This window comes from Loxodonta africana, chromosome 5, assembly GCF_030014295.1.
Source record: "Loxodonta africana isolate mLoxAfr1 chromosome 5, mLoxAfr1.hap2, whole genome shotgun sequence".
Classification (NCBI taxonomy): domain Eukaryota; kingdom Metazoa; phylum Chordata; class Mammalia; order Proboscidea; family Elephantidae; genus Loxodonta; species Loxodonta africana.
Genome location: NC_087346.1, coordinates 44,069,578 through 44,357,935, shown reverse-complemented (window position 1 = coordinate 44,357,935; position 288,358 = coordinate 44,069,578). Strand labels below are relative to the sequence as shown.

The 288,358-nt window shown below is 38.2% G+C and overlaps 1 protein-coding gene, 2 long non-coding RNA genes and 1 pseudogene across 6 annotated transcripts; 2 read left to right on the top strand and 2 right to left on the bottom strand.

The window, feature by feature from the left end:
- Nucleotides 1-11,910: 11,910 nt before the first annotated feature.
- LOC111750775 (uncharacterized) lies at nucleotides 11,911-20,205 on the bottom strand. Of its 2 annotated transcripts, XR_010322042.1 has the most exons (6): nucleotides 19,935-20,205; nucleotides 17,338-17,448; nucleotides 16,247-17,170; nucleotides 15,697-16,099; nucleotides 15,479-15,599; nucleotides 11,911-15,346 (listed from the first exon to the last, which is right to left on the bottom strand). It is a non-coding gene; the product is annotated as an uncharacterized LOC111750775 (long non-coding RNA). The 2 variants fall into 2 exon arrangements; XR_010322041.1 differs by having other exon boundaries at nucleotides 15,697-17,170.
- A 286-nt stretch (nucleotides 20,206-20,491) lies between these two features.
- On the bottom strand, nucleotides 20,492-31,262 carry LOC135231427 (uncharacterized). The gene is made up of 3 exons (XR_010322040.1): nucleotides 30,659-31,262; nucleotides 20,953-21,797; nucleotides 20,492-20,560 (listed from the first exon to the last, which is right to left on the bottom strand). It is a non-coding gene; the product is annotated as an uncharacterized LOC135231427 (long non-coding RNA).
- Nucleotides 31,263-159,230: 127,968 nt separating this feature from the next.
- Nucleotides 159,231-288,125, top strand: TET2 (tet methylcytosine dioxygenase 2). 3 transcript variants are annotated; one of them, XM_023548545.2, is made up of 12 exons: nucleotides 159,231-159,389; nucleotides 205,138-205,283; nucleotides 254,870-258,327; nucleotides 259,993-260,083; nucleotides 260,611-260,715; nucleotides 261,445-261,538; nucleotides 262,186-262,394; nucleotides 269,692-269,842; nucleotides 270,807-270,896; nucleotides 278,592-278,729; nucleotides 282,150-282,504; nucleotides 284,620-288,125. In XM_023548545.2, the coding sequence occupies exons 3-12, from the start codon at nucleotides 254,916-254,918 to the stop codon at nucleotides 286,155-286,157; spliced, it is 6,183 nt and encodes a 2,060-aa protein (XP_023404313.1). In that variant the 5' UTR covers nucleotides 159,231-159,389; nucleotides 205,138-205,283; nucleotides 254,870-254,915; the 3' UTR covers nucleotides 286,158-288,125. The 3 variants fall into 3 exon arrangements, with proteins under 3 accessions (XP_023404313.1, XP_010588785.1, XP_064141558.1); XM_010590483.3 differs by lacking the exon at nucleotides 260,611-260,715 and having other exon boundaries at nucleotides 159,233-159,389; XM_064285488.1 differs by lacking the exons at nucleotides 259,993-260,083; nucleotides 260,611-260,715; nucleotides 269,692-269,842; ... (2 more) ...; nucleotides 282,150-282,504; nucleotides 284,620-288,125 and having other exon boundaries at nucleotides 159,233-159,389; nucleotides 262,186-262,381.
- Nucleotides 205,290-218,505, top strand: LOC111750787 (thioredoxin-like; annotated as a pseudogene).
- Nucleotides 288,126-288,358: the final 233 nt, after the last annotated feature.

Genomic DNA, 288,358 nt, shown 5'->3' with positions numbered 1-288,358 from the left:
AAAAAACTTGTTTCACAGTTGACTGATTTAATTCCAGGGGGAGCGGGGAGGATGCCTCAGAGGCACTGCGATTACCAGACTAACACACAGTTGGGCTCATTCATGGGGGAACATAGGAGTGCAGGGGATCCCTGAGGGAAAAAGCACAGGAGCAAAAATAAATAAATAAATACTCTATGATTTAATCATGGGAAACCCTTGTATATACGGAGTGAGAGGAGGATGAATAACATTAATTATCACCTTGGGCTTCATCCCCAAACTACTCTAGGACCGGTTTTTCAAGCATAAAGACAGGGCCCAGACAAGCAACAACTGCCCACAGCACATTTTCTTGCCTCCCATGTCTACGATTGCACCCCTGGTCATCAGAGACTAACCTTCCGCTTGTGGAAGGTTCTGGATCATCTAGATTATCCCTGGGAATGAGGATGGCATTTCTAGCTGAAAATTAGTGAGGTTTGTCTGTACAGTCTTTGTCTTTTTTAATTCATGTATTTCACAGTAACATCTCTCTGCTTCCAGGTTCCAAGAGTACAGACAAGGGCAGGGTATTAGTAGAAGAGAAGGAAGCGGTAGAGGCATCAGAAGACACAAAGAGTGGTAGGGCTACCATTCTAGTGTTTTCATCTCAGTCTGCAATTTCCCAGCTTTGAGGTGGGAGCTGTTTGGGTGGATAGCAGATATGAGCCACTTGAGTGCTCACCCACTTCCTCCCCTTTAGTATTTATCCTAGTGTTCTTTTTCCCTTTACCATTCAAAAGGGTAGCGCATATCTGGAGCTGCCACATCTTCAGCTTCCACTTTCATCATTCAATAAAGCCTTGCCTTCACACATAAAATTACCAGTGTTCTTGTCAAACCAATGGCTTTCGTTTTCTTTTTTCTTCCTTTAACACCTCTTTAGCAGATTTGGCATTGTTGACTTTACAGAGAATTTTGAAGTTTAATTAAGCTTGAAAGGATGTGTAAAATTGTCCCCACCACATTCCAGGAGGTAAAAAAAAATACATGAATCACTGTTTTTACAGGCTTCAGCTATTCATGTACTGGTAGTCCTCAACTTACAACATATTAGAGTTACAACGAACCACACTTATGATTGTTAATGTATCAGAACATTGCATCTACCTGGGAGGAAATTACAGGAAATATACCCTGGGGATATGGAAAAACTGCTGAGTTATACGAACACGCTACAAGCATTTGATCAGGAAAACATGACGGAAGAGATTGGTGGAAATATCGTCCTTATGGCAAGAACACTGAATTTAGAACTTATCACCAACGTGGAACAGCTCAGAGATCACAAGGAAGGGGAATTGACAGACCAGGACTTACTGGGTTTTGAAAAGGAAAGATAATGCTGAGGAAGAAAGAATAATGAGGAAAAGGAAGGAAAGAATTTGTGAAAAAATTTTACAGTGAAAGGATTAGCTGGAGTTTTTTCTAAACTAAATCAAGGGCTTCAGTTGCTTGAAAACATGGACCCAAATACTGATTGCTTTGCTAAAGTCAATAGGCAGATTCGGGAAGCCTAGAGATGTTGCTGCAAAACATATGACTTAAAAAAGACAAGGACTGTACAGACAGTTCATTAATTTTCTGACTAGAAACACCATCCCTGTTCTCAGGAATAATCCAGATGATCCAGAACCTTCCACACAGTGAGTTATTAGTACAACTGACAAAATGACAACGTTGCCCAAAGCTTCTTCATCATCAGAGTAAATTTTTATGATTTCTGTATTTCTACGTATTAAAATATATCTGTAAGTTTATAGGTAATGTTTCTAACTCCCCAAAGACAAAGACTGGATTTATAAAGAGGTTGATAATAAAAGGCAATAATAATGAAAACTAAAAAAAAAAAAAAGGTATTCATCTTATGTCAGAATGAACTTACAACAGAGTTGTTGGAATGGAAACCCATCATGAGTCAGGGACTGTCTGTACTATATCACAGGGTATCCATATTGCTTATTTACTTAATATTGTCATTAAATTAAAATTTATAAACTGTTATACTTAGCTCTAGCCTAGGCAATAAAAATCTGTCAAATCATGAATTTGATGTGCTTTTTTTGTGTGTTTTCCTAGTTCCCATTAAATTTAAAAGTATAATATGAACATTATTGATATTCACTCATATGCCACCAAAAATAATTTCCAGTATCATCAGTAAGAAACAGTGAATTAATCAAATTAAAGTATGCTTTGCAACATGAGTGATCAACTTGCCAAACAAAAAGAGTAAGGGCTATTGAACAATGTTAGATGGAAACACTTGGGCCAGTCCATGCAGACTTTTGATAGGGCAAAAACCAGGAAGGTTTTTGAAAGATAGGTGATGAAATGAAAGCAATATTTAGAAGAAACTCATCTTTCAGGTTAAAACAGGATAAAGTTGAGGTTAGAGCACCAGATTTGAGAAGACCAGAAATCAGTTACAAGTAACGGTTATGCCAGAAGAGTGAGAGCCTGGACTAAACAGACTCAAGATAGGGAGGAAGGATGAAGAGTTCTGTTACAGTAGGGAAAGTAGACAAGAGCCTGTAGACACAGAAAAAGAAAGCCAGAGGAGGAGACAAGATCAAAGATGACTGCAGCATTTCAAACGTGAGTGACTGCTAATGTCACTGGCATATTCCATATGGAGTTTGAAATGATCACAAGATATTCAAATAAAAATGTTCAATAGGCATTTAGTGATAACAGTTCAAGAGCTGAGATGAGAGGACAGAACTGGCTATATTGATTTGAGAATCATCAGCCAAAAGGTGACAAATAAAACCATGAAATGGATACGCATTCCAAGATAAAAAGTGAAAAGAACAAAGAGCAGTTCAGTTCTCTTCAGGAATCAGGCCAAGTGAGCCGAAAAGGTGGTCATGTATAAAGAAAAAAAAAAAAATGTACTCTAGAGCAGATGGCTCAGCCTTGGCAGGACATTAAAATCACTGGAGAACTTCAAAAATTACTAACGTCTGGGCCACATCCTAGGAAACCCTGGTGGTGTAGTGGTTAAGAGCTATGGCTGCTAACCATAAAGGTCTGCAGTTCGAATCCACCAGGCACTCCTTGGAAACCCTGTGGAGCAGTTCTACTCTGTCCTATAGGGTCGCTATGAGTCGGAATTGACTAGACAGTAATGGGTTTGATTTGGTTTGGCCACATCCTAGGGCAATTAAATATGAATCTCTGGAACCATGGCATTAATATTTTTACCAGATTAAGACATTAAATATGAAAAATTCTTGACATATAAAAAACTTCAAGCCAAACCTCTTCATCCTACATAAAAGGAAATGATAAAGAGCAACCCAATTTTCTAGAGCATTTTCTCATAGAAATTATACATGAAATAAAGGGCATATATTAGTTTTATCTGATTAGAAATTCCTATATTTTTCTTTATTCTTTTCAGAACTTTCCACACATTTATTCTTTAAAACATTTTATTGAGCATTTTAATTGCTTCAGTTGGGAAGGTCATACAGGGTATCTAGACTGAAACATCACTTTTAATAATAAGAAAAAAAATCTATGTGCACATTGCCGATTTTGTTTTTCTCAATTTTTAATGCTTTTAAAATTGCAGGGCCTAGTAAGAGATTTCTTCTTTTTACTATTACACATTTAAATGTTTTTTTTATACCAGTTTGGGTGTTGTTCACACCTACTATTTCCAGTTTCCCTAATGACAAAATGTTTTTAATATTTACTCTATATTTGTGGTGTTTAAAATTGATTACGAAAGAAACCAATAGTTCAAATAATTTTTGAGATCCCATTTTTAAGTTTTTCCCAAATAGTTCACTTTGGATAGGAAACGAATAAACTCACAAGAGTAGATGGCAATCTTAAATTCACTTTTGTTCTTCAATGGGAATGACTGTGCCTCTGTTCCTAATTACCCTGAATAATGATACATGATATCCACCTATCTTCTCTGACGTGAATTTAGATGGATAGAAGTAATCCATTGAAGTTAGTGTATAGACAAGACTGTGATATTAGAAAATTAATCTAGTCATTCATCCACCTTCCCAGAATAACAGCTTATTCCAAGACAGGTAAAATCATTCTTTTTTCCTAAAATAGGTAAATCACCTTAAGGATTTAACACATTATTTTGAAATGTTTGCTAGATTTATGTAAGGCTTACTATGTGGTAAGATGAAAAAAACTGAGTCCCAGAAAAGTTAAATAGCCTAAGATTACATAACTTCTAGAGAAAAAAATAGAAGACAGTGATGGTTCAGTGGTAGAATTCACACCTTCAGCACAGGAGACCTGGATTCGATTCTCTCCCAATGTTCCTCAAGCGCAGCCACCATCACCTGGCAGTGGAGGCTTACATGTTGCTGTGACATAGAACAGGTTTCAGTGGAGCTTCCAGGCTAAACAGGCTAGCAAGAAGGGCCTAGTGAACTGTTTCTGTAAATTAGCCAATGAAATCCCTATGGATCACGACACAGGGTATGGCCCTGGTCTTAGTCATCTAGTGCTGCTGTAACAGAAGTACCACAAGTGGATGGCTTTAACAAAGAGAAGTTTATTCTCTCACAGTCCAATAGGCTACAAGTCTGAATTCAGGGTGCCGGCTTCAGGAGGCTTTCTCTGTCAGCTCTGGAAGAAGATCCTTGTGATGCATCAGTCTTCTCTTAGTCTCAAAGCATCTCAGGGCAGGAATCTCAGGTCCAAGGGACACAATCTGCTCCCAGCATTGCTTTCTTGGTGGTATGAGGTCCCCCTTGTCTCTCTGCTCACTTCTCTCTTTTATATCTCAAAAAAGACTGGCTTAAGACATTATCTAACATCATAGATTTCATTAATATAACTGCCACTAATATCATTACATCATAATGATAGAATTTACAACACATAGGAAAATCATATCAAATGACAAAATGGTAGACAATCATACAATACTGGGAATCATGACCTAGCCAAGTTGACAGATATTTTGGGGGGACACAATTCAATCCATGACAGCCCCATTGTACATCGGGTTGCCATGAGCTGGACAGCAGCTAACAATAGAGAAGAAATAAACCAACAATCTGTTTACATTCTAAATTAGGTGCAAGATACCATCCCCTAGGAAAGGAACACACAGAAATGCATTCTAAATCCTAGAATATGAAAAATAAATGTTCTATTGGACATAAACATTTTTATATGATAAATTTTCTTTCATTTTTTTTCCTATGTTCTTTTACTACTTCCTGTATACTGAGCCTCTCCCCAGTCAGTATCTAAAGACCGGGTTGTATGCATCTTCCACAGACCAAAACCAAAACCAAACCTGTTGCCATCAAGTCGATTCCGACTAATAGTGACCCTACAGGACAGAGGAGAAGTGTCCCATAGGGTTTCCAAGGAGTGGCTGGTGGATTCAAACTGTTGCCTTTTGGTTAGCAATCAAGCTCTTAATCACTGTGCCACTGGAAAACAGTCCCCTGGTAAGCTCACTCTTTTTCAGGCCAAAAAGCCCAGTTCACTTATCTGTCCCTCACACAGACCTCCTCCACCTCTTGGTCCCAAAAGCCAAAACTGTTGCTGTCGAGTTCAATTCCAGCTCATAGCGACCCTATAGGACAGAGTAGAACTGCCTCCATAGGGTTTTCAAGGCTATAATCTTTACAGATGCAGTCTGACACACCTTTCTCCCACAGAATAGCTGGCGGGTTCAAATCGCCAACATTTTGGTTAGCAGCCAAGTGCCTAACCATTGTACCAGCAGGGCTTCTTCCCTCCTGGTTAGTGTCCCCTCATCTCCTGAGGATGTCTGTCGTTTTTCCTGAATCTGCACTGTAGAAGTAAACATGATACTTCAAATGCAGTTCATACAAAACTAAAAAAGAAAGAAATATCACCTGCTTCATTTTTGATATATCCCTGTTAATGCTAACTTCCTGTCCTGCTTTGTCGTATCTAAACCACATTCTGGATTCATTGCTGATGTTCTTTATTAATAACTTCACCTCTTTCCCACAGGTGGTATAGCTAAGCCGCAAAATCCACTCCTGTGCTTATAAACTGTTTTTGTTCTTTTTACAAGGAGTTAGGTAACTTTAAAGTTTGTTTTAACTGACTCAGTGTGGCCTAGACATGGCAAGATAAAAACACATCAAACTGGTTTGGTTACACAAAACTCAGGGGAAAAAACGTAATACAGTTTTCAAACAGTTAAGCCATCATATTCATCCTACATGAAGAAAGATTCCAGAAATGTTTTATAATTTTTTAAATACCAACAGGACATTTTCGAAACAATTATTTTCTCTCCATCGAGGATTTCTAATGTCATCACAGTGTACCTTTGCTAAATTTACAAAATAGAGGTGCCTTCTCTAGCAATCTTGAAAGAAAGCCTGGCTTTGATTTGACTGGGAGAGGGTAACTGGTATTTTTATCATACCAGAGATTTGGGGTCCACAGGTACCTTCTCCACTTTTCATCAGGAGGTAAAATTCACACAGGGTCTTCCATCTAGACAGGGATTTGATAGTATGGATAGAATAACAGAAGTCTCTCCAAGCTGCAGTCAAGCCTTAGTGATCTCATTAACAGCATCTCAAACTGTCGAAGGAGTGGGGCAGGACCAGCCTGTGAGGTTGTGATAGGGTAGGGTTGAGTAAAGGATAGAGTAAGGATGATCAAAGTTGAAAGGAAGTAAAGGCCAAAAGCAAAAAGGAGAGGAAGTCTCAATTTGAGGAGAGAAAAATAATAGTTGTCAAAATGAAAAAGCTGCAGATTCAAGAGAGTTAGAAAGGGATTGAAGTAGGAAGACTAGAGGACGATTTACAAAAGGGGTAGAGTAATTCACCAAAAAAACTGCTAGAGCAGAATAGGACAATCAGGGATAGAGTAGCTAAGAACACCTGTTTATACAAGAATTTTTAATACACAGATATTTCCCATGTTTAATGTTGGCTTTCTATGAAATTAAGAAATGTTTTTCCATGCACAAAAATGAGCTCAAAATGGATCAAAGACCTAAATATAAAATCTAAAACAATAAAGATCATGGAAGAAAAAATAGGGACAATGTTAGGAGCCCTAATACATGGCACAAACAGTATAAAAAACATTACTAACAATACAGAAGAAAAACTAGGTAACTGGGAGCTCCTAAAAATCAAACACCTATGCTCATCCAAAGACTTCACCAAAAGTGTAAAAAGAGTACCTACAGACTGGGGAAAACTTTTTGGCTATGACATTTCCGATCAGCGTCTGATCTCTAAAATCTATATGATACTGCAAAAACTCAACTACAGAAAGACAAATAACCCTATTAAAAAATGGGCAAAAGATATGAATAGACACTTCACTAAAGAAGACATTCAGGTAGCTAACAGATACATGAGGAAATGTTCACGATCATTAGGCATTAGAGAAATGCAGATCAAAACTACAATGAGATTTCATCTCACTCCAACGAGGCTGGCATTAATCCAAAAAACACAAAATAATAATTGCTGGAGAGGCTGTGGAGAGATTGGAACACTTCTACACTGCTGGTGGGAATGTCAAATGGTATAACCACTTTGGAAATCGATTTGGCACTTCTTTTTTTAAAAAAAAAAAAAAGCTAGAAATAGAACTACCATATGATCCAGCAATCCCACTCCTTGGAATATATCCTAGAGAAATAAGAGCCTTTACACGAACAGATACATGCACACCCATGTTCATTGCAGCACTGTTTACAATAGCAAAAAGATGGAAGCAACCAAGGTGCCCATCAATGGATGAATGGATAAATAAATCATGCCATATTCACACAATGAAATACTACACATCAATAAAGAACAGTGAGGAATCTGTGAAACATTTCATAACATGGAGGAACCTGGAAGGCATTATGCTGAGTGAAATTAGTCAGTTGCCAAAGAATGAATATTGTATAAGACCACTATTATAAGAACTTGAGAAATAGTTTAAACTGAGAAGAAAACATTCTTTTGAGGGAGGGAGGGAGGGTGGGAGAGGGGTATTCACTAAGTAGATGGTAGATAAGAACTACTTTAGGTGAAGGGAAACACAGCACACAATACAGGGGAGGTCAGCATAATTGGACTGAACCAATAGCAAAGAATTTTCCTCAATAAACTGAATTCTCTGAAGGCCAGTGTAGCAGGGGCAAGGGTTTGGGGTCCATGATTTCAGGGGACATCTAAGTTAATCGGCATAATAAAATCTATTAAGAAAACATTCTGCGTCTCACTTTGAAGAGTGGCATCTGGGGTCTTAAACGTTAGCAAGCAGCCATCTAAGATGTATCAACTGGTCTCAACTCACCCAGATCAAAGAAAAATGAAGAACACCAAGGACACAAGGTAATTATGAGCCCAAGAGACAGAAAGGGCCACAGAATCAGAGGCTACATCATCCTGAGACCACAAGAACCAGATGGTGCCCGGCTACAACCAATGACTGCCCTGACAGGGAACACAACAGAGAACCCCTGAGGGAGCAGGAGAGCAGTGGAATGCAGACCCCATATTCTCATAAAAAGACCAGACTTAATGGTCTGACTGAGACTAGAAGGACCCCAGTGGTCATGGCCCCCAGACCTTCTGTTGGCCCAGGACAGGAACCATTCCCGAAGCCAACTCTTCAGACATGGATTGGACTGGACAACGGGTTGGAGAGGGATGCTGGTGAGGAGTGAGCTTCTTGGATCAGGTGGACACTTGAGACTATGTTGGCATCTCCTGCCTGGAGGGTAGATGAGAGGGTAGAGGGGGTTAGAAGCTGGCGAAATGGACACGAAAACAGAGAGTGGAGGGAGAGAGCGAGCTGTCTCATTAGGGGGAGAGTAACTGGGAGTATGTAGCAAGGTGTATATAAGTTTTTATGTGAGAGACTGACTTGATTTGTAAACTCTCACTTAAAGCACAATAAAAATTATTAAAAAAAAAAAAAAGAAATGTTTTACTTTCAGGAAGCCAGGGCTAAATGATCCAAAAAGAAGGTCATCTATCAAGAAGAAAGTCTACACTAGAGCAGGATTTCTCAACCTGAGCAGGAAATTAGAATCATCTGGGGAACTAAAAAAAAAAAAAAAACTCTTAAAGTATTTTTTGTTTTATATTTGATTAAAAAAAATAATAAGAAGAAACTTTTCAAATGAAATTAAAGAAGAAAAAAACAGTAACACGTTCTCTTCGGTTTAAAGCTTAACACAACAGGGAGTCATCATTAATCCATAATCTCCTCTCTACTTAGAATTTTTCTGGGGTAATGAAACTTTAAGGCGTTTTCCTTCCCTTGCAACTTCCTTATAATTTTCATTTTGAATTTTTCATGATGTCACATAATGAAATATTGGTTTAGATTAGAATTCAACACTTTGATTCCCAGTTCGGATGATGTCCTCATTGAGAAAGTCACTAATTTCAGGATCTTTATGGCTAAAAATAGTTTCAAGTTTCCCACCACTATCAACAGACTGTGGAAAAAAGAAAAATACTGATTTAAAATACCAAAAGGAAATTACTGGTTGCTGGGAAAAGCATGACATTCAAAGAAAAATAAGATGCTTTGCATGCAAATATTCCTGCCATAAGCGTGATTTTTCAGGAAAATTATACTTTTGCTGTCAAATGGCTGATGACCTAGAATTCATGTTGAGTGCTTTTTTTTCCCTAAACTACTCAGATTTAAATATCAATAATTTCCATTTGCAATTCTAAGGTACAAGTAAAATTGTTTTTAGAATATTCCTTTTTTCAAAAGAAACGGCCCCACCAACTGTATATTTTATTTTCTTATTTAAAAAAAAATATTTTTTTAATGTCTTCTTTACACTTGTGAACATTTCCTCCACGTATAAAACTGAAAAATTCTGATGAGTTGATACTGAATGTTAACCTAGACATTGAAAATGAACATTTTTAACATTATAGTATAGAGAAGAGGTAAAACGGTATAAAAACTAGACTTGGTATATGAAAATAGCAAAAAGAAAAAAAAAATCAGTCCTAATGAGTAAGTATGAAACATGTCATTGTTTTCTGAGTCATTCCAAATTTTGCCATCATTCATAAGCTAAATTTTCTACTTACCCCTTTACACTACATAGATCAGTAGCATGTAGCCTTTAAAAAGAAAATAGGTTGCATTCATTTAGATCAGATGAGAATCTTCTTTTGGCCACCATGGGTGAGCTCCCTCTGCATGTGGGAGTTCTCTCATGACATGTTCCTCAGCTTCTGCTTTTCTTTCTCTACTTGAATATTTCTTTCCTTCTCTAACCTAATTATCCTTCCCTTGAGCGTCACACATGGTCCGTGAGGCCTTTCCAAATGACAAACTCTCTTTTCCTCTCCCTCGATCTTAGTAGAATCACAAAACCACAGCCAATGGGAAAGAAAAGTAGAAAAGAGGTTGCACTATTGTGTTAAATGTCTATTTCTTTAGGTTCATCCTAACAATCAGATTTAATTACAACATGAACATTGTATGATGCCTGGGAGGTAGTCTCACATTGAGAAGGAAATGGAAATGAATATGTATTGTGTGCTATGTGCCAGGTAGAGGAGCCCTGGCAGCACAGTAGTTATGTGCTCAACTGCTAACCAAAACGGTGGTTTGAACTCACCAGCTGCTCCACAGGAGGAAGATGTGGCAGTCTGCTTCCATAAAGATTTACAGCCTTGGAAACCATATGGGGCAGTTCTACTCTGTCCTAAAGGATCACCAGGAGTTGGAATCAACTAGATGGTGGTGGGTTTAGTGGGGATGTGCCAGGTGCTTCCTCCATGTCTTCTTTATTCCACACATAGACAAATCTGCTCGGTTGCCATTACTTAGAGGATGTCTTCGTTATGCCTTACTAATCACCCCACTATAAAACAGGAGGAGCATCAAGATGCTTTGATCTGCTGTAGGAAAGAAAGGGTCAATATAAACTAAATCGTTGTCTTTGGAAAACTTTCTCAAAACTCAATCGGTCATTATAAAATCATGCCATATAACAAACCAGTGCCTAGAAATGCATGTTATGCTGTAAGCACACCCAGACTCCACAATGCTTAGAATTAGACTCCCCAACAGCCCTACCGAGAAGTATTTTTATATGTCAAAAGTGAATGAAAGCTAACATCTGTTTTAAAATTCTTACAGACCAAAATAATATTTATCACGCACCACAGTGGCTCTGATCAACAACCTAGGAGAAATAAGAAAGGGTGGCTAATGAATGCTCGAAATAATCATATGCCAGGGAATCTAATTCATATCCCTGCATCTTAGACCCTAGGACAAAGTATACTCACTCAAGTCCTTCTAACATTCAGTTTACATTTTATTGTTTGCTCTTCAACATCTCTTAAACACCTCTAAGAAATCACCTTTGAAATTCACTACCATAATTGCTGTAATATGTTGAGGAGGATATCTGCTATATTCGGTGCGTCAGTAATAAAAAGTTTCCATGCAATTTAAGGCTAGGAGATACTCCTCCTGAGCAACTAGTTCCTTCTTCCCTTATAATCCTTTTTCTACTTTGGAAGCTTAGCAGCTCAAAGTAAGCTTGAAGCTGAATCAAAGAAAGCACAACACCATATTTTTGCAGAGAGCTTTAGCCTTGGTCCTGAGCTTCTACTTATTACCTAAGTTGTTCAAAGTTACTGGCACAGAGGTTAAAGTGCTCAACTGCTAACTGAAAAGTCAGCGGTTAGAAACACCAGCCACTCTGTGGGAGGAAGATGTTAGCAGTCTGCTTCGTAAAGATCTACAGCCTTGGAAACCCTACAGGGCAATTCTACTCTATCCTAGAGGGCTACTATGAGTCAGAATTAACTTGACAGCAGTGGGATTGGTGTTTTTGTTGTTTGTTTTATATTCTATATTAACATAGAATCAGAATACATATAAATCTAATAAGTCAATGAAGAGCACCTACTATGTTTATGTTTGTCAAAGTGGAGGGGCAGCAAAGACAAGGAGAACTCTCAACGAGATGGCTTGACATAATGCCCACAACAGTGGACCCAGACACGCAACAGTCATGAAGATAGTGCAGGACTGGGCATGGTTTCATTTTGTTATATATAAGGCCACCGTGACTCAGAGACAACTCAGTGGCAACTAACAGCAACAACGTATTTACATAACTAATTGTTTGCTCTGAGTCTACAAAAGGTAAATATTTTAAAATGCAAGTCCGATCATGTCACTTTCAAGTTTAAAGTCCTTCCATGGCTACCACAAAACAAAACCCAAGTTTTCTTAAGTGTAATTGGCCACTGGATTTTTCAAAATGAACATATTTCCTGCCTCTCCCTTTTCCCTGCCCCCTTAAAATGTTCTGCCTATGGCAAGCCTGTTCTGGGTCTTTTGTGACGTAGAATTAGGAGGACAGTTAGACGAAGTAAGGACCAGAGAAGAAGAAAGGCTTGCAGACATTAAATAAACTCAATAATAAAGAGAATTGAGGGATGGAGGGTTGAGAGAGTAAGCCACAGAATACTTAAGAAAAACGGGGAAAGTTTTTGTAGCATGACCTAACAAGTAAAGGGATATGCATTACTCAATTTGGTCCAGTGGACTGGTGCAATAATTTCCTCAAAGACCAGGACATGTTTCTTTCTTCCATTCCTTGTCCTAAGCAGTTGGCTTTCATCCTCAGAATTGCTACCTTGTAAGCTTTACCAGGAGAGATATCACGTCTCACGTAACCATGAGGGATGAGTAAAGAACAGAACTTTCTATCTATATCTCCCTTTTTAATCAAAGAAGAAATTCTTTCCTAGGAGTTTCCCCAACCAATATCTCCCTATATCTAATTAATCAGAACTAAGCCACATGGCCATCTCTAATTGCAGGTGAGGCCAGGAAACTATTTGTCATTCTTAGGCTCTATCATGGACAGATGGTCTGAAGAGTAGGGAAGAGAGAGAAAGGACTAGTCAACCAAGTGTGTAGTGTTCATCACCATGTAAACATATTAATTAACTCTAAATACTTATTGTAAAGTTTAACTCAATTTCTAAAAGATAAATTATCTTAAAAAAATGTATTATACTCAGACAAAACTCAGGATATACTGCCTTAGTCATCTAGTCCTGCTATAACAGAAATGCCACAAGTGGATGGCTTTAACAAAAAGAAATTTATTCTCTCACAATCTGGGAGGCTAGAAGTCTGAATTCAGGGTACCAGGTCCACAGTAGGGCTTTCTCTCCCTGTTAGCTCTGGGGGAAGTTCCTTGTTATCAATTCTCCCTGGTCAAAGAGCTTCTCAGCGCAGGGATCCCCAGGCCCAAAGGACATTCTATTCTCCTGGGTCTTATTTCTTGATAGTATGAGGTTCCCGTGTCTCTCTGCTCACTTCTCTCTTTTATATCTCAAAAGAGATTGGCTTAAGAGTCAACATAATCTTGTAGATTGAGTCCTGATTTATTAACATAACTGCCTTTAATCCTGCCTCATGACCATCGTAGAGGTAGGATTTACAACACATAGGATAATCACGTCAGATGACAGAATGGTGGACAATCACACAATACCAGAAATCATGGCCTAGCCAACTAGACACATATTTTGGGGGGCTACAATTCAGTCCATGACACTAACTAAAAAAAAAAAATCAAAAAAGAGCACAAGGCAGGAATGTGAAGGAAAGTGACTGCTAAAGCTATCATGAATAAAATAGTCCCTCACTCCTCCTGAGTCCTTTTTCCTTTGCTGGTAGGGAGACCTGTCTCTATGCCAAAATATGTATTCTTTGCCCTTGGGAATAGTCAACTAACAAGAATAATTACCTAGATGATATTACAAGGCCATTTCATAAATTCAGCTTTTCCCAACCTCCTCACCTCTTCCTCAGGCAGCACCAAAACTCAATTACTACTTCTTTATGTAATTCAGACATTGAGCATACACCGTTAGTGTTATTTACGAATATTACACATAAGTGAGGAAGTTAAGTCTGGGGCTTACCCCTTTTCCAACTCTAAGGAAGGATAAATATCAGAAACAATATTAGGCCCAAAACACAGTCAACACAGCAAAACTCCCCAATGTGAAGAGAGAGAGGTGATTCGTTAATAAAGGACAACAAGCCTGCTCCTATTACAAAAGGGCCTGATTTAGACATTGACTTTGAACCAGAAAAAGAAAGAAACTACCTGAAAGGAACAAATTGAAAAGAAGTAAGGAAACCCTGGTGGCATAGTGGTTAAGTGCTATGACTGCTAACCAAAGGGTCAGCAGTTCGAATCCGCCAGGTGCTCCTTGGAAACTCTACGGGGCGGTTCTACTCTGTCCTATTGTGTCGCTATGAGTCAGAATCAACTCTATCGCACTGGGTTTGGGTTTTGGTTTAAGGAGACATCTACTTGGACTGTCACAGAACTACCCCGGAAGGGTAAAGGAGGGGACCATTCAAACCAAGTTGTCTCTGGACTATTATCTGGACTACTGAAAATCCTCTTCTGGTGCTCACTCCTGTCTGCAACCCCCTGCCCCTTAAGTGTGGCAATTTATAGCTGGTATTGGAAACTCTTCAATGCATGTTCCTAATCCAACTCTCTAGGTTCTTCATTCTGTCCCATTCCCCATTCCCACAAGGAGACCTACCTTTCCGCTGTGGAACATCAATTCTCTCCTCAAGATAAGGAAGTTAACAAAGTAAGGGAGAAGGAGTAAAGAGTAAAATCATAAGGAGAGTACATGAATTCTATCCATTATTTCAGTCTTTGCCTGGCATAAAATACTTATTTTTTAAGGGAAGAAGAGAAGTTCTCCATACCCTTTCTCTCAATTCTCTCTCTCCTCGCTCAACCACTCTACTCTTTTCTTCCATGACTCATTCTCCCTTGAAAACCAATACACCCAACCCTTAATGTCCACAGCTATGCCAATAAGGGATTTGTTTTCTTTATTGAGACCCAGAACAATTTTAAAAATAGGGCTTTCCACAACACTAAAAACAAAAGCTAACTCTTTTACATGCCCATCTCTATCATCTCTGAAGTATCAGAGGTGAATAAAGAAAGGACTTGTCAGAGGAAACTGTTCAGGAAGCCATCTAGCAAATCAGGTGGAAAGTTGGGATCATTTCCTTCCCGTTTGCAGCAATCCCAGTGTACTCTGGAGGAAGAAGGGGGAAGAAATTTTACTGATGGTGCCTTCCTCTGGCACACTAAGCCTGTACCCAAACCCCTCACATCACTGTCCCCACCCTTACCTTCCACGTGGATGATGAGGAAGTGAGTAGACCCCTCCAGTGTGGTAATATTCTGGGACACAAGGGCACCTGCCTGGACTTTTGCTGAGGCCAGAGTTGGAACAGGAAACAGGGCACCAAGATAGAGGGTCCCTATCTAGAGTTTGTTAGAGATAGATGGACAGATCAAGAAAAACATCAAAAGAGGGTTTTAATGCAAAGGACTAAGCCAAAGCATTAAATATCTAATGTCTGGAGATATTTTTCAAGATGGGAAGGGGGAACTTACTTTGGAGTCCTGGTAAATCCAGACAGGAACTTAGGGTATTTGCCTGGGAAGAACTGTAGAGAGAAAATTCCAGCAGCTGCTCCTTCAAAAAGAGGGCCCGCTCCCCCTCTAAGCGCTGGCGCTGAGGAGAAATCAAAAGAGCCGTAGAGGAGCGTCTGTGCCCCAGAGACACTCGCCCCTCCACCACCACCACCTCCCGTGAGCTTTGCTGTGCTTACCTCGTGGCCCAGACGAATGGCGGCTTCGGTGAAGCGGTGTCTCTCCACCTTAAAGTGCGCCTGCTCCTGGGCAAAGAGGGCCTGAGCTTCCTTCAGCCTCTGCTCTTCCTCCAGAAAGTATGAGCCTCAGAGGTGGGCTGGCAACTCCTCACCAGAGCTAATCTGGCAACTCCTCACCAGAGCTAATCTGCTCCTGCATGAAGGGTGCCGGCTGAGCACTGTTCCTGCCTCGTAGCGGTGACCCGTAGAAGCCCCTCGGGGCCCCTCACCTGGAAGCAGCGCTGTTGCCAGGCGATAAAGTCCCAACTCCTCTAAATCTCCTGTCGCAGCTGGACCAGCTCCTTGTCATGGTCAGTGAAGCTGATTGTGGGTTCTCTACCTAGAGGCTCCTCTGCAGGCTGGCCTGATAACAGGCCAGCATGATGATGCAGAGTCGGTATGAACAGGGTTTCAAGCCTCAAGCCCAGAGCTATATGAAATACATGTACTAACTCCAGCCCTCGCCCACACAGAGACTATCTGGGTCTCCAAGTGGAAGGGGAGGTTCTACCTTGTTTCTTCAGTACGTCTGTTTCCTTCTTGAGGCAACTCCAGTGTTCCCACAAGGCACTACAATCCAAAGCTATAGTTTCCTGGAGAGGGGAAGATAGATGGTATCCACTGGGAAAGAGGAGGAAAAATTGGGTCAGCCTTCAATGAAGACAATTCATCAAGCCTGCAGTTTTGGACCAAAGCAGAAGCCTTCTAGACTGGAATGTTACCCATCTGGCTCCTGCTGAGAGAACACCACCTCCCACTTCATAGTACAGTTGAAAAAGATATTTATAGCATCAGGAGCCTGATTCAACATCTATGTCTGCCTTTTTCTGTGCATGAAAACTCACAGTAGGACTGTCCCAAGGGCAACCCAGAAGTCCCACCACATCCCTGTCTAGTCTGGTCAGCAACTGCCTGAGTTCTTCATTTTCCTTGGAAACTGCTGCCACTTGGTTCTCGAGGTTTCTCACCACTGTTTGGAACAACTCTCCCTCTTTCCTAAAAAATGGAACAGGACAGGTGGGAGTAAGAGAATAGCTCAAAACTAATCAAAGCATTCCAGCTCACTTCTCCTCTCCCTTACATTCTGGTCTCCCTGCTCCCTATCACAAAAGCTAGTCCCTTCCTACTTGCTGTTAGCTTTGCCAATTTTCCACGTGGTCTGCTTCCCATTGGACTGCTTCAGGTTGTTGAGAATATCAATCTCTAGGTAGGAAAGGAGGAAAGAGAGGGTGTGTGGGTGGCATGGATGGTGAGGAACTTTCTCCTGTGAAAGCTTCTCTTCACCACTCAGAGACTGACTTCCCTGGCAGTTCCGCCATTCCCCCTGCATCTCCTGCACCCGCTCCTTGAGCTTCCCCAGCTCCTTCTCCTTTCTCTTCAACTCAGAGTCATACTGTGCCTTCTGGCTGATTAGCAGCTGTTGCAATCGCTTCACCTGGTTGGGGGTGGGAAGGTAGAGGAAACCATGGAAGAGGAAAGGCATAATAAGCAGCACTCCCAGAGCCACAGGGAGGGGACTCACACACTGGGCAAGTGGAGGAAACTGTTATGGAAAGCATGCCACCCTCCCCTGCCACCCGAAGCCATGGCCTGGAACTCTACCTCTTGCCAAGCCTTGTCCAGGTCAGAGCACAACCCCTTGTTCCTTTCCTCCAGCTCTTGTTCCTGGGCCTGCACGGCAGCAATCTTCTGCTGACATATCTGTACCTGAACCTGGAGCCAGGCAGGAAGAGCAGGCTTTTCTGAGACAGAGATTCTCAGACATTAGTGGGCGTCAAGATCATCTGGAGGACTTATTACAACAGATTACAGAGCCCACCCACTATTATTTCTGATTCAGTCGGTCTGGGGTTGGCTCCCAGAATTTGTATCTCGAACAAGTTCCCTGAGTCTCTGGGTAGTGCAAACATTTAACACACTCAGCGGCTAACTGAATAGTTTTAGGTTCAAGTCCACCCCAAGGTGCCTCAGAAGAAATACCTGGCAATCTACTTCCAAAATATCAGACACTGAAAACCCTATGGAGCACAGTTTTACTCTGACACACATGGGGTCACCATGAGTCAGAATTGACTCATGGCAACTAGGTACCAAGTTCCCAGGCCATGCCGACGTGCTGGTCCAGAAACCACACTTGGAGAACCACTGCTCTAAGCCCTACCTTGCCACTTTACCATCCATTTCCTTTCAGATCCTGAGCAGCCTTCATTGGCAGGAAGTGATTCTGGGCATTTTAACTCCTCTCTATGCCTGTTCTATTGATTCTTAACCTTCAGGGAGTGATAAGGTAGTTGCTCACCACCCTTGGAGGCCATTTCATAGAGTGGTTGAGAATGCACAAGGTCTGATGCTAGAGCTGGATTCAAGTCCTGCCTCTGCTGCTTGCAAATTATGACCTTAGCAAGTTGCTGACTTCTGAGCTGCTGCCTCTCCTCATCTATGGGATGGGGATAAAATCTTGCCTCCTAGAGAACACATGCCAAATGCTTAGCTCAGGGCCCAGCATCCAGTGCGTAAACTATCATTGTCAGTTATTAGCATTACTGTTGGGATAATCTTTTCATACAAGAGCTGCTCTTTTCAGTTGTCTCCATGCCATGCACTGTCATCTAATCTATCCAACAGTCCTGCCAAGTAGTGTGAAGGCCCCAAAGTCCTATCTTCAATAGTTCCTGACTCCTCTGCTTCCATTTTTCTAATTCTAGTCCCCATAATCTCTCTCCTGAACTACTATGAGCCCCCTAAATAACTTCTTTGACAAAATCCTCTCTGCCAAATTCACTTCCCACTTGAGCATCCAAGCCCTCTTCCTAAAGCCCAGTTAGAATCAGAAACCCTCCACGGATTGCCCAATATGGTCAGAATTTTTTTATTGTGAACAGATAAGTGGGGTGGCCCTGGAGGAAGAGAAGGGTTCTCTCGATCCCCCTCTGCTTAGATCAGTTGCCCCCTCCAGCTGGACTTGTTGAAGTCCTGCCTGTCCTCCAGAGGTCAAAGCCAAGTTCCTTCCTCTTCCTGGTTCTCTCATTTCATTCACCCTTCTTCCCTAAATTCTCATAGTACTTTGTGTTCTATCAATATCATTATAGTGTTCCTTGAATTAGAGATAAAAGTACATGTCATTCTCAAGATCGGGAGGTCTCTAAAGCCAGGAACCAGACACCTTCTTCTTTATATCCCCTAAAATTCCCAGCACTGTGCTAGTATTAAAGAAATAATTATTCTACACCTGTTTTGAAAAGTATTTTTAAATGTCTTGGAAGTCATGAATGTTTCTCCTCACAGAACAATTCTTCAGCTTGTTTTTTATGTTTCTGTGTTTTTATTTTGTGCTCACCATACTTTGTAGTCTCCTTTGGGAAGTCTGGACAAGGGCACAGAGAGTGGGCCTTCTGCTCCCTGGGCCAGCCTCAAGATAGCAGAAGTCCATTTGAAGTCTCGCCTCCAGTGCTCACTCATTGAACCTCAAAGCTCCCGAGACTTCCATTTACTTATTCCACAAATACTTCTCTAAATCCCTTTTGCTTTTCTAAACCCATTGCTGTTGAGTCGGTTCCTACTCATAGCAACCCTATACGACAGAGTAGAACTGCCCCACAGGGCTTCCAAAGTGCAGCTGGTAGATTCGGACTACTGACCTTTTGGTTAGCAGCTGTAACTTTAAACCACTGTGCCACCGGGGCTCCTTTGCTTTTCTAGTAGCAATAATTTAACCTTCATGGGAGAAATCCCAGGCCACAAGCTCTGCCACTCAGGGCCAGGCACACTAATGCCTCTGACAGCACATGTATTTGGCCATCTGCCTATGTATTTTGTGTCCCTTCCCTAGATTAACAATTTACATTTTTATAAGAAAGCACACTTTCCAAAGTCCTTGCATAGAGGCCACTTGCTCCTAATCTTTGCAGCACACTGGAATCCCCTGTAGTTTTTAACCCCTCCCTATGTCCAGGTTGTACCCCATACCAATTAAACCAGGATGGGGATGGGGAGCCAGACATCCTTGTATTTTTTTTTTAAAGAGGCCCCAGTAATTTCATGTAAAGCAAGCTCTGAGAACCACCGGGCAGACTGTAATCGTTCCCCACTTTTTTGAGGTAAAGAAAATCCCTGCCTCTCTCTCTCTTTAGTGCCCACCACAATACTGAGGATAAGAGACACAAAGCCCAGAAGATCCATTAAGGCTCTCAATCTCTTACCTGGAGTGCACCCTGCCGACCACGAAGGGAGTCCAAATCTTTGAAACACTTCTGCTGTCCATCCACACTGCAATCCTGAATGGTTCAAACCAAAAAACAACAACAAAAAGACTAATTGCCATTGAGTCAATTCTGGAGGGTTCAAAGTAGGTTCCCAGAGCAACCTCCTCCCAATCGAGTGCAGACTTCCCCACCCTGCATCCCCCATCAGAGATCAGGATATGGAGGAAATTAAGGTCACCAAGTCTCACTAAGATGCCAGCAATGTCCTCTTAAGCCAAAGCACCCTCCTCACCTTATACAAATAGCTCTCCATTTTGTAGATTCAGAGCAAAGCATCCCATTGGGGTAAACTGGACCTAGCTGAGCACCAGGAATAGTTAAGTAGGAAAGTATTAGTGTTCAGAAGTGGAAAAGGAAATAGAGAAAAGCCAGGTAGACACAGCAAAGGGAGGAGGAGTACCCTTGAGGTGGTAGGCTATCACTGAGGTAAAGGAAGCATACCTGCAGAGCAGAAAATCCATGCCGGCCAGGACACAGCTAGGGAAAAGTGAAAGTAAGCAATGAAAGGGCCCCGGCTGTTACCTGCCATCAGGGCCATTCCTCCTGAGGGTCCATGATGTCTCCTGAAACAAGAAAAGTGTTGACAGGAGCAGGAATTCCTCTAGCTTTCTGCAGATCAGCCATAAAGTTAAGGAAGGGGCTGGAGCCTGCCCAAGCATTACTTAATTTAACTGGAATTACAATCCCCGACCTTCGTCCATAATGACAGAAATCTTTAAACTGAAAAATATTTCGGGGATCAAATAGTCAATTTTTCTTATTTTACTAATAAGGGAAATAACTCAGAGTCACATACTTCTTAAGAGGCAAAGCCAGAAATAATGCAAGTATCTTAATTCCACATTAATTTTTTTCCACTGTACCATATGTCCCTACTCACTAATCTTCTTCTTCCATCTCTCATCTATTTCTTTCCTACTCAGATAGCCAGCAAAGCTAGAGATTGGGTTCTTACCTAGACAGTCTCAGAAAGCTGTATTTCCCAGAAGTACTCTTTTTTAAGGCCTACTAGCTTTCTCATTGGATCGTTTTGAGGCCTTTAACCAAAAAAAAAGGAAGAAAATGTGTGAAAGGAAAGTAACAGGAGTGGCTGATCGATCTCTTTCCACCTTATTAATTCTGAAGGTTTCCAACGTGCGGACAGCAGACTCCCAGAGCCAGCTTAGTTACTCATTGGTTCTCAACCTCGTCTGCATATTAGAAAGGCCAAAGGAGCTTTTAAAAAGTCCCCACGGCCAAGCTGTGCATCAGACCAATAAAATCAGAATCTCTGAATGGAAAACCCAACAGCAGGATTGTTAAACCTTCCCAGGTGATTTCAATGCACAGACCCACTGCTCTAACAAGCCACATGTTAGCTCCTCTCTCTGATCAGCTGGTCTGTAAAAGCTCTAGGTGGGAAACAGCCGAAAATGAGAGAAGGCAGTTCTTTGGCAGCAATGTAAAAAGTTAAGCTGCCAGCGATTAGAGAATAAAGTCACACTTTAATTTTAAAAGAAAGCCTCTATTTTATAGGGTCAGTCACTGCTCCCTGTTTCAGCTTTATTCTTCCTTTCGTGTTTTATAAAATTATAGAGATGAAGAAAGCAATAATCCTAACTGGATCAACACTGCTCACCATTAGGGGGAATACCATGTCCTTTTTTCCCAGTCCTTGGTGAACTCCTGGAGTTGAAATAAACCTATACTTGCCCCTCTATCTGTCTGCTAAGCTGACTGCCTTGGCCATCAGTTCTTTCTTCTTACCTCCACTCCCCCAGACCAGCACGTTCTCCTGTTGAGGCTCATCTAAGAGGTCACCTGCACGGAATAAATATGAGAAGGCTTCATGAGAGAAGCATTTGTCCGGTTAGCATTTATGACCACCTCAAAGACATATAGGTTGGGTGTTATCAGCTGGCTAGAATCTGGATAGTAGAAAAGGATCGGGAAGGTAGTTCACAAGGGAAGAGAAAACAGGTAAGAAAGCATATGTCTGTTAGAAGCCCACGATATTACACTGGAACTGCTCAAATATATGACCGAGCATTTATCTTTGACTGCTGCTACGCAAATTAGACTGTATTTCAGCTGTGTCACTAACTAGCCCTGTATCCTCAGAAGTTTTTAAACTCCATTAGCCTCAGCATGCTCACCTGTAAAACAGGGAGATCAATGTCTACCTTGAAGGGTTTACTGAAAGATTACTGATCTTGTGTGCAAGTGCCTAGTATGGTAAATAGAAATAATAAAACCAAAACAAACCCGTTGCCATCGAGTCGATTCCGACTCACAGCAAACCTACATATAGGCACTCAATAAGTAATAATAATAGCAATTGTATCAGCGGTAGCAGTAGTAGTGGCTGTTGGTATTGGGGTGTATTGACAAAGAAATAGCTGAAAGCTCTCTATTTTATTCAGTTTTTAGTTTTTTGGTAAAAGCTTTATGTAATATTCACAGATATGCAACTAAAGGTTACAATAATTATAAAAGAAATTTCTTTAAGAAATCCCTTTAATTCCTGTTCAGTGTGCCAAATTGCTTTTTTTTTTTTTTTAATCAACTTGATATCATCCTCATCCCTGTCTACATTGTGGAACTACACTTCCCAGAACCTCTTTCCAGTATGGTTCAGGGTTAGCTTCTGCCAATGAGGCATTCCCAAAAGATCTGAGGAGAAGCAGCCATTATTCTCAGCAGCAGCTGTTTTCAGGCAGATGAGATCACTTTTGGCAGCACTTCTTGGCTTTCTGGGCTTCTCCTAAGAATCACCTGTTATAGGCAGGCAGCTGAGATCACCAGCAGAAGCTTCCAGTGGCTGCAGACATCCTCCTGAGAATAACTCACTTCAGGGCTCCATGAAGCTAGGGTCATTGGTAGTAGCTCTCCTGCAATCCTTCACTTTCAGACTTGCAGAAAAAATTATCTTCTAAACTTTCTTTCCCACAGCCCTTCCAATGCTCTGAATTAGCTTTTTTCCTCCTCAAAATACTAGAGTGGCCTCTGTTTCCTAACCATCCCTGGCACACTCAGGATAAAAACATCCAGTGCATTTATTCAGCAATTCCAAAGAATATTTTTTAGTGTCTGATACCTGCCAGGCCCTGTGCTAGATGCTAGAGATTGCAGTGATAAGCCAAATAGGTAGCTTCTGTCTTCACTGTGCATGTATTTATATCCTACCAAGAAACACGTTATAAAAAATAATAAGCTAGTAAATATATATCATAACAAGTGCTATAAAGCAAGATTACAGGGTGCTAAGAAAGAGGAAAATAAGAGGATTTTTTTTCAAAAATAGGGTAAAGTAAGAGTTGGGATTGGTAAACTGCCATTATCAGCAACAAGAGTAATTCAGTGCTACATTACTCATTGAAAGATCTTTGGTAAACTCTTTGGAAATATGTAGAATTACTTAAATGTCCTTAAGGCTTCTGAATTGTATGATATGATGACATATCACAACAGAGGTCACAATGTATTAAAGTCACAGTAAATATCTTTCAGATGTTAGAAACCTAATAGGACAAAATATTTCATCTTAGCTATATCATGCAAGGATTTGGGTCATCAGTGAAATGAAAAAAATGGCTGGACATAGATATAGCTTTTTTGCACACACTGGGATATATTGGGATTACGAAGTGAGATTAACTGGAGAGGAGGAGGGGACAAGCAAAGCAGAGTAGGTAACTGTTCTGGGTAATTCTAGTCAAGAAAAGACAGTGTTTATATTGTTTGCACATATTAATACCATTTGTCAATTAATGGCTAAAACAAGTACTCATTTTGTTTTATAAACTAGTCCAGATTAGAGAGAGACTATCAATATTTTTCACTATTGGGATATGATACTAACTATATGCAATATAAAAAAAAATTTTTTTATATGCAAATTACAAGGATACATGTGCTTTTTCTTTCAGCATTTCATGTTAATGTTAACGTAGTTAACAATAATAATTAACATTATATTAGTAACTTTTTAAAATAATATTTTATTAAGTTTTTGGCAAAGTTTACCCAGCAAGTTAGGTTTTCATTTGACAATTTCCACACAAATTGTTCAGTAACATTAGTTACAATTATTACAATGTGTCAGCATTCTCTTTAATTGTATTCACTTTGTTCCCTTTCCAGTACTCTAGTTTCCCTCCCCCCCGCCCCCTTATGTTCTCATCTTTGCTTTTGAGTAATCGTTGATTTTTTGGTGTCATATTGATGGTTTTTAAGCAGGGCACCAATCTAACAGGTAATGTCCTTTCTTTTGTGTGCTATCTGCTGTTTTGCTAAAAGGTGATCTCAGGGCCATAGTAGTAACTTTTTGATAAAAGAAAAAAATCATGAATGGGCAAACATCAGGCTCCATCTTAACTAAGGGGGAGGTGAGTACCCAAACTCCTCCTATGTTTGGGAAACTAACCGAAACAACAGGTTTACGAGTTTCCTAAAAGAAATGCCTTCTATCCAAGACCAAAAAGAAAAAAGATAAAATAATCCAGGCAGAAGAAACAGCCTTGAGAAATCTAGAGATAAGTTATCCTGTTGGAGAATCTGAAAAAAAAGTTCAACAGGGCTGGATTTTAAAGTTCAATGTTAAGAGCTATAATAGATGAGGTCTGAGAATTAAACAGGAGCATATTTTACAGGACCTGATAGGCTCTGCTAGGGAGTTCGAACTTTATCCTAAGAACAATTTGGAGCCATTGAAGAGTGTAAACCAGTAGAGCAGTAGAATCAGTTTTGCATTTTGGAAATTTCTCTCTGACTGCCATGTGGAGAATAGAAAAGAAGGGGAGAAACATTGAAGGAAGAGGGGCCATATGAAAGATTTTTGCCATAATTCAGGTAAAACTTATAGCAGTCATCACTATGGCAGTGAGCCCCTTTCTGTATTTACTACTTTTGCATTTCATTTAGAATTGTGTTCCTAACGCCAAAAATACTGTCTATGTTTTAAAGCACTACTCCAAGTTAATCTTAGTAGCTGAATTTCTGGTACATGATAACTAATGTACTTAAAAATAATTGATTACTAGACTGCCCCTCTGTTGATTGTCTTCACAATATCTCTCCAGTCATGTCATGCTGTCCTCATCTGTTATTAGGTGCCGCTGAGTCACTTCTTACTCACACAAACCCTATGTACTACAGAAAAGAGCTCTGCCTGGTCCTGTACCATCCTCACAATCATTGATATGTTTGGGCCCACTGTTGCAGCCACTGTATCAATCCATCTCATTTAGGGTCTTCCTCATTTTCACTGACCCTCTACTTTACCAAACATGATGTCCTTCTCCAGGGACTGACTGGTCCCTCCTAATAACATACCCAAAGTATATAAGATGAAGTCTTTCCATGATTGCTACTAAGGAGCATTCTGTTTGTACTTCTTCCAAGACAGATTTGTTCATTTTCTGCCAGTTCATGGTATACTCAATATTCTTCATTAATACCATAATTCAAATGCATCAGTTCTTCTTTAGTCTTCCCTTATTCATTGTCCAGCTTTTACATACATATATGGTAATTGAAAATACCATGGCATGGGTCAGGCACATCTTAGTCCTCAAAGTGACATCTTTGCTTTTTAACACTTTAAAGAGGTCTTTTGCAGCAGATTTGCCCAATGCAATGCATCGTTTGATTTCTTGATTTCATTGACTGTGGATCCAAGTAAAATAAAATCCTTGACAACTTCAATATTTTCTCTGTTTAAAATGATTGTTGTCATGGATTGAATTACGTCTCCCCCAAAAATGTGTGTATCAGTTTGGGTGGGCCATGATTCCCGATATTGTGTGATTTTCTTATATGTTGTAAATCCTGCCTCTATGATGTTAGTGAGGGAAGATAGGTGGTAGTTGTGTTAGGAAGGCAGGACTCAACCTACAAGACTGGATTGTGTCTTGAGGCAATCTCTTGAGATATAAAAGAGGGAAGCAAGCAGAGAGACGGGGGACCTCATACCACCAAGAAAACAGTGCCAGGAGCAGATCATGTCCTTTGGGCCCGGGGTTCCTGTACAGAGAAGCTCCTTGTCTCAGAGAACATTGATGAGAAGGCCAACAGAGAGAGAAAGACTTCCCCTGGAGTTGACACCCTGAATTTGGACTTTTAGCCTACTTTACTGTGAGAAAATAAACTTCTTTTTGTCAAAGCCATCCACTTGTGGTATTTCTGTTATAGCAGCACTAGATGACTAAGACAATTGTCTTAGTTACTAGTGCTGCTATAACAGAAATACCGCAAATGAGTGGCTTTAGCAAACAGAAATTTATTTTCTCACAGTTTAGGAGGCTAGAAGTCAAAATTCAGGGTATTGACTCTAGGGGAAGGCTTTCCCTCTCTGTTAGCTCTGGAGGAAGGTCCTTGCCTCTTTTGAGTTCCTACTCCTGGGTGATCTTCATGTGGCTTGGCATCTCTCTCCCCCATCTCTTCTCTGCTCACTTGTTTAATAACTTTTGTATCTCAAAAGAGATTGACTCAAGATACACTCTATACTAATCCTTTCTCATTAACATAACAAACACAATCCATTCTCAAATGAGATTATAACCACATAGAGGTTTTACAAAACATATATTGGGGGGACATAATGCAATCTATAACATTCCACACTTTGGCCAAAAAAATTCATGCCCTTGCCATATGCAAAACACATTCACCCTATCATATCATTTCAAAAGTCTTAAATCACCTGCAAATCCAAAATCTCATCTTCTGAATCATCTAAATAATGTGGGTGATATATTAGTCCTATTCCATTCTGGGACAAAATTCCTCTTCACTTGTAAACATGTGAAATCTAGAATAGAAGTTATTGGTATCCAAACTATAATGATGGAACTAGCACAAGGCAGACATTTTCATTACAAATGGGAGAAATTGGAGGGAAAGAAAGGATAACAGCCATCAAGCAAGTCCAAACCCCAGCAGAGCAAACTACATTTGTGGTCAAGACTTGAAAATAATGCTCTTTTCTGTGAGACCACTTGGACAATGGCTCTGCCCTCTAGACTCTGGGAGTTGGCCATGCTCTCTGGATTCTGGATGGAGGCCTTTGATCCTGCGCTTCAGCTCAGCCTTCCAGGCCCTCTAGGATGACAACTCTGTTCCCTCTGCTTTCGGTGGCCCGATTCTCCTAGTCCATCTAAGTGGCAACCCCACCCCTTCAACCCCTACAGGCTACATTCTTCTGCCCCTTGGACATAGCAGCCCTGTCCTCTCAACTTTGGGTGATGGCCCATCCCCCTGGCACATCTTAATGGCAGCCCCACGCTCTGGAACCAAGTTGGCTTAAGATCCAAATCTTTCAAATTCAGGAGCCTGTGACCCCACCCTTTGAGATCCAGGAGACTGTGGCCCCACCCTTTGAGATCCAGGAGACTGTGGCCTCATACTTTCAAACCAAGAAGGCCCTGCTTCCCATGATCCGACCAATGATTCTGCTGATCTCTGAAGTGCTCCAGGGATGCTCCTTTTCTTTTCTTGGAAGACAACAGTTGTAGCTCCTTTGGCCTATTCCCTGTCTGTAGAATTCCAAGAGGCAGACAGAGTTCTTTCCTTTCATTCTTTCTCTGTCCCCTTCAGTCTAAGCTGATGAGTTTTATGGTGTGGTAGTTGATTAGATCCACCAGTACCAGGCTAAATCTCTTTAACAAAAGTTTGTGTAGCTGGTTCCTATCAGGAGGAGGTTAAAGATGTCCCAAGTGTCTAACTTTTACCACTCCATCATCTCTAATATCAACTACTCCCTCTTGCTTCAGTACTCTCCCTCCTGCCTTTGGGTTCCCTAATTCACTGCAACATCTCAGAGAACTCACAGACCATATAAAGGAAGTGGCTCATGCGGTTGTAGAGGTTGGCAAGTCCCAAATTTGTAGGTCAGTCACAGACTTCTCCCTGACCCTCAATATCTGCCCAAAGGCACTCAGCTTTCTCATTCTGTAGGCTACGAAGTCCTCTGTGCCTCTCCTGTTGGTCTCTGATTTGGGTCTCTGCTATGCGTCTCTCCTTCTTCAGTAGTGGTGGGTTCTCTGCTCTGGAATTGGTTCTCTTTTAAGGCAAAACTGATCAATCTTTTTGGTGGGCCACAATTATCTTATTTTCACAGCCCCACCCAATCACCTGGATGGGAGTCACAAGACCATGGCTAGAAAGGCCACATACCAAAGCAATCAATCGTACCTTAGTGTCCACTTCCAGAGAACCCAGCCTCTGACAATGGGTTACATGGCCTAAGTGACTGTGACTTCACAGCATCCCAGCTCTGTGACCCTAGAATCAGCAATCAGCCTTCTCCCTCTAGCTTTAATTAGAACATTTTTAAGGATGGACTCTGATTGGCCCTCCTTGGTTTACATTGAATCCCCTGGCTAATTACAAAGGCTGTGAAGTCAGGGGCTGTGTTTGATAATACTACCAGGACTGCATAGAGTAAGATAGGGACAGTTATCCACAGAAAGGAAAAGATTACCCACTATAATGTTTGGCATCGATATCTGAGGGATCTTTCTAAAATACAAATCTAAATCTGTTTTTCTTTTGTTTAAATGTCATCAACTTCCTCATCATTTATGGCACAGTGTTGATGAAAAATATTCATCATAACACAATATGCTCTGAAGGGCACAGATCCTGCTGAAATGCTCCCCCATTTTTGTGGGATATATCACTTAAGAATGATTTCTGCTTCAAATACTGACTGCCATAGAGCCAATTCCAACTCATAGTAACTGTATAGGACAGGGTAGACCTGCCCCATGGGATTTCCAAGGAGCAGCTGGTGGATTCAAACTGCCGACCTTTTAGTTAGCAGCCAAACACTTAATCACTGCACCACCAAGGCTCCACCTACCTCAGATAGGAGACTGTTTTTTGCGTAAAAAAATATCCAGAGGAATGCAGTTGCTGCCTTTGGTCCAACTGCCCAAACATGTCAGGACAAGCCAACATCTTGGCAGTTCTCATGACTTTTCATTCACGGTCGAAATATGGCTGGTAAGGTTCTAGAGGAAGGGGACACACCTAAGCTTCCCCAAAACTACTCCTCACATGCCCCACCAGATTTCCACTAGCAACTCATGGCCAGAAATGAGTCACATGAAAACCCCTAGCTGCAAGAGAGACAATAGAGAAAGTGAGCCTCTTGAAAGAATTCTCAAGAAGAAGGGTTTAGAATTTAATCTAGATAAGAAGTAAAGTTAGGACATGAGAGGGTTAGGAACAGTGAAAATGTCATAGAATTGTAGATTCCAGTGAGGTGAAAGATTATTTGGAGTCAGGGTACCGGATGGAAGAAACTAAAATGATAGGAGGTAGTGAGTAAAAAAAAAAAAGTGAGTAGAGCATGGGAATCTTGAGATCGTAGAGTAGGTTGAAGTTATTTGCAATAATAAGGTATAGGGTAGGGGCTTAGGAGTCAGGGGCTTAAATGGAGGAGTGAGTGGAGGGCAAGATCAATGGAGAAGAGGGGGACACAAAACTAACCAGAGAGATACTTCTGTCTTAACAGGTTTTACAGGACTAGCAATCAAGTGCCTGGTACAGAGTAAAAAAAAAGAAAAAAAAAATTTTTTTTTTCATAGATAAAAGAATATTTATCTGCAATCCTGATGGCTCTCCTGAGATCTAGATCCGTTTATCAAGTAGTTTACTCTTCTCCAAAGTCCTGCAGGTGCCTAAATCTCAACATGCTTGAAGGTAACATCATAATCTCTCACTTTTAAGCACCTCTTGTATTCTCTGGTTTAGGTCAATACATTTAGTTATTCAAGCCAAAAGTCTAAGAGTTGTCCTTGACTCCTTGACCCTCTCACAACTTACAGTTTACAAGGCTCAATAATTCTGTTGGCATCCTCTTACCATCCTGCAATAGTAAGTCATCCTTTCCTAAATCATATGGTGGAGGACAGCCCAGGACACCACCTGTGCTGACTGTTCTGAAACCCTCAGCTGCCACATTAACCTGACTATACCATTCCTGTTTCTTTCTGCACAGTCCCTCTGTATTCTCTAATGATGACTTTAACTTTAGCACCCACTGCTAATCACTTTGTTCTCTTACTGATTCTAAGTTCAATTCCAGTAAAAAAAAGAATTCAATCGACCCAATTCATATTTTCAGGCCAGGTTACATTACAAATTACTTACCAAGCTATAGATTAGCTGATTTAGTTCAGGTAAATGCTGCCAGTATAATCACTGGCCACATCTATGCAAAAAAATAGTCTACCCCTACTCCTCTGAGTATGCAGTCAAGTGAAAGGCAGATATATCAAGGAAGGAGCACTGGGCATTAAAGACACTGTGGTAGATCCACTATGGTGGCACTCTGAATGTTCAATTACATCCTTACTCTCTAACAGCGTAGATCACATGTCATTGTTGTTGTTAATTGCCATTGAGTCAGCTTGGACTCATGGTGACCTTATGTATAACAGAACAAAACATTCCCAGTCCTATGCCAACACCTTCTAATGTAGTAATCCATATGCACTTCATGTGGCACCTCCTAGATTTAAATTTGTGAATTCAAGGGCTATGTCTTGGTTATCTCCATATCTTCTAGTCCATTAACTCTATATCCTCAGTTGTTAAATCACATTATGGCAGTGTAAAAGGAACATTCACACTTAGGGTCTTGGACCTGAACCATCCCACTTCCCAACTCTCACCATGCGTCAATTTGTCCTCATGACTGGCTGTGCCTTTTCTCCTGATAACTCCAGCTGTTTTCTAGACTGCAAATCCTGTGAGGGAAATATAGTGACTTTTATTTACTGCTGTATTTACTGCCCAGAACCTTTTTTTTTTTTTTTATCCCCAGAACCTTACTCCACAGCCCAACACGTAATGGATTGATTGGTGAATATTAATTAACTAGGTAACTACTGAGCATTCTGAGCATTGGTCCTGGATCTGTCTGTTTGGCTCCATTTTTATGGCTCTTTAATCCTTTCTGATATGACAGTTTCTGCAGCTCGGTCTACTGATTATTCACCTTTCCTACCTTTATTTCATACCTTCCCCAAGTCCATGATAGGAAGCATTGACAAGATACAGCGCATTGCTCAGGTAGGCATGCAATTCACCTTTAGCAAACAAACCGTTTTCATGGAAATATGACTGACCACCTTATAGGCACAGTGCTTTTAGCTCCCACTGCTAATCACTTTGTTCTCTTAGTGATTCTAAGCTCAATCCCAATAAAAAAAGAATTCAATCAGCCCAATTCCTATTAATGATTATGTGCTTTTCCTCACCCCTGCCATTATCATGTGCAAGTATAAATGAAATAAGCTAATTTAATAATCATGTAAATATTACCACTAATAATTATATATTTTTTATAGGCCTAAGAAATTTTAATATGGTTCTATGTTCAAGTGCTTAGTGTTCAGGAAGGGTTTTTTTAGTTGATACAAACTCCAAGTATTTTTTCCTTCTTTCTTTTAACTCCTAATACTCATATTTTGCACGTTACATCTCATTAGCATCCCTAATACAGAGGGAAAATATAAGGAGAAAAGGAAGTAAAATTCAAATTTATTAACTAAGTGGTTTGCCCATAAAGCTACCAAAAAACCAAACCAAACCCAGTGCCGTCGAGTCAATTCTGACTCATAGTGACCCTATAGGACAGAGTAGAACTGCCCCGCATAAAGCTAGAAGTTAAAAAAAAAAAAAATTGAATAAAAAACTGGTAAAAGGGGTTGGAGGTTGAAATCAGTAATTAGAAATGAAGTGTGGGAACTGACCTATGGAATACCTTTAGTAGGACCACCCCTATTTTCCATCAGAATAGATTTTTGGGAGCCAGCTATAGCATTCTCTATATGGTAGGCCAATTTTTCCCAGCAAAAGGAAACATGCACTCTCAGCATGGAGCATTTCACAGGTGCCAGAGAGAGTCTGGGCTGGGGGAAGATGTGATGGAAATGAGCCAGAAGAGTGAATTATACACGTTTGAGTTGAAGCTGCTCCTGGCAAGCTGTAAATTATGAGACAGTCATTTATAAGAGAGTCCATAATTGCTAGAGGAACTTGTGTGTTAATCATCAGGAGACAGATTCAATTAAAAAAAAAAAAAAATTAGTTCCAGTTTAAGTACGTTTCCCCTCCCTTCCCAAATCAATTATTGGCTATTCTCTGTAGATGATTGAGGAATGATAGCAACTTAATTAGCTATTTTTCCTTTTAAGAATATCACATTGCTCTGATTCAACTACACCCATACCCATACCCATTCAAATGCAAGCACAAGTCATCTTGGGAGGTCTGTGATTACAATGTAGATTTCAATGAATTCCTAAACTAGCCCTGCTGTTCAAATAAAATGAAAATACAAAACATAATTTTAAAACTTATTCTGAAGATTAAACTCTTCATGGATAGAAAACACCTTTCTCTAATTCTACAGTTACTACATTAGACTGAAATTTGTGTACAAGAAAATCAGAAAACATTAGTTGTATTTATACGAAGCATAGGCTTGCCTTACTCATATACCAATGTAAAAAAAAAATTAATGTAAAGAATAACAAATATCATCCAGATGGAAATACTAACCACATTTTAAAATACAAGTCAATTGCTAGACATGTTAATTTTATCTTCTTAGTTTCTTTTAGTGAACTATTTTATGTGTCCTTGTTTGCTATGGGAAACCCTGATGGCTTAACAGTAAAGTGCTATGGCTGTTAAACAAAAGGTCTGCAGCTCAAAACCACCAGGTGCTCCTTGGAAGCTCTATGGGGCAGCTCTATTCTGTCCTATAGAGTCACTATGAGTTGGAATCAACTCGATGGCAACGGGTTTAGTTTTTGTTTTGTTTTTTTTGCTATGACAGAGGAGCCCTCACGGTCCAGTGGTTAAAGCGTTTGGCTGATAACCAAAGGTCAGCAATTCGAACCCACTAGCTGCTCTGCAGTAGAAGCATGCTGCAATCTGCCCTCCTAAAGATTTACATCCTTGGAAACCCTATGGGACAGTTCTACTCTGTCCTATAGAGTTACTATGAGTCAAAATCGATTTAATGGCAATGGGTTTGCTTCTGCTTTTTTTTTTTTTCATTAATTGCTATGACTTGAAAATTTTTTTTTAATTATTAAATAAAATGTTTTTCTTTTGCTTATTGAATAGTCCCTCAAAGAAAAGATCAGATCACTGTAAATCATAATTGCCTGAGACATTTATTTCAAATTTTCACAGCAAAAGTAGGGAAGCATTAGTTTGGGCTTTTTTTTTTTTTTTCATGTTTGCTATTTATTACAACTGAATTGCATGTATTTCCTATGTTAGCTATGAACTTTTCAATAATTTTATTGGCCTTCCATTCTTTTTCTGTAATTTTTTGTTTTTCCTAATTTAGACTTCTGTACTTTGCACATTTCATTATAATACTTTGCTTTGTCTTCTCGAGCCACCCCTTGAATCTTCTGTTCAGCTCTAGTAAAAGCTTTTCATCATTTCTTCCATTTTCTTAGCTACTTCACGTTCAAGAGCAAGTTTCAGAGTCTCTTCTGACATCCATCTAGGTCTTTTCTTTCTTAACTGTCTTTTTAATGATCTTTTGCTTTCTTCACATATGATGTCATTGATGTCATCCCACAACTCATCTGGTCTTTGGACATTAGCATTCAATGCATCAAATCTAGTCTTGAGATGGTCTCTAAATTCAGGTAGGATATACTCAAGGTTGTACTTTAGCTCTTGTGTATTTAATTTTCTTCAGCACGCTTTGAACTTGTATATGAGCAAATTTATAGACTGTTCCACCGTCTGCCCCTGGCCTTGTTCTGACTGATGATATTGAGCTTCTCCATCATCTCTTTCCACAGATGTATTCAATTTGATTCCTGTGTATTCTATCCAGTGAGGTTCACATGTATAGTTGCCTCCCACGTTGTTAAAAAAAGGTATTTGCAATAAGTTGTAGGTCTTGCAAAATTCTATCATCCTGCCTCCTAAGTCCTTTTTATAACAAAAGCCATATTTTCCAATTACTGATCCATCTTCATTTCCAACTTATGCATTCCAATCACCAATAATTATCAATGCATCTTGATTGCATGTTCGATCAATTTCAAACTGCAGAAGTTAGTAAAATTCTTTAACTTCTTCATCTTTGGCATTAATGGTTGGTTCGTAATTTGAATAATAGTCATATTAACTAGTCTTTCTTGAGGCATATAGATATTATCCTATCACTGACAGCTTTGTACTTCAGCATAGATCTTGAATACTCCTTTTAATGATGAATGTGATATCATTCCTCTTCATTTTGTCATTCCTGGTATTGTAGACCATATGACTGTCTGCTTCAAAATGCCCAATACTAGTCCATTTCATCTCACTAATGCCTAGGGTATTGATTTTTATGCACTCCATTTCATTTTTTAAGATATCCAATTTTCCTAAATTCATACTTCGTACATTCCACATTCTGATTATCAACAGATGTTTGTAGGTGTTTCTTCTCATTTTGAGTTGTGCCACATCAGCAAATGAAGGTCCTAAAAGCTTTACTTCATCCACATAATTAAGGTCGATTCTACTTTGATGAGGTAGCTCTTCACCAGTTGTATTTTGAACATCTTCCAACCTGAGGAGCTCATCTTCTGCCACTATATCAGAAAATGTTCCTTTGCTATTCATAAGGTTTTTACTGGACAATTTTTTCAGAAGTAGACTGCCAGGTCCTTCTTTCTAGTCTCTCTTAGTCTGGAAGCTCCCCTGAACCTGTCTACCATGGGTGACCCTGCTAGTATTTGACATACCAGTGGCATAACTTCTAGCATCACAGTAACCTGCAAGCCACCACAGTACGACAAACTGACAGATGTGTTGCAATACTGAAGGATTCCATGGACAAAGTATTGAATAATGCAGAAAGCATCAAAAGAAGATGGGAGGAATACACAGAGTCACTGTACCAAAGAGAATCGGTCGATGTTCAATCACTACAGGAGGTAGCATATAATCAAGAACTGATGGAACTGAAGAAAGAAGTCCAAGCTGCACTGAAGGCATTGAAAAAACAAGGCTTCAGAAATTGACAGGATACCAATTGAAATGTTTCAACAAATGAATGCATTGTTGGAAGTGCTCTTCCCCCTATGCCAAGAAATTTGGAAGACAGCTACCTGGCCAACCAATGGGAAGAGATTCATATTTGTGCCCATTCCAAAGAAAGTTGATCGAACCGAATGCCGAAATTATTGAACAATATCATCAATATCACACACAAGAAAAAATTTGCTGAAGATAATTCAAAAACAGTAGCAGCAGTATATCAACAGGGAAATGCCAGAAATTCAAGCAAGATTCAGAAGTGAACGCAGAATGAGGGATAGCATTGCTGATGTCAGATGGATCATGGCTGAAAGCGGAGAATAACAGAAAGATGTTTGTCTGTTTTTATTAACTATGCAAAGGCATTTGACTGTGTAGATCATAATAAATTCTGAATAACATTGCTAAAAATGGGAATTCCAGAACACTTCATTGTTCTTATGAGGATCCTGTATATAGATCAAGAGGTAGTCATACAGAGAAAACAAGGGGATGTTGCATGGTTTAAAAATCAGGGAAGAAATATGTCAGCATTGTATCCTTTCACCATACTTATTCAATATGGATGCTAAGCAAATAATGTGAGAAGCTGAACTATATGAAGAAGAATGTGACATCAGGATTGGAGGCAGTCTCAATAACAACCTGCGATATGCAGATGACACAACCTTGCTTGCTGAAAGTGAAGAGGACTTGAAGCACTTACTGATGAAGACCAAAGACTACAGCCTTCAGTATGGATTACACCTCAACAAAAAGAAAACAAAAATCCTCACAACTGGAACATCATGATAAATGAAGAAAATATTGAAATTGTCAAAGATTTCATTTCACTTGGATCTACAATCAACGCTCAAAGAAGCAGCAGTCAGGAAATCAGGTGACGTATTGCATTAGGCAAATCTGCTGCAAAAGACCTCTTTAAAGTTTTGAAAAGCAAAGATGTCACTTTGAGGACTAAAGTGCTCCTGACCCAAAACATGGTATTTTCAATTGCCTCAGATGCATGTGAAAGCTGGACAATGAATAAAAAGACTGAAGAAGAACTGCTGCCTTTGAATTATGGTGTTGGCAAAGAATATTGAATATACCGTGGACTGCCAGAAGAATGAGCAAACCTGTCTTGGAAGAAGTATAGCCAGAATGCTCCTTAGAAGCAAGATGACAAGACTTCATCTCACGCAGTTTGGACATGTTATCAGGAGGAACTAGTCCCTGGAGAAGCACATCATGCTTGGTAAAGCAGAGTGTCAGTGAAAAAGAGGAAGACTCTCAATGAGATGGATTGACACAGTGGCTGAAACAATGAGCTCAAGCATAACAATTGTGAAGATGGCACAGGACCAGGTAGTGTTTCATTCTGTTGTACATAGTGTCACTATCAGTTGTAACGGCACCTAAGAACAACAACATATTTCTCTCCGATCTCAATTTAATTCTGTTTTTACCCATTCAGAGAAGTAAAATCATAATGAGCACTGTGGAGAAATGCTGAGTTGGTTTAGACAAGGACCTTACCCCAGGGAGTTCATGTTGTTCTAGAAATAATTTATGGTCACTTAAATCACTAGAAAACAAGATAGACGTACTCGAGGGACAGTGAAACATGTGAAGTGCCAGGAGTATTCAGAAAAAAAAGAAATATTAATTCTAGAAAGGGAGATTAGTGTAGGCATCACAGGGAAAGTTGTATTTGTGCTGAATCTTGAAGGATAGGTAAAATCTGTACATGCTAGGTTAGAAAAATGGACAGACATAACTGTATGAGCTGACCAAATTTAGTAGCTGATACCAATTTCTATTTCTCCTCTCTCTTGAAGTCATAGTGATCCCATGTTCATTCAGGAAAGCGTGGTGTGATTTATTGAATATTGAACTTGGTATGCAGCAATGCCATCATGGCAATGGCACATGCTGGAATGGACGATCAGGAGCTGTTACAGCAATATTGACACAGACGCACATCTTCTCCTGACCTAATTTGTTAGATGGGAACAAATTGATCTGTCAATAAATGGCCTGCACCACATGACCTCTTCTCCAAAAACAAGAATGCCCCTTCCGTTTTATTCACAACAGGGCTTGCAAAATGAGGATTTATGCTTTTTTATGTTTTTTATAAAAGTTATTTTAGCCTTCATTCAGCCTGCTGGGTACCACGCAGCAATTGCTGGAAACTGCAGTGTTAGAAAGACAAAGAAGGAATGATTCACAGAAATAAAATGAGAGATATTTCTAATAAATTTTAAATCTCAAACTCTATTGTACATGACTAACATTCTCTGTGAGTGCGGTAAAATAGTTCTCTGAATTTTAGAGCCAGTTTTTGAGTCCTCCCTATTCACTGATATGATAGAAGCACTATACATGAGAATGGTTCCATAATACTTTCTAATCATGATATGAAACCTTTACGCCCAAAAGAAAAAGATTGATAACATTTGACTGCATAAAAATCACATAACTTTTATATGAAAAGACATTAAAACAAATTTAAAAGACACCTCAAACTGAGAGACAATATTTGCAATATGAATGACAAAGTGCAAACATCACTTTGTATGGGGAGCACTTTCAAACCAATTTTTAAAAAAGATAACCACCGTCATGCATATGAAAGTATTCCTAACCTTACTAATAACCAATAAATTCCAATTTAGACAAGAAAAATTTAATTTTACTTGTAAGACAGGCAAAGGTTAAGAAAAGTAAAAATATCTAGTGTTGGGGAATGTAAGAGGAAATTAGCACAATCATGCACTTTTGTGGAAGTATAAATTGCCACATTGCAACAAACTATTTCACAGTATTTCTCAAAATAAAAGTGCACATTTGTTTTCACCCAGGAATTCCACTGCCATGAATTTATCTTATAGTAATGCAGATAAAGGCATGAAGTATACAAGCATGATCGCCTTAACAGTGCTTGTCATAGCTAAAAATTAGGAACAACCTAAAAGTTTGTCAATAGAATCAATGAAATACATTCCCATAAAATCCAAACATTGAACAATAGGCAGCTATTAAGAGGAATAAGACATACTTCTCATACTGAAACATGTCCATGTTACATTGTTCAGTTTTTTAAAAAAGTGTTTCAAAAGAGTTTTGCAATATAATTCCATTTTATTTTTAAAAAAAGATATGACTATGCATATATGGTCATTTCATTTATAAATATCTGTCTGTATATTTCTATATTCACGACAGTTCCAAAAGGATACATACCAAGTTGATATTAACAGTGACAATCTTTGGGAGTGGGGTTACGAATGGGGATGAGCAAGACTTAACATCTTTTACTTCACAAACTTTTGTAGTATTTGAATGTTTTAAAACAAGATGGTTCTGTTTTATAATTTCAGAAAAAGAAACTTCAAGTGTGAGGGAAAAGGGAGCAAGATAAAAATTGTTAAGAAATGAAGTTAATTTTATTTTTTATGCAGGGTATATATTTTTTAAGGCCATGAGCAGCTCAGCTCTTGCTGAATCAAACCCAAAACAAAACAAATCACCATTTTTACCAATTCTGACTCATAGAGACCCTATAGGACAGAGCCCCATGGGCTTTCCAAGGTATAATCTTTATGGAAGCAGGCTGCCACATCTTTCTCCTTCAGAGCAGCTGGTGGGTCTTGGAAACCCTATGGAGCAGTTCTACTCTGTTCTATAGTGTCGCTATGAGTCAGAATTGACTCAAAGGCAGTGTTTTTGGTTTTGTTTTATTGGTTGGATTTAATGTTCTATCATTTCCATTATCTCTACTTGGAGGTGATCTTTTTTAATTCTCCACAGCTCTACCCTTCCTCTCTTTAAAATGCAAAAGTCTAAGTTGCTTGAATTCAACCAACATTTAACAATGATTAGAACAATTGCTGTAAAGAGTGTTTAGATTCCTAGCTGACCCACCATTCCCATTTAAACCAGTCAGTAGGGGGAATTAATTCAATTTATTATTTTCCTTTGAGTTGATCTATCTTTTTTCACTGCTATGAGAGACTTCCTCACTTTCCTCTTCCTCCTCTTCTCTGTTCACCACCTCCTCCTCCCCTTTCTCCCCCTTCCTCTTCTCTCCCTCACTCCTGCTCCCTTACCACCACTATCAACAACAACCCCCCTAGTTCCTCTTTCCATGATGTTTCAGCTACAGTGTGTATTAAAACAGGGCTTGAGGATTGCTCTGGGGACCGAAACACATCATATAATATGACTGCACCTAGAAAACTTGTTCTGTGGGCTTTAGCAAGAAAAGATGATAAACACAATTGTTCCACACTATTCTCCATCCTCCCCATGACAGTCTGGCACAAAATATGAAGGGAACATAGTGATCGGGAGATGAGGAGCGTAAAATCTTTCACTTGATGAGTTTAGACCTGTGCACGTTCCCTTGTGCATAGAGAAGCCTGTTCTCTTTAATCATTTTCTATTAAATATTTTGAAACATCCTGTTTCCTTCAGTTATACTATCATTATCTCATTATCTTATAACTCCTTGCCCCTATGCACCTTTCAACTCCTCAGTCATTTGTTGTTCTTGTTTGGTGCCATCACATTGGTTCCAACCCATAGTGATCCTGTGTACAACAATACAAAACACTGCCAGGTCCTACCGCCATCCTCACAATCGTTGCTACTTTTGAGCCCACTGTTGAAGCCATTGTGTCAGGCCATCTCGCTAATGGTATTCCTCCTTTTTGTTGACCCTCTACTTTACTAAGCATGATGTCATTCTCCAGAGACTGCTCCCTCCTGATAACATGTCCAAACAATGTAAGATGAAGTCTCGCCATCCTGCCTTCTAAGGAGCATGCTAGCTGTACTTCTTCCAAGACAAACTTGTACATTCTTCTGACAGTCCATGGCAACTATTCCTTGCTAATACCATAATTCAAAGGTATCAATTCTTCTCTGGTCTTCCTTATTCACTGCCCAGGTTTCACATGCATCTGAGGCAATTGAAAATACCATGGCTTGAATCAGGTGCACCGAAGGCCTCAAAGGTGACATTTTGCTTTTTAACACTTCAAAGAGGTCTTTTGCTGCAGATTTCCCCAAAGCAATACATCATTCAATTTCTTGACTGCTACTTCCATGGGCATTGATTGTGGCTCCAAGTAAAATGAAATCCTTGACAACTTCAGTAGTTTCTCCATTTATCATGGTGTTGGAGCCCTGGTGGTGCAGTGGTTAAGAGGTAGCGTTGCTAACCAAAAGGTTCACAGTTGGAATGCACCGCCGTTCCTTGGAAATCATATGGGGCAGTTCTACTCTATCCTATAAGGTTGCTATGAGTCAGAACCCACTCAATGGCAACAGGTTTGGTTTCTTGGTTTTATCGTGATGTTGCTTATTGGTCCAGTTGGGAAGATTTTTGTTTTCTTTATGTTAAGGTGAATCAATACTGAAGGTCATCAGTAGTACTTCAAGTCTCCTTCACTTTCAGCAAGCAAGGTTGTGTCATCTGCATATCACAGGTTGTTAATGAGTCTTCTTCCAATCCTGATGCAGTGTTCTTCATATAGTCCAGCTTAACTGATTATTTGCTCCTAATACAGATTGAGTAAATATGGTGAAAGGATATAACCCTGATGTATACCTTTCCTGATTTTAAACCACACAATATCCCCTTGTTCTGTTCAAAGGATGGTCTCTTGGGCTATGTACAGGCTCCTCATGAGCACAATTAAGTGTCCTGGATTTCCCATTGTTTGTAATGTTATCCATAATTTGTTATGATCCACACAGTTGAATGCCTTTGCGTAATCACTAAAACACAGTAAACATCTTTCAGTTATTCTCTGCTTTCAGCCATAATCCAGCTGACATCAGCAATGATATCCCTCACTAAAGGCTAGGATATCAATCTTCAAGCATTCTATTTCATTTTTGACCACCTTCAGTTTTCCAAGATTCATACTTCGTACACTCCATGTTCTGGTTCTTAATGGATATCTGCAGCTGTTTTTTCACATTTTGAGTTTTGCCACATCGGCAGATGAAGGTCCCAAAAGCTTTACAGCACCCACACCATTAAGGTCAACTCTACTTTGAGGAGGCAGCTCTTCACCAGTATTTTGAGTGCCTCCCAATCTGAGGGTTTCATCTTTCAGCACTGTATCAGACAATGTTCTACTGCCACCCATAAGGTTTTCACTGGATGATTTTTTCAAAAGTAGATTGTCAGGTCCTTCTCCTCCGTCTCCCTTAGCCTGGAATCTTCACTGAAACCTGTCTACCATGGGTGACCCTGAGGGAATTTGAAATACTGGTGGTGTAGCTTCTAGCATCACAGCAACATGCAAGCCACCACAGTACGACAGACCAACAGAGGAGTGGTGGTTCAGTCATTTGCATTAGTCTAATTGTGATCCTTACCTCGCTTCTGTTTCACTCATCCTTTTGGCAATGCAATAGCAACATTCACTGTCAGAATATTGCCTCTTATGACTTTTTGAGAGATGCTTTAAAATTCTGTTTTAACCATTCCTCCTAATGACATGAATTTTCTTTTCTTTTTTTGCTTTCTGAAAACATGTGAACAGGCTGGATAACACATCTGTGTGCCAAAAAATACATGGGCTATCAGAAGCCTTTTGAAAAGAGTGTGGCACTGGCGACACCATGAATTCAGACTACTCTCTACCAGAAATGTGAAACAATGAGTTCGTATTCTTATAAATGACCCAATTTGTGGCATTTTGTTATGGCACCCCTAGTAAACTAAGAGGCAAAAAAACTTTATTCAACTATTGAGACATTATATTTCTGAATTTGCAAAAAAGAAATACATATATATGACAAAGAAGAGATGTTATTTTAGCCTTTGAAATATGAAAGTTACTAAGAAAAAACATCATCATCCTAACTGGTTTCTTTGCCTCTTGGCTCATTCTTATTTACCCTATCCTTTCCATAAAGATCTTTCTAATATTCTACTTTCCTCTTCAAAATTCTAAACCCCTTAGTGTGGGAACCATCTACATATTCTGCCATCCCTCCTGCTGTTCTCCCCCCATAGGTCTATCCTATAATTTTAGTGACTTCTCAGTATTCTGTGTTGTGATGTCGTATTGTAGACTTTGTTATTCCCTCTGTCCAGAATCTCTTCCCCATTTCTTTGTATGGCCACTTTGCTCTGCCAGCTGTCCCTCTTCAACTCCAGAGTGTCCACCCTGTGAAACACACCTGACTACCCAGGCAAGCATAGGTACTCTTTCTGTACTCCTCCAATCCTTATGCATATGCCCATTATAGCTCCCATCACATAATACGTACTACTATAAATGTTTTGATTTACATATCCAGTTCCTCACAGTATTGATTTTCTGTAATCTGTAACCATACTTTTTTATGTCTTTATCTTCATCATCTAGAGTGATAACTGGCATTTAGAAGGTGAACATATCCATGAGAATTTTGCCTTTGTAGGTCACTAAAACAAACTCCAAGTTAATCAGAAAAGAAACATATTAACAAAAATATTGGGTAGATTACAAAATTAAATGGAAGACTAGATAGAGAAGGAGATTCAGAAAATGGGCAGGAACCAAGGGATTCTGGGCATCAGAACCAAAACTGAAACCATACACCAAGAGTTTTTTAGTTACCTTGCTATGAGGGATGGAGACACTATGTCCACCCCCGGTGGACGTCACTATTGTGGACACATGATGGATACTGCCCTTATTATTCTCTTAATACTTTTAAATTCTCTCTAGTTCCTTGTTTTACTACCTCAAGAATCAAAATTCTGCGTGGGAGAATCCAGTTGACTTAGCCCAATTCATGAATCTACAATGAGAAGAAAGAGCATATAGACAAAAGATATGTTTGGATAGAACATAGGCAAGAATTTTCCAAAATTGATGAAAATATCCACTCACAAATCCAAGAAGCTCAGCAAACTGCAGGCAGGATAAATACAAGGTAAATTACATCTAGGCACCTTATAGTCAATCTAATGAGAACCAAGAAAAAGATGAAGTCTTTAAAGCAGCTTGGGGTGGGGGGAAACATATCACACTAATGGGAACAACAATAAAAATAAAAATAACAGCTGACATTTCATTAGAAAGAGTAGAAGCTACAAGGCAATGGAATTATATTTTTCAAGTATGGGAAAATGTTGAAGTTGATAAAATGTATTGCCAGCAGTCCTGCACAACAAGAAATATTAAAGCAAGTTACTCAAGCTAAAGGAAAATTATCCTAGATGGAAAACTATATATACATAAAGAAATAAAGTGCACAGGAAAGAGTAAATACGTGAGTTCATATAAAATTTTTAGTTAAAATTTTATTTAAAAGAGGATTGAGCATTTAAAGTAAAAATAATGTATTGTTAGATTTTAAGCACATTAAATTAAAACAAAAACAGCACAAAGAATAAGAGATGGGATAAATGAAATTATTCTTTAAAAGATTCTTACATTATTAGTTAAGTTAAATAGAATAATATAAATTCAAAGATGACTGTGATAGATTAATAATACATATTGAAAATATCCATCACCCATCTGTCAGTTTATCATACTGTGGTGGCTTCTGTATTTCTATGATGCTGGAAGCTATGCCACTGATATTTCAAATATCAGCAGAGTTGCCTATGGTGGACAAGTTTCAGCAGAACTTCCAGACAAAGACAGTCTAAGAAGAAAGGGCTAGCAATCTATTTCTGAAAATTAGCCAATGAAAACATTATGGATCACAACAGAATATTACCCAATATAATGCTAGAAGATGAGTGCTGTAGGTTGGAAGGCCTTACACAATAGCCACAACCGTGGATTCAGACATGAGTCCACATGATCATGAAGATGGTGCTCAAGGCAGACATTCTTTACTTTAACAGCTAAAATATTGCTTGGTTTTAAGAAGACTTCAGGGGATTTGTTTTGTTTTGTTTTAAGTTTTAAAGATTATCTAAGGTTTAAAGATTATCTCAGGACAATACTTTCAAGTGTTTATCCAGGCTCCATGGCTCCAGGAAGTCTGGAATCCATAAGAATGTGAAATTCTGTTCTGCATTTTCCCCTTTTGATTAGAATTCTTCTACAGAATATTTGATCAACATGCTCACTAATGGTAGCCAGGCATCATCCAGCTCTTCTGGACTCATGGTAAAGGAGACAGTTGTTCATGGAGACAGTTAGCCACACATTCCATCTCCTCCTCTTTTTCCTGATGCTCCTCCTTCCTCTGTTACTCCAGGTGAATAGTGACCAACTATTGTACTCTGAGTGGCTATTTGTAAGCTTTTAAGAACCCAGGCGCTATGCAACAAACTAGGAGCTAGAACAGAAGCACTGAACATGTTATTAGGCCAATTAACTAGAATGTCCCATGAAACCATGACCCTAAACCTTCAAACCAAAACCAAATCCCATGAGATGTTTGATTGTACATAAGCAGCCTCAGCAGGTACTCCTTTTTATTTGTTTTGTTGTTGTTATAAATATATCTATTACACATCTTTTGCCAGTTCAACTTATTACAGGTATACAACAGGCATGTCAACTTTTTAACTAAATCAAATCATAAAATAAAAAAAAATTATAATACTGAATTATGCTGTGATGGTTAATGTTATGAGTCACCTTGGCTAGGCTTTGATCTCAGTCGTTTGGCAGACATTGGACTGATTGCTCTTTCATAATGTAACATAATACAATCACGTCCATTATGAGTTCAGCTATGATCAGCCAATCAGTTGAAAGGGGAGTTTCCTTGGGGATCTGGTCTGCCTCCAGTATATAAATGGATGTTCCAGCAAGGCTCACTCTTGTTGTGGATCCTACATCTGATTCATCATCATCTGACCTCCAGTTCTTGGAACATGAGCCAGCAGCCTGCCACCTCTCCTGCTGATTCTGGGTTCGTCAGCCCTTGCAACCACATGAGTCAGGAGAAGCCTCCAGGCTGATGTCTGACCCACAGATTTGGGACTTTCCAGCCTCCACAGCCATTTCCTTGAATTAAAGCATATATCTATATAAAATATATACATTTCACTGGTTTTACTCCTCTAGAGAACTCAGATTAAGACAGATGCTCTTACAGACCCTAATTTAGATGAGAAAAGAAATTTGCTGCCCCTGATTTGATTATATTATCTCTAGATATAAATCAGTTACCGGTTTAATTTTCATGCATAATATACCCAAGGCTTCCTGTTCCTGGAAAGCAGTTAGTGTTGTTTTTTTCTCTTTAATAATTGTGATAACAATAATAACAGATAGCATTTTTGAGCTCTTACTCACTGTCGGGCACTGGGATAAGAACTTCATTTACGGGTGTGTGGTAATCTTACCTTATCACCTACCAGTGGTGTGGTGGAAGCTGCTCCTGTCAGTTTTTACAGGCAGGACTGGCTCTGCACAATGGTTAAGCACTTGGCTGCTAACTGAATCTAGGTCTGGATTTTTAATTTCTCTGCTTGGGAAACATCATATTGGGATCTTTCACCATTTCTGAAAGATTCAGTCATAATATCTTCAGATATTTGCTCTGCTTTATTCTCTTTCTTCTCATGCTGATTTCAGTTAAACGTATATGTGTACATATGTGTTTGCTCTTTTGTTTATTCTCCCTATATTTTGACCTATCTGATATTTTCCATCTCTTTGCCTATCTCGGAAACCATGCTGGTGTAATGGTTAAGAGCTAAGGCTGCTAACCAAAAGATCGGCAGTTCAAATCCACCAGGCGTTTCTTGGAAACCTTATGGGGCAATTCTACTCTGTCCTATAGGGTCGCTATGAGTCGAAATGGACTTGACAGCAACAGGCAACAGCTTTGTCTATCTCAGCTGCTTCCTAGATAAGCTCTTCAGATTTTTCTTTTCTGATTTACTAATTCTTTTTTTAGATGTGTGTAATTTTCTATTCAGGAGTTCCTAGGTAGAGCAAACAGTTAAGTGTTCGACTACTGATCAAAAGTTTGTTAGTTCAAGCCCACTCAGAGGTGCCATGGAAGAAAGTTCTGGAAATCTGCTTCTGAAAGGTCACAGTCTTGAAAACCTTATGAAGTGCAGTCCTACCCTGCACACATGGAATCACCACGAGTCAGAACTGACTAGACAGCATCTTTTATTGTTGTTGTTGCTCTTCGTATTTTTTATTTGTCATTCAGTCAGTTCATTGAGTTTTTGGTGTCAATGATCACAGTTTTTATTCTAGAAGTTCTATTTTTTTTTTTCAATTTGCTCAGAATTTCTTTTATTTATTGAAATGTATTAACACACTTTTATATTCTACGTTTTAGAATTTCAAAGTACAGAGTTTGAAGATTTCTGCGTCCTTTTAACACAGAATGTCTTGGTTCCTTGTGTGTCTACAGATTTTTCTTTTTTTTTTTTTTTTTTTACAAACTGCTTATATCCCTTGGGACTTTAGCTCTGGAAATGTATTGGGTGTGGCTTGAAGGTGAGTTATTCCAGAAAGAATTTGTCTTTGCCCCTCTCAGGTGTCTGGGGCACTTTAAACTAAATTCTCAAATTTTGGACCATCCAGGTGGCATGAATTTGGATCATAAAATAGAATTGTGGTTATGAATATCAAATAATAATTAATCTTCTTAATACCGAGGTTTGAGACTGGCAATTTTTCTTGCTTTCCCAGTGGGAAAGGAGAGGCAAGTTTATTTCTGGTTAATACACAGTACCCTGAATGTAGAACTCTTTATGATTCCAGCTTCGTGCAGGGGATTTCTTATTAGACTCTCACTTCCAGACTGCTTTTTTCCCTTCCTTGATTTCTGAAACCCCACAAAAACCAATGCTCAAGTTCCCATAGGGTGATTAATGCTCAATGCCCTCAAAAAAAAAAAAAAAAAAAAAAGGCCTATTTTGAGTGTTCTCTGCTTACCTTCCCCCACCCAAAACCCAATGCCGTTGAGTCGATGCCGACTCATAGCGAACCTAGAGGCCAGAGTAGAACTGCCCCATAGAATTTCCAAGGAGCACCTGGCAGACCCAGTACCTAGTATATCACAGCCTCTGGTTTACATATTCCTTAGTTCTTGCCAATTAATGAATATATTATAGAGCATTTTTCTATATTTAAGCCAGAATTTTATTTTTAGGAGGATGGCCAGTCTAGGCATCTAGTCTTCCATGTAGCCAGAAACCTCTTTTGGCTTTTTTTCCACTAAACTTATGGGTACCCCAATGTTAACAGCTGCTCAAAATTGATCAGTTATGAACTTACTTGGCTGTAACCAACAAACAAAAATACATAGATTAAATCATTTCTTTTCATCACAAAACAAGGAATCTAGAGGCTAGAATTCCAGGCCAGCAGAGCTGCTCATTGAAAATGGCAAGGACTGAAGCTCTTTCTACCTTTCTGCTCAGCCAAACTTAGTTTTCTGGCTTTTATGTTCATCACTTGTCAACATAATTACAAATTAATTACTGCTCTTTCAGAAATTAGTCCATATTTTAAGTAGAACAAAGAAAAAGCCAAAGGCCAAAAGGCTATGCCAGCCAACTTTATCCCTTTTTGTTAAGAAAGTGAATTTTTCTCCGTAAGTTCCATCCTAATAATTTTGCTGTATTTCTCATTGGCAGAACTGAACTACAAAGCTACCCTAGACCATTCAATGGCAAAGGCGTATGAGAATACCATGACTGATTTGAACTAATCACAACCCACTCAGCTGGGGCTACACTAGGACCCTACTCCACTTGAGATCAGAGTTCTCCATTGCTACCTGAACAAAGGTGGATTCTGTGAGCAGAAAATGGCATTACATTCTGGCAGCCATTACACCTAATATGTCCTTAGCATCTAGCCTTCTTTTTTCCGATTTAGAATGTCTGCTCTTCCCCATTCATCTGTTTATATAAGTCATCATGTCCTTTAAGTCCAAGCTTGTTGTTGTTATTTTTAGGTGCCATTGAGTCTGTTCTGACTCATAGGGACCCTATGTAAAACAGAATGAAACACTACTCAGTCCTGCGCCATCCCGGCAATCATTATTATTCTTGAGCCCATTGTTGCAGTTACTCTGTCAATTCATCTTATTGAGGGTCTTCCTCTTTTTCACAGACCCTCTACTTTACCAAGCATGATGTCATTCTCCAGGGACAGCCCGCTCCTGATAACATATCCAAAGTAAGTGAGACAAAGTCTTGCCGTCCGCACTTCTAAGGAGCATTCTGGCTGCACTTCTTCCAGGACAGATTTGTTCATTCTTCTGGCAGTCCATGGTATATTCAATATTCTTTGCCAATACCATAATTCAAAGGTGTCAATTCTTCTTCTATCTTCCTTATTCACTGTCCAGCTTTCATGTCCATATGAGGCAATTGGAAATACCATAGCTTGGGTCAGGAGTACCTTAGTCCTCAAAGTGACGTCTTTGCTTTTCTACTCTTTAAAGAGGTCTTTTGCAGCAGATTTGCCCACTGCAATATACCTTTTGATTTCTTGACTATTGCTTCCGTGGGTGTTGACTGTGGATCCAAGTAAAATGAAATCCTTGACAATTTCAATATTTTATTTGTTTATCATGAAGTTGCCTATTGGTCCAATTGTGAAGATTTTTGTTTTCTTTATGTTGAGGTGTAATCCATACTGAAGGCTTTAGACATTGATCCTCATCAGTAGGTGCTTCAAATCCTCTTCACTATCAGCAAGCAAGGTTGTATTATCTGCATATCACGGGTTGTTAATGAGTCTTCCTCCAGTCCTGATGCCCTGTTCTTCATCATATAGTCCAGCTTCTCAGATTCTTTGCTCAGCATACAGATTGAAGAAGTTCAGTGAAAGGATACAACCCTGACGCACACCTTTCCTGACTTTAAGCCATGCAGTATCACTTGCTGTGTTTGAATGACTGTCTCTTAATCTATGGACAGGTTCTTCAGGAGCACAATTAAATGTTCTGGAGTCCCAAACCAAAAAAAAAAAAACTCATCGCAATCAAGTCAATTCTGACTCATAGCTACCCTATAGGACAGAGTAGAATTGCCCCATAGGGTTTTCAAGGAGCAGCTGGTGGATTTGAACTGCTGACCTTTTGGTTAGCAGCCTGAGCTTTTAACCACTGCACCACCAGGGTCCCTCTGGATTCCCATTCTTCGCAGTTATAGCCATAATTTGTTACAATCTACATAGTCAAATGCCTTTGCATAATCAATAAAACACAGGTAAACATCTTTCTTGTATTGTCTGCTTTCAGCCAAGATCCATCTGACATCAGCAATGATATCCCTTGTTCCACATCTTCTTCTGAACCCAGCTTGAATTTCTAACAGTTCTCTGTCTATATACTGCTGTAACTGTTGGGACCACCTAATGTTGTTGACATTATCCTCTCTCCATGGGGCTTTTTCTTTTCCTATGTATCAGTATTAACCACTATTACAGCGTGCACCACTCCTCTGAGTATAATCATATGCTGCCTTCCAACCCAGAGCATAAACCCTTTGAGATTAGGAATCTTGTCTAATAACACCTAGTTTAGTGTCTTGACTATAGTATAAGCTCAATAAATCAATGTTTACTAAAGAACTGATTGTCTCATTACTTATGCTCTCCATAATTCCTTCTGCTTATTGACATCATACCTTTGAAATTCATCCTAAATCATAATCCAGTGACATTATTTTATGCTTTAATCTTATTGATTTCTCTGTTTTTAAACTCTGCTGACTACTCTCATATAGTAACTATTTTTTCTCACCCCTTGCTAATGTGATGGTTTGTTATAGACTACCATGTTCACCTTTGACTTATATATAAAAAAAAAAAATTTGACTTATAAAATTGTTTTATTCTAGTTATTCTCCTATGTTTCCAACTGTTTTTTATCTGCCTCTTTTGCTGACTCTTTTTTCCTCCTTACTCCTCTTGTTCTTTTACTCTGTGTCTCCTAAGATTTCAGTCTCTAGGTTTCCTCTCTTCCTCAATTTTCTCTTGGAATAGGTCCGCTCTTCCTTAGATGACTCCCAAAAGCAAGAAGACAGTGGTCCCTCTGCTAATTTCTACATTTGTACTTGTTGCCTTTTCAAACTCTTAAGTTTTCGAAACTAAACTTCTCCTCTTAAATCCAAATATACTATTCCTTCCCGTAATAACATCACTTTTCTAGTCTAACAACATTAAAATATTTAAGGAATTTCCATTTCTGTCAGTTGATTCAATCTTTGAAACATTTCTCATATCTATGGCTTCATTTTTATCCCTCTTCTTTAAAGTTCAGACCTGTGTACCTCAATTTGCTTAACGGTCTCTAATTAATCTCCCTGTCTCTAAAACCTCTTTTCCCCAAACTCTTCTGAACAGATTAATCTTCTTAAAGTTCAGCTTAAATGAAGTCACAGTCCTGAGCCAGGGATCTTCAACTACCCTCCACTATCCATCACACTAAATCCATACTCCTGAGACTACCTTTCAGAGACAAGTCTAATCTGATACCCTTATTGTATCCAAGTTAATTGTCTCTTCTCAACTATTGTGATAGTTGGGTAAACTCATCTTTACCTCTGTGCTTTTATTCTTTCATGCTACCACTCACCCTTTCTCATCTCAGCAACTTGCTCCTGTTTCTTCCATGGAAGGTTCTAGAAATTACCGTGAATGAACAACAGAATCTAATTTCTGATATTTGGGAGTCAATAAAACATTCTCTCTGCCTTTAATAGATCTGACTCCTTGTCTAATATAAAAAAGAAAGAATAATTTGTATTGTTGTTGTTTTTTTTTTAGCAATCATTCTTTTCATGCATTTCCAATAGTTCATTAGGATCTTTGTTGTTGCTGCCACTGTGGCTGCCTATCATTTTGCCCACCCCCTCTCCTTTTCTTTTTTTAAACTTATATAGTCTGTAAAATTCGAAGGTGAAAAGAGCTTGCTTGAGACCTCTTAGCTGGCTGGGAATTTGTTCATCTTTACATGATTCTAGTTTTGTTTTTAGAAGTGAGCAATTTAATCTGGATATTGCCCTTTGGGAGGACTTTATGCAAATGGCAGACCACTTAACATGGTGGAGATTTCCTTTTAATTATGTTCAGGATGACTGCCTCACACAGAATAAGTACTCTGGACTGATTTTGTCATTCTAAATGAGTATTCATACTAATATTTTTTTTTCTTTTGAAGATTGTTTATTGAAAAAACAGGCTTGACTTAAGAATCAGACCCATTTGATCTTAATATATTTCCTTTCCCCGTAGAGCAGAAATATTTTTTTAAATGTTTTGCTTTAATGATTTTTTTTATCTAGACTAATCCCTTGTAAAAGTGCAAAGTGTCTCCATGCTAAAACAAATGTGTGTTTGAATACACAATTGATTAACCAATTTTCACATAATTAACTTTTTAGATTTTCCATGTCCATTTGTCGCTCATTTGACCATATAATAATTAATTAGCATTAATTATAATGGATTGCACCTTCAAATCCTGCACACATATTCTAAAAGAACGACAGTGTTTTACATCACTTTTTATATTTTAGTCAAATCAACAGGCACTCGCAAGCAAAGGAAGAGAATTTTAAAGGTGGGGGAGCATTTCATATCTGCTGAAGTTGACATTTTGATTAATGAAGTGTTACAGTTATTTTTAATGTATTTATTTGGTGGTGCATTCAGCAAAATTAATCCTGATATATGAAATGTGTTCAAAGACCTGCTTACAAAATGAATGGTGTCTCTAAGCTAATAGAGTTATAAATGAAAAGAAGAAAAAAATGAAGAATACTTTAAAAATGAGTCAAGTGAAAACAAATGCCAGATTAAAAAACAATTTACTGTGTGTGTCTAGGGAGCTAAAAGGAACTTAACTGCAAAGAATTTGACTTATGCATTAAGTGAGCAACTGAAAAATTTAAAGACCAGCTTAATGCTACTTAATCATGATGGTGGGAAGGCTGCATGGAGTTGGGCTTCTTACTTGTAATCATGGTATGTAGAATGGAGCTGGAATGAAAAAACAGCTTTATGTCCTGGGGAGTATATTAGGAGTCAAGCAAAGACATACATCTGTGCCACCCATTAGTGATTAATGGGAGCCATGGTATAGCTTGAGAATCAGGGAAAACAGGAGCAATGAAAATGAGTTGGCTCAGGTATCTAAAAAGCAATAGAGAAGACTATTGTAAATTAAGGCCAACTCCTCCACAGGAAATTTTTTTTTTTTTTAGTTTTGAAAGCAGAATAGGTCTATTTAAAGTGACTGTCACAGAACAGACACTTAACTACAAGATTCTTTATAAAGTAGAGTTCCCATTTCATGAATAATACTTTGAGGCTAAATAGACTATTCTCTCAAGATTTTCAAAATATATAAATAGCCAAGTTCTCACTCTTGGCCAAATAAGTACAAATATTCTTTGCACAGTACAGTGTAGGGCTTTAGATAGAAATATGTGGGTGCAAACTCTGGCCATATCACTGTTTGACCCTGGGCAAGTTAATGTATCTGTGTCTCTGTTTCTCATCCACAAATGAAGAACAACAATATTTGCTGTTTAACTTTTATCTTTCTTACAAGCATATAAGATATATAAGGAGAGCCATTTTGATAGTTTCATTCACTGAGGTAGCCCAATGTGCTTAAGAGGTGTCCAGGACTTAGTAGGCATTCAATAAGCATTTGCTTAATAAACGAATGGATATATGAAGCACTTTGCATGCTTGGACTTAAATGTTCAACAAATAAATGGTAAAAAAAAAAATAATAATAATTTAGGAAAACATCTACTTCTAGGTGTAAAGGAGTAGCTCAGCTCAGCAACTTGTGCCTGTTTCTTCCATGGAAGCTTCTAGAAATCACTGTGAATGAACAACAGAATCTAATTTCTGGTATTTGGAAGTCAATAAAACATTCTCTCTGCCTTTAATAGATCTGACTCCTTTAGCTGAAAAAAAAAAAAAAACTAGGAATCCCAGAAAAAATCTGTTTGATGGCATCAAAGAATTTTCAAAGCAACCAGGACTTAAGTAGTAACTGAGACAACTACAGAGAAGTAATCTGATATTCTGCTGTATCTCTATCCCGTCAGAGCATTTCTACATGATATAAAAATATAATAGGGCAAGAAACTGAAAAAATGTATACCAAAGATCCACTGCTAAGAGGCAAAGAACCCAAGAGAATTTATGGCAATCTCGAAGTGCTAAAGAAACAAAACTTGAAGTTTGAGATACCCAACCAACGTAACCAGGACCTGAAAGGTCAAAACCCAGAGAAAGAGAGGTGAAGAGAGGCAAGCTCAAAGCTCAAAAGATTTCTTCTCAGGTGTTGGCACTTGTCAAGATGCTAAAAAACTGAGCACTGAAAAGGAGAGCAGACACACTGGCAGTCTCGTGTTGCTGAGGTGACAAATACTATATTGGACTTCAGTACTAGTCAACAGAGGGAGTTCCTCATACGCACTGAGAGCTTTAAGATGAGAATGCTACAGGGCCACACCTTTTAAGTGGTGGCAAACCAGAGGTAAACCAATCCCTACCCAAACTCAACCTTGACTTGGTTCAGACCCTGTTAGTACTGAGATGAGAAGTCCTTTTACCAGCTGCCTATAAGAGGATAAGGATCATTCTTTCTGTAAGGATGTCACCTGAAGAGTCTATAATTCCTCACACATAATACCCATCATTTAAATTAAACATTAGCAGGCATTCTGAGAGGATAGCACCAAGAAGGAAAAAAAGATAGTAGAAACATACTCACAGATGATACAGATATTAGAATTATAACTATAATTATATATGTTATATTGATCATATTATATTTAAAATAACTTTGATTAATATACACAAGAAAATGGTTAGTAAGACAGAGAATTTCATCAGATAGCTGGAATCCAGAAAAAGAATCAAATTAATATTCTAGAACTGAAAAATTCAATAACTGAATGTAAAAATTGAGCAAGGAGGCACAACAGAAGATAGTGAAACAGAAAATAGATCAGCATAAAACATCTGTACAAAGTATGGAGGGCAGGAGGCAGATAAACAAAATTAAGTTTTCTATTGTCCTAAAAATAGAAAATTCGGGAAGTAACAAAACAACTATGCACACAAACTCAAAGATAACCATTAAAAGAAGGCAATTAAATAGAAAAAAAAACAACAACAACAACACGAAACTTGTGGAATAGAAAACAAATAGTAAAATGGTAATAGTAACTGTCATGGATTAAATTGTGTCCCCCAAAATATGTGTCAACTGGGTTAGGCCATGATTCCCAGTATCGTGTAGTTGTCCTCCATTTTGTGGTTGTAACTTTCCTATGTGTTGTAAATCCTAATCTCTGCCTATGGTTAATGAGGCAAGATTAGATTCTGTTAAAGAGGGTGAGGGTGAGATTGTAACACCCTTACTAAGGTCATATCCCTGATCCAATGAAAATGGAGTTTCCCTGGGGTGTGTCCCGTACCACCTTTTCTCTTACAAGAGATAAAGGAAAAGGGAAGCAAGCAGAGAGTTGAGGCCCTCACACCACCAAGAAAGCAGCGCCAAGAGCAGAGAATGTCCTTAGGACATTCCCTTAGAGTTGGCAGCATTAATTTGGACTTCTATACTCCCAGACTGTGAGAGAATAAATTTTTGTTAAAGCCATCCACTTATGGGATTTCTCTTATAGCAGCACTAGATAACCAGGACAGTAACCTAAACATATCAGTAATTACGTACACTAAAAAAATAAAAAATTTTAGAAACCTCAAACCTGTTTCTATTGAGTGGTATTGACTTATACTGACCCTGTAGGACAGAGTAAAACTGCCCCATGGGGTTTTCAAGGAGCAGCTGGTGGAGTCAAACTGCCAACCTTACCTTTTGGTTAGCAGCCAAATGCTTAACCACTGCAGACCATAAAATTCCATTTATAACACAAATATTGACAGACCTGATTTAAAAAAACGTAAAACCTAATACATTCTGCTTAAAATATATTAACTATGTTGTTGTTGTTAGATGCTGACTCATAGGGATCCTATATACAAAGGAAAGAAACACTGCCAGGTCCTGTGCCATCTTCACAATTCTTGCAAGGTTTCAGCCAGTTGTCACAGCCATTGTGCCAATCTATCTCATTCGTCTTTCTCTTTCTTACTGACTCTCTGCCTTACTGAGCATGATGTCCATAAAGACTGGTCCCTCCTGATAACAAGTCCAAATCATGTGGGAAGAAGTCACCCCATTCTTGCTTCTAAGGACAACTCTGGCTGTATTGTTTCCAAAACTGGTTTGCTCCTTCTTCTGGCAGTCCATGGTATACTCAATATTCTTTGCCAACTCCATAATTCAAATGCATCAGTTCTTCTTTAAGATAAAACATTGTCTGGCTTTCATATGTATATCAGGCGATTGAAAATACCATGGTTTGGGTCAAGAGCACGTTAGTCCTCAAAGCTGATATATTTGCTTTTCAATACTTTAAAGAGGTCTTTTACAGCAGATTTGCCCAATGCAATATGTCATTTGATTTCTTGACTGCTGTTTTGCTTCCATGGGTGATGATTGTTAATCCAAATAAAATGAAATCCTTGACAACTTCAATTATTTTTTCCATTTATCAACATGTTGCTTATTTGTCCAGTTGTTAGGATTTTTGTTTTCTTTATGTTGAGGTATCATCCACACTAAAGGCTCTAGTCTTCAATTCCATCAGTAAGTGCTTTCAGTCCTCTTCACTTTCAGCACTAAGACTGTGCCATCTGCATATTGCAGGTTATTGATGAGTTTTCCTCCAATCCTGATTTCACATTCTTCTTCATGTAGTCCAACTTCTAGGACTGTTTGTTCAGCACACAGATCGAATAAGTATGGTGTAGTTTACAACCCTGACACATACCTTTCCTGACTTTAAACCACGCAGTATCCCCTTGTTCTGTCCAAACAGCTTCCTCTTGGTGTACGTACAGGTTCCTCATGAGCACAATGAAGTGTTCTGGAATCCCATTCTTCACAATGTTATCCATAATTTGTTATGATCCACACAGTCAAATGCATTTGCATAATTCATAAAACACAGGTAAACATCTTTCTGGTATTCTCTACTTTCAACCAACATCCATTTGACATCAGCAATGATATCCCTCATTCCACATCCTCTTCTGAACCTGGCTTGAATTTCTGTCAGTTCACTGTCAATGTATTGCTGCAACCACTTTTGAATCATCTTCAGGAAAATTTTACTTGCATGTAATATTAATGATATTGTTCAACAATTTCCACATTCTGTTGGATCACCTTTCTTTTGAATGGGCATAAATATATGGATCTCTTTCAGTCATTTGGTGAGGTAGCTCTCTTCCAAATTTCTTGGCTTAGAGAAGTAAGCTCTTCCAGCATTGTGTTTGATTGTTGAAACACCTGAATTGGTTTTCTGCCAACCCCTGGAGCCTTGTTTTTCAGCAATGCCTTCAGTGCAGCTTGGACTATTTGGACTATACTATCAGTTCTTGATCATATGCTACATTCTGAAATCATTGAATGTCAACCAATTCTTTTTGGTATAATGACTCTGTGCAGTCCTTCCAACTTCTTTAAATGATTCCTGCATCATTCAACATTTTGTCAATATTGTTGCTGTTAGGTACCATCAAGTCACTGCTGACTCTTAGTGACCCTGTGTGCAATGGAATGAAATACTGCCCAGTCCTGTGCCATCCTCACAATTGTTGCTATGCTTGAGCCCAACACTGAAACCACCAAGTCAATCCATCTTGTTGAAGGTCAGTCTTCCTCTCTTTTGCGACCTTCTACTTTTCCAAGCATGGTGTCCTACTCTAGGGCCTTGTCCATTCTGATAACATGTCCAAAGCATGTGAGATGAAGTCTCACCATCTTCCCTTCTAATGAGCATTCCTTCTGTGCTTCTTCTAAGAGAGATTTGTTCATTGTTCTGGCATTTCATTGGCATATTCAACATTGCTTGCCAACACTATAATTCAAAGGCATCGATTCTTCTTCAGTCTTCCTTATTCATTAGCCAGCTTTTACATGCATATGATTTTTACCAACTTCTGCAGTCTGAAATTGATGAAGCATGCAATCAAGATACAATGGTAATTATTGTTGATTAGAATAAAAAAGTTGGAAACAAAGAATAAGATCAATATTTGGAAAATAATGGCCTTGGTAATAGAAACACTGCTGGAGGTTGCATGACAGAATTTTGCAATATCAATGACTTATTCACTGCAAATACCTTTCTTAAAAAACGTGAATGGTGGCTATACACATGGACCTCACCAAATGGAATACACAGAATCCAATTGACTACATCTGTGGAGAGAGATGATGGAGAAGCTTAATATCATCAGTCAGAACAAGGCCCACGGCTGACTGCAGAACAGACCATCAATTGCTCGTACGCAACTTCAAGTTGGAGCTGAAGAAAAAATAAGCCCACAATAACAAAAATATGACCTTGAGTATAGTCCACTTTGATTTAGAGACCATCTCAAGAATATATTTGATCCACTGAACATCAATGAAGGCCAGACAAGTTGTGGAATAATATCAAGGACATCATACATGAAGAAAGCAAAAGGTCATTAAAAAGACAGGAAAGAAAGAAAAGACCAAATGCGTGTTAGAAGAGACTCTGACACTTGTTCTTGAACAAGTGGCTAAAGCTAATGGAAATAAAGATCAAGTAAAAGAGCTGAACAGAAGATTTCAAAGGGCAAGTCATAAAGATGGAGTGAAGTATTATAATCAAATGAGAAAAGATGTGGAGTTAGAAAACTGAAAGAGAAGAACAGGTTCAGCATTTCTCAAGCTGAAAGAACTGAAGAAAAAATTCAGGTCTGCAGTTGCATTAGTGAAGGATTCTGTGGGCAAAATACTGAATGACACGGGAAACATCAAAAGAAGATGGAAAGAATAAACAGAGTCACTGTACCAATAAGAACTGATCCACGTTCAACCATTTCAGGAGGTAGCATATGATTGAGAGCCAGCGTTACTGAAGGAAGAAATCCAAGCTGCACTGAAGGCATTGTCGAAAACAGGGCTCCAGGAACTGATGGAATGCCAAGTCAAATGCTTCAACAAATGGATGCAACACTGAAAGTGGTTACTCCTCTACGCCAAGAAATTTGGAAGACAGCTACCTGGCCAACCAATGGGAAGAGATCTATATTTGTGCCCGTTTCAAAGAAAGGTGATCCAACAGAATGTGAAAATTATTGAACAATATCATTAGTATCACATGCAAGTGAAATTTTCCTGAAGATCATTCAAAAGAGGTTGCAGCACTACACCAACTGGGAACTGACAGACATTCAAGCTAGATTCAGAAGAGAACGTGGAACGAGGGATATCACTGCTGATGTCAAATGGGTGTTGGCTGAAAGTAGAGAATACCAGAAAGATGTTTACCTGTGTTTTATTGACTACGCAAAGGCATTTGACTGTGTGGATCATAAAAAATTATGGATAACATAATGAAAAATGGGAATTCCAGAACACTTTATTGTGCTCATGAGGAAGCTGTACATAGACCAAGAGGCAGTCATTTGAACAGAACAAGGAGATACTGTGTGGTTTAAAGTCAGGAAAGGGTTTGCATCAGGGTTGTATCCTTTCACAATACTTATTTAATCTGTATGCTTAGGAAGTAGTCCTAGAAGCTGGACTATATGAAGAAGAATGCAGCCCCAGGATTGAAGGAAGACTCGTTAAAACCTGTCGACCTTGCTTGCTGAAAGTGAAGAGGACTGAATGCACTTACTGATGAAATAAAAAAATACTCTTTAGTATGGATTACTCCTTAACATAAAGAAAACAAAAATTCTCACAACTGAACAAGTTAAGTAACATCATGATAAATTGAAGTTGTCAAGGATTTCTTTTTACTTGAATCCTTGTTTTCAACTTTTGCAACCCAATTACTAGTAATTGTCAATGCATTTTGATTGCAACTTTGATCAATTTCAGACTATAGAAGTTGGTAAAAATCTTCAATTTCTTCATCTTTGACTTTAATGGCTGGCGTGAAAATTTGAATGATAGTTGTATTAACTCATCTTCCTTGTAGACACATGGATGCTATCCTATCACTGACAGAGTTGTGCTTCAGGATAGATCATGAAATTTTCTTTTTGACTGTGAATGTGACCCCGTTCCTCTCCAATTTGACATTCCCAGCATAGTAGACCATATGATGGTCTGATTCAAAATGGCCAATACCAGTCCATTTCAGCCCACTGATGCCTAAGATATCTATCTTCAAGTGTTCAATTTCATTTTTGACAACTTCCAATTTTCCTAGATTCATACTTCATACATTCCATGTTCCAATTATCAATATATGTTTGCAGCTGTTTCTTCTCATTTTGAGTCACGCCACAACAGCAAATGAAGGTCCTGAAAGATTTACTCCATCCACATCATTAAGATTGACTACTTTGAGGAGGCAGCTATTCCACTGTCATATTTTGAGTGTCTTCCAACCTGAGTGGCCCATCTTCTGGCACTATACTAGACAATGTTCCACTACTATTCCTATGGTTTTCACTGGCCAATAGTTTTAGAAATAGATTACCAGGTCTTCTGCCTGGTCTGTCTTAGCCTGGAAGCTCCACTGAAATCTTTCTACCATGAATGACCTTACTGGTATTTGAAATACTGGTGGCATTGCTTCCTGCATCATACCAACACACAAACACAGTAGGACAAAATGACAGATGGATAACAGATAGAGTACCTAGTATATGCCAGATACTCATGTCTGTGCTGATAATAGAGCCATGGCCTAGTCCCTAGTCCAGAGGAGTTTACACTCTAGTGATGGTGGCAGATAATAAAGAGTAAATAACGTGTGATTTCAGGTAGAAATAAATCCATAAAGACAAACTAAGAAAAATGTATATTGACAATTATAGTTGAGGTTGGAGTATAGGTGGTATAGGAATACACAGAAAATAACTTGGGAAATTCTGCCTTAGGTTTATACCCATGTTCTCTCCCAAATGACAAAGACCTATAAAAGAGAAGGCTTAAAAAAATTCTCATCATTCTTCCTCCACTCCAATTAATGTGTGGTCTCTAAGAAGATAATTCCAGAAAAAGCCATTTTTACTTTAGTACTCGACTTTGAAGACCAACACTTTTGTTGAGGATTACTGGCCAAGTAAGAGGGTAGGCAGTGTCATGGTAGGCATTCAAGAGACTGATGCAAAGCCCCTCAAATTATATTTTGTAGATAAGCACTTAGTGCACTCCTATAGTTTTCCCTTCCAGTAAAATTAGAGAACTATAATATTTAGATGGAGGTAGTGGTTTTTTTTTTAGTGGTGGCTCAGTGGTAAATTTCTGACCTTCTATGTGGGATACCTAGGTACAATTCCTGGTCAACTCTCCACATGCACAGCTACCACCTGTCTGTCAGTGGAGGCTTGCATGTTGTAATGATGATCAACAGGTTTCAGCACAGCTTCCAGATGAAAACAGCGTAAGAAAAAAGACCTGGAAACCTATTTCTGAAAACCAGTCAATGAAATCCTATGTTGTACATGGGGTCACCATGAGTCAGGGGCTGACTGGACAACAGCAAAGAACAACAATGTTTATACACTTTTCTTGAGTTTAAAGATCTCAGCTACACAAATTACCCCACAATATTTCTCATTGGAGATAGTAGACTGGCCTAATTTTTTTTTCTTCCTGTAAATATAGAAACTGGATTGCCGTGTTCCATACTGTTCCTAATATCATGAAGCAAGTCAGTACATGAATTATTTTATTCACTAATTCACAACATTTATTAGATACCTACTATATGCACAGTCCTGTGCTAGCAGCTGGGTAGGCAAAAATGAATGTGACCCAAAGGTGATATAAGAATACACTAGCATATTGTAGGCAGAATATTAGGTACATTTCTCTTTGTGTTGCTCATCTTCTGTCTTAAGAAATCTTTAAAGGTGTCACAAGGAAGAGATATACTCATTTGTTTCTGACTTTCCCAAGTTACAGACAACACAATAAATAGGGATACATGTCTAAGATGTACTTAAAGTTTTCACCCGTGAAGCCTTTGGATGGCTTTTAAATATTTAGTGTCACGATGATCACAACAACCAGTAGAAAGGAGATATCACAAAAAAAGAATACCTCCCAATTCATCTCACTGGGAAGGGTTTGTCCAGCAGCATAGTTTCTAAACACTCATGAGCCCTAAGAGAGGACACACAGAACTAGTTAGGGCAGACAAAGCAGTGATTCTAATCCACCGCCTGAAGTCATATGACTCATCTGAAGCAGAAGTGGTAAAAAAAAAAAACATCTAGGTCAGAAATCTGAAATTATCATGGGCAGCAAACAAAGTCATAATGATTGTGCTGATGAGTCATCTGACTTCTGCTTCTCATTCAGAAAAGATAAGTCAAGGTACAGATAACTAGGAGTAAAGCAATATCAAGAAAGTACAAAACAGACTATTTTTCTAGAATGATAGAAGGAAAGACGAAGTGTGTGAGAACCTATCACAGAGAGACCAGACTGATTCAGATCCCATCTTAGCAGGCTGAGTAGGTATAGGCTTTGTGAGGTCCAAAATCTACAGTAACTGATCTTGTTGGGAAGAGGAAGGAAGTCTATACTTTGGCTGACCAGAGAATTGGAAGCCAAGAGACTCAATAGTTGAGTACTAGCTTACAAGTTTATTCATCCAACTACACTTGCTGGCTCAACTTGCAATACTACCCATCACCGTCAGGTTGATTCCAATTTATAGCAACCCTGTAGGACAGAGTAGAACTGCCCCATAGGGTTTCCAAGGAGTGGCTGGTAGATTTGAACTGCCAACCTTTCGGATAGCAGCTGAATGCTTAACCACTGCACCACAAGGGCTCCTTGCAATGCTAGAAGGTGGAAAAGGCCCTGATGAGAAGATTCCCTTCTGATGAAGGAAGGAAAGCTGATAGTGCACTTGAGGGTTCTTTTTTTTTTTTTTTTGTAATTTCTTTTATTTCTGGTATTGTTGTTGAGATCACACACAGTGGAACATAGACCAATTCAACAATTTCTACATGTACAATTCAGTGGCATTGATTACCTTCTTTGAGTTGTGCAATCATTCTCACCCTCCTTTTCCAAGTTATTCCTCCCTATTTTTTTATTAACATAAACTCACTGCCCCTAAGGTTTCTATCTAAACTTTTGAGTTGCTGTTGTCAATTTTATCCCATATAGACAGATTTTAAAAGAGTGTAATGCTCAAGGCAGATATACTTTACTAGTTAAGCTAAACTATTGTTTGGTTTTAAGAAGACTTCAGGGAACATTTTTGGTTTACGGTTTAACGATTATCTCAGGGCAATAGTTTCAGGGGTTCACTCAGCCTCAAAGGCTCCAGGAAGTCTGGATTCCATTTTCAGTGACTTGATAAACATCATCCCTCGCCTATGATCCATTCTGGTTACCTACTAGAACAGAGCAGTAACAATTTTTCCAATCCCCCTTCTCATTCCATTGCTTAGTATATATTGCTTGTTTAGCACTGATCATGCTATATTGTCAGACATTTTTTGTTCACCTGTCTTTTTAATAGATGGTGAACTCCTTGATTGAAAAAGCAATGACTTATTCACCTCTGTCTCTCCAGCACCAAGTATAGTTCTTGGGCCAGAATAAGCATTTAAAAAATCTTAATGAATTTAATTTAATTGAACTGCCTCTTGATATTTCACATATGGTCTGACATCCTGTAATAAGTATATAATATGACTTGGGTTACAATTCCTCTGTAGAACTCAATGAAATTCTGTTTAGATTCGAACTGCCCCACTCAAAAAGTTAGCTGAAGTACCAATGGAATGATATGTATTCATTCATTCAACAAATGTTTAGTGAATATCTACTTTGTGCCAGACTGTTCTTGGGGATTGGGATACATTAGTAAACAAAGTAAGATTTCGGCCCTTGTGGAGTTTACGTTCAAGTGGGAGACAGGAACAGAAAATAAACATACAATAAGTAGATTAGCTAGTATGTTAGAAGGTGAGGAATGTAAGGAAAAGAGAAAAAATCAAGTAAGAAAGATCGAGAGTGCCAAGATGTAGGTCTGGGAGAAGAACATGTTTCAGTACTAAATAGAATAGTCAGGGCAGGCGTCATTGAGAAGGTGAGATTTGACCAGACTTGAAGGAGGTGATGGAGTTAGCTAAGTGGATATTGGGGAAGAGATGTATCACACTTTCTTCTCAGAACCCTATAGAGGACTTTCAGCCAGAGATGCCTTGGGACTTGGAAGGTGTGGTAAGTTTGCTGAGCTGCCGGAGCACTTACTTTTGGCTCACACAATAAACTCTGTGAGTAAGGTTTTAGTCATTCTGTTACTCTTGTGTGACGTGGGAGACCAAGAACAGGAACAGAGAAAAGAGAAGAAACACAGCATTCAAGAATGGTGTGGGGGTGGAGAGGAGAGAAAGATCCATTCTCATCTCAGATCAAGGAAAGTTCTGGAAATCTTGTAGATAGAATAAAATGAAAACTTTTTCTATTTTCTTTTCTTTCCTGTAGGTAAATATTTATATAAACCTGACATTTAAAACTCTACACTCTCTCACTGTTACTGAAGACTTTTCTGGCCAGCTCTTTTCCTTCTTTCTATATTTTGGTGGCAACCACAGGAGAGAAATCACAACCATAATTTATGGCCTAGGAGAGGGGGTTGAGTTTTATTGTTTCAATCCTAGCACCGTACTAGTCTTACTACATTATATTTCTCTGCTCCTTGGGGCTTTTCCAAAGAAAAGTTGACTAATCAAAATGCAGTTGAAAATATATTCACTTGATTAAAAATGTTTATTATGTGATTGAGAGGTTTCAGGCACTGATTACGTACCGAGGATACAAGGATGAAGAAGATGTGTTTCTATCAGTAGTGGGAAGCCATTCTTAATAACCCCTTGGCGCTTTACAATACCAGACTAAACCATAATAATCACAAGTTACAAGAAAACAATAAAATATGTTTGTCGTAGTGTAGAAATACTTCTTTCAAAACAATAAACACTTTTTTCAATAAAGTCTAAAGTGAAACTTCAGAAAATTCATGTTCTTCTTAATGATGACTTTACTACTGTTATTGTCTTTCCCATAAAACTGTTGAATGTTAGCAACATGTAGCCACTCCTCCCAGTTCCTGTTAATAAGCCCGTGTTTCACTGAAAGACCCGATCACCCACATTTACCATATCATCACTATACCACATGTATAGAGAAACGAATAGGATGGAGACTTCACAAAAGTCAATAAAGAACTGGAAACAGTGAAGTGAGTTGAAGTCTAGAGGCTGTGACTAAGGGCAAACTTTAAGCACAGAGTGTAATTGTGGTCAGGCTGTTTGCTGGAGATCACCTTGTGGAGTGACTCATTTGAAGGCCATGCTATCTCTGCTGTTGACTCTACCGTGAGGCCTGTCCATTTGTTGGTGGTGGTTTTATTTTATGCAAGACATAGTTCAGTTGCCAGAGAAAGAAAATTTTCTTCAGCTTTATAGGCCTTAAGTAACAGTTCCTCCAAAACTCAAACACGTAATATGTAAACCACATGTAGGGTGGCTTGGTGGCATATCAAAAATTTTTTTGCAACTATTAGCAGGTAATTACTGCTGTCTCATATTTGCAATGGGATTTCTCTTCTGCAGAGGGAATTTCAGATATTTAAATAGATGAGAGGAAAATGAGCATACCCCTCACAGGCTGCTGTCTTTGTTTTATTCATTTACTAGGCTCATCATTCTAAGGAGGAACTTATGCTGCTTTTTTTTATTACTGGACTTATCCTGCTTCCATTCCCAAATGAGGTGTTTCTAGAATTTAAGCTGTTATTTTTCCAGCCTCACCACAAGTTCCCCACTATTTCCTCTGCTTTGTTTGCATCCTGAGTAATATTTCTCCCTAGATACTAAGTTCATTGTCCCTATTTAGGATCTGAAAGAGCCCTGGAGGTACAGTGGTTAAAGCACTCAGCTGCTAACTGAAAAGTTGGTGGTTCAAACCCACCAGCTGTGCCACGGGAGAAAGATGTGGCTATCTGCTTCTATAAAGATTTCCAGCCTTGGAAACCTTATGGGGCAGTTCTACTCTGTCCTATATGGTTGCTATAAGTTAGAATGTACTTGAAAGCAGTGGGTTTGGTTTCGGGTTTTTTATTTAGGGCCCAGAGAAGAATGCTGAGTCCTCAACTCCTGCATATCTTCAAAAATAGTAAGACAGAACAGAAAAGCAGTAAAACGACAGGCCCATTGTTTGAGCCCAACACTGGGACTTCCCCTTTTGTGTAAGCTGAGTCACATTTTTCCTGTTGTCAATTTGAAGCCTGTCCGTTGATGTACGATAGGGCTATCTTGCTGATGTATAAAGCCAGGCAGACAGGTTTCCTTGCATTTGTTTGCCTTACCTTGGACTATTACCAATTAGAAGCTGTCCACTGGCCAAAGGAGATAAGACATGGTTTATTAAGGCTCAGATACTATACTGAATAAACTAATTTCTGACCATTTTTTTCTGTTAAAAATGTCATCCAGGGTTCCTGCCTTATGCAATCTTACTGATTTTGACAGAGGACTTTTTGGATGTATACGTGCATTTTATTCTTGATATCTGTTCAGTTGACACATGCTTTAAAACCACAGATATCTTTGATTGGCTGGCAAATTGTGAAAACAGGAAGTCAAAGGATGGAATCAACTGTGAAACAGCCATAACAAGCAAAGTGTTCTGCTTAAGTGCCAAGCTGGGAATGCTGTTACAAGAAACAAACAAGAAGTGATACTATCAATATAACTCCAACAGGAAGAGTGAGCATCCAGAAAGTTCTAATTATCATATTTTCTGGGCTTTATAACCAAGTAAATGGTTTTCTTCACATCTTAATCCACAGTTATTACTGCTGTCGCTGGGCATGATGAAACCTCCAAAATTACCAGACGGTTGTGGCCATATTTGCTAGTGAGGAAATATTTGAGATCATTTCTTTTCTCCTTTTTCTTTTTTCCGGTCTGACAATCACCATTTGCACTGGGCTTGAAAAAAAAAGTTTGCTTATCTAACCTAATCCTTTATTTTATTCATCAAATATCTATTGAGTGCATACTCTAGTCGGCACTGTTTTAAGCATTAAGGTTATAGAGGTCATAGCAAATCTCTTTCCTGTTTATAAGTTTTGAACATTACACCCAAGAATTTACTCATAATTCTTCAGGATCTCCAATCATCTGTCCTCCTGTGATATACTTTCATGGTGAATTCTCAAAAGGCAGGTTATCTCTAGCATAAAGAATGAAAAAAAATTCTCAAGTCAATGGATATGAGGAATACAGACAAATACTAGAATGAAATGAATAAGGTAAGTTTGAGACAAATATCAGGAAATACTAGCACATGAATTTTCTAGAGCTTCCATAAAAATTGCCACTAACGGGGTGGTTTAAGAAAACAGAAATTTATTCTCACAGTCTGGAAGCTAGATGTCTGGATTCAGGGTGTTGGTAGGGCCATCCTCTCTTTGAAGTCTCTTGGAGAAGAGACTACCTTCTCTCTCCCAGCTTCTGGTAGCCCCAGGCGTTCCTTAGCTTGTGACAGCATAAGTCCAGTCTCTGCCTTCATCTTCACAGGGCCATTTTCCTGCTGTGTCTCTCTGTGTCTGTGTTTCTTCTCCTTTTTTTTTAATTTTTATTTTTTGCACTTGTATTTTTTTTATTGTGGTAGAAATATACACAATAAAACATACACCAATTCAACGGTTATTACATGTGTAATTCAGTGACATTGATTACATTCTTCAAGTTGTGCAACGACTCTTGCCATTCTTTTCCAAATTGTTCTACAACCATTAACATAAACTCACTCCTCCCTAAGCAAAAACCCCTTTATCCAGCCCTCCCTCCCAGTACTGGTAACTGCTAATAATTTTTGGTTTCTGTATGAGTCGGAATCAACTTGAGGGCAACCAACAGCAACATATGTTTGCTTATTTCATATACGTCATAAAAAAAAAAATTTGCCGTCAAGTCGATTCTGACTCATAGCGACATTATATATGATATTATACAGTGTTTGTCCTTTAGCAACTGACTTATTTTCCTCAGCATAACATTTTCAAAGTTCGTCCATGTTGTGGCATGCATCAGGACTGCATTCCTCTTTATGGCTGAGTAATGCAGCTATACTTTTTTGGGTTTTTTTTCAGTCATATTGTATTAGGGCCCACCCTACTTCATGGTGACCTAATGTTAATTAATCGAATCTGCAAAGCCCTATCTCCAAATAAGGTCACACTCACAGGTACTGTGGGTTAGGACTTCAACATATCTTTTGTAGAGACACAATTAACCCTGGTGGCGTAGTGGTTAACAGCTATGGCTGCTAACCAAAAGGTCAGCAGTTTGAATCCACCAGGCACTCTTTGGAAACTCCATAGAGCAGTTCTACCCTGTCCTATAGGGTCACTATGTGTTGGAATCCACTCGATGGCAAAGGGTTTGGTTTTTGGTTTAATTCAACCCATAACAACTAGAATGTAATGAGTTTATGAAATGTATTACCCTAAAATTTTCAGAAGTATAAATGGATTAAAACAATACTTGGAGAAATTTTGAGCCAGTAGAATAAGGGAAGATTGGAGAATGGACCATACACATGGTAAATCCTGTTTTTGAGAATTTCTGTATAAAATATGCTTTGTAAATGATGGTATGTGCTATATCTCACATAATTGAGTGTTTTAAGTGTGATCTATATCTCTCAAGGTCTGACTCTGCCAGAAAAGAATTAAAAATATTACAGTGGGACTTTTTAATGTCATCTTGTTAGAGGCAGAATAAAGAGTTAATAATTTAGACTTACCACAAATGATAGAAGATTAAATCACAATGCATATATTAATCTACTTAACATTCACACACTATTTTAAGAGACTGTTCCAGGAAAAAGTACTTTTGAGGTAGTTTCATATTCACTTCAGTCAGCATTAATTGTATTCAAACATTTGTTTCTAGAAATTTAAAAATCAGAGCTGGAAGAACACGTGAAGACAATCTAATCTAACCTTCTCATCTTACAGATGAGGCAAAAGAATTGTGAAGAAATTGAGCGACTTTCCAAGGCTGAAGATTTATACAGAGATGAAGCCAAGGCAAACCCATATCACCCAGGCTCATTCCATGGCTCTCCATTGATAGGAAGACAGAATAAAACTGTACCCCAGAATTATCCATTTATCCTGTAACCCATATTGTGAACTGATTCCACTTGGGACAGAATCAATCACTAATTGGAAAGGTGTGGCATTGGCTTTAACCTCATGAATCTGCCTTAAGAGTGTTATGCTTGTCAAAGTCATATCACACTCCTGGAGTATTACAGAGCCGCTTACCTGTCACAAACTAACTGAAGAGTCTTTTGTATCGTATAATGGAAAAGTGAAAAGAGAAGAAAAATTCTGAGTAAAAAGACCCTCCCAAAGAGAAATCCAGAGAAAATAACAATAATAATGCAAAATATTCAACTATATAATTTCCAAGAATTTCATTTAACTGTATAGTCAAATAGCTCTATTATTCATGTTACAGCTATAGATCAATTTGCTCATGTGTGAAACCTATGAAATACAACCATTTTCTCTTCAGATGAGTGATCCTGGTTTGAGTCACCCATGCAATCTGATAAAAATACGTTATTCCAGATGGACTCCAGTTGCTGGGCAGATGGAAATGTTTAAGTAAAAGACTAAAAACTTTATGATCCTGAGTTAGGTGTCCAGAGAAATATAAGAATATAAATGTAGCCCTCGAAATTCATACATCTACTGAGATGTTTTTTTAATTCTACTTTCAGGAAAAAAAAAAAAAAAAAACATAAAAAACAACACGTATTTAAATACTTAACTTTACTATTTTTACAGTAAAGTTTTTATCCATAAGTTGTAACTATCCTAAATATACTTGTAATGCAGTCACTATCCAGTTTCATATACCAAGTCAACCTATTCGTAAATCAAGTTCAGGCTTTTTCATCCTCCTTTTTTTTACAGGATCCCCACGCAGGTATAGGTATAAGCTGAGGCAATGGCGCTGGCTGGTGCACCTGAGGTAGGTGACATGGAGGTCTGGGCTCCTTGCTCATGCAGCTTACTTGGGCCCTCTGTCACTGCTAAAGACATTCTAGCAGCACACTAACCGCTAAAGCCAAAGGTGAAGAAATTAAAGATTTTTACCAACTTCTGCAGTAGGAAATTGATCAAACATGCAATCAGGATGCATTGATAATGACTGGTAATTGGAATGCAAACGTTGGAAACAAAGCAGAAGGATCAGTAGTTGAAAAATATCACCTAGGTAATAGAAATGATACTGGAGATCGCATGATAGAATTTTGCAAGACCAATGACTTCTTTATTGCAAATGCCATTTTTCAACGACTTAAACCTCACCAGATGGAATACACAGGAATCAAATTGACTACATCTGTGGCAATGGACAATGGAAAAGCTTAGTATCATCAGTCAGAATGAGGCCAGGGGCCAACTGCAGAGCACACCATCAATTGCTCGTAAGCAACTTCAAGTTAAAGCTGAAGAAAATTCTAGCAAGTCCACAAGACCCAAAGTATGACCTTGAGTATATCCCACTCGAATTTACAAACTGTCATGGATTAAATTATATCCCCCCAAAAATGTGTGTATCAGTTTGGTTAGGCCATGATTCCCAGTATTGTGAGTTTGTCTTCCATTTTGTAATTATAATTTTATGTCAAGAGGATTAGGGTGGGATTGTAATACCACTCTCACTCAGGTCGCCTCCCTGATCCAATATAAAGGGAGCTTCCCTGGGGTGTGGTCTGCACCAACATTTTATCTTTCAAGAGATAAAAGGAAAGGGGAGCAAGCAAAGAGTTGGCGACCTCATACCACCAAGAAAGCAACATCGGGAGCAAAGCACATCCTTTGGACCCAGGTTTTCTACACCTGAGAAGTTCCTCAGCCATGGGAAGATTGAGGACATGAACCTTCTTCCAGAGCTGACAGAGAGAAAGAAAGCCTTCCCCTGGAGCTGACGCCCTAAATTTGGACTTTTAGCCTACTTTACTGTGAGAAAATAAGCTCCTCTTTGTTAAAGCCATCCACTTGTGGTATTTATGTTATAGCAGCACTAGATAACTAAGACAGAAACCATCTTAAGAATAGATTTGACACATTGAACACTAATGACTGAAGACCAGACAAGTTGTGGAATGACATCAAGGACATTATACATGAAGAAAGCAAAAGGTCATTAAAAAGACAGAAGAGAAAAAAAAGACCTAAATGGATGTCAGAAGAGACTCTGAAACTTGCTCTTGAACTTCAAGTACCTAAAGCAAAAGGAAAAAATGATGAAGTAAAAGAGCTGAACAGAACATTTCAAAGGGCAACTGAGAAGACAAAGTATTACAATGTACAAAGATATGGAATTAGAAAACCAAAACATAAGAACATGCTCAGCATTTCTCAAGCTGAAAAAACTGAAGAAAAAAATTAAGCCTTGAGTTGCAATAGTGAAGGATTCTATAGGCAAAATTTGAACGATTCAGGAAGCATCAAAAGAAGATGGAAGAAAGACACAGAATCACTGTACCAAAAAGAACTGGTCAACGTTCAACCATTTCAGGAGGAAGCATATGATCAAAACGGACAGTACTGAAGGGAGAAGTCCAATCTGCACTGAAGACATTATCAAAAAACAAGGCTCCAGGAATTGACAGAACACTAATTGAGATGTTTCAACCAACTGATGCAGGCTGGAAGTGCTCACTCATCTATGCCAAGAAATCTGGAAGACAGCCACCTGGCCAGCTGACTGGAAGATATCTATATTTATGCCTATTCCCAAGAAAGGTGATCCAACTGAATGTGGAAATTATGGAGCAATATCATTAATATCACATGCAAGTAAAATTTTGCTGAAGATCATTCAAAAGCAGCTGCAGCAGTATAATGACAGGGAACTGACAGAAACTCAAGCCAGGTTCAGAACAGGAAGTGGAATGGGGGATATCATTGCTGATGTCAGATGAACCCTGGCTGAAAGCAGAGAATGCCATAAGATGTTTCCCTGTGTTTTATTGACTAAGCAAAGGCATCTGACTGTATGGATCATAAGAAATTATGGATAATATTGCGAAGAATGGGAATTCCAGAACACTTAATTGTGCTTATGAGGAACCTGTACATAGATCAAGAGGCAGTCATTTGAACAGAACAAGGAAAAGTGTGTGTCAGGATTGTATCCTTTCACCATACTTATTCGATCTGTATTCTGAGCTAATAATCCAAGAAGCTGAACTATATGAGGTAGAATGTGGCATCAGGCTTGGAGGAAGACTCATTAACAATCTGTGATATGCAGATGATACAACCTTGCTTGCTGTAAGTGAAGAGGACTTTAAGTATTTACCGATGAAGATCAAAGACTGTGCCCTTCAGTATAAATTATACCTCAACATAAAGAGAACAAAAATTCTCACCACTGAACCAATAAGCAACATAACGATAAATGGAGAAAAGGTTGAAGTTGTCAAGGACTTCATTTTACTTGGGTCCACAATCAACACCCATGGAAACAGCAATCAAGAAAACAAACAATGCATTGCATTGGGCAACAGACCTCTTTAAAGTGTCAAAAAGCACAATGTCACCTTGAGAACTAAGGTGTGCCTAACCCAAGCCATTGTGTTTTCAATTCCCTCACATGCATGTGAAAGCTGGACAATAAATAAGGAAGACCAACAAAGAATTGCCAAAAGAATGAATAAATCTGACTTGGAAGAAGTACAGCCAGGATGCTTCTTAGAAGCAAGGATGGCGAGACTTCTTCTCACACATTTTGGACATGTTAAAAGGAGGGATCAGTCCCTGAAGAAGGACATCATGCTTAGTAAAGTCAGTGAAAAAGAGGAAGACCCTCAACAAGATGCAACAGTGGGCTCAAGCATAACAACGATTGAGAGGATGGCACAGGACCGGGCAGTGTTTCTTTCTGTTATGCGTAGAGTCACTATGAGTCTGAACTGATTCGTTGGCACCTAACAACAACAACAAACCTGCTAACCTCTAGGGTCATTTACCTAGAGAAATCTTGGGTTTCAAGATCCTAGGTTTTCTCAACCAAGGCCCATAATAGAACTGCTTTTGCTGAGCACTTAAATATCCTGGAGCTCTAGGTATAGAGTTAGGAGTGAAAGGACAGTGGAGTTGGCTGGTTGTTCCTAAACTATATTGATGCCCTGCAGCAAGATAAAGAGAAACCAAAGGCCGTTAACAAATAGATAGTAGAGCCAGAGAACCTCTTTGTTAGCTTATAAAGAGGCTCTAAACTCCTGCAGTAGAAGAGTGAAGAGCTGAAGAGCAGACTCAGGACTTGATAGGTAGATTTCTAGAGCTCAAAAAAAACCAAAACCAAACCCGTTGCCATCGAGTCGATTCCGATTCACAGCAACCGTATAAGACAGAGTAAAACTGTCCCATAGGGTTTCCAAGGAGCATCTGGTGGATTCAAACTGCAGACCTTTTGGTCAGCAGCTATAGCACTTTACCACTATGCCACCAGGGTTTCCCTATATCTTTAAAATCCCTGAATCATCACACCTGCAAGAGTATTCTCTACAGGCTACCATGAGCAAAATGTTCAGCAATTGGACTGCTGCCTTTTACTGGAACTATCCATGCCCTATGTTTCTCTCAGGACAGGGTCCACCTACAGGCCACTGAGTGAGCCAGGCCTCAAACCTTATCTTACCACCTGATTTGTCAGGACACTTCTTGGTGTCAACTATGTCAGTTTAGGCCAGCCCAGAAGCAAATGCCAAGACAGGGTTACACATGCAAGATATTCATTGAGGGAAACACCTGTGAAGAATAAAGCAGGAGGGAGCAGGAGTAGTAAGATCCTTCGGACTACCATGAGGAACTGACACTTGTGGAAAGAGATACGCAAGGTTTGCCATACTGGTTTAAAGATCTATAACTCTGTAACTCTGGCTTCGATTTCTACATCTCTTAGTCGTGAAGTTGTTGGAAGTAGATGTACATAGAAAGGCCTAACTCAGGGTTAACAGTGAGTGAGTCCTAAGCAACTATTAAACTGTGAGTTCACAGTAAGAAAAAAAAAAAAAAAGAATAATAAGCAGAGCCCCTGAGTGCCCTTCAAAGAAATGTGGTCCCCCTTATTTCGTGTGTAGATGGGCAAACATGAAGCTGCCTGTCTAGACATTTATAACAACTCCTCATTCTCATTTAAATGAATGTTAAGCTTAAAATCTATTATGTTGCCCTCTATACTTGAAATAGTACAAGGAAGAAAACAGGATGCACTTATATGCACATGAACTAAAATTGTGTTCTATTTTATTACTTACTAAAATACAAGTCTTCTATTGTTTAATCAGAAAGAAGAAAAATAGAGCTTGTGATAGGAGGTAGGGTAAGGGAAACATATATTGAGCTCTGGCATATGTTAAGTACTACTTTAGGCACTTTACAATTTTTTTGTAATCCTTAACAACAACTCTGTGGAATAGGAATTATTATCCACATCTTATATATAAGAAAATTGAGAACGATAGAGGTAAAACACCTTGTCCATAGTAACCCAGTTAGTTACCAGAAATGATTAGTCATTGACTCCAGAGCCTTGTATATGTCATTAACAAAAAATTAAAAACCTTTACCTCTAAAGATAAACAATGCGAGGATCAGGGAAAGAATTTTTTTAATTGAAATAATTTTATTTCATATATAAAAGAACTATTTTTCCCATTTTGTATGTTCATATATTTAAAAATCTATAATCAATTTTGTTCCTATCCCTGTTAACATCACATTGTTTTAAATAGTTAACTGCTTATATATCTGCTCCTCTCACGTAATGATAAACTCCTCAAGGACAGCCATCTTGTCCAATTTATCTCATGGCCAACCAACTAGAGCGAGGCCTAAATATCATACGTAATTAACATATGTATGTTGAACCAAACAAGAATGGTCAGACAACTTAGGTAATTTTTCTGGTTTATAATTCTCCAGCCATTCTGATATAACAGCTTAGAATATTAGAAAAACGCATCCTCCTTTCCTCCCTGAGATCCACATTGAAGTGGAAAGGCCCTCTCAGAAAGTCCTAAACTCTGTATTCCTTGAGAACACAAAGTTGTTTCACTAACCTTTTCTTTGCTAGAACAAATACGTGGGTTTGGAGAATCACCAGAGAATCCTCAACCCAAGTACTCATCCCCTAAATTTTCCTCACTAATGGGGTTAAAAAAAGTTAGGGATGCATAAATATGACCGATCAGAAACATAAATGTGAAGAGTGCATGTGATTTGGGAACAGAACATGAAAAGCAACTTCAGAAAATATAACTTTGACCCTGAATTTATAAGCTTACATCATGGTTAAGAACACAGGCTTTGGAGACAAACCAGCCTTAGTTTGAGTCCTGTCTTTGACACTGAGCTGTGTGACCTTGGATAAGTTGCTTAATGTCTCTAATCACTATTTCCTTGTGGGTAAAATGGAGATAATAATAGTATTGTCATGAGAATTAAAAGGAAGAGTAAACATGGCCAGCACATGATAAATACTCATTAAACAGGAAGTTATACTCATTATTATCTTTACTATGCATGCAAATAGCAGCTTCATGTGTCTGAGCCGAATGGTAACAACACATTCGAAACTCACAATTTTAATAGGTCTTTGCATTTTCTCAGCACTTTTCATCTCAGACCACTAAAGCCCTAACTAAAAAAAAAAAAAATACAGAGCTGTCACGTCGATTCCGACTTATAACAACCCAATAGGACAGAGTAGAACTGCCCCATAGAGTTTCCAAAGAGCACCTGGTGGATTTGAACTGCTGACCCTTTGGTTAACAGCCATAGCACTTAACCACTACGCCACCAGGGTTTCCACTAAAAAAAAAAAAAAAATTTTTTTTTTTTTTTTAAAGCCCTAGAAAATATTAATTCTTGTCTATATTATACTAGTAAAGGCAGGAGCACATACCATGGCCTAGTTATTTAACAGAACTATCTTATAGAGAGCTAACCCTATATCTCTCAAATCACAGATAGAACTAAGTAAAACCTTTGCAGAACCTAGGCCTCTCATCTTCTAGGATTCCTCTTTAAATGGATCAGGTTATTTGTTTCCGGTGGCTAAATATTACTTACTGGCAGTGTCAGTCAATGCTGCTGATGTATTACTTTTGGGGGGAGTGTTTGTTTTTTGAAAACTGCTCTCAAGTTTTCTAAATATGAATTTAAAAATCTGTCAGTCTATGTGCCGATAACACAAAACAGATTGTAAATGCAACGGGATGCAATCAAGTCAAACAAATCCAATGAGAGCACCAGAAGGCTTAATATTAGGACTGCTCCTGTTCACAGGCTTTGCTAATGACGGAACAATTGTTTGTGCTGATTTGTAGCTGGCATTGATATGCAGACAGCAACACTTTCATCTACAATCCAGCTCCAAATTTTTTTAATCCTGTCAATGAATTTGCTGTGTCTGCAAAGAGCAACTCCAAAGAACCTTTCTAGATAATAAGAAATGGGAATAGGCAAGCATAGTCTTTAATTTTAAATCCAGGCTGTTAGTTGGAATATACAGTGATTTTTCTCTTTGTCATTGTTTTGTCATCTACTGGGAGGCCCACATCTTAACAACTGGCATAATTTATACCTAAACGGAGCTTTAAAATACCAGCATCAGTCAATGTTGAAGGGTGGTGGGCGCTAAACTGCAGAAAGATTTTGCAAGGTTCCAAACTTATCTAATATTTCTTTCAGAAAATTAAAAAAAAAATGCAAATGTGCTCTGACTATTGTTCACATTTACTGTGCAGACTGGGTTTTTTTTTTTTTTTTTTATCAAACAGCACCTGCCTCTCTATTCAGAGAAGTCTGCGTGAGAGGATAACTGCAAACAACAAAGGCTTCCACTGTGGCAGTGGCTGCATCATTTCTTGGAACTTGCCATTATGTTTTAGGTCAGAGATTGAGGTTTGGAGCAGCCAACGGAGCTTTTAATATCAGGTGAATGGATTTTTATAAGAGGTTGGGAAGCTTTGGGTCTTAGAGAGAAAAATGGTGCTTTAAAAGTAGCCGCACTTCTTTTGTATTATAATTATCAGTGCATGACGAATCATTTTTTATTCTGTTACATGTGGGCAAGAGGAAATATCCTCTACCTATCTCTGTGGGCTGGCCATTTTAGGGAGTCAAAATGTTCCCATATTTAATCAGTTTCTTCAGAATATGTAATTTACCTAGAAAATCAATCCTGAAACATCACTTTAAAGGGAAGGTGAACAAATGGTACCAATTCATTAATTCGTCCAAGAAGTCATTGCCACATTTTCAATGTTTAAACAGATAATGTTGAGTAATTGGTGATTTTTCCATAATTGCTGTGGGAAAGAGGCTCATGTTGTATAAGTGACCTAACTTCTGAAATAGGAACAAATCAGCCTTTTGTTAAAAATAGAAAGAATGATAAAAATATTGAAAGAGTAGAACAATGGCCTAAATTAAGCTCCAGCTCTGACACCGTGGGTGAGAGTCCAGGTAAATCATTTAATTCCTGAGTTCTGTTTCCTCATCTATAAAGTGGAAATGGTAAGACAGATCCTAACAGGGATGTTGTGAGCAGGAAATGGGAAAATGTTTGGGAAGAGCTTTGCAAATGATAAAACATTGTAAGGACATCAGGAGGAAAAGGAGGAGGAAGAGGAATAATAGTATTAATAATATTTATTAGTAATTGTAGTATATATAACAATGATCAGATTAGTAAATATAATAAAAACTATTATTATTGAAAACAGTAAATCTTGCCTGAAAGTGCTGAAAATTTATTGTTGTTACAGCTTAGGCTATGTCCTTCTTGTGCTCTGGACTAGAAGAAGAGGAGACACACAGGTGCTGTACTCCTGTATTTAAAAAAGTGAAGTCTATGATTCTTACCAAAGTGGACCATAGACTACACTAACACAAGTTCTTTGAAAGAAACCACACAGACCTTAAATTAAAGTCACATCTTTCTGAGAAACTTTTTCAAAATCAAAAGGTAGGTTGACAGAGGATCCAATTCTTCAATGAACTTGCGGGATTTCAAATACCTTTGCCCACAGAAACGAGGTCAAGTTAACTTGTCAGGGTCATGTTTCTCTTTCACTGGGTCAGTTGCCCAACAAATCTGAGTAGCTTTACATGAAGTCGCGAGAGATTTCATTTCACATATTTTGAACATGTTATCAGGAGGGATCAGCCCCTGAAGAAGGACATCATGCATGGTAAAGTAGCGGGTCACGGAAAAAGGAAGACCCTCAACAAGATGGATTGACACAGTGGCTACAACAAATGAGCTCAAACATAACAATGATTGTGAGGATGGTGCAGGACCGGACAGTGTTTCATTCTGCTGTACATAGGGTCGCTATGAGTTGGAACCGAATCAATAACACCTAACAACAACAACAACATGAAGTCACCAGCCAGTGGCAAGCATTCATTACTATATCTCTGCACAGCTTTCCATTGTTACAGCAAATAAAAATTTTTAAATAATATCCTTAAAAATTTGCAGTAACTGTGGATGCAAAATTATTGTACATTTTTTTTTTCTGAACCCAACACTCTAGGAAAATAAATATACTTTTAACATTAGATGCACCATACAGACAATTGCCCACACTCACTCTATGGTAAGAAGGCAAGGCAGCTGGAGGACACTTATCAAGAGTCTACAAGATACTGTTCCCTAGTCAGGGTTGGGAAAAAGATGCCACTAGCACATGTAGGTTGCAATTTTTTCCCCACCTTGTGGTGGTTGTGTATTGTGACGGCTTAGATAAGCTGGAACTACATTTCCTAGAACCCCTTTCCTTGTCCAGTCCTTGGATAGAGTTTGCCACAAGAGAAATTTGCATGAGATTTGAGAGGAGGAAGCGAAGCAGCAGCCATTATACTCCGAAGGTCATTGTTGTTCAAGGCAGGGAGGGACAGACCCAGAGGTACCAGTGGGTTCCAGTTTGTCCTGCTCTCCATATCCAGCTCCCCTACCTGACTATCACAAGACCCAACAGAAATACCAGGCTGCCACCAGACTCCTTTGCAGTGAACTCACAGAGGCATTAGTCACAAAGAACCAACAACCTTCCAACTTTCCATAGACTTCTATCTCAGCCCCATTCCTGGTCCCACTTTAGCACCTTTACATACCTGGCTTCCTCTAAGCTCTAACTTGTTTACCTACTCTAGAGCTCATTTAAGTCAGGTTCATAAATCAGTCAATTCAAATCATTTAAAAGGGAAAAGCATGGACATCAAAGTCCTACAAATACATGTGTATACCCTCTTTCCCTTTCTAGCTGTATGACTTTAACCTTTTTAAGCCTCCGTCTCCATCTTCAGGGGAAATTGTAGGAAATCCTGCCTTGGTCTTGGGTGAAGAAAACAAAAAGTTTTCCCAAGAGAATTCCTAACTACAACCTAGTCTTCACATGGATTTGGGGCTAGGATTCACTCTACTTGTGTAAGCCTTAAAAACTCCAAGCTGGGAATTAAAGTGGTCCATGGTTGTTAGTACTCCCAGAGCATTTGGAAAGAACAATACAGTTAACCTTCCAAAGGAAAGCACCTTAAACTGAGGGTACAAAATTTTCCCAAATAAAGTACCAAAAAATAAGACTGCACAATTAAAAAAAAAATCACAAAACATGAAAGAAAATAAGTCACCATTAGTAAGAGTCAACAGAAACAATAAACATCAGATTCTGACCTGCAAAGATTGTGTCTTAGTCATCTAGTGCTGCTATAACAGAAATACCACAAGTGGATGGTTTTAACAAAGAGAAATTTATTTTCACACAGTCTAGTAGGCTACAAGTCCAAATTCAGGGCATCAGCTCCAGGGGAAGGCTTTCTCTCTCTGTCAGCTCTGGAGGAAGGTCCTTGTCATCAATCTTCCTCTGGTCTAGGAAATTCTCCATGCACAAAGCCTGAGTCCAAAGGACACACTCTGCTCCCAGCACAGCTTTCTTGGTGGCTTGAGGTCCACCCTCTCTGCTTGCTTCCCTTTCCTTTTATCTCTTGTAAGATAAAAGGTGGTGTAGGCCACACTCCAGGGAAACGCCCTTTACATTGGATCAGGGATGTGACCTGAGCAAGGGGGTTACATCCCACCCTAATCCTCTTTAACCGCAGGCAGAGATTATGATTTATAACACATAGGAAAGTCACAAAATGGAGGACAAGCACACAATACTGAAAATTACGGTCTAACCAAGTTGACACATATTTCGGGGGACCCAATTCAATCGAAGACAGATAGCAAATATTGGAATTTTAGAAGAAATATTTATTGATTCTCTACCTTGTGCCAAACATTACTCTAGGTGCCTGGGATCAACCACATCAATGAGCGAAACTGAATTTCTGCCACTTTGGATAGTGATATTTATTATTTATGTTTAAAAGTTAAATAATGTTTGTTTAAACATTTTACAAGAGGGTGTCAAAATTATCAGACAGAATTGATGAAGAAACAAAAAGAATTCAAGGAAATAAAAAAATGAATAAATCATTGAAATTAGATTCTCAATGGACAGGATAAGCCAGAAGTAAAAAAAACAACTTAAGAGAGATCTGAAGTGATTATCTAGAGTGTGGATTAAAACAATGGAGAATATGAACAAGAGGTTAAAAGACCTGAAGAATAGATTGAGAAATTCTAACATATATCCAATCAGTGTTTCAAAAGAAGAAAATTGGAGCTGGGGAAGAGATAATATTCTAAGAGACAATGGTTGTTTTTCCAGAATTTAAAGACATCATTCTTCACGCTCAAGAATCATAACAAATTCCAAAAAATCACAATAGGATTTAAAAAACAAAAAAAAGGTTTCATTTGTCAAAAAATATAGTTAAATAGAAACTTATTTCATAGCATTTGGTTTAGGTACTGAATTTATTTTTAAAAAGGATGAATTTTAGAAGGTGGAACCAAGATGGCGGAATAGAGACTCTTCTGACGCGAGCCCTCTTTACGACAAAGACCTGAAAAAACAAGTGAAACGAGTATATTTGTGACAAGCTGGGAGCCCTGAGCATCAAAAGCAAGCTTAGACAACGAACTGAGGGGCAGGGGTAGAAAGAGATCATTCAGAAAGGAGAGGAGTTACCAGAACTGAATCACAGGGAACCCTCAGGCACCATTCCCAGAGTGGCAGCAGCGGCGGGCTAGTACTAGCATTCGACCGCAGTTTCCTCAGGCAGAAGCAGCCAGCCACACAGCCTACTCACACCTCTGGAATCTGAGGAGAACGGCGCTCTCGGCAAAAGCTAAGTATTTGCATATATTTTACCGCTTACCTCCAACCCCCAAGCCGGGTTCAGTGGCTGAATCCCTGGGCCAGAGATACACCTTGGTGAGTGCCTAGAGCCATCAAACCGGCCTTAGGGAAGGAAAAAATTTGCAACTGGGGGGAAAAGATAATTTGGTAGCTGCATTAACCAGGGGAGCTCAGGACAGAAGCAACTCCTGTCCAGGCATAAACCGTCTGTGGACCTTGAGTACCTTTCCCTTCTGCATGGACCTGTGTGGGCCCACTTTGGGAGAATAGGCCCTTGTTGACAAACTCCAACCATTTCAGCTGTGCGGTGGAGAGGTGGGTGTTTGACGTTTGACATTCCTTTGCCTATTAAACAGGGTCCTCAAATACCCAATCAGGGACCTAAGGACTGATAACTCCTCTCAGGTCACACAGCCACCTGTGACAGGGGTCCAAAGATATGTGGTACCTCCCAGTCCTTACCACCAAAACCTTTGGGTGCCCATAGTCCCTCTGCAGAACCCACTTACCAGCACTCTCTAGGGAACAGAGATGGGTTTTCCTCAGAGACACTTGGGGGTCAGTTCTCAGCCCCCTGCCTTGTTCAGAGCATGACCCCAAGCTGCAATCAGATACCAGTATATACGCCAATCACACCTACCCCTCTAAGACTGTAGGACAGAGCCTATATCATATACTTGATGATCAGCTACCTGGAAACCTCAGGTGAATTCATACAAGAAAACTGAATGGACTCCTAGACTGATATACCTGATAACAACTCTAGCCACCTGGGGACAGGACACCAGAGCTCCAAAGGTGAAAATAATCAAGCTAGCTCACTCAAGCAATCCATAGGGGAATACCAAAATGAAACAAAGCAAGCAGCCACGACACAGTAAGCAAGCATAAACTAATACAATAACTTACAGATAGCTCAGAGACAACAGTCAATATCAAGTCACGTAAAGAAACAGACCATGATCACCTCAACAGACTCTCAAAACAAAGAATCCAGGGATCTTTTAGAAGAAAGTGCATTCCTGGAATTACCAGATGCAGAATACACAAGTTTAATATACAAAACCCTTCAAGACATCAGGAAGGAAATGAGGCAATACGCAGAACAAGCCAAGGAACACACAGATAAAGCAACTGAAGAAATTAGAAAGATTATTCAGGAACATAATGAAAAGTTTAATAAGCTGGAAAAATCCATAGACAAACAACAATCAGAAATTCAGAAGATTAACAATAAAATTACAAAATTAGACAACTCAATAAAAAGTCAGAGGAGCAGAATTGAGCAAGTAGAAGCTAGAATTTCTGAACTCAAAGATAAATCACTTGGCACTAATACATTTGAAGAAAAAACAGATAAAAGAATTCAAACAAATGAAGAAAACTTAAGAATCATGTGAGTCTCTATCAAGAGAAATAACCTACAAGTGACTGGAGTACCAGAACAGGGAGGGATAACAGAAAATATAGAGAAAATTGTTGAAGATTTGTTGTCAGAAAACTTCCCTGATATTATGAAAGATGAGAAGATAGCTATCCAAGATGCTCATCAAACTCCACATAAGGTGGATCTTAAAAGAGAGTCACTAAGAAATATTGTAATCAAACTTGCCAAAACCAAAGATAAAGAGAGAATTATAAGAGCAGCGAGGGAGAAACAAAAAGTCAACTACAAAGGAGAGCCAATAAGAATAAGCTCGGACTACTTGGCAGAAACCAAGCAGGCAAGAAAGCAATGGGATGACATTTTTAAAAAATTGAAAAATTGTCAGCCAGGAATCATATATCCAGCAAAACTGTCTCTTAAATATGAAGGTGAAATTAAGACATTTCCAGATAAACACAAATTGAGGGAATTCGTAAAAACTAAACCAAAACTACAAGAAATACTAAAGGGAGTTCTTTAGTTAGAAAATCAATAATATCAGGTATCTACCCAAGACTAGAACACTGGGCAGAACAACCAGAAGTCAACCAGACAGGGAAATCCAAAAAAAACAAAGCAAGATTTAAAAAAAAAAAAAAAAAGCCCAAAACAGGGTAACAGTGATGTTATTATATAAAAGAAGACAAGAATAAAATAATAAAGAGGGACTAAGAAATGTAAGCATACACCTTCCATATGGAGAGGAAGATACAGCAATACAGAGAAATAAAAGTTCGTTTTAAATGTAGAAAAATAAGGGTAAATAATAAGGTAACCACAAAGGAGACAAACTATCCTACTCATCAAAATAAAATACAAGAGAAAAATACAGACTCAGCAGAAACAAAATCAACAACAACAAACAAGAAGAAAGGACAATATCTAAAGAAAATCTACTCAGCACATAAAATCAAGAGGGAAAAAGAAACTGTCAACAACACACAAAAAAAGACATCAAAATGATAGCAATAAATTCAAACGTATTCATAATCACCCTGAATATAAATGGACTAAATGCACCAATAAAGAGACAGAGAGTGGCAGAATGGATTAAAAAACAAGATCCGTCTATATGCTGCCTACAAGAGACACACCTTAGACTTAGAGACACAAACAAACTAAAACTCAAAGGATGGAAAAAAATATATCAAGCAAACAACAATCAAAAAAGAACAGAATTGGCAATATTAATTTCTGACAAAACAGACTTTAAAGTTAAATCCATCAGAAAGGATAACGAAGGACACTATACAATGATTAAAGGGACAATACACCAAGAAGATATAACCATATTAAATATTTATGCACCCAATGACAGGGCTGCAAGATATATAAAACAAACCCTATCAGCATTGAAAAGTGAGATAGACAGCTCCACAATAATAGTAGGAGACCTCAACACACCATTTTCGGTGAAGGACAGGACATCCAAAAAGAAGCTCAATAAAGACACAGAAGATCTAAATGTCACAATCAACCAACTTGACCTCATAGACATATACAGAACACTCCACCCAACAGCAATCAACTATACTTTCTTTTCTAGTGCATATGGAACATTCTCTAGAATAGACCACATATTAGGTCATAAAGCAAGCCTTAGCAGAATCCAAAACATTGAAATATTACAAAGCATCTCCTCTGACCATAAGGTCATAAAAGTGAAAATCAATAAAAGGAAAAGCAGGGAAAAGAAATCGAACCCTTGGAAACTGAACAATAACCTACTCGAAAAAGACTGGATTATAGAAGACATTAAGGATGGAATGAAGAAAATCAGAGAATCCAATGAGAATGAAAACACTTCCTATCAGAACCTTTGGAACACAGCAAAAGCAGTGCTCAGAGGCCAATTTATATCAATAAAGGCACTCATCCAAAAAGAACAAAGGGCCAAAATCAAAGAATTATCCCTACAACTTGAACAAATAGAAAGAGAACAACAAAAGAAATGCACAAGCACCAGAAGAAAACAAATAGTAAAAATTAGAGCTGAACTAAATGAAACAGAAAAACAATTGAAAGACTTAACAAGAACAAAAGCTGGTTTTTTGAAAAAATCAACAAAAGTGATAAACCACTGGCCAAAGTGACAAAACAAAAACAGGAGAGGAAGCAAATAACCCGAATGAGAAATGAGAAGGGCAGTATTACAACAGACCCAACTGAAATTAAAAGAATCATACCAGATTACTATGAAAAACTATACTCAAACACATTTGAAAACCTAGAAGAAATGGATGAATTCCTAGAAAGACACTACCTACCTAAACTAAGACAAACAGAGGTAGAACAACTAAACAGACCCATAACAAAAGAAGAGATTGAAAAGGTAATCAAAAAACTCCCCAAAAAATAAAAGCCCTGTTCCGGTCCGGATGGCTTCACTGCAGAGTTCTACCAAACTTTCAGAGAAGAGTTAACACCATTACTACTAAAGGTATTTCAGAGCATAGTGAAGGACGGAATACTACCAAACTCATTCTATGAAGTCACCATATCCCTGATACCAAAACCAGGTAAAGACACCACAAGAAAAGAAAATTATAGACCTATATCCCTCAGAATGTAGATGCAAAACTCCTCAACAAAATTCTAGCCAATAGAATTCAACAACATATCAAAAAAATAATTCACCATGACCAAGTGGGATTCATACCAGGTATGCAGGGATGGTTCAACATTAGAAAAACAATTAATGTAATCCACCACATAAATAAAACAAAAGACAAGAATCATAATTTTATCAATTGATGCAGAAAAGACATTTGACAAAGTTCAATACCCATTCATGATAAAAACTCTCAGCAAAATAGGAATAGAAGGAAAATTTCTCAACATAATAAAGGGCATTTATACAAAGCCAACAGTCAACATCACCCTAAATGGAGAGAGTCTGAAAACGTTCCCACTGAGATCGGGAACCAGACAAGGATGCCCTTTAACACCACTCTTATTCAACATTGTGCTGGAAGTCCTAGCCAGAGCAATTAGGCTAGATAAAGAAATAAAGGGCATCCGGATTGGCAAGGAAGAAGTAAAAGTATCTCTATTTGCAGATGATATGATCTTATACACAGAAAACCCTAAGGAATCCTCCAGAAAACTACTGAAACTAATAGAAGAGTTGAGCAGAGTACCCAGATACGAGATAAACATACAAAAATCAGTTGGATTCCTCTACACCAACAAAATGAACATCAAGGAGGAAATCACCAAATCAATGCCATTCACAGTACCTCCCAAGAAGATAAAATACTTAGGAATAAATCTTACCAGAGATGTAAAAGACTTATACAAAGAAAACTACAGTACACTTCTGCAAGAAACCAAAAGAGACTTACATAAGTGGAAGAACATACCTTGCTCGTGGATAGGAAGACTTAACATTATAAAAATGTCTATTCTACCATAAGCGATCTATACATTTAATGCAATTCTGATCCAAATCCTAACGACATTCTTTAAGGAGATGGAGAAACAAATCACCAACTTCATATGGAAGGGAAAGGGGCCCCGGGTAAATAAGACATTACTGAAAAAGAAGAACAAAGTGGGAGGCCTTACTTTACCTGATTTTAGAACCTATTATACCACCACAGCCTGGTACTGGTACAACAACAGATACATGGACCAATGGAACAGAATTGAGAATCCAGACATAAATCCATTCAGATATGAGCAGTTGATATTTGACAAAGTCCCCAAAACAGTTAAATGGGGAAAAGACAGTCTTTTTAACAAATGGTGCTGGCATAACTGGATATCCATCTGCAAAAAAATGAAACAAGACCCATACCTCACTCCATACACAAAACTAACTCAAAATGGATCAAAGACCTAAATATAAAATCTAAAACAATAAAGATCATGGAAGAAAACATAGGGACAACATTAGGAGCCCTAATACATGGCATGAACAGTATAGAAAACATTATAAAGAATGCAGAAGAAAAACTAGATAACTGGGAGCTCCTAAAATTCAAACACCTATGCTCATCCAAAGACTTCACCAAAAGTGTAAAAAGACTACCTACAGACTGGGAAAAAGTTTTCAGCTATGACATTTCTGATCAGCACCTGATCTCTAAAATCTACATGATACTGCAAAAACTCAACTGCAGAAAGACAAATAGCCCACTTAAAAAATGGGCAAAAGATATGAACAGACACTTCACTAAAGAAGACATTCAGGTAGCTAACAGATATATGTGGAAATGTTCATGATCATTAGCTATCAGAGAAATGCAGATCAAAACTACAATGAGATTTCATCTCACTCCAACAAGGCTGGCATTAATCCAAAAAACACAAAATAATAAATGTTGGAGAGGCTTTGGGGAGATTGGAACACTTCTATACTGCTGGTGGGAATGTCAAATGGTATAACCACTTTGGAAATCGATTTGGCACTTCCTTAAAAAGCTAGAAATAAAACTTCCATAGGATCCAGCAATCCCACTCCTTGGAATATCTCCTAGAGAAATAAGAGCCTTTGCACGAACAGATATATGCACACCCATGTTTATTGCAGCACTGTTTACAATAGCAAAATGATGGGAAGCAACCAAGGTGCCCATCAACCAATGAATGGATAAACAAATTATGGTATATTCACACAATGAAATACTACACATCGATAAAGAACAGTGAGGAACCTGTGAAACATTTCATAACATGGAGGAAGCTGGAAGGCATTATGCTGAGTGAAATTAGTCAGTTGCAAAAGGACAAATATTGTATAAGACCACTATTACAAGAACTTGAGAAATAGTTTAAACTGAGAAGAAAACATTCTTTTGTGGTTACGAGAGGGGGGAGGGAGAGAGGGAGGGAAGGTGGGAGGGGGCATTCACTAATTAGATTGTAGATGGGAACTACTTTAGGTGAAGGGAAAGACAGCACACAATACAGGGGAGGTCAGCACAACTGGACTAAACCAAAAGCAAAGAAGTTTCCTGAATAAACTGAATTCTTTGAAGGCCAGTGTAGCAGGGGCAGGGGTCTGGGGACCATGGTTTTAGGGGACATTTTTTTTTTTAAGTCAATCGGCATAATAAAATCTATTAAGAAAACATTCTGCATCTCACTTTGAAGAGTGGCGTCTGGGGTCATAAACACTAGCAAGCAGCCATCTAAGATGCATCAAATGGTCTCAACCCACCTGGATCAAAGGACAATGAAGGACATCAAGGACACAAGGTGATTACGAGCCCAAGAGACAGAAAGGGCCACATGAACCAGAGATTACATCATCCTGAGACCAGAAGAGCTAGATGGTGCCCGGCTACAACCAATGACTGCCCTAACAGAGAACCCCAGAGGGAGCAGGAGAGCACTGGGATGCAGACCCCAAATTCTCATATGACCAGACTTAATGGTCTGGCTGAGACTATAAGGACCCCGGTGGTCATGGCCCCCAGACCTTCTGTTGGCCCAGGACAGGAACAATTCCCAAAGGCAACTCTTCAGACATGGATTGGACCAGACAATGGGTTGGAGAGGGATGCTGGTGAGGAGTGAGCTTCTTGGATCAGGTGGACACTTGAGACTATGTTGGCATCTCCTGCCTGGAGGGGAGATGAGAGGGTGGAGGGGGTTAGAAGCTGGTGAAATGGATACGAAAAGAGAGAGTGGAGGGAGAGAGCAGGAGAGTAATTGGGAATGTGTAGCAAGGTGTATATGGGTTTTTGTGTGAGAGACTGACTTGATTTGTAAACTTTCACTTAAAGCACAATAAAAATTATTTTTAAAAAATGAATTTTAACTTCTTTAAAAAAAAAAAAACAACCCAAACCCTTTGCCACTGAGTCAATTTCGATTCATAGCCACCCTATAGGACAGAGTAGAACTGACCCATAGAGCTTCCAAGGAGCGCCTGGTGGATTTGAACTGCTGACTTTTTGGTTAGCAGCCATAGCACTTAAACACTACACCACCAGAGTTTCCAACTTCTATTAAGTCATCAAAAAGGGTTTGGCAACCTAGACAGGTTGTTTTTTTTGGCAGGTGCCCTTGAGTCAGTGACAACCCCATGTGGCTTGAATTGTTTTCTAGGCTATAATTTTTACTGGAACAAATCACCAGGTCTTTCTCCTGAAGACCTTCTGGGTGGGTTTGAATTACCAGCCTTTTTTTAGCAGCTGAGTTTTTAACTATTGTACCATCAGAGCTCCTTTAGACACACCTGCGAAGCAATCGTTAAGAAATCATTCACTCTCAGGGTTGTTCGAGTGCAGGGCTGGCCCTTAAATTTTGCTCCATAGGTGCCTCACTTACCTCATCTTGATCCTGAGCCTGATAGACAAAAATCTGCTTTGGTGGCCTAATAGAATGATCTAGTTGAATATCTAAAAAATAAACTGAGTTATTTTGAGAAATTTTCATACTGTTTTTCTTTCTTTTTTTTTTTTCTTGTTTTGTTGTTATTTTGGTGAAAATTTACAAAGCAAATTAGTTTCTCATTCAACAGTTAATACACAAATTGTTTTGTGACATTGACTGCCAACGCTGAGATGTGTCAACACTCTCCTCTCTGTTTTTATTTTTAACACCCTGATCCAATGTAAAAAGAGTTTCTCTGGGGTATAGCCTGCATGACCTTTTATCTTACAAGAAATAAAAGGAAAAGGAAGGGAGCGCAGAGTTGGGGGACCTTATACAACCAAGAAAGAAGTGCCAGGATGTCATGGATTGAACTGTGTCCCCCCAAAATATCTGTCAACTTGGCTAAGTCATGCTTCCCTTGTATGATTGTATAATTGTCTACCATTTTACTTTCTGATGTGATTTCCCTATGTGCTGTAAATCCTATCACTATGATGTAGTAAAATGGATTAGCGGCAATTATACTGATGAGGTGTACAAGATTAGGTAGTGTCTTAAGCCAATCTCTTGAGATACAAAACAGAAAAGTGAGCAGAGCGACATGGGGGACCTCATACCACCAAGAAAGCAGCACCAGGAGCAGAATGTGTCCTCTGGACCTGAGGTTCCTGCACTGAGATGCTCCCAGACCAAGGGAAGACTGACGACAAAGACCTTCCTCCAGAGCCGACAGAGAGAGAAAGTCTTCCCCTGGAGCCGATGCCCTGAATTTGGACTTGTAGCCTACTGGACTGTGAGAGAATAAACTTCTCTTTGTTAAATCTATCCACTTGTGGTGTTTCTGTTATAGCAGCACTAGATGACTAACACATGGGAGCAGAGTGCATCCTTTGGACTCAGGGTTCCTACATGGAGAACCTTCCAGTGCAGGGGAAGATAGATGACAAGGACCTTCCTCCAGAGCCGACAGAGAAAAAGAAAGACTTTCCCTGGAGCTGATGCCCTGAATTTGGACTTGTAGCCTACTAGACCGTGAGAAAATAAATTTCTCTTTGTTAAAACCATCCACTTGTGGTATTTTTGTTACAGCAGCACTAGATGTCTAAGACAGAATTTGGTACCAAGAGAGTAGGGTGCTGCTCTAACAGATACCTACAATGTGGAAGCGGTTTTGAAACTGTTAATGGAGAGAAGACTGGGCAGGAAGTGAGAAGAACTGTTAACACCAGAGAAGGCACAGATGATGAGAAACAACAGCAGAGGACTGGCAGCAGCAGAACCAGGAAACCAGCACCAGTAAGCGCTGGAGCCAACCCACAGAGCAAGAGAGCTGAGTGACTTCCCGCCAAAGTTTACTGGCAGAGTAGGGTGCTTCCAGACACTTATTGGTGGAGCTACAGGGCTTTGGAACACTTGCCTCAGCAGGGCAGATACAGGCCTGAGGCCTGAAGGCCAAGGGACCAAGGAACCAGGAAGCAGAAGCTGAAGAGACAAGGAACACAGGACGTAAAGCTGCCTCAGTCTCAAAAGGTATGGCCATGACCTCTGGAGTTTCAAAGGATGGAGCCACGATCTCTAGTGTTTCTAATGGTGGAGTTGCCACTCAGATGGACTAGGAGAATGGTGTATCTAAAGCCAAGGGAATGGATTTGCCATGCCAGTGAGCCTGGAAGGCAGAGCTGAAGCCAAGAGCTGAGGGGCCTCCACTCAGAATCCAGAGAGTGTGGTCAATACCTAGAGTCTAGAGGGCAGGGCCATTGTGTAAATTATCTCAGAGAACAGAGGATTATTTTCAAAGCCTTGAGAGCAAATATAATGTGTTCTGATAACTTGCTTGGTGCCTGCTATGCCTTCTTTCCCTCCAATTTCTCCCATTTGTAATGGAAATGTCTAGCTTGTGCCTGTTCTGCCATTGTACTTTGGAAGCAGATAACTTGTATTCTAGATTTCACAGATGAAGGGGTAGTTTTGAATTTTGGACTTGGAGTTGACTTAAGACTTTTGCTATGATATGATTGGATAAATGTGTCTTACATGTAGCAAGGCAATGAATTTTGGGGAGCCAAAGGGTAGAATGTCATGTATTGAATTGTGTCCCCCCCAAAATATGCATCAACTTGGTTAGGTCATGATTCCCAGTATTGTGTGGTTGCCCTCCATTTTGTGATTGTAATTTTATGTTAAAGAGGATTAGGGAGGATGTAACACCCTTGCTCAGGGTGTTGGATCCCTGATCCAATGTAAAAGGAGTTTCCCTGGGGTGTAGCCTGCATCACTTTTTATCTTACAAGAGATGAAATAGAAGGAAGCCCAGAATTGGGGGACCTCATACAACCAGAAAGCTGTGCCAGGAGCAGAGCGCCTCCTTTGGACCTGGGGTTCCTGTGCAAAGAAGCTCCTAGTCCAGGGGAAGATTGATGACAAGGACCTTCCTCCAGAGCCGACGGAGAGAGAAAGCCTTCCCCTGGAGCTGATGCCCTGAATTTGGACTTGTAGCCTACTAGACTGTGAGAAAATAAATTTCTCTTTGTTGAAACCATCCACTTGTGGTATTTCTGTTATAGCAGCACTAGATGACTAAGGCAGCCACCAACAGTTTTTGTAAATCAAGTTGTATTGGAACAGGGCCATGCTCATTTATTTGTGCTACAATGGCAGGACTGAGTGTTGCAACAGAAACTGTGTGGCCTACAAAGTTTAAAATATTTACTATCTGGCCCCTTTACACAAAAATTTTCCAAGCCCTGTTGTAAGCCTCCATTGTGCTATTTCTAATCATTCTTGCCTCTTCATGAAAACCAGAATTGTGAACACTTCAATCGCTTCACTTTGGCTTCTTGAGAATAACTGACTGTTTCTGATCAGAAAACACCCTTAGATACCAATAAACAGGTACTTCCTAAACCCAGACAAACTATGACCTTGAACCAAGTCCAAAGGAATAGTCCCGTATTAATGAAGGTAGGGAAAAATGTTATGTGGGATGGGAGAGAGATACAGCCAGAATAAGAAATTAAGAGCGGCAAATAAGATGATGGGGTGAGGTTTTTAAGGACTAAGTTTCCACTATAGTAATAGGGTGCTGCTTGATGTTTTGAAATGGCTACACAGTGCCTGCATTTGGCACTCTTTTGTTTTCTAAAAATTCTCAGTTAAAGCAAGTGTGTTTGTAAGAGTAGTCTGGGCTAAAGCATACAAGGAAAATTATGAGAATCTATTTTCTGTCATCCACCACCTACCTGTGAGTTTGTTGTACTGCAGTGGCTTGTGTGTTGCTGTAACGCTAAAAGCTATGCCACCAGGTGGACAGGTTTCAGTGGAGCTTCCAGGCTAAAACAGACTAGGAAGAAAGTCCTGGCCATCTACTTCTAAAAAATAGCCAATGAAAACCTTACATTTGACTTGCTTGCTGTAGACTGACCATTAGGAAGGGCCAATCGCTGGAGGAGGGCATCATGTTTGGTGAAGCAGAGAGCCAGCAAAAGGGAGGGAGACCCTATTTATCTATGTTTCTAGCTATCTATCCAGTCTATGTATCTATCATCTATTTGCTGTTATATGTCCACAAAAGGAAAAATACTTCTACACTCTCTTCTAGGGTTCAGAAGCAAAAATTAATTGTTAGTACAAGTTTACACTTCCCTTAGGGAATGTCCAGTGAATTAGATAATTTTCAAAATTTGCAAGCAGAAATAAATACCCAAGAACATGAAGGAGAAAAGTAAAAGACAATAACAAATTGTCAGTTATCTGTCATAAACGGCAGCTGCTGGGTCTTGTGAGTAGGAGAGGAAAGTGTACAGACTAATTAGGGAGTGTCTTCCCAGAATACCAATGACTTCCCCAATGTTCTACTTAGCTTGCCATGGACAATTGTCTTTCTCCGTAAATCTACATTAGCGTCTGTAGCCACTGTGCTAGAAATAAAGACTTCAGATATGTGCTTCGTTCTGAACACTCACCGATTTTGAATTAAATTTGAATCATGAATGGTGTATTATTTAAAGGTTGAAAATCTTCATGCAACTTCACTTCAGCAATGAAACTAAAACCCCTTGAACAAAATTCCCGCTTTATAGCCAAGAGTGTCACAGTTTGGTTCCAGTTTAATAAAATTGTCTGGCATTTGTATCTTTAAATGCCTTTAAGCATTTTTTTCTCAAGGGGATATTGTAGTCTATTAATCTATACAACATTGAACATGAAGTGATTAAACAATAGAACCTTGAGCTAATTTGTAAGTGGGGATGGGATATACAGTCCCCAAGGAAGTGTCATGGTTCTGCCCAAACTGAGGAGGAGGGGTACCTCTTTTATCTGTTCATCTTTAATGTCAAATAAGTAACTCTTTTGTCCCAAAAGGGTTTTTAAACCTCCACCCCAAAGTAAATGCCAAATTCACTGAGAAAATTCGCTACCCAGTGAGATCACAGAACCAGAAGTATGCATATTAAGGAACAATCCAAAGTGATGATTTTGTTACTAACAAGTTAACACCTTTGTTATGTCTGTGACATCTAGAAGACCTTGTGGGAACAGTTTGTGGTGAGGTGGCGGGGTGTGGTTGGTGGCAGGGGAGGGAGGGCTATCTTAAACAATCATAAATGTGCACAGCCCAGAGATGGTGCAGACCTTCTTTCTTATGTTTCAGTCTGTAGGTATTGTCCCCAGTTCCATCCCAGGGAGCCAAGGCAGGTCCTAGCAGTGCTTTGTCCCAGAAGAAGTTTTTAAAACCTACAGACTCCTCAGCTAATGATGAGAACATGGACTGTGATGTTTTTCACTTGTAATTATGCTTTTATACAGTGACAGAGTAAAAAAGGGGATCTGAAGAAAGAGCATCCTACCTGTCAACCTAGCGTAGAATAATAACTACCTAGGGAAGTCAAGGAGGACTTAACAGATGCAGTTTGCACTTCATTTCTTTTTTCTTTTTTTCATTTGAATATTTAGCCAGAAATGACCATATTCATAAATACCCTGCACCCAACTCAAATCCAATTAGTGCATACGTCAAAGGTAATTTCTCTGAAGGAGGATACAAGCATATCAATGTAGTCTAGACCTGGAGTGAATACAGATGGGGTAGACAAACAAGGGGTGTCCACCTGGCAAGTTTCGGCCAAGCTTCCACATGTCCTGGATTGAGAACCTACCACCAATGGCCCAAATGTCCACTTGAGCAATTCTAGCATCTTCCAGGAGATCTATAATGTATAAACCACCTTGGCTTTTTATCTATATTCTAATAGGTGGTAGTACCAAATACCTAAAACTATATTACATCATATATTGTAATACTGATGCCTTTCTCACTGAATGATTAGAAATATATGAAAGTAGCTACTATGACCTCAGAAGGTGAAGAAGTTTTGGATGCTCTGATAGTTCTCAACTTCAGGAAAACCAGGGCTTCCAACTGGTTTTCTGTGGTTTGAACAACTTCTGAGAATTTGCATTTCCCAGGTATACTAAATCAGAATCTACATTTTAACAAGGTCCCCAGGTGATTCTTATGTATAATAAATTTTGAGAACCATGGCTCTACTAGTGGTTCTCAGAACTGGTCCCTGCCAGCAGCATTACCACCTCCTAGGAACTTCTTGTGTTGTTAAGTGCTGCCAAGTCAGTTCTGACTCATAGTGACCCTATGTTCAACAGAACAAAACACTGCCCAATCCTGTGCCGTTCTCACAATCATTGCTATGCTTGAGTCCATTGTTGCAGCCTCTGTGTCAACCCATCTTGTTGAGGGTCTTCCTCTTTTTCGCAACCCTTTACTTTACCAAGCATGGTGTCCTTCTCCAGGAGCTATGGCCAAAGTATGTGAGACATAGTCTTGCCCTCCTTGCTTCTAAGGAGCATACTGGTTGTACTTCTTCCAAGACAGATTTGTTCATTCTTTTGGCAGTCCATAGTATATTCAATACTCTTTGCCAGCACCACAACTTGAAGGTGTCAATTCTTCTTCAGTCTTCCCTATTCATTGTCCAGCTTTTGTATGCATATGAGGCAATTGAAAACACCATGGCTAGGGTCAGGCGCACCTTAGTCTTCAAGGTGACATCTTTGCTTTTTAACCGTTTAAAGAGATCTTTTGCAGCAGATTTGCCCAATGCAAGGCACCATTTGATTTCTTGACTTGTTAGAAACGCAAATTCTCTGCAGGGGTTAGAACCAGAACTAACTGGTTCAAAGCCCTGAGGAAGACAGACCAGTCCATTCTGCCAAAAACAAGGCTGACATGTAGAAGAAAGATGAGACCAAGAAGATCTCATCAAACTCTGCAAATGGCTGTGGCAGCAACTTACAGTAAACAATTTGAGAAGCCCAATGTAATTTATGACTAATAATCCTAAAATACTTGCTATTTCCATACAACTACATATAAGTATAAATTTTTTTAAAAATACAGAAGGCCTGCTATGGGTAGAATTGAGACAAAAGTATTACTGCTGCTATTAACCAATTAATTACAAAAAAAAATGACAAGCCCACTAGCATTTCTACTTCACTTTCATGTGTGGGGTAGAAAGAAATATTCACGAGTCCAATGCTGTGTTTCCATCAGTGACATCATCTTTGATCTTCATTTCAAAATAGCACAAGAATGATGGTTATAATCACAGAACAATACCATAGAGCTTTAGGAAATTTAAAATATTTTTCTATGTGTTATTTAATTTCATGATAACCTTGCAAGAAAGGCAGGCTATCAGGGAAGACATAAAAGCATTAGAAAGGAGAGAGAATGGGGAAAAAAAAATAAGAAAGGAAGGGATGAGAAGGGGAAGGGAGAGGAGGAAGAAAAAAGGAGGACGTGGGGAAAGACAGGGAAGCTGCATACTCAGCTCTTCCTGTAAGCTGATCACAGTCTTAATCCTAATAAACTTTTTGTACCTCCTAACAGGTGTCGCTCTGAGTTGTAATCGACTCGATGGCAACGGATTTGGTTTGATTTTTTTTTTTTTTAAGAGGTGTTCCAAGGGTAAGATCCATATAGTTCTTTGCATTCTTTAATAATTGTTACACAAATTTTAAGTATTATTATCATCATCACCAATCTTAGCTCTAAAACTTTTATAAACTCCTATGTCAAGTTTGAGGAAACTTCAAAAGTACACCAGTGAGAACACAAGAAAGCACATAGTTGAGAAAGAAACCAAGAACCAACAAGCATTGACTTTCTCTATAGGCCTAATAATCTTTGTTGATGAAGCACTGTGTAGCCAAGTAGTCAGTTTACATTAAAAACAGGGTGTATAAAGAATGAGTTTGCCTCAAAACACCTTTCAGAGACCAGCCAAGGGAAGGGAAATCCCTCCCGTTTTGTCCTCAGTTCAACTCCCAAGATTCCCAACCTCCTCCGTGTGAGTCACACTGCAATTGCATATGATATGCATCTGCATGGATCCCTTCTGTTTCAGCAGGGAATTTCAAGCTCCTGCCTGCCTATACTAAGGGGGGAAATCAGTGCAACAATGTGTCCGGATGCTGAAAAGCTGACAATCAGCAAAAACAGTAGTGCATTTGGCTAATTTTCTTTCTCAGGGCTTTTTACTGTAAAGAAGGTTGGCTTTTCCATGGATTAAGAGAAATTCAACATTTGCATCCTTTCTTGAATTTGATCTCTTTGTTTCCATTTTAGTATGTCGTGGGAAGTTTCCTGTGAATATGTAGACAAGCTTTGTGTTTATTTTAATCAGTTTTTCCTTTTGTTCCCTGCTCTTGACAACCTTAGCCCTCACTCAGATTCTGGTAGAGTAGAACACAACCAAGTTGTAACTCAAGGTTCTCATTTTGTAAGAGGAAGTAGTGGGATAAATTAAGGGATGGCATTTCCTAAAGCAGTCGAGACTCCTATTAACTGGCTAAAAAATGAACTCCTCAAAAAAGAATCAGTCAGTAGAACTTGCTTAGGAAAGAAAAGAAACCCTTTGAGGTGACTAACTCACAGCTTTGGAGCCTCTATATCCACCCAAGTAAAGTCTCTCCCTTTCCTGTAAATCTTAAATATGGTACTCTACTTTGCTTCTCAGTGAATCACTTTCTAGGTGTTGCCTTATGCAGTGTCTCTACTCCCTCTTACCTGATTTAACCCCAATTTTTTTTTTTTTGTTTAATCTAGCTTCTGTCCTTACAACCTTACTGAAACTTACGATGGAAAAAAAAAAAAACCAAGGCCATTACAATGACAGTGGTCACCAATGCCTACTTATTGATACATGTAGTGGATGTTTCTTGGTACTTATGTCACTAAGTTCCTCGGTGTTTATTTTACTGAGTTCCTCTGTGGTATTTGAAGACACTGATCACACTCTCCTTCAAGGAATTTCTCTTCTTTTTATTTTTCATTACACCATGCTCTCCTGATTCTCCTTCTGACAGACCATCAATTCTTAGTGTTCTCTCTATTCTCTTAAATGTAGGTGTTCTTTTACATTCTCCACTTCTTCTTCGATAATCTCAGTAATCCTCATCTCTCCAACATCACCTTTACATGATTTTTACATCTTCATCTCTAGCCTAGACCTCCTTCTTTTTAAGTCCTTACATTTTCACCTGCTCACCTTGATTTTAGAAGCAGCTGTGGTGGACTTCGGGGTAGTAGTTAAGTGCTATGGCTGCTAACCAAAAGGCCGGCAGTTCGAATCCACCAGGTGCTCCTTGGAAACCCTATGTGGCAGTTCTACTCTGTCCTATAGGGTCGCTATGAGTCGGAATCAACTTGATGGCAATGGGTTTGGTTTGGTTTTTGGTGGTGGACAGTTCCAACTCACCTCCTGCTGCATATCTGTCTGTGTTCTACTTCAGGGTCTTCTATAATGCCTTATGAGCTGGCTTGCCCCCTTAAATAAGGCCAGCCCACATTGAGATCAAGAGCCAGTGAATAAATACCCTGGACTCCCAACTTATAGGTAGACAATTCTGGGGGACATTCATTGTTCTTTTCAAAGGACCCCTGTTGCCTAGATCATTGATCTCAATAAAATATCCTTGCGTTGGCTTTTTCTCTTTCCCTATCTCAGTCCCCAACTTGGTCACACATGCTTTGTGGAACACTTCCCGAATAAACTGCCTGTAGCCAGGTTCTTGTCTCAGACACTGCTTTTTGGGAAACCCAAACAAAGACAATTGGGTGTGGGGGGAAGGGGGGCTACCAAAATAGCCCTGGAAATCTGACTCTCAAATTGAGATTCTGTAACTGGATTATTTTCCATTCGGATGATGCCAATAATCCCATCACTGGTAGTAAGCAGGATGGTGATAACACCTAGCATGCTATATCATTCATTTACTGAGTCTCTCACCAGTAGTGGATGTGATGAAATATAGGTGAAAGGAAACACACTGCACTGAATAATATGGGACATTGCTAATTATAAGGATTATGAAGTTGGTTGGTTTTTGTTAACTGTCTTAAAAGCCTTGAAAAAACATAATCAAATACAGAATAGAAATAGAATACCTGGCTCAAGTCAACTATCAACTCAGTGTACACTGTGAAGATCTGAAGGCCTCCATGAAGGTCAGAGAGGCCTTCAATTCTCACCATCAGAGGGTAGTCTATGTTGAAAATCAGGTGAAGTGTTTAGAACTTGTGAAGAGATTGAACATGTAGCCTTAAGAAGTTTACAAAACTGAAGTTATGGCCATAGTAGTAAAATCCCGAGACCTGATATGGAGATATTTGGGTGGATTCATTTGGAAGCTTGAGCCCCCAAGTTCTCCTGGACTTTCCAGACTGGTAGAAGCCTCATCCCCCTACTAGAGAAGAAGAAACCTCCCGCCCTTGCCTGATGACCTTGCAAAGACCTTACCTGAGGCAAATTCCTATTAAGATTCACCATTACCTCTCCTCAAACTTTCCAAACCAATAACTAAAGTCATGACTCAATGGGAAAATAGAGCCTCTGCTGCAGAAGGAAATAGCTTACTCACAGAAAATGTAGTACTGGCTTATATGTACTGGCAGGATTGGGAAGAATATGCGTGGGAGTCAATTTTGAGGATCAGGATAGTGAGGCAGTTTATTGACATTGGAATGCTCTTCCATGACTCAGGATTTAACGTCCTTACAAGAACACCTGGACTTAGTCCTAAAACAGAGCTGGGACGCCTTCTTGAAGCTTAGTCACAATTATGGCCTGTAGTAATGAAGATGAAGAAAATGGAAGTGCCTTATCAGAATACCAGTGAAGGATTTGGAAGGCTCGAGGAAGTAAGAGAGGGAACTCACATTCTAACTGTGTTCCTTAGGAGGGGCCAGTAGATATTCCCTTTACTAAGAGAGTAAGGAATAAGTGTTTTATGGTGAGGACAGCTGCTTATATCTTTGAAAATTTTGGCGGCCACTCTTTTCTGTAGGCCAAGGTAGATAGTAAGAAATGATGCCATGGTGGAACTCATCTCCATTGTGTTGGTGAGAATGAGAGTATTCAAAAAAAATCAGAGGCTGGGTTGTAGTTATTTAACAGTCACAGACAAGGTGTGAGTGATTATCATAACAGGCAGCAAATCTAGAATGGCAATCAAAGTACTTTGACCATAGTGTTCCAAGGGGTGAGACAGATGTGCAGCTGACTACAGACAAAAATCAAGCGCTAGTGTGAGTACAAAGCCAAAGTCAACTTCCACAAAGGAAAATTACAATTATTTGCTCAGTTTTAAGATCCAGTTCTCATACAAAGAGCCAATCATTAAAGGGAAGGCTTGGTCCCCTTAATAAAAGATTCTTAAAGGTCCCCTTACTTACCACATCAAGTATATACAATAAACATTCCCCCCAATAACCTCAAATCAGTATCAGAAGGGCCTGTGACCATTTTCCAGAGGAAATTGTACACTGTGGAAAGGGGAACACTCTTAACATTTTAAGGACTATTAGATACCCTTCTGAGCTGACAGATACAAGGAGACATGAAATGCCATCATGCCCCGACCTCAGTTAGAATGGAGCTTTGGAAGGCTAGATGAATCCTGGCCAAAGATTATCTTGCAGTGGATCCATAGACCCTTTCTATTGTTATCTCCCTTGTCTCAGAGGGTGTAATTGGCATGGATGTACTTAGTAGCTAACAGAGCACTCCTATGGTTCCCTAAACCTCATAAAGAGAGCCATTATGATACGAAAGGACAAGGAGAAGGCTTTGAAACTGCCTCTAGCCAGCCAAGACAGTAAAACAAAGCAAAAACCATATCCCATGTGGAAATACAAGTTTAATGCTACACTCAAGACCTAAAGGACAACAGATATTGTGGTTCTCATGAAATCTCTGTCTAGTTAACCCTCTGCAGATGATGGTGAACTACCATGAAATTACCAAATAAGAAGTATAATAACAATGGGGTGATGAAAATGTTCTAAAGCTAGATTACAGTGATAGTTGCACGGCTCTATAAATATACTAAAAATCATTGAATTATACACTTTAAAAGGGGGGATTTTATGACATGTAAATTATATCTCGATAAAGCAGTTTTGTTTTGTTTTAAGTAAAAAAACAAATCCTTTATTGGCTTCCTTTCCTTTTGTCTCACGTTCCTATTTTTCTTTCATTGTTTTCTGGGATCACCTCCCAAACAAACTACTCATACATAGATCCTATTTTCATGTTATATTCTGTGGAAATTAAAACTATAATAGTAGGCGTTTTGGGATTTTGTAAGTAGCATGTACTATACTTTAGAATACTGCTCTGACTCATTTTGGGGTACCTATTTTTTTTTTTTAAGAAGACTGAGGAGCCCTGGTAGTACAGTGGTTAAGAGCTATGGCAAGGTACAGCTGCTAACCAAAAGGTCTGCAGTTCAAATCCACCAGCCACTCCTTGGAAACCTATGGGATAGTTCTACTCTGTACCATGGGGTCGCTATGAGTCGAAATCAACTTGACAGCAACAAGTTTGGTTTGGTAAGAAGACTGAAAACTTTAAGTGGGCTCAGAACAAGAGAGGGTTCAGCAATCGGTCCAGGCTATGATTCAAACCTCCAAACCACTCAGACCATAAGTCCTAGAAGACCCAATGGTGATAGTGGTATATATAACGGTAGAAAATTATGCTTTGTGGGGGTTGATGGCAAGCCTCAATAGGAAACTCTCAGCACAGAGTCCTATAATTTTAAAAGGAGGCCATATCTTTTGCAGTAGAGTTTGAGTCACTCACCATGGCACATCAATTGCTATGCAACTTGATCTGCCCATTATGAGCTGGATATTGTGAGATCCACCAGATTTTGTGCTTGTATATTGATTTCACAGTGCCAATTAATCATATAATGAAAATAGTATATACAGGGTCAGGTATTAGCAGGTCTAGCAGACATGAAAAAATTACATGGATATGTGCCCGTGATCCCCATAGCACTTACCATTATTGTACCAATGCACCAATGACTTGCCCTCAACACACAACTATGTCCTCAGTGAGTTCTCCTTCTCACAGAGAAGAAAAATCTTGGGCCTGTTCGCAGTCAGCTCAATGTATGATGTGTGACAAAAATGGGCTGCTGTAAGCACTCGGCTGCTACCTGCAAGGTTGGAGGTGTGAACCCACCCAGCAGCTCCACTGGAGAAAGACCTGGTGATTTCCTGTAAAGATTACAGCCTAGAAAACCCTATAGGGCAATTCCACTCCATCACATAGGGTCTCTATGAGTCAAAATCAACTCAACAGCACCTAACAGCAACAAGTCACGCTGTAGTTCCATTCATGATGGTCCCTCAGGGACAATAACAAGGAAAAATCCTTCCAGTTTGGTGGAGCTTTGAGCAGTATACTTGGTTGTTTACTTTTTATGGAGGATGAAGTGATCAGAGGTTAGGATATACACAGAGTCCTGTGCAGTGGAAAAGGGCTTAGCTGCATGGGCAATGTCCTCTAAGTAGCAAAATTGAAAGAATGGAGACAAGAATGTCTAGCGAAGAAAAATGGATAAATCTATGAGAAATAGGCACAAAGAGTATGGATCATGTTAATGACCACCAGATAACATCTACCACACTGAAGGCATTCAAAAGCCAGTTGGGAAGGATGACTCATTCTGTGACTGTGAGCCAGCTTCTGTCTATCACCATTTCAGTGCCTGTGCAATAGACTCATGAATAGAATGAACATGATGGCAAGGATGGAGATTAGGAATGTACCAAATACCATAGGCTTTTTTCTCTCCAAGACTGATCTAGTTACTGCTGCAGGTGAGTGTCTGACATGTCAGCAACAGAGACCAAAGTGAAAAATTAGCATGGTACCATCCCCAAGGAGATCAGCCACCACTTAGTAGAAAGTTGAGTATATCCAACCTCTTCAATTTTAGACAGGACTGCAACTCATTTTTACCAGATTTGACACGTATCCTGGCTACCTACTCTGCCCATCATTCCTTTGATATCATCAAAGTCTGAGGGCTTATAGAATTTTGATTTTTTTGCATAGGAAACTACATAATACAGCTTCAGGCCAAGTGTACCAACTTATGATAAAAGAGTAGATTAAACTTCCAGATATCCTGTAATAATTCTACCGTATACTACATTATCCAGAAATATTTGGCATAATAGAATAATAGAATGGCCTTTTAAAAGCCTAGGGAAAGTATTAGCTCAGGCTTGACACACTATGAAGGTGGAATACTATGCTCCAAAATGTAGCGTATCTACCAAAATAACAGTCACGATGTGGTATTGCCTTCACAATAGCTAGAATACGTGGGTCAAGGAAGCAAGAGGTAATAGTAGGATTGGCTCTTCACCATCACTGACAATGATGTACTCACAACATTTGTGCTCCCTTTCCCCTCAGTCTTAGGTTCTGCTGGACTAGAGGGCCTAACTCTAGAAAGGGAGAGGACAGGAAAGGAATAGTTACACTAGAAAATATTGCAAGTATTCCACTGAACCTAAAGGCATAGCACCTCGTACAAATAACCAACAGACAAAAAAAGGAACCCTTTTGCTGACGGGAATGTTCAACCCTGATTCTCGTGAGAAGTTAGAGTTATTATAAAATGTGAGTAAAGATGAGTATTCACCATAGTATACTGTGATGCTTCCATGTCCAGTGGCAACCGGAGCACGCACAAGGGCAAAGAAACCAAGGGTTCCAACCCTCAACCCTACCAGAAAAGCAACCTAGATCAGCTTAAGCTGGCCAAGGGTGAGAATTATCTAGTGTGTACAATATGTATAGTTGATATATAGGTCTTCTTCACTAGACTATGAGTTTCTTGAAGAAAGGGAATTTTTTTTTTTCAACTAGCCCAATGACAGACACACAGTAAATAGTTTTTTGGTTATGTGTTGTTGCATAACAAGTTTTCCCAAAACTTAGTGGCTTAATAAAATAAAAATTTATAATTCCTCATGACTCTATGCTTTTACTGGTAGTTTTTTCGCTCGTGTAGTATCATGTGAGGCACAATGACAATTGGAAGATTCAAAATTGTTTCACTCAGTTGATATCTAGGAGCTCAGCTGGGGATTTCAGACAGGGATCTTGATCCTCCTTAACACGGGCCTTCCCATACTGCTATTTGGGCTTCCTTACAATGTGGTGAATGGTTGCAAGAAATAGTTTTCCAAGCAAAAAAAAAAGGCAGAAGCTACAGATCTTCCAGGGTCCAGCCTCAGAAGCTACACACTATAACACTATAACTTCTGCCAGTATTGTTGGTCAAAATTATCACAAGCCCAGCCAGTATTCAAAAGGAAAAGAACTACACCTACTCCTCACTTATTGACTATCGTGTTATCTGACATTTCACATTTAGGCATTAACAATGTACAACTGGCAGTAAAATGAACACTGAGGTGTTACACTGGCTGTGATGGGTAAGGTTATGTGTCAACTCGTCTGGGCCATGAATCTCAGGGGTTTGACAGTTATGTAATGATTTAATCTGGCAGTTATGTAATGATGCATTCATTCTCTATTTTGTTATCTTAAGTGGTCAGCCTCCATTTTCGCATATTGCTAACTTTTGCATAACGACCTGATCTTTGGAACCTAACCACATAGATAAGTGAGAAGTGGGTGTAAGCTCCATTTCTTGTAGAGTACATAACCAGATTATATTGCAAAAGAGCATGCAAGGAGGCAGGGCCAAGATGGCAGACTAGGTGGACGCTACCACGGATCCCTCTTGCAACAAAGACACGGAAAAACAAGTGAATTGATCACATACATAACAATCTACGAACCCTGAACAACAAACACAGATTTAGAGACGGAGAACGAACAAATACGGGGAGGCAGCAATTGTTTTCAGAGCCTGGAGCCAGCGTACCAGTCAGGTGACCTTTGGCACCTGATTTGGGGCAGAGCCCAGGGGGGCAGACGGCACAAACAAGGGGCCCAGCCCTGGCCCCCGAAATCATTCCGGGAGGGGGCCCAGCCGGTTCACGCAGGTGGCGTGGCGGCACAGCCAGTGGGAGAAGTCCCAGGGAGGCAGTGACTGGTCTTGGAGCAGGGAAAGCAGTGTCCCAGCCGGGGAGCCGTCCCACTGGGATTTTGGCGGGGCGCGGGCACGGCATAAGCGCGGGGAGCAGCTCCACACCCTGAACTGACCCGGGGGGGGGGCCAGCCGGTTCGCTCGGGCGGCGTGGCGACGCAGCTGGTGGGGGAGGTCCCCGGGAGACAGTGACGGGTCTCGGAGCGGGGAGAGCGGCGTCCCAGCCGGGGAACCGTCCCGCCGGAATTTTGACTGGGTGCAGGTACGGCGTAGGCGCGGAGAGCTGCTCTACCCCCCTGAACTAGCCCGGGGGAGCCCAGCCGGTTTGCGCGAGCGGCGTGGCGACGTGGCCGGTGGGGGAGGTCCCCGGGGGGCAGCGACTGGTCTTGGAGCGGGGAGAGTGGCATCCCAGCCGGGATGCGTGGTCGCGGCGCAGGTGCGGGGAGCTGCTCTGCTCGCCTGAGCTGACCTGGGGGGGGAGCCCAGCTGGTTCACGGAGGCGGTGCGGCGACACGGCTGGCGGGACGGGGAGTCCCCAGGAGGCAGCAACTGATTTTGGAGTCGGGAGTGCACCGTCCCAGTAGGGAAACCCTGACATTGGGCGTGGGGCTGGCAGCGGAGGATGTGACCGTGACTCCAGTGGGCCAGACCCCCCGGGGGCAATCTCCACACAGCCAGCACATGTAGGCGATGCGCCTCGCGGAAATCTCAGATATAATAGTCATTCCAAGCAAGACAAGCAACTCTGGCTATATTCTGAGGTGCTACTCTCCTATCTCTCTGATCCCTCCCCCACCCTCCCCAGGCGGCTTCATTAACATCCGAATAGCCTGAGCCAGAGGGAGAACTCTGATAGGGATCTGACTGCATTTTTCTTTAGCGGATTTTCTGGAAAAACTAGTTTCCCAGTGATGGCTCAGAGACAGCAGTCCATATCAAACCACATAAAGAAGCAGACCATGACAGCTTCTACAACCCCCCAAACAAAAGAATCAAAATCTTTCCCAAATGAAGATACAATCCTGGAATTATCAGATACAGAATATAAAAACTAATTTACGGAATGCTTCAAGACTTCACAAACGAAATAAGGCAAACTGCAGAAAAAGCCAAGGAACACACTGATAAAACTGTTGAAGAACTCAAAAAGATTATTCAAGAACATAGTGGAAAAATTAATAAGTTGCAAGAATCCATAGAGAGACAACATGTAGAAATCCAAAAGATTAACAATAAAATTACAGAATTAGACAACGCAATAGGAAGTCAGAGGAGCAGACTCGAGCAATTAGAATGCAGACTGGGACATCTGGAGGACCAGGGAATCAACACCAACATAGCTGAAAAAAAATCAGATAAAAGAATTTAAAAAAATGAAGAAACCCTAAGAATCATGTGGGACTCTATCAAGAAGGATAACTTGTGAGTGATTGGAGTCCCAGAACAGGGAGGGGGGACAGAAAACACAGAGAAAATAGTTGAAGAACTCCTGACACAAAACTTCCCTGACATCATGAAAGACGAAAGGATATCTATCCAAGATGCTCATCGAACCCCATTTAAGATTGATCCAAAAAGAAAAACACCAAGACTTATTATCATCAAACTGGCCAAAACCAAAGATAAACAGAAAATTTTAAAAGCAGCCAGGGAGAAAAGAAAGGTTTCCTTCAAGGGAGCATCAATAAGAATAAGTTCAGACTACTCAGCAGAAACCATGCAGGCAAGAAGGGAATGGGATGACATATACAGAACACTGAAGGAGAAAAACTGCCAGCCAAGGATCATATATCCAGCAAAACTCTCTCTGAAATATGAAAGAGAAATTAAGATATTTACAGATAAACACAAGTTTAGAGAATTTGCAAAAACCAAACCAAAGCTACAAGAAATACTAAAGGATATTGTTTGGTCAGAAAACCAATAATATCAGGTACCAGCACAATACAAGGTCACAAAACAGAACGTCCTGATATCAGCTCAAACAGGGAAATCACAAAAACAAACAAATTAAGATTAATTAAAAAAAATAAAAATAATACACATAATACGGAATCATGGAAGTCAATAGGTAAAAGATCACAATAATCAAAAAGAGGGACTAAATACAGGAGGCATTGAACTGCCAGATGGAGAGTGATACAAGGCGATATAGAACGATACAAGTTAGGTTTTTACTTAGAAAAATAGGGGTAAATAATAAGGTAACCACAAAAAGGTATAACAACTCCGTAACTCAGGATAAAAGCCAAGAAAAACATAACGACTCAACTAACATAAAGTCAAACACTATGAAAATAAGGATCTCACAATTTACTAAGAAAAACGTCTCAGCACAAAAAAGTATGTGGAAAAATGAAATGGCCAACAACACACATGAAAAGGCATCAAAATGACAGCACTAAAAACTTATTTATCTATAATTACGCTGAATGTAAATGGAATAAATGCACCAATAAAGAGACAGAGAGTCACAGACTGCATAAAGAAACACGATCCATCTATATGCTGCCTACAAGTGACACACCTTAGACTTAGAGACACAAACAAACTAAAACTCAAAGGATGGAAAAAAATATATCAAGCAAACAATAAGCAAAAAAGAAGAGGAGTAGCAATATTAATTTCTGACAAAATAGACTTTAGACTTAAATCCACCACAAAGGATAAAGAAGGACACTACATAATGATAAAAGGGACAATTGATCAGGAAGACATAACCATATTAAATATTTATGCACCCAATGACAGGGCTGCAAGATACATAAATCAAATTTTAACAGAATTGAAAAGTGAGATAGGCACCTCCACAATTATAGTAGGAGACTTCAACACACCACTTTCGGAGAAGGACAGGACATCCAGTAAGAAGCTCAATAGAGACACGGAAGACCTACATACAACAATCAACGAACTTGACCTCCTTGACTTATACAGAACTCTCCACCCAACTGCTGCAAAATATACTTTTTCTTCTAGCGCACATGGAACATTCTCTAGAATAGACCACATATTAGGTCATAAAACAAACCTTTGCAGAGTCCAAAACATCGAAATATTACAAAGCATCTTCTCAGACCACAAGGCAATGAAGCTAGAAATCAATAACAGAAAAACTAGGGAAAAGAAATCAAATACTTGGAAACTGAACAATACCCTCCTGAAAAAAGACTGGGTTATAGAAGACATCAAGGAGGGAATAAGGAAATTCATAGAATGCAACGAGAATGAAAATACTTCCTATCAAAACCTCTGGGACACAGCAAAAGCAGTGCTCAGAGGCCAATTTATATCGATAAATGCACACATACAAAAAGAAGAAAGAGCCAAAATCAGAGAACTGTCCCGACAACTTGAACAAATAGAAAGTGAGCAACAAAAGAATCCATCAGGCACCAGAAGAAAACAAATAATAAAAATTAGAGCTGAACTAAATGAATTAGAGAACAGAAAAACAATTGAAAGAATTAACAAAGCCAAAAGCTGGTTCTTTGAAAAAATTAACAAAATTGATAAACCATTGGCTAGACTGACTAAAGAAATACAGGAAAGGAAAAAATTACCCGAATAAGAAACGAGAAGGACCACATCACAACAGAACCAAATGAAATCAAAAGAATCATTTCAGATTACTACGAAAAATTGTACTCTAACAAATTTGAAAACCTAGAAGAAATGGATGAATTCTTGGAAAAACACTACCTACCTAAACTAACACATTCAGAAGTAGAACAACTAAATAGACCCATAACAAAAAAAGAGATTGAAACGGTAATCAAAAAACTCCCGACAAAAAAAAGCCCTGGCCCGGACGGCTTCACTGCAGAGTTCTACCAAACCTTCAGAGAAGAGTTAACCCCACTACTACTGAAGGTATTTCAAAGCATAGAAAATGACGGAATACTACCCAACTCATTCTATGAAGCCACCATCTCCCTGATACCAAAACCAGGTAAAGACATTACAAAAAAAGAAAATTACAGACCTATATCCCTCATGAACATAGATGCAAAAATCCTCAACAAAATTCTAGCCAATAGACTCCAACAACACATCAAAAAAATAATTCACCATGATCAAGTGGGATTTATACCAGGTATGCAAGGCTGGTTTAATATCAGAAAAACCATTAATGTAATCCATCACATAAATAAAACAAAAGATAAAAACCACATGATCTTATCAATTGATGCAGAAAAGGCATTTGACAAAGTCCAACACCCATTTATGATAAAAACTCTTACCAAAATAGGAATTGAAGGAAAATTCCTCAACATAATAAAGGGCATCTATGCAAAGCCAACAGCCAATATCACTCTAAATGGAGAGAACCTGAAAGCATTTCCCTTGAGAACGGGAACCAGACAAGGATGCCCTTTATCACCGCTCTTATTCAACATCGTACTTGAAGTCCTAGCCAGGGCAATTAGGCTAGACAAAGAAATAAAGGGTATCCGGATTGGCAAGGAGGAAGTAAAGTTATCACTATTTGCAGATGACATGATCTTATACACGGAAAACCCTAAGGAATCCTCCAGAAACTACTGAAACTAATAGAAGAGTTTGGCAGAGTCTCAGGTTATAAAATAAACATACAAAAATCACTTGGATTCCTCTACATCAACAAAAAGAATACTGAAGAGGAAATAACCAAATCAATACCATTCACAGTAGCCCCCAAGAAGATAAAATGCTTAGGAATAAATCTTACCAAGGATGTAAAAGACCTATGCAAAGAAAACTACAAAGCTCTACTACAAGAAATTCAAAAGGACATACTGAAGTGGAAAAACATACCTTGCTCATGGATAGGAAGACTTAACATAGTAAAAATGTCTATTCTACCAAAAGCCATCTATACATATAACGCACTTCCGATCCAAATTCCAATGTCATATTTTAAGGGGATAGAGAAACAAATCACCAATTTCATATGGAAGGGAAAGAAGCCCCGGATAAGCAAAGCATTACTGAAAAAGAAGAAGAAAGTGGGAGGCCTCACTCTACCTGATTTCAGAAGCTATTATACAGCCACAGTAGTCAAAACAGCCTGGTACTGGTACAACAACAGGCACATAGACCAATGGAACAGAATTGAGAACCCAGATATAAATCCATCCATGTATGAGCAGCTGATATTTGACAAAGGACCAGTGTCAGTTAATTGGGGAAAATATAGTCTTTTTAACAAATGGTGCTGGCATAACCGGATATCCATTTGCAAAAGAATGAAACAGGACCCATACCTCACACCATGCACAAAAACTAACTCCAAGCGGATCAAAGACCTAAACATAAAGACTAAAACAATAAAGATCATGGAAGAAAAAATAGGGACAACTCTAGGAGCCCTAATACAAGGCATAAACAGAATACAAAACATTACCAAAAATGATGAAGAGAAACCCGATAACTGGGAGCTCCTAAAAATCAAACACCTATGCTCATCTAAAGACTTCACCCAAAGAGTAAAAAGACCACCTACAGACTGGGAAAGAATTTTCAGCTATGACATCTCCGACCAGCGCCTGATCTCTAAAATCTACATGATTCTGTCAAAACTCAACCACAAAAAGACAAACAACCCAATCAAGAAGTGGGCAAAGGATATGAACACACATTTCACTAAAGAAGATATTCAGGCAGCCAACAGATACATGAGAAAATGCTCTCGATCATTAGCCATTAGAGAAATGCAAATTAAAACTACGATGAGATTCCATCTCACACCAACAAGGCTGGCATTAATCCAAAAAACACAAAATAATAAATGTTGGAGAGGCTGCGGAGAGATTGGAACTCTTATACACTGCTGGTGGGAATGTAAAATGGTACAACCACTTTGGAAATCTATCTGGCGTTATCTTAAACAGTTAGAAATAGAACTACCATACAACCCAGAAATCCCACTCCTTGGAATATACCCTAGAGATACAAGAGCCTTCACACAAAGAGATATATGCACACCCATGTTTATTGCAGCTCTGTTTACAATAGCAAAAAGCTGGAAGCAACCAAGGTGTCCATCAACGGATGAATGGGTAAATAAATTGTGGTATATTCACACAATGGAATACTACGCATCGATAAAGAACAGTGACGAATCTCTGAAACATTTCATAACATGGAGGAACCTGGAAGGCATTATGCTGAGCGAAATTAGTCAGAGGCAAAAGGACAAATATTGTATAAGACCACTATTATAAGATCTTGAGAAATAGTAAAAACGGAGAAGAACACATACTTTTGTGGTTACGAAGGGGGGAGGGAGGGAGGGAGGGAGAGGGTTTTTTATTGATTAATCAGTAGATAAGAACTGCTTTGGGTGAAGGGAAAGACAACACTCAATACATGGAAGGTCAGCTCAATTGGACTGGACCAAAAGCAAAGAAGTTTCCGGGATAAAATGAATGCTTCAAAGGTCAGCGGAGCAGGGGCGGGGGTCTGGGGAACATGGTTTGAGGGGACTTCTAAGTCAATTGGCAAAATAATTCTATTATGAAAACGTTCTGCATCCCACTTTGAAATGTGGCGTCTGGGGTCTTAAATGCTAACAAGCGGCCATCTAAGATGCATCAATTGGTCTCAACCCACCTGGAGCAAAGGAAAATGAAGAACATCAAGCCCACACGGCAACTAAGAGCCCAAGAGACAGAAAGGGCCACATGAACCAGAGACCTACATCATCCTGAGACCAGAAGAACTAGTTGGTGCCCGGCCACAATTGATGACTGCCCTGACAGGGAGCACAACAGAGAACTCCTGAGGGAACAGGAGATCAGTGGGATACAGACCCCAAATTCTCATAAAAAGACCATACTTAATGGTCTGACTGAGACTAGAGGAATCCCAGTGGACATGCTCCCCAGACCTTCTGTTGGCACAGGACAGGAACCATCCCCAAAGACAACTCATCAGACATGAAAGGGACTGGTCAGCGGGTGGGAGAGAGATGCTGATGAAGAGTGAGCTAATGATATCAGGTGGACACTTGAGATTGTGTTGGCAACTCTTGTCTGGAGGGGGGATGGGAGGATAGAGTGAGAGGGAAGCTGGCAAAATTGTCACGAAAGGAGAGACTGAAAGGGCTGACTCAATAGGGGGAGAGCAAGTGGGAGTACGGAGTAAGATGTATGTAAACTTATATGTGACAGACTGATTGGATTTGTAAACGTTCACTTGAAGCTTAATAAAAGTTAATAAAAAAAAAAAAGAGCATGCAAGATGTGAGATAATGTTGCAGCCATCTTTGAAAACATAATGAAGCAATCTACTGCAGCACTAAATAATCTCTTAAAGAATGTATAAGCAAATGACTGAAGCATTGTAATTCCTTATTTCTGTTACTCTTCTCATTCCACTTTTCTCTTTAAGACTATTGCTGTCAATATCTTCTTGTTTGAATACTCACATTTTCTCTTAAGAGCTACTAAAAGTTTAAGCTAATAGGATTGAGACTTAGGTCAGTTCATATAATTTTACTGTGATATTTCTCTTGGTAACAAATAAATGTCTTTTAAGACTGTGCCTCAGGACCACTTTTTTTTTTCTGCTAATTGTTAGGTGAATAAAATACACATCATCACACAAATTAGTTTAAAAAACAAAAACCTGGTTTAGCTCATCAGTGAATATGTGTATTTGCTTACTCTATTTCTTCAACACTCCTAGAATATTTTAATATTCTGATTCAAATTTTAAATTCCTGAAGTTCCAAGGCCCGTGGCTAGTTTTATCACTTTATCATAATATTCAATAAATGTTAACAAGATGATAATTTGGCTTGAGGGTTTAGAAGCTAGGTAAAGGAGTTTATTTACCCTGCTTCCAAGTGTATGCTACAATACTGCTCATAAAGAGTAAAAATGACTAACATGCCTAGATCAGCATTGTTTTTTCATGCATAATGAACAGACACACATCGAAAACACTTAGTTTTTGAAGATACATGTGCATTCTTAAAGTTCCCACAAGTCCCTTCTATCCAGGAAGTAGTTTCTTTTAAGACCAGATGGAACCAGTCAAAGGGCCTTTGGTTCAATTAGTCATTTCCTGAGGATACATCTCTATGGTTTCTCTTTTAGAGAACAGTTCCTCTTATTCCCCTTCCTTTTCTTGTTTACTAGAGTTTGTTCTAACTTCTGCCCTTTTGACTTGAGTGTTCCAAGGCCTCGTCCCATCTTGCTTGCAGCCTATCTTTGTAAGTAGCCCACTTGTGTTTTTGCCGTAGTCTCCCCCCATCCCAACTCAGCTCTATCTTGATCTTCTTTTTCCTTTCTCCTAGTTTTTACTCATAAACCAAGCCCCAAGCTTAATAGCAAGTTCTCTGTTCCCAAAGTCCTTGAATCAGAAACATCAGCAACTATGTGCACCATCTCTTTGAGTCCACCAAATGACATTCTAATTCCTGCAGCGAAGTTTCTGGATCCATTTATTTGGAACTTGGAACATATCATTATAAAAGTGGAAAAGATTGAAGTTATCAGGGATTTATTTTACTTGAATCCACAATCAATGCCCATGGAAGCAGTAGTCAAGAAATTAAATGATGCATTACACTTTTCTTTTTTTTATTACACTGGCAAATCTGCTGCAAAACACTCCTTTAACGTGTTAAAAAGCAAAGACGTCACTTTAGAGACTAAAGTGCACCTGACCCAAGCCATGGTGTTTTCAATTACCTCATATGCGTATGAAAGCTGGGCAATGAATAAGAAAAGCCGAAGAATTGATGCCTTTGAATTATGGTGTTGGAAAAGAATATTGAATATACCTTGAACTGTCAAAAGAATGAACAAATCTATCTTGGAAGTACAGCCAGAATGCTCCTTAGAAGTGAGAATGGCGAGTCTTCGTCTCACATACTTTGGACATGTTATCAGGTGGGATTGGTCTTTGGAAAAGGGCATCATGCTTGGTAAGGTAGAGGGTCAGCAAAAAAAGAGGAAGACCCTCAACAAGATGGATTGACACAGTGGCTGCGACAATGGGCTCAAGCATAACAATGATTGGAGGATGGCACAGGACCAGGCAGTATTTTGTTCTGATGTACATAGGGTCACTATGAGTCAGAACCAACTCAACAGCATCTAACAACAACAACATGGTTAGGTTCTTTGATCACAGAAATTCTAATCAACCCATGATATAGCTAAAAACCTGCTATCCAAGAATTGCATTCTAGTAGCAGGGATCTTTGAGTCTTGAGTTATTGGGAACTCTGAAGGTGAGAAGCCAGAAATGCAGCTTTTATAGTGGCCCAGGAAGATGGTTCTCATGACAACATCCATCCATATTCCATGTGTAGTGGCCAAAAAAGCATGTTTCAAGAGCAAGCTAGAATTTTTCTGAATACTCAAAATGTCATACCTACCCTTTATTTGCCTTGGTAGTTGACCTTTTGTAACCAGGGGGACGTGCTAGTTCCTTGCTTCAGAAATTTTTTAAAAACTATCTTATTGTATATAAGGAACAAAGGCTTATTATCTATCCCAGGCTCCTGGTCTATAGAATAATATCTGGAACCTGTGTTTCTTAATATCTATCCCCACTTTAGATGCCAAACAAAGTAACAGTGGTCGATGCTGAATATGGCCTTCTGGACGCTGCCTAAAACACAGCCAAATATGATTCTACCTCTTCTTTTTCATCTGCTGGCCATTGGAATATTGATTATAGATCCTGTTCTAACCAGTTAATGAATAAAGGGAGGAAGAAACAAAGGACTGTTTTGAATGACAACCCTTTCATAAGCTTGCCAAAACTAAAAAAATCTGAGGTTCACAAGGATATTGATTGAAGTCCCCAATACCCACAAAAAACCCAAATCCACTGCCGTTGAGTCGATTCCAATGCATAGTGACACTATAGGACAGAGTAGAACTGTCCAATAGAGTTTCCAAGGAGTGCCTGGCAGATTTGAACTGTCAGCCCTTGGTTAGCAGCCATAGCCTTAGCCACTACACCACCAGGATTTCCTGAAGTCCCCAATATCAAGGAATAAATTGTATGCCATCAGGGTGTCAGCAGAGCATCAATTCCCATTCCTGAAAGCACAATGTGGAAATCAGTGCTGGCCCTAGTATGGCTGAGTGTTAGTAACAGGTTAAGAAGTGTCTGGGGAGACTTGGATGGCTAAGAGAGCTCTTAGGCCTTTCCCTTATCTTTTAAGAGACAAATCTCATCATTAAATTACAAGTAGTTGTAAAGTTTTCTTTTAGCAAATTCATAAATATGAAAATTGATTCGCATGATCCAAAAGGGAAGTAATAAGACAAATGCCAGGATTGAGATCTAATTCCTTAGGAGCCAGCCAAGAGTTAGAGAAGAAGGCTTATGTTTTAAATAAACACGCCTCCATGGGCCCTAAAATGGGCGCATCTACTGTTCAAAAAATGTTCATACTTGTTAGAGAACAACACATTACATGTCTTTCTTAAGGAAAGTTTTAGAAGCATTTAGATTACAAACAAAATGTGTTCCAAAAAGCATTCATAAATCAGTTGACTGGAGTTAGAACTTTTTTTTTTTTTTGCTAAATCCACAGTTAAGGTTCCCAAGTGAACCATAAAAATTCTACTTAAACCATGTGCAGTTGAAAATCCGGACCACCTAACTGTTGAGTACCAAGTCCCAAGTTCTTTGAATCTAAGTCACTGTGAACTCTGAACACAAGGACCAGAGAAAGAATAGCTTTTGCAGTAGCCCAGGAAGATAGTTCCCATGGCAACAAATGTGTGTGTATATATATATACACACACACCCTGGTGGCATAGTGGTTAAGTGCTATGGCTACTAACCAAAAGGTTGGCAGTTCAAATCTACCAGGCACTCCTTGAAAGCTCTATGGAGCAGTTCTACTCTGTCCTATAGGGTCGCTATGAGTCAAAATCAACTTGATGGCAGTGGGACTCAACGGCACTGGGTTTTTTTTGGATATACACACACACACACATATGTGTGTGCATATATATATACACACGTGTGTGTGCTATTCATAAGTCAAGAATCATCAAGATGTATAGCAGAGTATACATGTTATCAAAATCTCCATATGACATACATTAAGTTAAACTTTTTCTATTTCATTAAAAAAAAAGTATTCCAACTCTATTTGAAATAAAGCTACTTCATATTCAGAGTTTTTTTTCTTTCAGTCCTTATTTTCCCTTCTAAAACTAAAATACAGTTTTTATTCCAATAGTACTTTTCTCCCAGCCCCCTAATAAAACATGTCACCCTTTAAACTTAAGAAATCATTCCCCTTAGTCTACCTCTTCCTCAAGGACATTAGTGGTTCTGTAGTAGAATTCTTGCCTTAGAAAGGGAACAGTGGTGGTTGGAATTCTTACCTTCCATGTGTGAGAGCCAGTTTCAATTCCGAGACAGTGCACCTAAAGCGTAGCCACCACCTGTCTGTCAGTGCTGGCTTGTGTGGTGCTATGATACTGAACAGGTTTCAGCAGAATTTCCAGACTAAGATGGACTAGAAAGAAAGGCCTGGAAATCTACTTTAAAAAGGTTTGTTTGTTTGTTTTTACTTCCAAAGAGACAGCCAATGAGAACCCTATGGATCACAACAGCATGAGAAAACCAGTCATGAAGATAGAGCAGGACTGGGCAGGGTTTTGTCTGTAGTACATAGGGTAGCCTTGAGTGAAAAGCCTACCTACACAAGGGCAGCTAATGACAACAGCCTCTTCCTCACAACGGTTGTCCGTGCTTTCTCCCTTATCAACTTTCCTTTGAGAAACATTTCTGATGACTAGAAACCACTCATTCAAATGTAGTGATCTTCCTAATGCTCCTGTTTGGGTATATCCCAGACCTCTGCCACTAAAAACAAACTCGTATTTTGATGTCCTTCAGAAATAAGTCCTCTTCAACAAAAATGTGGCATCCCTCACATGTTTAGACTCACTCAAGAGATTCCCTATAGAATTTGTTTTTAAGATGGAGTATAAAATGGGGTATAATGTTCTGGAATGTTATGTAGTATCTAGAAGACCAAAATGGAAGGCTATGTTTGTGGTTCTCCTTTCCTATTGCCCCCTATTCCTCTCTATATTCAAGTCTTTTCCCCAGAAAACTTGCTCAGCCATGTACTCTTCCCGAGTTAAATTTTTACACCATATTTTTTAATATGTATTATTGAGATAAGGCCTTGGAAGACTTACATTCTGGCCTAGCAGTGATCTCTTCCTTTGTTGGTTGTCCCCTAAAAGAGCAGGGGGGATTTTATTAGAGTTTCCAGTGGTTTTCATACAAGTCATCATTCCAAGGTGTTAACGGCTATTCTCATTTTTCAGACTTTCAGGATGAGTTATGTTTTAGTGTCAGACCTAGATCAAGGTAAGTCCTCAGTCCTCAGTCCCTAGCCAGTCTCAGGAGGCCCTACATGTCTTCTCATTTCATTTCATCAGTGTTTGAAGTGTCAGCTGATACATAGCAGAGGAGGCAGACAGAAGCACAACCTCACGAAATGGAGCCCAAGTCTTCCAACTTTTTAGATATCATTTCCTTACTGCCTTAAATTTCATACAGGGCTGCTGTGGTAGTGTACATTATTCCTCAAGCACAGAATACAGCAGTTCTCCCTTCCCACAGTGTCTAAAATATTTAAGATGTGGGCCATCAGCTGAAAATTTATTCCATTCTTTGGTGAACACTGACTGATAATTTAGTTCATATGTAAGATGAACAAAAATTCAATTTTCTATTTAGTCACTGACATATATTAAGTTCTCTCTAGTCTTGGTGCCCTTTTAAAACGTTATTTTTATAGCAATAGCCATCCTGACATTGTTAGCACACTACTGAGAATTATAATTAAAATAATCATAAAAGAGGTATGCAGAGTTTAATTTAGTGATGTTTGCTATTTTTAAAAGGAGAATGCTAATTGGTTATAAATATCTTGCCTGTGGCAGATACAAGTGACAGTTCTGCATAGAGAAAAACAATTCCATAATCACAGACAATATAACATTACCTGAGGACAGCCATCTTGCCTATTCACATTGGCAAGAAGAAACAATGTGACAAACAGTTTAGCTGTAAATAAATTTTCAGGTAGAAGTCTCACCAGCAATGGCCATGCTCTTAGAATAGTAACTATTATGGATTTAATTGTATCCCCTAAAGAAGTTATGTTGAAGTCCTAACCCCTGGTACCTGCCAACATGACCTTGTCTGGAAATAAGGTCTTTGCAAATGTAATTTATTACATTAAACATGAAGTTATACTGAATTAGGATGGGTCCTAAGCCAATCACAGCAGTTTTCCTATAAGAAAGAGGAGACACAGAGAGAGAAAGAGGGAAAAACGCCAGGAGAGAACAGAGGTGTGCTGTGGCTACAAGCCAGAGAAAGCCTGGTGCTACCAGAAACCAGGAAAGATAGGAAAGGATCATCCCCTAGAGCCTTCAGAGAGAATATGGCTCAGCCGACTGCCCAAATTCAGGCTACTGGCCTCCGTAACTGTGAGACAATAAATTTCTATTGTTTAAAGTCATCTACTTCACGGTAGTTTACGGCAGCTGTAGAAAACTAATACAGTCACTATGGACATTTGGGATATTGAGGAATTCCCTTTTTAAGACAAAGGTAGTTTTGGACAGCTATTGACATTTCATTGACTGGGTAACCATGATGAAATCATTCAAGCATATCTATGCCTTAGTTTTTACTTCTGTAAAAGAGAAAGAGGGGCACCAAAAGAACTAGATGGTGCCCAGCAACCACTACCAATCATTCAAATCAGGGCCACAGTAGATGGACCCTGATAGAATGGAAGAAAATTTAGAACAGAACTTCAGATTACTTAAAAAAAAAAAAACCTTACTGGATCAATTGAGACTAGAGGACTCCCTAAGACTATTGCCCTGTGATACTCTTTAAACCTTGAAATGAAACTAACCCACCAGGTGACCTTGTAGCTAAATAACAGATTGGTTCACAAAATAATATCATTCATAAGTACTGTGCTTCTTTAAAAAATCAACTATATGAGACCAAATGATCAACAATTACTTAAAAAATGAGACTGTAAAGGGGCAGGGAAACTGGATTAATGGAAACAAAACAACCAGAATGAAAATAATGAGAATGTTCATACTTGAAGAATGTAACCAATTTCACTGAACAATTTGTGTAGATTGAATAGGAACTTAAACTGCTGTGTAAACTTTCACCAAAAACACAATAAAATATTATTTAAAAAGAGAGAGAGAAAGAATGAGTGCCATTTGCATTTGAAGCTCTTAAGATCAAGACAGACAGTGTATTATAACAGGTGCACAAGCCTGGAAACCCGTTGCCTGAGTTTGCAGCTGACACTTACTGTCAATAAATTACCTTAAGATATCTTACTCAAGCTCTCTGGGCCTCGTTTTTGACATTTGTAAAATGGGGATGACAATACAACTAAATAAACAAAATTTTAATAAAAGTAAACTTCTGGGAGCCAAGATGGTGAAATAGACGCTTCCGGGAGCCCTCTTTACAACAGAGACCCGAAAAAACAGGTGAAATGAGTATATTTGTGACAAGTTGGGAGACCTGAGCATCAAAGGCAAGCTTAGACAATGAACTGAGGGACAGAGGGAGGAAAAGACTATTCAGACCTGGAGAGGAGTTACCGGACCTGAATTACAGGGAGCCCTCAAGCACCATTCCCGGAGCAGCGGTGGCGGCGGGCTGGTACTAGCGTTGGACTGCAGTTTCCTTAGGGAGAAGGAGCAAGCCACACAGCTTACTCACATTTCTGGAACCTAAGAAGAATGGCGCTCTCAGCAAAAGCTAAGTACTTGCATATATTTTACCCCGCCCCCCTTCACACCGAAGCCGAAGCCGGCTTCAGCAGCTGAATCCCTGGGCCAGAGATACACCTTGGTGAGCACCTAGAGCCATCAACCCGGCATCGGGGAAGGAAAAAATTTGCAACTGGGGGGAAAAGATAATTTGGTAGCTCCATAAACCAGGGGAGCTCAGGACAGAAGCGGCTCCTATCCAGGCATAAACCGTCCATAGACCTTGAGTGACTTTCCCCTCTGTGTGGACCTGTGTGGGCCTATTTCAGAAGAATAGGCCCTTGTTGGCAATCTCCAACCATTTCAGCTGTGCGGTGGAGAGGTGGGTGTTTGACGTTTGACATTGCTTTGCCTATTAAACAAGTTCCTCAAATACCCAATCAGGGACCTAAGGACTGGTAGCTCCACTCAGGTCACCCAGCCACCCGTGACTGGGGTCCAAAGATAAGTGGTACCTCCCCGTACTTACAACCAAAAACTTTGGGTGCCCATGGTCCCTCTGCAGAACCCACCTACCAGCATGCTCTAGGGAACAGAGATGGGTTTTCCTCAGAGACACCTGGGGGTCAGTTCTCAGCCCCCTGCCTTGTTCAGAGCATGACCCCCAGCTGCAATCAGATATCGGTATATACGCCAATCACGCCTGCCCCTCTAAGACTGTAGGATAGAGCCTATACAACACACCTGATGATCAGCTACCTGGAAATCTGAGTTGAATTCACACAAGAAAACTGAATGGACTCCTAGACTGATATACCTGATAACAACTCTAGCCACCTGGGGACAGGACACCAGAGCTCCAAAGGTGAAAATAATCAAGCTAGCTCACTCAAGCAACCCATAGGGGAATACCAAAATGAAACAAAGCAAGCAGCTACGACACAGTAAGCAAGCATAAACTAATACAATAACTTATAGATAGCTCAGAGACAACAGTCAATATCAAGTCGCGTAAAGAAACAGACCATGATCACCTCAACAGACTCTCAAAACAAAGAATCCAGGGATCTTCTAGATGAAAGTGCATTCCTGGAATTCCCAGATGCAGAATACAAAAGTTTAATATACAGAACCCTTCAAGACAGCAGGAAAAAATGAGGCAATATGCAGAACAAGCCAAGGAACACAAGGATTAAGGATCTGAAGAAATTAGAAAGATTATTCAGGAACATAATGAAAAGTTTAACAAGCTAGAAAAATCCATAGACAGACAACAATCAGAAATTCAGAAGATTAACAATAAAATTACAGAATTGGACAACTCAGTACAAAGTCAGAGGACCAGATTGAGCAAGTAGAAGCTGGAATTTCTGAACTCGAAGATAAATCACTTGGCACTAATATATTTGAAGAAAAATCAGATGAAAGAATTCAAACAAATGAAGAAACCTTAAGAATCATGTTGGACTGTATTAAGAGAAATAACCTACGAGTGACTGGAGTACCAGAACAGGGAGGCATAACAGAGAAAACAGAGAAAATTGTTGAAGATTTGTTGTCAGAAAACTTCCCTGATATTGTGAAAGATGAGAAGATATCTATCCAAGATGCTCATTGAACTCCACATAAAGTAGATGTTAAGAGAAAGTCACCAAGACATATTATAATCAAACTTGCCAAAACCAAAGATAAAGAGAGAATTATAAGAGCAGCGAGGGAGAAACAAAAAGTCACCTACAAAGGAGAGCCAATAAGAATAAGCTCGGACTACTCGGCAGAAATCATGCAGGCAAAAAGGCAAAGGGATGACATTCTTAAAAAATTGAAGGAAAAAAAATTCCTACCAAGAATCATATATCCAGCAAAACTGTCTCTAAAATATGAAGGTGAAATTAAGACATTTCCAGATAAACATAAGTTGAGGGAATTCATACAAACCAAACCAAAACTAAAAGAAATACCAAAGGGACTTCTTTGGTTAGAAAATCAATAATATCAGGTATCAACCCAAGAGTAGAACACTGGGCAGAGCAACCAGAAGTCAACCCAGACAGGAAAATCCAAAAAAACAAAGCAAGATTTAAAAAAAAAAAAGCCCAAAACAGGTTAACAGCAATGTTATTATAAAAAAGAGGACAACATTGAAATAATAAAGAGGGACTAAGAAATGCAATCATACACCTTCCATATGGAGAGGAAGATACAGCAATACAAAGAAATAAAAGTTAGTTTTAAATTTAGAAAAATAGGGGTAAATAATAAGGTAACCACAAAGGAGACAAACTATCCTACTCATCAAAATAAAATACAAGGGAAAAATACAGACGCAGCAGAAACAAAATCAACAACAACAAACATGAAGAAAGGACAATATCTAAAGAAAATCTACTCAGCACATAAAATCAAGTGGGAAAAAGAAACTGTCAACAACACACAAAAAAAGACAGCAAAATGATAGCAATAAATTCATGCCTATCCATAATTACCCTGAATGTAAATGGACTAAATGCACCAATAAAGAGACAGAGAGTGGCAGAATAGATTAAAGAACAAGATCCGTCTATATGCTGCCTACGAGAGACACACCTTAGACTTAGAGACACAAACAAACTAAAACTCAAAGGATGGAAAAAAATATATCAAGCAAACAACAATCAAAAAAGAGCAGAAGTGGCAATATTAATTTCTGACAAAATAGACTTTAAAGTTAAATCCATCAGAAAGGATAACGAAGGACACTATACAATGATTAAAGGGACAATACACCAAGAAGATATAACCATATTAAATATTTATGCACCCAATGACAGGGCTGCAAGATACATAAAACAAACTCTATCAGCATTGAAAAGTGAGATAGACAGCTCCACAATAATAGTAGGAGACCTCAATGCACCACTTTCGGTGAAGGACAGGACATCCAGAAAGAAGCTCAATAAAGACACAGAAGATCTAAATGTCACAATCAACCAACTTGACCTCATAGACATGTACAAAATGCTCCGCCCAACAGCAACCAACTATACTTTCTTTTCTAGTGCACATGGAACATTCTCTAGAATAGACCACATATTAGGTCATAAAGCAAGCCTTAGCAGAATCCAAAACATTGAAATATTACAAAGCATCTCCTCTGACCATAAGGCTGCAAAAGTGGAAATCAATAAAAGGAAAAGCAGGGAAAAGAAATCAAACCCTTGGAAACTGAACAATAACCTACTCAAAAAGGACTGGATTATAGAAGATATTAAGGATGGAATAAAGAAATTCAGAGAATCCAATGAGAATAAAAACACTTCCTATCAGAACCTTGGGACACAGCAAAAGCGGTGCTCAGAGGCCAATTTATACCAATAAATGCAAACATCCAAAAAGAAGAAAGGGCCAAAATCGAAGAATTATCCCTACAACTTGAACAAATACAAAGAGAACAACAAAAGAAATCCACAGGCACCAGTAGAAAACAAATAAGAAAAATTAGAGCTGAACTAAATGAAATAGAAAACTGAAAAACAATTGAAAGAATTAACAAGACCAAAAGCTCGTTTTTTGAAAAAATCGACAAAATTGATAAACCACTGGCCAAAGTGACAAAAGAAAAACAGGAGAGGAAGCAAATAACCCGAATAAGAAATGAGAGGGGTGATATTACAACAGACCCAACCGAAATTAAAAGAATCATATCAGATTACTATGAAAAACTATACTCAAATTTGAAAACCTAGAAGAAATGGATGAATTCCTAGAAAGACACTACCTACCTAAACTAAGACAAACAGAGGTAGAACAACTAAACAGACCCATAACAAAAGAAGAGATTGAAAAGGTAATCAAAAAACTCCCCAAAAAATAAAAGCCCTGTTCCGGTCCGGATGGCTTCACTGCAGAGTTCTACCAAACTTTCAGAGAAGAGTTAACACCACTACTACTAAAGGTATTTCAGAGCATATAAGAGGACGGAATACTACCAAACTCATTCTATGAAGTCACCATATTCCTGATACCAAAACCAGGTAAAGACACCACAAGAAAAGAGAATTATAGACCTATATCTCTCATGAATGCACGTGCAAAAATCCTAGCCAATAGAATTCATCAACATATCAAAAAAATAATTCACCATGACCAAGTGGGATTCATACCAGGTATGCAGGGATGGTTCAACATTAGAAAAACAATTAATGTAATCCACCACATAAATAAAACAAAAGACAAGAATCACATGATTTTATCAATTGATGCAGAAAAGACATTTGACAAAGTTCAATACCCATTCATGATAAAAACTCTCAGCAAAATAGGAATAGAAGGAAAATTTCTCAACATAATAAAGGGCATTTATACAAAGCCAACAGCCAACATCACCCTAAATGGAGAGAGCCTGAAAATGTTCCCACTGAGATCGGGAACCAGACAAGGATGCCCTTTAACACCACTCTTATTCAACATTGTGCTGGAAGTCCTAGCCAGAGCAATTAGGCTAGATACAGAAATAAAGGGCATCTGGATTGGCAAGGAAGAAGTAAAAGTATCTCTATTTGCAGATGACATGATCTTATACACAGAAAACCCTAAGGAATCTTCCAGAAAACTACTGAAACTAACAGAAGAGTTCAGCCAGAGTATCAGGATACACACAAAAATCAGTTGGATTCCTCTACACCAACAAAATGAACATCGAAGAGGAAACACCAAATCAATGCCATTCACAGTAGCCCCCAAGAAGATAAACTACTTAGGAATAAATCTTACAGAGATGTAAAAGACTTATACAAAGAAAGCTACGGTACGTTTCTGCAAGAAACCAAAAGAGACTTACATAAGTGGAAGAACAGACCTTGCTCGTGGATAGGAAGACTTAACATTACAAAAATGTCTGTTCTACCAAAAGCGATCTATATGTTTAATACAATTCTGATCCAAATCCCAACGACATTCTTTAAGGAGATGGAGAAACAAATCACCAACTTCATATGTAAGGGAAAGAGGCCCCGGATAAATAAGCCATTGCTGAAAAAGAAGAACAAAGTGGGAGGCCTTACTTTACCTGATTTTAGAACCTATTATAACGCCACAGTAGTCAAGACAGCCTGCTACTGGTACAACAACAGATGCATGGACCAATGGAACAGAATGAGAATCCAGACATAAATCCACCCAGTTATGAGCAGTTGATATTTGACAAAGGCCCCAAAACAGTTAAATGGGCGAAAAGACAGTGTTTTTAACAAATGGTGCTGGCATAACTGGATATCCATCTGCAAAAAAATGAAACAAGACCCATACCTCACTCCACGCACAAAAACTAACTCTAAATGGATCAAAGACCTAAACATAAAATCTAAAACAATAAAGATCATGGAAGAAAACATAGGGACAACGTTAGGAGCCCTAATACATGGCATAAACAGTATATAAAACATTATAAAGAATGCAGAAGAAAAACTAGATAACCGGGAACTCATAAAATTCAAACACCTATGCTCATCCAAAGACTTCACCAAAAGAGTAAAAAGACTACCTACAGACTGGGAAAAAGTTTTCAGCTATGACCTTTCTGGTCACCGCCTGATCTCTAAAATCTACATGATATTGCAAAAACTCAACAGCAAAAGGACAAATAACCCAATTAAAAAATGGGCAGAAAATATGAATAGACACTTCACTAAAGAAAACATTCAGGTAGCTAACAGATACATGAGGAAATGTTCATGATCATTAGCTATTAGAGAAATGCAGATCAAAACTACAATGAGATTTCATCTCCAACAAGGCTAGCATTAATCCAAAAAAACACAAAATAATACATGTTGGAGAGGCTTTGGGGAGATTGGAACACTTCTACACTGCTGGTGGGAATGTCAAATGGTATAACCACTTTGGAAATCGATTTGGCACTTCCTTAAAAAGCTAGAAATAGAACTACCATAGGATCCAGCAATCCCACTCCTTGGAAAATATCCTAGAGAAATAAGAGCCTTTACACGAACAGATATATGCACACCCATGTTTATTGCAGCACTGTTTATAACAGCAAAAACATGGAAGCAACCAAGGTGCCCATCAACCAATGAATGGATAAATAAATTATGGTATATTCACCCAATGGAATACTGCGCATCAATAAAGAACAGTGAGGAATCTGTGAAATATTTCATAACATGGAGGAACCTTGAAGGCATTATGCTGAGTGAAATTAGTCAGTTGCAAAAGGACAAATATTATACAAGACCACTATTATAAGAACTTGAGAAATAGTTTAAACTGAGAAGAAAACATTCTTTTGTGGTTACGAGAGGGGGGAGGGAGAGAGGGAGGGAAGGTGGGAGGGGGCATTCACTAATTAGATTGTAGATAAGAACTACTTTAGGTGAAGGGAAACACAGCACACAATACAGGAGAGGTCAGCACAATTGGACTAAACCAAAAGCAAAGAAGTTTCCTGAATAAACTGAATTCTTTGAAGACCAGCGTAGCAGAGGCAGGGGTCTAGGGACCATGGTTTCAGGAGACATCTAAGTCAACTGGCATAATAAAATCTATTAAGAAAACATTCTGCATCTCACTTTGGAGAGTGGCGTCTGGGGTCTTAAACGTTTGCAAGCAGCCATCTAAGATGCATCAAATGGTCTCAACCCACCTGGATCAACGGACAGTGAAGAACACCAAGGACACAAGGTAATTATGAGCCCAAGAGACAGAAAGGGCCACGGAACCAGAGACTACATCATCCTGAGACCAGAAGAACTAGATGGTGCCCAGCTACAACCGATGACTTCCCTGACAGGGAACACAACAGAGAACACCTGAGGGAGCAGGAGAGCAGTGGGATGCAGACCCCAAATTCTCATATGACCAGACTTAATGGTCTGATTGAGACTGGAAGGACCCAGGTGGTCATGGCCCCCAGACCTTCTGCTGGCCCAGGACAGGAACCATTCCCGAAGCCAACTCTTCAGGCATGGATTGGACTGGACAATGTGTTAGAGAGGGATGCTGGTGAGAAGTGAGCTTTTTGGATCAGATGGACACTTGAGACTATGTTGGCATCTCCTGCCTGGAGGGGAGATGAGAGGGTGGAGGGGGTTAGAAGCTGGTGAAATGGACACGAAAAGAAAGAGAGGAGGGAGAGAGTGGGCTGTCTCATTAGGAGGAAAGTAATTGGGAGTGTGTAGCAAGGTGTATATGTGTTTTTGTGTGAGAGACTGACTTGATTTGTAAAATTTCACTTACAGCACAATAAAAATTATTTAAAAAAAAGCAAACTTCTGGTTTAGGGCAACTTGAAAAAAGAGAAGAGAGGAAGATGAAAGTGAGCAAGTAAAACTCTTAGAGGAGAATTTAAATTATACGTTGAAAATAGTCGTAAAAACAAAGTTTTCTTTACAGGTTGTATATAATCTTGAAAAAAATGCTGAAGAGTCAGAAACAAATAACAACTAGCCAGTTACAAATTTCAAAAATAGGATTATCTCAAGGAAACAGACGAGCACCTACAGGGAAGGGAAAAGATGGGTAAGAAAAGAAAAAAAAAAAAAATGTGAAAGAAAAAATCACAAAAATTTATGAAAAAGAGAATAAAATGGCTTTCTAGGGAAATGAAGGGGTAGCACAGAGATATAGAGATGAGACCCAAAAGACACAAACTGAGAAATGATGTCAAAAGTAGTTTGACCAAACAATCAGAAAGACATCTTCCATGTTCTAAAAAATAGTGGAAGAGACCTGACCATGAAAGACCAAAAAAAAAAAAAAAAAAAAAGCCAAAAGTCCTGGAACCTGTTGAAACTGCTCTGGATTAAAGTAGACTAAAAAGAATGCATAATCCTTGATATGACCCTAAACTTTTTTTGAAAGTTCAAAAGGCATTGGAACCGCACTGGACACTTGGATATGGACTATGTATTAGACGATAGTATTGTGTCAATGATAAATTTCCTGAGTGTGGGTAATGGTATTGTGGTTGTGTAGGGGAATATTTTATTATTAGGAGATATATACTGAAGTATTTTAGGGTAAGTAAAGTGAAATGATGCCTGAAATTTATGAAGTATTTCGGGGTAAAGTGATAAGATGACTGCAACTTATTATTAACAGGCTCAGGTTAAAAAAATGTGATATAAGGGAAAGCAGATAAAATAAATGTGGCAAATTGTTGACAACTAGTGAATGTAGATGAAGAATATACACATGTTTATTATATTATTGTTGTAATATGTCTATAGGTTTAAAGTTTTTCAAAATAAAATTTCTCAAAATTAAAAGTAAAACTTCATTCACATATAACCTTTGAATAAAAATTTGTGATAAAAAAGGAATGTAACATAATGACCTTTCAGATATGCTCATCATCAACCCAGGGTCCTCCCCACCTAAAACATCAAGAAAAGGAGAATGTGTGAAACTGAATGAGTACTACTTGTTGATTAGTTCTGCAAATAAGAACACCCGGTTCTTTGGAGGTTAGTGCTCTTCTTGTAATGTGAGCCGCAAGGTTTCTCTACAGCCAGTCTGGACAAGAGCAGTTACTCTGTGGTATCTATTGGGAAACCTCGAGAGAAAGAAAATGGGAACTTCTACATGCAAATTTAACTATGGTTAGAATAAACTAGCCCTTGACTGATGCAGCAGCCTAATGCCTTGACCAGACAAGTGAGGGGATAATCAGGCTGATACAGAGAGGTGTCTCATGGCTCCTGAGCAGATATCGTGGTCTTGGTAGTCTACTATATCTCTTAAAAGTGAAGTTCAGATAATTGAGCATTTTTTAATTTTCAAAAGGCTAACTTCTCTAATAAGATGAAAAACATTTAAAGGAACCATCCCCAAAAGGGGTAATTTTTGCTTATGAGGAAACATCCTACCATTAAATTAAAATGATAATGGACAACAGTTCTGGCAAGGACATAAAGAAATGGTACTTCAATACATTTCTGATTTTGTTGTAAATTGGCACAACTTTTGGTAAATAGTTTGGCAAGATGTTTCAAGAGTTGCAGAAATATTCTTGTTTTTGAATCCCTTCTCACAATTTATAAGAAAGTAAGAAAGAAAGGAGGAAGAAGTAAGCAAGAAAAAAAGGGAGAGAGGGAGAAAGGATGACCTACATAAAATAAGAAGGCCATTTCAGAATATTTATAAAAGCAAAAAGAAATAAAGGAAGAAAGTGGAGGGACAAAGGGAGACAGAGAAAGAAGAAACAGAATGTTCAAAAATGTTGGAATGTTTAATTTACGACACAGAACATTAAGTACATGTAATATTTTGCAAGCCTGAAGACTACGTAGCCAGAAGGAGAAAGGCTAACCTATAGTATCAATCGAAGCCTAGAGAATTAAAAATTGCATCTACATTGTATTTCAACTATGTAAAATCATGTAAGGCAGGAGAATATGATATGTTGGTTTATGAATAGGATGGGAATGGGGTTTATCCTTTTAAAACCCCCATTGTTATTGTTATAAGAGTAGACTTAAGTTCAGTGATATCTAAATGTGATATGGCATGGCCTAGGGTTCAGCAAAGACTACTAAGTTGAGGAATCAATAAATAGAAATTCTTCACTTCTACTGCAGACTATCTGCATGGAATTATATTACATTCCCCATTACTCCTCAATCTATTCTGCTATAAAGATTTTCATTAGAAATGATAATAATATTTTCCAGATTAGAAAAAGTATGTCAGTTCGAAAATTTTTTTTTTTTCTTTTAGATTCGCACCCTTGCAGTATGATTTTTGGAACTGACAACATTTCTATTTCTACTCGTCATTTGGAGTAAGCTCCATTCAGAAGGGTCACCCACTGTACTAGACTTAGGGTAGATGTGAATTTGAATCCCTTTGTGCCTACTAGTTGAGTATCCTTGGGCAAATTTCTTAATATCTCTGCACTTCAGTTTTCCCATCTACAAAATAGGTACAAAAATTATAGCTACCTTTTAGGATTAACATGAAGATTAAATGAGTTGCTGTATATAAAGTTCTTTACATAGTGCCTGGCATGCAACGATGCTCAGTGAACATCAGGGTTCCCTTTAATCCATCACTTTTACATAACAAGCATGAGTCTCAGGGGCTGTCAGATTAAGATGCAACTTTATATACGGTAGGGTTTGCTTCTATATTTAGACCTATTTTGATTATATCTGGAATATTCAATGGGTGATATCCCCTGAAGACATCTTCAGTGACCTAGTTATATCACCACACAAGATATTACATTAAGCAATATGATAAAGGGTTTTGGAATGTTTTTCAGGAAAAAAAAAACTATCTGAAATTATATTCAGACATGTTGCTTCTTGAATCCCACAGAATTTATGTGATTGAGGGTGACTGGAGGGTAAATTGATGAGGCCCTGGTTGCATAGTGGTTAAGAGGTCAGCAGTTCGAATCCAGCAGCTGATTCTTGGAAACCCTGTGGGGCAGTTCTACTCTATCCTGTAGGGTCACTATGAGTCAGAATAGACTCAACAGCAATGAGTTTGGATTTTTTGGTTTGGAGAATAAATTGTGGCCTTCCTGAAACCAATGCTGAAAGGAGTTCACTTCCCTAATACCCCTTGCTATGTTCCCAATACCAACATTCAGGGTTTGGATTGCCCTAGAAGATATTCAGACATTTTAACTATTCTGCACTTTTTTTATGTTTCTAGATAAATCAGTTGTGCAATCAGGGGGGATTCACACAAACTGCTTTAAAAGGCTGGGCCAATTTTCTAATCTAGCCATAATCAGGAAAGTAAGAAGTGGGTCAAGAAAACCCCTTTAGAATAAGCAGAGAATTTGGTGCTAAGAAAGGAAATAAGCATGCAGGTTGGCACATCGTGTTTATTCCTTAGCACAGGCATTCTATTTCAATAAGCAGCCTGAGCATTTATGATGGATAAAACCATATCCAGCCTCAGTGGAGAAACAGGGCTGAAGATGGCACCATCTTTGCTCTCCAGTAGCTTGAACATGCATGAATAAATAAATTACAGTGAACTAGTAAATGAATGCAAAACAAGGTCCTACCAAAGCATGATTGTGAACAAGCTTTAAATCCTAAAGGCTTTATTCCAGTAAGCAGAATTCTTTTGGTTCTCGTTAGTTCCACCAATAACTTAGGCCTTGAACTTTCAACACTTCATTAACTGAAAGAGGCTGGGGCAAACCACTGTTGCAATACCATGACTGCTATTTTTTCACTCTCACAGCCACCAACCGATAGTTACAGAGCTGCACCTCTTGGAGATGTGTTGAGAGAGGTCCAGAGCTCAGCAACGCTCATCCTTTGCTGTCAGGACTGCAATTAGACATTTGAAGTATCTTGCAGATAACTAAATGCTGAGGTCGCTGCCCTTGCAGTGAGGAATAGCAACACTGAATAATTCAGCTTAGTCTTTCTGGTTGACACTCGGCAATACTAGTTATTTGGCAGGTCACCCTAACCTGGGTTGTATCACAAAAGGCCACATGGAACAGCTGTGGAAGCCAATCAGTGATCCTAACACCGGGGTCCCACACGTATTCTGTGCACATTTTACAAGCTCAAGCACCATACACCATAGGCTGGTTTTCTCCTGTGCACTAAAGTAAACATGTTTTCCACTTGTTTAATTGATGAAATATTTTGTATTGGAATAATATTTCACGAAAATGATCTCCAAAACGATTTCTAAATTCCAGGAACTTTAACGATATGCTGATAGGGTAGAAGAGCCTGATTCCTGGAAAATGTCTTCAAATATACATAATCTATTTCTGAAGCAGATTAGAAAGCAATTCTGCTTGGAAGCATCAAAAGTGACTTCCAAATAAGCACAAATGTGGCACGTCATTTTATTACAAAAACAGAAATGACTGTACAAATGTCATCTTTTCCTTTCCTAGAACAATACCTGGCATATTGTAAGCTCTTAATAAATATTTGTTGAAAAAATGAATAAATTTTGTCTGGCCTAGGGAAGTAGAATTCATTTGTCCTTTATACCTAACATTAATTTCCTGGTGATATCCACAGATATATTAGGTACAAGTTTTGCTAGCCCAATGAACTATTTCCTTGTTACCCAAAATGAGTTCCACAGGTGAGCATCATTGACATCACTTGGGGGTTAGGAGAAATGAAAATCTCTGACCATGCCTACTGAATCGGAATCTGCACATTGTAGTTTAAGAAGCCCTGATTTAACACAGATGAAATAGTTTCAAAATAAACATCAAAGCCTGTCTTAAAGAGAGACATAAGGAATGTTGTTGATATTGTTAGCTGCTGTCAGTCAAGTTAGCCCAGACTCATGGCAACGCCATGCACAACAGAACAAAAACACTGCCCAGTCCTGCACCATTGCCATGATTCGTTGTTGATTGGACCATTGTGATCCGTAGGGTTTTCACTGGCTGATTTTTTTGTTGTAGATCACCAGGCCTTTCTTTCTAGTCTGTCTTAAGCTGGAAGCTCTGCTGAAACCTGGTTAGCATCTTAGTCACACACATGTAAGCCTCCACTGACAGACAGGTGGTAGCTGGGCTTCAGGTATATTGTCCAGGAATGGATCCCAAGTCCCCATTATGTAACACAAGAATTCTACCACTGAATCACCTCTGCCCCATAAGGGAAGTGGGTGTCATAAATAGCAAGTCAAAACCAGAAGGGATGTTTGGAAAGCCCAGAATACTACTTTCATATGTGGTATGGTAGATACATGAAGTCAAGTGGCTTTACCCAAGTAACTAGGAGACTTGGGTAAGTTTCTTAACCTCTTTTGGAATTATCTGAAATAGAGGGCCCAGATAGAGGACATCTAATCCTAATGTGACTTTTCTCTTGTCCACAAGTGACTTGGATCTTGTTTCTCACAAATTAACAGGGACATCTCTTTCACTTTAGGTCATTCCAGTTTGACCACTGCATGTGCCTCATGTCCCCTCCTCTTCCGCTCCTCCTGTCTACTTCTCCAGGCACCTGAGACATATGCTAAAAGTATTCTGAATATACTCTCAGCCCATGAAATGTGAAAACAATATTTATTCTGGGAAGCCCTTGCTATTTCAGATAGAAAAGCATTTAGTGCCAATCAATTGGGCACAATAAAATAAATGCCTAATCTTTGTAATAAGGAGCCCTGGTGGTACAACAGTTAAGCATTCAGCTGCCAACTAAAAGATTGGCAGTTCGAACCCACCCACTGGGGTCCCATGGGAAAAAGACCTCATGATCTGCTCCCATAAAGATTACAGCCTAGAATCCCTGTGGAGCAATTCTACTTTGTCAGATGGGTTCGCTACGAGTCAGAGTCAACTCAATGGCACCCAACAGCAACAATCCTCGTACTATTCCCTCTTCATCCTGTTATGTCTCATATTATCAATGGTGAAACAGCCAGATGTCTTTTTTTCTCCTCTGTACAAATTTTTAAAGAAATCTTTCATAAAAATAATATTTTTTAGTTTTATAATTTTTTTTCTTTAAACTTAATAAGAGTTTTAAAATACTTTTAAAGGTGATAGCATATAAATACTCACTGAGCTTTAAGGAAAGTGAAATTCCTTATTTATTCTCCTAATCTAGAGAGATTTTATATATGTGGCACGCTTTAAGCAAAACATTGATAATAAGTAGAGTGATTGCCTGCAGATTATGACTTAAGGGGCATTGAAAAAAACCCACTCTCACCACCACCTCCAAAAATATCCGTTGTCCGATGGGATCCTCTGTTTGCATGGTATAAAAACTCTGAACTGGAAAGCCATATTGCTCTAAGCTAACCCTGGTGTGGTGACTTAAAGATGTCTTCAAATTCTTGTTAGTCCTCTCATCAAGAGGTGAGGTCTATGTTCACTCTCTTGAATCTAGGCTGGACCAATCACAGTCATTGACCAGTAGAATATGGTAGAAGTAAGTTTGTGCCAGACCTTCAGAGACCTGTAGCTTCCACTTCCACCTTTCTTGCAACACTCTCTCTTGGAAGCCAGCTGCCATGTAAGAAATATAGCTACCCTGATACCAAGATGCTGTGTGGAAGTCCAAGTTAACCATGTGGAAGGGAAGAATCCATACAGAGGCGTGCTCAAATGGCAAATGCATTAGTAAAGCCTTCTTGAAACTTGGAACAGCCCACCTCAATCACCAGGGGAGTAAAACTGAGGGAATGATGCCACCCAATGCCGAATGGAACAGAACTACCCAGCCAAGATCTGTCCAAACTGCTTACCCACAGGATCATGAGCAAATAAAATTGTTGTTCTTTAAAATACTAAGTTTTATGGTAATTTTTTACACAGCAATAAATAACCAAACACCTGGTGACCAGCTACTTTCTATTTTATTACCTATGGTATCTCTGTTTTTCCTGACTGGCCTGCTCATCCTGCTCTTGCTCCTTTGCTGGGCAATTCTCCTAGGAATCGCCAGTAAAAATTCTAGAAGGAGATAGGCTGACTGGCTTACTTCGTTATCTTACCTCTCTTGAGCAAAACTTTTTGTTTCAATCCATCTCAAGGATCATCAGCTTTTTACGGATAGGCCTTAGTTGCACCAGGAGCCCCGGTGGCACAGTAGTTAAAGTGCTTGGCTGCAAATCAAAAAGTCGCCTGTTTGAAACCACCAGCTGCTCCTTGGAAGAAAGATGTGGCAGTCTGCTTCTGTAAAGATTTACAGCCTTGGAGACCCTATGGGGAAATTCTACTCTGTCCTGTAGGGTCACTGTCTTAGTTATCCAGTGCTGCTTGATTTAGAGAGTAATATTGGAATTATTATTCCCTGTCCTTGAGCAAAGAGAAGGACTCACAGGGATACATCAATGGGGCTCTGAGATAAAGACAATAGATGGGACAATCTTAGAAATTATTTTTTAGGGAAGAAGAATATCTTTTAGGAAACTTTTCACATAAAGCCAACCAAACAAAACACAAAATACTTTCCACTCTTATCTTTTTCTATTAACATTTAGTGGGTAGAGGTTTGTTGGACCAGTGAAGACCCTCCTGACTGTCAGTTACTGAAACCTGTACCAATGAGTCTTAGAAAAGGCCATTCAAAATATAAGACCACAGTTTCTAGCAAATCCTTGAAAAGGTGAAGCTTTTAATAATTCTACCCATTTTTGTGATGTTAATATATGCTGATGATTCTGTAGCCTTCCTCAGATTCGGGCAGACATTAGCTCTGGCAGCATGTTTGTCCACTTCCCATTTTTGTCTTTTTGAATATATCCTGAATGAAACTTTCTTTTTGCTTTACTAAACTTTGTGATGTTTTTTCCCCTACCGCATGCTATAACAGAAATACCACAAGTGGATGGCTTTGACAAAGAGAAATTTATTCTCTCATAGTCCAGTAGGCTACAAGTCCAAATTCAGGGCGTCAGCTCCAGGGGAAGGCTTTCTCTCTCTGTCGACTGGAAAAAAGTCCCTGTCATCAGTCTTCCCTTGGCGTGGGAGCACCTCAGGGCAGCAACCTCAGGTCCAAAGGACACCCTCTGCCCCCAGTGCTGCTTTCTTGGTGGTATGAGGTTCCCAGCCCTCTGCTTGCTTCTCTTAAGAGATAAAAAGTGGTGCAGACCACACCTCAGGGAAACTCCCTTTACATTGGATCAGACAGGTAACCTGAGTAAAGGTGGTGTTACGATCCCACCCTAATCCTCTCAACATAAAATTACAATCACAAAAGGGAGAACAACCATACAATACTGGGAATCATGGCCTAACCAAGTTGGTACACACATTTTTGGAGGGACATAATTCAATCCATGACAGTCACTATGAGTCAGAATTGACTCAAAGGCAGTGGGTTTGGTTTGGTTACATCAGGTGCCCATTCTGGTCAAATTAGCAGCTGACTTTACACAAAGCATACACAAAGAGCCTGGTGCTTCTTTCCTTAGCAGTACAGTTTATAAGGATGTTTAGCATGGTAGGCACCTAACCTGACTGTTCTGAATATTTCATAATTAAGGTCTCAGTTCTTTGAATTAACCAACTGTCCAATATTAAAATGCAGACACTTTCTGCCTTTTGTTTACTGGCTTAAGAGAATAGATAAAAGATAGTATTTTTTTTCTAGATATCGATCTGAAAGGCTGTACAAAGACATAAATAGCATAATATGGTGAGGAACACCATATAACAGTACAGGAAGAGGAAGACGGAATGAGCAGGTACACGAAGAATGTAAACAAGAAAGTAGTCTCTAGAAAAAGAGGAATTGAGTAGAAATTTTGGAAAGCATAGAAAGTATAAGGCCATAAGCAGGTTGTTCATTGTATATCATTCTCTGGTAAATTCTAATACTTAAAATCAGCATTTGCACACCAAAAAAATTGCCTATAGAGCCATTTAAGAATTTCATAGTCTGTATGCTTCCAGAGTTTTGGAAATGATATTTTCTCTACAGTTTTTAAAGGAATTCCTACTTTAAAATGTATATCATCTTAAATATCAGTGCTATTTGCATACTGTGTAGATGATCCAACACGTTGGGCACAGAAAAAAGAGAAACTCACTCAAGTGGAAAAAAATCAATGAACGTGGCCTCTTGCACCAATAAATTTCAAAATCTAGATAAAGCATACGTATTTCTCCTGTGAGAGAAAAGCTGAGCTGTTACCACAAGCTTATATAAAAGCTTTTAAAGAACAATTTCTCTAATGTTAGCTGAATTGATCTTCACTTTATCAAAAATTATACAATTAGGAAATTTAAAACTTTAATTTTTAATGTCTTTTTTATCATATTTGGTTAATTTTATCCATTTTATAAAACTATAACCAGTACTGTATTATACATCCAAAACTATAAAAGCAAGTTTAGTGAAATAGATTTCAAATACAAACCTTGCATTCATGAAAACAAGAACCCAAGCATCTGATTTCTGTGTGATATAACACCACGGAGACACCAGGATCCTTATACCAGGATTCGGCCTCATCTGCATTTCAATAAGGGCTCTACAGCAAATAAGAGATCTTCTTTAGTCGCTTTTAAGGTTTCCCTCTCTCGTTTAAACCTTCCAATGGCTCTCATTGCACTTAGAATAAATTCCAAATTCCTTCCCATGGTCTACAATTCTTCTGCTTACTTATCTGGCCTCATTTTTTAATATTCTCCACACTACACACTAATCACTCTAGTGTCTTTCTGTTCCTTGAATATGCTAATCTCTTTCTTGCCTCAGGGTCTTGCTTCTTGTTCTTCTTTCTGCCAATAATATTTCCCCCCAGATCTTCATATTACTGGTTTCTTCTCATCATTCAGGACTCAAATGGCAACTCCTCAGAGAGAACTTTTCTTTCCTAACCATCTGTGGGTAGGAGCCTCTGTGGCACAGTGGTTAAGAGCTTGGCTGCTAACCAAAATGCCAGCAGTTCAAACCCAATTTTAACAATTTTCTGAACATTTTAAATTTTCTAGTAGTCACATTTTAAAAATTAAAACACAGGTGAAATTAATTGTAATAATATATCCTACATATTATTTATGTATAACTTATTACATATATTGATAAATATATATTTAATAATATATTTACTAATGTATGCATTGGATATATATGTCCAAATTATCCTTTCTATATGCAATTAATACAAAACTTTAACATATATTTTACATGCTATTTTTATACTAAGTCTTTGAAATTTGGTGTATACTTTATACTTGCAATCATATTTCAAGTGCTCAATAACCCATCTGTGCCTAGCAGCTACCATATTGAATAGTGAATTTCGATAGTGGGAAGCCCGGGTGGTAAATCACAAAGAGCGCAAAGAGTGAATTTGGGAAACAATCCACTGACTCTCTCTTTCAGATCACTTCAGGCAGACTGTCTTACAAATTAAGCTCCTCTCAAGGTAGCCTAAACCCCCCAAAAACCAAACCCATTGCCATCGAGTCAATTCCGACTCATTGTGACCCCACAAGGATAGAGTAGAACTGCCCCATAGAGTTTCCAAGGAGCACCTGGTAGATTTGAACTGTTGACCTTTCGCTTAGCAGCCATAGCACTTAACCACTATGCTACCAGGGTTTCTACACAAACCTCTCCTCCTGTATTCTGTTAGCCATTCCCTTCCCTTACCCGTTCAAGTATAGGGGTAGTAATAGTGCTATCTCTTGTGATTTCCCTAAACCCTTTCCAAACTTCTATAATAATCTCTTTATAAAACCCTTCTCAAATTACCATAATTTGAGTGTGCCATCTGTTTCCTCCTGGGGACCTGACTGATTCATAGCTCTTTTATTGGGATTTTTCTAAAGCATTTGAGGGCTATGTTCATTTTAAGAATGACCAATTCTAACTGTATGCCTATCAAAAGATAGGGTGATATACCTAAAGTGCCCTACCAAGAAAAAAAAAAATTGCAAAATGATTAATTAGTATTTGATAAACTAAATAATAAAAAATTTACAAAGGTACCTAGCCTTCTCTATTTAATGACTCTTGTTCAATAAAATATTAGTATCATAGGAAAGTTGCTAAGCTTTTAAAAGTTGAAACAATCTAAAAACTTTAAGTGTCAGTGTTCTCCCATGTTCTAGACTTCAGTACACAGTATTCTAAAAAGAATAAAAACTCTGGAAGTCCTGACAGGTTTTACACTTTATGAATCAAAATGTCCTCCTTCAAAAAGAGTGTGATACATAAAAAGATCTAGGTAAGTAAAATAAATATTTGGTTTATTTACCTTATATTATTGATTTCTAAGGTTTATCTTGATTGAAAAAGACTGCTAGTTCTAAGAAGGAAATTATACATAAATTTCTTTCTAAGTGGTAAATAATATGTATATGGTGTCATGGATTGAATTATGTCCCCCCAGAAACGTGTGTATCAGTTTGGCTGGGCCATGATTTCCAGCATTGTGTGGTTATCCTCCATTTTATGATCGTAATTAGTGATCATAAAGGGTGGGATTGTAACACCACCCTTACTCATGTCACATCCCTGATCCAATGTAAATGGAGTTTCCCTGGGGTGTGGCCTGCACCACCTTTTATCTCTCAAGAGATAAAACGGAAAAAGAAGCAAGCAAAGAGTTGGGGACCTCATACCACCAAGAAAGTAGAGTACCTTCCCTTGGAGCTGGCACCCTGAATTCAGAATTCTAGCCTATTGGACTGTGTGAGAATAAACTTCTTTGTAAAATCCACCCACTTGTGGTATTTCTGTTATAGCAGCACTAGATAACTAAGACTTATAGAAAAATACATTTGGCACTTTTTTTTTTTAATAAAAAATGTTATTCTGTTCTCATTTGTGGAAGAAAAATAATCTATCAATTGTATATGTAAGCCATTTGGGGACCATTTCTAAATACTCTTTTGTGAGCTAAGGAAATGTCTCTTTTATCACAAAGTATAATAATTTCTAATTTTTTATGAAACAGATTTTAATTGTTGATTCTTTTTTAGATAAAACCAGATTTTTTTTTTTTTAATGTTGCCATTGTAGATATTCTCCTTGGCTAAAGAAGTTGTTCCTGGGACAGGTGGAAAAATCTATGCCAAAAATGAAAAGTATTTGGGGTTCATAAATTGACCTTAACCTAAAGTAATGAAAATATTTTCTCCTCTAAATAAATAAAATGGTTGTCTTTTTTCAGTGATCAATATGGTAGTAACCACACTATGCAAAACATATTTGAATGAGATCCCAAGTGGCATAGTAGAAACAAAAACACAAAACCCGTTTTCAAAGCTAACTTCTATATTTCTCCTGATGCCAACCAATACCCTCTATGTTTCTGAAACAGTTGGCAGATATCCCTAGCACCATGGCATCATGGGGGTAGCCAATATTCTTGTGGCTAAACTCAAACTGAGATATTGGTTAAAATAGAATGGGGTATGCAGAGGTTACTCCTTAAAGCTGTAGTTTTCACTGAGCATATGTGGATTCATCTGAAGGAACTCAGATTTTAAGGACAATCACTTGTGAAACCACAAGAAAGTTACTCCAAACCTCAGCCCCTTAGAATTGGCCACAAAAGCCCAGTTTTGAATAACAGGTTTCTGTCAAACAGTAAATCAGGCTTCATGTCTTCTACCATCTTCTGCTTCTGCTCAGAAGGAAACATTAGTTTAGAATGTTAAGAGATTAGCTTGTTGAATAAACTGTCTCAAGAGTATTTCTACACTGCATTTACAATTCATTTTCTTTTCTGGGAACGGGTCCAGTGAATTACCCAAAATACTCTCAAAACTGTTTATGCAAATATAGCTTGGTCAAACATTAAGCAAAATTTCACCTAGCAAATGCAGTGACCTAGATTTTTAGGTCACCCTTCCTCCGTAAAATACGTTGACAATTACGGAGGAAAAGAGCTTTGTTACAAAGAAGGAAATCTTATGGCACAGAACTTTTGGGGCTGGAAATTAAGTAACAAATAAAAACATATGTATAGCTAGTATCTCCATACTAGAAGACTACAATGGGAAGTCAAGACAGGCATGATACCATCAGAACTTTCTAAATGTTTCTAATGATAAAGACGTCATGTGGTTTGGCAACTATTTTTATAAATATTAGAAATAATATTGATGTTGATGATAAAATCATGTGGTTTAATAACTACTCTTATAAATATAAGACCTAAAATGTTTAGGACCTCAGAAGAATAGAAGAGCTTGAATGTGACAAATACTGTAAGGTGACTATTTACTTATCATTTTTAATGTGCATTTCATTTTATGTCTGCAATAGTGAGGACTGTAAAATATACATGAAACCTCCAGGAAGAATAATTCCAGTAGAAATTTATTCTAAGAAAGAAAATTTTGTTAGTTATAAACTGAGGTAGAAATTTTTTGTAATAATTCCAAGGGAAAAAAATACAATTAAGAGAGTTGTATGAATCTACTTAAAGAAGTGTGGTGACTTTTCCAAAAATTGAGCAGTAACTACAAAGTGGTAAAGTCAGAGTGACACTGAACAGGAGGCAAGCTGCTATTCACTTTCAGGTTAAAAAATCATATCAACAGAATTTATTCAAAAAATCATACAAAAAGCCACTAAAAAGGTTGAATTATTTTTCCTCAAAATTATCTTTCCTAAAATCCTTCAATAAGAGACATGTTATTGGCATTATTTGTTGTTGTTGTTGTTAGGTGCTGTCAAGTCGGTTTCAACTCATAGGGACCCTATGTACAACAGAAGGAAACACTGCCTGGTTCTGTGCCTTTCTCACAATCATTGTTATGCTTGAACTCATTATTGCAGCCACTGTGTCAGTCCATCTCCTTGAGAGTCTTCCTCTTTTTTGCTGACCTACTTTGGTGGCGTAGTGGTTAAGCGCTATGGCTGCTAACCAAGAGGTCAGCAGTTCAAATCCTCCAGGCGATCCTTGGAAACTCTTTGGGGCAGTGCTACTCTGTCCTATAGGGTTGCTATAAATCAGAATCGACTGGACGGCAGCTGGTTTGGTTTTTTTGGGGTTTTCTACTTTACTAGGACACCCTGGTGGTATCGTAGCTAAGTGCTACAGCTGCTAACCAAAAGGTTGGCAGTTTGAATCCACTAGGAGCTCCTTGGAAACTCCACCAGCCAGTTCTACTTGGTCCTATAGGGTCACTTTGAGTCATAGTCGACTTGATGGCAATGGGTTTTTTTTTGTTTGTTTTTCTACTTCACTAAGCATGATGTCCTTCTCTGAGGACTGATCCCTCCTGATAACATGTCCAAAGTATGTAATATAGTTGGCATTATATTACACAATTATTCCTCATAGTGATGTTAACACTGTATCTTTAAGTATTTAATTTTCAATTTTTTTCTTTGCAATAAAAAAAAATAGATCCACAACAAGTTATCAAGAAATTAATATTGTTGTTGATTGGTGGTTACTTTCTTTCATATTTATACCAAATAAGATTTCAGGTTCCAGAAATCTGCTTATACAAACCAAATCTTGAGTCTCTTTGGGAAAAGGGTGTGTACTCAGTAATAATGTTAATATCAGAGTGTGAAGTACATTCTTTCTTCTGGAATGAAAACACTTAAGGAGAGCATTTTAAAATGTTCATAAAAGGCAAACTGCTTGCCCATTTGAAAAACTCACTGAAGAAATTAACATGCGAATAGTTTTAGCTCTTTATTTTTAAGTTCCATTGTGTGAAGTCTGACTTTGTTCCTCGTTTGAGGGAGAGAGACATTTCAAACGACTTGTTTGGAAGAGAAACATGCTTCTCTGTTGCCGCTCAGGCCTGGCGGTGTCAGCTGCTTCCCGTCAAGAAATGAAATGTTGTTACCTTGAGGGAAAATCTGCTTTAGGTCATAATTCTCCTGTTTTAGTATTTGTTCTGAGTCCTGAGGAAGTAGAGTAAGTTCTCAGCTAAAAAGTAAGCCTCTTTTCTTCACAGCAAATATATATTAAAAGATACATAATTCAACAGAAATGAAGAAAATAGCCTTAAAGTTTAGTTTTATTTTGTTTCAGGTTAGCTCTTGCTTTCCAACAAGCCATAATCAAATAGTGTTTTGTTTTTTTTTTTTTAATATTTTTTACATTTTACACTTTGGAGTCAGAGGAGGCCATACTTAGTATTTCTTTACATACTTCCTATCTGTTTTCTTACCTCTTGCTGCTCCAGAAAATTGTTGCTCCCACCCCCCCCCAAAAAAAGGCTAAGCTTATCATTCTATCTACAAATTTATGTTTGCCTAATTTAAAGTTCAGAACTTCTGTTTTTTTCCATACAGAATTAATGATTTCACTCAGCAAATATTCTGTCTTGCTTTATATTTTCTGACATAAATTTCAGATTCTTAGTAACTTTCTATAATACAATCATTATTTATGATATTAGCATATTTCGTCCCCATTTTTAGAGCATGCAGAATTAAATGTTTTGAGCTGTTTGTATCTTTAAAAAAAAAAACAACCATTGCTGTTAAGTCAATTCCAACTCATAGCAGCCCTGTAGGACAGAGTGGAACTGCCCCATAGGGTTTCCAAGGAGTGGCTGGTGGATTCGAACTGCTGACCTTTCAGTCAGCAGCTGATCTCTTAACAACTGTGCCACCAGGTCTCTGATATCTTAGATAGACTTAAATTCAAACTAACTTTAAAATAATAGCTGATTATAAGAACCGTATTACTTATAAACTGCTAAATAAAATTCAGCATTTTTTTATCAAGAAAAATTTGTGAGTTGTTAAGCATTCCTTGTTATTCTGTTATAGATCCCTACTTTTCATAAAACTCACACATAATTAGTTTTTCATGGACAGTGTGGCCAGATCGTCTACTCATAAAGTTTCTCACACCACCTAAATATCAGAATTATCTGGGATTCTCATTTAAAAATGCAAACTAAATCACACTCCAGCTATAGGAGGTGAGCATCTCTTAGAGTAGAATCAAAAGCCATCTTTTTAAATAAGTTTCCCAGGAAATTCTTGTACATTCTAAAGTCACCGTCATTGAGGCAGCTCCCTCCATATCATGAGAATAAGGGGAAAGTTGAGTTTTGTTTAGTAGTGTTGGTCATCTAATCTGATATAGATATAAATATGGATACACATACACACCTGAAAATTTATTTGAAAATAATTATTATATTTGATGGATATGTTAGTTAGGGTACCAACTAAACTGATATAATACAGAGTTTCCAAAATACAATGCTTTAGACAAAAGAGAAATTTCGTTCTTTTTCATATGTGGTCCAGGGTGAGTAGGTGGCTTCAATCCAGGAGGTCATTAAGGATACAAGTTCCTTCCACCTTGTTGCTCTAACATTCTCTAGGGTATAATCCTTATCTCCGTGGTTAACACTGGCTCATACCATCATGTCCACAGCCAGCTCAGAGGAAGGGGAAGGAGATAAAGTGGAGGACAATAAAACTCCTTTTAAAATGTGATCTAGAAGTTGTATACATTACTTTTACCCATTGACTAAAACTAAAAGAGGAATTAAAAACAAAAAAAAAAGTTTGTAGGAAAAATAAAAGGTTGTTTGTAGAAAATACATACAAACAGTAAGAGCCCTTCCACTTTCACCAGAAACTTAAAAGAAACAGAACATTGCTTAGTCTTAATTAATATATGCATATATGCCACAGTCAATACTAATAAATCTTAACATTGCTATAAATAATTAGGTATAGCTATTTCTGAGCCTATCCTCTTCCATCTTTTCATGAAAAATGTTTGATATATTCCTATCTTGGAAAAGAAAAAAAAAGTTCCACTAACTGCCTGCTCAAATTTTCAATTCACAACCAGAGAATGAACCAGAAATTTAGCCATTTGATCCATGAAATGCTAACTGGTTAGCTAAAGTGGCAGGGGATTTGACTTGCATAACAAAAAATTCCGAGAATAGATTATTCTCAGGGTCAGCTAGATTGAGGTACTCAAATGATGTCACCAGGGCTCACTCTCTATCATCCAACTTTTTTTTTTCTACTTTAGATCCATTGTCACCTAGGTCCGTCACTCACGATAGCTGATAGAAACTCCAGGCTTACATTCTATCCTTAGAACAATTCCAACAGAAAAAATATACCTCTTCCCAGTCCCAGAACTGAGTGTTATTGCCTTTGATTTATCTGGCTTACGTATGAACATGTAGTTCATCTCAGAATCAGTCACTAAAGTCAAGGGGATACAATGTTTGATTGGCTAGGTCTGTGCCAATGTCAAACTTCTGAAGCTGGGAGCAAAGTCAGATTCACCTAAATCACCTGTAATGACAGAAGGAGGGAGGATAGTTCCCCTGGGAAAACCAGGGAGTGGACCTAGAAGGAATGGATTCTGGATAGGCCAAAACACAGATGTTTGGCTGTACAACATGTGCAAATCTTTATTCCTATACATAAAAATGCAGAATTGTCCAAGCCTGTATTAAGCAACAATATCATTCAGAATAAAAAACATATGCACCACTCAAATTTTATCCAGTTACTATATTCAGCCTGAGTTCAGACTGTATTGTTAATGTGCATTCCTCATGGTTCAGGAACCTATTGTAAAATGACACATTCAAACATTTCCGAAAAACATACACAATATTCATTTGTAGGGAGGAAACAGAATAACCTCCATAAAAACACCTACTCTGAAGCAAACGGGGAAGGAAGGGCCATACAATTGTAATCAGTCTTTAGCATTTATCTTGGACAGTGGAGTGACAAGAAACCCCTGTCTTTCTTTTGAGAGAATTCCTTGGTCAGCTTTTCTGTCTCCTCTTGGGTCTGTCTTCTGGGATGATTTCCCTTGTTATTTGTCCTTTACGGCCATAGGTGAGGAAGACATTGGGGAGGATTTACTTGCTGGTTATCATACCCTAGTAAGAGCCTTGTTTCTGTTGATGCTGGTTTAGGATTCTGCCTGCGTATTGCCTTGGGAACTGAACAATCACAGCCTTCATTTTTGGGTGTTTGAGTTTCTCTGGAAACTCCAGTTCTTTAAAAGCTTAGTAAGCACAATCATCTATTTGTTTCCAGTAAATTCAGTGAGTTAGCAAAAAAAAAAAAAAAAAAGCCAGAGATATTATTGAGTCCTAATCCTTGCCAGGTGCTCCTTGGAAACTCTATGGGGGCAGTTCTACTCTGTCCTATAGGGTCACTATGAGTCGAAATCAATTCGATGGCACTGGGTTTTTTTTTTTTTTTTTTTTTAATCCTTGATTCTGTATTCTAAACTGGTTGTTTCTGTCTTCTAACAACTGACCTTATTGTTCCATCTACCTGAGTAAGTGGGACACCTGGGTCTCTGTCTTCCACTTTCTCTCCACTCTCTCCACATTTGCTAGCACTAAGTTTAGATTGGGACAGACAATTCACTTTTTCAAAGTTAATGAGTAAAAAATATGTTAGACTCTTGGTTGTCTTGGATTTGAAGACAAGAGCTACAAGGGTTGCTCTTAGTGTTTTCACCGCTTCTAGACAAGTCAACTTCAACCGCAGTTTGTCCCTTTCTTAGAGGATCTCACCTAATTTCACAAAAAGGAACAAATGCCTTTCTGATTTTTATCCAAACAAGTCCTCTCATCCTTAGCCTCAACAAGCACATGATCTTAGTTTTAGATAGAACAGAAAGCTGGTTAATCAACTGTTGTGCCAATTTCTCAGTCAAAAAAAGAGGTCCATAAATTAGCCTTATTGGTTTTGATTGGCCTGGCTTGGGTATACATTTCCCTATCTTAATAATTCCTGGGGGCTGTTATTCTCTGATTAGCTAAGAATAGATTACCACAAGTCCACCCTTGAAGCTGAAGGTATACTTGCTCCATCCAAACCTTGTGGTTTAAAGATTTATTTTCCAAGGACAAATTACAGTGTTACTACCTGACAAAAGGAGGAGTGGATCCTGAGCAGATGAAACAGTAATCATAAGAAAACTGAATACTTAGTGTGTCTGACAAGGCTCTGTATAACCTGGCCCCATCTACTTTACCTACTTACCCTTAGGGCTAAGGCCACACTGGCTTTATATTATCTGTCTTTCTGCTTCTGGACCTCCCAGTAGGCAATTTCTTCTACCTGGAATGAAGTTCCTCTCCTTGTGTCCCATTTGATTGGTTAATGTGTACTTATTCAGCTCAATTATCACTTCCTCAAGGAAACATTAACTCCTAAACTAGGTTTTATCCCTCCATTTGTATTTCCCTACAAACCCCAAACTTCTTTAATTGTGTAATTAATTTTAGCTCTATGAGGACAGAATATCTCTGTTTGTAGGTGAGAAAATAGTATTTGGTGAATGAACAAATGAAGTGCGTGGATGAGTGCATGAAGGAATGGGTGAGATGAAGGAATACGTGGTGCTAGAGAGAATAGTTTTGTTCATCCCATTAACCTCTGTATTTCTTGATCTGGTTTTCCTTCAGCTCACTCTCAGTTGTACACCAAAACTAATGTCTTCCCATCTTGGATGCTGACTATTGCCTAACAGAGAAGATGATTTAGTTGCCTAACAAGCCTTGACTATGAAGGAAATTTGGAGTAAAAATAATTTCCAATCAGATACTTGTGAAGATATACCAGGTTACTTAGTGCAAAGTGCTCATACTCTGAAAGAGACAGACCTCAGTTCTAGTGCTAGCCCAGCAATTTTTGCTCTTTGATTGTAGGAATTTATTTACTCTTTCCCAGACTTTACCTGTCTATAAACTGAAGATAATAATCTCTCGCTTGCAAGCTTATTTTAAGAATATAACAGTAATGTATGCTTTATGCCTAGCACACAGTAGAATACAAATCAATATTTGAAATGTATTGTTATGGTTATTTTTGGATCACAAAATTGTCTTTATATTAATAAGCGTGGATTAGAGGCCATAACCATCATTACACATTACTCAGATGAAGATTCTCTTAGTACTATAGAATACCTTCATTTTGTGTTTCACAAAACACCCTTGTGTGTTAGAGGAAAGTTGCACCAAATTTTATACAAGAGACAGCACTCCAGCCTTGTCTGAAACACCAGTGTTTAATTTGTAATACACTTTACGGACCCCATTCCTCATTCTCTAAGGCAATGGTACCAATGTCCTGGGGTAAAAACATCACAAAGTTTAGTAAGGCAAAAAGAAAGTTCTATTCAGCATATATTCAAAGAGGCAAAAGTGGGAAGTGGTCTTCCCAAATCCAAGGAAATTACAGAATAGACAAAAGTGGGAAAATGGACAACAATGCTGCCAGAGCCATGTCTACCTGAGTCCAAGGAGGGTTACAGAGTCATCAGTATATATTAACGTTACAAATGGGCAAAACCATTGAAAGCGTCACCTTTTCACAGATTGGCTAGAAAATATGACCCTACATTTTGAATTATCTTTCTTAACAATCTTTTGTACAAGTTTTAGTAAAGACAATCAGGAGAGTCTTCATTGGTCCAACAAATCTTACTATTCACTAAAGGCTAACAGAAAAAGATAAGAGTGGAGAGTATGTAGGTCTTTTGTGCTCTGTTTTATTATTTGTTTATGTGAAAGATTATCCCAGCTATTGTCTTTATACCTTAGGGCCCAGTTGATATGTCCTTGTGAGTCCAGCTCCAGCTGGGTTACATTCTCTATGTTCAAAGACAGGGAATAATGACTCCAGTATTATTTCCTAAATCACCAGTAAATCAGTTGCCTTCCAGTCAATTCTGACTCATGGAGAAGACTCCATGCGTGTCAGAATAGAACTGTACTCCACAGGGTTTTCACCTGCTGATTGTTTGAAAGCAGATCACTAGGCCTTTCTTTTGAGGCATCTCTGGGTAGACTTGAACCTCCTAACCTTTGGGTTAGCAGCCAATTACATTAACTGTTTGTACTATGCGGAGACTCCAAGAAGTCTAAAGGGCCACTAGAGGAGAAAGATGGAGAGGGACAAAATAAAATTAAGTATTTTAGTTTGTGTCAGTAAATACAGACTATAGCCTGATTTCACAGAGATATATGGTAACAATTCTCTCAATTCTTGGGACTAAATCCACAAATTTACCTTCACTGTAAGAAATGTAATGAGAAATTTACATTGAACAAATTGATCCTTCTCCTTTATAAGACCAATCCTCCACCTGTGCTTGTTAGCAGAGTGATATTTCTAAAAGAGTCCACCTTTCAGAGACCTAGTTCAGTAAGCGTCTTTTCTTCCTTGTACCTTTAACCATCCCTCTCAGCTGGCTTTCTCCCATTAGCATTTAAACAAGCGCAAGTCTATCCCATCTTAAAAAATGTTTTCCTCAACACCATACCCCCTGTAGCTACCTTGCTATCTCCTTCCTCTTTAAACTTCTTTAAATAGTTGTCTGCATTCATTATCTTTGTGTCTTCACTTTCTGTTTATCCTTCAACCTCAGGCAATCTGGCCTCTGGTACCATAAAAAAAAAAAAAAAAAAAAAAAACCCTATGCCATCATACTCTATTGAAATTCACTTTGTCAAGGATTGCAATGAATACACCACTGTTATATCCAAGGGACACCTCTCATTACTTGTCTCAGGTGACAGCTCAATAGTATGTGGCTCCGCTGACCGGGTTATACTGTTCTTCATGAAACCTCCCTTAATTGATTCCCACAACACCGCACACCTCTTCTTTCTCTCTAACATTAAGGCTGATGTTCCTCAATTTTTCTCCTGAAACTCCACTTTTCTTCTCACTCTGCATACTTTGTGGGTAAGGTTATCCCTTCTCAACTGCCATCTTTATGCAATGAGTCACAAATTTATAACTCAATTTTCTGGGATGTGCTCGGGTGCCTCAAACTTAACTTTTTATTATTGAATTTTTTTTCTTTCTTTTTAATTTTCCACAACCTGCCATCTCCCATTCCCAGGCTCCTTCTCTTCCTGTGAACTCTGTTTCTAGTGAAAATCACCACAAACTATCTCAGCCAGGCCAGAAGTCATGGTGACAACTTTGAGGAACTCACCTCTTGATTCACTCCTTACTATGCTTCATTTCTTTTACCTCTGCATCTCTTTATCTATCCATTTCTCTCCATCCCTCCTGCCTAATCTCTATTCCAGGCCATTCTAATTTTCTAAAGGACTTCCACTGTCTCCTCACCAGTGTCCTAGCCTCTGCTACTGTATTCTCCCAAGCTATTCTCGCTGCAGCTACAGAGAAATTTCCAAAGTCCAATGCAGATCATTTAATTTATCTTTTAAATCCCTAATTGATTTCCCATTGTACTTAGGCTATAATCCAAACTCTTTCCCATGGTTTGTAGTGTCCCTCATAACCTGCTCCCTGCAAACTGCTGCAGCCTAATATTCTGCAGTCTCCCTCTTGATTTTCTATACATGTCATTTGGAATTTTTCATTTCTTCAAACATGTCATGCTCTCTCATCCCCCTGTTCTTCATACAGTCTTTTATCTCCACCAAGAACAAATACTCTGACTTCTCACTTGGCCTGAATAATTCTTATTCATCCTTAAGATCTCAGCTGAAATTTAACTTTCATGGGAAGTTTTCTCTGAGCCTTCAAGTCTGAGTTAAGTACTGTTCCTATTGCACACCTGACATACTTTTCTTCATACACTTATGTTTTATAATTGTCTGTTTACATGTCTGTTTTCCCACTTGACTATAAGCTCTGTGAGAGCAGAGGACACATCTCTCTTGTTTACTATTATATCCTGGAATGAGAGAATGAATGAATGATTAAGAAGTATAATGAAGTAAGAACAGTGCAGTGAGCCATCGCCACATAAATTTAATTTTAAACATAGAATAAGTCTGGGAAAGCATAGCATAAGAAATGTTACCACTAATGTGATGGTGCAAATGGCTAAGCTTAGCTACTGACTGAAATATTCGTGATTTGAATCCACCCAGAGGTGCCTCGGAAGAAAGGCCTGCTTCCGTAAAAGTCATGGCCTTTGAAAACCCTATGGAGCACATTTCTGTTCTGAAACATGTGGGGTTATCAAGAATGAGAATCAACATGACAGCAACTGGTTTAATATGAAACATCTCTAACTATTAAAAGCTGATATGTCATTCTTATAACACCCTATTGTGATATGTTCTATGGCAGTATTTCCATCTATTTGTGATACTTCTGTGTCTTGAGCATTTCTGAGCAGCCTCCATGATGATGCACTTCGACTCTGTATGGTTATGGTCTGGCACTGATTAAAATGTCTCAGGAATGTGAAAATTGAAAGACACATGATGCATTAGTCTCTCAAAGCATCTCAATAAACTATAAGTTAGAAATTCAAACTTGAGCAACCATTTATGGGTGGAAAATTAGAACAGCAGTCCTTCAATTCTAATATTATATATATGTATTGCTATTTGAGATAAATGGTATTTGATTGGAGCCCTGGTGGTGCAGTGGTTAAAAGCTGTGGCAAGCTACAGCTGCTAACCAAAAGGTTGGCAGTTTAAAGCCACCAGCCACTCCTTGGAAACCGTATGGGGTAATTCCACTCTGATCTGTAGGGTTACTATCAGTCTGACTTCACACAACATCCTACTGAGGAGCAAGGTAATTTGAAAAGTCAAAACAAAAAAGTGGAACCTATTAATTTCCTTGTCTCCCCAAAGCTCTGCTTTTGAATGTATGTATTACCAAAACCCACACCCCCTTCACATGGGCTACCACCTACAGAGTCTCTAAAATTTCAAAAGAGAGAGAGAGAGAGAGAAAAGCAGACTACAGTATAAAATAATTGTTGACACCTATATTTTTTTATACTTAACAATTCTATAATAAATGTATTCTGTATTAGCCTTTTTTTCCTAAATACATAGGATATATGTGTTTAGATAAAGCATTATTGCTTGGTAAGCAGCCCTGTTAGAGAGCATTGTTATTGGCCAGAATAGTGTAGAACTTGTCTTTTCATGAAACTGTTTAGAGCAAAATATTTCATTCACTCCAGATTTTGTGCATTAAGTTTCATTCTGAGTTTTGGTTTCATTAGAAAATCTGTGGGTTTGAAACTCTGACTTAAAGTCAATCCACCAGCCCCACCCCCTTCAATCTTACTCAATAAAGGGGAATTATTTAAATTAATTTCAGATATTTTTTAAAAAATTGTTTTCTCTTTATGAAAATGTGAATGTATGTCTTATTGTCCTAAGAATTGGCTTCATTAAAAATGCATATGCACACACTCTAGTCATTCACTCTCACATCCGCATGTCTTTGTGGCTTGAGAGGGGAGAGAGCAAAGAAGAGCTTTAATATTTTATCTTTCATGTTTTTGAGTAACTCGTTCTTCATTCCTTCACAACTGTGTTAAGGGAATAGATTAACTTTCACCTCCCCACATTTGAAATGAGCAGAATTCTTACTGCAGTGGGTGTTGTTGTTAGGTGCTGTCTAGCTGGTTCCCACTCCTAGTGACTGTATATACAACAGGATGAAACACTGCCTGGCCCTGCACCACCCTCATAATCTACCAGTTTTACCCCAACCTTACAATCCTACAAATATTCCCCTTCGTGTAGAGTTCTCCTCTGTATCTGTGTAAGCATAGACAAGCAATCAAAATGTATCAGCATAAGATAAATTGTTGCAAGTTGATTAGAGCTTCTTTTCTGCCCCAATGAAGGTATTAAAGTTGGCTCATTTGTTTCCCTTTTGCATATGGAGAAACTACTGAAGCTTTAAGGCTTGAGAATTTATCACGTACTCTGTGACCCTGGGTAAGTTACTTAGCCTCTCTAACATGTCCCCTCATGTGTTACAACAAATAGAATAGGGATTATAACTGTTTTACCTACTTCTCAAGATTATTATAAATATAAAATAACATGTGTTTTTGTAGATTTTTAATGGCAGAGTCTAGACTAAAATCCTAGGCCCTGTAACTTACATCAGACTAAATTTAACATTTTTAGTAAGTTTGCTTTTACTAGTTCCTATTTCTAAATTTCTTGAATACCTTATTTTCTGAATTCACACTACCTTGACTTTTAATGGCAATCTTTATCCATAAAAATTATGACTTTACCCTTTTCTGAGTTTTAGATTTAGAGAAAGATTCTAGTTCATGTTCACTAGTAGACAGTGCCTATTGGACTTTTACAATTTAAGGGGATTCAGGAAAGGTTTCCTCATTAAAATATGTCATCATGACTACTAGGATCAGCACCCATCTAATGACTACCACCCTATGACGCTCCCACCCTTCCCCCATACAACCATACATAGCCCTTCGTGCTTGAAAGTTCTGAGATTAAATCTCTGAAGACCTCTGTTTAACATGTAATTGTTATCTGTTGGTGTGTGCCATCCAGTTGATTCAAACTCATAGGGACCCTATATGACAGAGTAGAACTGCCCCATAGGGTTTCCAAGGAGTGGCTGGTAGATGTAAACTGCCAACATTTTGGTTAGCAGCCTGAGCTCTTAACCACTATGCCACCAGGGTTTCAACTGCTATCTAGATTGGGGTAAAACTTTGACCTATTATTAATCCTTAACTTGACCCAAATGAAGAGATCAGAGTTCTAAGGGAATCGGGGCAGAGATTGAACAGAAGGCAAAGAAACTGAGAACACACATTCAGAGCTGACTAGTCAAGAAGAACCTGAAGGGAGGCATATCTTGAGGTGCTGGTTGTTTTAAATAGTAGAAGTGCACCTAGTAAGAAAGTTAGGAGACAGTGAGATTAAGACTGTAAGGAGAATGGCTTCCTTGAAGAATGGGTATTAGTGAGTTCTCTTGCATTATACCTGCACCTGTGGGTTGACTTTATTACATTTAGTGATTTTTTTTTATGAGGGGGCACCCCTAATGTCTTCCTACTCCCATTCAGCAAAAATGTATTAAATGACTGCTACCATCCCAAAAAAAAAAAATTTTTTTTTTTTTTTATAACCATCTCCAACCCCGTAATTTTGCCTCTCCTTGGTTTACCCCATAACTGAATAGTGTTCCTGGAACATTTTAGGACAGTACTCTTCACATGTAAAGTTTCAATATGATGAATCTCAACGTCTTATCTGGTCAATCTACAAGCTCTTGCTGTTGTCCTACTTTCCTCTTTGTGGTAATGAAGCTTCTCCAATAGCCCTTGTTTCCTTACTTCTCTCCACCCAATCTAACTAGGGTCAGTGATCATAAGATTTCAGAGAAATAAAATTTAGGGATCCCCAATGAAATGCTATTTTAGGACTTGTTTTTGATGTTCTGATTTAGTGTGTGAGTGTGGTCTTGTGTGTTTCTTTTCACCTTGTACCTCATCCTCTCTTTCAGAAAACCATTGCTTTGTGGGCATTGCTTGGATATAATTTATTCTCTGGGGGATAGAAGTTATTGTAAAATACAAAACAGTTGTCTGGCAATCAACCTATGTTGAACTTAGAGGCATGCCTAATTACTGACAGATCAAGGAGGTTCTCTGCCAAATAGGAATAATATTGTACACTGAGATGTAAAATAAGAAAACAAATTAAACAGAGGTTAGTAGTGCAGCACTTTACGGGAGACTACTCTTCCCCTCATGATCAACAGGATCTGAGCTGGCACTGAGTCAGATTTCATTAGCTTTTCTCACATATCTCTGGAAAATATGAAAATACACCTTAGAAGATTTGAAGAAAATTGGGCATCAAATAATGGTTACTCTACTTCCTTTTTAAAATTGTATCTTTCTTCTCCATACAAAGTATCTATAGAAAAGGGAATAATTTAGCTCATGGGGGGCGTAAAATTAGTTTAATCAATACAGCCCTTCCTTTCAGGAAGAATTACACTAATAGTTAGCATGATAACTTACAGTACACTCACAAACTAGTCCATGGCCATTATTTTGGAAAAAGAGAAAAAAAAATCAATTTGTCTAATTGCCAAGAATACAGGAATGGTTTTAAAACTTTAGACAAAACTGACAAAACTCAACCAAAAAAATTTCTCCATGAGAACGAAAACCTCAAAACAGTCTTCACAAATTGAACTCAGTCAACTTCTAATACTTTTACCCCACCCCACTCCTGGCATCAGGAGATAAATCCTATCACTTATACTTTTTCCTAATTCTTCCTTTTCACTACTAATAATCTGAGTGTTCTTAGACTGCTGATTATCTCTTCCACAAAAGAGATTTATTGTTTGCCTGCCACAAGACAACTCAGAAGGAGATGGATTTAATCAACCTTAAACACAGACAAGGAGTAACATGCTGGGTCTGTGCAAAGGTGTTTGGGCTGCACCTGACTGCAGAGAGATACACAATGCACAATGTTTGGTCTTCATCATGGGATGCTATATGAATGATAATGATATGTGTCTATTAGCTATTAATACTATGTGTAAACGTTTTCATTGTATTTTCACATATTAGGCTATACCAGTGATTTTCAAGCAGAGCTGTATACCTGATTGCCTGTGGATCTTTTGAAAAGTATTATTACCCAGCTGCACTCTAGACCTCATTAATCAGAATCCCCAAGAGGCTGGTAGAGGCAGAGGAATGGAACTTGCTCATGTGTATTTTTCAAAAGCTCTGGAGGTGATCCTGGTTTGTTTTCCCAGATGAAAGCCTTGGTGCCATCACGTTCGGAGTATTTATCCCTAAAGACCCACTTCATATGAAGGATTTCAGTAGATGGCGCTCTTTCCACCTGCCAGTTTCCTTGCTTGGCGGGAATGAACCCTAAATCATTCATGAAGTCAGGAGCAGATCAAAGATGAAATTCCCTCTTTGCCACATCAATAATGAAAACATATGGTAGAACTTATCTTTACGAATAACTTGTTATGTTTAAGTGGTTGTGGATGGTATCGCAATTGTAATCGTTTCCAAAGAACTCAAGCATGCCAACTACCTAGCATAAAACTGGAAACTAAAGAAACAGAGGAGAGCACAAGTGATTAGAAAAAACAAATAGAGATTTATGTAGAAGATATTTTGTTATATGGGGGAAGACATGGAGGATACTAGAGTTATTGCTTAAAAAACTAATTGTGTGAAAAAGTTATCATGGGACAAACATAGATGTCTGTATGTACTAAATTGGGGGACAGCACAGTATACCCTGTCAGAACATAAGCTTTAGATTCAGACAAACCTAGACTTAAACTGGGTCCAGTTCTTTAACTCTGATCAAGTATAAAACAATTAAGTCTCAATAAGATATTACCTACCTCATTTGGCTTTAAAATAAGCATTAAATTCAAAGAGATAATAAAGCATCCCAATGCTTGTTACATAGCGAGGCCCTAGGTGGTGCAAACTGTTAATGCACTCGGCTGCTAACTGAAAGGTTGGAGGTTTGAGTCCACCCAGAGGCACCTTGGAAGAAAGCCCTGGAGATCTACTTCTGAAAAATCAGCCACTGAAAATGCTCTGGGGTCACAATGAGGCAGAATTGACTTGATGGCACCTGGTTATTGGTGGTGGTACACAGCAAGTATTTAACAAGTAATAATTTTTTTTTTAATACCTTTAGAGTGCTAAGAAATAAGTAAATGCAGCTGCGGAGATTTTTTTCCCTACAATAACCATGAATAATAGAAAATAATTCTGGTTTCCAAGGAAGATTTCTGTAGCAGCCAGTACTATTGATGATGAGGAAAATTTAGAGGTTGATGAGTAGGAAAAAAATAAAAGGATATCTTTGGTATAATGAAAAAGCCTGAACTTAGATTCACAAACCTTGGGTTTTACAGGATGTGTGACCTTGAGAAAGCTATTTAACCTCCCTTTTCTCATTTATAAGATGGGAATTATATTAATGGTCATTTTGACCATGGCATGTGATTTTGAATATTAAATCAAACTGGTGTACAGGAAATGCTTTAAAAACTATAAAACCCTATATAAATGCAAAGTGGTGTGGCAGTAATTAAAACCCACTGCTGTCAAATCCATTCAGGCTCATATTGACCCTATAGGGCAGAGTAGAACTGCCCCCATAGGGTTTCCAATGCTGTAAATCTTCACAGACGCGGATTGCCACATCTTTCTCCCACAGAGCAGCTGGTGGGTTTGAACAGCCAACCTTTTGGTTAGCAGCTGAGCGCTTAACCGTTGTACCACCAGGGCTCCTGTGGAGGCAGTTACTAGCTGTAAGTTAAAATTTATTTGATTGTTGAAGTTAGTCATTAAAGTTTAAAAATTAGTCTCTCAAAAGAGAGTGGGATACTAAGTCACCAAATTTGATATGAATAAGAGTAATTACTAGAATGTGAAGTTAGAATTTATGAAGAAAAGAGAGGCTCCCCAGATTGTTAGAGACTGATACTATTAACACATCTGCAATACCTCTGCAAGAATTTGGAAGAGTGTTGTCCCACTAACAATCCTGGTATTCTTTTTATAATGCCTTTGACAATACTTTAACAGAACTTGACTTTAGAGTTTCATTTCTAGGAATCCTCTGATATTTCACTTTATCCCCATTAAATTAGCATACCTATTGGGTAGCTCTTGCTTTGAACAATTTAGGAGTATTTCATTTGTAACTTTTTTTTTTTTAATTTCCAAATCAAATCATATAAAGAGAAATCAACCAGATAAAACAAGAACAGAATAAAGTAAGTAGAAATTACATTAAAGAAAGAGAATCTATCAGGACTCTTTAGATAACAAATGGTTTTTACTATTAATAATTTATGTTTATAAAAGGCTTGTTTTTTATGTTTAAATTTTCCATCTTTCTTTCTCTGTTAAATAGGTACCTTCACATGGTGTGAAGTAAATGTGACCAGAAAAAAGAAATGAGAAAGGGCCCTTTACAGCAGTGATTGCTGTGCTTCTAAACACACACAGAATCCTTACCATGTCCTGTTTCAGAAACAGGTTTTCAGATAGAAAACAATAGGCAACAACTTAATGATTTTGTTAAACTACTGTAATTCTTTCAAAGTAGTATGTAGCACAACATTTTCTCTCTGTTAAAAAGAAAATCAAGTCCTCAAAGAAAATTTCCAATTCTGCAGGTGGAGAGGAAATTTAAAAGGCACCTATGATTTTTACTGTTTGTATAACACAAGATTTTTTTTTATAACACAAGAAATTTGCATTGTAAAGCAAGCTACTGTGGTCAGCTCTTTAATGGACAGCAGCAGACAGGGAGCTGACTCCACCCTAAGCAGCTTAGAGACTGAGCAACTGAATTAGACAGCAGGTGCCCAGGCCAATCAAACCAATTTTCTAACACAGAAATAGCACGTAGTGGAACTTGTTCTATTAGTCTTTTTTTCTCCATTAAGGAAGAAAGGATTTCTCTGTGTGGAAGCAGTGCTACTATTTCTAGTTTGTGAAAAATGGTAAGGAATTTGTTGACAATTGACTGTTGTTAAAACAGCAAATTATCTTTTAAAACTAGATTAGCCACACCTATAGGAGGAGGAATCTCAAGAATGCATACACTTTATAAAAGCTGGCTCTGAATTACCCATACAGACGTGCACTAACGTCCAGTAAACATCTGATTACGCACACTAGATCCTTTCTGTCTCAGAAATCACAGCCAAGAAAACGGTTTCAAAAAACCAACAACAAAATAAAATCTGACTAAAACATTTTGCACTTGAAGCTCTTCATTGTTTTACTTCCTTTTGCTGTTAAAAAGTCACAATAACCAAGAAGGGTAATGTATTTTCTTTTAAATTAACAAATGTCATGGTGGTTAAGAGTGAGGTGGGGTATAGAGAAGGAGTTGGCAAGGTTCAGGGCCTGTTGCAAAACCAACTGCAAGTCAAACATGATCCCAGGTAGACAACCACTTGTTACAATGGGGGAGGACAAAGGAGGGTGTTTAAAAGATGAAATGAGAAGGAGGCAACCTTAAAGATTATTTTACTAATTATAAATAACTGTAAATACTTATACCAAACACAGGTGAGCATAGTATTTTCCATGTTATTAAGTGTAAAATATATGGATTCTCTTGGCGGTGTGAATGGTTAAAGCACTTGGCTGCTAACGGAAAGGCTGGAGGTTTCAGTCCACCCAGAGGCACCTCAGAAAGAAAGGCCTGGAGATCAACTTCTGAAAAATCAGTCACTGAAAGCTGTGTGAAGCACTGTTGTACTCTGACACACATGGGGTCCTCATGAATTGGAGTTGACTTGATGGCAATTTTTTTGTGTGTGTAAAATATATAAGTACTTATATATTTCTAGTTGGTCAAGAAAAACTACTGGAAGTAGGCTGTTTATTATTGGTAATAGTAATAACTACTGGAGCATTTGCCTGGTGTTCTATTTGATCCTTGCTACAACTCTGCAGTTTTACAGGGCATCTAACAGATGAGAAAACTGATACAACGAGTTCAGAAACATGCTCAGGTTTACAAGTTAGCAAGCCACGGAGTCAGGATTCACTCAGATCTAACTCCAAAGCTGATGCTTCTACAAGTGTGCTGTACTGTGCACCAGATACATGTATGTCACAGTTTCAAGGAGCAGTAACAATTGCCAAGACCTCAATGTCACATTAGTGTACAGCTAGAAAAGATGAAAACGTATTAGGAAATACTTCGGAAAAAGTGAATGATTTTGCTTAGCCGGTGCGAAATCACAAATCCGATTCAACTTTGTTTCAGAATGGAACAATGTTTCCTTAGAACATACTTAAAAGGTTTTTCTTAGTAACAATGTGACCCATGTGAAGAGTTCCTTTTTTAATCCTTTTCAAGAAGGAAATCGTCCAATTTCATAAAATTAGAGAAAGATTTCACTTGTAATTTCAGAGCAAATGGGCTTCGACTTAAAGACACTTGTCACTACAACGCAATAGTCCCATAAAAGATGTACTCAAAATATCTATTTAAATTTTGGAGTCAATTATGCGAGAATCTTGAAGATGGAGGGGACCCCCCCCCCCCGCCAAACTACTATCTGAAATAATATGACCAACATGGGCTTTGGAGCCCTGGTGGCGCAATGTTTAAGAGCTCAAAAGGTTAGCAGTAGGATCCACCGGCTGCTCCTTAGAGACACTATCAGGCAGTTCTACTCTGTCCTATAGGGTCGCTATGAATCGGAATCAAGTGCACAGCGAGGGGCTTAGTTTTTTCTTTTCTTTCTTTATATGGACTTTGTTCTTAATCATATCTCCAAAAGAAAATTTATGATCAGAAAAAAAAAGTATTAGAAAAGAGAAGTAAAACCACTCTGCAAGATAAAAAGTTACTGTTCATGGAAGGGTGTAGTTAAGAGAGTCTAGAACGTCAGTGAAAACTGGCTGTCTGTTATTCATAACTGAGTTCTTTATGGGTCATTTCTTCATTACTTAATTGTACGGGTGGAACTTTCTTCAAAATAGGGGCTCTTGTGGGAGTAAGCTTAGGCTTTTGAAAATGCAGGTTTATTTCTTACAACGAATTAAGCGAAATGTGGAGAGGTCACTGAGAAGAAAGTCTTCTGGGATCTGACAGAATCCCTGTCCTTCCCAGCCCACGTGGCCAAAGTAAACAGAAGGTGGGCGGGGGCGGAGAGAATCAGGACCCCGTGTGTTTCCTAAGTTGTCCTGTCTTTAAAAATACAGACCCCTAAAGCACTAAGTGCACGCCTTTTGCGAAAGTGAGGAGGGCTTCTGCCGAACAAGATTAAAGCTACAGACAAGCGAGGACGCCTGAGTGAGGGCGGGGCGGGGGCACCTGGACCCACAGGGAGTGGGGTGCCGGCTTGTGCCGGGGCGCGGACGGAAGCGGGCGCACCCGGGGGCGTGTGCGATGTTACCTGTCAAAAGGTGGTGGTGATGGCTAAGTTCGAGAACGCGGGGGCGTGGGCCGAGTGGGTGCGGCGGAGCCTTGGGGGGGAATACCCGCAACGGGACGGTGTGCCGGCCTGTGCGGGGGCGCGGACGAAGGTGGGTGCGCGCGGGTGTGTGTGCGCGGGTATCTGTCAGGTGGTGGGGAGTGCGAGATCAACAAAAAGTTCAAAGACAAATCCACCGTCTCACACCACTGTTCCGATACCCACATGCTCGCTCCCCTCCTCGCCTGTCCTGCTCTTTCTCCCGGGAGCGAAGACCCGTTCGGGGGTCCCGGGTTTCTGGGGTCTCGCCGCGGCGGCCGCGCCCGAGCCGCGGAGCCCGGGGGGCTGGACCCTCCCCGCGCTCCTCCTCGCTCGCCCCCGCCCCGCGCTCATCCGGGCGCGCCGCTCCCCCCGAGCCGCTCCAAGCTTGAGGGCAGCCCCGGCCTGACTGCTCGCCCTGTGGTCCGGCCCCCCAGGTACCGCCGGCCTTTGTGCGGGGAGCCCCGCGGCGGGGGGCTGAGAGCCCGGGAGCCGGCGCCGAGGCTCCCAGGGCTGCGGCGGCGGCAGAAGCCCGGGCGGAGGAGGAGGCCCGGGCGGCAGCGGACGAGACCCGGCGGCAGAGAGCTCGGGCGCCGCCGCCGCCTCCTCGCGAGCGCCGCGCGCCCAGGCCCCGCTCGCATGCGAGTCACGTCCGCCCCCTCGGCGCGGCCGCCCCGAGACGCCGGCCCCGCCGAGTGATGAGAACAGACGTCAAACTGCCTTATGAATATTGATGCGGAGGCTAGGCTGCTTTCGTAGAGAAGCAGAAGGAAGCAAGATGGCTGCCCTTTAGGATTTGTTAGAAAGGAGACCCGACTGCAACTGCTGGATTGCTGCAAGGCTGAGGGACGAGAACGAGGTCAGAGCGCTTCTCTTATGCCGCGAAACTCTCCCTTTCCTCTCCCCCTCGTTTTCTCTCGGGCTTCCAGGGACCGGGGAGCAAACCTTGAAGTGTCACCCACAAATACCAAGAGGGAAGAGGGAAGCTTCACAAATTACTGGAGCCTCTTCAACATGGCTGACAAATATAGTTTTAATTTCTATCCCCCCCCCAACTTTAAATCTGCAGTTCTGTGTTCTCTCTTCTCTCCTGCTAATGCCCCTCTCCTCCTACCCAGGAAACTTACATTGTGTCTCCCATGGGCTGTTTTCCCGGCCTTTTATCCTCTGGAAAGTGGTTTTTCTTTGCTTTCTAAAATAGTTGCGCTTGGGGGGGGGGCACTACTTTTCCCATTAATCCTCTCCCCTCGTTTCCTTCGTGTGAGTCAACCGAGTCTCTTGTTTATCCTAAACCACCCCGGAGACAACACTAACCGGGGGTTTTTCTACCCTTTTATCTTCTGTAGGGTCTGGGTCTAGGGCTGCCTCTGACCTTTCCTACCCCCGTGTTCCCTTCTTCGGGGGTGCACTAAGCGAATGTCACCGGGAGTGGAATTGGAATGCACTAAGTGGGGTTTTGTTTTTTTCTTAAGTCCGCGCGTTTTGTGCTGAGCGAGGAGGAGAAAGAATAGTTTCTCCGGTCCCGAAACAACACCAGAACCCACTTTCTGAAGGTCCACCAGCCCTGCGCTGGACTGTACCTTCTAGCCTAGGGAATATGTGTAAGAGAATCTGTGGGCAAGTGTGTGTCCTGGCTTTGTGCTTCTCCCAAATCAGCTTCGTTTGGTTCCCTGGTAAGTGACAGGCAGACACAAAGGCAGGCGCAGTCCGGGGGAGGGGGCGGCGGGCGGGGGGAGCTTAGCGTTTGAGAGTTGGAAGACTGCAAGGTCAGGGGCGCCGAAAGAAATGAAACCCAATCCCAGGGAAGAAACGGAGAAGTGGAGAGCAGATTTGTAACAGTCCCATCCAAATTTCTTTTTCTCTCTTGGCTTCCCTTTTCTTTGGTCTGTTCTTATCTTTCTGTGTCTCTTCTCTTCTCTCACAGGCTAACACTCGCATCTTGCTGAATCTTTGCACGGGGCTGATTGTCTAGTGTTTTTAAGCTCACAGGGTTTCTATGGAGAGTTTTCTACCTATGACAAAATAAAGTGTGGCCTGGATAGACTCCTGGACAGGTGAAATATGAAATATGTGTTATTTGCTGGTTATCGCCCTCACCATATACTTTTAATTGCAGTCAGTGATTCCCCCCCGCCTCGGTCTAGTTAATTTTAGGAATCGGAAAAAAAAAAAAAAAAAAAGGTTATTTTTCAGCTGCATCCCTAAAAGGTAGTAAAATTTTTATATTTGCCTGTCTGGGGAGTAGAATACATCCCTGAGTGTAAAATCTCAAATTGCACATTGTGCTTTTCCCATTCCAATTAGGGGTAATAATGGCAAATCTAAATCTAAAAAAAAAAAAAAAATCAACAAAAGACCCAAAATAGGAATAAAAGTGTATCTTTGAGGAAGTTGTGAATTACACTTTTTTTTTTTTTCCTTAACAGTGGGTATGATTGCCTGGCTAATGAAATCATTACACTTGCATTCTAATGGAAAGCTGAAATACTGGAGGGGAGTTATATTCCTTTATATGTTTGCATGTATGTTTCAGAATAGTTTTGGAGTAGGATCTAAATTTCAACACAATACTGTTAATTTTTAATTCTGTTAAGCAGAGAAGTATTAGTAAAGTGTAGGAGAGTCAAACAAGTTTAGAAAGCATGTGTATGATTAAAAGATGGCTGGGGGAAAAACTACAATAAATGCACATTACTCCATAAATCAGATTTCTAAAACCATTTGTCCTCGTATTTCACTTTGTAACTCTGTGTTGATTTCTACAAGAGCAGTTAAGTTTGCTTAAATCATTGCTACTAGAGGTTCTTTCACATGATTGCAAGGGAGGAGCATTGCTCATCTCTGTGGAATAGAGAACTCATTAGTTAATATTTGCCCCAATATAATAAAGAAAACATTTTTTACCGTTTGTTGAAAAAACTATAGTTATTCTAGGAATTCAGAATTAAAAATAAATTCCATTTGCTAATAGGCTAGTATCTAAATACTGTTTGGTGACAACTTTCACATGTGTGTATTTGAGCTGTTCAGCTAATAATAGGTATAATATTTTCCACTCAAATCGGTACATGCAAATACTTATATTTGTTAACGATTTTTATGTGACCATAATGGCTTGTTCTTTCCTTTCATCAAATATAGGTTCTTTTGTTGTTTTATGCATCCTGTTTTTATGTTAAAAGTAGCCATTAATTAATACCCTATAAGGGATTACTAAGGATCCAGTGATTATCAGGAGGAGATGTGTGTTAAAAAATTCACCAATTTGAATAAACGTAACACTTTTTCCTTTGTTAGAAAAGAGAAATTATTTGGCTTAGTATGGGATAGTTTACAATACAAGGCATAACCTTAGTTCTTCTTTATTGTATGTGTGATAGTCAATATATATTCTTTTATTTTTTGCATACCTGGATGTTCCAAAAATATCATAGATAGAACTGTCTTTGTTGAAAGGCTATTGATAATTGAATTTTAGGGGAGTGATAGTAGACAGTGACAAGATAGTTTTTCTTCTTCTTCTTATTTTTTTTTATGACATAGTTTTGCTTATCTCCTTATTGAACTAATGATTAATGGGAAATAAACTTGGAATGAGGGAAATCCCTTGCTTTGGTTGAATTCACACATTTGCCAAAGTTTCTTAAGACTTTAACTAGGCCTACCATTATTCTGGCCCATACCAGGAACCAGAGGGACTGATATGATTTCCATGCAGTGTCACATGGTCCTAGACATTAGCATGTCAACATAATTTCTAGAACAAGTGAAATGCACTTGCTGAGGAGTTGTTATGACAGATTTACAAAGTCCTGTGTTGGCACAGGACTTGTATTAGGTAACAAAACCTGGAGTCAGTGTTTTGGTTTCACTTGCTGAAGTTAAAATTTCTCTGTCTATCCCTCCAAGACTCCACCCCTACACAGTGTGTAAGCCAAATGTCACCAGTGAAATGTATTTCCTTATATGCTAACCTTGTTTAAAAGCCTGTATGATTCATAGAGACACACCTAGCAGAAACTCTATTTACCATCCTGTCCTTACCCAAATTCAAGTTAGTAAATTCTTATGTATTCTTATTAATTTACCTTGAAATAAAATAAGTCATCAAAAGCCATTGGTGTTTGATATTAAAAAAAAAAAATTCAGATCCAGTTTTGTTGCTTTAATTTCTCATACTGCTAGTTCAGTTATTGTTTTTCTTTTTTTAAATAGCATTTGTCTTACCTAGTCATCTCAACTGCTAGAAGGAATTATCTTTATTTTGTAAATAACCATGTATACTCTTTTACTATAATTTAAATATTGTAAGTTAATGTAATTTTTCCTATCATGGGGACAAGTTAAAACTTTGGACCAGCTGTTAGTGTTAGTTTATCAAAATAACATCTTTTTCAACTATTATGCTACCACTGCACAGTTGTTCTTAGCGTAGTAATAGCACCAAAGCCAGCAGCAGGAAAATAACTCACAAGCCAACCTTACATTTGGAGCCTTAACTGTGAGAGAGTTGAATTGCCAGTAGCGCTGGTGGTTATCTTGGAAACTGTGCTGAAGAACACAACCACAAATGATTTTGCCAAATATACAGTATTTACTTGGTCTAGAGAGCCAATTTCTATTTTGACTCGCTGCCAAAACTCAGTGAGTAGTCTAATATTATTTAAGGAGGTTGTAACAGTACATCTGTTGATTTGGTATATGGTAGGAGACAAGGATTCTAGAAGGGGAAAGAGTAAAATGAGAACACATGAATCATTGTGACTGCAAGCCAAAAAGAATCGTGCGTAACTGCGTTTCCAGTGTTATTCTGACTCTGTATTGCACATTGCAGAAAATCCCTGACTTAATATGGATATATAGACTTTCCTCAATAAAATGGATATGGGTTGCCCATTTCAAAGTAGCAAATTCTATTAGCTTTAATTTATGCTTTTTCCACTTCTCATGAAATGAGTAGTTAAATGTGCCAGGTTTCAAGAAGTAGATAGTAGGAGGATTTTCAATACTTTATGTAAAAGTAAATTCAATGATAATGTTATCCTACCTGCAGTAGTGGTGTTCTATTCAGAATCAAGATTAAATGCATGACATAGAAGTAGTTAAAAACAATGTCATTTAGGTGCATAAGAGAAAAATAACGTAAGAGGTCTTGGTGATGGCGATGATAGTAATGACGATGATGGTGTTTTTTCTTTAAATATAACTGCTACAGTCTATGGCAATGGTAGAATGTTACTCCAGTGGTAACATTTTGCAAAAAGATAGTATAATAGCTCAGCCAGGATATTGACATGGATATAGTCCACCCATCTTTTCCAGATTTCCTCAATTTCACTTGTACTAATTTTATCTGTGTATTTATTATTTAGAATTTTATCACATAATCATGTGTTTCTAAACCTTTTTTTTTTTCTTGAAAACAGAAAAAAATTAACACTTTTACTCCATGTGATTGTGCTGTCATGACTTATTAGAGGGTATCTCAGAATATAATTTTTTTTTTTTTTTGCCTAAAAGTTCTTTGCATAGAATGGCCTTTGTGTTCAAATTTTTACAAGTTGTTTTAATGCCTTGTGAAACTATAAGTTGGTGTCATTTAATTCTTATAAAACCTCTAGAGGTAGGTACTATTATTATTATTATTTTTACTTCAGGATGAGAAAATCGAAGCTTAATGATGTTAAATAACTTGCCCAAGTTGATACAGACAGTATATGGCTTACCCAGAATTTGAACTTGGGCAGTCTATCTTACTGCCTCATTGACATTAATAGTTAACAGTGTAGCTCTAATATAGGTTGCTATGAAAAATCATGAAAGAAAGCTTAAAATGCATATGATTGTCCAGTTAGAACTTGCATGTAAATGTTCATAGTAACAGTATTAATAATTGTTAAAAAGTGGAAATGATACAGATTAACTCATGAGTGGATAAACAAAATGTATATCCATACAATGGAACGTTATTTGGCAATAAAAGGGAATGGAGTACTGATGCGTGCTACAACATGGATGAACCTCGAAAACATTATGCTAAATAAAAGAAGCCAGTCACAAAAGGAGACATATGGGATGGTACCATTTATATGAAAATGTCCTGAATAGGCAAATCTAGAGACAGAAAGTAGATTGGTTATACTAGGGATTGTGGGAAGGGGTTTCTTTTGGGGTTGATAAAAAATGTTCCAAAATTACATGATAATGGTTTCACAACTCTATGAGTATACTAAAAACCACGTGTACGTGAATTATGTCTTAAAGCTCTTATCAAAATGCATATAATTTGCTTTAGATATTTGGTTTGAGGAAGTATCTCATGTATCATGCAAAAGAAATGTAGATATATTTCTATCTTAGCATGTATTTCTAAGAAAATGGCATCAGTGAGTTGTATGTGACTAAAATGCCTGTTTATCATTAATGAGAAGGATACTTAATCACAGAGGAGTTCACCAGTGTGCTTAGTGGTGAAAAAGAGTCTTCAAAACTTATATGGAATTATGTATTTGACAGGCAATGGGTTAGGCGGCTTGGTGAACAGAGCTTAATATGTAATTGCAAGAAACTTTTGAGAGTGTATCTAATCATCCAGCCATTTTCCAATTAATTCAGAGGATGTTACCCAAATGTTAAAAGGTATATCTACAAACTGATGGAGGGACAACCCTCCCTCCCCACTGTGGAAAAACTAGTTTTGCCTCCAATTTCATACTCATTCAATAGTCCTGATCTATAAACGTTTCTGTTCTTTGGATTTTCCCTTGAACTGGTTGTAACACCTTACTGGTTTTCTCATTGAATTAAATAATATTTTAACAATGTGTTCCTTTAAAAAAAAAAAGTATGTCTACAAAAATTACCGTTCTTTTTTAAACTGCTGCAAAATGTGTAGTTTAATCTAGAAATCAAGAGAAGTCTCTAGATTGCATGTTTCAGTAGCAAATTCCTAGATGATCTTTTGGCATTAAAATTTCTTGTCTATGTGAAAACAGGAGGGCACTGAAGGACATATAGAGTAGGTTTTAAAAACTTTGATTTTGTTAACTGTTTATATTTCCACTCGGCTATTATCATATCTTCGAAACCCTGGTAGCGAAGTGGTTGAGAGTTTGGCTGCTAACCAATAGGTTGGCAGTTCAAATCCACTAGGTGCTCCTAGGAAACCCCATGGGGCAGTTCTTTTCTGTCCTATAGGGTCGCTATGAGTTGGAATCGACTCAACAGCAATTTTTTTTTTAATTATATCTCAGATTTTAAAATAAAAATGACAAAGCATCTCACAGGGTTTAAGGATACAGTTCTGTTCCTGTCTGCTGGCAAAATAAAGGTGAGAAGAGAATTGCTCTACAGCAGTCATTGTGATGCCAGGACGAAGTGGGAAATAGTTGGGGTCAGAATGATGATGGCTCTCTCCATGCGTTGCTACACATGGCCACAGTATATACAAATACCAGCAGGATTTTTACAGAATTGTTAATGGCAAAATGAGTGCATATTTTTAGGACTACTCCCTATGAAATGAAGACTTTTAGTTTTGGACCCACAGGGTAAAATACTTTGGATTGGTTGTGTTTGAATTTCTGATCTTATGTAATTTTAGATACCAGTCATTTTTGTTGAGCAAAGCTTCTCTCCCTTTTTATTCTGAATGTTAGATTGCTGCCCATTTGATCCCATAGCGTGGTGACTGATAACCAGGTTGGAAGGGATTCACTGATCTAGAAGCATCAGCTATGAGGTTCAGAGACAAATCTAGTGTATACATGTTATATTCAATAGGAAAATGTCTTGGTTCCATATAATTTCTATTATGATCACTTTTTCAAGACATGGTTGTAGAAATCACCCAGAATTTTTTTTTTTTAATTTTAGTGTGCTTAAGGTGAAAGTTTACAGTGTAAATTACTTTCTCATTCAAAAAATTATACACAAATTGTTTTGTGACATTGGTTGCAATCCATGCAATGTGTCAGCAGTCTCTTTCCACCCGGGGTTTCTTGTGTCCATTCCTTAAGTTTTCTTGTCCCTTCCTGCCTTCTTGTCTTGACTTTTAGGAAGTTGTTGTTCATTTGGTCTTATAGCCCATTTGGTCTCATAGGCTTTATTGAACTAAGAAGCACGTTCCTTATGTGTGTTACTGTTTGTTTTATAAGCCGAATTTTTGCCTAGGAGCCACAGTGGTTAGGAGCTATCAGATGCTCCTCAGAAACCCTATGGGGCAGTTCTGCTCTGTCCTGTAGGGTCACTATGAGTCGGAATCGACAGCAACGAGTTTGGTTTTTCGGTTTAACCTTAGGCTGAGAGGTGGACTTCAGGAGTGGCGTTAGTTCTGAGTTATCAGGGTGTCCAGGGGCCATAATCTCAGGGGTTCCACCAGTCTCTATCAGACCATTAAGTCTGATATTTTTATGTGCATTTGAATTTTGTTCTACCTTTTTCTCCTGCTCTGTCTGGGACTCTCTATAGTGATCCCTGTAGAGCCATAGGTGGTGGTAGCTGGGCACAGTCTAGTTTTTCTGGGCTCAGGCTGGTGGAGGCTGTGGTTTATGTGATCCATTAGTCCTCTGAAATAATATTTTCTTTGTATCGTTGTTTTTTGTTTTGTTTTTTTTTCATTCTCCTTTACTCCAGCTGGGATGGGACCAATAGATGTTTCTTAGATGGCTCCTCGCAGGCTTTTAAGACTGAAGACGCTACTTACTAAAGTAGGATGTAGAACATTTTGTTTATGAACTATGTAATGCTGGTTGACCTACATGTCCCGTGAGACCAAGGTCCCCAACCTCAGCCCCAGTAACTCTGTCCCTCAAGGTGTTTGGACATGTCTGGGAAGCTTCTACAACTTTGTCTTGGTCAAGTTGTGCTGACTTCCCCTATATTGTATGTTCTTTCTCTTCACCAAAGTTATCACTTGTCTACTATCTAGTTAGTGATTTCTCTTCCTCAAGCCTCCCCTCGTAACCATCAAAAAAATTTTTTTGTGTGTGTTCGTAAACCTATTCTTCAGTTTTTATAATAGTGGTCTTATACAATATTTGTTATTTTGTGATTGACTTATTTCAGTCAGCATAATGTCCTTCAGATTCATCCATGTTGTGAGATGCTTCTCAGATTCATCATTGTTGTCATTGTGTAGTATTCCATTGTGTGTATTACCATAATTTGTTTAGCCATTCATCCACTGATGGGGCAGTTAGGTTGTTTCCATCTTTTTGCGGTTGTGAATAATGCTGCAATGAACATGGGTGTGCATATATCTATTCGTGTGACAGCTCTTATTTCTCTAGGATGTATTCCTAAGAGTGGGATTGCTGGATCGTATGATATTTCTATTTCTGGCTTTTTTAGGAGGCACCATATTGTTTTCCATAGTGGTTTACCATTTAAATTCCCACCAGCAGCACATAAGAGTTCTAATCTCCCCACAACCTCTCCAATATTTGTTGTTTTCTGGTTTATTATTATTATTATTGTTCCAGTAACATTGGGGTGAGATGGTATCTCATTGTAGTTTTGATTTGCATTTCTTTAATGGCTAATGATCATGAGCATTTCCTCATGCATCTGTTAGCTGCCTGAATTTCTTCTTTGGTGAAGTGACCTTCTACTTTTTAAGAGTACTGGCATAGCACCTGCTTATAGGTTTGTTTTATATTTGTGGCAGACACAAACTAGACACTTGCATTAGAACGTTTAACCCATCAGGATCTTGATACTGTGATTATTTTGGAAAGCAATAATGTAGAATTGTAGATTCTTATCTTAATAATGTAAAATTGTAGGTTCTCATCTTGACTAGAGAAATAAGTAGCTCGTTTGCTTTTACTCTCTCTTGTTTTCTCTTAAAAATTTTGAACCACCTTAGCCAGCAATAAATTTTTGTACTGGAAAACTCGTACTTTTCAAAAAGTTGTTCATTAGGTTTGAGTGTAGTATTCCAACTTTGCTTTTTAAATGCACTACCAAGAATTGTAAACCTTTCAAACAAGCATATTTTGATTTGTTAATATTTTTGTCTTTACTTTTTATAAATAATTAGTATGGAGGATATACTGTATTCAAAGGGGAAAATAATAGGACTGTGAATTTTTGCTAATGGGCCATTCTCTTGAAGGGAAGGAATTGCCTATGGTCAGGCATTGACATAGGTAGGGGATCTGACATTAAGGTATGCCATAAGTAGTATTGATGTTTTTCATTTGTTACTTTTACTATTTTGAGATTTGTCAAAGTTTGTTCAGTGGGTGCTTCAAAGTAATGATAATTTTAGTTGCTCTTGTCATTTCTTATTAGCCATTGCTAAAACCTGTCTTGTTAAATCTTACTTTTCTTGATAGAGTATTAAGTCAAGTACATGTCCAGATTACATTTTAATGGGAGCTATTCACCCACTTCACAAAAAAAAAAAAAATTAATGTAGGTTTTTATAACAGTAGCTGAAAAACAAACCTCTTGCTATTGAGTCGATTCTGACTCATACTGAGCCTATAGGACAAAGTACAACTGCTCCATAGGATTTCCAAGACTGTAAGCCTTATGGAAGCACACTGCCACATCTTTCTCCCATGGAGCAGCTGGTGGGTTCGAACCACTGACCTTTTGGTTAGCAGTCACGTGTTTAACTACTTTGCCACTAGGGTGTCTTTTTATTACAGTATTTTCTCCTCAAATTAGTATAATTTTTGTCTTGCAGGATAGAATAATAAAGGCTTAAATAATGACAGTGAAAATCAGATGATACAACATGGTATCTGAGTAATTTCTCCTGTTTTTCTTCTATGTCTGCACTAAAGAACAAGAGCACCCATAGAAAATACCTTAATTATTCCTTGTGCTGGGTTTAAAGTACCTCAATTTGAAAATAATACAATGATACCACACCCCCAGTCCATCTCTAACTTAGCCTTATTCTTATTAGTTTTTAAAATCTGTTCTTTTAGCACTTTCTCATTTTTGTTTGAAGTCTCTTACTTTGAAGTTATAGAATTTTCATATTTGCCATTGACTATAAAGCCCTCTCAGCTCTTTTATAACCTTTCATGATTTTTGCATTAAAAGGATCTTAATTAATTTGGATGATTATTAGCTTTTTGTTTGTTTTACTGCATACATCAGAACAAGAAATGCCTGATAGTTCATAAAATTATGGGGATCATCTTAAAAAGTAAATTTAGTTACTAAAATGTTTATTTACATTCATAATATATCAAACATAACTGGAGACAGGAAAAATACCACTTAGAAAGTAAAGGAACAAAGAAAGGAAAGAAATCTGGGGATGAGAGGAGGTAGAAAGTGCATTCAGAATGTATTGTTGCAATTATACAATTTGCCCTAAATTGAATTACCTGAACTAGGCAGTTAATTTTGACACTGTCCTCCTGTCAGGAGTTAGTTAAAGACGGAAAGGAATGAGGTGGAGAGTGAAATTTTTGGTTATTCCAATTCTACGTCCCATTAGTGTTAAAAAAAAAAAAAAAAAGAGACATGAAGACAAAAAAAAAAAAAAAGATTACCCTAGAGATAATTTCTTGACGCCAACATGATTATTTTAGGGCCAGAGAAGTAGGTTTCTTTTTGGAGGCTATGACTCTATTTTGCCTTCCAATTACGCGCGGTCACATCAACATTTGACACGTGGGCACTGCGCGCATGGCCGCGCTATTTACAAACACCATCCTAGGATTTCAGAGACTCTTATGTAACAGCTGAGAGAGTACGGCTTTGTGTGTCCGTGGGCGGAGGAATCGGCACAGTTCAATTCATAGTCAGGGAGCCCTTGCCTGGCCCTAACGGGGTCATGAACAAGGTGTCTAGGTCAGGATCCGCTTAATGCGCGGTTTTCCCACTGAAGTGTCAAAGTTTGTGCCTAAATACAGGAGTAATTTTTTTTTCCGTTTTTCCTGCAGCGAATGGAACCAGTCATGCCAAACTTTTTTATGATTTTGGGAAACGGGGACATTTACGGGCATGCCTTGATTCTGATTGTAATTTACCGTGCCACTGTGACTGAAGTGCGCATGCCTGCCGCGCAGTCTCCCACATGCTTTTTTTTTTTTTTAACTGTATTTTGATATTTTAAGTGTCTTATTTGAGAAGTAAGAGAATTCATAATCTGTCATCCAGAACTGTACACTCTGACCACAGAAATCTCAGGAAAATGCTTTGTTGATCATTCTCTGCATCCCATCCTATACCCACCTCTCCCAACTTCTCTAGCCCCTCCCACCCCCGCTTCCCTCAACCCTTGGCCATTATTAATTCCACATCCACACTTGGGGGTTTTAAATAAAATTTAGGGAATTCTTTCTTTCCAGATAAATTTTTAGAGTTTTTATTTGTATTTACCAATAAAAAGTAAGTCTTGGGAGTAAAAAAAAAATCAAAGTACGAAGAATTTAAGTGTCTTATTCTGTGTACCTGTTATTTTTTACTGGTGCTATTCATGGGGTCGCCATGAGCGGGGGAGCACGACTTGATGGCTGCTAACAACAATATTCCTTGGAAATTGTCGTTAGGTGCCCTGGAATCGGTTCCGACTTATGGCAATCCTACGTACAGCAGAGTGAAACACTGCCCAGTCCTGCACCATCCTCACTGGAAATTAGAGTATTTAAAATATAAGCAAACTTTGAGTTCTTTCGGGCTGTATCTAAGGATGATTCTATATGGATGTTATCACTGAACACCCAAAAATAGAAGCCTTCATGCCTCACAAAGAATTAAAATTAGATCCTCAAAAGAATTTATAGTTAACTGAAGTTGGTTTCTATGAACTATTCTTTCATAGAATTAAAAAAATTTTAATTACATTACCGTTCTAAAAAGATCAGAATCTCTGAAATGTGGTATTATAAATGAAAGAAATTTGTTTAATTTTTTAATAAGGGGTTCTTTCCGAAGAGATAAACTAAGTACCAAATCTGTTTTGGTTTAAGTGATGTTTGGTAAAAGAGAATTTTAGATCTAGAATAATTTAGAGATTATCTGTCCAATTCCATTATTTACAAATGAATCTCAGAAGTTAACTTTTAGCCACTTAACATCTGAATCTGCTCTCATTTGGAAGAAATTACTAAAAGAGTGACTCATTTAATAAGTACAATGAAATCCAAGGATGGGAGTTTTTCGCCTTTGTTGTTGAGTAAAAAGTCCTTCTGGATTTCAAAAGATATAACTTATTTAATGTTTACCAAAAAAAACCCACTGTGATTCTGACTCATAGCGACCCCATAGGGTTTCCAAGGCTGTAAACCTTTACAGAAGCCGGCTGCCACATGTTTTCTCCAGCGGAGTCACTGGTGGTTTCAAACTGCCAGCCTTTCGGTTAGCAACCGATTGCTTTACCCACTGCACCACCAAGGCTCCTATTTGATATTTAGCAATTTTAAATTATTATTGTGTATTTATGATGCAATGAATTAAGATATGATAAAAGGTTATAGACTTAAGAAAATTCTTTTTTGTTTGTTTTATTTGCTTGCTTTTCATTGTTTAGGCCTGGAGATGATGTATTTCTCGTTATCACTTTAGGCCCAAATAGTGAAAGCATGTGTGTCATTACTTATGAGTAAACTTTCCATGCCTGAGCACTCTTGAGCTTTTACAAGAATTACCTAGGGCAATAATATTCCTCCCTCTTTTTATTTGTTGAAAGTAAATAGTACATGGGTACAAACTAAAGTGCTCAGGATGTAATAAAGGCTACAAATTCATGTATTTCTGCTAAGAATGGGATTTAAGTATGACTTTCATTTGACTGTACTTCAGTTTCACTTGAAGTGGCAAGCATGCAGTAAGCATTGATTTATTTGATGAATGGATTGCCTTCATAAAAAACAAGACTGAGTGGTAACTATCTCTGTATTATAAAATATCGGACTGGTAGGTTGAGTGTGAAAGATGCATACCAAGGAGCACTGTGGACATTTTAGGCCATTTATCCCTTTTCAATTACTCCTGAGTGTGTGTGTATGTATAGATGTGTGTGTTGAGCTTCTGATACACGAAATATGTCTTCATTGGTAGAAATAGTTGATTAAACAGACCATAGTACAAGTCTCTATCTATGAACATAAAATGAAAACATACTGATATCGTGCATTTTTTTTTCAAATATCATGAAGGAGCACAAAATCCTGAGGGTCTTTGTATAAACTACCTGTATGTGGTCCTTTAGAAAAAAGTCGAGGCATCAGATACATGCTGACACACAGAAACAGACAGCTGGTATGGTGATGTTATGATTGGTGCCAGGGTGCTCCCTCTTGCGTAGGAGTCCTAGGTCATCCTGACAACTTGCCATGTGCTCAAGCACACGTGGCTTTAATGTTTACAAACACTGTTCCAGAATTCTGAAGAACAGTGATGTAACAATGGGGTAGGGGACAAGCGGTCAGTATCTCACAAACTGTTTAATGACCTGGATCATGAATATCGATAGAGAAAGAGAAATCACCCATTATAGTAAAGCTTGACTGGAAGGGAAACATGGGAGATGCCTGAAGCAGGCTTTCCCCCAACCCTCACATTATTTATTTTAAATTATCATCACCACTACCCGAAAGGCACTTTCTACTTTGAACTTAAAATAGTAGCTTTTAACCCGGACAAGTGAGTAAGCACTTTAGTATCCAAGGACTGGAGGTGGGTGACAAAGCTCTTAAGAGTGTCACTCTCTTTCAAAACCTAGCTGACTCAGACTCTTTTAGAAGTTAATGTAGTAACTTAACCATCTCTAGTAATGTTGCTACATACCTACATGGAAACAGACAATTGGAGTTAAGTCTGCCATTTTCTGTTGTTTTAACATTGTTTCCTACCCATTATGTATTTGTTTTGTTTCTGAAAATATGCCATTTCTACTACATAAAGAAATGGCCTCCAAAATCACTGAATACGTTTGTGTAGAACCGCTTTGCTTAACCTTAGATTTCTGCTTAAGAGCCTATACCTGCAGTAACAGAAGGGGGATGACCCCTCTTATCTGACAGAATCATGAGAAAGAGAAGGAAAAGGTAAGTGGTAATTTTGGAAAATATGTAATAATAAAGTGGTGCTATTCATAGTTGGCACAGTGGTTAAGAGCTTGACTTAAGAGCTCGGCTGCTTACCAAAAGGTCAGCAGTTTGAATCCACTAGCCGCTCCTTGGAAACCCTATAGGGCAGTTCTACTTTGTCCTATAGTGTCGTTATGAGTTGGAATCAACTTGATGGCAATGGGTTTCATTTTTTTGTTTTTATTTGTTCAGCTAAATGCCAGCAACTGTGTTTAACATAAAAAAGTTTCTAAAAGGGTGAGAGGAAAATGTGAAAATAAGTGAAATATGAAGAGTTTTCAATAAAGAATGGTCTGTCACAAAATATGAACATTTTAAAAAGATCTGTTTCAAACTGTCTTTCATACTTGCAACAAATTATCAAAGATTTTTTCATTTGCTTTCTCTTGAACTTTTAACAGCTTTTCCTGGACTATAGGTGTAATTTTGTGTGGGTATATGGATGTGTGTGTTTGAGTATGTTTGCATATTTTAGATTTAGATGTGTATAAACTAGAGATATTTCCAACTACCTACAAGACATTATCACTCAGATTCCCTCCACCTTCACTTCAACGTTAAAAAAAAATCATCAAGTTTGCAAAAAGCAATTTATTTCTAAACATAGCATCATAGAATTTTTTGTTTTGGAGGGGTGATGGGGGGCGGGGGAAAAGAACATTAAACCAAAACCAAACCAGTTGATGTTGAGTTTATTCCAACTCATGACAACCCCATATGTTACACAGTAGACCTGTTCTGTACAGTTTTCTTGGCTGTGATCTTTATGGAAGCTGATTGCCAGGCCTTTTTTCCATGGCACCACTGGGTGGGTTTGAACTGCCAGCCTTTACGTTAATAATTGAGCAGAAATTATTTGAATCACCCAGGGACCTTAGAAACTCCGTAACCCATCCATTGCATTTACAAATGAGAAAAATGCAAGCATGGGAAGGTGTAGACACTTGATTCCAATTGCATAACTGGCTATTTATAATTTCAATATTAGTCAATATTTACTTAGTTCTTTGTGTTACGCACCATACTAAGCACTTTCCAGAGATTATCTCATTTAATTTTCATAACATCTCTATTTCAGGTCGTATTATTATTCCCATTTAACTGAGGAAGAAACTAGGACATAGAGTTAAGTAGCTTCCCTACAGATTCTGAATTATCTTTCATATGCCCGTATTACAAGTTTATCACTAAGCCCTATAAAGTATTTTACTGTGTTAGTTTGCTTTGCCCCTTCTTTTCTATTCCTACTTCCCTCCCCCTATTCTTTCCGCTGCATTTCTTTATGGCTGTAATTTCTCCATTGGCCTTCTCACCTGTGTTACCTTTCTTTCCCACCTCTTCCAGCTCTTTCTGCTTCTCACATTTTCCTTCCAGAGGAGTTTACAACTGGGTGGTGTCAAACAGCCTGGGCTTTAGAGTTAGGAAGATCTTGATTTGAATACTGACTTTTCTTATAGACTGTGTATGTCTCATTCAAGTTGCTTCAGCCTCCCTGAATCTGCTCCCCAAACTGTAAAATGGGAATTGCTCATAACTCTTATCTAATGGCTTGCTGAGTGGATCAGATGAGTTAACATAAAACATTACTTGGCAAAATTGCAGTAACAGAATAAATATTTGCTTGCCCTCCAAGCATTTATTGAAGCTCTATGTATCAGGAAAGAAGAGTGCCATCATTTTTGCCCTTATAGAGAATATCTATATTTATAGGAGAGAATCAATGCTGTAATCACTTTTATCACAATGAGATTGGAATTATCAGAATGCTCAGATTGGTCAATTTAGGAATTTCCCAGACTGCTTCCAGCCCTCTACTCAAAGATGTGCTTCCTCAATTGCCTGAGTGCTCCAAGGCACTAGAGTTGACATTGCTTTCTTGACAGTGGAGCCCAACTGAGAGATTGCATGAGTCTAACAGCATAGTCTCTGAAGAATGCCCCAAGGGGAAAGAGCTGAAGGATTATTTCCATCCCTTTATTTTTTCAACCAGAATACAAATCATGAGCCTATAAGTATCATCTGTTCACCATTTTCTTTTACTTTCCCTATTAAATACAATGAAAGGATACAAGCTTCTCCTTAGAAATGTAAAACAGCAGCATATATGATTTTAAATCTACCAAGAATCACAGATGCTACTTGTTCTTCCCCTATTTCATATCCCAATTTTAGGAACAGGAATAGATACCTTGAAATACCTTGCTTAAAGATAGATGACAGATTGCCTCCATGTGCTAATCCCAGGAGCTTCCCATGAGAATGGGTAACCCTTGCATTGTGGTGTCAGAGAATTTTGGGCCCCATGTGAAAGATGCTTTGAGATGTGCTGGTCTCTCAAAATAGTTAGCAGTTTAAAATATATTTGCCATTTATGTGTCAGAAACTGTCTTTCTTAACCAAGATCGTAGTTTTCCTGAGAGCCAGGATCACATCCTATGTGTCTATTTAATGCCCCACGGTAATTGGCATGCAACAAAGCACATAGCAGACCCTCAGTAATACTTACTTACAGACTGGTTGCTGTGTATAGGTTGGGGATGTTCTTGAGTACCATTCTAAGTCTGAACTATCATTTTTGGGAAATAAGGAACACACATAGGGACCACTGTCTTCCAAACCACTGTCATATCACACTTTGAATATGGCAGTATCCTTCTACCTTTAATTTCTCCCCCACCTCTCCTTAGTCTTTTACCCAAACAGCAACTTAGGAGACCCTTTTAAAAAATGAAGACAGGTCATACCTCTTTTCTGCTCAAACCATTGATGGATCCCCATCTCACTCACAGGAAAAGACAATACCCTTTCCCTGGCTTTCAAGGCCTCAAATGAGCTGGCCACTGTTTACATTTCTGATTCCATTTATTACTGTTCTTTTCCCTCACTCTACTCTAATCTCAGTGACCTACTTGCTGTCTTGGCAACAATGAGCATCTTCTTACCTCTAGGGGTTTGTATTTGCTGTTCCCTCTCCCTGGAACACCCTTCCTTCAGATATCCACATGTGTTGCTCCTTCTCTTCCTTGTCATTTCTCCTTATGTTACTTTTTCAGGGAGCCCATCCTATATAATTCTTTACCTTGCTTTATTTTCTTTTGTAAGTTTTATTATCATGGGGCAGAGTTTTTTTTGTTATTGTTCCTGTTTTTTTTTTTGTAAATTTATTTGTTGTCAGCTCCCCTAGTGTATATGAGTTCATTGACATTGTTTGAGTCACTGACATATAGACTTGGCACATAGAACAGTAGCTAGCACATGGTAGTTACTCAGTAAATATTAGTTGAGTGCATAAATGAATGAAATGTTAAAAAAAAAAAAGGCAGTTATATACATTTATTTTTACTGATTTTCTCTTTAAGGCTACCATGTTGTGTTTTCTGTTTCCCCTCATCAGAAATTAATCATAGATAAAATAGCCATTGAGCACATACAGGTGAAATTAGACATTCCCATCAAGGTGTCTTAAAGGAGACAAGTGCCCAGGAGCTTCTGGGGCCAAAGAAACATATGTAGCTAAAATGTCATACATATTGGTAACTGTATTATTTTCTGATGTTATTATAATTGGATATTTCAGTTACATTGTGTGTTTAAAAGGTTTTTGTGGCTACTACAAAATATAAACATGATTTGCTATACTATTTCAATAGGAAATACATTCCAAGTTTTAAAACAACTGATTTATAGACTGTTAGAGCCCAAGCCTTCTGCAAGGTGAGCACTGCCTGTATTTTTTCTTCTGGTTACTTCCTTTCATTGTGTGGATACCAGCTTCCTTTTAGGCTGGGAGAAATAGCACTGTTTCCAGTATCACCTAGCATCTACTATCATGATAAGATAATATCTTTCAACTAGTTCTTTAACTCAGAGTTGGGGTGTCATTGACATTTATTTCATAGTGAAAAGTACTTGTATGTAGATGTTTCTTCATATCCCAGTTTTCTACTTGTTTGAAATAATTTATTCATTTGAAAAGTGGCCAAAATTAATCCACAATGTTTTATGTGGGCTTTTCTGCTCAAAATCCAGTAGAATTTGTGTGATTTGTAAGTCTGACGATAGGAGTTCAATTTCTGCTTTGTTCAGAATGTTATCTCCCGTGTCTGGTACAGTGCCTGACATAATAAGCCCACAATCAACATTTGTTAAATGAAGGTCAATACTTCTAGAGAATTCTTATTCCAAACATTTGGTAGCATGAAATGCCAAAATAGACCAGACGCTTTCTTCCAGATGACACCATTTATTTTCATATGTTTGCATTTATGTCTTTTAGAAGTCTCTCCTTATCTTTATCCAAGTCTTATCTCCTTCATTTGTCCATAGCACATGCATTCCTTGGACAGGCCAAACAGGACTGTCATCATTCTTGGTATTGCAAAGCACTGTTGTCCTTAAATGAGATCTTTATCTTTTCACAGGCATAGCCTATGCTATAAAACGAGGGATTTACACAATTTCTTTTTAAACATTTAATTTCAGATTCATATATATGTATATCTACATACACACACACAAACACACATAAAGAGAGAGAACAAGCAAACACATGTCTCAGACATTAAACAAATATTTGTTACACTGCATTTTGCAAGTGGCCTTGTAATTTTAAGAAAAAAAAAGTAGTGTTACATTCAAATATCTGTTTATGGGAAACATTTCAGAAAGATGAAGATTGAATTTAGGGCTTCTTATAGATTGTCTTTATATCTTTTGTAATAGTTTCTCATAATATGAGAATATGAGTGGCCTTAAAACTTGAAGCTGATTAACCCTTCACCCAATTTAAAAAGCACATCTTTCAGTGAGAAAACAAGTAATCATCAGAAGTGTTCTAGTAGACCATTTTTGGTAATGGAATTAATATGGGCGATTAAGAACTTTTTCAAAGTTGGCTACATTGCACCTGTTATGCAATGATTCTGCTTTTTGGACAGAGCAGAAAGCAAGGTCCCATAAACCAAACTTTAAATACCCATCTGGAATAGTGATGTGAAAAGGAATTCTGCTTCTCAGAGTTCTGAAGTATATAAATTTTGTTCTTAAGAGAAAGTGTACTCCTGAATGCCAGTATAAAGGATAAAAGGTATAACTGTCTTTAATTACTAAGATAAAAATGTGTATTAAAGTACCATTTACTATGTGCTCTTTACCAAAGTGATAAATTCCTAGATTAATCTTTTAAGAAAAACTCAAGCTTCTTAAAAAAAACTTGAGATAATAATGAGTCATTTTAGTAAGTATAGGAAATAAAGAAAGTTTGGTTTTGAAAACGACAGACTTGCTACCAGAATGTGAAGTTGATGAGACTAGGAAATTGAAAAGCATTTGTTGGTTTCTTTTACTTCCTTACCTACTTAGTGAATACATGCTAAGTTTCCATTTATTTAGATACTCATATAAACCAAATGAAACCTGTTGCCAGCAAGTCGATTCTGACTGAAGTAAATTAAAATGTATATGAAATCAGGTTAATATTCTTAGGAGAATTCATGTTAACAAACTGATGTATAAACAAGTCATACTTTTAACAGAGATTAGTATTGATTTGAGATTTCTTTGGGATTTAAATTTAATAAAATATTGCTTATGGTTGGATGTGTAGAACCATAAAACATTCTGCCTGTATCTGTAAAAATAGCATATATCATTTCTTAACAGTAGGTAGCAGTGACTTAAATAAGAATAAACAGTCTCTGTCAACAAATTGGCAAAATAAACATGAACTCAATATGCTAATTCTGTTTTCACCAAGAGCTTCAAATTGTTCTATAACTGTAGTACATATATGAATACAATTTTATGAGTATCAAAGAGAGTTGGAAAAGGGCAAATATCTATATCTTGATATATGTGTTCATGTGTGTATATATACTGTGTGTGTGTGTGTGTGTGTGTGTGCATAGAGAGAGAGAGAGCGCTGGTGGTGCAATGATTAAATGCTCAGCTGCTAACCAAAGGTGAGCAGTTCAAGAGCTAATCAGCTGTTCTGTGGGAGTAAAGACCTGGCGATCTGCTCTTGTAAAGATTTCGGCCTAGGAAACCCTATCGGGGCAGTTCTGCTCTGTCCTGTAGGGTCGCTGTGAGTTGGAATCAACTCAGTAGAACAACACACACAAACACACACACACACACACATATATATATATATGTATATATACGACATTACTTGATAAGCTTTAAAAGATATTTCACCAGTGCTTTCTTCTAAAGAAATCTATTTCTACATTGTAAAAACCCTTTTTTGGAAGCAACTCACCAGGATCACAGAATTTCTAGTCACTAGTGTCTCCTTAGAAAGCTCTTTAGAATGCTTCTTAGAAGTGAGGATGGGAAGAACTTCAGCTTGCCTACTTTGGAGATGTCATCAGGAAAGACCAGTTGCTAGAAAAGGATATCATGTTTGGCAAAGTTGAGGGAAAATGAGGAAAACCTCCTTTGGATTGAAACAATAGTTGAAACAATGGACTAAACACATCAAGATCATGAAGCTGGCACCAGGACTAGGCAACATTTTGTTCTGTTATACATAAGGTCACCATGAGTAGGAGCTGACTCAAGGGCAACTAACAATATCAGCAAGTGTCTCCTAAGGTATGTTTGGGAAAGAAGACTTGGTATATTACTAGGATTAAATATGGTAAAAAATTAAAAATAATTTAATTAATTAAAAAACATAAACTAGGTAAAAAAAAAAAAAGTGTGCCTTATGGGTAGCTATAGTGTTTTCATTCAGGTCCTCTTTCTGTCACTCCATTTTTCAACCTGAAGAAAGAAAAATAACCTAGTCTCCGTAATTGACCCACAGTCTTTCTTGCAATAATTAACACCAATCTTTTGAAAAAGGTCTGAGGGGTGGAATTGGGAGGCCTAGGAGGTAGCTAATAGATGCAATCCTATTGGCTTCACGCGATGTCCATGATACCTCAAAAGCAACAAGCATAATACACTATTTACAGATTCCATATTTTTTCTCAGGGTATTCAAGATTAAAAAAAAAAAAAGAAAAAGTCTTGTTTTCTTTCATGTGAGGATTTCGCCCCTCATCTCTTCTCAAAAAGAATAAAGGTGCATCCTCTTCATTTGGGAAATGACTGCTTATAATAGAAAGCTGTTTGCAGTCAGCTGTTCCACTTAGATGATTTATGTCACCTCTGACCTGCTTTCTGATAACACTTTACTTCATTCATGGCTCTGGAGGTGACCTGTGTACCCTGACCTGGCATAAACCTGGAGTGTGAAGTCATTTCAGTGGCACTTGCTGGAGGGAAGGTTGATATTCCACTGTAACTGTCTACAGTGAGGACTGTAAAGCAGCTGCTTTCCTAGTGAGACCTGATTGAAGTTCATCTCCCTACTAAGCTCTTCGATATTGGTAGTCTTTCCCAAGATTAAAGAGAGTTTTCTAGCATGCATGAGACTTTTCTGGCTTGTAATGGCTCCTGAGTTGAAATAACATGTAGATATTAAAACAAAACAACAAACAAAAAACCCAAATCAGTCGTCATCTAGTCGATTCCACCTCATAAAGATCCCACGTGTGGAATAGAGCTGTGCTCCATAAGGGTTTCAATGGCTGATTTTTAGGAAGTAGGTCACTAGGCCTTCTGGGTAAAGTTGAACTACCAACCTTTTGGTTAGTAGTCAAGCGCTTAACCATTTGCACCACCCAAGACTCCATATGCAAATACTAATAGTTGTTTGTTTCCCATCCCTTGTACTGACACCTTTTTGGGCATTAGCATAGTTTGTACATTTCTGGTCTGCTGACAATAGTGATCACTCTTAGTAATGACACTTTCACATGAGAATAACGTGTTCCAGCTGTCTAGGTTCTCATTCACTCCAGGTCAGTAACCACTGAGACACTCAGTATTGATTGTCCATGCCTGATAAACCCGAGTGAATTTGGCATAAAGGCCTTTTCTCAGACAAGCTCCTTTAAAGGCAAAGTCAGTGGGTCTTTTTTTCCAAACTCCACTTTGTTCAAATGATTTTAAAATGTTGGTTTTGTTTTTTGACTGTCTAAAAATGCTTTCCCAGGTTTCAAAACCTCAGTCATTATACATGGAGAAAAGTAAAAATTCTCACATGTCTGTTCTTCTATGCCCCTATGCTTGCACATGTATAAAATATATGCAGGCATGTTCTGTGATTATTACGCTCTTTTTTTTTTTTTCTGTTTCCCAAGTGTTTTCTTCTTTTTTAAAAAGAGTTTTTTATTGTACTTTAGATAAAGGTGTACAAAGCAAATGAATTTCTCATAAACAATCAATACACATATTGTTTTTTGACATTGATTGTCAACCCCATGACATGTCAACACTCTCCCCTTCTCAACCTTGGATTCCCAGTCACCAGCTTTCCTATCCCTTCATGCCTTCCAGCCCTTGTCCCTGAGCTGCTGTGCCCATTTAGTCTCGTTTTGTTTTATGGGCCTCTCTAATCTTTGGGTGAACCTCAGGAGTGACATCATTACTTAGCTATAAGTGTGTCCTGGGCTGTACTCTTGGATTTCTCCAGTCTTAGTCTAGTAAGTCTGGTTTTTTTTTTTTTTTTAATAGTTTTTATTGTGCTTTAAGTGAAAGTTTAGAAATCAAGTCATTCCCTCACACAAAAACTTACATACACCTTGCTACACACTCCCAATTAATCTCCCCCTAATGAGGCTTTTTTTTTTTAATGAGGCAGCCCGCTCTCTCCCTCCACTCTCTCTTTTCATGTCCATTTTGCCAGCTTCTAACCCGTTCCACCCTCTCATCTCCCCTCCAGGTAGGAGATGCCAACATAATCTCAAGTGTCCACCTGATCCTAGAAGCTCACTCCTCACCAGCATCCTTCTCCAACCCATTGTCCGGTCCAAACCATGTCTGAAGAGTTGGCTTCGGGAATGGTTCTTGTCCTGGGCCAACAGAAGGTCTGGGGGCCATGACCACTGGGGTCCTTCCAGTCTGAGTCACACCATTAAGTCTGGCCTTTTTATGAGAATTTGGGGTCTGCATCCCACTGCTCTTCTGCTCCCTCAGGGGTTCTCTGTTGTGTTCCCTGTCAGGGAAGTCATCGGTTGTAGCCGGGCACCATCCAGTTCTTCCGGTCTCAGGATGATGTAGTCCCTGGTTCATGTGGCCCTTTCTGTCTCTTGGGCTCATAATTAATTACCTTGTGTCTTTGGTGTTCTTCATTCTCCTTTGATCCAGGTGGGTTGAGACCAATTGATGCACCTTAGATGGCTGCTTGCTAGCATTTAAGACCCCAGACGCCACTCTGCAAAGTGGGATGCAGAATGTTTTCTTAATAGATTTTATTACACCAGTTGACTTAGATGTCCCCTGAAACCATGGTCCCCAGACCCATGCCCCTACTATGCTGGCCTTCAAAGAATTCAGTTTATTCAGGAAACTTCTTTGCTTTTGGTTTAGTCCAGTTGTGCTGACCTCTCCTGTATTGTGTGCTGTCTTTCCCTTCACCTAAAGTAGTTCCTATCTACTACCTAATTAGTGAATGCCCCTCTCCCACCCTCCCTCCCTCTCTCCCTCCCCCCTCTCATAACCACAAAAGAATGTTTTCTTCTCAGTGTAAACTATTTCTGAAGTTCTTATAATTGTGGTCTTATACAATATTTGTCCCTTTGCAACTGACTAATTTCACTCAGCATAATGCCTTCCAGGTTCCTCCATGTTATGAAATGTGTGAATTCACAGATTCCTCACTGTTCTTTATCGATGCATAGTATTCCATTGTGTGAATATACCACAATTTATTTATCCATTCATCCATTGATGGGCACCGTGTTTGCTTCCATTTTTTTGCTATTGTAAACAGTGCTGCAGTAAACATGGGTGTGCATATATCTGTTCATGTAAAGGCTCTTATTTCTCTAGGATATTTTCCGAGGAGTGGGATTGCTGGGTCGTATGGTAGTTCTATTTCTAGCTTTTTAAGGAAGCACCAAATAGATTTCCAAAGTGGTTGTACCATTTGACATTCCCACCAGCAGTGTAGAAGTGTTCCAATCTCTCCACAGCCTCTCCAACATTTATTGTGTTTTTTGCATAATGCCAGCCTTGTTGGAGTAAGATAAAATCTCATTGTAGTTTTGATCTGCATTTCTCTAATGGCTAATGATCGTGAACATTTCCTCATGTATCTGTTAGCTACCTGAATGTCTTCTTTAGTGAAGTGTCTATTCATATCTTTTGCCTATTTTTTAATAGGGTTATTTGTATTTCTGTAGTTGAGTTTTTGCAGTATCATGTAGATTTTAGAGATCAGACGCTGATCGGAAATGTCATAGCTAAAAACTTTTTCCCAGTATGTAGGTAGTCTTTTTACTCTTTTGGTGAAGTCTTTGGATGAGCATAGGTGTTTGATTTTTAGGAGTTCCCAGTTATCTAGTTTTCTTCTACATTCTTTATAATGTTTTCTATACTGTCCCTATGTTTTCTTCCATGATCTTTATCGTTTTAGATTTTATATTTAGGTCTTTGATCCATTTTGAGTAAGCTTTTGTGTATGGAGTGAGGTATGGGTCTTGTTTTCATATTTTTGCAGATGGATATTCAGTTATGCCAGCACGACTTGTTAAAAAGACTGTCTTTTCCCCCATTTAACTGTTTTGGGGCCTTTGTCAAATATCAACTGCTCATATCTGAATGGATTTATGTCAGGATTCTCAATTCTGTTCCATTGGTCTATGTATCTGTTGTTGTACCAGTAGCAGGCTGTTTTGACTACTGTGGCGATATAATAGGTTCTAAAATCAGGTAAAGTAAGGCCTCCCACTTTGTTCTTCTTTTTCAGCAATGGCTTATTTATCTGGGGCCTCTTTCCCTTACATATGAAGTTGGTGATTTGTTTCTCCATCTCCTTAAAGAATGTTGTTGGGATTTGGATCGGAATTGCATTAAATGTATAGATCGCTTCTGGTAGAATAGACATTTTTATAATGTTAAGTCTTCCTATCTGTGAGCAAGGTACGTTTTTCCACTTATATAAGTTTCTTTTGGTTTCTTGCAGAAGTGTACTGTAGTTTTCTTTGTATAAGTCTTCTACGTCTCTGGTAAGATTATTCCTAAGTAGTTTATCTTCTTGGGGGCTACTGTAAATGGCATTGATTTGGTGATTTCTTCTTCAATGTTCTTTTTGTTGGTGTAGAGGAATCCAACTGATTTTTGTATGTTTATCTTGTATCCCGATACTCTGCTGAACTCTTCTATTAGTTTCAGTAGTTTTCTGGAGGATTCCCTAGGGTTTTCTGTGTATAAGATCATGTCATCTGCAAATAGAGATACTTTTACTTCTTCCTTGCCAATCCGGATGCCCTTTATTTCTTTATCTAGCCTAATTGCTCTGGCTAGGACTTCCAGCACAATGTTGAATAAGAGTGGTGAAGAAGGGCATCCTTGTCTGGTTCCCAATCTCAGTGGGAATGCTTTCAGGGTCTCTCCATTTGGGGTGATGTTGGCTATTCCTATTTTGCTGAGAGTTTTTATCATGAATGGGTGTTGACCTTTGTAAAATGCCTTTTCTGCATCAATTGATAAAATCATGTGATTCATTTGTTTTATTTATGTGATACATTACATTAATTGTTTTTCTAGTGTTGAACCATCCCTGCATACCTAGGTGTATGAATCCCACTTGGCCATGGTGAATTTTTTTTTTTGATATGTTGTTGAATTCTATTGGCTAGAATTTTGTTGAGGATTTTTGCATCTACGTTCATGAGGGATATTGGTCTATAATTTTCTTGTGGTGTCTTTACCTGGTTTTGGTATCAGGGATATAGTAGCTTCATAGAATGAGTTTGGTAGTATTCCGTCCTTTTCTATGCTCTGAAATACTTTTAGTAGTAGTGGTGTTAACTCTTCTCTGAAAGTTAGGTAGAACTCTGTGGTGAAGCCGTCCGGACCAGGACTTTTTTTGTTGGGAGTTTTTTGATTGCCTTTCCTATCACTTCTTTTGTTATGGGTCGATTTAGTTGTTCTACCACTGTTTGTGTTAGTTTAGGTAGGTAGTATGTTTCTAAGAATTCATCCATTTCTTCTGGGTTTTCAAATTTCTTAGAGTACAATTTTTCATGGTAATCTGATATGATTCTTTTTTAATTTCAGTTGGGTCTGTTGTAATATCGCCCATCTCATTTCTTCTTTGGGTTATTTGCTTCCTCTCCTGTTTTCTTTTTGTCAGTTTGGCCAGTGGTGTATCATTTTGTTGATTTTTTAAAAAACCAGCTCTTGGTCTTGTTCTTTCAATTGTTTTTCTGTTTTCTAGTTCATTTAGTTCAGCTCTAATTTTTATTATTTGTTTTCTTCTGGTGCCTGTGGGTTTCTTTTGTTGCTCTCTTTCTATTTCTTCAATTTGTAGGGATAATTCTTTGCATTTTGGCGCTATCTTCTTTTTGTATGTGTGCTTTTATTGATATAAATTGGCCTCTGAGCACCACCTTTATTGTGTCCCAAAGATTCTGATAGGAAGTGTTTTCACTCTCATTGGATTCTCTGAATTTCTTTATTCCATCCTTAATGTCTTCTATAATCCAGTCTTTTTTGAGCAGGGTATTGTTCAGTTTCCAAGTGTTTGATTTCTTTTCCCTGCTTTTCCTGTTATTGATTGCCACTTTCATGGCCTTATGGTCAGGGAAGATGCTTTGTAATATTTCAATGTTTTGGATTCTGCTAAGGCTTGCTTTATGACCTAATCTGCGGTCAATGCTAGAGAATGTTCCATGTGCACTAGAAAAGAAAGTATAGTTGGTTGCTGTTGGGTGGAGTGTTCTGTATATGTCTACGAGGTCAAGTTGGTTGATTGTGGCTTTTAGATCTTCCGTGTCTTTATTGAGCTTCTTTCTGGACGTCCTGTCCTTCACCGAAAGTGGTGCGTTGAAGTCTCCTACTATTATTGTGGAGCTGTCTATCTCACTTTTCAATGCTGATGAGTTTGTTTTATGTATCTTGCAGCCCTGTCATTGGGTGCGTAAATATTTAATATGGCTATATCTTCTTGGTGTACTCTCCCTTTAGTCATTCTATAGTGTCCTTCCTTATCCTTTCTGATGGATTTAACTTTAAAGTCTATTTTGTCAGAAATTAATATTGGCACTCCTGCTTTTTTTTGATTGTTGTTTGCTTGATATATTTTTTTCCATCCTTTGAGTTTTAGTTTGTTTGTGTCTCTAAGTCTAAGGTGTGTCTCTCGTAGGCAGCATATAGACGGATCTTGTTTTTTGATCCATTCTGCCACTCTCTGTCACTTTATTGGTGCATTTAGTCCATTTACATTCAGGGTAATTATGGATAGGTATGAATTTAGTGCTATCATTTTGCTGTCTTTTTTTGTGTGTTGTTGACAGTTTCTTTTTCCCACTTGATTTTATGTGCTGAGTAGATTATATATTGTCCTTTCCTCATATTTGTTATTCTTGATTTTGTTTCTATTGAGTCTGTACTTTTCCCTTGTATTTTATTTTGATGAGTAGGATAGTTTGTCTCCTTTGTGATTACCCTATTATTTACCCCTGTTTTTCTAAATTTAAAACTAATTTTTATTTGTTTGTATTATATCTTCCTCTCCATATAGAAGGTGTATGATTACATTTCATCGTCCCTCCTTATTATTTTAATGTTTTCTTCTTTTATATAACATCAGTGTTACCCTATTTTGGGCTTTTATTATTATTATTTATAATCTTGCTTTGTTTCTTAGGATTTCCTTGTCTGAGTTGGCTTCTGGGTGCTCTGCCCAGCGTTCTAGTCTTGGGTAGATACCTGATATTATTAATTTTCTAACCAAAGAACTCCCTTTAGTATTTCTTGTACTTTTGGCTTGATTTTTATGAATTCTCTCAACTTGTGTTTATCTGGAAATATCTTAATTTCACCTTCATATTTTAGAGACAGTTTTGCTGGATATATGATTCTTCGCAGGCAATTTTTTTCCTTCAATTTTTTAAAAATGTCATCCCATTGCCTTTTTGCCTGCATGATTTCTGCCGAGTAGTCCGAGCTTATTCTTATTGGCTCTCCTTTGTAGGTGACTTTTTGTTTATCCCTCACTGCTCTTGTAATTCTCTCTTTATCTTTGGTTTTGGCAAGTTTGATTATAATATATATTGGTGACTTTCTTTTAACATCTACCTTATGTGGAGTTCGATGAGGCTCTTGGATATATATCTTCTCATTTTTCATGATATCAGGGAAGTTTTCTGTAAACAAATCTTCAGCAATTCTCTCTGTATTTTCTGTTCTTCCTCCCTGTTCTGGTACTCCAATCACTCATAGGTTGTTTCTCTTGATAGAGTCCCACGTGATTCTTAAGTTTTCTTCATTTTTTTAAATTCTTTTATCTGATTTTTCTTCAAATATATTAGTGCCAAGTGATTTATCTTCGAGTTCAGAAATTCTAGCTTCTACTTGCTCAATTCTGCTCCTCTGACTGTCTATTGAGTTGTCCAATTCTGTAATTTTATTGTTAATCTTCTGAATTTCGGATTGCTGTCTATGGATTTTTCCAGCTTATTAAACTTTTCATTATTTTCCTGAATAATCTTTCTAATTTCTTCAGGTGCTTTATCTGTTTGTTCCTTGGCTTTTCCTGTGTATTGTCTCATTTCCTTCCTGATATCTTGAAGGGTTCTGTATATTAAACTTTCGTATTCTGCATCTGGGAATTCCAGGAATGCACTTTCATCTAGAAGATCCCTGGATTCTTTGTTTTGAGAGTCTGTTGAGGTGATCATGGTCTGTTTCTTTATGTGACTTGATATTGACTGTTGTCTCTGAGCCATCTATAAGTTATTGTATTAGTTTATGCTTGCTTACTGTGTCATAGCTTCTTGCTGTTTTGTTTTGGTATACCCCTATGGGTTGCTTGAGTGAGCTAGCTTGATTATTTTCACCTTTGGAGTTCTGACGTTCTGTCCCCAGCTGGCTAGAACTGTTATCAGGTATATCAGTCTAGGAGTCCATTCAGTTTTCTTGTATGAATTCAACTCAGGCGTCCAGGTAGCTGATCATCAAGTGTGTGGTACAGGCTCTGTCCTACAGTCTTAGAGGGACAGGGGTGATTGGCGTATATACTGGTATATGATTGCAGCAGGGGTCATGCTGTGAACAAGGCAGGGGGCTGAGAACCGACCTTCGAGTGTCTCTGAGGAAATCGCATCCCTGTTCCCTAGAGCATGCAGTTGGGTGGATTCTGTAGACGGACCATGGGCACCTAAAGTTTTTGGTTGTAAGGACTGGGAGGTACCAGTTATCTTTGGACCCCTGTTGCGGGTGTCTGGGTTACCGGAGTGGAGCTACCAGACCTTAGGTCCATGATGTGGGTAGGTGGGGACCTTGTTTAATAGGGAAAGCAATATCAAACATCAAACACCCAGCTCTCCACCACACAGCTGAAATGGTTGGAGTCTGCCAACAAGGGCCTATTCTCCCAAAATAGGCCCACACAGGTCCATACAGAATGGAAAGGTGCTCAAAGTCCACAGACAATTTATGCCTGGACAGGAGCAGATTCTCTCCTGAGCTCCCCTGTTTGGTGGAGCTAGCATATTACCTTTTCCCCTGAATGTAAATTTTTTCCTTCCCCAAGGCCAGGAGGATGGCTCTAGGTGCTCAACAGGGGCTATTTCTGGCCCAGGGAATTCGGCGGCTGAAGCCTGTTTGTGTGGGGGGGGGGGGGGGGCGTGTTAAAATACACATAAGTACTTAGCTTTTGCCGAAAGCGCCGTTCTCCTCAGGTTCCGGAGATGTGTGTGGGCTGTGTGGCTGGCTGCTTCTCCCTGAGGAAACTGCAGCTGATCGCTAGCACCAGCCCACCGCCACCGCCACCGCTGCTCTGGGTATGGTGCCTGGGGGCTCCCTGCGATTCAGGTCCAGTAACTCCTCTTCGCTTCTGAATGGCCTGTTCCTCCCCTTGCCCCTCAGTTCATTTTCTAAGCCTCCCTTTGAAGCTCAGGGTTCCCAGCGTGTCACAAATACACTCATTTTATTTGTTTTTTCGGGTCTTTGTTGTAAAGAGGGCTCACCGGAAGCGTCTGTCTATTGCGCCATCTTGGCTCTGCCTCCCCTAAGCTCTTCTTTTTAAGCCATATAGTTTCTTTGTTTTACTAAGGAGTTAAATTATTGTTTATTTCAGAGCTTATTTTCTGTGCTCTGAAAAGATCATGACACTCTACTTTCTGAAATATAAATATATCATCTACTACTTACCTCTTCCTATCCCATCATCGCAAAGAGTATTTCACATTCTCATTGATTAGCCCTTTTATAATTCTTTTCTAAGAATTCTTCCATTTCTTCTAGGTTTTCAAATTTGTTAGAATACAATTTTTCATAGTAATCTGATATGATTCTTTTAATTTCAGTTGGGTCTGTTGATTACATTGCGCCCATCTCATTTCTTCTTTGGGTTATTTGCTTCCTCTCCTGTTTTTCTTTTGTCAGTTTGGCCAGTGGTTTATCAATTTTGTTGATTTTTTTTTCAAAGACCCAGCTTTTGGTCTTTGCTAACTCTTTATCAATTGTTTTTCTGTTCTGTATTTCATTTAATTCTGATCTAATTTTTATTATTTGCTTTCTTCTGGTGTCTGAGGGTTTCTTTGTTGCTCTCTATTTGTTCAAGTTGTAGGTATAATTCTTTGATTTTGGCCCTTTCTTCTTTTTGTATGTGTGTATTTGTAGATAAAAATTGGCCTCTGACCACTGCTTTTGCTCTGTCCCAAAGGTTCTGATAGGAAGTGTTTTCATTCTCATTGGATTCTTTGAATTTCTTTATTGGATGCTTGATGTCTTAAAAAAAAAAAAAATAAATAACCCAGTCATTTTTGAGTAGGGTATTGTTCAGTTTCCATGGGTTTGATTTCTTTTCCCTGCTTTTCTGTTATTGATTTCTACTTTTATGGCATTATGATCAGAGAAGATGCTTTGTAATATTTTGATGTTTTAGATTCTGCTAGGCTTGCTTTATGACCTAGTATGTGGCCTATTCTAGAGAATGTTCCATGTGTGTTGGAAAAGAAAGTAAACTTGGCTGCTGTTGGGTGGAGTGTTCTGTATAGGTCTATGAGGTCAGGTTGGTTGATTGTGGCATTTAGATCTTCTGTGTCTTTATTCAGGTTCTTTCTGGATGTCCTGTCCTTCACCAGAAGTGGTGTGTTAAAGTCTCGTATTATAACTGTGGCACTGTCTATCTCACTTTTCAATGCTCTTTGAGTTTGTTTTATGTATCTTACAGCCCTGTCATTGGGTGCATAAATATTTAATATGGTTATATCCTCCTGGTATATTGTCCCTTTAGTCATTAATAATGTCCTTCCTTATCCTTTGTGGTGGATTTAACTTTAAATTCTATTTTGTCAGAAATGAATATTGCCACTCCTACTCCTTTTTGATTGTTGTTTGCTTGATATATATTTTTTTCCAATACTTTGAGTTTTAGTATGTTTGTGTCTGTAAGTCTAAGGTGTGTCTCTTGTAGGCAGCATATAGACGGATCGTGTTTTTTAGTCCATTCTGCCACTCTCTGTCTCTTTATTGGTGCATTTAATCCATTCAGCGTAATTATGGGTAGGTATTAGTTTAGTGCTGTCATTTTGATGTCTTTTTTTGTGTGTTGTTGACAGTTTCTTTTTCCCACTTAATTTTTTTGTGCTGAGTAGTTTATATATTCTTTTCCTCTTTTTCGTTGTAGTTGACTTTGTTTCTGCTGAGTCTCTTTTTTTCTTGTATTTTATTTTAATAAATAAGATTGTTAGTCTCCTTTGTGCTTACCTTAATACTTACCCCTGTTTTTCTAAGTTTAAACCTAACTTTTATTTCTTTATATCACCTTGGCTTCCTCTCCATATGAAAGATCTATGACTACCTTTCTTAGTCCCTCTTTTTTGTTTTAATGTTGTCTTCTTTTACATGATGACATTGCTGTTTCCTTGTTTTGAGCTTTTTTTTTATCTTGATTTATTTTTGTGATTTCCCTATCTGGGTTGTCATCTGATTGCTCTGTTCAGTATTATAGTCCTGGGTTGATATCTGATATTATTGATTTTCTAAGCAGAGAACTCCCTTTAGTATTTCTTGTAGTTTTGGTTTGGTTTTTACAAATTCCCTAAACTTCTGTTTATCTGGAGATGTCCTAATTTCACCTTCATATTTGAGAGACAGTTTTCCTGGATATATGATTCTTGGCTGGCAGTTTTTTTTCCTTCAGTGCTTTATATAAGTCACCCCATTCTTGCCTGCATAGTTTCTGCCAAGTAGTCCAAGCTTATTATTGACTTCCTTTGTAGGTGACTTTTTGTTTATCCCTAGCCGCTCTTAAAATTCTCTTTTTAGCTTTGGTTTTGGCAAGTTTGATTATAATATGTCTTGGCGACTTTCCCAATTGTGAATTTATTCCTTCTCCAAGGCTGGGAGAATGGCTCCAGACATGCAACAGGACCTACCTCAGGCCCAGGGAAATCGACATCCACTGAAGCCGGCTTGGGGGCTTAAAATATATGCAAGTACTTAGCTTTTTCCAAGAGTGCCATTCTTCTTTGGTTCCGGAGGTGTGAGTACGCTTTGCAATTGGCTGTTTCTCCCTGAGGAAATTGCAGCCAGATGCTACCACTGGCCCACCAAAGCCTGAGGGTTCCTGGTGATTCAGATCTGGCAACTCCTGTCTGCTTCTGAACTGTCTCTCCCTCCCCCTACTGCTCAGTCCATTTTCTAACTTTGCCTTTGATATTTAGGGCTTCTAGCTTGTCATAAATATAGTTATTTTACTTGTTTTTTTGGGTCTTTGTTGTAAGAGCATTCACCAGAAGTGTCTGACTACTCTGCCATCTTGGCTCTGCCTCCTTATAATTCTTTATAATTCAAATCCTCATGTTTATTTCAACTTAAAGTTTACTTTCCCTAACCACCTCCTGTCCTAGTTTAATCTTTAGTCCTTGTTTCCCTCTATAGCCAGTTTTAAGGTAAAGTTTATGATTGTATAAATCATTACTATTATGCTCATTGGAAACCCTGGTGCTACAGCTGCCAACCAAAGGGTCGGCGGTTCGAATCCACCAGGCGCTCCTTGGAAACTCTATGGGGTAGTTCTGCTCTGTCCTGTAGGGTCGCTATGAGTCGGAATCAACTTGACGGCACTGGGTTTGGTTTTTTTGGTTTATTATGCTCATTTATATTTTATATTCATATTTATATTTATACCTAGCGTATTTTAAAATTTATATTTATACCTAGCATATTTTAAAACCCTTAAAGTTTCCAGCACCCACAAGCAATGATCTATATATACTCTTTGGCCAAGTCTTTTGTTATTTTATATTGTTGGTGTATATGTGCATGCATTTGTATGTGTAGCTATGGTGGTGGTGATGGTGATGGTGATTTGTAAACAAAATCAGAATTATATAGTTTTAGAATAGTTTTCTTTTTCGGGGATTTCTTAATTATATCTGCTTTTTCGTGTTATAAGTAATGTATATCAAAGCACAGATAGCACTTTTCCCCATTTCTTTGCACTCTTACATTTTAGAATATCTGGTAGTAGACAGCCAGCACTTTTTTATTTTGGTTTCTACAACACCGAGGTTGCTAGGTGACTTTAATCCCTTCCAACAAGAGGACAATCAACAGTGACAAATGCCTGTTCTCTTCAGATGTGTATATCCCACCTAGAAGATATGGCAAATAAAAAATGATTTAAAACATTTTTTTTAATGTGCAGTTCTGCATATACCGTCTCCCTAAATTTCTGTAAAATGGCACTGTCTTGGTTATCTAGTGCTGCTATAACAGAAATACCACAAGTGGATGTCTTTAACAAACAAACTTATTTGCTCACAGTTTAGGGGGCTAAAAGTTTAAATTCAGGGTGCCAACTCTAGGGGATGGCTTCTTCTCTCTGTTGGCTCTGGAGGAAGGTCCTTGTCTCTTCTGAGCTTCTGCTCCTAGGGGATCTTCAGGTGGCTTGATGTGTCCCTTCCCCAATCTCTGCCTAGTCTGTTGTTTTTATCTCTTGTGAGAGATTAATTTAAGACACACCCTACACTAATCTTGCCTCATTAACATAACATAAAATTTATTCCCAAATGGGATTATAAACCAAAACATGTTGCCATGAGTCGATTCCCACTCAATGTGATTCCAACTCATAGTGTAACACTATAGGACAGAGTAGAACTGCCCCATAGAGTTTCCGAGGAGCACCTGGTAGATTCAAACTGCAGACCTCTTGGTTAACAGCTACACCACCAGGGTTTCCAATGGGATTATAGCCACAAGCAAAAAAGCCCAAAAAACCTTGCTATTGAATGGATTCTGAATCATAGTGACCCTATAGGACAGAGTACAACTGCCCCACAGGTACTTGTGCTGATTTCCAGGGAATTTAATATATAAAATTTTAACTTATGAAAATGATAATTACCTTTTCATAATATGTGCCAAAATTTTGGTATAAAAATATTAATTTGTATTACTCATTTATATAAGATTATTCAGTCTTAACTGTGATAGGATTTACAGCTTTTTATATTAAATGTCTTCTTAGGGATATATATATGTATATATATATATGTGTATATATATGTGTGTGTATATATATATATATATATATATATTTTGTCCTGGGCATTATATGAAGTTTAGCCTAATATTTTAATTTTTATATGATTTGATAATCTTGTAAAAACATATAATTTTGAAAATATTAAAATTTTTCTATCTTTAAATTTGTATTTCTTCTACCAAATTTCCCCCATCATGTTGCTTTCTAGTTACTGTCAAAGTTAAATATTACATACTTTCCAGTAATAAGTGGTAAATTTGCAAAGACTTTCCACAGTTGTTTAATACCTTTTTTTAAATTTCTTATTTAAGAATCAGACATACAGCCAGAGCTGTTATGCAGCAGGTGCACATGAGTGTGACTGTGCTGGTGGTTACTGAAAGACTTCCAAGGTAGCTGGTGAATTCTGCCACCCTAAGCTACCACTGCTCCTTCCTCGGGACTCCCTGGATATCCCCTACAGTCCTGCAACTAAAATAATACCTGGCACTGTAGGAGGCCTCTGGGACCCTCCTCCAACACTGTGACTATACCAAGGTTAAATATTTTGATTATCATCCCTGTATATGGCAAGAGAACCATTATTTATTTGTCTTTAACTTGATGTTTGTTAAACTGTTTTTAAGAATGCTTTCTTATAGAAGTACTTTATGCCATGTTAATGACACTTTCAGCTTTGCAAAATGCATAAATGTTTTAAACAATCCCGGTAAACATAACTCAAGAGTTTTTCTCTGTGTTTTGAAATTATTCAGTGTAAACGTTCCTTTTTTTCTCTTCTTAAAAGAAATTTTTATTCTTGCCCTAAATGTTCCCTGAAACCATGGTCCCCAGACCCCTGTCCCAGCTACTCTGTCCCTCAGGGTGTTCGAGTGTGTTCAGGAAACTTCTTAGTTTTTGGTTTAGTCTAGTTTAAACATTCCTTTTTAATGAACTAGGTAAAATGAGAATGTTTGAGCAATTTTTGGAGTTTTTCACTCTGACTTCTTTGCCTTTTTAAGGGAAATAAGATTTGATGAAATTTCCTTGTTTAAATGTTTAGAATAAAAATGTAGGCAGTGTTGTTACTGAAGTAGGGCTGCATTTTAAAATGGTGACAAATCAAATGTCAGCAGTTTTATAGTAGAGTAACAGTTCTATTTTATATGCACTTTGCCATCTCATCAAACACTGGAATTTTTCTCATTGATCCTTTGATGTTTGTATTGATGATAGTAATGACTTTAAGCCTTAGGTCATATAGCTCATATAACTTAGGATACCCTTGCACGGGTATATTCTCTGGGCTATGAAGAATTTATAATATATAATAAATAATTTAAAATTTCATCATTTTGCTTCCCGTCTGTCTTTAAGAAAGTACGATGGCGAGGTCAATTTGAACTTACATACTGTCATGGATTGAATTATGTTCCCCCCAAAATGGATGTATCAGTTTGGCTGGGCCATGATTCCTGGTATTGTGTAATTTTCTTGTATATTGTAAATCCTGCCTCTATGATGTTAATGAGGGAGGATGGGCGGCAGTTGTGTTGGTGAGGCAGGACTCAATCTACAAGATTGGATTGTGTTTTGAGGCAATCTCTTGAGATATAAAAGAGAGAAGCTGGCAGAGAGACAGGGGGACCTCATACCACCAAAACAGCAGCACCAGGAGTAGAGTGCCTCCTTTGGGCCCAGGGTCCCTGTTTCGCTTGAGAAGCTCATCAACCAGACGAAGATTGAGGTCAAGGACCTTCTTCCAGAGCTGACCAAGAAAGAAAGCTGTCCCCTGGAGCTGACACCTTGAATTTGGACTCTAGCCTCCTTTACTTGGTATTTCTAGATGACTAAGACATATACTTTCCTAAAAAAGTAGGAAAATGAACTGAATTTTTAAGATCTATGTTAACACTATAGATTTCAGACAGTTTTAAAAAAGCATTTAGTCTATCAGTTTATTGATCCTCAAGCTATGGCTGTTATAAATGAATATAATTAGCAATTCAGTCTAAATAAACCATGCCTCATTACACTGAAGAATCCATTATGTTACTTTATAATACGAAATTAGGAAATCTAAAGTAATAGAACATACTTTTAAAAAATGTCTTTGGAATCAATAATTAAGTATTGTGACTATCAAATACAGTTATATATTGCAATTTAAAAGACTAGTCATTGTAACGTTTTAATATATGTGTATTTAAATTGGGATAATTCTGCCAAAATAATTCTGCCCATGCTTGTATGCTCTATACATTTGCACAGTGCCTTTTTTTCTTAATATATGTATTTTTTTACCTATGTCAAATTAGACAGTGTCTAAGCCATAGAGTCATAAAGCTGTAAAGCTAGATTGAAACAGACATAATTCAATTCAATGCTTTACACACTTCTCTAGCCCTCAGTTTTCTTAAGTGATTGACTGAAGATCATGAAGTTAAGGAGTCTTGAAGTCAGAACTTCAGTTTGATTTATATTTTGGTGGTGCAAGTAGTTAACACACTCATCTGTGAACCAAAAGGTTGGAGGTTTACGTTTGCCCAGAGGTGCCTCAGAAGAAAGGCCTGGCTATCTACTTCCAAAAAATCAGCCATTGACAAGCCTATGGACTGGCATAACGGGATCACCATCTGCAAAAAAAGGAAACAAAACCCATATCTCACACAATGTACAAAAACTAACTCAAAATGGATCGAAGACCTAAATATAAAATCTAAAATGATAAAGATCATAGAAGAAAAAATAGGGACAATGCTAGAAGCCCTAATACATGGCATAAACAGAATACAAAACATAACAAACTGCACAAACACCAGAAAAGAAACTAGATAACTGGGAGCTCCTAAAAATCAAACACTTAATGCTCATCAAAAGACTTGACCAAAAGAGGAAAAAGTCACCCTACAGACTGGGAAAAAATTTTGGCTATGACATATCCAATCAGCATCTAATCTCCAAAATCTACAAGATACTTCAAAACCTCAACAACAAAAAGACAACCCAATTAAAAAATGGGCAAAGTATTATGAACAGGCACTTCACCAAAGAAAACATTCAGGTGGCTAACAGATACATGAGGAAATGCTCACAATCCTTAACCATTAGAGAAATGCAAATCAAAACTACCCCAAGCAGGCTAGCATTAATCCAAAAAACACAAAATAATAAATGTCAGAGAGGTTGTGGAGAAACTGGAACACTTACACACTGCTGGTGGGAAGGTAAAATGGTACAACCGCTTTGGAAATCAATTTGGTGCTTCTTTAAAAAGCTAGAAATACAAATACCATTTGATCCCACAACCCCACTCTTTGGAATATATCCTCAAAAAATAAGAGCCATCACACAAATAGATATATGCACACCCATGTTCATTGCAGCACTGTTCACAGTAGCAAAAAGATGGAAACAACCTAGGTGCCCATCAACAGATCAATGGATAAACAAATTATGGTGTATTCATACAATGGATAAAGAACAATAATGAATCTGTGAAATATCTCACAACATGGATAAATCTGAAAGGCATTATGCTGAATGAAATTAGTTGCAAAAGGACAAATATTGAATGAGACCACTATTATGAGAACGCGGGAAAAGGTTTAAACACAGAAGAAAACATTCTTTCATGGTTACGAGGGTGGGGAGGGAGGGAGGGAGAGGGGAATTCACTAACTAGATCAAAAACCAACCCAAACCCATTGCCATGAATGGATTCTGACTCAGAGCAACCCTATAGGACAGAGTAGAACTGCCCTATAGAGTTTCCAAGGAGTGCTTGGTGGATTTGAACTGCTGACCTTTTGGTTAGCAGCCATAGCATTTAACCGCTATGCTACCAGGGTTTCCTAGATAGGTATTAAACAAGAATTATCTTAGATGAAGGGAAGGACACACAGAATACAGGGGAAGTCAGCCCAACTGGACTAAACCAAAAGCTAAGAAGTTGCCTGAACACAACCAAATACCTCAAGGGACAGAGTAGGAGGGGCGGGGGTCTGGGGACCATGGTTTCAGGGGACATCTAGGTCAACTGTCATAACAAAGTTGATTAAGAAAATGTTCTGCATCCCACTTTGGTGAGTGGCATCTGGGGTCTTAAAACCTTGCGAGTGGCCATCCAAAATGCATTAATTGCTCCCAACCCACCTGGAGCCAAGGAGCATGAAGAACACCAAAGATACAAGGAAAATATTAGCCCAAGAGACAAAAGGGCCACATAAACCAGAGACTCCATCAGCCTGAGACCAGAAAAACTAGATGGTGCCTGGCTACCACCAATGACTGCCCTGACAGGGAATACCACAGAGAGTCCCTGATGGAGCAGGAGAAAAGTAGGGTGCAGAACTCAAATTCACGTAAAAAGACCAGACTTAATGGTCTGCTTGAGACTAGAGGAACCCCAGAAGACATGGCCCCCAGACTTTTTGTTAACACAGAACTAAAACCATTTCTGAAACCAACTCCTCAGGCAAAGATTAGACCGGACTATAAGACATAAAATGATACTTGTGAAGAGTGTGCTGCTTAGTTCAAGTAGGTACACGAGACTAAATGGGCAGCTCCTATCCAGAAGCGGGATGAGAAGGCAGAAAGGGACAGGAACTGGTTGACTGGACTTGGGAAACATGGAGTGGAAAGGGGGAGTGTGCTGTCACATTTAGGGATTGCAGCTAGGGTGACGTAACAATATGTGTGCAAATTTTTGTATGAGAAATTAACTTGAGCTGTAAACTTTTACCTAAAGCACAATTAAAAAAAAAAAAGAAAACACAGTGGAGCATAGTTCTATTCTGATGTGCATGGATGGGGACACCATGAGTCAGAATCGACTTGCTGGCAACAGGTGGTGGTATGATGATCCCTTCTGCCAGCCCACTTCAGTTTGTTTATGGAGTTATGGGAGAGAAATTTATTATGGGGTTAAGCTCAAAACTAAGCTCCCACTGGAATTACTGTCCCACAGTTAACTGTATAAATACAAATGCCAAAGCTTAAAGTTCTCTGGAGGAAATGGAAATGACAGATGAACCATTGAAGTCAATGAACACTCTCTCTTTCTTTACCCCTTTTCTACCCTTTACCCTTTTCTTTCACTCCACCCTATAGAATTTCCAGAGGAGGTCTCCATAATGCCTGGAAGTTGAAATGGCGATTCTGTTGTAGAGAATTATATTTTCTATTTTAGGGGGTGAAAAATAAACCGTATCCTCCCTGGCTTTCCAGATTAAGATTTTGGGGATATCCTCCATTGGTTTACACTAGCCCAGTCTCTGACCAAAGAGGCCAAGTATCAAAAGTGTCAAAGAAATATTTAAGTGTTTCAGATGCAGAGAATTTGTATATGCTTTTTCGACTTGATGTATTACTCAGTGTTTTCTTCTAATGTGGATTTTTCATCTTGTTTTATAAAAATATTTAATACTTCAGTTTTTTCTTTTTTGTTTGTAAGAGTAATATAAATTGATCCGATAATCTTCATACAATGTCAAGGGAATTTATACCCATACCTCTGCAGTCCTGTGTTGGGTTCTTAAAATTCTCTGTGCATTGGCAATACTATGTCACATGGTTTGTAACTGCGACTTAATATCTCAGCTTTGTTTGGCAATTTTATTTCCATAAAGATTAATGATTAGGAATAACCTTATGGGGTGTATATTTGTTTTTTACTTAGTGGAATTTGTTCTGTAAATGCTTATTCAATTCTTCTTGGGAGTCACCACTTGGTCCATGTTAGGAGTGCCAAAAAAAAAATGTTGCCATCGAGTCAATTGTGACTCAAAGTGACCCTATAGGACAGAGTAGAACTGCTCCACAGGGTTTCCAAGGAGTGCCTGGTTAGCAGCCAGCTCTTTACCATTATGCCACCAGGGCTCCAGGGAGTAAATATACAGAAACTCTTTCTCTAGTTTTCTTCTTAGAGCTTTAACAACTGGGTAATGATTTTTTTTTTTTTTTTTAAGCATTAGTAGGACAGCCATTGCTGCCAAGTAGCTGATACTTTGAAATAGCACTTCCGTTTGCGCATCATACAGTTGGGATCATTTACTCAAAGAAAGGTGTGTGTGTTGTGTATAGGGGGAGGAGAACTATTTTGTGGTTATATCTTGCTGAGGTCAGTAACCTGCTGTTCAATGAACTCCATTCTGACCCCATGTAGACCTGGAGGAGGATTGCATCAAGAGGGGAAGCAGCCTAGGCAGCATTAAAACAGGAAGGAAACACCTATTGCTGGTAAGCTTTAAAGCAGCAAGGGTGGACTAGTAGCACAAAGGGGAAAGGAAGGACTAAATCCAGGAGGATAAACGTAGTTCCCTCTTTGTAATGGAAGTATTTGATAACTTCTGATTGATGATGGATCCATCCATTGAAAGGAGAATGAACTTAAGCCCAAAGAGAAAGATTCCTATATGTAGTATATGGCTTTGTTGGTATATACATGTTAATAGACAGAGTGAGTGATTCATAGAGAAGAGATTATTTTTTTTTTTGAGAGAGAAAAATGTCAGCTTCTAGGGTTTGAAGTACAGCATGATTTACCTTTCACCAAAATGAAATGTTTTCCTCATTGCATATCCTATGAACCAAAGAAGGTCGTGAGGCTTGGTGGCTCAGAACATAGGTTCTGACCGCCCAGCCACCTACTAGGTGTACAAGAAGGTACACAGCTGATGGTATTGTGAAGATGGAATGACTTACTATGCATTCAATACATTTTAGCTATTTCTGTTGCTATTGTTATTTGCTCATCTACATCTGGAAAATATTGCAGAAAGTAGATATCATTAGTTTTTAGAACACTGACTAGTTGATAAAGACAAAAGATACTCGAATAGGCTTTTATTTAGGGAAACTAAAAGAAATCTGTCTAAGAATCACATTATTCTCAGAAAGAAATCTACTTTGACTATGAAGTTTATTCATTCAATTAAAAATGTAGACGTGTGTGGGAGTGAGAGCATTGGAAGTGTACTCATACATAGGCTCTCATTCTTAAATTTCTTTTTTTCTCACCATGGCTCTGACTTCACCAGTTACGTTTCATGTGTTTAGTCTGTTTTGATTTCTATGTGATTTTTTTTAACATTTAATATATCAGAAGGGGAGAGCTCAGTGTGTAAGCTGACTGACAATGTTTTGCATTTTCTCTGAGAATATTTACTTGAGCATCCTAAGTAGTGTCATTAAGCTTCTCTTTCCAAACCACCCAAGCACGTTAGTCATCATTGTGTTCATCCTTGAACGTTACCATATTGAAGACTTTACAAAGCTGAACAAAGCCAGGCTAATTGACCTTTGAGGCGCTGTTTCTATAACAAAAGACTATGGTCTCTCAAGGGTATATATTGTATTTGTTTGGGCTAGCCTCTTTTTTACTAAGGGCCAGTTTTACACATAGAAAACTGGAACTTCATGTTGCTCCTTGATGGTTTGCCAGCTTGGTTTCCAGCCAACCAGATAACAGCTTGTAGTGACACTCAGTCCTCTAGGACTCCCAGTATTGCGCCAGCCCTTAGGGGGCAGTCCCACAAGTCTGCTTGCACTATTCCATGAGCCAAGGATGCCGCTGGTCTGCATATCCTGGAGTAGAGATAAAAATCTGATACCAACCCAAGGGAATTACCACTAGTGTTCTGATTCAAGTTTAATGAATATATTGTTTTTACTGTTCAAGGTTTGATTTACTGTCTTAAACAGAAAAGGAAAAATCTGCTCTGTCTTCCTCAGTGTTTGACCCAATGAGTTGCTAAATCCAGCCTTAGGAGTCTAAGCATATTCAGGGAATGCCCCTCTTCTAATCTTAGCAATAGTTATTTGATCATTTCTAAAAAAGTGAGATATTCAGTGTCTCCGGCCCGGACCTCCTGAACTTCTGTGCCAGATATTCACCTGCCTGATGATTATTTGAATACGTAGATTTCCTCAAATTCATTATGTCAAGAATTTATTTAGCCATTTCAGATTTCTTTCTGGAATTATCTTTTTCTCATTAATACCATCCTTCGTCCAGGCAGCCATTCTCATCACTGTTTCTTCTTCCTCTCTACATCTAGGATGTTACTGAATTCTGTTCACTTCTTAATCAGTAATGTTTCTCCACTTGATGATTTTATTTGTGTTTTCTCTGCCATTTTTTTGCTCAGACTCTTATCATTTTACACCTGAAGTACTGCAATAAGCCAATATCTTGTATAGGATAATTTATAAAATTTAAATCATCTACCACTTCACATCTACTAAGATACCTATAATCAAAACAACAGACAATAATAACAAACGTTGTTGAGGATGTAGAGAAATTGAAACTCATGCATTGCTGATAGGAATGTAAATGGTGTAGTCACTCTGGAAAACAATTTGGCAGTTCCTCAAAATATTAAACATAGAGTTACCATGTGACCTAGAAGTTCTACTCCTAGGTGTATATCCAAGATAACTGAAAACAGATGTCCACACAAAAATGTCCTCGTAGTAGCAGTATTCATAATAAGCAAGATGTAGAAATAGTCCGAATGCCCATCAACCGATGAGTGGATAAAGAAAATGTGGTCTATTTATACAATGGAATAAAAAACAATGATGTACTGATACATGTTACAACATCAGTGAATCTTAAAAACATTATGCTAAGTGAAAGAAGCCAGGCACAGAAGGCCAGATATTGTATAATTCCATTTATATCAAATGTTCAGAATGGGAAATCTATAAAGACAAAAAGTCAGTTTTCAAGGGCCAGGGGAGAGCAAGAATGGGGACTAAATGTTAATGATTACTGGATTTCATCTGGGGGGATGAAAATGTTCTGGAATTACATAGCAGTTATGGTGACCCAACCTTTAAATATACGAAAAACCAACAGGGTGAATTTTATGTTCCGAATTATATCTCAATTAAAAAAAAAAATCCCTAAATCTTAAAACCTGACATTTATGCTGCCATGCTTCTAAAGAAACAGCATGTCCCAATCTCAGTTAACTATTTCTAGCTATGAGACTCTCGGAAAATTAAGTGACTTCCCTTCTTGATTTGTAAAATAGGGATAGTATTACCTACCTCACCAGATTTTTGTGACTATTAAATGATATAACATATATAGTGCATTTAGCATTAAAAAAAAAAAAAAAAGGTTGCCATCAAGTCGATTGCGACTCATAGCAACCCTGTAGGACAGAGCAGAACTGCCCCATAGGATTACCACGGAGCAGGCTGGTAGATTCAAACTGCCAACCTTTTGGTTAGCAGCCAAGCTTTTAACCACTGTGCCACCAGGCTCTGTGTCTAGCATAGTTTCTAGCATTTACTAGCCAGATGTCCATTGCCATCGAGTCGCTTCCAACTGTTAACCACCCTATAAGACAGAGTAGAACTGCCTCATAGGGTTTCCAAGGCTGTAATCTTTACAGAGGGGCCTTGGTGGCACAGTGGTTAAAAGCTTGGCTGCTAACCAAAAACGTCCATAGTTCAAATTCACCTGCTGCTCCTTGGAAACACTGTGGGGCAGTCCTACTTTGTCCTGTAGGCTCCCTATAAGTCACAGTCGACTTGACAGCAATGAGTTCAATCTTTACAGAAGCAGACTGCCACATCTTTCTCCTGTGGAGCAGCTGGTAGGTTCGAACCACCAATCTTTTGGGTAGCAGCCAAGCACTTTTAACCACTGTGCCCCCAGGGCTCGTTGGCATTTTCTAAATACCCAGTAAATGTTACTGCTCTTCCTTTGGCATGTGTGCCTTTAACAGCTCCCAATACCATTCCAGGTACAGCCCCAGCTCCTTTAACCCTTTACCAGCACTCTCTACATTCTGGCTCAAATCTGCCTTTCCAATTTTTAATGCTCCTTGGTAGAAATGCTTCAGGCAGAAAGGGCTTTTTTGTTTCCCGCAATTTGCTATGCATATTCCTGCCACCTTATCTTTGCCTGAAAACAGTGCTGTGCCTGTTCTTCTGTCTTTCTCTGGATTTCACCAAGTCCTTAAAACTCATCAGAAGATGTTCCTCATACTTTAAGCTTTCTCCCTTGTTTCAGCTCATGGTCATCTCTACCTTTTGTAGCCCCAAGGTTTTCTCTACATCTTTGTCCAATGAAGCCTTATTTAGATTATATTTTAAAGTATGTCTTATTAGTCAATCTTTTTGAAAGTGTATGTCCAATATCTCCAGCTAAATTAAAGCCCCCAAGCAAAAGGAACATACGTTACGCTGCTTTACCTTTTCCATAGGACTTTAGCGCCACCTTGACATTGCGTGTACTGAATATTTACCATTAATAAGTTGGAGTCCCTGATTGGTGCACACGGTTAACCCACTCTACTGCCAACCAAAAGGCTGGAGGTTCAAGTCCACCCACAGGTACCTCAGAAGAAAGACCTGGAAATCTACTTCCCAAGAATCACCCATTGAAAACTCTATGAAGCAAATTCTACTTTGACACATATGGGGTCACTGTGAATTGGAATTGACTCGACAGCAACTGATACTTATGTGTTGTTAGTGCTAAATCTCAACAAGCACAAAGGCTTTAAACTAATGATTCCCAATCCTGGCTGTACCTTAGAATCACCTGGGGAATAAGTAAAAATGCTAATGCTTAGGCTTCATCTTAGCCCAGCAAATCAGGATCTCTGAGGGTGATGTTCAATCTTCACACCTGGATAATACTGTTACAACCAAGGTTGGGAACCATTGGATTCAACAGATGAAGTAATATAAGCCAGTGTTTCCCAGCCTGATTGATTGTCACAATCAAGATGGAGAGACCACTGGTGTGGGTAAAGATGCTTTGTGCATTGCAAAGTGCTCTACAAATATCAGACAATGTTATTATGGTACATTTGGGAGTGTCAGTGCTTTGAGGAAGATTCTCTAACCCTGAATTGTTTAATAGCTAACAAAATAGGTTACCGGTAATAGCTTTCTGAATAATAGCTTTCATACCAGATGCGTAAGCCTTGTTCCTTTTGCTAACTTAAAAATATTCGAACTCTGTGTCTTTTCCAGGTTAGCAAACATTCAGCAGCAGACCCTCTCAAGATTGTCTACTTGCCCTTCTTCTTGTTGAGCTGCCACACTTGGAAGCAGGAGATGGGCTCAGCAGCAGCCAACAGGCCATGATCCAGAAGGAGCAGTGAGGGATAGAGCTGCTGGTAAGACACAGGCATGAGAAGTTTACAAAAGCTTGGCTCGTTTGTGAGGAGTATAAATTTACTCCCAATTTAACATTTGACTTCTTTTCCATCCTTCAAGTCTAAGTTACTCAGCACTCTCTCAAATACCTTTATCTATACCTGGGACACTTGGCTTTTAAGATCTGTGAATCCCCTAAAATCATGTACTCAGTTGTATGTATATGTACATTTTTCTGGGGAAAGGGACAATTTTTATCATATTCTCCATGTCTATGCATTTTAAAAAGAGAGGTAAGAACTATTCAAATATAGCTACCTGCATGGAGAAATATATCTATAACCACTTGTCACAACATTGCTCTCCTCTATTTTTACCTCACTTATGGAGACCTAGTGGCACAGTGGTTAAGAGCTACAGCTCCCAACAAAAAGGCCAGCAGTTTGAATCTATCAGTCACTCCTTGGAAACCCTGTTGGGCAGTTCTACTCTGTTCTGTAGGGTTGCTATGAGTTGGAACTAACTCAGCACACCTAATAACATGGCATGGCCACTTCTGTCTCCATCTTGCTAAGGACCAAAAATTTGGTATTTGTGGCTCTTCACAGGTCTGAAAATTGAGTACCCACCAGGCCTATACAGCCAGGCCTCACGACAGTTTGGCCCCGTGGAAGTAGCTGAGACCTAAAGCATGAAACGCATGCTTTAGGAGTGCCTTTGTCATTCTTTACACAATTTTCTGAAAATATAAATAAAGACACAGAAAGGATATACCAAATTCTTTTTTTTTTTTAATCATTTTCTTATAGTTGGTCTTAATAAAGTTTCCAAGTTATGGGATAATTCTTGTTTATTCCTTCCTGTTCTCTGTCTCACCTCCCAAACCTGACTTCTAATTTGTTCTAAATGCCATTGACCTGCTAGTGAGTGTAACAACCTAAGGGTTATTTATCAGACCATTATAGTTTATGGGGATGCACAAAAGTAGAGAACTGTTTTTTTTATTCCAAAATATTTATGATGAAGACTAGAACAAATTTACTATCTTACCTGTGTTTGTACCATAAGCCAATTAAAACCGTAGAGATATTATGGGAAAGAAAATGGAGGTTGGGCAGAGGAAAGGAAGAATTTGGAATTTTCTTTCTTCTGTAACTTTTAGCAGGTAGTTTAGCTTCAGATTCACTATTTCCTGTTTGTGCATTCAGCATAACAGATCTTCTAAAAAGCCTGTGTAGCAATAATCCCTGCCATCACTCCAGAAGCCTGAGGATATAAGTATCCACTCTGCCACTTGATACTTCTTAGAGACTGACCCAGTGCTGGGAAATTCTTTCCAGTGTGTCCTCAATTAAACTCCCATGATTCCTGGATGTTGCCATTTTCAAGTCATACGGCAAGTGCCTCTGCCTAGATTACCTCTCTGAGCTGGGAATTTGAAGTCACTATGAGAGAAAGAGAGCTCAGCACAGTAGTGACTCTCAGAATGAAAATTTTCCCCTTGCATGTTAATGTTTTTAGAGTAATCATTGTCACTGAAAATAGACTTCCTCTTTCCCCTCTCTTGCTGGAAAATCTTAGGTAATTATGAATAAAGCATTCTTTACTTTTCCCTTCCTCCCTTGATGAATGTTTTACCTTGCACTGTGAGGACTGTGGCCACTCATTCTGTACTTGTCTTTTACGTGAGAACTAAGAAAGCATTTCTAAGATGGAATTTTTATCTCGTTAGTGGTCATTACATTAGTCAGAGATTTTTTTCTTCTTGGAGGTGAAGGGTGGGTAAGCAAGGACATATGAAAGTTTAGGAAAAAGTTTAAGATAAATCACTAACAAGAGAAGAGGACAAGGCATGAAAATATTAGTTTTTTTGTGTGTGTAAGAAAGAAGATTTTACAAGTTAAGTCCCTCAGAAGTTATTACCTCTTATCCAAAAGGAATCTTATTTTGTATTGAGATTTTTACAATTGGATAAACTGAGGAATTATTTCCAGTAGGAAATAAGCCTAGGACCTTATTTTCAGTAATATTTACCAGCAGTGTTTATGAGAAAAATCACTTAATCCTCGTTTTATTTGGCAAGGAGGAAAACAGGTAATAATGGATGATAATGATGAGATTTTCTTATAGATGATATGTGTAGAGTCTGGCACATAGTAAGTTTCCAATTTTATATTAGTATTTTTTTAATTATCATTACTATTATTGTTATTTAACACTATTATTCATGTTACTATCCGTTTTTTTAAATAGTGAACTCAGTAAAAATATATTTATTGGGTACTTATCAAATACTGAACACTATTCTAAGAGCTGGGAATGCACTCATGAGCAAAACAGACAAAAATCTCTGTTCTTACAGAGCTTAGAATCTAGACTGACTGCCATAAACAAGATAAATAAATAAAACTTTGTAATATATTAAATTCCCAAAAGTGCTAAGCATAAAAAAATTAAGCAAGAAAAGAAAACTGGGGGCATAACAAGGTAGAAATAGAAGATGGAGTTGTCAAGGAAGGCCTCATGAGAAGAATTTTTTTTTTGAGTAAAAACCTGAAAACAAACCATGAAGTTATGTGGGAGAGACCATCCCAACGAGTGCAGAAAAGCATTTGTAAAAGTAAGTATGGACCTAGAGTAGTAAAAGGTTTTCACAGGGTGACTCAAAGAGAGTCAGAAAATCTTACACATCTTAATTTTATACCACCAATCAGTATTTACACATATGCCCAAGTAAGTGCTACACTGAAGAACTTTGGAAGTTCAAGTAATGGCAAGGTCAGTCTGGATTGAAACAGAGGGGACTTCATAAGGGAAGGTGACAGGGTGTGGCCTGGACCTTGAAGAATAGGAAGAATTTGGATAGATAATAAGGAATGACATTCTAGTGGAGAGAAGTAGAGGGGAAACAGCATGAGATGGAGTGAAATAAGAATGTTAGCTTTTAGGGCAGGGATGGCGCAGAGGTCAGAGGGTGGGGTGGCAGAGGAGAAGCTGCCCTACCCTGAAAAGAGTTCATGTTGGCAAATAGAGAGAAGATGGAAAAGAAGGGTGTGGCCAAATTTTGTAAAACCCTAAATCTAAGATAAAGATTGCATGTTATCCTACAACTACTGGGGAGCAATCGAAGCAGGTGAGTAGCGAGATGAATTCATGTTTTTAGCAGTGCTATTTTTTAGATAAGGTTTAGAAAAGTAACAAGAGATGGAGGAAGTGATTGCAAAATGCAGTAATTTGAGAGTGAGATTAAGAATATGGATTCTGATAGAGATAAGAATGGAAAGGGAGGATATAGATTTGATATATTTTAAGAAAATCGTGAGGATTAAATTATTTGCACATGGGAGATAAAGGAGAAGAAACTTGGCCTTAGAGTTTTAAAATGCCCAATTAAGTGTTGACACTAAAGGAAACAGGCAAAATAGAGTATATTGAGTGTTTGAATTCAAGATCAGTGAGGGTGAGACAATTCAATATAGATATTCTAAAGACTACTGAAGATAAAGTTTTCTAGTATTTTACATTTAAAATTCATGTAAATAGTAACATAGTACCAAAATTCTTTGAGAATATATGTATCCAATTTTTATTTTTTAAATACAGTTTGAGTAACAGAATCATAACATAATTTCTCAAAAAGCGACCCTTAGGCATTATCTCGTCCAACTGGCTCATTTTGTGGAAAAATAAAAAGGGTATCCAGAAATGTTATGTGATTCCCCTAAGGTCGTGTCATTATCTATTGGCAGAGCCTGGATTAGACCCAGGCCTCCACATATTTAGAGCTTTCTCCCAGCTCTCCATGCTATCTATAAAAATTGTTATTGATTTGTATTTTGCCCGTTTTCTTGTGGAGACAATGGTTAGAAGTTTTGGATTTGCCAGTTAGCACTATCTTATAGCCATTCTTCTAATTAATGGAATTTTTACCCTCTGGCATGGAACAGAAAGGTAGAAATGTAATTTATTTAGAAGCTTCACTTTTCTTGACTGACTTAATAATTTTCTCCTGCTTATACCAAAAAAACCTATTGTCAATTTCGACTCTTACTGACCTTTATAAGACAGTAGAACTGCCTCATAGGGTTTTCGAGAAGCAGCTCATGGATTTGAACTGCCAACCTTTTGGTTAGCAGCTGAGCTTTTAACCACTGTGCCATCAGGGCTCCTTTCCTATTCGTAGTCATTGTTAATGTTTTATGACTTAAAATGTCATCTTTCTTTCTCTTCAATAGTTTGAGAAGGAGTAAGTATTTCTAATGCTATATATTTTTTTCTGATTGTTATTCAGAAGGGAAAAGAAAACTTATCTCAAATTTAAACCATCATCTGGACTTTAAAATTGCAAATGTTCCTTCCTTACAGACCATTCTTACGAATTAAAATCCATTGTCATTGTTTTAGCAAACCAGATCAAGTTATGCTTTGTGAGTCACAGGTTTTTAAAATCAAAATTGACCCTAAAGATCATCTACTGTAGTGCTCTTCAAACTGAACTTTCAGACTATTATTCTGCTACCCAGCTGTTATTTAATGTTTTCTTATTTTAAATAATTATCAAGAGAGTTGAAATATATTTAAAATAGAAAATATTTTTCTGTTTATAATAGCTCTGCAATTCTGTCTTTGTACATGTCTTTACTTTCTCCATTGCAGGTGCTACAATATGATACAAATCATGACTGAACTATGTGGGAACTTTGGTTGTATATAGTGTCTTACATATATGTTAAGGCCCAGTAGTCGCTAAATTCTAAAAGACTGAATTAGAAAAGACCATTGGTATTCTCATGGGATTGAGCTGAAAATTTTGGCAATCCCTAAATTCACAAATAGCACTATGGCATTTTTTGCATTAATGCATGTCCACATCTGACTTGTATTTTGAGTTTAGAACAAGTAAGCCATATTAAAATAGACTGTACCCAGTGAAAGTCATTTTCACCATTCTTGTGTTTCAGTTTCCCCATCAAAAGGTGAAGTATCAGTTGCCTTTATTGATCTCATAGGATATTTTAAGCAGAAGTGAGAGTCTCGGTGAAAACACTTTGTATTCTAAAAGAAAGTTGCAATGCAAAGAAAGGCCTAGAGATGTTTACCCATCTTTACAGGTATTAATCTGACCCTACGTTTTTCTCAAAATGTGCAAATAATGTGAGGTGTCTTAGCTGAGACGGTCAAGAGACAAGTAATGATTTTCTGGGAGAATCCGTGATCATATGGTTCATCTTGTGTATTTGTATAAGACTTTCATAATTTTCCTGCCAAGGGCACATAACCAAAACAAACAAACAAACTCGTTGCCATTGAGTTGATTCCAACTCATAGCGACCCTATAGGACAGAGTAGAGTTGCCCCATAGAGTTTCCAAGGAGCACCTGGTGGATTTGAACTGCTGACCTTTTGGTTAGCAGCCATAGCACTTAACCACTATGCTGCACATACTCTCCTAAAATTTTGTTAGTGGTCTTAAAAAAGGACTTAAAAAAAAATCTTAGCCATTATTCTTCTCAAGATCTTGAATCCTCATCCACATTTGCATGTGTGTGCATACACACACACACACCCTTCCCTAAATCAGCCCCAAAGTTGCTTCCTACTTCTTAAAAAAACATTGAACTTGTTCAGTGTGAACTTCTTTTGAGTTCTTTTCTACCCACACCCCCAAATCCAGCTTATCCACATAGCTACATTTCTTACCATTCCTCAGAATCTTTTCACTTTTCCATGAATTAATAATTTCCTAATGGATTTCCTCTGCTTGCATTCTTACATTTTTTCTGAAGGTCATTTCAAAGTGCCCCAGTGTGCTGGTTCTTCAATGCAGATATGACTTTGTATACCCCTCCTTAATACCCTTTGAAGGATACCCATTGTCATACTTGTTATAGCAGCAGAAGCTCACCCTTCCTCCAAAGTTTTTGCAATTAAAATAGAGTTTATCTGGTGAATGCAGAGCTGGGGGGAGGGAGCTTTTGGAGCCAGCTATCTATCCCCTCTTCAGTCAGTATGGTCTTGAGCAGCTTTGTCAACCCCTATGTCAGGCCCCAGTGGTCAAAATGGTGAAGCAAGTGTAGGGCAAGGAAGATTTTCAGGTAGCCTTGAACAATGCTAGAGATAAACTTGTAGTATTTGACTTCTCAGCCACATGTTGTGGGCCTTGCAAAATGATCAAGCCTTTCTATCACTCCCTCTCTGAAAAGTATGTCATTGTGGTGTTCCTTGAAGTTGATGTGGATCACTGTCAGGATGTTGCTTCAGAGTGTGAATTCAAATGCATGTCAACGTCTCAGTTTTATAAAAAGGGATGAAAGGTGGGTGAATTTCCTGGCACTTAATAGGAAAAACTTGAAGCTACCACTAATGACTTAAGCTAATGATGTTTTCTGAAAACATAATCATAATTTAACATAATCATAGTAACTTTTATTTATAAAAAAGAAAGATCAAGTGCAAAGATTATATGCTCAAATGCCATCTTATTATAAATGACAATAAAATATTCATTCTACCCTTTAACAACAACAACAAAAAGCACCCTAGGAATCTTAAAAACTCAGTTTTGAAAACTGCTGGTCTGCAGGAAATAGAGGTCAATCTCTGTGCTTGACATTCCTGATCTAGCTTCTGATTATTCTTCAGCCTCCTCTGTCACCATGTTGTCTCAGAAATTCTGTGGTGTAATAATTCATAACTCATTTTTAATAGATCATGAACATTACATTATTTTCTCATACTTTCAAGCCTTTATACCAGTTTTTCCTCCTCTTGTGAACTGTTTTTTTCACCTAAAGACTCAGTTCAGATTCCATACCAGGAAAGCCTCAGGTTTGTGGCACTCATGTTCCTCAAACAGCACACTATAGTCTTTTGTTTTTGCCTGTCCTCTCTAAAAACTATGAAATACCTAGGACAAAGACTGTGTCTTAGCTTCTTATTCCTAATGTCTTATACAGTGTCTGGTTACATAATAGGCACTCAGTTACACCCTTCAAAAGAACCAGTTAACTTTATGATCTTTTTTATATCTTTTATTTATCTTTAACCCCAATTAGCTCCTTCTCAGAATAGATGCAGCACCCGGCCTTTAAGGAGGGTGGGGAGGTGGGAGTGAGTAGTTGGAACTTCAAGTATTGAGGCTTGCAAAGTTAAATTATTTCAGAACTTGAATCTCAGAGATCTCTAATTGTATCTAATGGTTGTGGAATATTTGATACTTTTTTTTTTTTAAGTCTATTATGATAAACTATAGCATAAAATTTGACATTTCATTCCTTTTTATGTGTATAGTTCAGTAGCATTAATTACAGCCATCACCACCATCTATTTCCAAAACATTTTAATCACCTCAAACAGAAACTCTGTACCATTAAGTAATAATTCTTCCTTCTCCCTTCCTCATCCCCTAGTAACCTGTAATTTACTTTGTCTCTATGAATTTTCCTATTCTAGATAATTCATATAAGCGCAATCATACCATATTTGCCCTTCTGTGTTTGGCTTGTTTTGCTTAGCATGTTTTCAAGATTCATCCATATAATAGAATTCATTCCTTTTTATAGATGAATAACATTCACTGTATATGAATATATCACATTTTGTTTATCCATTCACCTGTTGATGGACACCTGGAATGTTTCTGCCTTTTGGCTATTGTAAATTGCCATTCCAGTGCTGCCATGAACATTGGTATTACAATTATCTGCTTGAGTCCCTGCTTTCAAGCCTTTTAGGTATATATCTAGGAGTGGAATTGCTAGATCATTTGGTAGTTCTATGTTTAACTTTTTGAAGAACTGCCAAACTGTTTTCCAAGCAGTTGTACCATTGTACATTCCCACGAGCAGTGGTTAAGGGTTTTAATTTCTCTGTATATTCACCAACACTTTTTACCCCCTGATTTTTTGTTAATAGCCACCCTAGTGAGTGTGAAGTAGTATGTCATTGTGTTTTGATTTACATTTCCCTAATCAACTCCACAAGGAGCCCTAGTGACACAATGGTTAAACACTGGACTACTAACATAAAGGTCAGTGGTTCGAACCTGCCAGTTGCTCTGAGGGAAAAAGACCTGGTGATCTGCTCCCGTAAAGACTACAGCATAGGAAACCCCATAGGGCAGTTTTGATCTGTTCTACAGGGTCAGTATGAGTCAGAATTGACACGATGGCACGCAACAATAACAATCGACTTCGTGGTAACGGACAACAGTGACTAATGATGTTGTACAGCTTTCATGTGTTTATTGGCCATTTGTATATCTTTTTTGAAGAAATGTCTGTTCAAATCCTTTGCCAATTTCTTAATTGTCTTTTTGTTGTTGAGTTGTAGGATGTTTTTGTTTGTATATTCTAGATATTAAACCCTTACCAGAAATATAGTTCATGGTTCCCAAATATTTTCTCCCATTCTGTAGGTTGTCTTTTCACTTTCTTGATGACTTTTTTTTTTTAATTATACTTTAGATGAAGGTTTACAGAACAAACTAGCTTTTCATTAAGCAATTAGTGAACATATTGTTTTGTGGCATTGGTTACCAACCCTACAACATGTCAGTACTCTCCCCTTCTCAACCTTGGGTTCCCTATTAACCAGTTTTCCTGTCTTCTCCTGCCTTCTAGTCCTTGCCCCTGGGCTGGTGTGCACCTTTAGTCTCTTTTTGTTTTATGGGCCTGTCTAATCTTTGGCTGAAAGGTGAACCTCAGGAGTGACATCATTACTGAGCTAAAAGGGTTTCCAATGTACATACTCTTGGGTTTCTCCAGTCTCTGTCAGACCAGTAAGCCTGCTATTTTTTTTGTGAGTTAGAATTTTGTTCTACATTTTTCTCCAGCTCTGTCTAGGACCCTCTATTGTGATCCCTGTCAGAGCAGTCAGTGGTGGTAGCTGGGCACCATCTTGTTGTGCTGCTCTCAGTCTAGTAGAGGCTGCAGTAGTTGTGGTCCATTAGTCCTTTGGACTAATCTTTCCCTTGTAGCTTTGGTTTTTTTCATTCTTCCTTGCTCCAGATGGGGTGAGACCAGTGGAGTATCTTAGATGGCCACTCATAAGCTTTTAAAACCCCAGACACTACTCATCAAAGTAGAATGCAGAACATTTTCTTTATAAATTATGTTATGCCAGTTGAGCTAGATGTTCCCTGAGACCATGGTCCCCACAACCCCTATCCCAGCAGTTCGGTCCCTCAGAGAGTTTGGATGTGTCTATGGAGCTTCCATGACCTTGCCTTGGACCACTTTTGATCACAAAATTTTTTAATTTTGAGTAAGTCCAATTTATGTTTTCTTTTGTTGCTCATCCTTCTGATGTCATATTTAAGAATCCATTGCTGAATAAGAAGTCTTAAAGATTTACTCCTATGTTTTCTTCCAAAAATTTTATTATTGTAGCTATTTATGCCATTGATCCATTTTGACTTAATTTTTGAGAGGTAGGGGGTCCAGCTTCTTTCATTTGCATGTGGAAAACCAGTTGCCCTAGCACTGGTTCTTTCCCCCACTGAATGAAATTGGTACCTTTATAAAAAATTATTGACCAGAGACATATGTATTTATTTCTGGACTCTCAGTTCTATTCCATTGGTCTGTGTATCAAACCTTATTGCCAGTAACACCCTGTAGCTTTGTAGGAAGTTTTAAAATTAGGAAATGTCAGTCTTTCAACTTTCTTCATCTTTCTCAAGGTTGTTCTGATTACTTGAGGTCCCTTGCCATTCTGCTGGCATGGTGGTTGTTAACCAAAAGCTTGGCAGTTTGAATCCACCTGGTGCTCCTTGGAAACCCTATGGGGCAGTTCTCCTGTGTCCTGTAGGGTCACTGTGAGTCAGAATTGATTTGACAGCAATGGGTTTTTGTCATTCCATATGAATTTGAGAATTGGCTTTTCCATTTTTGCAAAGGGGTTTTGGGATTTTGATAGGGACCACTTTGTGTATTGACATAATATTAACAATATTGTCTTCCAGTCAATGGACATGATGTGTCTTTTCATTTATTTAGATCTTCTTTAATTTCTTTCAGCAACATTTCATAGTTTTCAGTGTCTAAGTCTTTCACATCCTTGAATTATTCCTAGTTATTTTATTTTTTTTAGATGCTATTATAAGTGGAATTGTTTTCTTAATTTCATTTTTAGATTATTTATTACTGTTACATAGGAACACAACTGATTTTTGTGTGTTGATCTAGTACCCAGCAACTTTGCTGAATTGTTTATTAGCTCTAGTAGCTTTTTTGTGGATTCTTTGGGATCTTCTATATATGGGATCATGTCATCTGTAAGTAAAAAAAAAAACAAGATAGTTTTATCTCTTCCTTTCTGATTTGGATGCTGTTTATTTATTTTTGTTGCCTAATTGCTCTGACTGGAACTTTCAGTACTATGTTAAATAGCAGTATTTAAAGCAAGCAGTCTTATCTTCTTCTTGCTCTTAGGGAGAAAACTTTCAGTCTTTTACTGGTGGATAGCTGTGGGTTTTTTATAAATGCCCAGCATTGATGGTTCAGTGGAAGAATTTTCACCTTTTGTGTGGGAGATCTGGCTTCTATTCCTGGCCAATGCACTCATGTACAGCCTCTGTCTCTCCCTCGATGTATAAGAAGGGTAACAAGCACCCAGGAGGAATCTCTAAATTTGCATCCCCCCATTTCATTGATGGAGGGAGGTGGGAGGTGGATGATTCCCCAGCCAGCCTTATCTGGTGCTCCTTGGACTGTGCTTGGGAGCAAATGCCCTCCCCAACTAATATCACACACAAGTAAAATTTTGCTGAAGATCATTCAAAAATGGTCGCAGCAGTACATCGATGGGGAACTGCCAGAAATTCAAGCCAGATTCAGAAGAGGACATGTAACAAGGAATATCATTACTTACGTCAGGTGGATTTTGGCTGAAAGCAGAGAATGCCAGAGAAGTGTCTACCTGTGTTTGATTGACTATGCAAAGGCATTCGACTGTGTAGATCATAACAAATTATGGATAACATTGAGAAGAACGGGAATTCCCGAACATTTCATTATGCTCATGCAGAACCTGTACATAGATCAAGAGGCATTCGTTCAAACAGAACAAGGGGATACTGTGTGGTTTAAAATCAGAAAAGGTGGGCTTCAAGATTGTATTCTTTCACCATACTTATTCAATCTGTATGCTGAGCAAATAATCTGAGAAGCTGGACTATATGAAGAACAATGCATCAGGATTGGAGGAAGACTAACAACCTGTGATATGCAGATGACATAACCGTGCTTGTTGAAAGTGAAAAAGACTTGAATCACTTACTTCAGTATGGATTACACCTCAACATAAAGAAAACAAAAATCCTTATAACTGGACCAATAAGCAACATCATAATAAATGGAGATAAGATTGAAGTCAAGGGTTTCATTTCATTTGGATCCACAGTCAAGACCCATGAAAGCAGCAGTCAAGAAATCAAATGATGCATTGCATTGGGCAAATCTGCTGCAAAAGACCTCTTTAAAGTGCTGAAAAGTAGATATCACTTTGAAGACTAAGGTGCACTTGACTCAAGCCATGATATTTTCAGTTGCCTCATATGCATGCAAAAGCTGAACAGCGAATAAGGAAGACAGAAGAATAACTGATGCCTTGAATTACGGTGTTGGTGAAGAATATTGAATATACCATAAACTGCGAGAAGAATGAACAAATCTGTCTTAGAAGAAGTACAACCAGAGTGCTCCTTAGAAATGAGGGTGGAGAGACTTCATCTCACATACTTTGCACGTGTTATCTGGAGGGACCAATTCCTGAAGATGGACATCATGCTTGGTAAAGTAGACGCACTGCCGTCGAGTCAATTCCGAATCATAGTGACCCTATATGACAGAGTAGAACTGCCCAGTAGAGTTTCTAAGGAGCAAAGTAGGAGGTCATCAAAAAAGAGGAAAATCCTCAGTGAGATAGACTGACACAGTGGATGCAAAAATGGGCTCCAACGTAGCAGCAATTGTGAGTATGACACAGGATCAGGCAGTGTTTCTTTTGGTTGTACATAGGGTCACTATGAGTGGGAACCAACTCAACAGCACCTAACAACAACAAACTCCCCTTGCTACACCTGTGTCTTAATGGATGCTTATGTATTTCTTTGATGCAGAACAGGTTTCAGCAGAGTCTCCAGAGCAAGGTAGACTAGGAATAAAGGCCTGATGGCCTACTTCCAAAAATCAGCCAGTGAAAACCCTATGGATCACAACAGCCCAATATGCAGCCAATCATGCGGATTGTTCAGGACCAGGCAACATTTTGTTCCTTTGTGCATGGGATTGCCATAAATTGGGAGGCTACTTGACAGCAGATACAACAGTATCATGTTGAGGAATTTCCCTTATATTCGTAGTTTGTTGAGTGTTTTTAATCATGACAAGGTGATGAATTTTGTCATTCTTTTCTGCATTGACTGAAATGCTTATGTGTGTGTGTGTTTTCCCCCTTTGTTCTGTTAATGTGGTGTGTTACACTGATTGATTTTCTTATGTTGAACCACCATTGCATTACTGGGATAAATCTCACTTGGTCATGATGTATAATCACTTTAACATGCCCTTGGATTCAGTTTTCTAGTATCTTGCTGAGGATTTTTGTACCTGTATTAATAAGGAGTATTGATCTGTAATTTTCTTTTCTTCTAGTGTCTTGATTTGCTTTTGATGTCAGTGTAATGCTGGCCACACAGAATGAGTTAGGAAGTGTTAACTCCTGTTTCTTTTAAAGAGTTTAAGATGGGTTGCTGAACTTTTCATCCAATGCTGAACTTTTCTTTTTTGGGAGGTTTTGGTTACTGATTCAGTCTCTTTACTTGTTATAGGCCTATTGAGATTTTTTATGTCTTCTTTAGTATTAGTAGTTGTTTCTTCTAGGATTTTGTCCATTTCATCTAGTTTATTTTAATTTATTGGCATACTGTTACTTTTAATTTTTTTCCCTAAAGTATCTACCCAAATTCAATTGGTTATTGTTGGGGTTTGTGTTTTGTTGGCTGTTTTGTGAGACTTTATCTAAGGATGCATTCAGGGTTCTAATTCCAATAATATTGATGACAATAAATACCTCAGTATACAAAAATAAAAACACAACAGTTGCCTTAGAGTCAATTCCAACTCATGGTGACCCCATGTATGTCAGAGTAGAACTATGCTCCATAGGATTTTCAGAAGGCTTTTCTTCCAAGGTATCTCTGGGTGAGCTCCAACTACCAACCTTTCAGATGGCAGCCAAGTGCATTAACTGTCTGTACCACCCACAGACCTGTCTCACCATAGAAAGAGAAATTTGAGAGATATGTGGATGATGATGATATTTGATAGCTCTTGCTGTTGTTGTTAATTGCCATCAAGTTGATTCCAACTCATGGCGACCCCATGTGTACAGAGTAGAATTTCTCCATAGGGTTTTCAAGGCTGTGACCTTTTAGAAGCAGTTCACCAAGTCTGTCTTCCGAGGTACCTCTGGGAGGGTTCAAACCACCAACCTTTCAGCTAGTAGTAGAGTGCTTAATCATTTATGCCACCTAAAAAACTCCTAAATTTTTTGATGTCTATTAGGTTTTTTGTTTTTTTTTTTGATGAATAAACTTGCTCAAGACGTTGTTTAGGAAGACATGAACACAGGAGATGTTTTTAAAATTACAGAAAGTTAGTTGATGCTATCTTTTCTTACTAGCAGTGTTTTTTGTGGTGTTCTACTTTTCACTTTTAGGGAAGATGATGAAAGTGGTTAAGTGTACTTTCAAATGGAGGCTCTTGTGGGAGGCCAAGTATTTCCCATTGCTGTCCAGGTGCTTTGTGATATTGTAATGACATAGTGGGAAGATATGCAAACTTGCAGGGCTCAGTCAATATGCTAGATCTCTAAAGAACATTTTAGAAAAGACTTCTGAGCTCCCAGTTCCCTACCCAAATAATAAAGTGATTATTAAAATCCATAGCTATATGGGAGGGCAAAACAAACTTCTCACGTCAAATGCAGAATTGAAGATAAACATTTAAAATGTATTTTACTGAGAACAAAAAAAAATTTATAGACTTTTGTCACATATTTATTAACATGTATACAACCAGATGATCGCGAAAAGTTTTCTCTTATTCAGTTTCAGACTTTTTTTTTAAGATAGAAGATATTTTTATTTGATTTGTATTATAGTTGCCTCTTCTCCTTTTTTCAAAAATTCTACTTTCGAAAAGTCAGTCACTTTTAAGACATTTTAAGAATTGAAATTACTATGATACTTATTCTCTTAGTTTCTCTAGAGTAACAAGGTGGAAATACCTGCCTAAATGTATTTAATAAATATTTCTTTTCATTGAGTGAAGGGACCATTGTCCCGTAGAGAGAAAAATATCAAAATGTTTTTTATACTTAGTTTTTATTATGATGTAGTAGATACTTCTCGTCATTAATATGGGTCATACAACTGAAATATATCATAAAATGCTACGTTCAAATCTTTATTGAGGCTAGTTAAAGGATACAGAAAGAGGAAATAGGGAGAAAGAAGTAGCCAGGAAATTAAAAGGAGAACAGAATGTTTCCTACATCCATAAGAATCTAAGTGTTTATAAAAAAATTGCTATTCCTATCATCTGGGAGGAATTTTAAAGTTCTTAAAATGTATTTTATTTTAATTCTTCAAATACATTTTAAAGTTTGAAGAAACGAATTCCCTTTCCATACATGCAGAAATGCTCTTTTCAGTCTTTGTAAAAAGTAAGATGTCTAGCCCCTTCTTCGATTCTTCAAAAATGGGAAACTCACTAATTCAGTACATTTTTAGAAGGTTCTATAGTTGAGTATCATGGTGATCTAGAATATGCTACCCTAGGTCTTTTGCTGCATCCCTTTTCACTTGTTTTTATTAGGTGCTGTTGAGTCAATTCTGACTCATAGTAACTCCATGTGACAGAGTAGAACTGCTTCACAGGGTTTGTCAGCTGTAATCCTTATGGTAGCAGATGGCCAGGTCTTTCTCCCTCAAAGCTGCTGGGTGAGTTTCAACTGCCAGCCTTTCAGTCAGCAGCTAAGCACTTAACCGTTGTGCCACCAGTCTTCCTTCTTTTTCAGTTACTGGTCCCTTAAATATTAAAATTTGGTATTTGGTATTTTAGACATGATTAGATCATCGTAGAGTCCCTCTCTGGATACTGCAAATCTATTAATATAGTCCCAGAGTACACTTCCTTTTTTTCACAGCAAGACCATATTGTTTAATCACATTGAAGTTTCAGTCCCCAAACTCTTGTTTGTGGGTTTTTTTTTTTTTTCACATAACCAGCCGATCACTTAGTGATCATAATTTTCTAGTGTTCAAAGATTCCATATTTAGTGTGTTAAATTCCATGTTGCTACTTTTGGCCTGCTCTCCTTTAAGCCTAATGGAATTTATGAAAATCTTTTTTCCATTCAATGTCTTAGTTTATACACATATACCTTCTCCTTCTCTCTCTCATTTCCTCTATAGATTTTGCAACATGACTTTTATGTTTTCTTTGATATTACTGATTAAAATGTTGATATAATTTCTTTTTAAAACGTGGGTTATCACTGAGAGAACAAGTCATAATTTTTTAATTAAAATCCCACCTAAAACTTAGAACAACTTCCATTTGTGAAGTACTGTATTTTCTCTATTTTTAACTTTCTCCTCTGGAAGGTGAAGTCATTTCATATCTTACTTTGTAAAAGAAAAGGATCCACTCGCAAGATACAATGCCATAGTTTTAGAACTTTTAAAAGCTGGTTTTATATTTGCAACTGGTAGCCCTGGGATTTTTGCACTTTAAGGTAGGCAACTGAAGAAGGTTACAACGCAATCCTTAACCATTTCCAAAAAAAAAGACAAACATTGAACTATTGAACTGGCCTGGTCTTGCCAAACTTAAATTTTTTGAAGGCATTTGCTCAGTGATTGGACACTGTGATGAATCATGGACTTAAGCATGTATTAGAAGGTAGGCTTGAATGTGTAGAAGCAATTTTCTCACTTAGGAATTTGTGGTTACTTTTGCCTTTACTTAAGGAAGAGAAAACACTGTCCCACTGGATCTGCAGATAATCCACTTTTCATCTCTGGCCCATTGGTAGACTTATTTTCCACATAATCAATTTATCGGGAATAATAGATAATAGAAACACGAGAATGTCTGGTCCAAACCAAAAACCAAACCCATTGCTGTCGAGTGGATTCCAACTCTTAGCAAACCTATAGGACAGAGTAGAACTGCTCCATAGAGTTTCCAGGGAGCACCTGGTAGATTCAAACTGCTGACCTTTTGGTTAGCAGCCGTAGCATTTAACCACTGTGCCACCAGGGTTTTCATGTTTGGTCTAATGAGGGTCAAAAGATATAAGGGCACAGTGGTTAAGGGCTTGGCTACTAACAGAAAAGTCAGCAGTTCAAATCCAACAGCAGCTCTGTGGGGGAGAAAGATGTGGCAGTCTGCTTCTGTAAAGATTTATAGCCTTGAAACCCTTACAGGGACAGTTTTATTCTGTTCTGCAGAGTCCTGGTTGTACAGTGGTTAAGCATTCAGCTGCTAACCAAAAGTTGGCAGTTCCAATCCACCACCTGCTCCTTGGAAACCCTGTGGGGCAGTTCTACCCTGTCCTATTGGATTGCTGTGAGTCAGAATCAACTTGACAGAAATTGGTTATAAGGTTGCTATGAGTTGGAATCAATTTGATGGGAATGGATTTGGTTTTGGTTTCGATATTGGTAGGAGGAGCTGTGAATTTGTTTTAAAAGAACTTTAGAGAAAAATGGAGCCCTGGTGGTGCAGTAGTTAAGAACTCGGCTGCTAACCAAAAGGTCAACAGTTCGAATTCACCAGCCGCTCCTTCGAAACCCTATAGAGCAGTTCTGCTTTGTCCTATAGGGCTGCTATAGTTCGCAATGAGTCGGAATCAACTCCACTACAATGGGTTTTTGTTTTTTTTTTTTTTTGAGAAAAAAAAAATGTGAATAAATTTTAAAATTCCACTATTGTTTCCCTAAGCCTCAGTTTGTCAACTATTTTTATTTGGGAAAATCCCTTTAAAAGTTTTATTTTGCGAATCTACTAAATGGTATATTTATTAAAAATTTCTGCTACATCCCTACTCTTTGTATGTTCATTTAACTACTGTCTACATTTTTACCTCATTTACTCCCAGTTTTTTTTTTTTTTTTTAAGTCTTTAACTAGGAGCCTTAATAGTGCAATTGTTAAGCATTTGGCTGCTAAATGAAAGGTGGGCAGTTCAAACCCAGAGCTACTCCATGAAGCAAAGACCTGGTCATCTGCTCCTGTAAAGATTACAGCCTAGGAAACCCTACAGGGCAATTCTCCTCTGCCCTGTAGGGTCACTATGAGTTGAAATTGACTCAGCACTACACAAGAACAACTCTTTAACTGCTCTTCATTTTCCTCTAGGGTCTGGGAAAACTTCTTCCTGCTTATTAGTAAATGAGGTCAAAGGCTGTTTCTTAGGTATGAATATATATCATTTTTGACTCCGAGGTCATACTTTTAATCAGAATGAGAAAGAAGGTTGACTTTGATTTCAGGTGTTTATGCTTGTTTTGTTTTATGTTCGACCCCCAAGTTTTATGGGTATGAGATAATGACGTCTTAAGACACTTGATAGTACTAGGATTGAAACCCCTGTTGTTGAATACTTCTGTCCTTTAAAGTCTGAGAATTCCCTTTAAATCCAGCTATTTATCTGAATCATTTAATACCTGCAAATCAAGAATTTAATTTGGAAACATTACATGTATACATTTTTAAAAGTTGGATGAATCAGCCTTTAAAACAAAATCACCTCTTCTTCAAAAAAAAGGCACCATTTTCTTTCCCAAACATATAATTGAGAAGAAATCTTTTCCTACTGAAGTGGGTCATGTTTATACATCTTACTTGTTCACTTGTTAATGCAAGGTATTCCCTACAAAGTTTATTTTCATGCATTAATATTAAATAGCACAATAGATATAAGGCAAAAAAAAAAAACTGATTTGAAAATGGTAAATTGTATGTGTGTGTCTGCAATGGTGCTATGTTTATGTTTGTTCCCATTGTAGTGCTCAGTTACTATAGCTTTTAATAAATAAAATATTGATAATATTTAAACAGATGTCTTAATAAATAGAAGTATTGTTCATTTGTGAGAATTTGTTGTTTTTTTTAACTTTATTTTACTGAGAATTTTAGACTGCTAATTATGGATTATGTTAAACCAAGTATAAAGTAATAGAAGGTCACTTCCAAGGTGGGGCTAGAGTTGAATTTCTGCCAATATAATTAAATCTGTTATCATTAATAGGACACCTTTATCCAAAATCTATGATTACCAGTTTCTGTCCTCGAGGTTTGTATGACCCTGAAAATTACCGCACATTTTGCCAGATAACACCTGTCTCCATTTTCTTAATAATACTTGACATATTGTGCACATAGACATATGTCCAATGAGCTAGTTGCCTGAGCTACAAATACACAAAAATATATCCCTACGTAACTATCTCCAAACTTTAATGTATTATTACAGAGGACTTACACAGACTGTGGATAAATAACATGTATTTATTTTCTTTAATGAATGGGTAATGCTAAAAATAATATGAAAAGCTGATTAATTCTGTTTTTCCTTGTCCTTGAGAAGCCTGAGTCTTCAGAAAGGTGAGAGGGCTGCTTCTGGGTGGAGAGGTGAATTAATGGTGTCACTACAAATACCTCTTTAAAAAACCAAAAATTGCCATCGAGTCAATTCCAACTCATAGTGACCCTATAGGACAAAGTAGAATTGTCACATAGAGTTTCCAGGAAGCACCTGGTAAATTTGAACTGCCGACCTTTTGGTTAGTAGCTGTAGCTCCTAACCACTATGCATTAAAAAAAAGCCAGTGCCGTTGAGTCGATTCCGACTCATAGGGACCCTATAGGACAGAGTAGAACGGCCACATAGAGTTTCCAAGGAGCGCGTGGCGGATTCGAACTGCGGACCCTTTGGTTAGCAGCTGTAGCACTTAACCACTACGCCACCAGGGTCTCCCACTGTGCATTAGGACCTGTGACTCCTAATTCTTTTTTTACTGTTAATACTACCTCTGACAAATCTGCAATACATGGTTTTTCTCTTGTAATCATTTCATAAGCTCTTAGGTATGACTAGGAAACCCTGTTGGCATAGTGGTTAAGTGCTATAGCTGCTAACCAAAGAGTCAGCAGTTCGAATCCACCAGGCGCTCCTTGAAAACTCTGTGTTGCAGTTCTACTCTGTTGTACAGGGTCGCTATAAATTGGAATTGACTCTATGGCAACGGGTTTGGTTTTTGGTTTTTAGTTATTACTAAGCTTAAAGAAATACAGTAAACATTTTTTTAAATTACTCATTGTTCTTCAGTATGTTGGTGTTTGTTTTCTTCTCTGAAATTTTGTTTTCCCTCAAAGGCAATAGTTTATCAGCTTCTTCTAAATTACTGGCCTCTTCTAAAGATATCTAGTATTTTTCGTAACATCGTAAATTCAATCCATGGCTACATTAAGCCTTTATTTTGCACCATACTCTTACCTACTTTTTAGAGCCAGGCTTGGCTTTTTCTCTTTTCATTATTTGTAATATACCGAGGAGAAAGTACCACTCTTTGGGTTCCATAGTTTTTGAACAGAATTACTGTCAACAAAGTAGTGGATATCTTATTAATGCCACAAAGATTTTATTGTGAAGACATGGAATGACTGTTAGCTATAGCAGGCAAAATGAAAACAGTAAATATAACATTTTCTGGAACAAGGCAAAGTATGAGTAAATAAAAGTATCAAGTATAATTGGATATACCTGGCCAGATGTTTGAAAATGTCTTAAGAAATGTCTTTGGAAACATTTAACTGTATAGTCATCCATGTAAATTGAAAATGGCCTGATGAGCATTTCAGTTCCAGCTCCTGGAACGCTTGGACTTATTTCTGTTTGGATTCCCAGCACTGTGCTTGGCATATGGTAGATAACCAGTAAGTGTTTGCTGGATGAAGAATGATTATCATTGATTTATTGAATAAGGAAGAGCGGGAAATGTGGTATTTCTCAGTATCATATAAGATTTGGGAAAAAAATAAGCGCCATATGATCATCTTATACTAAGAATTACTTCCAACCCTATATACCCCCAAAAAAACAGCACTGTCGAGTCAATTCTGACTCATAGTGACCCTCTAGGACAGAGTAGAACTGCCCCATAGAGTTTCCAAGGAGTGCCTGGCAGATTTGAACTGCTGACCTTTTGGTTAGCAGCCATAGCACTTAACCACTATGCCACCAGGGTTTCCCCAACCCTATATAGACCACAAAAATTCATATTTGGCTTATATAATTTTACCAAAATACACAAAGCACCAAATTAGTTTAGAGGACAGTTGGAAAAGAAAGTAGTAGGAGAGGGTTTTAAGCTATGAACGTAATAGAATAATCATATTCCCCCAATTTTTTTTTAGTATCTTAAATAATACTTTAATCAGTTGGGAGTTGAATGTGCTTAGTGTCAGAGAAAGGCCTTTGTATATTACATCACACAGAACAGGAGTACCCAGCTTTGGGAAACACACTTACCTGAACTCTTAAGTAGAGTACTGATGCTGCCAAGCAGTAGGCAACACCGAGTCAGAGCCATGATTAAAGGTGTTGAGGAAATGTCTTGGGCAAGATTTGAGTAACTTTTGTTTAATTATAATGGGGAATCCACAACCTCTGTGAAGTCATTCCCAACTCACTGAAGCAAATTTATTCCCATTCTTTTTCTGTGTCTCCAGAGCATGTGGTACACATGTAATCTTTTAGAGAACTAATCCCATATTATCCTTTTGATGTTTTAAGCATCTCCCTTGTCTACAGGTTAGAATCTCATGTTCTTAGTACATACCAGGTACTTAATAGATATTTGAATGATTAACCATAGGGTTGCTATGAGTCAAAAACACCTCGATGGCGATGAGTTAGTGCCTAAAAATATAGACATCATGCAGTATCAGGCATAGAGTTGATCGTAAAAAGTGCTCTCAATTGCTCAGAATAATTTACCAATGGAGAGGTCTGTTAGCTTTCTCTTCTTTTTCTGTGCTTGGTAAAATTTAAATAACATGAGAAAGATTTATAGGTTTCTTGGAAAGTTGACAGAGTTATCTGTGAGTATACTGGGCTCTGGGCCTGATTACAGGGTAATAATTTGAAATGTTTAAAGATTTTATTCCATAGGTATAAATTTATTTAGGTTTTATACTCCTTCTTGAGATGATTTTAGCAGTATATATTTCCCTGTAACACCATTCAATCTATCTAGGTTTTTAAATTTATTATCTAAAGTATGTATCATTTTATTATTCTTTTAATAGTCTCCGTTTATGGAGATAAGGAGCCCCGGTGGCCCAGTGGTTAAAGCGCCTGGCTGCTAGCCGAAAGGTCAGTGGTTTAAACCCACCAGTTGCTCTGTGGGAGAAAGATGTGGCAGTCTGCTTCTGTAAAGATTTACAGCCACGGAAACCCTATGGGCCAGTTCTATTCTGTTCTGTAAGGTCGCCATCAGTCAGCATCGACTAGACAGCAATGGGTATATATGGAGATACGTCATCTCTGTCTACACAAATTTTCTTTAGTTATGTGTTTTGTTTTGTTTTGTTTTTAATTGTGTTAGTGATTGGTTTTTCTATTCACTGGATTCTTTTTCAAGGAACCTACTTTTGGATTTATTTATTAAGCCATATATATATAATTATTAATCTCTTGTGGTTTGTTAATTGGTTTTTCATTCCATGCTCAAGTTTGCTTTGTTTTGTTTTCCCAAATTACTGGGTTAGGATGCTTACGTAATTTATTTTTATTAAATTTCATTTTGTTAATAAAAGGTTTTAAGACTCTAGTTATTTCGCTACAGCCCATGCATTTTGAGATGTGCTGTACACATTACTATTATTTTTAAAAATTCTTTATTTCAAAGTTTTGCTCTCTTCTTTGAGCAGAGTTATTTAGGAAAAGAAATAAGAATCTCCTTAGCTTATTCTCCACTTGACTAATTTTATTATCTGCAAGCATTAATTCTGTTTTTTTTGCTTCTCCTGTTTTGTATTTTTGCTGTGGAATTATGACAACTAACATTTTGCTTAACTTTGCTGGTCCTTATTAATGTCAGTTTTCTACTTTAATCATTCATCTGTTGTTTCAAAGAGGACATACAGTCAGTCCGTGACTTACAATGGGGTTCAGTTCTGATGATTCTGTCTTAAGTTGGTTCTGACGTAGGTCAAATACCTTTTTTTTTTTAAGTTTTCATTATTGCCTTTTATTATCAATATCTTTATAAATCTGGTATTTGTTTTGGGAGGGTTGACATAAGAATGATAACATCAGCAAATTACACACTGCAACATTGTATGTAGTGCATACTGCTAACAATCTGATGTACCCCCCCCCCAAAAAAAAATACAGTCCTAAGTGCTGTACTTCCTAAATTGGGGACTACCTGTATAAAATGTTTCCTTGGCAGGTTAAGGCACATGAAGTCTTAAGATACATTTCTAGAAAACTAAGCAAATCATGTCTGAAAACATGTTCTTCTGTCTGGTAGTATGCTTATTTTTTATTTTAGTAGAAGCGCCCCCGCCCCCCCGATTGTTGTTGTTGTGTGCTCTTGAGTCGAATCCGACTCATAGTGACCCTATAGGACAGAGTAGAACTACCCTGTGGGGTTTCCAAGGAGCCGCTGGTGCATTCAAACTGCCAGCCCATAGGTGCCATAATGGATTTGCCCTACACACACACACACGCACGCACACACGTACACGTGCACACGCGCGCGTGCACACACACAGTCTTTGAAGGAGGGCTGGTTCACCTAACCCTGTAAAAGTGTAAACATGCTTTTAGTGGAGTATTTAGAACATTATCACTGTGAAGCATTTTTTCTATTTGTTGAAAATATTGTTAAAGAGATCAGCTTTTTGGAATTGTTTTCTCTCTCTTTTGCTTGTCCTGCCCTCTAGTCTAGGTTTATAATGTATGATCTCTGACTTCCTTTTTTGTTGCTTCAGCCCACCTAGTTGGGGAAGAGCTATATCCCATTGGGACCCCGGCCCCTACCCCGTAAGCCCTAATGTCAAGATGACCCCACTCTGATTGAGAAGCCAGGCTAGAGAGGAGTCCTATCTCTCACAGATGTTCTGTCTGGTGAGTTTGTGCATATTCCCTTTCCTCGGCACTGCTGCTTTGTGGTGAAGTAAGAGATACCTATTTCTCCAAAGCTTCCCTCACCTTTACCCCTGCTCTTGTACGTTAGAAGGGGACTCTTTGGCTTGGAGGACATCTTCCCCATATCTGTGAGCCTGCCACAGAGTAAGTAGCTCAGTGAGAGATACCACAGCACTGTTGAGTTTCTATTTATTGTGGCCGTTTCCCTGTCAGCCATGGTGCAGGGATGGAAGACTCCAATGGCAAGGTTTCCCTGTCTCCTGTTAGCTCTCTCTACTCCAACCATGCCCTCCGAATAAGGGGTTCTTGGGACAGTCTGTGAGGGCTTTCTTTACTTATTTTTTCTATAGCACTTCACAACTAGCTTGGGAAGAAGGTTTATGATTAGGCTCTTGGTGATACCCTGTAATGTGAATTCATCTGCATTTTATCCAGAAATTCCTCAAAATTTTTACCTCTCAGCTGATACTATTCCCTGGTGTTTTAGTGATGATGCAGGATATTTTCCAAATTTCTTTCCTTGATTATTTTAATCAGTTACTGGGAAGAGAGCGTTGGGTGCCTGCTCTTATGTTGCTACTTCTCTACAAGACCTCAGCCTAATTTTGTTCCTGAGCATGATGGAAATTAGCTCCTTAAATGGATTTAATGTTGAATATTACTTTCAAGGAAATTTAAATAGAAAGTAGGCTTTTCAAGAAGAGAGAATAAATTATCAGTCAGTCTCACAGGGACAAAAATAAGCCAAATCTTTTAAAACACGATTGGGAATAAAGTTTTTTACATTTCAGACTTAAGGGGAACTCTTCAAATGAAACCGAAGAGCTAAAATCTTTCATTTATGGGGATTCCAAACCTTAGCTTATGGGAATCTATAAGCTCCCTGAAAATTTTACATCAAGTTTGCTAGAAGAGGGACCAGTCGCTTTCATAAGATTCTCAAAGAGATCTCAAAGCTTAGGAATTAATGCCATAATGTATGAGGAAATTAAGACAGAAATTCATCATTTTATGAGTCTTTAGTGTGGATAGTGTCATAGATTGAATTGTATCCCCCGAAAAATACATGTATCAATTTGGCTAGGGCCACGATTTCCAGTATTTTGTGGTCATCCTCCATTTTGCAATTGTAATTTTTTGTTAAAGAGGATTAGGATGGGATTGTAACACACTTACACAGGTTACATACCTGATCCAATGTAAAGGGAATTTCCCTGAGGTATGGCCTTCACCACCTTTTATCTCTCAAGAGATAAAAAGAAAAGGGAAGGAAGCAAAGAGGGGGGACCTCATGCCACCAAGAAAGCAGTGCCGGGAGCAGAGCGAGTCCTTTGGACCTAGAGTCCTTGTGCAGAGAATCTCCTAGTCTGAGGGAAGATTGATGAGAAGACCAACAGAGAAACCCTTCCCATGAAGCTGATGCCCTGAATTTGGACTTTTAGCCTACTTTACTCTGAGGAAATAAATTTATCTTTGTTAAAGCCATCCACTTGTGGTATTTCTGTTAAAGCAGCACTAGATAACTAAGACAGATAGTAAACTTAATACTACATGGGACTTCTTTTACACAAACATGAAAACATTAAACAATGCCATTCTTTATTGCATAAACGGAGAATGGAGTGAAGAACTGAAACTGGAGGTGCTATGGATTTGATATGATTTGAAGTGCATCCAGAATAACTAACAGGTTTTAAGCAAGGTCCTAGATTGCCTAGTTCCTCTGGTATGTTGAAAGTGGAAGGAGGAGGGAATTCTGAAAGACAAGTGGAGAGGAGCATTCAGTTTATTTTGGCCATGCTTAGGTTTCAGTGTCTGTACTCAGGGAACATAAGAAGGAACTAAAATGATCAGTAGTGATGGCAACTCTGTACTTCTATGGTTTCAGAGGGGAAAGAGCCCAGCCACTTCCCTTTAAGTCAATCTTTTCTGCTCTTGAAGCCATGAAGCCACTATAAATACCTTCAGTATACAATTAGGCATTAGTAGAATAAATAAAGTTCACAGGGATATGAACAAAATTTAATTTACTCTTCTGAAGTGTCAGAATATTTTCCTATGCTTTTTATTTTGGTGGAAACTGGTAGATATTAATTTCTGAACAACCCAAATGGCCATTACTGAGCAGGATTCCCCAACATATCCCTCTGAGTTACATATTGAGTCCTCTGAAAAATCAATTTCCTATACTGGGAAACTCTAGTTTTCTTATTTATTTTTATCGTCCAATTATTTTTCTTACCTTTATGTGAAGTACAAGGGACACATGGAGATTTGATTTTTACGTGCAACAAGTTAAACTAAAAAAAACTAATCAAGGCATCTCTATTTTACCACTTAACCTTTTTATAATCTTGAATCTTTTCCAACTATCGAAAAGTTGCTGAGCATGCCCAACTTTGTTTACTAGCTTATAGAATGAAGAAGAAGAGTAAAGTAGGAAGGGGCTAAGGGCATAGTGGTGCATAGATAATGTTTCCAATTAATCTCAAACTTTTGGATTAATTTAGCATTAATTCTTTTCTGTGGTGTCTTCCTGTTTTTGACACAGTGACCTGCCATAACAAAGAGGAAACAGCAGGAAACTTGGTACCAATTAAAACCAGTCTCCTTCCACCAAAGAACTGAACTGTCAGCAAATGTAATGCCAAGTTCAAATAGTGATAAGTGTTTTAGAGTAAAACAGGAATAAAGGGGCAAAGCTATTAAATTTTAACATCTGCTGGAAAACAATCAAAGTGCACGCCAGTTTAATTATGTTTGGTATTTGATAAGATACAATTTGCACTGCAAAAATACAAATAGATACTCATGCATGGTGTATATTTTTGGGTGAAGGGTGCTTCCGGTGGAACTGAATACACTGGGATAAATGCCTGTGTGAGTATTGTTTATACGTTAACCTTCAGTGTTCACTCCAGGTATGAGTTGTTCAGCTAGGGCTATAAAGTTTGTTCCAATATAACTCCAAGTTAAGTCTGAGAATATTAAGAATATCTGAAGTTTGAAAATTTGTTTTAGGATGAGTCAAGTATAATGCTAGATTTCTAGATCAAAAATGAGTCTTCAGCCCTATATGGAAGGAAATAAGAGCCCGGTGGTGCAGTGGTTAAGTGATACACCTGCCAACCAAAAGGTCGGCAGTTCAAATCCATCAGCTGCTCCTTGGAAACCCTATGGGGCAGTTCCACTCTGTTCTCTAGGGTGGCTATGGGTCAGAATCAAAGGCAACAGGCAACCCTGACTGAGAAATTGTGGCCGAGCCTGGGCTCAAAGCCCACCTACTTTGCACCTTTATGTTACACAGTCAGCTGGATTCACTTCCAGGCCTAGAGGCTTAAATGCTGTGTACCTATTTATTCAGGTCTGTGGCTGAAATGATGTACTTCCAACAACTTTCTTGTAACTGAAATAATACCTATTCCAGGTTGGTTTGCCACAATGGATACAAAACAGATATCTGACAGCAGATTTCTCCCTTATTTCGTGTGTTTAATAGAATTAAAATCTGTGGTTTTATACATCCACAGTGAGAATATTATAATAGGTCTCTAAGAAAATTCAGAAATGTTAAATTTGTAGCTAGCCATGAAATAACTGTTTTAAACAGAAACAGAAACCTTAAAAAGTTTATTTATAATAATCTGAGTAGTGCTAAGATTTCCCCCCTGTAGTTGAGGTATAATATTTGTAGGTATTTTACTAGCATTTAGGTCACTAGTGTCACTGGGGGACATGGGGGTGAAGACTGAACTAGGTGACACTGTCAGAGGGGTGACACCAAAATGGCTGTCTATAAAATTTTTGTGCAGTATGTTAGCAGAAATTTATTATAAAAAATAATATATAAAATATCCCTGTAGTTTTAACAACAAAAACATTTTTTGTAAGCCCAGCTTACATGTGTCAGTATAGCTTACAAGGCTAAAACTCTATGCTAATTCATTTTTCAACACTTCTAATGCCCTGGGGTCAGAGCTGTCATTATTACCCAATTACAACAACGGTTCAAGTCACATGGTTTTGTCTGCATGTGCTACAAGCACACACTGTTTTCTTGCTGCCAGTATTTTTACAGTCAGTGATTTTGTCAGGTTTTCTGGTGTTTTAGTTACAGTATTGTAGAACTTAGTATTTGTGAACCTGTATCAATAACTTTTTTGAGACTGAAGTAATAATTAGAGGAAAAGGCATGATACGCGAGAATTACGATTTATGAGTAACATTAGTACAAAAAACGTTACTAAGGATTCTGTATGATCTGGTACGGGAGGAAGTCCATGGGGGCATGGGGCACCATGAGTTACCACACTGGGTGGCACAATCCTAGTGACACCACTGTTTCAGGTTTGTTTATTTTTTTACAGTAAAGTCTACCCACCCAAAACCATTGCCGTCAAGTCAGCTCCAATTCATATCGACCCTATGGGACAGAGTAGAGAACTACCCCATAGGGATCCCAAGGAGCACCTGGTGGATTCAAACAGCCAACTTTTTGGTTAGCAGCTGTAGGTCTTAACACTACACCACCAGGGTTTCCGTGAAGTCTATCAAGAATAATCATATCTATTCTATTTTCATACAGTCAACAAGCAATATTTGAATCCCTGCTGCTTACCTGTGCGTGCCAGCCTCTGAGATGGGGGAATTTACCCCTACGAAGTTAAGAAAAACTGAGTCAAAGAAGTACAAACCTTGTTAGTGGTGACAAGGGGGATCACCAAGGGAATTTAGGGCTTCAGGGCCCTACGTGAGGGACTTGCACTTTTCAGCCCATGTGTGAAAAAATAATAAACTCTGAATCCTCTTTATTGTCAAAGTGGTTTTGCGAGAATTTTTTCTTCTATAATGTTGAGACCTGTGTTGTGAAAATAAACATGTTTGAGAAGAGACTTAAACTTGATTCTCCTTTATTGCTAACTCAATAACTAGGTGTCATTTTTCCTAAGTGATATTTTATCTACACCTACAATACTTTGTAGAACTGTTTTGTCCCTGTTATTTATGCTCTTAGTCACTGAAATCAGTGTTCCTGTTTCTATGGTGGCACAATAGTTAAGCTCTCAGCTTCTAAGCAAAAGATTGGCAGTTCAAAGCCACCTAACTGCTCTGCAGGACAAAGATTTGGTGATCTCCGTCTGTAAAGATTAGTCAAGAAGACCATATGAGGCAGTTCTACTCTATCACAGGGTCACTATGAGTTAGAATCAGATCGACGGCACCACCAATAACAACATACTTCGAAAATATTTCTGAATATCTACTGTGTTAAAAGGTACAATTGCTAAGTATTTTAAGATTCCTATAAACCAATAAAAGAGAGAATATGTATATACAGAGTCATTCATTCATTCAAAAAATATTGAGTGTCTGCTTTCTGCCAGGTATAGAATTAAGTATTGTAGTTATGACTGTGAAGCCCACAGACACAACTCTTAAGCAAGGAGTTTAAGTCTGGAGAATGCAGATAAAACAGTAGGCGAATACAGTATAGTCTGTTAAGTGCTATGATGAGGAGAAATATACGGTGTGCTTGGAATATCCTGAAGAGCATTTGGAAAGTCATTCTACATGAATACCAGAATAGAATAGAACGAGTAAAAGTTAATTTATCCAAAGTGAGAAGGTAACAAGGAGAAACATGGGGAAGATGTGTTACAGTCAGAGGGGCCAGCATATGCAAAGGCTCAGTGGCAAGAGAGAGTGTGGTGTGTTAAATGAACTATAAATTAAGCATATATCAATATGGAATTAGGCAAACTGGATGAGAGAAAAGGTTGGAAAGAAAACCAGGGCTAGATCTTAAAGGCTTTAGGGCCATATTAAGGGGTATGATTTTTACTGAGGGCTAAGAGGTCCTCTTGAAGGCCTTTAAGTGAATAGAAGTGTGACTATGGTCAGAATTGGACTTCAGTGTAGAGAATAGGTAGAAGGTGAACAAGACTTGAGGCAGGAAGTCCACTTAGGGAGTTGTTGAAGCAATCCAGGAATGATATAGTGGCAGCATGACCATAATGATTTATGGATTTATGGATGTGATCATTGGGGTCGTGTGGCCATGAATCTCAATGGTTTGGCAGTTATGATGTACTTGGCAGTCATATGATGTTGTGACCACTTCCATGATAAGATTTGATATAATGTGACCACCTCCATTATGGGATCTGCTGTGAGTAGCCTGTCAATTGAAAGGGAGTTTCCTTGGGGTGTGGCCTGCATTCAATAAAAATGGGCAAGGCTCGAGGGGTTCTGCTGGATCTGGATACTGCAGCTGGCTCCTATTCATCTGGCCTCTGGTTCTTAGGACTTAAGCTAGCAGCTTACCTGCTGTCTTGCCAGCTGATCTTGGGTTCCCCAACCTCTGTGGCTACATGTTTCTGGAGAGGCCTCTATCCTGACCTGCATGGGCTTAGCATGTTCTAGCCTCTACAGCCATATTAGCCATTTTCTTGATATAAATCTCTCTGTATATATGTTTATGCACTTTATTGGTTTTGCTTCTCTAGAGAACCCAGCCTAAGATAATGGATAATTAATTTATGGATTTCATAAATAGTAAAAAGGTAGATTCATAGTATTCAGTGTTTGGTTGGATGTGTGTAAGAGAGAAGAAAGAATTAAGCATCTTAAGTAACTGGGTAGATGATGGTACCACTCAGTCTGATAGGTAATATACAAGAGAGGACAGGTATAGCAGTGTCTTAGTCATCTAGTGTTGCTATTACAGAAATACCACAAGTGGATGGCTTTAACAAAGAGAAATTTATTCTCTGTCTAGTAGGCTACAAGTCCAAAGTCAGGGCGCCAGCTCTAGGGGAAGGCTTTCTCTCTCTGTTGGCTCTGGAGGAAGGTCCTTGTAATGCATCAGTCTTCCCCTGGTCTGGGAGCATCTCAGCACAGGGACCTCAGGTCCAAAAGACGCGCTGTGGTCCTGATGCTACCGTCTTTGTGGTAGGAGGTCCCCAGCTCTCTGCTTGCTTCCCTTTTATCTCTTGAGAGATAAAAGGTGGTGCAGGCCACACCCCAGGGAAACTCCCTTTACATTGGATCAGGGATGTAACCTGGTAAGGGTGTTACAATCCTACCCTAATCCTTGTAACATAAAATCACAATTAAAAAATGGAGGACCACCACAGAATACTGGGAATCATGGCCTAACCAAGTTGATACATGCTTTTTGAGGGATATAATTCAATCCATGACAAGCATGAAAGACAATGAATCCAGTTTTGGATATGTTGAGTTTGAGTTGCTTATAGGATATCTAAGTACAAATGACTAGTACACAATTTGCATTCAAATCAGAAACTCTGCTGAGATCTAGAAATAGAGATCTGAAGATTGATCATGGGAATAAAATAGGTCATCCAGCAAGTGGTAATCTCTCTACCTCTCTGGTCATCTGCTGGGTCACTTTGGTGACTTTGTTTCTCTTTACATTCTCTAAATTCTGGAGTCCCAGACCCAATCTTGCACCATCTTCTCTAACTGTATTCTCTCATCTTCTTGCTTTCAATACTGTTGATTGGCTGACACATTATCACCAGCTTAGACCTCTTGCTTGAGTTCTGAACTTTTATACTCAACTGCCTGCCTAATGTACCCACTTGAATGATGATACGCATCTCAAACTTTGCTTGTTCAAAACAACTCATGATTTTCTCAGTCAGACATGTTATTTCCTATTCCCCTCTGTCTCAGTAAATGGCACAATTATCAATCCTGTGTCCCAAGCCGAAAAATCTAGGCATTATCCTGGTTTTTTCCTTTTCATTCACTCCTTCACATCCAATCCATTATCAAGTTGTATTGGTTCTGCCTCCAAAATGTATCCCTAAAGCCGTCTACTTCTCTGCATCTCTACTGCTGTACCCTAGTCCAGGACATGACATCCTTTTTTCTTGGATGACTGCAGTCTTTCCACTTCATGCATTTACTCTTGATACATCAGTTCATTCTCCACAAAACTACCAGAGTGGTCTTTTAAAGGTTCAAATCAGATCATGTCACTATTCTAAATATTCTCTGTTGGCTTCCCGGTGGATTTAAATAATAACCCAAACACCTTACTCCTATCTTTATATATCTCTAACCTTATCTTAAAACCGTTCCCCTTCTCTCTTGCTCAGATATGCCAAGCTTATTTATGTGTCAATGGCTTTGTATTTTTGTTCCCTTTGACTGGAATGCTCTTCCTCCAGCTCATCCTATCACTGGCTTTTCCATTCAATTCAGATAGAGGTCACTTGCTCAGAGACATTTCCTAACTGTACTATCTAAATAGTCCTGTTACCTTCCCTCTATCCTGTCACCTGGGTTTATTTCCTTCATAGCACTTATCAGTCTGAAATTGTCTTATTTATTTGTCTATTTGATGGTCTGAATAAACTTCGCTAATGAAGGAACTCATACTATCTTGTTCACGCCTATATTCCTAGTACCCACAACAGTGCCTTGAATATAGCTATCCGTTGAATAAGAATAACTAAACTCCATGATCTGCCCCTAACTTAGGTGTAAGCTCCCTGAAAGCGCTATGACCAAATATCATTGTTTATCATAGCACCTAGCATAGTACTCAGCTCACAGAGAAGTCTCAATAAATGATGAGTGGAAGTATAGTTTTCAAAATAAGCATCAAAAAATGTACCACAAAAGTTAAGCATGTATAGTGATAAAGGATATCATGATTATATTTATAGAAAATGTCTCATGAGTCGTTTTAAAAAATCTAATTTTCTTAACTAAGTAGCATTTTAATAGAAAATAATGGATTATTTTAGTGTCTCTCTGTAGTGACATCTTATGATCACTTGCCAGAAAATTAATGAAAGAGCTTTTTAAACTTTGTGACATTTGACTTATATTACTGAAAAGCCTGAATTTCTTATTCAGCACAGTGTACTTTCCATTATTGAAAACAAATTAGCTAGGAGGTACTTTCAAATGTTAATAAAATTAGTTAGCTGTGTGGCAGGCCTCCAAAGTTGGAAATGCCAGAGTGGACTCTGAGGAAAAATCTAGGGTTTTGAAAGCATTTTGAATGAAGAAACAGAATGGAATACAGCATTTCCCCAGCATTGCTCAAATAATGCCATTTTAAGCATCATCTCAAAGCATTGAGTGCAGTTAATATGAGATCAGCCAGTTCCTTTTTTCCTTGGCTGCAGCGATTTCACCATCTCTTCATGCTGCATCTCCACACAAAGAACGTTTAAACTTGCTAAAGACTTTGCTTTGAATCTTAGGAAACTGAAAGAGGACCAGAATGCCAATTCAATTCTGGGATTCTAACTGGTAACCTTGTTCGTCAGACCGGTGTTGAATTTTATGCAATACCATAAATGGGTGGTTTGAGTAACATTTTAACAGTAAGTCAATACCTCTGAATAGAAATGTCTGACAATTCAGAGTTCTATTTTCTCAAAATGTGACCAAAGTAACTTTCCCATTAGGGAACTGCCACCATTTCCTTCTACCCTGTTCTCCCCGCATAGCAGTTAACTGTGACTTTAATGCTCTCAGATAAAATAAATTTAGCCTTAGAATGTTTTATGATCTTTATTACTAACCAGAAGTTTTAAAAGAAAATGTAAAACATTTCCACAGTTAATATTAGAGTTAGTAAACTTGGAGTTTGATTAGAGTTTCTGGGAGAAATGGAAGAAGGCAAATAGAGTTGAAATTAATACTTTTAAGGCAGAAGACTTAAAAAAAAAAATGAATGTTTAAAATATGTTTACTCCACTGTATCCTTTGCAGCATGTGGAGTTTGGGAATCAAAAGGAAATATTGTTATGAATTTTAATCAAAATTCTTTCATAGAAATGTTATTGCTTCTGTTTACTACAGTCCCGTAACCTTTATGAGTTAATCTGACTTCTTTTTCTTTATCCTAATTCAGTACTTATTTTAACTTGGGGAATTAAAAAAATTTTTTTTTATTGTACTTTAGATGAAGGTTTACAGAGCAAACTAGTTTCTCATTAAACAATTAATACACATACTGTTTTGTAACATTGGTTGCCAACACCATGATATGTCAACACTCTCCCCTTCTCAATCTTGGGTTCCCCCTTAGCAGGTTTCCTGTCCCCTCCTGCCTTCTCATCCTTGCCCCTGGGCTGGTGTGCCATTTAGTCTCATTTTGTTTCATGGGCCTGTCTAATCTTTGGCTGAAGGGCGAGCCTCAGGAGTAACTTCATTACTGATCTATAAGAGTGTCCTGGGGCCATATTCTCAGGGATTCTCCAGTCTCTCTTAGACCAGTAAGTGTGGTCTTTTGTGTGTGTGTGAGTTAGAATTTTGTTTTACATTTTTTCCAGCTCTGTCTGGGGCCCTCTATTGTGATACCTGTCAGAGCAATCAGTGGTGGTAGCTGGGCACCATCTAGTTCTGCTGGACTCAGTCTGGTGGAGGTAGTTGTGATCCATTAGTCCTTTGGACTAACCCTTCCCTTGTGTCTTTGGTTTTCTTCATTCTCCCTTGCTCTAAATGGGGTGGGACCAGTGGAGTATCTTAGAAGGCCACTCATAAGCTTTTAAGACCCCGGATGCTACTCACTGGAGTAGAATATAGAACATTTTCTTTATAAACTATGTTATGCCACTTGAGCTAGATGTTCCCCAAGACTTGGGGACTTATGTTATGGTGCCATATTTGTAAGATGGTAATTAAAATCAGAATTCTTACACCCACTGAAAATGGAAAAGATAAAAAGGGGAAAAGAAAAGCTGCAGCGTAGGGGGTTGGTGATGTTTTAAGTATACATTGCTTCAAATTTACATGGTACATTCCATATTCAAATATAATTGAAGCGTAATAGTAATAAAGCCACAAGTTAAGGCAGAACATTGATATAATATTTTCTAGTCAATCGTGTTTCTCTAACAAATACTTGTTTTTTTTTGTTCTATGAAAGCTGCCATAAACTTGGATAATTCACTGATCTGTTATTTGAAGCCATTTTCAAACAAGCTGCTAATTTATCCTTTAGCAGATTTGGTTATAGTTGTGATAACAAATGTATATATGTTGGTCAAGCTGTTGGCCATATCAGCCTTAAATGTATTCAGTGTGACATGTGAATTAGTGATATCCCCTAATAATGCTATCCAAAAAAACAAATCAAACCCATTGTTGTCGAGTCTATTCTGACTCATAGCGACCCTATAGAACAGGGTGGAACTGCCTTATTTGGTTTTACAAGGCTGTAATCTTTACAGAAGCAGACTGCCACATCTTTCTCCAATCTAGCAGCTGGTGAGTTTGAACAACCGTCCTTTCGGTTAGCAGTCAAGTGCTTAACTACTTTGCCACCAGGGCTCCTTAAGTAATGCTATAAAACAAACAAACAAACAAACAAAACAAACCCATTGCCATCGAGTCGATTCTGACTCATAGCGACCCTATAGGGCAGAGTAGAACTGCCCTATAGAGTTTCCAAGGAGCACCTGGTGGATTAGAACTGCTGGCCTTTTGGTTAAGCAGCCGTAGCACTTAACCACTATGGCACCAGGGTTTCCAAGTAATGCTATAGTTATATGGAAGTTATTTTACAGGTAGTTAAGTCTTAAAAAAAAAAAATTTTTTTTAAGTCTTATTTTGAATTCAAATGTTATTTTTAATGCAGACATATGTGTAAGTGTATTTTTTGTTTTTCCCGAATGCTTAGATTTGGTGAGTTTAAAATCTTTTTTTTTTTTGTATGCTCTTTTTCTCTTCTTCCTTCTTGCCCTTCCCTGTATGCTTTATGAAGATATGCATCAGTACTGTGCTACATTAAAGGAACAATCACCCAGATTAGACACTGGAAGCAGATTTTTAACTTAACTTCAAAGACATAATTTAGATGGTCTATTTAGATGTGGCAGCCTGGATCCGTAAAGGTTACAGCCTTAGAGACCCTATGGAACAGTTCTACTCTTCCTATAGGGTCACCATGAGTTGGAATCAGCTTGATGGCAATGGTTTTTTTTTTTTTTTGGTTTATTTAGCTCACACCAAAAAAAAAATTGATTTTCTCTGTATTTGGCCAAAACATAGTTACACAAGATAGTTTAATATACATAAAATTTCTGCTTGGAATCTGAATTTTCCAGTTTGACTGTTTTCATTTCATTTTTTTTTTTTAAATTGTGCTTTAAGTGAAAGTTTATAAATCAAGTCAGCCTCTCACACAAAAACTTACATACACCTTGCTACACAAGGGTTGTTTTATATTCCATTTAACACTGGTGCTGGAGACTGTCCTATGTAATACATAGCATATTTGGAAGGATTTAGAAGAAAATGGGTTTTGAGGCCATGTCCAGGAAAATTCTTTCCCTTTTGTTAAAGAGTGAAAATTAGAAAATAATTATAAAAAGCTAAGTTTTTTGTTTCTGTTTTATTTATCCCATATTATCCTTATTTATTAAACGAATACTTCATACTGCTGAAATTTCTCAGCTGTAATCTTATTTATATTATCTATACCTATTATGGAAACCCTGGTGGCGTAGTGGTTAAGTGCTATGGCTGCTAACCAAAGAGTCAGCAGTTCAAATCTGCCAGGTGCTCCTTGGAAACTCATGGGGCAGTTCTACTCTGTCCTACAGGGTCGCTATGAGTCGGAATCGACTCGACGGCACTGGGTTTGGTTTGGTTTTATACCTATTATATAAAAACTTACCTAACACCAATCCTCATGATTCTATATTTATTTTATGATATGAGATTGGACAGTTAGAGGTTGGTTTCTTGATATGGCATGTGGGAATGCAGAAGTAAAAAATGGTTGTTTACAAGGTTTCATCTTAAAACTAAGGTCTTATTTGTCATATATTTATATGGGTATATATACCCATTGGTGTTAACTAAATAACTATAACTCTTAAAGCTATCAAGAAAAATTAAACTTGCTATTTAATTATAGAGTTATGAGTTATTGTTACAAAATTCTTATTTAGCTTTGAGATTCTGAATATTTTCACCAGGACAGAAGAGAGTTTGGGCTACAGGCAGGAGACTTTTCTAAGGAAGAGCTGGAATAATTAGAACGGTAATACAACTAGAAGAAACAAGAAGATGGGGAAGATAGTTCTGTTTTTACAAGTTTAGTTTGATGTTAAAGCAGGACTTGTATGTGTGCACGTCCTTGGCTCTTGAAGATGCAGTTCTTTGCGTCTAAGTTATGAGGGATGAAATAAATCTGTTCTCTCCTAGACCAGAGGTTCTTATCAATGCCTCAAGATCTGTGCACATAAAAATTATCATATGCATTTAGACTAGGATTTCCCAGCATGTGCTATTCCATAGAATGTTGGTTCTGCAGGATTCTCTATAAACGTTGATTCTGTACCCAACTCTGTCATAGCTACAGGGTCTCTATGAGTCAGAATCGACTCGATGGCAACGGCAAGCACACATGTGTAGTCATAGCACATTTTCAGAGGTTCCATCATCATATTAAAGGCTTTGAGGCCACATATTAAAGAAACTTTTAAAATGCTTTTCAACCCAGTTTTCCTTGCTTTGCCACAGAACTTTATTATCCCTCACAGCCTGGCCCTATCTTTTTAGAAGTGCATATTAACATCCCATAGAACCAGTGTTCCATAGATCATATTTGATGTGACTCCACTCAGGTGGGGTGGGTATGCATGTGTGTCCATGCACCTATACATGCAGACATATCTCTAGTTTATTTGGGTGCTTACAAAGAAACAAAACAGAGATATTGAGATACTAAGATGTCACTTGAAAGTGGTCGCCACTGCCCAGGATTTGTTCCTTAACACTGAAAGTCCTGAAACCCAATTTTATCTTTCTTTGATCTTAGAGTTGACTGGATTCAGGGAAAGTGATTTGTTTTCATCTAACTCATTTGAGATTGATGTATAAACAAAACTATATATTATCAACTAATAATCAGAAATTCACTTTTCTAATAATCAAAATATTATTTATGTGTTAAAATGTGGTGAAAATTATACCTCCCAGACCAAAAATAGTGTTTGTAATAACTTATTTCATTGAGACCCCAGTAGGTACCTACCTATCATTGCCAGTTTCACAGAATCTTGGAGTTTTAGAACTTAAAAAAGCCTTAAGTATAATCTTGTTCATTTCCCTCATATTACATTATAGAAATTTTTTAAATTGAGATATAGGGAGGTTATGACTTGCTCACATATCTGTATCCAAACTATAACCCAGCTTTCTTGTTCTAACTAGCTATTCTTATATGTATATATCTTATCTTCCCAGTTAAATATTAAGATCCTTAAAGGTAGAGACCATATTTTCTACTACTTCTGAATCCCATAGATTGTGTTTCCAGAAGTTAGAACTCTTTTTAAAGAAAAAATAATTTTATATTTTTATTTAGTTTCTATTTTTATACCATCTAAAATGTGTAATATAATTTTGGGTGATCTAAAATGTTTATCAGATCTTTTAGCATAATGCATAAGGTCAAATATGAGAATAATCTTCATAATGTATGGGGATGTGTTTCTGATGAGTACATGGTTATATGATGCTCTTTTAAAGCATCTATAGAGTTGATATTTCTTGTTTTTCTAATCTTTTATCCATTAGAGTTTATTTTGCTTTTTCTCTCCTGAATAGACTAAAATTATTTATATTATGGAATAATGTTGGCAGTTCCTTATAGGACTGGTACATATTGAAATATTTTAAACTAAGAGCCCATTAATTGACAATGGGTTTAATGGATTTACATTATTAATCTTTAAGTAGAACATTCACCTTCCCTCAAGAATAACTTTGTAACCCTCTACGACTTAACCAAAACACAATAATCACAAATTGTTCCAAAATAGAAAGAAGAAAAATGATTAGGCTGTCTTAGTAACTATAGCAGATCAGGACTAGATCAATGTGGAGATGGAGCTGTTTTTAAGATTGTACAAAACTTCTCAGAAATACAGATGGCATGCCTTTTGAGGCAATGTGGAAAACAAAACACCGAGAAGGAGAAGATATCATGAATACAGTACAATGCATAATTGCCAAAAAGCTTGTGTTACAAGGATCCTTAATATGGAGTTTTTCAATAAAATGTTAGGTATGCCATTGTTTTGTTTCACATTAATGTTTTAGAGCCCCCTGGGTATGTGACAATTTAGTTGATTCTAATATAGTTATCTTCTACATCTTGATAGTTTTGTTTATCTTTCAGTTCCTGATTTTAGGGCTGAAGACATGGGAAAATGTATTTGACAGTAGAGAATTAACACATTGATTAATTGAGATCATCTTGGTGAATTAGATGTTTATGATATAATTTAACTACATGAAAACGTACTTCAAAGTTCACTGTCTCAATGAGATTTACCCCAACCACAATATTTAACACGGGAACCTGTAACCTCTCCCCACTACTCTGATCCGCCATACACTGCCCTATTCTTTCTTTACTTTTTCCGTTAGCAGTCAGCATCTTCTTACCATACTGTGTGTACCTAACTTACTTATTATGTTTATTGTTTGTTTATTGTTTCTCTCCTCACTAGAATATCAAGTCCAAGAGGGCAGGGATATTTGCCTCTTTGTTCAGTGGTATATTGTAAGTGCTACAACAGTGCCTGGCATATAGGATATGCTCAGTAAATATTAGTTGAAGGAAAGGATGAATTCCTTGATAGGTTATTTTTTATGATGACTCTACCATTGTCATCATATAAAAACATTGAATGATTATGAACTGTCTCTAGAAATTATATGAAGGTCTTATATATTACTAGAAATCAGTATGTAATGATTTTCTTGAAAAATTTTACTTCAAGGTATAAACCAAAACCTACTGCCATCGAGTCGATTCCGACTCATATCGACCCTATAGGACAGAGTAGAACTGCCCCATAGAGTTTCCAAGGAGCGCCTGGCGGATCTGAACTGCCGACCTCTTGGTTAGCAGCTGTAGCACTTACCCACTACACCACCAGGGTTTCCATACTTAAAGGTATAGGAGTTAATATTTTTTTCCTATAATTGCCTCTCAAACATGCTGTAATAGCCTACTCCCATCCCACTCTCCCTATAGTATCTTCTTGACCAGATTCCGTAATTTTGACAGTATCTTTTGGTTATTAGAACAATTTCATTCCAATATTTAAAATGCAGTCCTATTCATTTTTAAACTCCCAACTTAAGACTGATTCAAAGCTCTTCTCCTTTCCCCAGCACAGGCTTAAACTCTGGCTCCAGCACTTGAAGGTGAGAGTGAGTGAGTCTCAGTTTGAAGAATCCTTCCAGGTCTCTCTTTGAAGCACCAGTCCCTGGAAGTTTGAGCAGGGCTGAGGAAAGATGAAAAGGGCTTAGGGCTCCTTATGCACCTGAACAAGGCTGTGGGCCTTTGGATGTTGCTATTTTTATGGTTGTCACTGGCTGTTGGATGCCCTCTGTGTAGCAAGAATCCATATACTGGCTCCTTCTTGGCAAACATGGGAGGTTCTTCAGAGCGGTCTACAGGGGCTCTCACTGCACAGATCCCTGATATGGGATCCCTGTCTCCCCTTCATCTTTTCTATCACCATACCCATTTCTGCTCTGCACACAGAGTGTTCACCCTACAGCCTCTTTCTGTAGGAGTCTGCCTACTCAGGGTATCAGCAAGAGAGATCAAGCCCAAACAACTTCCAAGAAACTTCTACAGTTTGTGCAGTACATTGTATTAAAACTTTAAGTTTCTAGCATTGGTTAGAGCGTGGTGCCCAATTAAGGAAAACCATGTCACAGTTATCCATTCTAATGATGAGAGTCGACTGAAATTGAAAAATCTAAATCATTTTTTACAATTTATAGCAAAGAAATGATGGTTGTGACAATTTACATTCCTAATTGTGTTTTGATGACCTTTTCCCTCAGCCCATACTAGTTTGGTGAGAGTTGGAGAGGCCAGGAATAAACCCAAATTTAATAAACAATCCTAGGATTAACAGATATACAGATAATCGAAAACTGACAAAAGACCATGTCCATCTTACCAATTGGGAAACTGGTTGGTTGGCATGGGTTGCAAATTGTGAACAGGTTTATTTACAAACTGCCAGATGTCTCCAGATTTTAAATTCAGACCTCTGTCTCTAAGCCTCTTGGGCCTCTAATCTTCATTGACATTCCTCCTGAATTCTCTCTCAAATAATCTAAGTCATTAAATGTTTTCTGTACTGTTATTTTATGATAAGAAACAAATTTTAAAACTTTAAACATGGGGATTAAATAATCCCTAATGAGGATTATGATAAACCTGACAGGTTTATCCTTATCTAAGCGCGTGCCACGTGTGTGCAGTTACTTGTTTAATGCACTTCTGGAAATGCACGAACTTTCTCTGAGGGCTCTGACATGCTTGTGTGTTCACTAGTCCTTTTTGTCGATGCGTGAAGTGCATGTTTTTAGATGTCTTAATATTAAAACTTACAGTTCTTATGAGAAATATAAAAGTCAGTTTTGCCATAAAGCATTAATTCAGCTCATATGCTCCATACTTCATGTATCTATAAAGCATTGAATTTCAAGTTTAACATGTGATCTATATGTACCTTGGATACATCAATTTTGCTGTTGAAAATAGACGTTTTAGATTGACTTTTAAAAAATTTTAGCCTTAATACTATTAAATTACATATTAAATATCCTAATGTTAAATTAATGTTTTTTTTTTAATTTCATAAGTACTGTCCTATAAAAAACACTTTGCTTATTATTAGAATGGGACTTAGCAACCATATCAATATTACATAGTAGGTAAGAAAGTAAAACTAAATGGAGGGAATTTGGTAGATGTAGAAGCTAGGGAATCAAAATTTTGGTCAGGAATTTAGAGCACTGGCCATAGGAGTATCCACTACTTAACAATAAAGTCCCATTGTGCTGCACACATCTTGAAATAAGTGTATAATTGACACAAATTATGTCCGTTTTGATAGGAGGAACTAAAATAGTTGTGGGGGAATGGTGCCATTTACACAGGAGATGTAATCAAATATATTATCTTTATTGAACCTTTACCGTGTCAAGAACTAATTGATCTCTAAGACCCTGAGTTAACAATAGGGCCAAAGTCTGTCAGAAGAGATGACAAAGATATACTGTAATTCCCTAAGGCTGATGCTGAAACACTTCGACTTTAGTAGATACGGTCCCCGTAAGTAAGCAATTAAGTATTTGTCCCCAATAATTTGAATATATTAATAGCAGAACTCGTCTGACGATAGTGGAGTATTTTATATATGCTTTTTTTTTCCCTAATATTAGAACATGAAATTGGAAGTTTGTTATAGAGAATATGGCAGCTATGCAGATCTATATATTGACTTTTATACCCTTGAAAAAAGCTGACATGAGATGTAAATGATGTGCATTTTTTTCTCTTAGATAAGTAAAAAACACACTACGAACAAAATCAATAAACCAAAAAATAAAAGTAAAGACAAAATCCCTCTTCACAAATTTTGAACATCACCTACCACTTTATGCGGCGAGAGATAAAGCTACCATTCTCGAGTGATTCAGAAAGAGTCAAATGTTGTTAAGCTAAATTACAATCCTAAATGGATATTGGTGAAATGGGATGCTGATCCATTTGCACACTAATGTGCTCTTTTTAAGTCATGCATCATGGCATCTTCAAAGAGGCCTGTCATAATGATGATGGATTAGACTGCAGAGTCAGTCCTAGATGCAGTAATTGTTTCACAGATGCTGCTGATGCGACTTGAATCTATAATAAATTATTGTCAGAGATGCAGTAGAAAGAGCAAAACCAAATATCAAAAGATAACTGCTCTAGCTAAAACCCGTTTTGGTCTTAGGAAACCAAAATTTTAGCCACTAGTCACCAGACCTGTATTTCCAGCTGAGATAAACATGCTTTGTAAGTGTGCACCTCCGACAGAGAGGGACAATGGTGAAGTACCTGGCGTTTATACTTGAAGCTCAGGCTGAGGCTCAGCCAGCATCACCCACTTACCCGCTTGACTAACTTACGAGAAATTATTCTGGCGCATTAACTGAAACTGTGGGGTGACCATAAGGTAAATAGTGCACATTCCTGTTTATAGGAAATTACCTGGCTATAATTTGACCTTTAGAGTTTTAAAAAAAAAATTGGAGGTATTTATAGTAGATAGAATGACTCTTTTTGCTTCCTTAGAATGCCAAACTTTATGAAGCGTATTGGACTATTGAAATAAAGGGATAATAATAGATTATTTTTTGGCTAAAAAAAAAAAAAAAAAATGGCAGTTGATTTGATTTCTACTCATAGCAGCCCACTAAGGACAGAGTAGAACTGCCCCAGAGGGTTTTCAAGGAGTGGCTGGTGAATTCGAACTGCCAGCCTTTGGATTATCAGTCATAGCTCTTAACCACTGAGTTACCAGGGCTCCTATTATAGCTAGCAGGATCTAAATTATGATATTTTTCCTTCATTCTAATTTAATTAATCTGCTTTATACGTAAATAAGGAGCTGTGGTGGTGCAGTGATTAAGCACTTGGCTGCTAACCAAAAGGTCGGCAGTTCAAACCCAGGAGCTGGTCTGTAGGAGAAAGATATGGCAGACTGCTTCTATAAAGAGTACAGCCATGGAAACCCTATGGGGCAGGTCTCCTCTGTCCTATAGCATCATTATGAGTTCGAATCCACTCAACCGCAGGTTTGTTTTTTTTGAATATAGGTAAATAATAATTTCAATTAAAAAAATTTAAAAAGCCAAAGCTGGTTTTAGAATTTGAGTGTTATATTTTGTTCATTCTTCAGGTTTAAATCACCCTGTTTTCTTTTTGGTAAGGCTATCAAGAAACCGCATATTGTACCACATAATAAAAAACTATATGTTGGTTTTGAAAAGGAGCTAATTACTACATTTTGATTAGCAAAGATAACTGTTATAGTAAAGCAGATAAACATATGCCATGACTTTTCCTAGGTTGAGGGTTCAATAATCAGAAAAGTTTCCATAAGTCATTTGTTGAATACTGGTAGTCTGAAAATGCACTCTGTTGTGTTTTTTATGTATTCTCTTTGTACTTGGTGACTACTGAGAACATTTCTACTTAGGATACTAGTTCTTATGCCTCAGTGAGGCAGGTATATATTTTTGATGAACATTCACTGTCATCCTTTTAAAACCAACTGACTTAGTGGAGCATGTTTTCCTTTCTTACTAAGGCAAGAGGGAATAAATTTACATTTCGAGAGAGATTTGGATTGGATGGTATGCAGACACTGACAGCTAGAAGTGCTTTTCCCCTCTCCTGTACTCCTATGGCACTTAATAGTCCCCTCTCCTGTACTCCTATGGCACTTAGTATGTCTTGCCATAAACAGAGTCCCTGGCAGAGCAGGGCATGTATCACCACACCATAGCAATTACACTGAGTAGGGGTTCAACTTGTGCTTCACTGAATAAATAAACGCACTAATAATTGTTGGGGTTGGGCTCCAGTTCCCTCAATGACATTAGCAGGGGAGATTTGTAAACCGTCCTCAAATATTTTGTAGAAAAATCATCAGCAACCTAGCTTTGCAAAGATAAACTGAAACATAGCAAGGAAATGAGCAGAATAACCTTTTGTGGCATCTTCAAATTTTATGTCCTAAATGTTTAACATTTACCTCTTCTATTCACATTCACATAAAGAAATGATACTTTGGGGAAATAGACATAAAATGCCCTTAATCACGCTAGTATTTATGGGCCTATAGACATGGAACCAAAATACTTCCTTTTTTTATCCTAAGCCTGGAAAAATCATCAAAATTTGGCAAATTGTGAATTTAATAACAAAATGAAACCTACCCTGTGAATTACACATTTTTTTTAGTAGTACATGATGGGAAGAGCGTCTGTCATGCCACGACAAAAGCTTACTTAGATCTAGCCCCTGTGGGAGCCACTATTTGATAGCTAACCTTGGGCAGATTCCTCAGTTTTCAAAAACATCCGTAAAATGAGAGAATGGACCCAGATCCTTTCTTATACTCAGTAATTTTTTCTATATTGTTTAGTCCATCTTCGTTATCATGTATCATCACTCATATTTCAATATGTCATTTTAAAATTACTTAGCCTTCCAAAAAGCTAAAATAATTCTATGAGCAAGAGCTCTTTGTCTGGTACTATTCTGGAAATAACTGAAGGCTACCAAAATAATAATGGCATGCATCTAATTTAGGGCAACTTTCATTCTATTTGCTTATCTCTCTGTCTGTCTGTCTGTCTATCTATCTATCTATCTTAGTATACGTTTAAGGTAAAAATTCCATTCTACAGTAACAAAAAAGAATTTCAAACACTTGGCCTTTTTATAATTCAACAAAAGCCTAATCCTTGGCATTGAAATGCAAAGGAACTATTACAGATTAATTTTTAGTACTGTGATTCTCTTGAAGGCTCTAACAATGGTGTGTTAAAACCAGCTTGTACTGGCTCATGAGTGCGGATTGTGAAATTTTCAGAAGTTTTGTGAGCTAGAGGTTGATAGCTTGAAATCAGCCATGACCCATAATAACATCTACTAAGGAACATGTTAAAACCGACTATTCATTTTCAGATTGTAACTAAATGCTATAAGGTCCCTGGGTAGGCTTAACCAATCCACTTCCCAGGCTTTCACATATGTTCTTCTACCTGTGCTGTTGCATAAAAATGTCATAAACTGTTTCAGAAAAAGAACAGTGTCTTGTTTTTTTATTAACTAATAGCCTCTTAGGTGAATAACTGTCCCCACTGTAAAATTACTTCTTGTTCTGAGATAATAATTCTTTCACATCTAGAAGATGATTTTCACAGATACAATTTTATTGGGTATAAGCTATTTTGCATACAGTGAATTCCCATGTACAAACCTCCAAGAGCTGATATTACTTTAAACAGTGTTTGAATATTCAGTTGCACAAGGGGATAGTATCCTGATTGGTATTGTACACCATGTAACATAATTAAATGTTCTCTGGTTTTTTTGGTTTAGGAAAAAAAAGATACTTAAACTTAATTTAAAAAAACTCAAACATAAGAATTGGTTTAAATTTTCTGAATCAGATTCATAGACCAATATCAAATAATCTTCAGATAGCAAATAATCCTCATCCTAAAACAGAAACATATTTTTTCTGCCCTATCTGAACAAGTTAACCATTCAATTTTTCACATCTGATGGTTTCACTGAGGAAAGGAACTGCTGTCACAGACAGAAGAGTTCTGATGATAAGTTTGAATTAGTGTCTAAGAATGACTGCTGTGTTTAAATCTCCATATTAAAATAAATTTCATTTTAAGTCACCCTCATTTCTTCTTAGGAGCTATTATTATGTTCACAAAGGATTTGCAAGCCCCATCTATTGTAATTTTTCCCTTGACACTTTAAAAAAGTCCACAGTTATGTGAAATGGATCATAATAAAGAATGTGTGTTGAACTTTTAGAATATTTTCTACCTAGAAAATTAAGCAAAAGAATGTGAATTGTGTACTGAACCTGCAAATTTTATATATCTTACCATCAATGTACACATGTATGTTCATATAAATACCTTTTTATTGGTGTATATACGAATTGATTTTACAGTTGTGAAAATAAAGCATTTTAGTTGCAGAATTTGGAAAGTTAATTGACCTAGACTCTGAAGGATTTTTCTGGGCATTGTCTCTATACTCCTTAATTTTTAAAATGGCATTGACCCTGATTTTAGAGAAGCCTCTTACATCAAAGATTACAAATCTACATTCATAATTACAAATCTACACTCATAATTCTAAAATCTAACATTTATTATATGTGATGGGTTATTGATGACTAGAATATTAGGCTAGCCCAGAGCTGTCCAATTAAAATATAATGTAAGGCACATATGGAATTTTAAATTTTCTAGGAGGTACCTTAAAACAAGTAAAGAAACAAGTAAAATTAATTTTAATGATATTAAAAAATTTTTTTTTTATTTTACTTAACACAAAATACTCAAAATATTATTTCAACATGCAATAAATATTTGAAAACATTGAGATTTTACATTCTTTTTTATCACACTAAATCCTTGAAATCCAATGTGTACTTATACTTACAGCACATCTCAGTTTGGACTAGCCACATTTCAAGGATTAGTGGTTATCTATATATTGGACAATGCATAGCTAGCCCATCTCTTAACATGTAGAAGGAAGGTCTAGCAGAACTAAAAACGTTATTTTGCTCTGTTGCTTTTCTGTAATTCCACCAATAGTCTCTTCAAAGCAATTTAGACTTTTACTACCAAGCATTTCAAACCTCTTCCAGTCTCTACCAATTACCTAGCTCCAGAGCCACTTCTGCATTTTTAGGTATTTGTTATAGCAGCACCCCACTCCTAGTTAAAAGAATTCCATATTAGTTTTATAGGACTGGCATATATAGCAGTATACCACAGACTGGGTGGCTTATAAGGACATCACAGTCCTGGATGCTTGGAGTCTAAGATCAGCGTACTGGCCTTGTTGCTTCCAAGGCTTTCGGGGAGAAACTATTGCATGCCTCTCTCTCAGTTTCTGGTAGCTCCAAGCAGCCACCAGTCACATAAAAGTGGGGCCCATTCTACTTCCAGTACGACCTCATATTAACCTGATAAAATCTTCAAAGATCCTATTTCCAAACACAGGCCATGTTCACGGGTAGAGAGCTGAGGATTTCAATGTATCTTTTTAAGAGACACAGTTCAATCTATTTCCGTATTTGAAATGTCATCATTATCTCATACTATATTTCTGTGTGTGTTTGGATCTATTTCTGGGCCTTCTTTTCCATTGATCTTATTAAACACTGTACTGTTTATTAAGGAGCCCTGGTGGCGCAGTAGTTAAAATGCTTGGCTGTTAAGCAAAAAGTCACTGGGTTGAACCCACCAGCCATCCATGGGAGAAGGATGTGGCAGTCTTTTTTTAATTTACATATTTATATATGTAAATTTTCCATAAAGATCTCCATCCTTGGAAACCCTATGGGGCAGTTCTACTCTGTCCAATAGGGTCACTATGAGTCAGAATCCACTAGACAGCAGTGAACCCAGTTTTTGGTTTTTTATTGCTTATCACGTGCCTGCACATGTTGTTTTTAGTAGCTTTTGGCCACTGCCCTACCCACACTCTATTAATATTCTTCTTCAGAATATTCCTGGATATTCATTTAATTTTTCCATGTGAACTTTATAATCAGTTTCTTTAATTTCTCAGAACATCTGCTAGTATTTTTATTGAAACTGCATTAAATGAACAGATCACTTTGACAATTATCTCAGAACCTATTATACCTTTCTACTTGTTTTATTTGTGTGTTTGTGTGTACCAGCAGTGTTTTAAAGTTTTATTCAAATAAGTCTGCATTTCTTTAAAGTTTATCTCTAGTGTTTTAAACATATTTTGGTTGCTATTTTAAATACAGTATTTTATTTCAGTAAAGCTTCTGACTAGATGTTACTTTTATATGTAAAGGCTATTGATTTTTTTTCTCAGCTAGTTTACTAAGTTCTCATTGACCGTAACAGCTTTTCAGTTGATTCTTTTGGTTGACCAGCATACAGTCTTATTATCTACAACTGGTGATAATTTTAGTGTTTCTTTCCAGTGTTTATATCTTCTTTCTTCCTCTGTTTCATTGGTCTTGGTTGGTAAGCAATGGCTGGCTGTTTTAATAGGGCTTTTTTTAGACCAAAGGGAAAATAGTCCTGACTTTTTTTCTACTTACATTTTAAAAATAAATTTAATGAGAAACACTGGCAAAGTAAAGCATGACTATATCATGAGTGGGGAAGCAGTCACCTTGTACAATGGATTATTTAAGTTCTTTAGTGCCCATTTCCCCGTTTTCCTTATCATTTGAACTTTAAAATCTTCATCAGTACTGGTCTCAAAAATGGTTGAGTAAATGAATGAATAAATAAGTGAGTAAATGATGAAGTGACTGTAAGACAAGCAAATTTGTTTCAACCTAGTGAAACTTTTTATGGATGCTCACTGTATGCAAGCCAAAAAAAAAAAAAAAGTAGTCTCTATTCTTAAAGCATTCATGTCCTAGTGAGAGAAAGTAAACAAATCACAATTGAGTGTGGTCAGTTCAGCAGTAGCTCTTGTACAAGAGGTAGAAGAATCTTAGCAGTGTGAGTGATTAATCTTCTTGGGGACTTAGAAGGAATCCTAGGGGAGTGATATCCGAGGCAGGTTTAGGGGGCTGCATAGGAGTCACAGGGCAGATAGGGAGATGAAGAAGGCACTTGAGGCTTATGGAACAAGAAAGGCATGGAGGTAGTTTGTTATGACTAGGCATCTATTAGCTGTTGTTATTTTTGGAATATACACTGTGAGAGGAATAGGAGGAGAGAAAGACAGAAACCTGTGTATGAAAGTCATTTGTATTAAGCAAGAATTATCAGTAGAAGTGGGCAGCCAGCCTCAATAGATATCATAAAATCACCTAGAGAGGGCATTTAATAAACTAGACTTTTCACTCCTATACTACTCCAGGGTGCTGATAACATTGAAGGGAATGTGCCTTATCTCACAGGTGTGTTTGAGTGGAAGATTTGAGACCACTGGTGCAGGCGATATAAAACAAAGTGTGTTGAGCAGGCTGTAACATCAGACTTGTATTTTAGAATATTCTCTTTAGTAACAAGTTGAAGGGAACCTTGAAGAATTGGGGGAAAATGCTAGGCTGGGCTATGGGAGAAACCATTTCAAAAGCTAGAAAATTGATAATGAAGCAAGATAATGTACATCTGAGCTCACAAGTGAAGATGACTCAAGGAATATATAGGAAGTAGAATTGATAAGGGAATCCCTGGGTGATGCAAATGATTAATGTACTTGGCAGATAACTGAAAGGTTGGAGGTTTGACCCCATCCAGACAACACTCAGAAGAAAGGCCTGGCAATGTGCTTCTGAAAAATCAGCCATTATAAACCCTATGGAGCATAGCTATGCTTTGACACACATGGGGTCGTCATGAGTCAAAATTGACTCAGTAGCAACTGGTTTTAGAATTGATAAGACTTAGCAGATAACTGGATATGTGAGGTGCTAGAGAAGGCAGATACTGGATTTTGACAAAAGGAGTTATTTGGAAAGGAAATTGATACTATTTACTAATACAGTGTCAACTTCCCACATTAGCTGGTGATTTTGATCACCCCTGTTCTCCATGACCATAAATATTTGAAAGTTGCTGAGGAGACCAGAATAATCATTTCCTGTGTTTTCACTGAAACGTGAAGTATTACAGTTTTCCTCGTCTAGTATTTTGATATTATATATGCCACTATTATTCTTTAAGATGTATTATTAGTGTTAGATATATTAATGCACTTTAATTTTTGTTTCCATGTTCTTTAGAATTCATTCAGAGGGCAGCCTTGTGGATGGCCCCGAAGCAAGCCTGATGGAACAGGATAGAACCAACCATGTTGAGGGCAACAGACTAAGTCCATTCCTGATACCATCTCTTTCTGCCATTTGCCAGACAGAACCTCTGGCTATAAAGCTGCAGAATGGAAGCCCGTTAACTGAGAGACCTCATTCAGAAGTAAATGGAGACACCAAGTGGCAGTCTTTCAGAAGTTATTATGGAATACCCTCTATGAAAGGAAGCCAGAATAGTCGTATAAGTCCAGACTTTATACAAGAAGGTAGGGGGTATTCCAAGTGTTTGCAAAATGGAGGAATAAAACGCACAGTTAGTGAACCTTCTCTCTCTGGGCTCCATCAGAATAAGAAATTGAAACAAGACCAAACGGCTAATGGAGAAAGAAAGAACTTCGGGGAAAGCCAAGAAAGAAATCCAGGTGAAAGCAGCAGTCAACCAAATGTCTCCAATTTGAGTGATAAGAGAGAACCTGAGAGTATAGCTCAAGAAAACGCAGTTAAAGATTTAGCCAGTTTTTCAACACATAACTGCAGTGGGTCCGAAAATCCAGGGCTTCAGATTCTGAATGAGCAGGTGGAGAAGAATGTCAACTACCATGACAGGAACATTGTATTACTTCTTAAAAACAAGACAGTGCTAATGCCTAATGGTGCTACAGTTTCTGCCTCTTCCATGGAAAACACACATGGTGAACTCCTGGAAAAAACACTGTCTCAATATTATCCAGATTGTGTTTCCATTGCGGTGCAGAAAACCACATCTCACATAAATGCCATTAACAGCCTGGCTACTAATGAGTTGTTGTGTGAGATCACTCACCCATCCCATACCTCAGGGCAGATCAATTCCCCACAGACCTCGAACTCTGAGCAGCCTCCAGCACCAGTTGCAGTGGTGACTGAGGCCTGTGATGCTGATAATGCAAGTAAACCACCTGCAATGCTCGGTACCTGTCCCTTTCAGAAACCAGAACAACTACGACCACAAAAATCAGTTTTTGAGATATGCCCATCTCCTGCAGAAAACAGTAACAACCGAGGAACCACAAAGCTAGAATCTGGTGAAGAATTCTGTTCAGGTTCCAGCAGCAATTTGCAAGCTCCTGGTGGCAGCTCTGAACAATATTTAAAGCAAAATGAAATAAATGGTGCTTACTTCAAGCAATGCTCAGTGTTCACTAAGGATTCCTTTTCTGCCACTACCACACCACCACCATCACAATTGCTTCTTTCTACCCGCCCTCCTCTCCCACGTATTTCTCAGCTTCCTTCAGAAGGAAAAAGCACTCTGGATGATGGAGTTTTAGAAGAACACCGTCACTACCCAAACCAAAGTAACACAGCTCTTTTAGGGGAAGTGAAAATAGAGAGGCCCCCAGAGGCACCACCATCCCAGAGTCCTAACCCATCTACACATGCATCCAGTCCCTCTCTGATGCTTCCAGACAGGCCTCAGAATAACTGTGTTAACAAGAATGATATACGGACTCCAGGGACAACGGGTATTCCATTGTGTTCTGAGAAAACACGACAAATATCAGAATATCTCAAGCATAACTCACCAATTCTTGGTAGCAGTGCAAATCCACAGGGCCACTGCCAGCAGTTAATGGGACACAAAGAGCAAGAGATTCTGAAGGGTCAACATAAGGAACATGCACGAGAGCATGAGCTCTCAACACAGTCCTATTTGAAACCAGGGTGGATTGAATTGAAAGCCCCTCATTTTCATCAAGCAGAATCCAATCCGAAATATAAAGAGGCATCATTGCGGTCAATTCTTCTGTATGAATCCCACCCTTCCAATCAGATGACCTCCAGACGATACACTGGATATTCCAATGTGCGTGGGGGGCTCCCACGGCAAGCTTATGTCCAGAAATTAATGCAGCTGGAGCAGAGGTCACAGATGTACCAAGCTGAGTTGAATCAAGGGCAGTCGCAAGGTACAGTGGACCAAAACCTCCAGTTCCAAAAACCCTCACCCCAGGTGCACTTCTCCAAGACAGACCCATCACCCGAAGCTCACAAGCAGTCACTGTGCGCCCCAAGGCTTCATTTTCAATCAAGACCAGATCCCCAAACTCAGAAACTCATACCCATGTCATTAAAACAGCACTTGAATCAACAGGCTTCAGAGGCTGAGCCTTTCTCAAATTCACATCTTTTGCAGTTTAAGCCTCATAAGCAGGCAACACAAACACAACCATCCCAGAATTCACATCTTCCTCAAAACCAGCAACAACAGCAGACATTACAAATGAAGAATAAAGAACAAATGCCTCAGACTTTTTCACATCCCCAGAGCAACAGTGATCAGCGAAGAGAAGGATCGTTCTTTGGCCAGATTAAAGTAGAAGAGTGCATTCATGGTGAAAATCAGCATTTGAAATCAAGTGAGTTCCAGACTCATAACACCCAAATAGGACTGGAGCAAAGGCAGAATATGAATAGTAGAAATGCCCTTTATGGTCAGATCCTAAAATCAAATACAAGCAATGTACAGCTTTCTTGTGGGAACAATACACACTTAGTTCCAGAGAAGAAAGAGCAGACCATAAATACTGAACTTTTTGCAGGAAACAAGACTCAAAACTTGCACCACATGCAATATTTTCCAAATAATGTGACCCCAAAGCAGGATGTATCTCATAGGTGCTTTCAAGAACAGGAGCAGAAGCCTCAACAAGCTTCAGTTCTACAGGGATATAAGAGTAGAAACCAAGATATGTCTAGTCAACAAGCTGCACAACTCGCTCAACAAAGGTACTTGATGCAAAACCAAGCAAATGCTTTCCCTGTGCCTGACCAGGGAGGAAGTCACATTCAGACCCCTCCCCAGAAGGACATTCAAAAGCACGCTGCTCTAAGGTGGCACCTCTTACAGAGGCAAGAACAGCAGCACACACAACTGCAAACTGAGACTTGCCATAATCAGATGCAAAGGCCCATTAAAGTTGAGCCTGGGTCCAAGCCCCATGCCTGTACGCGCCCCATGTCAGCACAGCCAGAAAACAAAATGTGCAAAAAAGTAACTAAGCAAGAGATTGCACCTCAGAGCTGTGATAATGTGCAGCAAAAGAGCATCCTTGAGACTATGGAGCAGCATTTGAAGCAGTTTCAGGTCAAATCATTATTTGACCATAAGGCTCCTCCGCTCAGATCACAAAAGCAAGTAAAAGTTGAAATGTCAGGGCCAGTCACGGTGTTAACTAGGCACACCACTGCTGCAGAACTTGATAGTTACACCCCAGCTTTAGAGCAGCAAGCGACACCTTCTTCAGAAAAGACACCAACCAAAAGAACAGCTGGTTCTGTTCTCAATAATTTTTTAGAGTCACCTTCCAAATTACTAGACACGCCTATAAAAAATTTATTGGATACACCTGTCAAGACTCAATATGATTTTCCATCATGCAGATGTGTAGGTAAGTGCCAGAAATGTATTGAGACACATGGTGTTTATCCAGAATTAGAAAATTTATCTTCAGATGTGGGATTTTCTTTCTATTTTTTTTTTTTAAATGTTGAGCCTGCCAGCAGTTTGTAAAGGCTCATGAAAATCTGAAAGCTTACATTTCTTTGTCTTTAAATTACAGATGCTAGTGCTATGAGAGAAAGAACTTCACTTATAATTTTTCCAAAGAGTTAAAACAATTGTGCATGTTAATTTTTTCCGTTGTGCATGTTAATTCAGACCCTTTAAAAATATAAATGTATCTGTTTCAGATGAATTGATCATTTAACTCTTTATGTCATCTCCTGGAGAGACAGCCAGGCAGTAAGAAATATCCATTAAAATGAGAAGATAATATCCATATGCAAACTTCTGAAGGAGCTTTTAATATTTCTTTTAAGTCCAGGTTGAATGTATTAGTAGTGTTGCAATACTAATTTCTGTATAAGGGGGAAATTACTGTCTTCAGTTTTGGTGAATTGGGAGAAATTGTCATGCTGAAGTTCTGATACTTACCTTTCTCCATTTATACACTTGAAACATTTGTATTATATATATTCATTTGATTCCATTTTTTTCTTTAAAATTTCATTCTTTTGGTTAAAAGTGTGTTCTCTCTCTTTAAAAAAAAAAAAAGCACCTTTTGGTTAAAATTCTGGATATGTGTAAGTCCGTAAGGAATAGGGAAACATTTTTGCTGATGGATGCAGATACATGTGTGGATAGAGAAGAACTTACAGCTCTCACCTTGAATACAGTAGAAGAGATCTGAAAAAGCATAAATGTTAAATTAGTGTGGCTAGTGGTCTACCCATCCCATGCTTTCCCTCTTACAATGAGATACCCTACACTTTATAGAAGGGCTGGAGGGAGAATCCACACTGCCCCTCTCTGTGTGAGGTTGATACTAAGTTTCCTCACGTGGCTAAGGTGCCACACATGTCATAGCTATTATTAGGTAAGTTATAATTCTCTTCATTTCCTTCTTTTATTGCCCTGACCCCATATTCTCACTTTCCTGTCTTCGGTAGTTTGTAACAGCCTCTTTCTTTTACCTGACTCTCTCTCCAGTACTTTCTCTCGTCATAAATTGCTCTAAAGTACATACAAATATGGGTCTGGATTGAATATCTTATTTTTAAAACAGAATAATTAAATGTAGAGAAACAAGATGAGAAAAAGAGATCCTTAACAATAAACTGAGGGTGGGATGGGACAGCAAATTTTATTTGTAATCTTTTAACATCTGAGTGGCAGGCAGGCATCTAGTTAGCTTTAATTATTTTTTTCAGCTTAAGAAATTGGGTTGTAGTTGATACTACATATAATACATTCTAATTCCCTCACTGTCTTCTTTTTTTAGTTCCACTTACTTGGTTTACAGTAAACAATTTTTTATCCCATATCTGAAATGTAATTTAATATATTTTTATCCAGCAGCCACTACGTACATATACTTAATTATTTGGCACATTTTCTAATAGATCAGTCCATCAATTTACTCATTTTAAAGAAAAAAAATTTCAAGTCACATTTAGGGCCCTTAATGTACACTTGGGGGATAAGCTTTGTGGATGTAGCCTTTATATTTAGTATAATTGAGGTCTAAAATAATAATCTTCTATTATCTCAACAGAGCAAATTATTGAAAAAGATGAAGGTCCTTTTTATACCCATCTAGGAGCAGGTCCTAATGTGGCAGCTATTAGAGAAATCATGGAAGAAAGGTAATTAACGCAAAGGCACAGGGCAGATTAACGTTTATCCTTTTGTATATGTCAGAATTTTTCCAGCCTTCACACACAAAGCAGTAAACAATTGTAAATCAAGTAATTATTAGTAGGGTTAGCTCTTCCAGAGTTGCCAACACTACACACTGTGCTATTCACTGGAGAGTCACAATATTTGACAGAACTAATAGTCAGCTAGCTGGCACCAGCTGCCCACTTTGAGGTGGGTGCCAGAAAACCCAGGCACAAACAAGCAGCCAGCCAGCCTGCCAGGCACAAGGGTGCTGGCACTGGCTGCAAAGAGAGGCCCCACCCTGGCTTTCCCATTTGATGATAAAGCCACAAAGAGGAAGGGGCGGGGAGGGCGATGCATAAAAAAGGAACCATTGAATAAATTCACCTAGAATTGTAAATGAGTAGTTATCTCTGAGTTGATCCTTCTTATAAACAAAGAGCAAAGGTGATATGCTGAATAGAAATAGAAACAAATTTTATTAATAGCTGAATTTTTTTTTTTTTTACAGTCAATTACAGGTATGCAAGTATTTACCTGAATCTCCACAATTACTCCTGCAGGTAGAAGACTCTTATGAGAGAGATAATCAATGCAGAGAGGGACTCTCATATAGGTATCTATAGCACTGAGCTGTTACTGTAGTAAGGTGCCTTTTCTTGAAGCAGGTAGGCAGTATTATCATGAAAATACACTAGAGGACATTCTAAGCAGTTAAGTCTCATTCTTGCTCCATTTCTAAATTCCTCGTTTCTAAATTAGCATTTAGAAATTCACTAAATAATGATTTAGTGGCCTGGCAAAAATAGTGAATTTCCCTAAGTCCCTTTTTTTTTTTTAATTAGCAAGTCTAAGTAGTGCCTTGATTATAAGGGAGAATAAAGCATTTCCAATAAATCCTTCATATTAAATGTGACTGGATAGTAGTTCTTTGTCAGCCCCCTATTAAAAAGTTAGCGATTCTTTGAAAACAGTTATAACTAAAATCTATTATGATTCCCCCAAATTTAAAATATCTAAATTTAGTAGAGGAGAAAAGCAATTAGTATATATTTTATGCTTTGTGAAAATGTGTATAGAAATAAGCTTTCCCACTATTTTCACCCAACATATAATTTACAGAATAGTTCATTACAATTAGTGTATTTTGATACTGATGAAAAACAAGACTTAAAGACTGTTATCCAGTTTGCTTCCCTTAGACCTGTTCACAAAAATAAATTAAACCATTCATTTCTCAGGATGTGGTCGTAGAATAAAATTATGCTCAAATGTTCAATATTTTGGTTGTCAATGGATTCATTTGCTGATTGTGTATGTGTGTGTTTCTGTGGATTTCTTTAAGGTTTGGACAGAAGGGTAAAGCTATTAGGATTGAAAGAGTCATCTATACTGGTAAAGAAGGCAAAAGTTCTCAGGGATGTCCTATTGCTAAATGGGTAAGTGTGATCTGACAAGGACTTTGGTCTTCGGGCTTGGGTACTTTGGTTTATTAATCCAACCCTGAGAACTGGATTACCCAGATCAAGTCATTTATGCCACAAAAGAGAAATACTGTTTATTTTATCATGTCTTATTTCTTGTGAAGAAGCAGATTAGTTTTAAAATCATGAGCAAATTATTCAATGAAAAAGATTTTATGGTGAGTCAGAGGTTCATTCTAGTGCCTACTAAGAGTATAATTCTTCCTGGAATGTGAGGAAGTGACCCTTAATTCTTTTAATGTCTTCAGTTAATCTTTATATCGTGATTTATGAACACCTTTAACTTTATGAAGAAGACCTGCATGTCTTTCATCTAGCTCTGGCTTTAGTGCACATGGCATTGCCCTCACTGCACTGGGTATGATCTACTAAACATACAGGAATAGTTCAGCATGTTTCTCTGCTCTGACACTAGGGTTAAGCCCCCATTTTACAGATGGACAGCAAAAGGCAAGTTGCAGGTCCTGGTAAATGTTACCCTGATTGTGTCCAAGACATGAAAAAGTATACCTACATGAACCAGTGCTCTTGTCTGCTGCAAGTGACCCTTGTTTTGTTTTGGTTGGGGTGGGGGTGTTTGCACGGAATGGTGATTGGCACAGGTGGTTCGGAGAAGCTGCAGTGAGGAGAAGCTGCTGTGTTTGGTGCGGGAGCGAGCGGGCCACACCTGTGAGGCTGCGGTGATTGTGATTCTCATCCTGGTATGGGAAGGAATCCCTCTGTCCCTGGCTGACAGACTCTACTCAGAGCTCACGGAAACACTGAGGAAATACGGCACTCTCACCAACCGGCGGTGTGCCCTGAATGAAGAGTAAGTGATGCCTACGGGCTCTTCTCTGTCAGGCCACTGGTAGAAAGTCTAGTCTTTGCTTTAAGGAAAGAGAGTTGAACCTGAATTTATAAAACAGGGATCAAAATGCATCCCAGTCACGCATTAGGAAGTTGTATTTGCTAACATAATTTGCAGTGATGTTTTCATTAACTATTTTTTTTGTAGACTGAGGAAGTGTAGCCATTAGTAAGGAGCAGTCTACTAGAAGTCTACCGTTCTGTACCCACAAGGCCTTAATTATACCATGAATGTGAAAATATTTGTGTGCCCACTTGCTACAAGGGGCAACTCTTTTGTTCATAGGATACCACATTCATAGGATACCACATCTATGATGTAGTATCTGAAACAGCAAGTCTGGTGAGAAACTTTGGCATTCTGAGATCAAGAACTTTAATATACATGTGGCAAACAAAAATCCAAGGCCATTTAGTGTTAGCATTCTATGGGACTCCTTTTTACTTCAATTCAATCCAATTTATTACTTCCACAATACTAATAAAAATTGCTTCCATTTTTACTGCTGCTTAGCAATAGAGGAATTAGTGGCTATAGATATGCATTACTCCCTAGGAATATAAAAATTGGCATAAGAGGGTGAGGGAATGTAGTTGAATATATGTTGTCCACGCCAGTACTAGTGTGTTTTTTGTGTTTTTTTAATCTCATCCACTTGTAGGAAGTCTGAATCTTCACTTGTAGAAAACTTCATTTTTACTATTTCTCTTAGGGAATCTGCTATTCCTGTTTAATATCAAAAGAATATAAGCAAATTCACAATGCTACACTGAAATCCTGTAATAATTAATGAAATCCTACTCACTATTGGTTCTAAAGTAATTTTAATTTTGCATTTCTTTCTTTAGTCTCCTTTCTTCTACTTCTCCCTTCTTTCTCTAAATTACAAAATAGTTTGCTGAACTTATGGAAATACTCATGCTGCTCATTGTAGCAACCCACTGCTACCCACAGTTGTCCTCTTGTTAGCTATAACTGGTATGGTTTTACCAACTTTAACACAGGTTAACACAGGTTCTATCTCTAGGTCATGGGACAAATCAATCCTAAATAATCTATTTAGAAAAGTTATTCTTCCTATATGAAAATGTGACTTTGTTTTCTCTGGTAATTATGATTCAGAAATATCAAGATGTGTATCTGACTATTGCAAATCCACTTTTACAAATGATAAGTTTGAAGGAGAAGTTGCTGCTTCATAAACTCACAGCTCCAACTTGTAATTAACTGCTTTAGATGTATTCAGAGGCATTTAGACTATGCAAAGGTATTCGACTGTGTGGATCATGACAAATTAGGGGTAACATTCGATAAGAATGGGAATTCCATAACACTTAAATGTGCTCACGTGGAACCTGTATATAGACCAAGAGGCAGTCATTCAAAAAGAACAAAGGGATATTGCATGGTTTAAAATCAGGAAAGGTGTGTGTCAGGCTTGTATCCTTTCACCATTCTTATTTAGTCTGTATGCTGAGCAAATAATCTGAGAAGCTGGACTATATGAAGAACGAGGCATCAGGATTGGAGGAAGACGTATTAACAACCTGTGATATGGAGATGACAAACCCTGGCTTGCTGAAAGTGAAGAGGGCTTAAAATACTTACTGATGAAGGTCAAAGACCACAGGCTTCAGTATGGATTACACCTCAACATAAAAAAAACAGAAATCCTCACAACTGGACTAATAAGCAATATCATGATAAATGGAGAAAAGGTTGAAGTTGTCAGCATTTCATTTTACTTGAATCCACAGTCAATATCCATGGACGCAGCAGTCAGGAAATCAAACGACGCATTGCATTGGGCAAATCTGCTGGAAAAGACCTCTTTAAAGTGTTAGAAAGCAAAGATGTCACTTTTGAGGACTAAGGTGTGCCTGACTCAAGCCATGTGTTCTGGATTGAATTGTGTCCCCCAAAAATATGTGTATCAATTTGGACATGTCATGATTCCCAGTATTGTATGATTATCTACCATTTTGTCATCTGATGTGATTTCCCTATGTGTTAGAAATCCTACCACTATGATGTAATGAGGTGGATTAGTGGCAGTTATATTGATGAGATCTACAAGATTAGATAGTGTCTTAAGCCAATCTCCTTTGCCATGTAAAAGTGAGCAGAGAGATGGTGGCGGGGGGGGGGGGGGTACTTCATACCATCACGAAAGCAGTGCTGGGAGCAGAGCACATCCTTTGGACCTCAGGTTCCTGCACTGAGATGCTCCCAGACCAGGGGAAGACTGATGCATCACAAGGACCTTCCTCCAGAGCTAACAGAGACAGAAAGGCTTCCCCCGGAGCTGACGCCCTGACTTTGGACTTGAAGCCTACTAGACTGTGAGAGAATAAATTTCTCTTCGTTAAAGCCATACACTTATGGTATTTCTGTTATAGCAGCACTAGATGACTAAGACACCATAGTATTTTCAGTTGCCTCATATGCCTGCAAAAGTTGGTCAATAAATAAGGAAGACTGAAGAAAAATTGATGCCTTTGAATTATAGTGTTGGTGAAGAATATTGAATATACCTTGGACTGCCAGAAGAATGAACAAATCTGTCTTGGGAGAAGTACAGCCAGAATGCTCCTTAGAAGGGAGGATGGCAAGAGTTTGTTTCATGTACTTTGGACATGTTATCAGGAAGGACCAGTCCCTGGAGAAGGGCATCATTCTTGGTAGACAGTCCACAAAAAAGACGAAGACCCTCAGTGAGATGGATTCAAACAGTGGCTGCAACATTGGGCTCAAACATAGCAACGATTGTGTAGGTGGTACAGGACAGGGCAGTGTTTCATTCTGTTGTGCATGGGGTTGCTGTGAGTCAGAACTGACTCAACGGCACCTAACAACAGCAATAAATGTAGAATATTATTTCATTTACCCTAACTTTCTTTGTTCCTTTTGAAAAAAAAAAATATATGTAGGTACCCTTAATTAGAAAGAAAAAAAAACGTAGGCACCTTGGGTTCATCATGTTGGTGATTGCATTTCTTTTTCGGGAATTTGGGAACACTGCATTGTGTTTTAAAAGACTTCCTCTTTGTCTTGATATGAAGTTCTGAATCATTGAACTCTTGTGAAAATAACAGTTGTTTTATTTAAATAAATTCAAATTATATTTCACATTCAGTATTACTGATTTAGTTTTCATTAATATATCTGACAATTTCTCCCTGGTAATTTTTCTTTAATCTCCAATTAATGCCATTGCCTGAAATGGAATCTACATACAGAAAGAACTTTTATTTAAGAAATTTCCTAAATTTTGTTATTTTGTGTTTGAAAGACATGAGCCATCATTGGACCAGGGTCTAAGAAAAGTTATTATTTGTTTAACTGTCTGAATAGGAGGCGAGTACAAAACTATTAAAAGATGTGCTTCAAATGTTAAGATGTTTTAAAAATTCAAGCTGTATATTTTTTGCATATCTTTGTCTAGAGTTTCAAGGTAAAAATGAGTAATTATTGAGATGAAGTTTAAGCTTGGGTATACCCATACTAGAGGAATTCTCAAAAAAAAAAAAAAAAGGAAAAAAGAACTACATAATTAGACACTTAACCAATGACAATATAGACTTCACTCAGAGCTTTTGAAGTTTTTCTGCCCCATAAAACTTTTTTATTATATGTCTGGCAGAAGTTAAAATTATGGCTTTTTGCCAAGAACAGAGGGCAATCTCAGACTGGGGCTGTGACTCATAATTTAATATTTAAAGCCGTGTGAACCTCCTCACAAATCCTTGTGCCCTCATGCATCATAACCATTCTGAGTCCAAAAAAGAACTGTGAGAGCATCTTTCATAGGGAGAGTAAAAAAAAAAAAAAAAAAAAAACCCTAATTTTTACATTTACTTTAAGCCAAACCAGCTGTTTCCCCTTTAAAGATTTCCCTTTGAGATTCCCATTTTATAACTAGGCCTAACCAATACTTTTTTGGCAAGTAAGAGTTGTGGGAGTGTATCTCTCATTATAGGGAAGCCAAAGCAAGAAACACCTTCTGCCATGGTGGGTGATGTTAAACTTTTTAAGAAATGTTATAAAATTTTCAAACATACACAAAAGGAGAGAGTACAATATAATGAATCCCCATGGACTCAGCATGCAGCTACAACCTTTATGAACGTTTTACCAATATTGTCTCATATATTCCCCTGCCACTCGCTATTCCCACTCCCACCTCCATGAGTGTTTAAAAGCAAAACACATTCTTTAAAAATGACAATGACTCCTTAATATTATTTAATATTCAACCATGTTCAAAGTCCCTGACTGGAATGTGTTTCAAAAAAAAAAAAAAAAAATCAAATGTAAAAAACTGTTTTTGAGAAAAGAAAGTCCACAGCTTGCATTTGATTGAGGCTTTGAGGTCACAGTTCATGCTGTCTTCCAATAATTATTAATAGAACTTCCTTTCACTCTCAGAAGTGTTCCAGTTTGAAAGATACTATGACACCGGTAAACCAAACCCATTGCCGTCGATTCGAACTCATAGCCACCGTACAGGACAGGGTTGAACTGCTCCATAGGGTTTACTGGAAACTCTGGTGGTGTAGTGGTTAAGTGCTACGGCTGCTAACCAAAGGGTCAGCAGTTTGAATCCGCCAGGCGCTCCTTGGAAACTCTGTGGGGCAGTTCTACTCTGTCCTGTGGGGTTGCTATGAGTCAGAATCGACTCAACAGCACTGGGTTTTTTGTTTTTTGTTTTCCTTTTCTAATATAAACATTTACAACTACAAGTTTCCTTCTAAACACTTGGTTTTTGCATCCCATAAGTTTTGATATGTTGTTTTTTTTTTTCATTTTCTTTCACCTTAAAATATCTTCTAATTTCCTGTGTGTATGTTTGATTATTTATGAGTATGTTATTCAATTCCCACATACTTATGAATTTACCAAATTTGCTCCTGTTACTCATTTCTAATTTCATTCCTTGTCATTGGAGGACATACTTTGTATTATTTTTTCTTTTAAATTTATTGACACTTGGCCAAACATATGGTCTATCCTGGAGAATGTTCTATGTACACATGAGAAGAACGTGTATTTTCCTCTAGTTGGGTGGAGTGTTCTATAGATATCTGTTAGGACTAGTTGGTTTACAGCATTTTTCACATCTTCTGTTTCCTCGTTGATCCTCTGTCTGGGTGTTCCGTTCATTATTGAAAATGGGATATTGAAGTCTCACTATTGTTGAATTGTCTACTTGTCCCTTCAATTCTGTCAGTTTTTTGCCTCATGTATTTTGGAGCTCTGTCATTAGGTGCATATATGTTTATAATTGTTATCTTCTTGATGGATCAACACTTTTATCAGTATAAAATGCCCTTCTTTGTTTCCAGTAACAATTCTGTCTTAAAGTCTATTTTCTCTGATATTACTCTAGCCACTCCACCCTTTTTCATTATTGTGTGCATGACATATCTTCTTCCATCCTTCTACCTTTAGCCTGTTTGCATCTTTGAATCTAAAGTGCTTCTTTTATAGACAGCATATAGTTGGATTTTTTTTTTTTGTACATCCTTCCAATCTCTGCTGTTTAGCTGGAGTGTTTATTCCATTTACATTAATGTATTTACTGATAAGATAGGATTTATGTCTGCCGTTTTGCTGTTTGTTTTCTATATATCTTTAGTGCTTTTTTGTTTATCCCTCTATTTCTGACGCTTTCTTTGTTAAATGGATATTTTCTAGTGTACCATTTCTCGTGTTTCTTTTTTATTACATTTTCTGCAGCTATTTTCTTAGTGGCTTCCCTTGGGATTATAATTAACATTCTAATTTGAAGTGATTTAGTTCAGATTAATACTAATTACAGTACTCTACAAAAAATTTTCTACTGTATAATTCAGTTTACCCCCTCTCCTTTGTGCTGTTATTGTCATACAAATTACGTCTTTATACACTGTGTGCCTAGCAACACAAATTTGTAATTATTGCTTTATGCAGTTGTTTTTTTAATGCACATATACTCTATAAAGTATTTACCTTCGTAGTTACCTTTACTAGTGCTCATGATGTCTTAATGTGGATTTGAGTTACTCTTTAGTATTTTTTCCTGAAGGACTCCGTTTAGTATTTCTTAAGGCAGGTCTGAAAGCAACCTTTTAAATAATAAATAAATCTAGAAATGTCTTAACGTATCATTTATTTTTGAAGAACAGTTTTTGCTGGATATAGAATTCTTGGTTGACAGTCCTTTTCTTTTAATTCATTAATGTGTCATCCTACTTCCTTTTGGCCTCCATGGTTTCTGATGAGACATCTGCTATTCATCTTATTGATGATCATTGTATATGATGAGCCACTTCTTTTTTGCTGCTGTCAGAATTCTCTCTCTGTCTTTGGCTTTCAACAGTTTGATTATAGTGCTTCTAGGTATGGATCTTTTTGAGTTTATGCTAATTGGATGTGCAGATTCATATTTTTCATCAAATTTGTGAAGATTTTAACCATTATTTCTTCAAATATTCTTTTTTGTCCCTTACTCTCCTCCACTTCTGGGAATCCCATTGTGCATATGTTGGAATGCTTAATCATGTCCCACAGGTCTCTGAGGCTCTTTTCATTTTTGTTTTCCCGTTCTTCAATTGATGCTTGCTTCCTTCGTCCTGCTCAGATCTGCCATTGAACTCCTTTAATGACTTTTTCATTCAGTCATTGTACTTTTCAACTCCAGAACTATTATTGCTTCTTTATTATAACTTCTGTTTATAGACAGTCTGTATTTAATGAGACATTGTTCTCATACTTTAGTTTTTAGACGTGGTTTCCTTCATTTATTTGAACATATTTAAAATAGCTGACTTACAGTCTTTGTTTATTAAGTCTGACACGTGTCTATTAAGTCTAACATCTGGGCTTTTATGCTGATAGAAGTTACTATTAAGGGACAGTGCTTAGAAGTGTGAGAGGAGCTTCTAGTGTGCTAGTATTTTACTTCTTGGTTTGGGTACTAATTACTTAGGTGTAGTCCATTTGTGAATATGTATTAAGTTGTATAAGTAATATGTACTTTTCTGTATATGTATTGTACTGCAATAAAACATTGCTTCAAAAAAAAATATTGTATTTTATAGTCAATTGACATAGCTCTTTTCTCCGTATAGTTATGCCACACATTGATACAGAGTTAGATTAGACTTCTTTTCAAACTCATTTTGCACTAATTGTTGCATGCAGACACTGAAAATATGAGTATGGCAGCCTAGATAATTCTATCTATACCCATGAAAGTGGTCCATTGATTTCTCAGGAGAACCTGTGCCTGTCAGGGGCTGGACCCAGAGACCTGCGGTGCCTCCTTTTCTTTTGGTTGTTCATGGAGCATGTACTACAATGGATGTAAATTTGCCAGAAGCAAGATCCCAAGGAAATTTAAACTGCTTGGGGATGACCCAAAAGAGGTTAGTTTATTTCCTATTGTATAATCTGTATTTTTCAGAGAGAGCTGATAAGAATAGATAAAATTAGCAATATGACATACTCTGTCGTGCTCCTATTAACAGAGAATAATTCAGTCTCATAGATGAATCAACCAAGTTTTGGCTAAACTATAGACACATACTATAATTCTGTAAAAATTTTACGTAATAATTACTATGTTATACCAGTAATAAACTCTTCCTACTTATGACTTCTATTTATTATCTTAATGTTAATCTATACCATACTCTAGCTCTTTGAGAATTTTATCCATATTTGAATCATCCAATAATTTAAGTTATTCTAAGAATTATTTCAACTATTTGAAATGCTATTTTAATAAACATTTTTTTAAATATAGAATTTGGAAATAGACTAAGTCAAGCAAATGCTTTCAATAGCTCATCTTCTTTGGCAGCTAACTAGAGAGAGAGTAGAGGATGTGACCTCTATAAAACCATATGACTTCACTCTTCTAATTCAACTGCCAGCATAGACATATACTTATAAAATGCCAAATAACTGCATACCCATTGCCGTCGAGTCAGTTCTGACTCATAGCGACTCTATAGGACAGAGTCGAACTGACCCATAGAGTTTCCAAGGAGCGGCTGGTAGATTCTAACTGCTGACCTTTAGATTAGCAGCCAAGCTCTTAACCACTGCACCACCAGGGCTCCAGAATATCTGCATACCAAGTAGAAAGTCAGTTAATCTTATGAAAATACCAAATAGCTAGATATTCAATAGTACACACAAAAATAGGTGATAGTGTATACTTTTCACTTAGAAGTAGTCATGTTTTTAAGATGCTTTAGTTACTTATTAAGAAAGGCATTAAATATTGTGTTTTGGATCCAAGATATAGGGGAAAAAAAATTACTGATAATCCCTCATATATACAGAATAGATTTAGAATTTAATATGTAGATTCATTTTATCTAGGAAGAAAAACTGGAGTCTCATTTGCAAAACCTGTCCACCCTTATGGCACCAACATACAAGAAACTTGCACCTGATGCATATAATAATCAGGTAAGTGTTTAAGTATTTGTTGGCAGTGACTGGAATTATTTACTTATTTATTCATGATCCATGATCTACTTCCAAATTTTGAAGCAGTAATTTTCCTGTATTCTTCTGACTTCTATTCTTTAATGTTGAAGCTATTGCAATGTTTTCTGTTTCTTTATATAAACATTGCACCATCCAAAATAACATATTTTTGCTATTTTTATCCATAAAGATACTGAGATTTTAAGGCTAACAGACTGTTGTAACTACTAATCTTGTTCTCGTACAGATAATTTTGTCTCTGTAAGCAGTCTTTGGCATGGTCATTAAATCGAAATTAAGTTGGTGAGATCATAGGTTCTAACCATCTACTAACCATTTTCATAGGAAGTCCAAAACTGAAAGCTTTGAGAGTAATGCATTGTAAGTATACACACATCTCCATATATATCATATTTTGCTAGATCTTCTTCTTTTGCATGGCTTTGGCTCCATGAAACAAGCACAGACCTTTTTTTTTCCCTCCTACCTTATATGTGTTCTGAGTTATACCTACTTCAAAAAGCTAGGTAATTTGATCAGAAATTGTACCTGGAAGGAAGAAAAAGGCTGTAAGTCTTCACTCATTCAATGACATCAACAACAAGCATTACGTGAAAACCTATTATAACCAGACACTGTGTTTAGTCACTAGGGTCATATAGATGAAGAAGGCAGGTTCTTTGTCTTTAAGGAGCTCCTTGTAGAGAAAACACAGACAGTAAAATAACAATTACAGAATAATATGGTAACTGCTAGGACAGAAGTGTGTGCACATTTCTGAAGGACAAAAAGGATTCACGCTGAGAGTAAAGTAGAAAGCAAAGGTCATGTATGACTTTGGATGCCATATACAAGTCTTTGAACATTATCTTGTCGGTAAGAAGCCTACCACTGAGTGTTTTAAGTGTAAGTTTGGGTTGAGGACGTGAAGTGATTTAATTTGTATTTGAAAAAAGTCACTCAGCAAGCCAAATGAAATATAACCTACATATAATCTCACATCAGTGTAAAATTAAATTAGAGAAGAATGAAGCTATCGCAATCATCGGGCAGGAGATTTTAAAGTCCTAAACTAAAGAAATGGCAGTAGTGATGGAGAAAAGGAAATAAGTATATGAAATATTTATGGTGAAACTTAGAAAACTTGGTAACAAATTAGAGGTGAAGATGAGCAAAATAGAGAATTCAAAGATCTGCCAAATTTCTGTCTTGGACACGTGGTTCTATTAACTATGAGTAAGCAAGTTTGGGGGGGAGTTTGGGTGGGAGGTAGTGGGGAGATGGTGAATTTTATTTGGATGTGTTGGAACTGAGATGGTTCTAGGATGAAGGATCAGGAGAAAAATTCAGACAGCACCGTCGACTTGGGAGTGATCAAAATGCAGGAAGTATTTGAAGTTGAGTACAAAGGAGCAAATGCAACTTTTCAGAGTGGAGATTATAAAGAGGAGAAGGGGTTGGTGATGGGATTGTGAAGTACATCAATATTTTAGGGTTGCATGGAGTAAGAGAAGCCAGTGAAATAAGTGCTGAGAGTAGGCATCAATGGAGTAGGAGAAAGACTTAAGGGAAAGGGGCAGACTGATAGATGGGGGAATGATTTGGAGGTTATGGGAGAGTATCCAGAGACAGTACACAGCAGGAATAGGGATGGGGAGGTGTGAAGGGTGGTAATCTGGCAAACATTGTCATTTACTTGACAACAGTAAAGACTCTAATAGTATTAGATTAGTTTACACAGCAGAGATAGACAATAGACCAATCCTAAATAATGATTTAGCTATTCTTCTTTTCCATTGCGCGCTTTTACACTCCCCCAACTCTTGTCTCTCTCTCGCTCTTCCTCTTTTCCCCCTTTTGAGGGATTCACCAATTGCCATTGAGTTGATTTCAACTTATGATCACTCCAGGTGTGTCAGAGTAGAACTGTGCTCCACAGGGTTTCCAATGGCTGATTTTTTGGAAGTTGCCAGGCCTGTCTTCTGAGGCACCTCTGGGTGGACTCAAACCTCCAACCTCTCGGTTAGCAGCCAAGCGTGTTAACCATTTGTACCACCTAGGGACTTCTATTGAGAAGACTGATTTAATTACAGTCAGTTCATAAGTTGTTTCATTTCATAACAAGTTTTTAGAAATGTGTGTGACTGAAAATTATTTCAAATTTTAATATTAGTGAGATTAATATTGTTATTTTATAGTCTTACCTATTTGAGTCAGTATTTCAGAAAGGTATAAAGAATGCTTTAGTACTGTTGTAAAGGTTTAATTCTGGGGGAGAAATACACTGTAATAAACCAAGCTATGAAAAGAAGAAAATGAACTGAGTCTATGTTGCCAGATTTAAAGTTTGGCCATTGTCTGTTAAATGAATATTTTAATAGGTACTATTTATCAAAAGAGTCCCTGGGTGGTACAAATGGTTAATGCTCTCAGTTTGGAGGTTCAAGTCTACCCAGAAGTGCCTCAGAAGAAAGGCCTGGCAATCTTCCTCCAAAAAATCAGCCATGGGAAACTCCACGGACCACAGTTGTACTCTGACACATATGGGGTCGCCATGACTCAGAATTCACTCAAAGGCAACTATTTTTTTAATTTATCAGTGGCTTTAGCTGGGGAAAGGAGCCCTGGTGGCACAGTAGTTAAGAGCTACTGCTGCTAACCAAAAGGCTGACAGTTTGGATCTACCAAGCACTCCTTGGAAACCCTGTTGGGGCAGTTCTACTCTGTCCTATAGGGTAGAACAAACAAATTCTCTGTTGAGAATTGACTCAACAGCAACAGGTTTGGTTTGGTTTTAGTTCGTGACGGGGACAGAACAACGAAGTGTTGCTTTTCTTTTTATTCCTTTGAATATTACTATAGACTGTCTAGGTTTTCTCATTTTTTATTCCCTTTCTTCATGCCTCTCCAGTGGACGCATATCTGCTCTGATATTTTTCTATGGTTGTCTTACCATTCAACTGTAGATCTGAACTAGCAAATTCAAATCTCAAAATTATATGCTATCCGTGATATGTAGCGATTACATTTTAGACTGTTCAAGAGAACTTTCTATGGTGATGGAAATGTACTATGTCTATGCTGTTCAATATGGTAGCCACTAGTGACATGTGGTTATCGAGCACTTGATATATGGCTAGTACAAGTGAGTTAATGTATTTATACTTTTTAAATATTAATTTAAATTTAAATAGCCACGTTTTGGTTACCATATTGGACAACACAACTTTACAACATTAGAAAGCCATGCATTTATAATTGTCTTCCAGCCACTGGAATGGATTTCCAGTAATCCATTTACAAACTCCTGCATAATATTTTTCTGTGAGGTGGCATAAGTCTGTCTAACAACAGACTGGATTCTGTGTATGTTTTTATCCAAGGAACAGAATGAAGTTAACTAGACCACAAAACCAAAAAAACCAAAAAACAAACCCATTGCCATCAAGTCGATTTCAACTCATAGTGACCCTATAGACAGAGTAGAACCACTCCATAGGGTTTCCACGGCTGTAAATCTTTAGGGAAGCAGACTGCCACTTCTTTTTCCTGTGGAGTGGTTGTTGCTTTCGAACCACCAACCTTTTGGTTAGCAGGCAAGCAGTTTAACCACTGTGCCACCAGGGCTCCTTAACTAGACCACAACATGGACTAAATAGTCACAAACCACACATGAAACCGAGTGGTCACCACCCTTACTTTTTTAATTTGTCCAGGTCTGTATTAAGGCTAGATATAAAAATGTGCTGTGGAACCCAGTGGTCAGTAATATGCAAGCCATCAAAAATTTTATCATGTTGGGAGTTCAGCTTCTAGGCAACATGATAAAGTTTTTGATGGACTAACAAGGGCTAGATTATGTTAGAATAACAGGGACTAGACTTACCTTTAACAAGTAAAAAGAAAAAAACGGACAAGATATATGAAGCAATGGTTTTTAGACTGGGACAAAAAGCAGCATAAGACAGTGACATCAGAGAGAAGGGAAATAAAAAAAAAAAGCAAAATCCTATGATTATCTCAGTTTACTTCCTGGAGAGAGTATTAGGATCCAGAGCAGTGAGGAAGAATCCAAACAGACCCCAGAGTTATCTTGAAGAGACAAAGTTCAGAATTTGAGGAGGACAAGGTGGCTAGAATTCACAAGTCAAAGCTGCAGAGAGAAATGTTCCAGAGATCTGCAGAGAATTCTGCTTGAGTCTTCTTCAGGTGATTACTGAACAGTGCATGCATGTGAAGAAGCTACCTAGCTAGGGAGAAAATCATCAAAAATAAAAAAAAGGCAGAACAGAGGACCTGGAATAGTTCATTTTCCCACCATCGTAATCCACAATGCATCAAGTAGAGTATTCAGAATGATACTGCTTTGGTAGTAGAAGCAAGCCAGCCATAAAATAAAAGGTGTTCTAGTCCCATCTAAAAATGCTTAAAACCAAGCTCTGAAAGACTCACACTAGTTCCAAGTAACTTAACAGCATCTTAGAACAAAGATTGTAAAAAATCCAACAACCAACAAGATAAAATTTATAATGTCTAACATCCAATCAAAAATTACCAGACTTATAAAGAAACAATTATGTCCCATAAAAAGAATGAAAAATCAATCAATAGAAATAGTCCCAGAAATGACACAGACGATAGAATAAGTAGATATGGGTATCACAATACCTATCATAAACATATTACATATATTCAAGAGGCAGGTGAAAGCATGTGCATGATAAAGCTTGGAAGATATTAAAATGTCCACATCGAACTTCTAGAGATGGAAAATATACAATGCCTGAATAAAAAGTACACTAAATCGAACTAGCAGCAGCAGATTAGTGAACTTGAAGACATAGCAATAGAAACTATCCAATATAAAAGAGAAAAGACAAAACTGAAAAAAAAAAAAAAAAAGATTATCAATGTCCTGTGAGGGACAACATTAAATATATATATATATATATATATATATATATATATATATATATATATATAAAATTAGAGTCCCAGAATGAGGTGAGGGATCAGAAAAATATTTAACTAAATAATGGCTAAAATCTTTTCAAATCTGTTAAAAACTACAAAGCTACAGATCCCAGAAGTACAGCAAACCTTCAGTGCTGGGGGGAGTGGGGTGGAAATGGAGAAAACCACACTAAGGCACATCATAATCAACTTCCTTAAAACCAGTGATAAAGACAAAATCTGAAAAGCAGCTGGAGAAAAAGGACATATTATGAACAGTGGGGAAGAAAGAAAAGTCAGGAGACTTCATGTCAGGAAAAAGAAAAATGCAAGGAAAAAAATAGAAGAGAAGCATCTTTAAATTACTAAAAGACAAACAAAAACCAGATCCAGAAATGTATAACCAGTGAAAACAACTCTCAAAAGTGATTTTTTCATTCATACAAAAGTTGAAAGAATTCATCAGTGGCAGACTAACACCACAAAAAAATATTAAAGAAAGTCCTTCAGGAGAAAGAAAGAAAATGATACCAGATAGTAATCTAGATCAACACAAAGGAATGAAGAATGTCAGAAATAGGAAATATGTGGGTAAAAAGACTTTTATTTTTACCTTTCTTTAAAAGATAAATTGCTATATTAAAAATTTAATAACAATATATTATACAGCTTATAACATAGACGTAGAACAGAGATGGAAGTATACTGTAGTAAAATTCTTATACTCTGTGAAGTGGTATATTACTTGATTGAAATTCTAGATAGTGCAAAAAGGCAAGAAAACTTAAAAAGCATATAGATTGTGAAGAACAAAATATAACTGCCCTTTTTTGAAGATGACATGATTGTCTACACAGAAAGTTCCAAGGAATCTACAATAAACTCCCAGAATTAATAAGTGAGTTTAGAAAAGTTGCAGAATACAATGCCAGTGTCTTAGGCTGGGTTCTCTAGAGAAGCATATATATATATAAATATATACAAAGAGATTTATCTCAAGGAAATGGCTCACACAGTCGTGAAGACTGGCAAGTCCCTGGGTCAGGCATCAGACTAGGTTTTTCCTGACTCATGTGGCTGCAGGGGCTGATGAACCCAAAATCAGCAGGTCAGGTGGAAGGCTGCTACCTCACTGGGTTGCAGAAACTGGCAAATCCCAAAATTTGCAGGTCAGGCAACAGGCTACTGGCTCACATCCCAAGAATCAGAGGTCAGAGGATGATGAGTTGGATGCAGGATCCAGAGCAAGCTTTGCCAGACCATCCATATATATTGGATGCAGGCCACACCCCCAAGGAAACTGATTGGCTTTCAACTGATTGGCTGCTTGCATCAGATCACAAAATGGAGGATGATTACATAATATCTGCCAAGTCACTGAGAATCATGGCCTACCCAAGTTGACACATAACCTTAACCGTCACAGTCAGTACAAAAAAAATCAGTTGTATTCCTATATACTAGCAATGAAAAAATGAAAAATTGAAATTAAAATAACTACTAACAAAATAACATGAAAAATTTGAAATTCTTAGGCATACATCTGAGAAACAATATAAGACCTGTACAGTAAAAACTACAGAACACTGCTCAGAGAAATTATAAAAACCAAAAAAAAAAAAAAAAAAAAAAAACCGATTGCCATTGAGTCCATTCCAACTTACAGCGACCCTATAGGTCAGAGTAGAACTGCCCCATAGGCTTTCCAAGGAGTACCTGGTGGATTCGAACTGCTGACCTTTTGGTTAGCAGCTGTAGCTCTTAACCACTGGAGAGATATACCATGATAATGGATCACAAAACTAAATATCATTGAGATGTTAATTCTCCTCAAATTAATTTATAGATTTAATACTTCAATGCAGTGCCAATCAAAATCTCAGGTTTTTTTTAAGTAATAAGGCAATTCTAAAATATACGTGTGTGTGTATATATATGAACACACATACGTATATGTATACACATACATGGAAATGTAAAGGACTTGGAATAATCAAAACAACTTTTAGAAAGAACAGAATTTGAGGATATATACTACCTGCTTTCAAGATTTATTAAAAACCTATAGTAATCAAGACAATGTAGTGTTAGCATAAATATATACTAATGAATCAGAATAAGAGAGTCCAGAAACAGACCCAATATGTATGGTCCATTGATTTTCAACAAAGGAAATTCATTGGAGAAAATGATAAGATTTTTATCCAGTGGTGCTTGAACAGTTGGCTAGTCACACAGGGAAAAAAAATTAACCTTGACTTTTAACCTCACACCATATATAAAAATTAACTCCAAATGGATCCATGTATATAAAATTCTACAAAATGCAAACTAAACAATAGTGACAGAAAACAGATCAGTAGTTCCCTAGGAAGAGGAGGGTGGGATGGGGTTGGGAGGGATGAATTGTAAAAGAGAAAGAGGAGACTTTGTAGAGATGGATATGAATATTATTTTGATCGTGTCAGTAGTTTTATGGATGTGTACACATATCAGAATTTTTAGATAGTGCACTTTAAATATATGCTACTTAATGTATGTTGATTATACCTCAATAATGTTTTAAAATAAAACCTTTACAAAGTTTTGACAAGTATTTTATCAAGGTATTTTCTCTATATTGTGTCATTCCATTGTGTTTCTGGATGTAAAATACGTATTTTTTTTAAAGTTCTAAATAACCTGCTTCTCCGTTCTCAGACACACACATTTATTTTTCAGATTGAATATGAAGACAGAGCACCAGAGTGCCGTCTGGGTCTGAAGGAGGGCCGTCCATTCTCAGGGGTCACTGCGTGTCTGGACTTCTGTGCTCACGCCCATAGAGATTTGCACAACATGCAGAATGGGAGCACATTGGTAAGTGGAGGCCGAGAACAGAGCAAAGGCCGAAAATTAGCAGCATTTGGTTACAGTAATGTGTTCTCTGCACATGTCACTGCACTACAGCGTTTTCCTAAGTGAATGCTGTTGTGTGGTGACCTTGTTTGGTGTAACTAGTACTCTTCATACACTAGGAAAACACTGTTCACAAGTGCATAAGAATCATGGGAATTCTTAGTACTGATGTAAACCAGTGACTATGCATTGTTGTTGTTGCTGCTGTTAGCTGCCATCGAGACAGCGCTGACTTACGGCAGTCCTATGCACAACAGGATGAAATGTCACCCAAGTGCTGCACCGTCCTCATGGTCATCAGTAGGCTGAAATCAGTTGTGGCTACCGTGCATTCTAAGTGCCCTCCCACCTAGAGGGCTTATTTCCGAGCACTGTACCTGGGTGGTGTTCTGTGGTGATTCATGGGGTTTTCACTGGCTGATTTTCAGACGTAGATTACCAGGACTTTCTTCCTAATCTGTCTTAGTCTGGAAGCTCAACTGGAACCTTTTCACCGGGGGTGACCCTGCTGGTATTTGAAATACCAGCAGCATAGCTTCCAGCATCACAGCAACACACAAACCACAACAGCATAACTGACAGGTGGTGGACTGTGCATTACCAGCTACAAATAGCTGCCAAAAAAATCCTTCATACTTCAGTGTCAGCTATCTGATAGGCTGTAATTAGCTTACACCAGACAAGGTACCAATTCACCTGGCAGAGAGAAATACAGATAAGAAATGCAAAGGTGAGACATTGTCACAGTAACCACTGTAGAAGGTTCAGAGTGCAAAAGAGCCCATTATGACAGTACACATATTACAGTGAATGAAAGGGATTGGGTCTTGTTAGTTAGAGGCTTTAGTGAGGGGAAAAAGGGGTAAGATCTTTAGGTTCAAGCAGTGTTTGATACCTACAAAGCCCAGGGTGTGGCTTTGCCTGTAGAGAGGCATGATGCAGAGTAAAGAGTGAAAAAAGGAAGTCAAGAAACTATAAATTAATCAATCTAATGGGTCATCGACATGGACGTATTTGAGGAAAATGGCCAATGAGACATAAGATGACAAACAAAAGCCAGGCATTAAAGTCATCTTAAAGGGTAGAAGAGAATTCAGGGTGGTAGTAGGCAAAGCTGAAGGAGTTTGAGGAAGCTGATGTGAAGTTTTTACTGAGAAGAAGAGAAAGTATTGGTTTAATGATCTAGGCAGAGCAGGGCTTGGAAAGCTTTTTCTGTAAAAAGCCAGATAGTAAATATCATGCTTGGTAAAGTTAAAAGGTCAGTGAAAAAGAGGAAGATCCTCAAGGAGATGGATTGACACAAGGGCTGCAACAGTGGGCTCAGTAAGAGCAACAATTCTGAGGATGGTGCAGGACCAGGCAGTGTTCTGTTCCGTTGTACACAGGGTCACTGAGTCAGAGCTGACTCGACGGCACCTAACAACAACAGTAAATATTTTAGACATAGGGTCTCTGTCACTACTTTTTTTCTGTTTGTTTCTTTAACCATTTAAAAATGTAAAAACACTAATTTTGCTGGCCAAACTAAAACCAGCTGTGAAGTAGATTGGCTACGGGCCATAGTTTGCCAGCCTCTGACCTGGGGAGCAAACACAAGCCTTACTATCTGCCCTGACATCTGAAATCACCACTAATGATGTATTGAGCACCTGCTCATTACTAGGAGCCTATGCTACATGATAGGCAGTGGAAGAAATAAGAGCTGGAGCCCTAGTAGTTCTGGAGATAGCCATGTATCATTTCAACATGATGACAGCAAGTAGGCAGAGGATGAGAACAATGTTTAGAATGAAAAGGAGCTTGCTTTACTAGGTCACAAGTTCTGTAAGTACTAGATATGAAAGAACTGAGTAGGAATAAATATGTGGGGAAAGGTACTAAGGTGCTTTGAGACAAGGATTTGGAAGACTTTTATGTGTAGGTGTGTTAGTCATCTAGTGCTCCCATAACAGAAGTACCACGAGTGGATGGCTTTAACAAAGAGAAATTTATTTCCTCACAGTAAAGTAGGCTAAAAGCCCAAATTCAGGGTGTCAGCTCCAGGGAAGGCTCTCTGGAGGAAGATCCTTGTCCTCAATCTTCCCCTGGTCGAGGAGCTTCTCAGGCACAGGGAGCCCAGGTCCAAAGGACACGCTCTGCTCCCTGCACTGCTTTCTTGGTGGTATGTGGTCCCACTCTCTACTCACTTCCCTTTCCTTTTTATCTCTTGAGAGATAAAAGGTGGTGCAGGCCACACCCCAGGGAAACTCCCTCTACATTGGATCAGAGATGTGACCTAGGTAAGGGTGGTGTTACAATCCCACTAAATGGAGGAGAACCACAGAATACTGGGAATCATGGCCTAACCAAGTTGATACACACATTTTTGGGGAGACAGAATTCAATCCATGACAGTAGGAAATAAAAAACTCATTTTACTGCCATCTCATATTAAACTTATTTATATGCTAAGTCTGTTATAACCACGATCAAATTCCTTTCAAGTCTATCTTTCAAAGATTTTATATTGCCTTATATTTTAGATTAACCGTGGTCACACTCTCCACATTGATCAAAAATCAACTAGTGTTTAAAAACTAACAAATAATCTTTCACCAAAAACAACATAGTTGTGGCTAGCAAAAGAAACAGGACACCATTAAATTATCCAGGCAAGAGAGAGCTTTTTTTTTTTTTTTTCAGAGTACCATCCTTGTATGTAGTGCTATCTCAGAAAAAATGAGAGAAGAGAAACAGTAAGTTGGGTTTAACAGAGTACAGAGAAAGAAAGAAGAAAAAGAAAGGTAGAAACAATGTTAAGTTACATATTACCTACATCTACCAAATCTCCAACTTTTCATTATTTAGATTTTCACTCTGGCATCATGTGAAAATGTCTTAAACATAGTGAAGGAGTCAGGTATGAGGAAAGGTGTGAAATTTCCCTGTGTTCAAGAGTATGAAATGAGGCAAACATGATACTACCAAAAACAGAGGAGGTCATTTGGTAGAAGAAACTTTAAGCTTCTTTTTCTATCACATCCTATTTTTGAAATGTGAAAACTGGGGAGATTCATTTTGGTGGGAGTACTGCTTCTTCCCTTCGAATCAGAAATGAACATGAAGAATTGAGTTATCACAGGTAAACTAAACTGCTAAACTAAAAAGTGTGGTCAGTGTGAACTTGTCTTTACCTCCCTGTACCATTTTGATGCAATCTTTATCAATAACACATGTACAGGACTTTATGGTAATATGCATGCCACTGACCTAGTCCAACTAGGCCACTACCACAAATTTAATACTGAGAGAGAAACACACACACACACACACACATATACATATGCATTTCTTTTCTTTTGGACCTGAAACTAAGACTGTACTATCTTATTTCCCTACTAGGTATGTACCCTCACTAGAGAAGACAATCGAGAAATTGGCGGAAAACCTGAAGATGAGCAGCTCCATGTTCTGCCTTTATACAAAGTCTCTGATATGGATGAGTTTGGGAGTGTAGAAGCTCAGGAGGAGAAAAAACGAAATGGTGCCATTCAGGTACTGAGCTCTTTTCGGCGGAAAGTCAGGATGTTAGCAGAGCCTGTCAAGACATGCCGGCAAAGGAAACTAGAAGCCAAGAAAGCTGCAGCTGAGAAGATTTCCTCTCAGGAGAACAGCTCCAATAAGAACGAAAAGGAAAAGTCAGCCTCGTCACGTACAAAACAGACTGAAAATGGAAGCCAGGCTAAACAGTTGGCAGGTAAATGTAATGTGAAGCCATGTAGATATATGTGCCGTGTGATACTTGTTATTACAATTAAACGTTAATTTTGTGATGTTAGTATCGGTTATGGTCTTAGCTCTGTACCAAAATCTTCTCTAAAGCAGCAAGGGCCAGGCTTTGCTCTGGGAGATGGAAATGAGATACTGCACCATCAGTCCCAGCTTGATGGAGAAGCCTGGATTTTATTCTATGACAAATTGCAAAGTTGGATAACAGCTAAGGGATATGATGAAATTAGTCTTAATCTGGCCATGTTAGATAAGCCAAGTTAGAAGTAGAGGAACTAATAGTTCGGGAACAGATATACTGAGCCAAGAGTGAGACAGAGATTGAATTTGGGTTGCAGCGATGGAGATGCAGCAAAAATCATGGAAGTGACATCTTCTAAAATGAATATCAATGGGATTTAGTAACTAAACATTAGAATGAAGGAGAAGAAAAATTCAAGTAAGACTCCAAAGTTTTAAGTCTAGATATGATTTATTAAAATCATAAGTTTGAAAATAAGATTTATGGTGGGGGAGAGGAGAACAAGATAGCTTTCTTTAGACATGTTGAGTCTGCGGTTTAGGAGGGATATCCAAATGTAATTCTCCTACAAAACTTTTATCCACCAAAATAGGTTATGCCAATAGGAGTAGTAATACAGCATTATTCGTCAGTGTTGTTGCTGTTGTTAGGTGCCATCAAGTCAGCTCTGACTCACAGTGACTTTATGTATAACAGAATGAAACACTATTCATCAATAGCAAGTTGATATTTTCTTTCCAAAGGAAATATTAGCTGCTGTATATATGCAGTTAATATGATAAAAGCTCACAGAACGAAGTTAAGGTCCATATTCCAATTTTGGAGACGGTATTGGCTTTGTCGTTAAAAAAAAAGTATCTTTTAAATTTAGTGTACCAGTTTGCTTAGAACCAACCATCTTTGGGGTATATTGATCTCTGCTCACAAAGTCATATTTACCTACTGATTCGTTTTCAAGTTCAGAGATACCAAGTTAAGTAATTTAGAACAATATGCTAAAGGTGCTTAATAAACATTTGTTGATTGGTTGAGTTACTAAGTAAATTCTATTCACTTCCTAATATCTCCTACAGGTTAGCCGTCACGTACAATGGGATAGAAGTTTTTCTCTAGTCCATTCTAACAGATTTCTTCAGATAACAATCCCTTCATTTCTCAGGGCTGCCATTTCAGCTCCATTTACTTGTTCCTAACTCATACACAGTTGGTAGGAGCCAGAATTGACTCAATGGAGATGGAGAACTCATAACTTTTCTTTTTAAGTGAGGTCACGAAACAGAAGTATGACTTCTTAAAGTTTCACTTACAAATCTGAAAGGTTCTTCAACATTCCATCGACAACGGTGTAAAGTTCCTCTCTGCAAAGCATGTTAATGAAAAATGCATTTGCTGATTATGTAAGATGCCTTGTCTTTTTTTTTTTTTGCCTTATAGCATTGCTGAAATCTTCCGTAACAAATCATATGTTTCTTTTAATTATTTAACAAATTTTATTCAATGCTAGGCAATGAAGAAATAAAATAAGACATGGTCCCTGCGCTTAGGACTACACAGTGCAGAGTGGGAGGACTAAGACCAGATCATTGCAGTACAGTATGACTGTTGCTTTATTTGGTTCATGTTCACAGTGGGTATTACAAAAGCGCTAGAAGGTGGAGGTCACAGGATTTCTTGAGGAAGAGATAACTAAACCAAGGAAGCACAGGGAGATGTCGTGGCGGGGGAAGCTATTTCTGATAGGGCTGTGGCATGCTCTAGACAAAGAAGCTCCAGAGAACATGATGCTTTCAATGGAATGGCTTTTGGATGTTTATTACATTTTTTTCCTCACTTACCAGACTGTACTGTTAATGAAGTTTACCATTTTCATTTCTAATGCTTTAGACACACAAAAAAATTATGCTGGACAGTAATCAGAACCCTGACTTTGTCCTTGTCCTTGCTTGATGGATGTTGTATAGTCCTGGTAGGGATTCTCACATAAGATTAAGTTTCCTCATTAGCCTTCATAAAATAATAATCAAACATCTTTGTCCCTGCTCTCTCTTACCCTGTCCACAGAGCTTCTGCGGCTTCCAGGACCAGTCACGCAGCAGTCCCAGCAGCCTCAGTCGCAGCCTCAGCAATCACAGAAGCAGCCACCACAACAGCCCCAACAGCCGCAGCGACCCCAGCAGCAGGCCCAGCAGCAGGCCCAGCAGCAGGCCCAGCTGCAGCAGCCCCATCACCCCTTGACTAGTAACTCTCAGTCGGAGGCTGTCAACTCTTACTCTTCTTCCGGACCCACCAATCTATATATGAGACGGCCCAATCCAGTTAGTCCTTATGCAAGTTCTTCACACACTTCAGATATTTATGGAGGTGCCAACCCAATGAACCTCTATTCCACCTCATCCCAAGCTGCAGGATCATATTTTAATTCTTCTAATTCCATGAACTCCTATCCTGGGCTTTTGAATCAGAACAACCAATACCCAGCATATCAGTGCAATGGGAACGTATCAATGGACAACTGCTCCCCGTATCTGGGTTCCTATTCTCCCCAGTCTCAGCCCATGGATCTATATAGGTATCCAAGCCAAGACCCTCTCTCTAAACTGAACCTACCACCCATCCATACACTATACCAGCAGCGGTTTGGAAATAGCCAGAGTTTTTCTTCCAAATACCTGGGTTATGGAAACCAAAATATGCAGGGCGATGCCTTCAGCAGTTGTACTATTCGACCAAATGTACACCACGTAGGGACATTTTCTCCTTATTCCACTCATGAGATGGATAGCCACTTCATGGGAGCCGCCTCTAGATTACCACCCCATTTGAGCAATCCAGACATAGACTATAAAAATGGAGAACATCATCCATCTTCTCATATCATCCATAACTACAGGGCAGCTCCAGGCATGTTCAACAGCTCTCTTCACGCTCTGCCTCTCCAAAACAAGGAGAATGACGTGCTTTCTCACACAGCTAATGGGTTGTTGAAGATGCTTCCGGGTCTTAACCATGACGGAACTGCTTCTGCCCAGGAAGGCTTGTACAAATTAAATGATGCTAGCAGTCAGGAAAAGCAGCCTTTGGTGCCAGGTCAGGGCGTGGCTTCTGCTGCAGAGGACAATGATGAGGTGTGGTCAGACAGTGAGCAGAGCTTTCTGGATCCTGACATTGGGGGAGTAGCTGTGGCTCCAACTCATGGGTCGATCCTCATCGAGTGTGCAAAGCGTGAGCTGCATGCCACAACCCCCTTAAAGAATCCCAATAGGAATCACCCCACCAGGATCTCGCTTGTTTTTTACCAGCATAAGAGCTTGAACGAGCCCAAACATGGTTTGGCTCTCTGGGAAGCCAAAATGGCTGAAAAAGCCCGTGAGAAAGAGGAAGAATGTGAAAAGTATGGCCCTGACTACGTGCCTCAGAAAATCCATGGCAAAAAAGTGAAACGGGAGCCCCCTGAGCCACATGAACCTTCAGAACCCACTTACCTGCGCTTCATCAAGTCCCTTACTGAAAGGACCATGTCCGTGACCACAGACTCCACTGTAACCACATCTCCATATGCCTTCACTCGGGTCACCGGGCCTTACAACAGATACATATAATGTCACCCCTTTTGTTGGTTACCTCATTTGAAAAGACCACAACCAACCTGTCAGTCATGTAGTTCTCGTGACGTGGGCAGTAGGGAAAGGACACAGTATTCATGGTAAATGTGGTGGGAAAAACCTTGGCTCACCAGCAAAATAGAGGTGACTTTACCGTAGCACTTAATTTCCACTGACTTCTAAGTGGTCACAGATGGCATCTAGGAAAAAGACCAAAGCATTCTATGCAAAAAGAAGGTGGGGAAGAAAGTGTTTTGCAATTTGCATTTTTAAACACTGGTTCTATTATTGGACGAGATGATATGTAAATGTGATTTTCTTTTTTTTCCCCTTACAACTCTACACATCTGTGACCACTTTTAATAGTATCACGTTTGCATAGTCATGGAACACAAACAAGTACTGTAGCATTACAGTGGCAGGAATCTTAAAATACCATCTGGTGCTGAATACATGATGTACTGAAATACTGGAAATACGGCTTTTTAACATGCAGTTTTTACTGTAATCTTACTAGTAACTTTTATTTATCAAGATAGCTACAGGAAGTATAAATGAATAGACAGCAAAACACTGAATTTGTTTGGATGCTCTAAGAAATGGTGCTAAGAAAATGGTGTCTTTAATAGCTAAAAATTTAATGCCTTTGTATCATCAAGATGCTTCAGTGTACTCCAAAGCCCTTGAATAATAGGGGTACCTTTCATTCAAGTTTTTATCATAATTACCTATTCTTACACAAGCTTAGTTTTTAAAATGTGGATATTTTAAAGGCTGCTGGATTTTGCTCATCCAGTGATGTCCTTGTAGGACAATAAACATATATATGTACATATATATTTACATATATATATGTACATACATGTATATGTATAAGTATTTTAAATGGTGTTTTAGAAGCACTTTGTCTACCTAAGCTTTGACAACTTGAACAATGCTAAGGTACTGAGACGTTTAAAAAAAAAAAAAAGTTTACTTTCATGTTAGAATGCAAAGTTGATTTTTTTTTTTTAAGGAAACAAGGAAGTTTTGAAAATGTTTTTCCTTTTAGCCATGCATCTGCTGATGAGCAGTGTGTCCATTTTTAATACAGCCAGTTAATCCAAAACGGGGCTTACTGGATTCACAGGAATATGTCAGTCCACAAAATATGTTTTTCTGGTGCTCATCTCTCATGCTATACTGTAAAACAGTTTTATACAAAATTGTATGACAAGGTCATTGCTCAAATATGTACAATTTTAAGAATTTTCTATTAACTGCAGGTATTAATTCACCGCATGCTACAGACTCAACAAAGCTAGTTCACTTAAAAAAAAATAGGCCTGTGTTATTTCATCGATCTGTATGCTCTTCCAAGACCTGAATGGCAGTCTGCCTTTGTGCTGATAATATGTGCATTGTGATGTTGTCATTTCTTAGCTTAAGTGTCCTCTTTACCAGGAAGATTGAGCAGACTGATGCCTGCATAAGATGAATAAACAGGGTTAGTTCTGTGTGAATCTTTTGATTAAAAAACAAAAACAGGCAGCTGGTTTGCTGTGGTGGTTTTAAATCATTAATTTGTATAAAGAAGAAGTAAAAGAGTTGTATAGTAAATTAAATTGTAAACAAAACTTTTTTAACACAATGCTTTAGTATTTTAGTACTGTAAAAAATTTTAAATATATATAAATATATATATACATTATATATATATATGGGTTTGAAGCAGAATTCACATCATGATGGTGCTACTCAGCCTGCTACAAATATATCATAATGTGAGCTAAGAATTCATTAAAGGTTTGAGTGATGTTCCTACTTGTCATATACCTCAACACTAGTTTGGCAATAGGATATTGAACTGAGAGTGAAAGCTTACAGCATTGTGTACCATCAGTTTTTTCCAAGTCTTTTTTTATTATTATTAAAAAAAAAAAAAAGCATACCTTTTTTCAATACTTGATTTCTTAGCAAGTATAACTTGAACTTCGACCTTTTTGTTCTAAAAATTCAGGGATATTTCAGCTCATGTTCTCCTTATGCCAACATGTCACCTGTGTTTATGTAAAATTGTTGTAGGTTAATAAATATATTCTTTTTCAGGGATTTAGCCCTTTTATTTTGAATCCCTCCTATTTTACTTGTATATGTACTGATGTAACTAAAACTAACTTTGTAAATCTGTTGGGTTTTTTTATTGTAAAGAAAAGCAT

Coding starts and splice junctions, on each gene's coding strand:
- TET2 (XM_023548545.2), top strand. CDS start 254,916: ATGGAACAGGATAGAACCAACCATGTTGAGGGCAACAGACTAAGTCCA. Junction 260,084..260,610: donor AGAGAAATCATGGAAGAAAG/GTAATTAACGCA, acceptor TTTTTTTTACAG/TCAATTACAGGTATGCAAGT. Junction 270,897..278,591: donor CTGATGCATATAATAATCAG/GTAAGTGTTTAA, acceptor TTTATTTTTCAG/ATTGAATATGAAGACAGAGC.